This window comes from Mustelus asterias, chromosome 14 (genome assembly GCF_964213995.1).
Source record: "Mustelus asterias chromosome 14, sMusAst1.hap1.1, whole genome shotgun sequence".
Taxonomy (NCBI): Eukaryota; Metazoa; Chordata; class Chondrichthyes; order Carcharhiniformes; family Triakidae; genus Mustelus; species Mustelus asterias.
This window is the reverse complement of record NC_135814.1, coordinates 21,924,054-22,212,411: the sequence shown is the minus strand read 5'-3', so window position 1 is coordinate 22,212,411 and position 288,358 is coordinate 21,924,054. Positions and strand designations below refer to the sequence as shown.

At 42.1% G+C, this 288,358-nt stretch overlaps 1 protein-coding gene across 1 annotated transcript; it reads left to right on the top strand.

Moving 5' to 3' along the window:
• The first annotated feature begins 149,245 nt into the window (after positions 1 to 149,245).
• On the top strand, positions 149,246 to 287,969 carry LOC144503538 (activin receptor type-2A). The gene is made up of 11 exons (XM_078227998.1): positions 149,246 to 149,825; positions 239,385 to 239,592; positions 239,769 to 239,878; positions 245,268 to 245,422; positions 257,813 to 257,956; positions 258,089 to 258,232; positions 261,545 to 261,690; positions 263,934 to 264,048; positions 266,892 to 267,030; positions 283,057 to 283,187; positions 284,669 to 287,969. Exons 1-11 carry the CDS (start codon positions 149,771 to 149,773, stop codon positions 284,861 to 284,863), a joined length of 1,542 nt encoding a protein of 513 aa, XP_078084124.1. The 5' UTR covers positions 149,246 to 149,770; the 3' UTR covers positions 284,864 to 287,969.
• Positions 287,970 to 288,358: the final 389 nt, after the last annotated feature.

Here is a 288,358-nt window from a genome sequence, read left to right as displayed (position 1 = left end):
ACCAGGATCTTGGGTTGATGTCACACTACGTGTAACCCTCACCAGTAGGCCTGGGCTTGCAAAATGCTACTCACTGCCCTGGCTTGAGACAGTTCACACCTCTTTAACCTGTGATTACCCCTCATTCTACTCACACCTGTAAAGACTTGATTACCTGTAAAGACTCGCATTCCAACCATTATCTTGCAATTATGTTTCTGTCTATATATGCCATGTTTGTGAACCCAACTCTCCCATTCACCTGATGAAGGAGCAGCGCTCCGGAAGCTCGTGATTCCAAATAAATCTGTGGACTTTAACCTGGTGTTGTGAGACTTCTTACTGTATCCTATCGCCTTCAATGCTTTATCTACATATGCACCAAGATCCCTCCATTCCTGCATCTCCTTTAGATTTTTGCCTTTCTTTTACACTGTCTCTCCATATTCTTCCTGCCAAAATGAATCACCTCAAACTTATCTACATTGAATTTGATCTGCCATTTATCTGACCACTCCACCAACATGTCCAAGTCCTTTTGAAGTTCAAGACTATCCTCGTCAGTTTGATAACATCTCCAATCTTATCATCTGAAAAATTTAAAATCATGCCCTGAACACCACAGTCTAGGCCATTAATATATATCAAGAATAGCAATGGTCCCTACACCGATCCCTAGGGAACTCCACTCAACCCTTCTTCCAATCAGAAATACAACCATTTATCGCTACTTTCTGTTGCCTGTTATTCAGCCAAATTCTTATCCAAGTTACTACATTGCCTTTTATTCCATGAGCCAGAATTTTGCCCATGATCATTACCATCCAGAAGGACAAGGGCAGAAGATACATGAGAACTTCACCACCTAGAAGCTCCCCTCCAAACCACTTCCCATCCTGACTTGAGACTATGGGCACAATCTAGTGCCCCATTAGCCATGGGCACTAATCTCGTAATAGTTGATAAATCTCACAAGTACCCAAAAACAAGATCTGCACTGGCGAGATCTCAGTTTGAGATCTTCCATGTCCCCCACCGGTGAAGTAATCAAGGTCACAGCCAGAAAGAGTGTAAACCTGATTTCCATACATTTTAATAAATAAACATTTAATTACTAGACTTGACGCCATAACATCCACCCACAAAGTGTCTGCCCCTAACCTGGCAGTGTGACATCATACTGGCACAAATCAGAAGTGGTTTTCAAAAAACGAAAATCAGTCGTGGTGACAGGGGTGTGGAGGTGTGTGTAGCCCCAGGGAGTTGAGGAACATGCCACTGGAGGTACTGCCGGGTGCAATGCCCGGGGCCATGGGACACTGGCAGATGGCAAAGCAAGGGGGAAATGCCAAGGGGGGTGGTTACCCTCCTCCATTGGGGGGGTGGTTTCCCCCTCTATGTGTGGGGGAGTGAGTTCCCCTTCCCCTTACCCATGCGGAGGGGACGGGGAGGACATGAGGGCGGAGGGAGTCCCTTTCTGCATGTGGGAGTTGGGGAGTGTCCCCTTATCCACGGGGGAGGGTCTCAATGTACATGAGGGGGTGTTCCTGACATCCATTCGGAGGGGGGATCCTGATGTCCGTGGTGGGAGGGGGGAGGTACCCAATGTCCGTTGGGGTTTGGGCAGGGGGGGGGACCTTAAATTTAACTTTAAGATTGGGACCTCCTTTAATAAGGACGCCCCGATCTCAGGTTACCAGCGGCGTTACCAGCATGTTTAGGCCCTACCCCTCCAGCTGGCTGTGTGATCTTCACAAGCATTTTGAAATTGCGCAATCAGGTTAAATCAGGTGAGAAAAGACATCTGTGAAGTCAGCGAGTTTCACACAGCATTTCTCACCTGATCCAACACTCTGTGCAATTTTGAGAAGATTGCACCCTGTATTGTTGTTCCTTCTCTGTCACTGGGTCAAAATCCTGTAACTTCCTCCCAAACAGCATTGCGGGTGCACCGACACCACATGGACAGCAGCGGTTCAAGAAGGCAATTTACCACCCACCTTCTCAAGGGCAATTAGGGATGGCCAATAAATGCTGGCCTAGCCAACAACACCTGTATCCCATGAATGAATTGTTAAAATTGAGGAATTTTGCTCTACTTGTAACTGTTCAAGATTTATGCCAATAGCATTGACCATTCTGCTTGCTCTGTACGTTGCAAGTCCATTGAGAATTTTTTGAGGGGTAACCTGTATGGATTTATAGTCTCCTCAATCTGCCAGCAGATTAAGGTGAGAGGTATTGATCTTTACTTATTCAAATGTTTAAGCTCCTCTGACAGATCTTTGAGTGTCAGAATGCCAAGGCAGAAAGGATATGGAGATATATGCTCTAAAGGACAGAAGCAAATGTTATTATCTTCACTGTTTTGTGTACATTAGGGCTCTCAAGACACAGAACCATACGATCTGCGGAATCAGCTGTGTCATCTAAGCCCGAGCATCTGCTGAGTGCAAGATTACCGGGGCTGAACATTTGGGAAGTCATATAATGAATATAATTGATACAGTCAAACCCAAACATAACAAAGCAATTAAAATCACTGGTAAACTACAGACTCAAGCTTCATTCCTGAAGACAGCTTGGAAATTAATAATAAGTTGTTGAAAGAGTATGGTTACCTGAGGCAGAGGTGAAGAGTTGAACTTTTCTCCGCTAGCCCCCGCAAAGCTAGGTGGGAAAGCAGTTAGAAATTGCGGCTAAAATTAGGCAGTGAAACCTTTCATTATATTCCTGTCCCCTGGCTTACTTTTCTCTTCACACCCCATAGCATGACATTAACTAGCTGCTGCTTTTACCACCCACCAGATGTGAATGCCAATAGGGAAAACATGGCTGGTAAAGCCAACCCATTTTCCAGCTTCCAACTACTGTCTGTTAGCCCGAGGGACCACGAGAAGACAGATGGCAGCAGATTCCGAGGTGATGGGATCCTAACTGTATGGACAAAGAAGGCTCGCTAATGGCCTCCTTTCACTCAAGATGATTCCACAAAAAGCCTGTCCCTCAATGGGACAGAGTAACCCCAACCAGGGAAATGGGCTAATATTGAGTTAATCTAATTACATTGTTGCAAGTGTAATTCCCGTTCCATCAGTATTCTCTCATAAAGAGCATGAGGTGTGAGAAGCAGACTGCACAAAGAAAGCACTAAAATATTTTGAAGGCTTAGAACAGTCAATTTCTCAATAAACCTTTACTACAGGAACCAGATTTTGATGGCCCACTTTCACTTATCAAGAATTGAGAAGCTAAGTACCTTTTAAAAGAAAGAAGTTACTTTTAGGTCGAAAATACATTCTTGATCAAGTTTAAAAGACTCACTTGCCAAGCGAAACAAACCATGCAATTGGGTAAAAGGCAATTATCTATGTTTCTAGAGGAAGACTTTTAGCAGTATGATGAAAAGTTATGAGTGAAATGAACAAACAAGCACAGCTGTGTTGGTTCAAATTACCTTTCTCTGCCCCCAAAACTTCCTCTTTTTTAGACATATGGATGAAAGGAAATCTATCCAGAATTTTTCAATCAATTCTTTGACTAAAATTACCCTCATACCCACATCTGATGTCCTTGTTGGTCATGGCTGAGTGATAGTACTCTTGCCTTGGAGTTAGAAAGTTGTGCATTCAAGTCTCAATCCAGGACATGAGCACAGAATCTGCTGTTTTTCCTTCTGTAGTACTTCCGCCAGCACCTCTCTGTGCTGCTCCTAAACTTATCCTGGAACTCTTTCCAGGTACTTATGTAAGACCAGGGATGTCAACATTGCAACACACATAGGGAACATGGGGGAAGAAGAATAGGCCATTTGGTCCTTTGAGTCTGCTCCATCATTCAATAAGACCATGGCTGATGTGGTTGTGGTTTCAACTCCACTTTCCTACCTGCCTCCTTGACTGCCTTCCCTAACAAACATCTGTGCAACTCAACCTTGAATAAATTTAAAGACCCAGACCCCACTACTTTCTGGGGAGGAGAACTGGGTCCTGAATTTGAATGCTCACTTCTCAGAGGCAGGGCAACTCTGCTGGTAGCATTTAAGTCCTGCAGACCCTTAAAGGTGATAGCTCAAAGTTCTCAGCAGCTGGTTTCCATGACTACCTCCATAAAGTCCCACAAGATGTGAAGGTCAATGAACAAAGCATGCAGATTGGATGTAATGACTGGGTTGAAGGCCTCTTCAAGAGAGAGGTTGTAAGGCACAGAGGTTCAGGGAAGAAATTCCTGAACTTTGCAGTTAGAGAGCTAACATGGGTTGAAAAAATCAGATCCAAGAAGCCAGAATTGGAATGACACAGAGTTCTTTGAGGATTGTAAGGCTAAAGGTAGTGAGAGGGATCAGGAGAGGTGAGACCATGAAGGGATTTACATTTAAGGCATTGCTGGACTGACAGTCAATGTCGGTCAGTAATAAAGGGATGATGGGTGAACAAGACTAGTGGAGAATTAGTATAGGGGCAGCAGAGATTTCGATGAGTTCCAGTTTCTGGAGAGTGGAAGATGGAAGGTCAACTAAGAAAACTTTAGTGCAGTCAAGTCTGGAGGTAACAAAAGAGTGAATGAGGGTTTCATCAGCAAATTGACTGAGACAGGAGTGGATTATCAATGTGGAAGTAGGTGATTTTGGTGCTGGAGAAGATTAGGGTTGAAAGATGAGCTCAGAGTTAAGTGGGATACCAAGTTTGCAAACAATCAAAGCTGAATTCCCTAATCATGTTCCGGCTGCCCTTTGTTTTGTTTTCTGGTGGGTTCTAAGAATAAAACAGGATGTGATTACTATTGTCTCTATCCTTATCATTGACTTAGCCTGTGTGTCTCCACTTTCATATTATTCAGTTCTTAACATCAGTGCCAAGTGTAGACACGTCTTTATTTCACCAGTTTCACAGGACTGAACTAATTAAAGCTATTATACTACTTCACATGCACTTGGCACTGGTCTGAATATGTGCCTTTGATATCATCAGCCAGCATAAATAATGTGAGGAATCACAATCAGTTGCCACAACAGTAGCAGTACCGTTACATAATGGCGTGGTAAATGTTTAATTGCCAAAAAACACTGCATAAATAACAATGCAAGTACTGAAAAGAAAATCACGTGTGATGGAACTTTTCCTGTAACAGAAAGTCAATATTATTGTTTACATTAAGGTCTCATGAGAGCATGTAACAGTTTATAATTAACTCAGAATCCATATTCCATATGATAGCTGACTGAAGCCTGTATGGAGGCTATGGTGCAATCGCTGATTATTATAGGAACAGGGAAAGAGGGGAAGAACATTTAGCGCCTTGATCCTGTTCTGCTATTTAATGAGCTCCTGGCTGCCATATGTCCTCACTCCATAAATCTGGATTGTTAACCACGGCATTGAACTATAACTAAAAGAGAAAATGCTGGAAAATCTCAGCAAGTCTGGCAGCATCTGTAAGGAGAGAAAAGAGTTGTTTCGAGTCCAGATGACCCTTTGTCAAAGCTTTGACGAAGGGTCATCTGAGCTAGAAACGCCAGCTCTTTTCTCTCCTTACAGATGCTGACAGACCTGCTGAGATTTTCCAGCATTTTCTCTTTTGGTTTCAGATTCCAGCATCCGCAGTAATTTGCTTTTATATATTTATTGAACCTTAACTGTTTCCCCAGCCATACAAGTAAAAAGGTTATCTGAATTTGCCCCATATCCTGAAATAACTGTGGCTAATAAATAACTACCAATCTCAGTTTTTAAATTAACAGTTGATCTAGCATCAACCACCCCGTTATGGATGAGAGTTGCAAATTTCTACCGTCCTTCGCATAAAGAAGTATTTGCTAATTTCACTCCTGAAAGGTCTGGCATTAATTTTGGACGAGATTCTCCAGCCCCCTTAGCCATGTGTTTCCCGCCGGCGGGAGGTGGTATGCTGTTTGCTAGCGGCGGGATCCTCTGGTCCTGCCACTTCCAATGGGAATTCCCATTATTGTCAACCCACGCTGGCGGTAGACCCACGGGCGGGGGTGCACTGCCAGCAGGACAGGGGAATCTCTCCGGCGCGAACGGCTGAAGAATTCCGGCCTTTGTGTCTATGCTCTCCTGGATCTAGACTTGCCCTACTAAAATAAATATCTTCTCTCAATCTACCCTATCCCTTAATGTTTTGAAATTCTTTGATTAAATCAACCCATAACTTCCCAAGAAATTATTGTTTTCGAGTTCATTCTTGGGCTGTGAACATCACGGGCAAGGACAGCCTATTCCAAATTGTCTGTGAGGGGGTGGTGGTGAGCTGCCTTCTTGAACTGTCTCAGTTCATGTAGTGTAGATAAGAACATAAGAACATAAGAACTAGGAGCAGGAGTAGGCCATCTGGCCCCTCAAGCCTGCTCTGCCATTCAATAAGATCATGGCTGATCTTTTCGTGCACTCAGCTCCACTTATCTGCCCGTTCATCATAACCCTTAATTCCTTTACTGTTCAAAAATGTATCTATCCTTGCCTTAAAAACATTCAATGAGGTAGCCTCAACTGCTTCACTGAGCAGGGAATTCCACAGATACACAACCCTTTGTGTGAAGAAGCTCCTCCTCAACTCAGTCCTAAATCGGCTTCCTCTTATTTTGAGGCTACGCCCCCTAGTTCTAGTTTCACCCGCCAGTGGAAACAACTTCCCTGCTTCTATCTTATATAGTCCCTTCATAATCTTATATGTTTCAATAAGATCTTCCCCCATTCTTCTGAATTCCAATGAGTATAGCCCCAGTCTACTCAATCTCTCCTCATAAGCCAACGCACTCAACTCCAGAATCAACACCCACAGGTACACCCACAGTACAGTTCAAGGGGGAAACTTCCAGGATTTTGACCCAGCGACAATAAATATTTCCACAGAATAGTGTGTGATCAAAACAGGAACACACAGGTCATGGTGTTCCCATGCACCTGCTGCCCTGGTCCTCCTTGGTTGCAGAGGGCACAAGAAAGAAAATGCAATGGATCAGCCTTGGTAAATAACTGCAATGCATCTTGTAGATGATACACACGGCTACCACAGTTCGTCGGTGTTGGAGGGATTGAATGTTTCTGGAAGGGGTAGCAATCAAGTGGGCTGCTTTGGTCTGGTGTCAAGCTTCTTAAGTGTTGTTGGAGTTGCACTCATCCAGGCAAGTGGAGAGTACTCCATTGCATTCCTGACTTATGCCTTGTACCTTTGGGGAGTTACGAGGTGAATTACTCACCACAGAATCCATAGCCTTTGACCTGGTCTGGTAGTCACAGTATTTATATGGCTAGTCCATTTCAGTTTCTGGTCAATGGTAACCCTGAGGAAGTGGATCATGGGGGATTCAGCAATGGTAATGCAATCGAATGTCAAGGGGCGATGATTGGGTCCTTTCTTGTTGGAGATGGTCATTGCCTGGCACTTGTGTGGTATGAATGTCACTTGCCACTTGTCAACCCAAGCCTGGATATCCTCCAGGTCTTGCTGCATTTGGACATGGACTGCTTCAGTATCTGAGGAGTCACGAATGGTGCTAAACATTGTGCAATCATTGGCAAACATCTTCACTTCTGACCTTATGGTGGAAGGAAGGTCATTGAAGAAGCAGCTGAAGATGGTTGGACCTAGGACACTACCCTGAGGGACTCCTGCAGTGATGCCCCGGAGCTGAGACGATTGACCTCCAATCACCACTACCATCTGCTTTTGTGTCAGGTATGGAATCATAGAATCATAGAATCACAACAGTGCAGAAGAGGCCATTCGGCCCATCGAGTCTGCACCGACTCTCTGACAGAATATCTTACTCAGGCCCTCATCCCCACCCTATACCCGTAACCCACATATTTCCTATGGCTAATCCATCTAAGCTAGACTTCTTGAGACACCAATGGGCAATTTCCCCAGGCCGATCTATCTATCCTGCACATCTTTGGATTGTGGGAGAAAACCGGGGTACCCCACGCAGACATGGGGAGAATGTGCAAACCCCACACAGTCACCCAAGACCGGAATCGAACCTGGGTCCCTGGTGCTGTGAGGCAGCAGTGCTAACTACCATGCTAGCCTATACTGGAACAGGTTAGGGGTGTGGCTAGTTCTAGAGCAGAAGTTTGTACTACTCCCGGGAAGTTGTCAAGGCCCAGGGCCTTTGATGTTTCCAGCACCTTCAGCCATTCGTTGATGTCATATGGAGTAAATCAAATTGGCTGACTACTGGGCAACTGTGATGCTGGAGACCTCAGAAGGAGGTTATGATAAATCATTTATCACCACTTCTGGTTAAAATGGCTACTAGTGCTTTGGCCTTGTTTTTTGCACTGAAGTGTTGCGCTCTGCCAAGATTGAGAAAGGAGATTTTGTGAAGCCTCCTCCTCCAGTTAGTGGTTTAATCATTCCAACCATTCAAGAATGAATGAAGCAAGACTGTAGGGTTCATTCCAATCCATTAGTTATCGCATCACTTCGTTCTGTTTATCACTTGCTGCTTCTGCTGAGTATCATACATGTAGTCCTGTGTTGGAACTTCAGAAGGTATTTTTCAAAGTGCCTGGTGCTGCTTCTAGCATGCACTCCTGCATTCTTCATTGAACTAGGGTTGATCTCCTGACTTGATGATAATGGTGGAGTGAAGGACATTCCAGGCCATGACATTATAGATTGTGGTTGAATACAATTCTGCTGCTACTGATGACGTACAGCACCTCATGGAATTCCAGTCTATCTCAGTTATCATGGTGATGATGGTACAGAGCACAATGAAGAGTATCCTCAGTGTGAAAACCAGACTTTGTCTCCACAATGTACATGCGGTGGTCACTTGCTCCTATCAACAGTGTCATGGACATCAGTGTCATCAGTAACAGGTAGATTGGTGACGGTGAAGTTTTTTCTCTCTCGTTGGATCCCACACCACCTGCAGTAGGCCCAATGTAGCAGCTACGTGCTTCATGACCCGACCCACATGATCAGTATTTGTCTTGCCTCCAATGTTCACATTTCATGGAATTATGTTATAATGGATATCAGGACCGAAATTCACCGGCCCTTCACACCGGCGGGATTCTCCAGTCCCGCTGACAACACATTCGCATTGCAGGTTTCCCGCCGGTCTGGGACCAGAGAATCCCGCCGGTGGCAAACAACTCACCACCTCCTGCTGATGGGAAACACACAGCTGGGAGGCTGGAGAATCTCGCCCCAGATGGCATCCTGAGGAGAAAGGTCTGATTCATGGTAATTTATTTGGAACTGTTTCATGATCCTCTCAAAATGTATCTGGAATGAATATTTACATCCCATTTTAATAGATAGTACTATCAAGGCTACATGATGAATATCTATAGAATTAGAATTATATTCTACACATTGCACTAACCATAATTCACTCTCATTGCTCAAGAGTTATCAGACCAGTCCACTCATGGGACATAAATCATATCTGTGTCTCTTACATCCATCTTCTTCTCATTTTTGTTACAACCATTTTAAAAATGATATTGCATTCTAATAACATTCTATGTGATAGTTAGATCCCCATGGTTAAGGACCAAGCTTTACAATGTTCAGAAATGGGTTAAGGATATCTTGGGAAATGGTTGCAAAAATAATTGACCAAATTCCATCTGCCGATAATAGGGAATCAGTACCTCTGAATAATCTTCCTATCAGCTACACTGGAGTTATATACTTTGAAATGACACTTCATTGGTTGGTTCAACTGAGAAGTGAGCAGATGAAGAACATGCAAACTGAAAGCACACCGCAGGATTTTCCAGCCCTTCCCAATGGTGAGATCTTGCAGTCCCACTGGAGAACCCCTGTGGCGGGTTCCCCAGCGGCAGAATGGGCAAGTCATGCAAAACACCATTGACATCGGCGGGACCACAAGATCCCCACCAACGGTTAATGTCAAGCCACCTCTGCCGCTGGAAAATCCCACCCTTTGGGAGGTGGTTAGAGGTCTACTGTCCATTGAAATTTACATTGGTAAGTAACCTAATGGGGACTGTTGAAATCTGAGGTGCAGGTCACAGGGCATCTTGTGAAATATTGCTTTGCAACAAATTATTTTCCCCAACTATAGTACATTCCATGTTTCGTGGTATAAAACTCTGGTCGCTATAAGCAGCAAATTCCTAAAATTAACGTGGGGTCTCTGCCAGAACCTTCTTCCTAACAGCACTGAAGATGTACCTACACCACATTGGAACATAGGAACATAAGATTTAGGAGAATTTGGTCCTTTGAGACTCCTCCACTATTCAATAAGATCATGCCTGATCTGGTTGTGGTTTCAACCCCACTTCCCTGTCTGCGCCTTATAAGCCTTGACTTCCATGTCTATCAAAAATCTATCTAACTCAGCCTTGAATAAATTCAATGACCCAGATTCCACTGCTTTCTGGGGAAGATAATTCAGTAAGAAGTTTAACAACACCAGGTTAAAGTCCAACAGGTTTATTTGGTAGCAAAAGCCACACAAGCTTTCGAGGCTCTAAGCCCCTTCTTCAGGTGAGTGGGAATTCTGTTCACAAACAGAATTTATAAAGACACAGACTCAATTTACATGAATAATATTTACAAGATAATTCCACAGACTAACTACCCTCAGAGAGAAAATATTTCTTCTCACCTTAGTCTTAGCTAACCTCCTCCATGTGTGGACATGTCCTCTCGGTATCTAATCTGGGAAGTCCTCTCAGAATCTTTCAATGAGATCACTCCTCATTCTTCTAAACTCCAATAGGTAAAGGCCCGGCCTGTTCAACCTTTCTTCACAGAATAAGCCTTTCAGTGAGTCGAGTGAACCATACGGATTGCAGCAGTCCAAGTTGGCTGTTCACCACCACTTTCTTAAGAGCAGGAGTGGGCAACATATACTGGCCTTGCCAGCAACATTCACATCCCATGAATGAATACCAAAAATCAGAAAATGCCTAACGATTAGTTTACAGATTAAGCCTCGGTAACATACTGTGGGCAAACGGCAGATGTCAGAAAGCATTTTCATTGGAAGAACATCAAATCTTTGTGTTGCTGGAGGGTCATAGAAACATCATCACGGAAGCAATATGAAGAGAGGAAATGTCAACTGCAGGTTATGGGAGTAGCAACAACCACCTATTTTTCTTATCGGGCCTTCGCAATGTTGTGGAAGCAAAATGCATCAAAAGAAGGTGATACTGTTCACTGGGTCCCAAACACCTCTCCCAAACAGTGCAGACTCCATAGCAAGAAGCAGCCTTTAACATAAATACAGGTGGCAGCACTCAACAGCAGTGTTTGTGTGCTGCAGCATGTTTGATCACGCTGGCAGCTATACCAAAAGTCGAAGACCACACTCTGACTGCATGCGTTAAGTATCCCTCTCATGTAATGACATGTTCAGCATCTTTAATATTCCTCCTAGTTCTCTACCAGATCAACAGATAAGTTTTTTTAGTTTAGTTTAGTTTATTTATTAGTGTCAAGAGTAGGCTTACATTAACACTGCAATGAAGTTACTGTGAAAATCCCCTTTGGTCCACACTCTGGTGTCTGTTCGGGTACATTGAGGGAGAATTGATCATGGCCAATTCACCTAACCAGCACGTCTTTTGGACTGTGGGAGGAAACTAGAGCACTCGTGGAAACCCACGCTGATACGGGGAAAACGTGCAGATGCCGCACAGACAGTGAACCAAGCCAGGAATCAAACCTGGGTCCCTGGCATTGTGAGGCAGCAGCGCTAACCACTGTGCCACCGTAAAGCAGCATTTCAATGGAATATTCATTGTCCAATGTGAGCTTGGTTGCCAAAAATAGCGGAATGAAAAGTCACGATAAAACTCCTGTCACACCCCCACCTTACAACCTGCACCCTCTCCCCCATCTCCCACCCCCCCACCTCCTGTCTCGGCCTCACTGCTAATATAAAATACTACACCAACATTGGCTTGGTTAATATTTATTCCTTCGCTGTTTGCAGAAACTTTGGCGTCCGTGTTTCCCACATTACGATAATAACTGCATTTCAAAACTGCTCAACTGGCATATCGGAACATTATATGGTCATGATAGACTCTACGTCAATACAATCCTTTCTACACTACTCATTGCACGGTGGCACAGTGGTTAGCACTGCTGTTGCACAGCGCAAGAGACCCGGGTTTGATTCACGGGTTGGGTCACTGTGCGGAGTCTGCACGTTCTCCCTGTGTCTGCGTGGGTTTCCTCCGGGTGCTCCGGTTTCCTCCCACAGGCTGGTTAGGTGCATTGGCCATGGTAAATTCTCCCTCAGTTGTACCCGAACAGGTGCCGGAGAGTGGCAACTAGGGGATTTTCACAGTAACTTCATAGCAGCGTTAATGTAAGCCTACTCGTGACAATAATAAATAAACTTCAAACTTTATTTGGTGCTATTTGGAAGCAGGGCAGAGGAAAATTGAAAAGTTAATAATTAAATCATCTGACTTACCATGACTAATGTCATCGAGACACTAGTATGATGCAAACATCTATTTTTGGTTTTCCACTTTATGCTTAGCATTGTATATTCACAATTTTGCAGTGAAGAGATCAGACCTTGAGGATTTAATACAATCGAATACTTCTGCTTCTCCTGTCCACAGAATTAACTGCAAAATGTCAGAACTCTTGTAAGCGAGTCTAGCGAAAAAATTGACAGAATTATTTCTAAATGATTGCTCTGTTCATCCTTCTGTTTGAAGCAAAGACATTAGCAATTTCAATGGCTTACAATAACTTGAAACAATATTCAGCATTCTTCGCACATTGACTTAACAACAGTCTTCTCAAGCCAGGGCTTAGAAGATATTCATATAAATAGTTCTTACGATGAATTGAAATAACTTTTAAATTCTCCTGAATAGAGATAACCAGTCTAAGACAAATGGAACCAAAATTTAATATCCTTCCTACTGCAAAAAAGAGCAAATGGAATTATCCCTAATACATATGAGGATTAAGGAACTGTGGCACAAGGTTTATCTCGTTCATCCATCCATGGTTGCACTGCAAAATGTGAAGTCAAGTATAATATATCTAATTATTGATACAGTCTGTTTTGAATTTTCAAGGTAATTTAATCTGGCGCATTTCAATTGTAAATAATTTTGGTGTACGGACCATATTTTCTCCATAAAGGAGATTTTGAAAATCCCAAAATCCACTCCCGAACATGGCACTTCCTATTTTCCAGGGAGCCGGACTGGATTTAGCTGAGCTTCTCACATGCGCAATTTACGGAGGCAGCTGGCCATTTACATCATCAGCTGTCTCCACGGAAGTGGGATTTTGGTGGGGCCAGGATTGTAAAACCGAGCAGCTACAGGTTAGACCAAGCAAGGGCTGGTCTGAACTTGGTGGATTCATTTGAAATAGTCAGGATACGCATTGGGAGAGATAAGATATCCCTTTGGGTAGAGTCCCAGGCCACCTTTGGGAGAAGTAAGGCACCATTTGAGATAAGTTTGGTCCCAGTTGGGAGAGATAAGGCACCCTTTCAGAGAGGTAAGGCATCCTTTGGGATTGTTAAAAATAAACATGATTGTGTATTAAAAAGTACATAAACTTATTGGGACTGTCAAAGTTGTCAAAGCACTTTGAGCTGTCAAAGAACTGTCAGCGGTGTCAAAGAATTGTCAAAACCCATTGAAAATGATAACGCTGTCAATGGATTTAACTCTGTTGCTCTTTAAATTTAAAAACAGTCTGGAGTTTTTTAAAAAACAGTGCTTGATCTTTCATTCTGTCTGTTGTCCGAAGCCTGAAGTTTATCGTTGAAAGATTTGTGCTGCAATTACTGATTTTACAAATTAAAATTATCACAGTGGGGTACCTGTTATGTTAGCAGTTTGATTGACAGCTCCACGTAGTGATAGAACAAATATGATTGTATAAGATTAGTTGAAGGCATTTTAATGTATTAAATGTTTATTTAAAGTTGTTTAAATTAGTGATGTCATCAACAGCTACATAAACTTATTTTATGTCAGCATTTCTCCTGAGGCTGATACAAGATGAGTTAACATGGTGGGGGTAAGGGCAATTTGTGGTGAATGGGGGCATGGATTGGCATGAGGTAGGCACTATGTTGACATGGGGCTATGAACAGTCATGGGGATATGAGTGGAATAGGAGATGAGGGGTCATGGGGGTAGATAGAGGTGCATGGATTGGCATAGAAGGTATGACAGGGCATGGAGTTGGTAGAGGAGCATGTATTGGCATAGGGGGTGTGAGTGAAAGGAGTGGGTAGAGGGCACTAACAGGCAGAGCATGGATGGGTTATGAGCAGTGTGTAAGGTGAAGGGGTGCAGGTTAGAGGGCTGTTTTAATCAATTTTTAAATTATATTCAAAAAATGCTAAAGAACAGAGGCAGACCTTCCGCCCAACCCACCACTGCCTCAATACTCATTGTGGGAATGGTGGGCCTAACTCCTAATCCACCCATCCGGAACCATAATCCCCCTGATTCCCCCAATTGCAAACCACCATTTTTAAAGGTTGGGTTCGCAGATCCAAGAATTCTCCTGCTTTTCCACACCCGACTTATGAGCGAAAATCTGGCCCAAAAGCTTTACCAAAATGGTGGTTGGTCTTTAGAACTGAGGTGAGGAGAAATTTCTTCACCCAGAGGGTGATGAATGTGTGGAATTCACTACCACAGAATGTCGTTGAGGCCAAAACGTTGTCTGATTGCAAGAATAAATTAGATATAGCTCTTGGGGCTAAAGGGATCAAAGGATATAGGGAGATGGGGAACCAGGATATTAATGATCAGCCATGATCAAAATGAATGGTTGAGCAGGCTTGAAGGGTCGAATGGCCTACTCCTGCTTCTAGTTTCTATGTTTCTATGGTCATCCAGTGTGGTGTCGGGGGTTCAACAGTAACCGTCTTTTGGGGTAAAAGAGGTGGGTGGGAGTTTATCTTGTGTACAAGCTGTTCTTCCTCCTAAACAATGCAGGTAGCCATTGTTACATCTAGAGTGGTTATCTGTTCCACAATATAGACATTTCAGCATGGAACCTTTTAAAGACATTTCACTCTAATTCACAATGGGGTCTATTTTACATTGTGCAATGCTGGGCACAATGCAGATCATATGGGTGAGTGGGAAGTAAAAATGGAAGAATGCCTACTTTAGTCCATAATTATTTTGTTTCTTGCTCATTGCTGATTAATTTAGCTGGCATTTCAAAACATAGTTTGACTAATTAATAATTTATGATAGAACTTGACAATCTCACTTCCCGCTTCACTTCCACATCCTTATTTCAGGTTACTCGTCATATTTGGATGGATCTGCCAAGTCTTTTTCTTATCTTAATTATCACAAGCACCCAGGTGCATGAAATTTCTATGGCTCAGTAAATAAACTTTATTCTCTCTCCCAGGTGTCTACCTTTATGTTAGTTTGCTGTTTGACATCCTGCATTGGGAAAATTCTACACTTTGCTCATGCCTTCATTATTTTTAGTCTTCAATAAGTAATTTATTTCCATACAAAATACATGACCTTTCCAGTCTTATTTCCTGTCTGATTAGTCCCTGTCACAGCATCTTTGCCACCTTCCTTCAACATGATATTTTCCCACATTCAAAGGCAAATAGTAAGGTATGTATTACACATACTGATGGGTCAATCTTTTCCCTCTATGCTTTTACAGCATTTTAATTATGGCTCAGATCGTCTGATCTCTGGATCCCAGAGGCATTCGTGAAGATGCCATGGGAAACCCCACTCAGAGGTCCCAAAGCAAAAACTCCATCGGAATTACCCAGGAAGTTTCAACTTCTGTTTGGCAATTTTCCTGCATCTGCAACTCTCTGAAACTCTGAGAGAGATTTTCCAGCCTCAGGCGCCCCAAAACCGGAAAAACCCGCCCGAGGTCAACGGACCTTTCAATGGTCCGCCACCCACCCCCGCCACCCGCTACCCGCTACGATTCCCATTGCAGCTGGAACGGGAATACTCCTCCCCACTGAGTTAAAGTCAGAGACTTCAGATGGTTACTTATATTTGGTAGAATAGTTTCCCAGGAAAAGTGAGAAGAATTAAAACAAGTTCCAATTCCTGAGTTAATACTGAACCCCCAACACCCGACTGGATGACCGACCGCACCCCTGCCCCTCCCCCACCCCACCCCAACCCCCCAACAACACCATTTGATTACCTGTCCACTTCCCAACCCAAATTTCCCCGCAACACCCAACTAACCCTCTGATTTCCCCCTGATCCCCCATCTACCCCCAATCCCCCGACAACCCCCTCAACTATCAGTCATCCCATGGCAAAGCCCACACACTACCCTCCGCCACCCTGACTACACTCCCAACCCCCCTAACAATCCCCCATCTCAACCACCCCTACCCCCGCTCCCAACTACCCACCACACCCTGACTACTCTCCACACCCCAAATTACAACCCCACCCCACAATCATTTCCCCGCCCCTTCAATAATCCACCGACTACCTCCTGTCTACAAAACCCTCGACCCATCCTATCCCCTCACCCCCCCCCCCCCCCCCTTACCTGCGAACCTATCCCTCATACACTTCCTTATGCCTTCACTTTCTCTCCTAACTTGTCAAAGTGACTTTGGGACATTTAAACTTACCAGAATGCCACAGCTAGTGGTGTAAAAAAGTGGGTGCAGCTTAGTTTCCCTTGACACTCCTGCACCATGAGGGTAGGACACTCCTAGAGTAGATATGCTCTACATTCCTCAGGTATCCTGGTTGGGAAGAGCAGGTGAGAAATTTGGACCTCGGGTGCAAGGTAAGCAAACAGGAGCAGAATGGCAATGCAACAGCAATTGTGATTCTTTGGAAGATTGGGCGCATTATGTAACCGTTAGGCTTAGATGAAGTCGACTAGGAGTAGGCTGTCTCTATCAAAAATTAGCATAGATCAGTTGGTCTAAATGACCTGTTTCTGTGCTGTAAAATCTATGTAATTCCATGCAATATATTCCAATTATATAGTGTGCTCATTCATGTATGAGTGCACAGGTGTGTGCATGAGAATTCAATCTAACTGAATTTTAAGGACATTATAGCAACACATTCAAATTGAATTCTGCTAATCTGAACATCAAACTTTCTGTGGAAATGTTCCATATGAGCAGAACCACAGAGCCTTCTTGACATTTAATGAAAGGTGACTGAAACATAACTACTTCTTGCTGTGTGACAGAGTCGCAGATAATTGATATTTCTTTTGAATGATACATAGCTACACATGTCTGGATTCCAGAAGCAAGATTGTCTCTTTGAGCTGCAATGCGTGCCCAGTGTTATTTCAACAGAATTGAAAAGAAAATTAAAAGGAACCATCTCTGCTGGTAACAGCACGGGAAGATAATATATCCTACTGTGCCACAATTAGACCTAAGAGTTAGGAATGCGTGCCATGAAGTATTTTCGCTCAGTTGCACTTTTGCATTCAGCACCGCTAAGGGTGGTGGAGGGCAATTTAAGAATTAAAGGGCCAGGAATTCAACTCAATCCATTGCACAGTCTCATGACGACTAACTACACTGAACCGCCACAGCCATTCCCCAGCCAGTTCAAAATGAGTGCTCAGAGAGAGGTGGTCAAATTAAGCAAAATAGACTGATCCGGAAGAAAGGCTGGGGTTGTGGACATTCTGTTGCTGCAAACTAAACTCCAATCATTATCGAGATGCACAAGTTTTTACAAAAAATGAGAAATCCCAACCCAGATGTCAGTCAAGTTAACGACAATAAGGTACTCCAACCTGTATTTGCAATAAACTGAAAACAACATTTTACAGTTTCATTACTCATTTACAGGCAGAATCTCACACCACCCGGAAATACCCCCCCCCCCGCACCCTCACCCCACTACCCCACCCCCCCCCCCCCACCACCCAGACCAATCACACCCCCCCCACCACTCTGTCCTGCTGAGTGGCAGCGAGCCCCCCTCTCTCCCCCATTGATCACCTGCAGAGTGGCAGTGGGGTTCCCCTCCATCCCCCCCTCCCTCCGATCACCTGTAGAATGGCAAGGTGCCCTGTGGACAGTGCCAAGGTGCCAGGCTGGCACTGCCAGGCTGGCACTACCGAAGGGGCAACACCCCCCTTGCCCTCGACCTCCCTGAAGGTGCCTTAATGGCCTCTGATTCTACCAGCGAGGCCGTCATGACCGTTTCCCGTACGTGAGGACCAGGTGTTTTCCTCATCAGTAAGAATTTCTCCCGGCAAGGCCACAAAGGCAAGTGAGCCGGGACGATTGCATCCCGGGCTCATTACATCCACGGAAATGATGTTTTACATATACTTAAATAAATTATTCAGCCTCTTGCTGGAAATGGGCGAGAGGCTGATCACCCCTGATATCCGGTGCCAGTAAGATCGCTTTGCTCAAATGGAACGATTGTTCTGCTCATATGGAATGTTTCCATAGAAAGTTTGATGTTCAGATTAGCAGAAGTCGATTTGATTCTGCTGCTATAATGTCTCCGGATGGGGCGAGCCGGCAAAATCGCGGCCAGTGGGTTTTTCTCTTCCCTGAAGGTCTCATTTCTGTCCTCCTTAATAGAGGACCTCACCCTTTGATGAGTTCTCTTCTAGCCTTGTCCTTGCCACAATTATCTGCTGTTCCTCTCGACTGCTGGTTCTCTCACAAAATGCAGATGTTACGAACTCATTACTCAGCCCATGCTGGTGAGTTGGAGGAATAGAGGTGTCTTGTGCAAGGGAACAGCTGGACTTGGAAGAGAGTGAAAAGGGATATAACTCAGCATGTCCATAAGACCATAAGGTGTCGGAGCAGAATTAGCCCATTCGACCCATTGAGTCTGCTCCGCCATTCAATCATGGCTGATAAGTTTCTCAACCTCATCCTCCTGCCTTTTCCCCATAACCTTTGATCCTCTTACCAATCAAGAACTGAATGTCACTGAGAAGCTGGACAATAGCAGAGGAAAATCCTGAGAACACAATCTGAAGTTGTGAAGAATAATATGGATACAAGTAATATGCAGATATCCTACTCAGCTTTGCACCAGCCTCACCTTACCCAATTTTCATGGTTCTGCTATGCCACTACTCTCTCATTTTTTTTTTCTTTAAGTCTATTTATCAGGGTCACAAGTAGGCTTACATTAACTCTGCAATGAAGTTACTGTGAAAATCCCCGAGTCGCCACACTCCGGCGCCTGTTCGGGTACACTGAGGGAGAATTTAGCATGGTCAATGCACCTAACCAGCATGTCTTTTGGACTGTGGGAGGAAACCAGAGCACCCGGAGGAAACCCCCACAGACATGGGGAGAACTTGCAGACTCCGCACAGACAGTGACCCAAGCCAGGAATCGAACCCGGGTCCCTGGTGCTGTGAGGCAGCAGTGCTAACCACTGTGCCACCGTGCCGCTGATTGCATTTAATGCCCTGATTGCATTTACACCTTGTTTTTTAATTTCCCGGGAAGTCTCTGACAATAGTTTATTTTCAATGGTAGTTCATTCACACATGTCAATGAATGGAGTATTGGGATAATTTTATGCTGTGTGATGACAGTGCACACTGCAAATTCTGGTGCAGATATCTGACAGAATTTAATGGATGGAAGATAATGTTATCGGACTTGCATGCTTCAATTCTTGATATTTGCTGGTGTCACACTGTGGTATCACTGGTTAGTCAGCAATGTTCGATTAGAAAACTTCCCCTTGTAAAAAGTCTTCCTCTGCTCGTTATCTGTAGTGAATTTCCAAAGTGTGTCTCGCTCGTCCGTTTACTGTTTCACAACAAGTAGCAGATCCCTCCCCACCCCACCCCCACCCTTCGAGTAAGTAGCAAAAACAAAGAGTTGGGCAAGTTATTTCTTACAGCGTAAGGAAACCTTTCTTTTTAACTTCCCCTGATCCACGTTGCAATCAATGTGAGAAATTCAGACATGCACCTGACACCAACGAGCAAATCATCCTGATTTCAAAACAGCTGAGGGGGAAGAAATATTATTATGTGTGGAGCAGTGGTTAAGTCTGAAACATCATTAACCTTATCAGAAACAAATCAGTCACAGATCATATGCACTTGCTCAGCATGTTGAAGTGGATGTGAAGTTGCACGAACTAAGGAATAGCATGATGGGAAAATTGGTCAGCTATTTGGTACAATATAAGCAAGGCTGACTCCGCATAACTTTAAGACTGTATGAGTAAATAAAACAGGATAAGGTCAGGGATGACGGAGTCACCGACCTTCTTCTGTTATCAAAGGGCAAGATAAGGGTATGAATGATGAGACAAAAAGTTCTAGGAGGTCAGCAGGTTATGACATGATTAATGGTATTGCTTATAATTCTATTACTGATCGAATTCCTGAATAAGCTCTGGTCACGCTAACTGATAATGATTATGTATAAATGCTGAACTTTTTCTTTCTGTAAGTGCAGACTTGAGGAGGAATTAGTAAGTTGTACCAACTGCTCTCTGAACTCAAGTTGTCAGCCAATGCTGCATGCAGTCTTTTGTAAATAAAGGCTAGTTATTTTGTCTGAACGAACTTTGTTGAGTTTTTCTATCACAGTCAAGAAGCAGGAAAATTTCCACTTCAACATTTGGTGCTGCGAAGCAGAAACCAATACCCTGAGTGAATTCCGTGGGGGACTGAAGAAGTGATCGAGCCACGACCCGGAGGGAAGAGATGGACGCCGGCACAAGGTAAGATTAACCTTGGTCTCTCTCTCTCTCTCTCGGATCGGTGCTATGACCCCTCGTCCCTGATAGAGGACACTAACAGGTGACGGTATTCGAATCTAAATTGGACTGAGAGTAGAGTATTTAGGGTCAGGGACCCGATAGAATATTTAGGGTCAGGGACCCGATTGTGGCTGGCCTAAGGTCAGGGATCCCTTCATCTCATTTTACATCCTGATCAGGGTTACACAGGCTTAGTTTGGGTCAGGGACCCTGTGATTTGACTTTGATACCAGGAATTCTTTTTATTAACGTTTTTGCCAGGGGCACCGTATACTGACGTTATGGGACAGAGTTTAGACAAAACGGGGGGAAATTCTCCTTTGCCTTTTATGTGTTCTGAATCCCCTGCTCAGGAACGTAATTTACGTCGATTGAGTGCCGCATTAAACAGTAAATTGGGTAATGATATTTGGCCACTAGGCAGCTCATGGAACTTGGAAAATTGCACGGCAGCAGAAAAACCTATTTGGACAAAAAATGCAGGTTCCAAGTGGAAAACTTTAATTTCAAAATGGAAAAAAGAGTCGACTAGGCGTCACGAACAATCGTTATTAATGAGTTGGAGGGATAACGCCCGTAAAAGAGGGATTGATGAATGTGTGGACGGGAAATCAAAAGATTGGGAAACATTAAAATTGGAATGTGAACTTTGGGGTAGGAAGCATCATGGGATGAAACAACAGGGTAGGGAAAAGAAATCATCAGGTGATAGGCAGGCTGGGCTAACCCACCAAATTAAACAACAAGAGGATCCTCCCAGTTGTTCTGGCATGCCGCTGTTTCCCTATTCAGGTGATATAGAGGAACTCCCATTCAAAATGCTCTTTGGGTTAAAAATCTCCTCGATGCTGTTCAACTTCCTCGTCAATTGGCTGTTATTAAATGTGCTGTGCACACGAAGGGAGACACTCCTGTGCAATTAGGGAATGCCCATGCTGATTCAGCTGCCAAGGCGGCAGCTGTATCGGCCTCTGTGATTGTTCCCACTGGGGGTAATCAGGTTCTAAATTGGGTACCTGCATTAGGGATGAAGGGTATGCCAGAGATAACTGGGGTTTAACGTTTACAGAGGGACACCTCTGATTCTGAGCACACACTATGGAAGTCAATGGGGTGCTCGCACTCCTTGGCACGGGACCTCTGGCTTACTCCAGTTGTAAGAAGTTTAACAACACCAGGTTAAAGTCCAACAGGTTTATTTGGTAGCAAAAGCCACACAAGCTTTCGGAGCTCTAACCCCTTCTTCAGGTGAGTGGGAATTCTGTTCACAAACAGAGCTTATAAAGACACAAACTCAATTTACATGAATAATGGTTGGAATGCGAATACTTACAGCTAATCAAGCCATGACACCACACAACCCTGCCACAGCAACCTCTGCAAGACGTGCCGGATCATCGACACAGATGCCATCATCTCACGTGAGAACACCATCCACCAGGTACACGGTACATACTCTTGCAATTCGGCCAACGTTGTCTACCTGATACGCTGCAAGAAAGGATGTCCCGAGGCATGGTACATTGGGGAAACCATGCAGACGCTGCGACAACGGATGAATGAACACCGCTCGACAATCACCAGGCAAGACTGTTCTCTTCCTGTTGGGGAGCACTTCAGCGGTCACGGGCATTCGGCCTCTGATATTCGGGTAAGCGTTCTCCAAGGCGGCCTTCGCGACACACGACAGCGCAGAGTCACTGAGCAGAAACTGATAGCCAAGTTCCGCACACACGAGGACGGCCTCAACCGGGTTATTGGGTTCATGTCACACTATTTGTAACTCCCACAGTTGCGTGGACCTGCAGAGTTTCACTGGCTGTCTTGTCTGGAGACAATGCACATCTTTTTAGCCTGTCTTGATGCTCTCTCCACTCACATTGTTTTGTTTCTTAAAGACTTGATTAGCTGTAAGTATTCGTATTCCAACCATTATTCATGTAAATTGAGTCTGTGTCTTTATAAGCTCTGTTTGTGAACAGAATTCCCACTCACCTGAAGAAGGGGCTAAGAGCTCCGAAAGCTTGTGTGGCTTTTGCTACCAAATAAACCTGTTGGACTTTAACCTGGTGTTGTTAAACTTCTTACTGTGTTTACCCCAGTCCAACGCCGGCATCTCCACATCATTACTCCAGTTGGTCAGGTTTGTATTCCGGATTCTTTATTGCCGGTACTTATTGACTATTTGCATTCTTGTACCCATCTCAGCAAGGAGGGAATGGTACAGCTACTTCTAAAGACTTGGTGGCACCCAGATTTGAATACAGCAGCACAAAAGCGGCTGGGTCGACGCCTCATTTGCATGAGAAATAACAAGGGTAAAGGCATTAAATGCCCTCCCGGAACCACTCCCTTGCCAGATGGTCCTTTTGCCTGTATACAGCTTGATTTTATTGAATTACCAAAAGTAAATTGTTATAAATATTGTTTAGTAATAATCAATGTGTTTAGTAAATGGATTGAAGTCTTCCCCACCACGAATTGTACTGCACATACGGTGGTGAAGTTATTGTTGACAGAAGTTATTCCCTGTTTCGGGGTACCCAAACTGGTGAGCTCAGATAATGGACCACATTTTGTGGCTCGGATCAATACTGAATTGTGCGAAGCACTCGTAATTAAGCAACAACTGCACTGCGCGTATCACCCGCAGGCAGCAGGAATTGTGGAAAGAGCCAACGGGACTTTAAAAGAAAAATTATCTAAATTGACTGAAGTAACTGGATTAAATTGGCTAAAGGTATTGCCCTTGGCACTGTTTCACACGCGGGTGACTCCACATTCGCGGACCGGACTGTCAGCTGCAGAGATAGTCTACAGTCGGCCAATGAGGACTCCCTGGGATGCCCATGAAAACCCCTGGAGGGAGTAGACCTCCATGTGATGGGGGAACAGATGCAGAATTATTCGAAGCAATTAACACTTTCTCTGAAGTTTCTCCACTCATAGGTGAAACAGGCCCATCTCCCAGTGACAGCAGGGACAGCCACCCCTCGATATCCAGTGGTCGAACCTGGAGACTACGTATTGGTGAAGAACTGGGATAGAAAGAAGCTAGGACAACGCTGGAGCGGACCTTTTCAAGTACTACTGACCACACCGACTTCCGTCAAGCTTGAAGGACGTCCAAGTTGGATACACCTATCCAACTGCAAGAAGATTGTCTCCAACCCAGATACGAACACAGAATGAAGATCTTCATTATATTTTTTGGACTTTCTGGACTATTTGGCCTTAATGGCCACCCGGTAGTGAAAAAGCGAACTACCCGGGTACTGCATGCCAATACCTATTTATATATGTCATATACTTATGCTGAAAAATTGAATGTAAACAAGTGTTGGGTTTGTACCCACATCCCCATCCATTCGAGGGAAGGAATACCTCTCCAATCCTTCCCATTCCAGATAGGAGAGACAGTTGAATGGACTCTACGTCAAAACCGAACAGGGTTCGGGGGAGACATGATAGAACTGGAAGTGGCTGGCGATGAAATGACTAGGTTTCGGCTTGGTACCAGCCTGCTTATAATCATGCCTTGCTTCCACCCTCCCTTACCGTCCCCTCGAATGATGTGCGAGGTTCCCTATGTTTTAGTAAATCAGGGAAAGGAAAGCTGATGGGGCAAAGTAGATGTAACCTTACAGCTGAGTGGCAAGGACCAGTAGCAAACCTATCCACCAAGGTATGTTTATTCTTGATTGGTCCAGGATATGGAATATAACCTCTAATAGCTCATGGGCACATACTTCCCCAATACCCTGGATGACATTGGCTGATGATTTTACAGCCTATAATGGAACATATTTCATATGTGGCACCAAAGCATACTCGTGGCTTCCTACCAATTGGATAGGATCCTGTTATCTGGGATATGTCATACCCTACATGTGCCATTGTAGGTCAGGAATGCTGTACTTATATCCCAGATGCCTCTGAAAATATCACCAACCTGGCCGACCATATTAAGAGACAGGCTGATCAAATTCAAAAGATTGGCCGTGAATTTCATGATTATAACCCACCGGGTTGGTTAGGATGGCTGGGTCATGGATTATTCGATTGGATCTTTAAGGCCTTCATGTTACTGCTACTACTGCTACTGGGGATAGGATTGCTTGGTTGCTTGTGTAAATGCATTTTTAATCGGGTCATTGATATACCTATTTAATTAGTTGTCATGATATGACAAAAGGAGTGAATGTGAAGTTTTACGAACTAAGGAATAGCATGATGGGAAAATTGGTCAGCTATTTGGTACAATATAAGAACGGCTGACCAAAGCTATTTCAAAATGCCAGACCCCTGTAAGACTTGATAAGGCTGACTCTGCATAACTTAAGGCTATATGAATAAGACAAGATAAGGTCAGGGATGAAGGAGTCACCGACCTTTTTCTGTTCCATCAAAGGACAAGATAACGGTATGAATGTTGAGACAAAGAGTTCTAGGAGGTCAGCAAGTTATGACATGATTAATGACATTGCTTATGATTCTATTACTAATCGAATTCCTGAATATGCTCTGGTCACGCAAACTGATAATGATTATGTATAAATACTGAACTGATTCTTTGTGTAATTGTGCACTTGAGGAGGAATTAGCAAGTTGTACCAACTGCTCTCTGAACTCAAGTTTTCAGCCAAAACTGCATGCAGTCTTTCGTAAATAAAGACTAAGTTATTTAATCGGAACAAATTTTGTTGAGTCTTTCTATCACAGTCAAGAAGCAGGAAAGTTTCCACTTCAACAGGCATTAAGTAGTTTTATTTTAAATTTCTAGTATTAATCATGTTTATTCTTACCTGCATTATTGAGCACAGCTCTTTTGTTTTGTACTCGCCAGACATTCCATTTCTTATTCAAAATGCTTTTACATCTTCCCTCAGTTTTATAATATTATTGCCTTTATTTGGTGTATTGTATTTGGTGTATTACCAAAGGATATTTATTTGATACAAAGGTGCATTTTCATTATAATTTTACGATTGGTGTGAGTAAATGTCACTTCATACCAGCGCTACAATTATCAGACAAATCAGATTATCAGCAAAAATTCTAGATCATGACCCAACCTAATCCAGAAATGAAGAAGTGTGGGACTCCAAACTGGAGCAGGAAGCCTCAGTTCACGTCGTTTCAGTTTAGGCCTTCACATCCAATTTACAGGATAACAACGTGCAGTTATACAGCTTCTCAAAGAGCTTCTTTGGGGCAGCACAGTGACACAGCGGTTAGCACTACTGCTTCACAGCACCAGGACCTGGGTTTGATTCCCGGCTTGGGTCGCTGTCTGTGTGGAGTTTGCACGTTCTCCCTGTGTCTGCGTGGGTTTCCTCCAGGTGCTCTGGTTTCCTCCCACAGTCCAAAGATATGTGGATTAGGTGGACTGGCAATGCTAAATGGCTGCTTAGTGTTAGGTGGGCTAGCTAGGGTAAATGCATGGGGTTATGGGGATAGGGCCTGGGTGGGATTGTGGTCGGTGCACTCGATGGACGAATGCCCTCCTTTGGCACTGTAGGAATCTATGACTCTATGAAATGTAGATATTGTCCCAAAGCACTGAGGGGTTACGAAAAAGTGGACAGTGAGCCAAAGAAGGAACTATTAGGGCAGAGAGACCAAAGACTTTTTTATAGAGGGTCGTGAAGACAGAGAGCAAAGTAGAGAGGTGAAATGGTTTAGGAAGGGAATTCCAGACATTAAACCAAGGCCACTGAAGGGATGGACACCAATGGTGAGGCAAAGGTAGGAGGGAGTGCAAAAATCCAGAGTGTGAGGAACAGAGAGTTTGGGGAAAAGGGATGTGTTTGTTCAGGATGCTGGAATGATTTAAATACAAAAATAACAATTTTAAATTTGAGGCAATGGAGAATGAAGAACCAATGTAGGTCAGCAATGACAAGGTTAATGGATCAGAAGCAACATAGAAACATGGAAAATAGGAGCAGGAGGAGGTCATTCGGTCCTCTGAGCTGCTCTGCCATTCATTATGATTGTAACTGATCATCCGACTCAGTAACCTGTTCCTGCTTTGATCCCTTTGCCCCCAGGAGCCATATCTAACTCCTTCCTGAAAGAATACAATGCTTTGGCCTCAACTGCTTCCTGTGGTAGCGATTTCCACAAGCTGACAACTCTCTGGACGAAGAAATTTCTCCTAATTTCAGTCCTGAAAGGTTTACCCCATATCCTTAGTCGGTGACTCCTTGCCATCAGGAACATTCTTCCTGCATCTACCCTGTCTAGTCTTGTTAGAATTTTATAGGTTTCTATGAGATCCCCCCCTCATTCTTCTGAACTCCAGTGAATATAATCCTAACTGACTCAATTTCTTCTCATATGTTAATCCTGCCATCTCAGGAATCAGTCTGGTAAACCTTCTCTGCACTCTCTCTATGGCAAGAACAGCCTTCCACAGATAAGGAGACCAACCTCACCAGGGCCCTGTATGATTGCCCTTATGAGAGAGAGAGTTTGGAGTGAGGCGAAGGCTCACTTAAGCAGGCAGAGTGGATCAGATCATTCACCTTTTTCCTGCACTGTAGTATGGTTCCTTTTTGTGACCGATAGGTTCGGGCCTCTCTGTCGGCCTCTTTCCAGGCCGGTTTGGTCAGGTTGGTGGATCTTCTGCTCCCATCCTGAGGAAAGAGGGCCTTCCACCTTTCCTAAACGGCCTGAAAGTGTTTCTCTAGGAAGGGTTTACTGAACCATGGAGCAAAGGGTCTGTTGCATTTGGTTGCCATGCTTTTTTTTATTAGTGTCACAAGTAAGCTTACATTAACACTGCAATTAAGTTACTGTGAAAATCTCCTAGTCGCCACGCTCCAGCGCCTGTTCGGGTCCCTGAGGGAGAATTTAGCATGACCAATGCGCCTAACCAGCACGTCTTTTGGACTGTGGGAGGAAACCCACGCAGACACAGGGAGAACGTGCAGACTCCGCACAGACAGTGACCCGTGCCAGGAGCCGAACCCAGTCCTTGGCACTGTGAGGCAGCAATGCTAACCACTGTGCCACCGTGCCGCCATTATGATGAATATGTTGCCCGATGATGCAGATATTCATTCCACACCTGGACTACAGTGTGCAGCTGCCATTTAGCTATGGCGCCAGGGCATTCAACCACATGAGGTAACAGCGGAGCAGATGGATCAATGCCCGCTCCACCATGAAAGTTGATGGGCTCCTCACTGATGCATGATTAATGAGCTGGAATACAGAAGATCCGGTGCAAAATCCACCCCGCCATCCAGCAGGAATCACGCCAATTTTCCTGCCCACCACCGCACTTAGAATCATAGGATCGTAGAAAGTTCATGGCACAGAAAAAGGTCACCAAGCCAATCGTGCCTGCGCTAGCCGAAAAATGATCCACCCAGCCTAATCGCACTTTCCAGTATTTGGTCCATAGGCCTGCAGGTTACTGCATTTCCGGTACATATCCAGAAGCCTTTCAAATAAGTTGAGAGTTTCTGTCTCTACTTCCCTCTCAGTTAGTGAGTTCCAGACCCTCACAATTCTCTGGGTGAAAAATAATTTCCTCCTTCTAATCCTTCTACCAATCACTTAAAATCTATGCTCCCTAGACACTGACATCTCTGCTAAGATAAATAGGCCTTTCTCATCCACTGTATCTAGGCCCCTCACAATTTGTACATCTCAATTATATCTCACTTCATCCTCCTCTGTTCCAAGGGGAACAACCCCAGCCTAGCCAATCTTTCCTGCAATTGAAAACTAAATCAATACAAGTGATGTGTCGGAGGATTGGAGGACTGTTAATATTGCCCCATTGTTTAGCTGCAATATTTTAGTCCTGGCAACATTCTCATAAATCTCCTCTATTACAATTACATCCTTTCTGTAAGAGGGGACCAGAACTGTACCATAGTACTCAAGTTGCGGCCTAGCTAATAGAACAGTACAGCACAGTACAGGCCCTTCAGCCCTCGATGTTGTGCCGAGATTTGTCCGAAACCAAGATCAAGCTAACCCACTCCCTATCATTCTGGTGTGCTCCATGTGCCTATCCAATAACCGCTTGAAAGTTCCTAAAGTGTCTGACTCCACTATCACTGCAGGCAGTCCATTCCACACCCCAACCACTCTCTGAGTAAAGAACCTACCTCGGACATCCCTCCTATATCTCCCACCATGAACCTTATAGTTATGCCCCCTAGTAACAGCTACATCCACCCGAGGAAATAGTCTCTGAACGTCCACTCTATCTATCCCCATCATCATCTTATAAACCTCTATTAAGTCGCCTCTCATCCTCCTCCGCTCTAAAGAGAAAAGCCCTAGCTCCCTTAACCTTTCCTCATAAGACCTACCCACCAAACCAGGCAGCATCCTGGTAAATCTCCTCTGCACTCTCTCCAATGCTTCCACATCCTTCTTATAGTGGGGCGACCAGAACTGCACACAATATTCCAAATGTGGTCTCACCAAGGTCCTGTACAGTTGCAGCATAACCCCACGACTCTTAAACTAAAACCCCCGGTTAATAAACGCTAACACACTATAGGCCTTCTTCACGGCTCTATCCACTTGAGTGGCAACCTTCAGAGATCTGTGGATATGAACCCCAAGATTTCTCTGTTCCTCCACATTCCTCAGAACCCTACCGAATGTAATCCGCATTCAAATTTGTCCTACCAAAATGAATCACCTCGCACTTATCAGGCTTGAATTCCATCTGCCATTTTTCGGCCCAGCTCTGGCTTCAGCGTTCCCACTTTGAGTGAAGGTCAATATTCTTAGAGATACAAGATGAGGAAAAACAGGCACTGGACTGGTAGAGGTCTCCAAACAAGACCACGGGTGTTGCACTGATTAACAACAAGACTCGGCCAAGTTTCAAACACAACATGATGCCAGATCATGAAGCACTGGATAATATTGAGCAGGCCCTTTAAGCAAACCCTCTAGTTTAGCTTCTAGTTTATTTAACATCACACAGAAAAACACAGCTGCCATAAATTACTGCAATAGGCAACAGTACCATTATTTTCCATCCTCTCTGCACTTTATTGCCTTTACAGTGCTTAGAACGTTCTGGATCACAAGCCCTTCCCTCTCCCCAAGCCATTTAAAAATATCAGCCAACAGGAGGGAGTTTCTGCAGAGTGGATAATCTGCCTGAGATGAAATGTTTCATGGAGCCAAGTCACCAAGCAAAGAAGCACTTTGCTTATTCTCTCAATTCAAATTCGAGTTTCGAGAAAGATCAGGCTGGACAATACTGTCAGGAAGAAAATCCACCACAAACTTCAATAATACTTAATTCCTAGTGTAGATTAGGTGCTGCCAGTTTTGTTTTATATTGTTCCAGCAGGACCTCCCTGTTCTTATATTATATGTTTTAGCTATTCTTTCTAAGTGAAAGTTTATATTGTCCCACAGAATTGATTCCAATAATTTCCCCACTAACAGAATCAGAGTGACTGGCCTGTAATTGTTCAGTCTATCCTTCGCTCCATTTTTAAACAACGGGGCAACATAAATGGTTCTCCAATCCCCCGACACATCACTTGTATTGACTTAGCCTCCAAAACTGAAAATTCCAACCAGGGAATGGAATGAATTCCTTAAAGGAAGTTTGATGTGAGGAAGTCAAGTCAAGATAGCTGTGGGAGTCAGGGAGATCCTAAGAAGTACTTGTTGATATCTTATTTCTAGAAATAGAGACAGAAAAGTTGAGGAAGGAATAGGGAGTGTTGGAGATGGACCAATTGAAGGTGAGAGCAGGGTGAAAATTGGAAGCAAAGTTGATTAAACTCTCCAGTTCAGGGTAGGAGCAGAAAATGACATCATCAATTTACCTTAAAAAAGAGGTGAGGAAGGAGGCCTCAGCAGGACAGGATCAAACAATGTTTCATATATCCCACAGAAAAACAAGCATAGCTAGGACCCGGCTAGAGGGTGGCACGGTGACACACAGTGGTTAGCACTGTTGCCTCACAGCACCAGCGACCTGCGTTCGATTCCCGGCTTGGATCACTGTCTGTGTGTAGTTTGCACATTCTCCACGTGCCTGCGTGGGTTTCCTCCGGGTGCCCCGGTTTCCTCGCACACTCCAAAGATGTGCGGGTTAGTTGGATTGGCCATGGGAAATTGTCCCTTCGAGCCCGATTTTACTACCGTGTTGCACCCGTTTTCGGGCGCAAAAAGTTGGTAAAGTGAGGCAAGTAGCACGCCTCCGTGCCAGTTCCCTCTTTACCAAGGCCTGAAAATGGCCGCAATCGGGACCATGTCCGAAACGGGCTCAACAGCCATTTAAATGCATTTGCGTGAATTTAAATTGACTTAATTGACTGCACTCCCAACCTTACCGGCACTTCCCCCTTTACCACCATATTCGCTCATCAGAATCAGCGCGAAACAAACATGCTCCACAAAAGTCCGATTTGGGCGCTACAGTTAGTGAGGAGATAGGTGCCTAGCATCCAACAGCTCTCAGCTTGAGATCAGTGGGGGGGGCGGGGGAGGAAGGGAGGGGTCCGTGGCCACTCTGCCTGAGATCAGTGGTGGAGAAAGAGGGTCTGCTGCCACTCTGCCTGTGATCAGTGAGGGGGAAGGGGGTATCTGCTGTCACTCTGCCTGTGATCGGTGGGGAGGAAGAGAGTGTCCGCTGCGACTCTGCCTGAGATCAGTGGAGGGGAAGGGGGTCCACTGCCACTCTGCCTGTGCTCGGTGGGGGGGAAGAGGGGGTGGGCCTGCAATTGGTCTGGGTGGAGGAGGGAGTGGGGGGATAAGGGGGTCAGTAATGTTGTAGGGATAGGGCAATGTCTGTGGGGGCCAGGGGGAGGCATTATCCAGCCCGGGAGCAATGTGGCAGGGGAGCGGCATTCTATCATTTCTTTGCTGTGCATGCGCAGCTGGAGGCGCCGATCGGAGCTGCGGGATTTTAGGCGCGTTAAGCCCCGCCCACAGGTTTCTGCAGTGCGATTCAGAATTGCTGATATTTTTTCAGGCAGAGTGTGTATGGGGGCGCCTGAGAACAGGTCTAAAAGTCGGATCTGAAACACTCCAAGTTTCAAGTCCGCCCAGCACTTAGAATTAAAATGGTAAAATAGGGCCAGAAAATTAGTGTCAGAAGGACTAGTTAGGGTAAAATGTAAGGGGTTACGGAGATAGGGCTTGGGTGTGATTGTGGTCGCTGCAGACTCGATGGGCCAAATGGCCTCCTTCTGCACTGTAGGGTTCTATGATTCTATGACCCATAGCAACACCATTTATTTGCAGGAAGTGAGTCTTGTTAAAGAAGAAGTTATTCAATGTGAGAAAAATTTCTGCAAGTTCCATTCTGGGACAGGAGGGGGATTAATTCAAATATCCCTGATTGCACCTCTCATCTGTAAACAGAAAGGTGTTTTTCATTTCTGATGTCCCCCTCTATAAGTGGTGGCATACTTTCCTCAACACTTTAGTTTGGCATGTTCGAATCCCCTATTAATAGTCCCACAGTAAACTTGAGGCAAGGTAAAATAAGAGAATCGGTTTAGTTTATACACTCAAAATGTGGGAAGGGGTTTTCACAACGTCCACCCCTTTTTGCACTCGTACAACAAAAGAGGGATAGGGAAAGAAGGGGGTACAGGGAAGGACCACAATAGAAATAGGAATTATGGTTTCACATGAGTCCAGAGCCCAGAATCAAAAGTCCAGTGGCATATTCCTTCAGAGGTTAGCAGGCTGAAATTGTTGCAGGGTGATCCGTCTTCCCAGAAGTGAGGACTTCCATGATGGGAAAAGGCACAGAGAGATGAATTAGTCTTGAAGGCACAGATACTGATGTTCCAATGTTTCAATAGTTCACAATGTAGATGAGGATACTGGCAATTTATCTGGAAAGAGTTCCTTCCACTGCTAGCTATTAGGTGGTAAAATAATCAACTTGTAGAGAGATGGAGGTCAAAGGCAGGCTGCTAACCTGGAGTCCAGTTCTCTTTGGAGCTTGAGGATTGTCTCAGGATACAGCAGGATATGGATAGATTGCAGACTTGGGCAGAGAAATGTCAGATGGAGTTTAATCAGGACAAATGCGAGATGATGTATTTTGGAAAATCAGATTCAGGTGCTAATTATACAGTAAATGGCAGAACCCTTAGGTGCATTGACATACAGAGGGTGGGGGACGCCTGGAACGCACTGACAGTGGAGGTGGTGGAAGCAGGCACAGTAGCAATATTCAAGGCGTATCTTGATAGACGCGTGAATGGGAGGCAAACAAAGGGATAGCACCACATATGGGCAATAAGTAGTGGATGTAAATGAAGATTAGGAATTGGTGCAGGTTTGGTGGGCTGAAGGGCCTGTTCCTGTGCTGTATTGTTCTGTGTTCTTTGTTCTTTAAAGTCAGACTGTCTTAGTATGGGATGAAAGTGTGGAGAGATTGAACATCCAAGAGGACATGGTCAGTGTCCAGAAACTGAGCATTAAAAGAGAAACAGATGAACGTGGGAAAGGAATGTACAAAGGGAGAAAAGAATATTGTCGTTCCAGGAATAAACCAGTTCGGTGGGGCAGGAAGAGGCTGAAATAATAAGTCTACCAGGCCATCCTGTTTGAGGACTATGAGTTTGGAGCCCTTGTAGGAAAGACCTCCAGAGGAAATGAGGTCAATCAATGATTGGAATGATGGCTTGATATTCATTCATGGGGTCATAGTCAAGGGGGTGGTATGAGGAAGTTTCAAAGATTTGGCCTTCAGTCTCTGCACCACTCTTGTCAGCAAGTTTAATAACAATGTTGGGGTTGGACCTAAGAGAGTAGAGTTCAGCAATTTGAGAGAGAGAGAGACACACACTTTAGAGAAAGGCCAATGCACAGAGATATTGAGATGCCCAATGTCACACAACAGTTCTTAATGAAAGTATCTACAGAGGGTAAGAGGCCAGAGAGAGAGTATCAGGTGGAAGAAGAATACTGCAGACAGTGAAAGGGTATGTGGGGGGGGTGGAGGGGAGTCTCCTGGCCAAATAAATAGGGTAAGAGTTTTAACAACACCAGGTTAAAGTCCAACAGGTTTATTTGGTAGCAAATACCATTAGCTTTCGGTGCGCTGCTCCTTCGTCAGATGGAGTGGAAATCTGCTCTCAAACAGGGCACAGAGACACAAAATCAAGTTACAGAATACTGATTAGAATACGAATCTCTACAACCAACCAGGTCTTAAAGATACAGACAATGTGAGTGGAGGGAGCATTAAGCACAGGTTAAAGAGATGTGCATTGTCTCCAGACAGGACAGCCAGTGAGCTTCTGCAAGTCCAGAAGGCAAGCTGTGGGGGTTACTGATAGTGTGACATAAACCCAACATCCCGGTTTAGGCCGTCCTCATGTGTGCGGAACTTGGCTATCAGTTTCTACTCAGCGACTCTGCGCTGTCATGTATCGTGAACGTCGCCTTGGAGAACGCTTACCCAAAGATCAGAGGCTGAATGCCCATGACCGCTGAAGTGCTCCCCCACAGGAAGAGAACAGTCTCGCCTGGTGATTGTCGAGCGGTGTTCATTATAAATAGGCACAGAGGCAAAGGAAACAGAGGAAGAGATGAACAGTTCAGGTTTGCTGTGGGCTTAAACACAAAACTTTCTGATTTAGAGATAAGAGTGTTATTACCTGAGACAAGTTGGTATTTACCCTTTGAGTATTAACCCAGTGCAACTTCAACTGTGTCCAGTAATATACATGCAACATCCTTGGAAGAGGTGTCCCCTCCCTATTTGTCACTGACGCAAGTTGGCTGTCTGGTTCCTACAAGCCCTCAAATGTTTAAATGCCTCTATGATCTGCACTTCATTTCCAGCCTATTATGTATCCTCAGCTTCCAATTTTCCAGATTGGCTGCCAAATCTTCAGTGCAGTCCAGTACCTACATATTCCTTCATATACCTATATATATCGTCAGTGATTTCAGTATCTACATACACCTCTCAGCCTATTCTATCTCTCTCCACCTTTAAGATATTCCTTGAACCTTGCTTCTTTGACCAAGCTTTTATTCATCTGTTCTTTTATTTCTTTATATGTCTCAGCATCAAAGTTTGATTAATAATGCCCAGGTGAAGTGCCTTGGAACATTTTACTCTATGCTCATTTATTTTGTACATTTTTCAAATTATACATAAATGTAACAATGAATACTGGACCACCAAGAATCTTGCATTAGTTACATCATATAGAAATCAAATAACCAACCTCTACTTGCCAATGCAAAGATATTAATCACACTTGGATGGCAATTAGTTCATGAAACTAAAAGCTAATAGGAGAGGTTTTTGCCGTTTATCATGAATGTTGGGGGAGAAATTTCAAACAATGTTCAAATGACTTACTGCAGCCAAAGACAGCATAACCTCAATTGGATTGAACAGTGGCATATAATGATTGATACATCTGGAAAAGAATTGTTCATGATGAGCAATAAAATACCCTTTGATTTTGTCACATTCTGGCAAACTGTTTTGTTCACTCTACACAAATGGGGCGGCACGGTAGCACAGTGGTTAGCACTGCTGCTTCACAGCTCCACAGGGACCTGGGTTCGATTCCTGGCTTGGGTCACTGTCTGTGTGGAGTTTGCACATTCTCCTCGTGTCTGCGTGGGTTTCCTCCAGGTGCTCCGGTTTCCTCCCACAGTCCAAAGATGTGCAGGTTAGGTTGATTGGCCATGCTAAAATTGCCCCTTAGTGTCCTGGGATGCGTAGATTAGAGGGATTAGAGGGTAAAATATGTAGGGATGTGGGGGTAGGGCCTGGGTGGGATTGTGGTCGGTGCAGACTCGATGGGCCGAATGGCCTCTTTCTGTACTGTAGGGTTTCTATGATGATTTCTATGAAATGTTGAATTATAGAACTGCATTCAAAATGTGACTCCATGGCCTGGGGCGCAGCACCTCCCTCTGCGACTGGATTCTAAACTTCCGAAGCCACAGACCACATTCAATAAGGATAGGCAACGACACCTCCTCCACGATCATCCTCAACACTGATGTCCCGCAAGGCTGTGCCCTCAGCTTCTTATTATACTCCTTATACACCTATGACGGTGTGGCCAAATTCCCCTCCAACTCGATTTTCAAGTTTGCTGATGACATCACCATAGTGGATCTCAAGCAGTACAAGAAAGAGATAGAGAAACTGGTGAATTGGTGCAACAACAATAATCTCTCCCTCAGTGTCAGTAAAACGAAGGAGATAGTCATCAACTTCAGGAAGCATAGTGGAGGACATGGCCCTGTCTACATCAACAGGGATGAAGTAGAAATGGTCGAGAGCTTCAAGTTTCTAGGTGTCCAGATCACCAACAACCTGTCCTTGTTCCTCCACACCGACGCTAAGTACTTTCTCAGGAGGCTACAAAAAGTTGGCATGTCCACGACGACTCTCACCAACTTTTACAGATACACCATAGAAAGCATCCTTTCTGGATATATCACAGCTTGGTATGGCTCCTGCTCTGACCAAGACCGCAAGAAACTACAAAGAATCGTGAACGTAGCCCAGTCCATGATGCAAACCAGCCTCCCATCCATAAACTCTGTCTACACTTCCCGCTACCTCGGAAAAACAGCCAGCATAATCAAGAACCACATGCACCCCAAACAAACTCTCTTCCACTTTCTTCCATCAGGAAAAAGATACAAATGTCTGAGGTCACATACCAACCGATCCAAGAACAGCTTCTTCCCTGCTGTCATCAGACTTTTGAATGGACCTGACTTATATTAAGTTGATCTTTCTCTACATCCTAGCTATGACTGTAATACTACATTCTGCACACTCTCCTTTCCTTCTCTCCTTTGAATGGTATGCTTTGTCTGGATAGTTTAAAGTTTATTTATTATTGTCACAAGTGTTATACCAACACTGCAATGAAGTTACTGTCAAAATCCCCTAGTCGCCTGTTCGGGTACGCTGAGGGAGAACTTAGCATGGCCACTGCACCTAATCAGCAAGTCTTTCAGACTGTGGGAGGGAACCGGAGCACCCAGAGGAAACCCAAGCAGACACGGGGAGAACGTGCAGACTCCACACAGACAGTGACCCAAGCCGGGAATCGAAACTGGATCCTTGGCGCTGTGAGGCAGCAGTGCTAACTACTGTGCCACCGTGCTGGTGGAAGAAACAATACTTTTCACTGTATCCCAATACACGTGACATGAATAAATCAAATCAAATCAAACAATGTGAAAGCTTGTCAAGTGAAAAGCTGTTTGAGATGCATGTTTGTTTTATATGAATTCTGAGTAAAAAGATAAATGATCATTGTAATAACATATTTTTCATTCTGTTACTTATTAACATTACTTCCTATAAACTTGATGTTATAGTTCATAACACCACAGCCAATAATAACATAATACTTCTTTCAGTGGAACAATAAGAATAAGGTTAATATTATCAATATTTTATGAGACCCAGGAGGAAATCTAAAAGAAACAATCTGATTGCGGTTGTTAATAGAAATGTCTAATTCAGAGGAATGAAATTATCCATGAAGTAGTCAGTCCATGAAACAGAAAAGTAAATACCCCCATCTGGTTTTATTTAACCACTTTGAATGTAAGATGCCCTTTCCTACTCTCAAAATATCTACAATTTAAACTGTGTGACACCAATAAAATAACTTCATGTTTATTTCTAATTCTATAAAGTAGAATTAATTTAATCACAAACCATTAGCCAGTCAATTTTCTGTGGGTGTAATTAGATTAGAGAAGTATTGTCATTTTCAAGCAATCTTTTTTCGCAGAGGCAGCGAATCTATATCCTAGCCAGATAGCCTATGTTCAGGCACATTTCAGTTCACCAAACCCCCATTAACTCATAAATTGTAAAAGCAAACTACTGCAGATTCTGGAATCTGAAACAAAGACAGAAAACGCTGCAAAATCGCAGCAGGTCTGATGGCATCTGTGGAGAGAGAATAGAGCCAAAATTTCGAGTCTGGATGACCCTTCGTCAGAACGCTCCGACAAAGGGTGAGGTGATGATGTGAGGTGACAGTGACAGCCCTTGACATCAAGGCCATATTCAACCGAGTGTGGTATCAAGGAGCCCTAGCAAAACTGGAATCAATGGGTATCAGGGGGCAAACTCTCTGGTGGTTGGAGTCATACCTGGTACATAGGAAGATGGCAGCATCTGTAAGGAGAGAAAAGAGCTGATGCTTCGAGTCCAGATGACCCTTTGTCAAAGCTAAAAGACATAGAAAGTGGGAGATATTTATACTGCTGGGTGAGGAAATGAAAGATGAGTCATAGCCATAGAAACCAGGGGAAAAGACTGCTAATGGCTGTTCTCAGCGAGAATAAAGGGTGTGAATGGCCAAACAGCAGAGAAGCTGTAAGCTGTGACAGATGAAGATGTGGGGAGAGGGCTCACAGCTTACAGCTTCTCTGCTGTTCGGCCATTCACACCTGTTCAGGTACACTGAGGGAGAATTTAGCATGGCCACTGCACCCAATCAGCGCATCTTTCAGACTGTGGCAGGAAATCGGAGCACCCGGAGGAAACCCAAGCAGACATGGGGAGGACATTCAGACCTCCGCACAGACAGTGACTCGCGTCAGGAATCAAACCCAAGTCCCTGGCGCTGTGAGGCAGCAGTGTTAACCACTGTGCCACCGTGCCACCCCAAGTTCCTTCAGCAACAAGAGAATCCCTCCACAAAAAATCTGATGCAAGAAAGGAAGGCGACTGAAGGAGTTTTTGGGGAGGGGAAAAGGAAATAGTTCAAATCCTCATTTCATTTTGTTGTACGTCCAGTCATTACACAATGTTGAAAGAGCAGTCCAGGTTACTGTGTTGGAAATGGGCATTTTTGGTTGATGAAGTGACTTACTGATGTCCTCAGTCTATCATTCATCTGTCTGATTTCCAACACATTTGTAACCATGACCTGCTGAAGATGTGACTCTTCTTCCAGCACCCATCAACTGTTAGAAGAATGCCTTTTGTATAAAAATAAGATGGTAAGCGTATTCAGCCTGTATGAATAATTTTGCAGCAGTCTCCTTTGAAATTTCAATTGCACCAGGATTCGTCTGAAATATTTCCAGAACATTTCAATAGTTTTCCTAAACAAAACCACAGTGTTTTGCATTACTTGCCTAATCCCAGCCTATTTACGAACTCAAAATGGTTTATTATGCTGGCCGAGCTGAAAGGGTATGCAAACCTTGGATTCTTTTCAATCAAATTTGCCTGCCGAAGGTCATTCGTTATTGCTGAGAGCTAACATTGAATTCTCCACTAAACCTCCTACTGTGAAGTTTGCCATTAGCATCAGTCGGTTTTCTTTCTCCCAGAACAATGTGCAAAGTTTTCTACCGCATGTGTGACATTTTGGAGCGGATAAATTGCTTCCTAGATTGCTGAAGGTGAACACATTAAATTCCAAGACTGGTACATTAAGAACATTTATAGGAATCATTGTTTTGAATTTTTAATTATGGTCCTTGAGAGGAAATATTCTTGACACCTGCAGGTGGGTGAACGCATGCATAGGATGCCAAGAAGCCACAGCTGGAGCATTTAAGCCCTTTTATACTTGGGCTCAGGATCCAGGAACGCGGTGCTCAAGCAGTGTCCATACTCCCCTCTACTTTTTGTACCATAGCTATCCACCCAGGAGACCAATAAAAAGGAGCCCTTTCTTCCGAAACCTCCATGGTTGCACTCTGCATGATGGAATGCTATGTCCTGGAAGCTGTTAGAAACAGAAGGTTTTCATCTTCTATATTATACTGTGCCATCTGCCTTTGGGAGTACAATATGCCTGCCATCATCTGCTTAAGTGGAGGAAAGGTTAAGTGTTTTCGTGATTATATGCGATCATATGACAGTGGCACATGATTGACTTACAAGGTTTTGTTTCTTGAAAATGTTTTTTTAGTTGCCACAAATTATTTTTCAAAGAAGTTTAAAGGATCTTACAGTGTAGAAGGAGGCCTTTCAGCCCATTGAGTCTGCACTGACCATAATCCCACCCAGGCCTTATCCCCACAACCCCATGTACTTACTCTAGCTAGTCCCCCTGACACTAAGGGGCAATTTAGCATGGCCAATCCACCTAACCAGCACATCTTTGGACTGTGGGAGGAAACTGGAGCACCTGGAGAAAACCCACGCAGACATGGGGAGAATGTGCAAACTCCACCCGGGTAATCGAACCCGGGTCCCTGATGCTCTAAGGCAGCAGTGCTAACCACTGTGCCACCGTGCCGCCCCTTCAAGTTTCTTCAAGTAATTTGCCTGTATCTTGTTTGTGCATTAGTACCTTGTACACCCACTCTCTAATTTATTTTGCTTTAGCTTAGAATCACAAACAATCTCCAGTCTTCAGAAGATGGGAAGGTTCTCCTAGATTGTGGCTGGGATTTTCCAGTCGTTCACGCCAACAGGATTCTCTGATCCTGCTGCAGTGAATGGAAATTTGGCTGTGTGCCAAATCCTCCGTCCTAATTCGCAGCGATGGCGGGGCGTGAATGGTCAGAAAATGCCAGCCTATATTAGAATTTAATGTATCTCAGCCTTTTTCAGCCAGTAGCAGGGTTACAAATAATAAGGCAGGGATTGAATTATTGTTTTTCCCTACCTAGATGTTCTAACTTCCGGCTTTGGGCCTTCCCTGTTCTTTATTTGTTTTTAAATCCATCAGTTCTATGAAGTGCATCGAATTTAGACTTCCACGTTGAAGCTATTGTGTTGCTCTCCTGTTGTTCACAGCATGCGAACATGCAAATTAGGATTAGGATTAGGCCACTTGGCCTCTCACGCCTGCTCCACTGTAATGACTTCAATCGGGCCATTGAGGTTGGCCTATTGGAATGTGAACTCCCCGATTAAGGAGTCAATTGATAGGCCGACCAGGGAGTCTTTTCCTTGTATTTAACCGGGAGTGTCAGTTCCTCTGACACTCCTGAAGGTAGACTGCTGACTGATAGCACTCTGTGTACTGCTGTTGAAATTGTAAATAAAGGGATTTTGGTGAAGGAACTTCAGCCTCCGAAGACTTATTACATCCACCATTCAGTAAGATCATGGCTGATCTGATTGTATATTCCCATCTGCACCCAATAACCTTTCATCTCCTTATTTATCAAGAATCTATCTAGCTCTGCCTTAAAAATAATCAAAGACCCTGCTTCCACTACTTTGAGAAAGAGAGATCCAAACACTCATGGCATTCTGAAAAAAAAATTATCTTTATCTCGGAATTAAAGAATGGGTAAATGAGCCAGTTTCTGAGGAAAGGAAACAATTCTTTACCCACAAGAATGAATGGAGTTGTCAGGATGGCAGCATATTCTGGGGGGCAAATGTAGTCAACAGGCAGAGAGCTGCTCTTAACTGAATTGCACAGCACTCATCCTGGCACCCCTAAGATGAAACTGCTTGTCAGGGGTTATGTGTGGCGGCTTGGCATTGATGCTGATATCGAGAAGCTGGTCAAGCACTGCCAACAGTGCCAACTGCAACAAAGGTTGCCTTCTACAGCCCCACTGCACCCTTGGGAATAACTTGGCTGCCCATAAGTACGAATCCGTATCGATTATGTTGTTCCATTCCTGGGCACAATGTATTTGCTTGTGATTGATGCACACTCTAAATGGATGGACATTTTTGAGGTGAAGTCACCCATATCGCATGCTACCATCGAAAGATTACGTCAATGCTTTTCAACTCATGGATTACCTGAAGTCATGGTACCGTATTAACAAATGCTGAGTTTCAAAACTTCACCACTCTCAACGGTATTAAACAAAATAGAACTGCCCCTTACCACCCAACATTAAACGGACTAGCTGCGAGAGCTACAAAGGGTCATCCTGACTCAAAATGTTAGCTCTATTCTCTCTCCACAGATGCTGTCAGACCTGCTCAGATTTTCCAGCATTTTCTGTTTTTGTTTTAGATTCCAGCATCCGCAGTAATTTGCCATGATCTTAGTGTTTAACTCACTGTCACTTCTCTTCCAGGAATGCCTACCCTGAAGAAGTACTGCTCTTCTCTCTGAGAGAATTTCCATTTGTCCCTTTCACCCTGTACACCTTCAATGTTTTCCACTTCCCTCCTGGTGTTGGACAAGGTGTTTACCAAAACACGCTTTCACAGCCATATTTCCTTCCTCAGTGACTGTCTCTGTCTCCGACTCACCCCACGTAGATTCCAGCTGAAATTCCATGCTTGAGCTCTGATGACGGGTCTCCCTGACTTGAAACATTGGCTCTCTTCTCTCTACAGATGCTGAGATTGTCCAAACTTTCAAAACTGTCCGAAACAAAATGTCAGGAGGAACATTGGAAACTAAAATCTCACAATTCCTCCTTAGCCATCGTACCATTCCATATGGAACAACGGGAGTTACACCAGCAGAACTGCTAATGAAACATCGTCTCAGAACGGGACCAAGCCACATATTTCCAAATTTGCCAGGGAAGCTGGAAGCCAGCCAAAGTAATCAGAAAGCAAGCCATAGTACAACACAATCATTTGTGGTATTTGAAGCCGTAAACATGAGAAACTTCAGTAGTGAACCCACCCCCACCACCGATCTCCCCCAGAGGCCCCATACCTCATTAGGCCCCCCTTTGGCCCCGCCCCCTTGGCACTGCCTGGTGCCCAGTGGGAAGTGCCAAGGTGTCCCCTGGGCATTGTCACTTTGCTCCTTGGGCAGTGTCAGGGGGCCAGGCTGACAATGCCCAGGGGGAACCCCCCCCCACCCCTGGCCTTCAGGGGGGACTTCCATGGCCTCCCTTCATTCCAGCGGGGTCGGGCCGCCAGCTCCCCATTAGTGGGAAGCTGTTGTAAACCCCACTGGAGTGAAACACTCTTGACGGAGAGGGAGAGGCTTGTGGCCCCAGAGACTTCAGTCCTGAGCCTGCTAATGAGATTGAAATAACGATTTAAATGTATAAATCTGGCGTTTAGTTGACAACGCCAGAAATCCAGCGGCTGGAGACAGGCAGAGGCCCTGGCACCTAACAGCACACCCACTACACAGCCTCCGCTAATGTCTCCCAGCTGGGAGAATCGTCCCATAATGGTCAGTAAATATTTATGCTTTGTATTTAAGTAGTGCATGATTACCTGAAGGACAGGTTACATGATTTGCTGGTGCTGTCACTGGGGATTTCACGGGCTCCTGCTTTTAGTTTTAGTCTATACAGGCAACAGTTCCTTCAATAAATCTGCTGTTGTTAGTTAGTGTGTCCAAACCATATCCCTAACACAGTTAGGACATTATAATTCAGGACTGAGTGAACTAGTTATTGAAGTCTGTTTGAAGGACTTAAGGGGGAAGGGATGTGGTAATTGTCCCTTTAAGGGCAACACAGCAGAGTAAGGGTCAAATGGCCTGTGTTACCAATCCAGATGTGGAGATGCCGGCGTTGGACTGGGGTAAACACAGTAAGAAGTCTAACAGCACCAGGTTAAAGTCCGACAGGTTTATTTGGTAGCAAAAGCCACTAGCTTTTGGAACAGGCTGTTCCTTCGTCAAGTGGGTGGGAGTTCTGATCACAAACAGGGCACAAAGACTCAAACTCAATTTACATGAATAATGATTGGAATGTGAGTCTTTACAGCTAATCAAGTCTTTGATTAGCTGTAAAGACTCACATTCTAATAATTACTCATGTAAATTGAGTTTGTGTTTTTGTGCCCTGTTTGTGATCAGAACTCCCACCCACCTGACGAAGGAACAGCCTGTTCCGAAAGCTAGTGGCTTTTGCTACCAAATAAACCTGTTGGACTTTAACCTGATGTTGTTAGACTTCTTACTGTGTTTACCAATCCAGACTCAGAGTGTGGAATCACCCCATGGTAAGAGAGGCTCCTAGGCAGAGAGATTTTGGGAGCTAACTATAGCCATGAGGTGGCTGCACAATTCTTATTAATAAATACCTTTTATGTTCATTATTAAAGTCTGTGAAAGTGCATGTTTAAGTGGTAAAAGTCGTGGGTTTGAAAAGTGCTGTCAAAGGAGGCTTGGCAAGTTGCTTTAGTGTATCTTGCAGATGTTACGCATTGCTGTCACTGTGCATCTGTGATGGACAAAATGGATGTTTAAGGTGTTGGATATCTCTGATCAAGCTTTGTCCTGGATGGTGTTGAGCCTCTTGAGTGTTGTTGAAGATACACTCATCAAAAGCAATTATTCCATTATACTCTTGTCATCTGCCTTGTTTTTGGTGGACTGGGTTTTGGGGAGTCAGGTGAATTACTCACAGCAGGAGTCCCAGCCTCTGACCTGCTTTGTATTTCTATGGTTCATCAAGTTAAGTTTCTGGTCACTGATAACCTCCAAGGTGTTTATGGTAATTGATGGATTCAACTTTGATAATGCCACTGAATGTCAAGGGAGATGGTTAGATTATCTCTTATTTCAGGTGGTCATTGCCTGACATTTGTACGGTGCGAATGTTAGTTGCCACTTATGAGTCCAAACCTGAATGTTGTCCAGGTCTTGTTGCATATGCATGTTGACTGCTTCAGCATCTGAGGAGTTGAAAATATGTGTAATTATCAGCAAGCTTCTCCTCTACTGACCTTATCTTGGAGGAAAAGTCATTGACAAAGCAACTGAAAATGATTGGGCCAAGAACATTACCCTAAGGAACTCCTGCAGCAATATCCCTGAGCTGAGATTGTCCTCTAAGAAGTTTAACAACACCAGGTTAAAGTCCAACAGGTTTATTTGGTAGCAAAAGCCACACAAGCTTTCGAGGCTCTGAGCCCCTTCTTGGACCTCACCTGAAGAAGGGGCTCAGAGCCTCGAAAGCTTGTGTGGCTTTTGCTACCAAATAAACCTGTTGGACTTTAACCTGGTGTTGTTAAACTTCTTACTGTGTTTACCCCAGTCCAACGCCGGCATCTCCACATCATTGTCCTCTAACACAGAAAGAGACGGTGGAATGATTTTAACTTCACTGAACTCGTCATCCTAGGCTAATGCTTTGGGTTCAAAGTCCACCTCGGGAACTGATGGAATTTAAATTCAATTAACAGATCTGGATTTAAAATTGTGAAGGTCCTGAACAGAGTAGATCAGGGAAAAATATTCCCACTCTTGAAAGGATCGAGAATGAGAAGGCACAGATTGAAAGTAAATATAAAGGAAGCAAAAATGATATGAGGAGAAACTTTCTTACACAGCAAGTGGTTAGGGTTTAGAATGCACTCCCTGGGAGTGTGATGGGACCAGATTAAATTGAAGCATTCAAAGAGAAAGTAGACTTATCTGGATAAGGAAGAATGTGCAGTGTTACCAGAAAAAGTTGGGGGATGGTACTAAGTGAGTCGCTCATTCAGGGAGTAAATGCTGACACGATGGGCCAAATGGCCTCCTTCTGCATCATAACATTTGTGTGATTCGGTGATGTTCATTTGCAGCAGGACTTGGACAACACTGAGGCTTGGGCTGATAAGTGGCAAGCAACGTTTGCACCACACAAAAGCCAGCAATGACAATCTCCAGAGAATCTAACCATCTCCTTTGTGTTAAGTGTGACTCCAACCAGTGGAGATATTTCCCCTAATTCCCATTGACTCCAGTTTTATTTGGGCCAGAAGTGCTTAGCGGCTGATGCCACACTCAGTCAAATGCTGCTTTGATGTCAAGGGCAGTCACTCTAACCTCACCTCTTTTGTCCATGTTTGGACCAAGGCTGTAATGAGCACAAGAGCTGAGTGGCCCTGGTGGAACCCAAACTGAAAATCAGCAAGTAGGTTATCGCTGAGTAAGGGTTGCTTCATAGCATTGCTAATAACCTTCCATCACTTTCCTGATGATTGAGTGTAGACTGATGGGGCGGTAATTGGTTGGGTTCGATTTGTCCTGCCTTTTGTGTACAGGGCACCTGGGCAATTTTCCACATTGCTGAATATATGCCTGTGTTGTAGCTTTGATGCCTATGTTGAACAGCTTGGCTAGGGACACGACTAGTTAGAACATAGAACATAGAAAAAATACAGCACAAACAGGCCCTTCGGCCCACAAGTTGCGCCAGTCATGTCCCTACCTACCTAGGCTTATATATAGGCTTACCTATAACCCTCAATCCTATTAAGTTCCATGTACTCATCCAGAAGTCTCTTAAAAGACCCTATTGAGTTTGCCTCCACCACCACTGACGGCAGCCGATTCCACTCACCCACCACCCTCTGAGTGAAAAACATACCCCTGACATCTCCTCTGTACCTACTCCCCAGAACCTTAAACCTGTGTCCTCTCGTAGCAGCCATTTCAGCCCTGGGAAAAGGCCTCCGAGAATCCACCCGATCTATACCTCTCAACATCTTGTACACCTCTACCAGGTCACCTCTCATCCTTCGTCTCTCCAAGGAGAAAAGACTGAGCTCCCTCAACCTATCCTCATAAGGCATGCCAACCAATCCAGGCAATATTCTTGTAAATCTTCTCTGCACCCTTTCAATAATTTCCACATCCCTGGAGTATTGCTGGAATGTTCTGGAGTATTGCTGGAATGTTGGCATGGCCCATTGCCTTTGCAGTATCCAGTGCCTTCGGCCGTTTCTGGATATCACACGGAGTGAATCAAATTGGCTAAAGTCTGGCATATGTAAGGCTGGGACCTCAGAAAGAGGCCAACATGGATAATCCACCACGGCTGAAGATTGTTGCAGATGCTTCAGCCTTGCCTTTTACACTGATGTGCTCCCCCCACCCCCACCCCAAACAACTCCCCCCGCCGCCCCCCCCCCCCCCCCCCACCACCACCTCCCCAACCCCCTCCCCATCATTATTTAGGATTTGTGGCGCTGCCTGTTCCAGTGAGTTGTTTAATTGTCCACTGCCATTCACAAGTGGGTGTGGAAGACCTGCAGAGCTTAGAATTGATCCGTTGGTTGTGAAATTGCTTAGCTCTGTCTATTACTTGCTGCTTCTGCTGTTTGGCAGTGTTGTAGTTTCACCAGGTTGACACCTCATTGTTAGGTATGCCCGTCGCTGTTCCTGGCATGCCTTTCTGCACTCTTTATCAATCAGGATTAATGTCCCAACTTGATGGTAATGGTAGGGTGAGGATTTGCCAGGCTATGAGGTTACAGATTGTGGTTGAGTACAATTCTGCTGCTGCTGGTTGCCCACTATGCCTCAAGGACGGCCAGTTTTGAGTTGCTAGATCTGTTTGAAATCTATCCATTTGAACTTGAAGCACTGCCATACAACACAATGGAAGATATTCTTGATGTTAAGACAAGATTTCACTTCCACAAAGACTGTGTGGTGGTCATTCCTGTCGATACTATCATGGACAGATATATCTACGACAGATAGATTGTTGAGGATGTAGATTCAAGTAGGTTTTTCCCTCGCCACCAGCCACAGACCCAATCTAGCAACTATGTAATTTAGGACTCAGCCAGCTCAGTCAATAATGATGCTACCAAGCTACTCTTGGTGACAGAAATTGAAATCCCCCACCCACAGTACATTCTGTGCCCTTGCCACCCTCAGTACTTCCTCCAAATGGTGTTCAGCATGAAGGAGTGCTGATTCATCACTGAAGTGGGGATGGTAGATGGTAATCAGCATAAGAACAGAGTGGTACAACACAGATTTCCCTGTCTTGTTCACACTCTAAGCTTGTAGAGTGGGAACTTGTAGAGGGGTAGGCTTTGGAGGAAGATTGTTATTTATATTGCACATTATATTGCTGAGGGATTGGAGCAGGGGGCAGGGATTCAGGTTTCTGGATCATTGGGACCTCTTTTGGGGCAGGTGTGACCTGTACAATAAGGACGGGTTGCACTTGAATCCCGGGGGACCAATATCCTGGCGGGGAGGTTTGCTAAGGCTACTGGGGAGAGTTTAAACTAGAATGGTTGGGGGGGTGGGAATCAAATTGAAGTGACTGGGAGAGAGGAGGTGAGCTCACAAATAGAGAAAGTTTGTCGACAGTGTGAGAGGAAGGATAGGCAGGTGATAGAGAAGGGGAGCGCTCAGACGGAAGGTTTGAGATGTGTCTATTTTAACACAAGGAGTGTTGTGAACAAAGTGGATGAGCTTAGAGCGTGGATCACTACTTGGAAATATGATGTGGTGGCCATTACAGAGACTTGGATGACTCAGGGACAGGACTGGTTACTTCAAGTGCCGGGTTTCAGATGTTTCAGAAGGGACAGGGAGGGAGGCAAAAGAGGTGGGGGAGTGGCACTGTTGATCAGAGATAGTGTCACGGCTGCAGAAAAGATGGACTCCATGGAGGGATTGTCTACGGAGTCTCTGTGGGTGGAGGTTAGGAACAGGAAGGGGTCAATAACTTTACTGGGTGTTTTCTATAGGCCGCCCAATAGTAACAGGGATGTTGAGGAGCAGATAAGAAACAGATCCTGGAAAGGTGTAATAATAACAGAGTTGTCGTGATGGGAGATTTTAATTTCCCAAATATTGATTGGAATCTCCCTAGAGTAAGGGGTGTAGATGGGGAGGAGTTTGTTAGGTGTGTTCAGGAGGGTTTCTTGACACAGTATGTAGATAAGCCTACAAGAGGAGAGGCTGTACTTGATTTGGTATTGGGAAATGAACCTGGGCAGGTGTCAGATCTCTCAGTGGGAGAGCATTTTGGAGATAGTGATCATAATTCTATCTCCTTTACAATAGCATTGGAGAGAGATAGGATCAGACAAGTTAGAAAAGTGTTTAATCGGAGTAAGGGGAATTATGAGGCTATCAGACAGGAAATTGGAGGCTTAAATTGGAAAGAGGTTTTCTCAGGGAAATGTATGGAAGAAATGTGGCAAATTTTCAGGGAATATTTGTCTGGAGTTCTGCATAGCAACGTTCCAATGAGACAGGGACGTTATGGTAGGTTACAGGAACCGTGGTATACAAAGGCTGTAATGAATCTAGTCAAGGAGAAAAGAAAAGCTTACAAAGGTTCAGGGAGCTAGGTAATGTTAGAGATCTAGAAGAGTATATGGCTAATATGAAGGATCTTAAGAAGGAAATTAGGAGAGCCAGAAGGGGTCATGAGAAGGCCTTGGCAGGCAGGATTAAGGAAAACCCCAAGGCATTCTACAAGTATGTGAAGGGCAAGAGGATAAGACGTGAAAGAATAGGACCTATCAAGTGTGACGGTGGGAAAGTTTGTATGGAACCGGAAGAAATAGCAGAGGTACTTAATGAATACTTTACTTCAGTATTCACTATGGAAAAGGATCTTGGTGGTTGTAGTGCAGACTTGCAGCGGACTGAAAAGCTTGAGCATGTAGATATTAAGAAAGAGGATGTGTTGGAGCTTTTGAAAAGCATCAAGTTAGATAAGTCGCTGGGACCGGATGAGATGTACCCCAGGCTACTGTGGGAGGTGAGGGAGGAGATTGCTGAGCCTCTGGCGATCATCTTTGCATCATCAATGGAGACGGGAGAAGTTCCGGAGGATTGGAGGATTGCGGATGTTGTTCCTTCATTCAAGAAAGGGAGTAGAGATAGCCCTGGAAATTATAGACCAGTGAGTCTAACCTCAGTGGTTGGTAAGTTGATGCAGAAGATCCTGAGAGGCAGGATTTATGAACATTTGGAGAGGTATAATATGATTAAGATTGTCAGCATGGCTTTGTCAAAGGCAGATCATGCCTTACGAGCCTGATTGAATTTTTTGAGGATGTGACTAAACACATTGATGAAGGAAGAGCAGTAGATGTAGTATATATGGACTTCAGCAAGGCATTTGATAAGGTGCCCCATGCAAGGCTTACTGAGAAAGTGAAGGGGCATGGGATACAAGGGGACATTGCTTTGTGGACCCAGAGCTGGCTTGCCCACAGAAGGCAAAGAATGGTTATAGATGGGTCATATTCTGCATGGAGGTCGGTCACCAGTGGAGTGCCCCAGGGATCTGTTCTGGGACCCTTACTCTTTGTGATTTTTATAAATGACCTGGATGAGGAAGTGGAGGGATGGGTTGGTAAGTTTGCTGATGACACAAAGGTTGGAGGTGTTGTGGATAGTGTGGAGGGATGTCAGAAGTTGCAGCGAGACATTGATAGGATGCAAGACTGGGTGGAGAAGTGGCAGATGGAGTTCAACCCAGATAAGTGTGAGGTGGTTCATTTTGGCAGATCAAATAGGATGGCGGAATATAATATTAATGGTAGGACTCTTGGCAGAGTGGAAGATCAGAAGGATCTTGGGGTCCGAGTTCATAGCACGCTCAAAGCAGCTGTGCAGGTTGAGGCTGTGGTTAAGAAGGCGTATGGTATACTGGCTTTCATCAATCGAGGAATTGAGTTTAGGAGTCGTGAGATAATGTTGCAGCTATATAAGACCCTGGTCAGACCACACTTGGAGTACTGTGCTCAGTTCTGGTCGCCTCATTACAGGAAGGATGTGGAAGCCATAGAAAGGGTGCAGAGGAGATTTACAAGGATGTTGCCTGGATTGGGGAGCATGCCTTCTGAGGATAGGTTGAGTGAGCTCGGCCTTTTCTCCTTGGAGAGATGGAGGATGAGGGGTGACCTGATAGAGGTGTATAAGATGTTGAGAGGTATTGATCGAGTGGATAGTCAGAGGCTTTTTCCCAGGACTGAAATGATTGCCACAAGAGGACACAGGTTTAAGGTGCTGGGGAGTAGGTACAGAGGAGATGTCAGGGGTAAGTTTTTCACTCAGAGGGTGTGGGTGCGTGGAATGGGCTGCCAGCAACAGTGGTGGAGGCAGATTCGATAGGGTCTTTTAAGAGACTTTTAGATAAGTACATGGAACTTAGTAAGATAGAGGGTTATAGGTAAGCCTAGTAATCGCTAAGGTAGGGACATGTTCGGCACAACTTTGTGGGCTGAAGGGCCTGTATTGTGCTGTAGTTTTTCTCTGTTTCTATGTTTCTATTATCATGATAAGATCATTTCCGCTTTGTTGAAAAATAGTAACTATTTTACCGATCCAGAATCCTTTGGTCCTTCCAGGGGGTTGTAATAACCAGAAATGAGGAAATGGCTGAGGCATTGAACAGGTATTTTGTGTCGGTCTTCACAGTGGAAGACACAAATAACATGCCAAAAATTGATGACAGTAAGGCTATGGCAGGTGAGGACCGAGAAACTATCATTATCACGAAAGAGGTAGTGTTGGGCAAGTTAATGGGACTAAAGGTAGACAAGTCTCCTGGTCCTGATGGAATGCATCCCAGGGTACTCAAAGGGATAGCGGGAGAAATAGCCAATGCACTAGTGGTAATTTACCAAAATTCGCTGGACTCTGGGGTGGTTCCCGCAGATTGGAAAACAGCAAATGTGACACCACTGTTTAAAAAAGGAAGTGGACAAAAGGCGGGTAACTATAGGCTGGTTAGCTTAACTTCTGTAGTGGGGAAAATGCTTGAATCTATCATCAAGGAAGAAATAGCGAGACATCTGGATATAAATTGTCCCATTGGTAAGACGCAGCATGGGTTCATGAAGGGAAGGTCATGTTTGACTAATCTGGTGGAATTCTTTGAGAACATTACATGTGCAGTGGACAATGGGGAACCTGTGGATGTGGTGTACCTGGATTTCCAGAAGACATTTGACAAGGTGCCACACCAAAGACTGCTACATAAGATAAAGGTGCACAGTGTTATGGATAATCATTAGCATGGATAGAGAATTGGTTAACTAACAGAAAGCAAAGAGTGGGGGTAAATAGGTGTTTTTCTGGTTGGCGATCAGTGACTAGTGGTGTGCCTCAGGGATCAGTGTTGGGATCGCAATTGTTTACGATTTACATAGATGATTTGGAGTTGGGGGCCAAGTGTAGTGTGTCAAAATTCGCAGATGATACTAAGATGAGTGACAGAGCAAAGTGTGCAGAGGACGCTGAAAGTCTGCAAAGGGATATAGATAGTCTAAGTGAGTGGGCGATGGTCTGGCAGATGGAGTACAATGTTAATAAATGTGAGGTCATCCATTTTGGTAGGAATAGCAGCAAAATGGACTATTATTTAAATGGTAAAACATTGCAGCATGCTGCTGTGCAGAGGGACCTGGGTGTCCTTGTGCAGGAATCTCAAGGAGTTGGTTTGCAGGTGCAACAGGTAATTAAGGAAGCAGATGGAATTTTGTCCTTCATTGCTAGAGGGATGGAGTTTAAAAACAGCGAGATTATGAGCTGTTTTAGGTGCTGGTGAGGCCACACCTGGAGTACTGTGTACAGTTTTGGTCTCCTTACTTGAAAAAGGATATACTGGCATTGGAGGGAGTGCAGAGGAGATTCACTAGGTTGATTCCGGAGTTGAGAGGGTTGGCTTATGAGGAGAGACTGCGTAGACTGGGGCTATACTCATTGGAATTCAGAAGAATGAGGGGAGATCTTATAGAAACATATAAGATAATGAAGGGAATAGATACGATAGAAGCAGGAAAGTTGTTCCCACTGGCGGGTGAAACTAGAACGAGGGGGCATAGCTTCAAAATAAGGGGAAGCAGATTTAGGGCTGAGTTGAGGAGGAACTTCTTCACACAAAGGGTTGTGAATCTGTGGAATTCCCTGCCCTGTGAAGCAGTTGAGGCTACCTCATTGAATGTTTTTAAGGCAAGGATAGATAAATTTTTGAACAGTAAAGGAATTAAGGGTTACAGTGAGCAGGCGGGTAAGTGGAGATGAGTCCACAAAAAGATCAGCCATGATCTTATTGAATGGCGGAGCAGGCTCGAGGGGCCAGATGGCCTATTCCTGCTCCTAGTTCTTATGTTCTTACGTTCTTTCGCAGCAAAAGGCTTCAAGGCATTTTTTATAAAAGCAAAATACTGCGGATGCTGGAATCTGAAACAAAAACATGGATGCATATCCATCCCATGCAAGGTATTGTGCCTGCTTTTGGTTGGTTTTCTCTACAATTTGGATACCAAAACTGAAACCTGCAGCAACTCGGAGACCGTGCCTTACTCCTGACATTTTCATAACGGTCTAGAATTATTTCATTAGAACTGCAGTGTAATTAAATATATGTTTCCATTCCAGACATTGGTTTTAGTAACACATTCATATTAAAATCCCTTGAAAATTTGAAAAGAGGGTGGCACGGTGGTTCGCACTGCTGCCACAATGTGCCAGGGACCCGGGTTCGATTCCCGGCTTGGGTCACTGACTGTGCGGAGTTTGCACATTCTCCCCATGCCTGCGTGGGTTTCGTCCGGGTGTTCCGGTTTCCTTCCACAGTCCAAAGATGTGCGGGTTAGGTTGATTGGCCATGCTAAATTGCCCCTTTGCATCATGGAGACTATTTAGGGTAAATACATGGGGTTATAAGGAGAGGGCCTGGGTGGGATTGTGGTCGGTACAGACTCAATGGGCCAAAAGGCTTCCTTCTGCACAATAGGGTTCTATCTATCTATAAAATGACTGAGTTTAATTCATGTAAAATCAAAATAATTTAAGGTTAAAGCCATTCATTATCTACTATCCATTGACTGGCATCTGATAGAGTTTGATGGTACTTTATTTGCTATATGAAGTAATATTTTGCACATTATATACTTTATCAAAGAATCCTTACAGTGAGGAAAGAAGCCATTCGGCCCATCAAATCTGCATCAACTCTCTGACAGAGCATCCCATCCAGGCCTATCCCTGTAACCCCACGTATTTACCCCAGTAATTCCCCTAATATGCACATCTTGGGACACTAAGGGGCAATTTAGCATGGTCAATCCACCAAACCCGCACATCTTTGGACTATGGGAGGAAACCGGAGCACCAAGAGGAAACCCATGCAGGCACGGGGAGAACGTGCAAACTCCACACAGACAGTTACCCAGGGCTGGAATTGAACCCGAGTTCCTGGTGCAGCGAGACAGCAGTGCTAACTGTGCCACCATGCCGCCCATTTTATTTTGGTTTTTCACATTAGGGTTTCTCTTTGCGAGCAATGCCTGTAACTGATGGAAAAATCAAGAATACGACTTTGCATTTAAAGAATCCACAGCAACACCTAAATTTTTGCTGGAACGAGAAAACTGACAATGCTCTGGCACAATCAGCTTACCTTTGAAACCTATCCGGATAGACATCTGTTTACAAATTGGATTAATAATATAGAGATAATGATGGACGTAGATAGTCAAACATTTTATGGAACACAAAGGTTCTCGCACTGCTGGAATCAGGTTTGAATGACCTATGCAAGGAAACGAGTTGATGTTATGACAGGAGATTGAGATATTCAGTGGAGTGGAGCAAAGAAAATTTGTGAAGAGAAAACTTTGGATAGGCTGAATGAGCTTTGCTTGTTCCCGGCCCTTTCACGCTCTCAATATCACTCTGAGGAAGTCCAAACTTTTTATTATCTTTGCATTCAGTGCAGCATTGCATCATTATGTGGTATTATAGTTGACCGGACAGAGTATCAGTGATGGGTGGTGGAAGCTGCTGGCCAAGGAGGTAGGATGGAACAAGACTGTGCACTCAGCAGCTAAAATCGTAATGCCAATGGCTAGATTCAGTTTTCTTAAGGGCGCCTCTGTCACATGCTTGTAATTAAAACATTGAATAAAAGGTCAATGGCCACATATGTGTATATTTCAATTTTGTTTGACTACTGAGAAGATAAATATTAATCTTGGGGGATGTTGCCATGTAACAAATAATACTGTAGAACTGTAGAAAACTGTAGAAAATAGTGATATTATTTTGAAGATTATAGGGATAGGGCAAAAAAAGAACAGAAGGAAGAAGAAGGAGTTATACAGATATGGGTAAATTGCTCCTGCAGATAGTCAGCACAGACATGATGGGCTGAATGGCCTCCTTCTGTGCTATAACAGTGCTGTGATTCTGTGATATTGTATGTAGACTTCCTTATTTACAGAGGAATAAGAAAAAGGTTATTTTGTACTATATACTTCCAAAGGTGTGCAGGTTAGGTGGATTGGCCATGCTAAAATTGCCCCTTCGTGTCCCAAAATATGTAGATTGGGGGATTAGCAGGGTAAATACATGGGGTTATGGGGATTGGGTCTTGGTGAAATGCTCTGTTGGTGCAAATTTGATGGGCCGAATGGTCTGCTTCTGCACTGTAGGGATTCTATGATTCTATCATTCTATGATTCTATCATTCTATGATTCTATTCTATAATATCACCATGTCCTAATAGATAGCTACAATGAGGTTCAATAGGGAATGCCCTCTTCATTCTGCCAACAAAGATGTATTTTTAGGACTGCCGTATGGGATTTTAATTTCTTAGCTCACAATGTATACTGGGAGTCTGAGACTGATTGTCTCTCCTCTATTATGATGTTGCCACAGGGTGTTGGACAGGTCACAGAGGCTACTGCAAGCAAGCGGATAGCGAGCTTTGCAGCAGAGCTTCAAGGCCTCATAGGTTATCAACACGGTTTTAACAATTGAATTGATCGGTATCCATGTTTCTCACAGCTTTCAACTCAGCTATAATACAGCGGTTCAATTGCAGATAAAAGGTTGATCCACTGCCTGTGTCACAAAATAGGGACCAAAGACAAAAACTGTTCCAGCCAGTACTCAGCGAGTCTTATGGATTTGAGTGACGGGTGGATAAAGCTGAACCGGATTACTTACTGTCATTAGGGATTATGACAGTGGCAGAGCTCAAGACAACATTATAGGAATCCAATGGTAGTAAATAGTAAATTGCCCCCAGCACTGCTGCTGTAGATAGAACTGTCAGAAATAGTAATTCATTGAAGTAAAAGTAGCAGTGTCTTGGCAAATCATTTTTTTTTGTTTGTGAAGGCAGATAAACAAGCAGAGCTGCACATCAAGCTTGTCACAATGGCATCAAATGTGTGCTTGATGTGTTAATATGTTTTGATACAAGTTACAGAACCATGACGTGCAAATTTGTTTAAAACCATGAAGATGACTATGCCTAACTCAGTTAAACAAAAAGATTTTCCCACCTTTTGATGGCATTTCGGTTGAAGAGAAAAGGTTTGTTGATTTGCCTCCAGGCCTTTGCCAATCATTTAATCTGTTGGCTCAATACACAATGCTTGGGCAACAGTAGTCAATTTGCTCCCAGGCCTCTCCCAATGGTATCCTATTGCCTTTTGCGAGAGGTCATATGAGAATGGGTTCAGGACATTGTGTCTGATTCTCTTTCTGCCTGATCAACTCTGGCAATATGGCTCTTTTGTACCACTCTTGCCACTCAATTGTCAATTTAAACCTCATTCTAAGATGTGAGCACATAATCTAATGTGACAGTCTACTGCAGTGCTGAAGGCGTGCTGCATTTTTGGAGGTACCTGCCTTGGATGAACCTTTGCCCTTTGTTTTTGGTAATTCAGATAGATGTTAAAGATACTGTGGGCACCATTTTGAAGGAGAAGGGAGAGATTTCCCAGTGGTTTTGTTAATATTCCCCAACAGTTAATTCCATGAAAACAACGAAAGAATGTCTTAAACAAAAACAGAAAATGCTGGAAAAGCTTGATATTCAACACAGATCGGAATCTATCATGGGTTTCTGTACAAGCTATTGAGACATCCCCTGTTATCGGGTATGATTGTAGGCAGATGATGGGTATTAACACGGGCCTCACTTGTGCCACTATAGACACAGGCTGAAACTGTACTTGTTGGGTCAAGAGGTGCATATTCTCATGTGTAACTGTGTAAGTAAAAACTGTGTAATGTTTGGTTTGCCTTCATTTTTATCCTTCACTAACTGGATTTCTGGAGTATATTATGGTAACAGAAGATGGTTGCTTGAAAGTAAAGGCTGAAAAGAAAGAAAAGCAAATTCCAAACATAAAAATTTGGAATCCGAGTTGTCAACATTGAAAATGGTGAAAAGCTAGTGCAAACTATTGTGGTATAATTACCCCCCAATGTTTCCAGAATCTGAACCATGTGACCAGTGGGAGAATGAAGTGGATGTCTGGACAAAATTAACCTTGGGGATCCTGGAGCAGTTGAAACATTTAAATTCCTGGATTGTGCTTAGGTGTCTCATAGAGACAAGAGGGCGAATTTTCCCATTCTACCCACCACGGGAATCGTAGCAGGCAAGAGGTGGACCATGGAAAGGTCCGTTGACCTCAGGGGGGATTTTCCAGTTTCGGGGCGGGGGGGGTGGAGGGGGGCTGCGGCCAGAAAATCCCATCCAAGGAATTGATTCTAACTACCACATGGTTGTTTTGATGTGTTGGAGTTAAGTACCATGATGAAACACCTTAAAATCAATAATGTTTTAAGCACGAATAAATATCGAAAAAATTAAATCTGGGGAAATGTGTACTCAAGTACTTATCCTTAGCTTACTCAAAGAATGTGAAATTAGTCATTGTTTTGTGAAGCTTCACATATTAATCTTCCTGATGGGTATTATAGCACAGGTGGCTTCATATTATTTTGCTGCATAAAAATAGGAATATCGTTTAGATTGGGAAGCCAAGAAAATAAAAAAGGGTTGCTAAAGGTAGCTGTTGGTGAGACAGTGGATGTGGGATTCTATTTGTTAAAAATTGTAAGTGAGATTCAATACAATGGGCATACGAAAGATAGTTTATCCACTGAATGATACGGAGATTGTGGGATAATGTACTCGATGAAAAATGAGTAAGGAAAGGTTACGGATTAACCTTGCTACCCTGAAACAAATGCTTGAGAGAAAGGAAATTAAATTGGCAAATGCAAACCGCAAACTGTTTGTTTTACAAAAAAAAGTGGATGCACTAAGAAATGGCAGGGGTTTTCGGTGAGAGGCACCACACAGTGTAATGCATTGTGCAGAATATGAAGGTTTTTATTTAATTCATTTTGTAATTTTGGTTGTACATGTAGGTCGGAATTTTCCTGTCCCGCCCGCCTGCCTCAGGAATCGTAGTGGGGGGGGGAACTATACAAAGGTCCGTTGACCTCGGGCAGATTTTCCGACCAAGGGATGAGCGCGGCCGGAAGATCCTGCCCGTAAAGTCTAAGCAGGATTTAGGGTCCTTCCCACTGGCAGGATCTTCTGGTCCCACTGTAGATGATACCTCGCAGCAGGTTCCCCAGCAGTGTGACAGGCGAGCCACACAAAACGGCATAGGCATTGGTGGGACTGGAGGATCCCGCCGGTGGCCAACGACGAGCCACCTCTGCCTTCAGAAAACACACTGCGGAGCGGGGGGGTGGGGGAGAGAGAAGGGAATCTGTTCATTGTACATTAATAATGTTTAGTCACAGGCAGGTGTTGGGCATTAACTGGGGTTTTATTTCTGCCTCTTTCAGTACGTCCCAACAAAACTATTTTGTGATTTTGCATCTATATTCGCTGCAAACATAAATGGCGACACTGGCGCAAAATCACGCAAGAGTCGGGAAACGAGAATCTCGCCAGTGAGATATTGTTTTCTGATTTTTCCATCCCTCACTGATGATACAACAAGATTCCCCCCCGGGTTTTAATAAATTTTAATATTATTAACAGGCCTCCCCAACACATGATCCCCATCACTGAATATTCACACCTTGCCGATGTGACATCATGTCAGCCAGGTTTAACAACAGCGTCAGATTCTTGATTCCTTCTTCTGAATTCTTACATAGGTTACCATCCCCCTGCTATACTAGTCTAAACCAGTCAGCTAGGCTCACACTACCTATTAGTTTGCAGAGATAGCTGTGGCCAAGTTGAAAGAATTATAGCCCATGATGTTTCGTCTTCAATTTGAGATGATAGAATCCCTACAGTTCAGAAAGAGGCCATTCAGTCCATCACACCTGCACCGACAACAATCCCTCCCAGGCCCTATTCCCATAATCTCATGTATTTACCCTGACACTAAGGGGCAATTTAGCATGGCCAATCAATCTAACCTGTACATCTTTGGACTGGGGGAAGAAACCGGAGCACCCGAAGGAAACCCATGCAGACAGTGGGAGAATATGCAAGCTCCACACAGACAGTGACCAGAGGCTGGAATTGAACCCGGGTCCCTGGTGCTGTGAGGCAGCAGTGCTAACCATTGTGCCACCGTGCTTCCCTGGTACCACTGGGAAAATCCAATATGTACTTATTTTTGCTCTGCTACAGAATACAAATACACAACGCATGACTGGCAACTTAGCTTGTCAAAAACCACCAAACTAGAATGAATACGATATCAACTTGCTGTTCAGCATAATTCAAATAGATGCTTTGCAAAGCTAATTCAAACCAGCTAAGTAGATGAGGCACCTTAAATCTCAAATGTGTTTTGTGATGGAGTTCCTGGTGTTGAACAGTGTTAATATAATCAATCATGACACACAAGTCAGAGCTATTACAGACAGAGGTTGATTTCCCACAGTGGGCACTTGGGTGACAGAGATTGAGTGAATGGAGTGGTGCAATAATCTGGGATGTCTAAGAAAAACAAATGGCAAGATTAAATATTGTTTGAACCTTGATGTCTTGGTTTGAACCTTGATTGCCTTGGGGAGGCAATGGTCTAGTGGTATTATCGCCGGACTATTAATCCAGGAACTCAGCTAATGTTCTGGGGACCTGGGTTCGAATCCTGCCATGACAGGTGGTGGAATTTGAATTTGGTTAAAAATATCTGGAATTAAGAATCTATTGAGGAAGTGATAAAAACGGTTGATGAAGGAAGGGCCGTGGATGTCGTCTATATGGATTTCAGTAAGGCATTTGACAAAGTCCCACATGGCAGGTTGGTTAAGAAGGTTAAGGCTCATGGGATACAAGGAGAAGTGGCTAGATGGGTGGAGAACTGGCTTGGCCATAGTAGACAGAGGGTAGTGGTCGAAGGGTCTTTTTCCGGCTGGAGGTCTGTGACCAGTGGTGTTCCGCAGGGCTCTGTACTGGGACCTCTGCTATTTGTGATATATATAAATGATTTGGAAGAAGGTGTAACTGGTGTAATCAGCAAGTTTGCGGATGACACGAAGATGGCTGGAATTGCGGATAGCGAAGAGCATTGTCGGGCAATACAGCAGGATATAGATAGGCTGGAAAATTGGGCGGAGAGGTGGCAGATGGAGTTTAATCCGGATAAATGCGAAGTGATGCATTTTGGAAGAAATAATGTAGGGAGGAGTTATACAATAAATGGCAGAGTCATCAGGAGTATAGAAACACAGAGGGACCTAGGTGTGCAAGTCCACAAATCCTTGAAGGTGGCAACACAGGTGGAGAAGGTGGTGAAGAAGGCATATGGTATGCTTGCCTTTATAGGACGAGGTATAGAGTATAAAAGCTGGAGTCTGATGATGCAGCTGCATTGAACGCTGGTTAGGCCACATTTGGAGTACTGCGTCCAGTTCTGGTCGCCGCACTACCAGAAGGACGTGGAGGCGTTAGAGAGAGTGCAGAGAAGGTTTACCAGGATGTTGCCTGGTATGGAGGGTCTTAGCTATGAGGAGAGATTGGGTAAACTGGGGTTGTTCTCCTTGGAAAGACGGAGAATGAGGGGAGATCTGATAGAGGTGTACAAGATTATGAAGGGTATAGATAGGGTGAACAGTGGGAAGCTTTTTCCCAGGTCGGAGATGACGATCACGAGGGGTCACGGGCTCAAGCTGAGAGGGGCGAAGTATAACTCAGACATCAGAGGGACGTTTTTTACACAGAGGGTGGTGGGGGCCTGGAATGCGCTGCCAAGTAGGGTGGTGGAGGCAGGCACGCTGACATCGTTTAAGACTTACCTGGATAGTCACATGAGCAGCCTGGGAATGGAGGGATACAAACGATTGGTCTAGTTGGACCAAGGAGCGGCACAGGCTTGGAGGGTCGAAGGGCCTGTTTCCTGTGCTGTACTGTTCTTTGTTCTTTGTTCTTTGATGACCATGAAACGATTGTTGATTGTTGGAAAAACTCATCTGGTTCACAAATGTCCTTTAGGGAAGGAAATCTGCCATCCTTACTAGACAGGCCTACATGTGACTCCAGATCCATAACAATGTGGTTGACTCTCAACTGCTCTTGGGCAACTAGAGATGGGTGATAAATGTTGCCCAGTCAGCAACACCCCACCAATGAATAATAAAAAAATGGCTCAATTTCTGCTTTTACTTTGATTGCATCAGATACATTGAATGTATTGAAGAGCCGGCTAGATATAGCACTTGGAGTGAATGGGGTCAAAGGTTATGGGGAGAAAGTAGGATTAGGCTATTGAGTTAGACGATCAGCCATGATCGTGATGAATGGCGGAGCAGGCTCGAAGGGCCAAATGGCCTCCTCCTGCTCCTATCTTCTATGTTTCTATGTATGTTTCGATGTTTCTATGTTTTCTGTAAGAGAAAGACACAACGTGAGATTACAATTTCTAATGCAATTTTATACAGAGAAATGAACAGGCACACTCGAATGATTCCCTTACAGGCCTCACAAGTAATTGAATTATCATACAAGTGCAGAAAGGATGTTTTGAATTTAAGGTTGAAGTTCAAAAAAATGATGAGGGAGCTGCAAAGGAGCATACTGATATAAAGTTCTACATTCTACTGGCCCCAGTGATGCATTCTGTCCATTGCCTCTGAGGGAAAGATGTTCCATTCCTTTCCATTATCATTCGCCTAAAATTAGAAACAAATATAATTATTACAAACATTTTTGTGGCTGAAAGGCATAAAAAAAATAGATTTTCTTACCATATACATCTGGCATCTGCACAAATGAGGAAAAGTAAAACCGAAAAAGGTTTTTATTTGAATGTAGAACTTGATGCACTATACCGCAGTGATAGGATTTGTTTTGGGTGAACAGTCATAAGTCCTCAAGCATTGCCCTGCTGATCTCCTGTCACTGCATTGGGACAATATTCTAACCACTTTACACGAGGAAAAGTGTGGAAAAATAGACAAATGCCATACATTTCTTAATGGTGCTTTAAGGACAGAAGTAGCAGAGGCCGTGAAGGTGGAAAAATGTGAAACCAGCCAGTGAGAAAAGTAATTGCAAAATTGAGAGATAGAAGGCGTGAATTCACGAGCAGAGTATATCAGTAAATGTGTGTTGTCAATAGTTCTTTCTATAGAATTCTGATACCACAATCTGAAAACCCAAGTCTCCTTGTCTTTTACCGATAAAAATTATAAAACACTGTGGATGTTGGAAGATACTGCAGACTGGTTCAATTAGGATTTACTGTGCTTTGCTAGATTCTTATAAAGAAGGTATATATTATTAACAGAGGATTTGTGCTTCACTTTAACTGTTTTACAATCCTTGCTTTGGTAATAAAACAGCTGCAATACAAAGCCCCTTAGGTTTTATAATAAACCAATATATGCCTACAATGGCTTGATCATATTAAAGGAGTTTATCATATTGTGAAAAGAACGTGGCATCTTCAAGGGTTATTGACTGGAGCAGTTGGGATTATGATCACTGAAGTGTGACTTTTCTTTCTATTGATTGGGCCTTATGGTGTATCCAAATGTTTCGGCTTTATTCATAAATAATCAATGTTTCATTAACTTGGCATGATTCCTGATATAAAGGATGAGATTCAAGTTTTATCACTGGAAGTTAAGAGCTTCAATTAATCTTATGTGATTTTTCGTTAGGATATTGACTTGCTCCACTCCATCATGGCAAACTAAAATTGAAATGTTGTACATTGCGTAATTTGCATTGAAAGTGTAATTTTGATAAGTGATTTTATTAGACATTGACATGCATAAAAATCATTAATAATCAAAAGCAGATTATTTTAGCTATTGCAGTGAGTTCTGGTTTGCTCGTAATTTTGTTTGAGATTCTGTCCACACATCAGCCTAGTATTGATCATCAGCTGTGATGCGTCAGATAGCTCCACAGAATTGCCTGTCAGTGGTACTGAGCTCCCTAACAATGTGTGATCCTGCAGATGCTAAACAGATTAAAACATCAATGAAAGTACTGAATCAGAGCTTTTGCTAAATCATTAGTACATTGTAAAGATACAAGCAAGAGGTCAGTTAAACCCTTATTAATAGATGGAGTAGTGGAAACAAGTGGTGCAGTTGATAGATTTTCAGTGGGAATGAATGGTAAGAATCTGCACATTCCCACTCAAGCAGAGCGTGTGCAAATTCATAATGCAAATACATGTTTCAAAGAACGTCAAAAAGCGCCATTCTGTAATAGTTGCATTGAATATTTTACTTTTTTTTGTATACTGGAATGGAGACTTAAGCTAATTAAAATGCTTGGCCATGCATCATATTTTAACTCACTTAACTCACATTTCAACTTTTAAAATAAACTCATTCTAATCAAAGTAAAAATTTTCACCTTCTGCATCAAAAACATAAAATTCTGGAAATGCACAGGTGCCTAAGTGTCGGTGGAAAGAAAGCAAAAAATTAACATTTTGGGTGTACAGCCTTGCTGTTCTGAGCTTTACTGAAGGATTTTCTCCACTGGCCTTAAAGCCTCTACAGAAGGATCAAACGGGATTTCCTGAAGCCGTACATGCCCAGAACCATTCTCAGAGAGATATTTTCCCAGAGGCTGCCTCCAATTTGGCTGCCTACAAGCTCAACAGCCTGACCATCACCCCCACCCCACCATATCATGGGCCCACATTATCCCAGTGCACTGGTGCTGTCCACCTGACACATTGGCGGTGGCCAATGGCACTGCCAGCGTGTCCAGTTGCCACCGCTGGGCTATCTGGTAGCCACTGCCAGTATGCCAGGTGGACACTGCCTGATGGGCATCGCCCTCCCATGCTCCCAACCACCCGAGGGCTTCAATGGCCTCCGAGCCCTCCAACGTGACCGTCGCGCCTGGTCTCCGCTAGTGGAGACCAGTAGCAATTTTCGCCGTTATCGCGCCGCGCCCAAAGCACAGAGACTTCCGTGTGCTGGGATTTGAACGGGCTATGCATATTTAAATGCTACTTTCAAATTGCTTATCAGCCTCACGCCCTTTCTGGGTGCTATCCGGTTCATGCCATTAGGAAGAGGCCCGGGAGACTCGCAAACCGTTTGGTGCCGGGTGCGAAACAGATTTTTAGGCTCGCACGCTATTCTCCAGGATCAGCGCAATCTACTAATGGTGCATCGAGGTCAGAGAATCACCCCCTTCAAGTCTTGCACAATCTTCAAATTTTGTAGTTGTGTCCAATACACCCGGGTCTAGGCTATAAATATAAATCGAGAAAAGCAGTGACTCCTCCATGTACCATCCCCCAGTCAGAAGTGTTGTGTGTTTGTCTACTGGAGGTATCCCAAGAACTGACTCCACAGAAAAACATCAGGGAGCACAGGTATTTATCTGCAAGTCTCACTTGCTAGGAATGCCTACTGCTCTTCCAGGGCGGTCCCCAGCAGATCTCCAGGCACCCAGGGTCACATGCTATACCCCCAACATACATAACAAGAAGTAAAGTTTTCTGTAATTCATGTGTAAATAGGATTGAATTAAATAATTAAATTATTGCATAGTGAAATTCTAGCATGCTGAAGTCTAATGTTTCAAAATACCAAATGGGTTGAAATGAAATGCCTGTTGCTACTAATATTTTTCACTTAAATAACATAGTTTTACTAAGTTTGGGGACTAAAATGATTAATACATAGGAATGCAATGTAATAATAGATTTAGAAATGATATGGCTAATACATTTTCTTAGAGATCCTACAGCTCAAAATTTCCCACTGTGCCGATGGATGGGGTGGTGATGCACCTGAACCCTGGCACCTTTCCATCGACACCAAAATTAAGTCATGGGTGGGATGGCCCATGGTCAGTCTTCCCTGCCCCATCAATTGAGGCCCTTAACTGACTTATTAAAAATTAATGACCACCTAAGGGCCTCATCATGTCACTTCTGGTGTTAACCCAGCTGCAGCGGGGCCTGTTGCCATGTGGTATGCGTGACAGATGAACCTGTGCAGGCCACTTGTCATGTCCCAGGCAATATACTCGCTTGACTGAAGGCAATCAATGCCTTAGATCGAGGGACTGGACATCAGGAAGGGCGGGCCTGCTGAGAGTCACCTCTATGCCCTTGCTTCTGACCCTCACCACAGCCCCCCACCCCACAAAAACCCACCCCACATTACTTATCTATAGCCTTTTGTTTTTATTTCTTCATTGGATGTGGGTGCTGTCGGTTAGGCCAGCGCATACTGCCCATCCCTAATTGCCCTTGTTCAGAGGGCATTTAAGTGTCAACCACATTGCTGAGGATTTGGAGGCACATGTAGGCCAGACCAGGTAAGGTCGGCAGATTTCCTTCCCTAAAGGACATTCCACGATATTCTGCTTGGGGGGGGGGGGGGGGGGGGGGGGCGGGGGGGTGGTGGAGGGGGGGGGGCGGGGGGGTGGGGGGGTTGGGGGGGGGTTCCGGCAGCAGGCACAACCTTCTCCTCAGTGGTGCTGCTGAGCCCAAGAGCTGCCAGCCTCATATTGGCTGGCAGCTCTCGCTAGGTGGGACTTCCATCCCGGGATCTTGATTGCAGGCCCGCTGCAAGCCTCCCCGCTGCCTGATTGACTCGTGGTTGGGCGCACCTTTCCAAAAAGTGGCACTGCCAAGTCTCTCACCTCCTCTCTAGCTGGCAGGCAGGACCTCGGACACCTCAACTAGATTCCGCCTGTTTTCCCAGCCCACCCTACCCCCTTTGCCACCACAGGCCACAAAAGATCTGTCGTTGGTTTCACAAATCTGGAATTTGCCGGGATCATTTTTCCTTGTTATTTATTGCTGTTTAAGTTTTTGCTGCTTGCCATGCATATGGGTAAATGACAGGTCCAAGTAATTCTCCAGATAATTCTTACAGTTTCAGAGGTATTTTTCTAATTAGCAGCAGTGATTAAATGTTATAAGCAGTATTATAATTAAATGAGTAACACTGAGCTACAACAAACAGCAGACAAACAAACAGTAATTAAAATTCAACAGTCTTTTTTAACCACCTTTTTTGAGTCCGAGATTGGAAAACTTTCAGCTCACAGGTAAGAGCACGACTAAGTGCTCAGGTCATATGTGTGGTTCATAGACACAGAAAGGGAGAAATTCTTTTTTCAGCTCTCAAGATAAGTCCCAACTCTAATCTCAGAGAAGTAACGCCAAATGTACCGGTATGAATTTTTCCACACTGGCTATCCATAGAACCACAGAACCATAGAATCCCTACAGTGCAGAAGCCGGCCATTCAGCCCCTTGAACATGCACCCGTTCTCCAAAGGAGCACCGTACCCAGGCCCGCCCACTATCTCCGTAACCCCGGACATTTACCATGGCTATTCCACATAACCTACACTTCTTTGGAGGGTGGGAGGAAACCAGAGCACGCGGGCACAGGGAGAACGTGCAAACTCTGCACAGTCACCCAAGGCCGGAATCGAACCCAGGCACTGTGAAGCAGCAGTGCTAATCATTGTGCCACCGTACCGTATAAGCTTCCTCGGTTTATTAATTTAGAACAGCTTTTGACTTTGAAAGCCACACCCACTGGAGCCAGGATTAAATCTGGCTCAAATTCAGTTTGCTTTGAGCCTTTTCAGCAGCAGTTCTCAAACTCTGGATTGCAAATCCAATTGCAGATGCAGAAACAGCAGATTCGATTGCAGGGGGGCGGCACGATGGCACAGTGGTTAGCACAGCTGCCTCACAGCAACAGGGGTTCGATTCCCGGTTTGGGTCACTGTCTGTGCGAAATCTGCACGTTCTCCCCATGTCTGCGTAGGTTTCCTCCGGGTGCTCCGGTTTCCTCCCACAGTCCGAAAGACGTGCTGGTTAGGTGCATTGGCCACCATGCTAAATTTTCCCTCAGTGTATCCCAACAGGCGCCGGAGTGTGGCGACTAGGGAATTTTCACAGTAACTTCATTGCAGTGTTAATGTAAGTCTCCTTGTGACACTAATAAATAAACTTTAATTTCCCTCTCCTCCAAGACTATACCCCCACGCCAGCAGCGAAGCCCAGGCTGTGCTCAGCCCTGCCCTTTCCCTGCGCATCTCACATTCTTTCTCTAGACCATGAACCCCTTTACTGAGTCTTGAAGCCTAGCCCTAACCATAAACACAGCAGCAATCCCTCTGCTGCTAAGTGCAGCCTGTCTAAGCCCAGGCTCAGTCTTCATATTACGAAACGATCTGCATTTCAACATTAACTACCTGAAGACCCTTACCCTGGGCTTCTGTTGCTTCCTGACCAAGGTCCATGAGCTGGAGCAGCTCATATGAAATAATGGACTGGTGAGTGCATAAAATAATAATTGTTTGAAAGTATTTTAAAGCACAGATTTTCATATTTATAGGATGCATTGTTATATGTCGATCTACAGTACGCAAACTTTAATAGCTTGTCACACTCATGCAATATGAACTTATGAGTCATAAATATGAACTGATGAACTATAAACCCAAAATGGATACCCTCCTGCAAAACAAAATGGAGTTGAGAGGTCAGAAGAACCTATTCCATTCTACTAAAAAACATGGAACTACAAGATCCCTGAGCTAATCTTCATATCTGGGCCCTTCTTGACAAAGTAATTAAAGTGCAAATGACCTTTCTGGACATATCTTTGAGAAGTAATTAAAATGCAAATAACCCTTCCGGTGGTTAAAGGCTGCACTTCTCCAGCTAATTAAAAATACTGGTTTTGCAATAGAGCTGCACACTCCAAACTGGAAATTCAGAGAATGTGTGTGATTTTATCAAGATGGCATGTGAATGGATGATGCTCAGATTCCCTTGCTTCACAAAGGCCAAGCCCACAGAAACTCTATAGGAGGGAAAGAGATGCTCTGGTCATATGACCGAAACTAGGTTTCTGATCAGGAGATTTAATAAAGAAAATTTCTGGAGTAGGCAGGGGCGATACACCTAGACCAGTGAAGGAAGACAGCGCTGCTTATGAAATACCAATAGGCAGGGGTTCAGGTTGGCCTTGACCTCACTACCTGAGCAACTGCAACAAGGCTTTGCTGCAAATCTTTGCTATTGCACCTTGACTGGAGTGGACCAAGAGACATCTGCTGCTGTGAACAGAAAACAACAGCGAATGTATATTCCTAACCCTCCAAACCCATTCCTTCAGTTGACAAAAGGATTATAGGCCTGCAAACTTTCAAGTCAGAATGGTTGCACAGTGGTTAGCACTGCTGCCTCACAGTACCAGGTTTGATTCCAGCCTTGGGTGACTGTGTGGAGTTTGCACGTTCTCCCCATGTTTGCATGGCTTTCCTCCGGGTGCTCCAGTTTCCTCCCACAGTCTAAAGATATGCAGGTTAGGTGGATTGGCCATACTAAATTGTCCCTTAGTGTCCAAAGGTGTGTGGGTCAGGTGAATTAGCCGTGGTAAATGCAACGGTTACAGGGATAGGGTGGGGGGGTGGGCTTGCTAAGATGCTATTTAGGAGAGTCGGTGCGACTCATTGGGCTGAATGCCCTTCTTCTGCGCTGTAGGAATTCTACAATTCTATGGTTAAGTCTTTACCCCAGGAAAAAGCAAGTGTGATAAAGTACTCTTCAAATTCCAAGACCAAAGTACGTACTACTTCTGTGTCTACAATCTTTTGTTGCATGCATGTGTATCTGTATGAGTAATGGGTGTATCTGAATGATTATTGGGTGTAGTCACATAAAAATTCGGGTGTTTAATAATAAACGTCCATCTTTATTTTTAAAGTTACAAGAAAACCTATCGTGTATGTATTCCTGACCCTCAGGAGTTAAAACATTTTCTTTTGAAGACACTGTCCTCAGTCAGTCGAGAGGTAGAGGAAAGCAAAGCCACCCCCGTCATCTTTCCCCTGTCCCTAACAAATTACATTCTGAATATTACTGTTCTGCTTTATTGCTGTTTTGTTTTTGTTGCTGTCTGGGGGTCATGTTAAATTTTAAGTGTTAATATGGGGTCATATTGGAAATTAGATTGCGTGCCGCCTAACAGCTATCAGGGAGAGAGCATGGTGATTCAATCGGCCTGGCTGGATTTAAAGCTGGCTCTCCGATTTGAAAGAAGTGTTTTAATTTCTTGCACCACTTAATCAGCTGAGTTGTAAACATCTGTGAAGAGTTCGGGGAAGGAATATGAGCAATTCCAGGATTTGGAGCAAAGAAAAAATTTTGGCAACCCCCCTTGTTGCTTCCAGTGTTTGTTTGCACTGTGTTTAACAAGTCCTAAAGTTTGGCAAAGGAAGTTGTAGAGAATTGTGTAATATGATAATGCATGAATTCATGTTTGGTTAAGGCCCATTGCGTAATAGGTGGAGTGAGCCGGCTGGTGAGTCATTGCCATGTTCTATATATTCCAAATCTTAAACTGAAACACCCAGCACTTCTAATGAAATTGTTTTTTAATACTTTTTAAAACTTCTCTTACGCATTTGCAGTCATTTATGGTACCTATTGATCTGTCTGATTGACCTTGCTCTTCAAGGGTTTTGTTCTTGCGTTTCTCTTTTGTACAATATTCATTTTGTACAATTGACAGATGACAATAAATACTCCCCACCATGCTAGCGTTGAATATGTTTTGCATGCTGTATAATATTAAGATAATATTATGGTAATTTTTCACCTTAAGAAAGAGTCCAATAACTTTAAGATAATAATCTTTTACATAGAATGATTTAAGATTTACAGCAACTAACCAATCCTTCCAATTGGCCTCTGACAGTGCGAATGCTCCATTCAAGTATCCTCTCACCCTCATTCTTCTAACCCCAGGAGCATATCATTCTATTCTTTTCACCCTCATGTACTTATCTGGATTTTCTTTAAATGCATCCATTGTATTCTATTTGCCTCAAAGAGTCCAGGTGGTAGCAAGTTCCACATTCCAACCAGTCTCTTGGTGTAGATGTTAAAGACCACCACAATTTCAGGATTTAAAAGCTACAAGGCTAAGTACGATTAATTAAGGGTTTATTTTGCACTCTACAGCAGAAGGGTCAGAGTGGTGCAAGTTGGCATAGAATCAGACATAGATTCCCTGCAATGCAGGAGGAGGCCATTCAGCCCATCGAGCCTGCACCGACAATAATCCCACCCAGGCCCTATCCCCATAACCCTACGCATTTACCCTGCTAGTCCCTCTTACACTAAGGGACAATTTAGCATGGCCAATCCACCTATCCTACACATCTTTGGACTATGGGAGGAAACCAGAGCACCTGGAGGAAACCCACACAGACACAGGAAGAATGTGCAAACTCACCCTAGGCCAGAATTGAACCCGGGTCCCTGGCCCTGTGAGGCAGCAGTGCCACCATGTCGCCCTGAATGGATGGGGTATGAATGGGGTGCTGAGATTTTGCCAAAATGTTGAGCAGATGTGGATGCAAATTGTGTTTCCAATTAGTTTCCCTTCCATTCAGCATACTGATCCAGTTACTGATCCTGTTGCTCAAGATGTGTGCATTCTAGGGTGGGGCAGGTGGTGCAAGGGAAAACAATTTAGAGGAAGGGTGTGTATTTAGTAATGAGATATTTACATTGAATGAGTGCCCAGTGCAATTCAGGTCTAACTGATCAGATATCCCTCAATGTAACATCCATATTGCCCAAGGGTTGCTAATCATGGTTCAAGCCATAGACCAGGGTGAGTAAGCAGGCCCAAGTATTATCTCAGCCAGTGACAGGGTTGAACCCATGCTGTTACCCTGATTTTGCACCACACTTCAGCCATCTATTCAACTGAGATAACTGACCCCATTGATAACAGGTATACAGCTCCAAATTGTATAGAATTGCTCTGTTCTTTTTCATCAAATAAGATGTTGAAACATACCAATGCTTGACTAATCTACCCTTCTCTCCCATGAAAAAATGAAGTCAAGCTTCAGCCAAAAGTCAAAGTAACAAAACAAAGCCCCTAGACGCCACGAAAAGATTTGCCTTTCACAATAATTGGATGTTCCAAAGAGCTTTACAGCTAATGAAGTGTTTTGATATGTTGTTGGAATGCAGCAAACACAACAAGTTCCCACAAATAGCAATGTGATCAGATGATCTGTACATTATGATGTCGATTGGGGGATAGAATTTGGCCACAACATTGGAGATAGTTCCCCAACTCTTCTTCAAAGCAGTCCATGGGATTTTTTTAAATCTCCAAGAGAGGGCAACTGGGGCCTTGGTCTAATTTTTCATCCAAAACACGTTGCAGCACTCCCTCAGTACTGTACCGGAACCTGAATCCAAAGCTCCAGACTAAATGATTATTCACATAAGCTCCCCAAGGTTCTGCTTCCAAAATGTACAGACCTCCAGGTAAAATCTTCCATCAATGAACACCTTCACAGTGGCCTGAGCCACACAAATACATTAAATATAATATAATATGGCCTGAGCCACACAAATAGATGAAAATGTAAAGACCCCAGTGTGGTGAACCATAGATGGTTACCACTCTGGGTACTTGTACATATGTTACTCTTGTTACTGTTGGGTTAGGGTTTGGGTGTTCCACCTGTTATTATTGTTTATGTGGTACACTCCGTTCGGCTCTGCCTTCTTACAGGAGTATAAAGGTCACTGCTACTTCCTAGTAGCCCTTAGTCTGGGATAATATTGTTAAGTAGTGTGCTCCAATCTTGTTGTGAATAAAAGCCTTTATTCCCGGGTACGTCCTAGCCTCCCGTGTGAATCAATCGCGCATCACCCAGCTTTTGGAAACGTGAACGTCAGCTCAATAACTACTACAAAATACTGGCTAGTAGACTGGCTATTGTCAAGCCTGATTTGATCTGCATTGGCTAGAGCATTTTGCAGAGATCTGCTAAATAGGCCAAAAAAACAGGTACCTATTTTACATGCCTCAGCACTGCAACAGCAACAAGTAGCCTGTGCTGGTACTCTCATTCAACAAAGTGAAGTGAGAATTCCATCTGACTACATGCAAAAAATACTATCACAACCCATAAGTAGATTTAAATCCTATATTCCGGTCTCCAAGCTGGCTGTACCAAGCACTACAGAATGCTGCATTCCTTATTCTGTCACTAAAGGGGTCAGTTAGCTCAGTTGTTGGACGGTTGGTTTGTGATGCAGCGTGACGTTAACAGCGCAGGTTCAATTACCATACTGGCTGAGGTTATTCCTGAGCCTTCTCAACCTTGCCTCTCACCTGTGGTTAAATTGCCACCAGTTAGCTCTCCCCCGCAAAGGGAAGAGCAACCTATAGTCATCTGGGACTATGGCGGCTTTACCTTTTACTAAAGTGCCAGACAAGTATTTCTTTTATGTTCCTCTTTGTCATAATCACAAAGCCTCTGGCAGAAAGCACAGAATGGGTTCAGAGAGATGGTGGAGTATCAGACACAAGACAACACCGTCAAAGATGTGCAGGTTAGGTGGATTGGTCATGCTAAATTGCTCCTTAGTATCCCAAGATGTGTAGGTTAGATGGATTAGTCATGGGAAATTTTTGGAGTTATGGGAATAGGGTGGGGGAGAGGGCCTGGGAGAGATACAGTGCAGACCTGATGGGCCAAATGGCCTCTTCTGCACTGTAGGGATTCTATGATTCTATGATTCAAATGATGACCTTCTACTTTACATAACTTGTCTCTGCACCTCACTTTGACACTTTTCCAAAAAGATCAGGGAATTTAATCTCCTCTCGAGATGCAGACTTAACTATTTTAAAATAGAGAGCAGGTCCCTTACATAGGACTTCTCCACAGAAATCCACAATTACAACTAATCTGTTCCATTGGTCATGGATTTACTACATTCCTAGAGTTTCTACAAACTGCAAAGCTTAATAACTTGACAAAAAGTACACACTTCTCTTTCTGTCACCTCCCAGCTTGTACTGGCCGGAAATATGTTTCAGATGCTGTGTTCTAGTCCAATTGTTCTGAGATACATCGCCAGGTTCCAATAGGTGCACAAGACACTAACTATACATCTCACAAGCCTGAAGCTCTCCAAGCTTGAAGAAGAGTTCCACTTTCCCAGCCTTGTATACCACCATTGGATGGCCAACTCTGAGGAATCATAGTCCGGTGTGTGATCTGCCCTACAACACATGGATGAGCACAAAAACTAAGACATCAGGCCAAATGAGACTCAAGGTTTCAGAAGCTTTTGGGCGGCACGGTAGCACAGTGGTTAGCACTGCTGCTTCACAGCTCCAGCGACCTGGGTTCGAATCCCAGCTCGGGTCACTGTCTGTGTGGAGTTTGCACATTCTCCCGATGTCTGCATGGGTTTCCTCCAGGTGCTCCGGTTTCCTCCCACAGTCCGAAGATGTGCGAGCTAAGTTGATTGGCCATTCTAAATTGCCCCTTAGTGTCCTGGGATGCATAGGTTAGAGGGATTAGTGGGTAAATATGTAGGGATAGGGTCTGGGTGGGATTGTGGTTGGTGCAGACTCGATGGGCCGAATGGCCTCTTTCTGCACTGCAGGATTCTATGATTCTATGAAAGCAAGGAGGAATGGAGAGAGAGAGAAAGAGGAATTAATGCAGTACCACATTCAAAAGAGTACACAGGCCAACTCAAGATATATTAAGAACAGCAGACGCTGCAAATGCTCTTCAAGTTACATCCTTCCTGGGCTTCACTGGCCCGAGTTTTTCACTCCTCAGGTGCACCCAGATAGCGGGCCTGGAAGCTGATGCAAAACATGATTCCGGCTGTGGTTGGCATGAAGTATGATTTCACGCTGGCTGGCCAAGGGCACAATTGAAATGTGGAGCTTGTTCAAGGAACCAGCTACTGCGTGACCTTGATAAGTATGTACCTGTCAGGCAGGGAGGAAGTGGTCGAGCGAGGGAACCGTGGTTTACTAAAGAAGTTGAATCTCTTGTGAAGAGGAAGAAGGAGACTTATGTAAAGATGAGACGTGAAGGCTCAGTTAGGGCGCTTGAGAGTTACAAGTTAGCCAGGAAGGACCTAAAGAGAGAGCTAAGAAGAGCCAGGAGGGGCCATGAGAAGTCTTTGGCAGGTAGGATCAAGGAAAACCCTAAAGCTTTCTATAGGTATGTTAGGAATAAAAGAATAACTGGGGTAAGATTAGGGCCAGTCAAGGACAGTAGTGGGAAGTTGTGCATGGAGTGCAAAGAGATAGGAGAAGCGCTAAATGAATATTTTTCGTCAGTATTCACTCAGGAAAAAGACAATGTTGCTGAGGAGGATACTGAGGTACAGGCTATTAGACTAGACAGGATTGAGGTTCATAAGGAGGAGGTGTTAGCAATTCTGGAAAGTGTGAAAATAGATAAGTCCCCTGGGTCGGATGGGATTTATCCTAGGATTCTCTGGGAGGCTAGGGAGGAGATTGCAGAGCCTTTGGCTTTGATCTTTATGTCGTCATTGTCTACAGGAATAGTGCCAGAAGACTGGAGGACAGCAAATGTTGTCCCCTTGTTCAAGAAGGGGAGTAGAGACAACCCTGGTAATTATAGACCAGTGAGCCTTACTTCTGTTGTGGATAAAGTTTTGGAAAGGATTATAAGAGATAGGATTTATAATCATCTAGAAAGGAATAATTTGATTAGGGATAGTCAACACGGTTTTGTGAAGGGTAGGTCGTGCCTCACAAACCTTATTGAGTTCTTTGAGAAGGTGACCAAAGAGGTGGATAAGGGTAAAGCAGTTGATGTGGTGTATATGGATTTCAGTAAAGCGTTTGATAAGGTTCCCCACGGTAAGCTATTGCAGAAGATACGGAGGCATGGGATTGAGGGTGATTTAGCGGTTTGGATCAGAAATTGGCTAGCTGTAAGAAGACCGAGGGTGGTGGTTGATGGGAAATGTTCATCCTGGCGTTCAGTTACTAGTGGTGTACCGCAAGGATCTGTTTTGGGGCCACTGCTGTTTGTCATTTTTATAAATGGCCTGGATGAGGGCGTAGAAGGATGGGTTAGTAAACTTGCGGATGACGCTAAAGTCGGTGGCGTTGTGGTCAGTGCGGAAGGATGTTGCAGGTTACAGAGGGACATAGGTAAGCTGCAGAGCTGGACTGAGAGGTGGCAATTGGAGTTTAATGCGGAAAAGTGTGAGGTGATTCACTTTGGAAGGAGTAACAGGAATACAGAGTACTGGGCTAATGGTAAGATACTTGGTAGTATGGATGAGCAGAGAGATCTCGGTGTCCATTTGCATAGATCCCTGAAAGTTGGCACCCAGGTTGATAGGGTTGTTAAGAAGGCGTATGGTGTGTTAGCTTTTATTGGTAGAGGGATTGAGTTTAGGAGCCATGAGGTCATGTTGCAGCTGTACAAAACTCTGGTGCGGCCGCATTTGGAGTATTGCGTACAGTTCTGGTCGCCGCATTATAGGAAGGATGTGGAAGCATTGGAAAGGGTGTCGAGGAGATTTACTAGGATGGTGCCTGGTATGGTGGGAAGGTCTTATGAGGAAAGGCTGAGGGACTTGAGGCTGTTTTCGTTAGAGAGAAGAAGGTTAAGAGGTGACTTAATAGAGGCATATAAGATGATCAGAGGATTAGATAGGGTGGACAGTGAGAGCCTTTTTCCTCGGATGGTGATGGCTAGCATGAGGGGATATAGCTTTAAATTGAGGAGTGATAGATATAGGACAGATGTCAGAAGTCGGTTCTTTACTCAGAGAGTCGTAAGGGCATGGAATGCCCTGCCTGCGACAGTAGTGGACTCGTCAACATTAAGAGCATTTAAATGGTCATTGGATAGACATATGGATGATATTGGAATTGTGTCGGTTAGATGGGCTTTAGATTTGTTTCACAGGTCGGCGCAACATCGAGGGCCGAAGGGCCTGTACTGCACTGTAATGTTCTATGTTCTATGTTCTATGTTCATTCAGGAAGGACAGGAAGCTGGAAAAAGATGGTGGGGTAGTTCTGTTAATTAGAAAAGGCATTAATACTGTGGTGAGAGAAGACCTTCGTCCTAAAGATCAAGATGTAGAATCAGTTTGGATGGAACTAAGGAACAGCAAGGGCAGAGAGCACTGCTTGGAGTTGTTCATAGGCCACAGTGGCAATATGAATCACGGTATAAATCAGGAAATAATAAGTACGTGCAACAAGGGTAATGATGGGACATGATACAGACTGGGTAAAGCTAATTAGTACTAATGTTGTGGAAATGCACACTGTGAAAGGCTGAGCACTGCTCGGTAGGTCAGGAAGAGAGTGGGCACCAAGAATAGGGAGGGTGTGGGCTGGCGCTTCCAATGTGCTCACTCTGGGGGACAGCCACTGCAGAGCTGTCTCAGGGAGCTGCTGACACATGAAAAATAAAAATCACAGGAAAGACAATGACAGGAATGTCCAGGCAGCACAATCTTACATAGGCCTCAGTCCCCAGACGTATTTGTTAATTGTATTTGAGCCCTGACCTTTCATCCCACCCTGGGTCAAGGTTGCAGCTTAAACTTAAAGGCTGCCTTGCCAATCGGTCCGCTCAGCAACCAAGAAGGCAGACGAACCATGTAAATTCCCAGCAATTGGTGTCTAATTAATTTAAATTGACTATTTCACTGTCATACACATCGGGGCCAACTGCAGCCTGGAGTGAATTTGCATCCGTTTCTGGGCCTGACTGGTGCACATGCCCATCAAGCAAAAAATTCAGGCCAATGAATCCCAGGAAGGATGCAAAATGCTCCCAATTCTCAAACTTATCTTTCTTTATTGGTAACTTTATATGCCTCTTGCTTTGATCTAATGCAATCCTTGATTTCTTTTGTGAGCTACGGTTGGAATTATTTTCTTGCTTTGCTTTTGTGCATTAAACGAATGTATTTTTGTTCTAAATTATGTATTAGTTCTTTAAACTTTAGACATTTCCTGTCTACCACAATACTGTTTAACATACTTTTCCAATCTACCTTTGCCAATTTCACCTTCATAGTTTCCTTTGTTTAGATATTAGACCATAAGAGCATAAGATATAGGAGCAGAATTAGGCTATTTGGCCCATTGAGTCTGCTCCACCATTCAATCGTGGCTGATAAGTTTCTCAACCCCATTCTCCTACTTTTTCCCTGTAACCCTTGATCCCTTTACCAATCAAGAACCTATCTATCTCTGTCTCAAATGCACTCAATGACTTGGCCTCCACAGTATTCTGTGGCAATGACTTCCATAGATTCACCACTCTCTGGCTGAAGAAATTCCTCCTCATCTCAGTTATAAAGGATTGTCTCTTTACCCCGAGGCTATGCCCTCGGATCCTAGTCTCAAAGGCCCTAGTTTCTGATTGAACTTCATCACTTTCAAACATTTTGTAAAATTTTATCATCTTACACTCATTCTTTCCTAAAGGCTCCTTTAGAACGAGATTATGAATTAGCCTTTATTCGTTGCATAACACTAGACCTAAAATGACTCATTCCATGGTTTGTTCCTCAGTGTACTGGTCTAGAAAACCATCTTGCGTATATTCAGGTCCTAACTTTGGTTTCCTAGTAGCTATGCCATTGTAATGGTTATCAGGTCATACTTATGACTTGAGTGTTACTGAAAAAAGACATTTTATCGAAGCTTTTTGTCTTGTACTCAACAGGACAATTGCAAGAAAATCAATGAGAGGGAAAACAACAACTTTTAAAGTTGAAGTTTATTTATTAGTGTCACAAGTAGGCTTACATTAACACCGCAATGAAGCTACTGTGAAAATCCCCCTGTCGCCACTCTGCGGTGTCTCTTCAGGGAAACTGAGGGAGAATTGAGCACGGCCAATGCACCTACCCAGCATGTCTTTCAGACTGTGGGGGGAAACCAGAGCACCCAGAGGAAACCCACACAGACACAGGGAGAGCGTGTAACCCAAGCCGGGAATCAAACCCGGGTCCCTGCAGCTGTGAGGTAGCAGTGCTAAAAACTGTGCCACTGCCAAAATTGACAATTTAGGTTGTTTTCATTGAAGGGGAGAAGGCTGGGGGGGGGGGGGGGGGTTGGGGGAGAACTGATTCAGGTGTACAAGATTATGAGGGGCATGGATAGAGTGGGTAGAGAGCAGCTGTTCCCTTTAGCTGAAGGATCAGTCACAAGAGGACACAAATTCAAGGTGAGGGGCAGGAGGTTTAGGGGGGATGTGAGGAAAAACGTTTTTACCCAGAGGATGGTTACGGTCTGGAATGCACTGCCTGGGAGGGTGGGTGGAAGTGGGTTGCCTCACGTCCTTTAAAAAAAACCTGGATGAGCACTTGGCATCATAATATTCAAGGCTAAGGGCCAAGTGTTGGTATATGGGGTTAGGTAGGTAGGTCAGAACATATGTTTCTCACATGTCGGTGCAGACTCAATGGGCTGAAGGGCCTCTCCTGCACTGTGTGGTTCTGTGATTCAGTTTGTCACTAGTCAGAATCGGAGGTCATATGCCCCTCACTGCTATTCCATTTTACATTGAATGAAAGGAGACAATTGTATTTTATAAAACCTTGCATTTGTAACATTACACAAAGGTTTACAAGATAATTTCATAATCCAGAAGAGTAATGGTTAACTCAGATTAACTCAGTTTTCAATCTTTAGCGATATATTTGTATTTCAGATATGTCACTAGAACTTACGATTGTGCCTCCCTCTTAATGCCTTGATGCAAGAAGCTTCATTAATCGGTGACTCAACTTTTTAAAGTTTCTTTTGAAGATTACTTGCTCCAGGGAAATACACCCAACACTCAGGATGTGTTGCAATAATGTTCTGCAGATAAATGTAAATTACAACTGCAAAACAGCAGCTGAAGATTCATTTGAGGTTTATTTTTAAAACTTACCCCTTGCCAGAGACAGCAATGTTGAACAGAACTGCAAGGCCATTAAATATGTTTAGGAAACACAGATTAAATCTGGTATATATGCTCAGAAATTATTGTGATTAAATATTTTGCAGAGTAGTTTCAAGGTGCATGTACAATCATCAGTCTTTTTGAGGCTTGCATTCTTCCAATAGGTATCATTGAGCTTTTGCTATGATTAAGTTTGTTTTAATAAGAGATCTTATCAAGATCTCTTATTAAAACAAACTTAATCATAGCAAAAACAAGCTGGTTAGGTGCATTGGCCATGCTAAATTCTCCCTCAGTGTACCCAAACAGGCGCCAGAGTGTGCTGACTAGGGGATTTTCACAGTAACTTCATTGCAGTGTTAATATAAGCCTACTTGTGACACTAATAAATAAACTTTAACTATAAAAGTTTAGATCAAGTTAGTACCGATAATAATGTCACAGCATTTTATCCTTTCCATCTTTCAGACATGGCATGCAGTCTATCATATGCAACAGTACCAACAACAGCAACTTGCATTTATATAGCATCTCTAATGTAGTAAAAAGACCAACGTACTTCACAGAAGCATTAGGAGCCAAAATTCAACACTGACCCTCACAAAGAAATATCAGGGCAGGTGGCCAAAAGCTCAGTTAAAGAGTATACAACAACTTTTTAAGGAGAGGCTCAAAGGAGGAGAGAGAGATAGCAAGGACGAGAGGTTTAGGGAGGGAATTCCAGGGCTGAGGACCTAGGCAAATGAAGGCACAGGTACTTGTAGTGGAGTGATTAAAATCTTGCATCTACAAAAGGCCAGAATTGGAGGAACACAGCGACCTTGGATGGGTTTTAGTTTGTGTAAAATAGACTTTCAGCAGATTGAATGCAAGATGCTATATCTGAATTACAGAAAATCATTGGAAACATATTAGATATCTTAATTTTACAGAATTCTTTTTATTCAAGTATTTCAGCTTCGATCTTAATCCCACGTCTCAAATCTTATTTTGCTGTCCGAAAAATGATTAAAAATCGAAGAGCAATCAGTGGTTTTTACTACCTTGATTGCTGTCCATGAAAATTATTTTGTGATTAATAGTCCAATTTGACAATGTTTGTAAATTATAACCTTCAGAATGGGTCAACTTGTTTGCTCCATTCCATGGAGAAATACAAATGATGTACTTACATATTTATATAGACCTAGTACTGTGTGAACTTGGGCTCTACAGATTTATTGAAAAGGTGATGACACATTGGAGATGTTTCCAATATGAAAGAGAAACCTAGCAAGGGAAGACAAATAAAAATGCTTTTAAACAAGGGGCAGTGATATAACATTTGTCAGGCTAGTGTGTAACCTGGAACACCAATAGTTTCAAAAGCCGAATCATTCTGGTAAAAACAGATACACCCAGTGTGGAATCCTTCCACATCAACAGATTCCTAATGATTTGCAGCAGTACAACGAGATCTGGTGGTGCCATACAACTGATCCTCTGATTACTGCCAGCAAACTGCGTGAATTGTAATTAGTAATTGCAAAACAGTGAATTTGGCTATTTTGTGCTATGGACGCAAATGGCCACTACTTGTAAAGTTAAATGCTGCTTCCTTCTTTATGTCAGATGATGTACAGCTTTCCTTAACAGTTTTCAAAATATAAAACCAGCAGTGACAGGAATCAATGAGATATTACAGGAAATGCTTCAGAATATCGCTGCTCAAGGAATGCGAAATTGATGGTTGACTGAGATCTTTCAATGCAATCTTTTCTCAAGACAGCAAGGCAAAGAAGTGTTGAGCAACACAAAATCCCACCCGAGGCCAACGGGCATTTCCATTGTCCACCCCTCGCCCGCTCCGATTCCATGGCAGGCGGGGCAATAAAATTCCATCCGTTGCTAATAATAACCTGAACCAAAAGCATGAACAGCCGTTTTTTTATTTTAAAAGTTATACAAAATTTAGACTTGGAAACTAAATTAAATCTTGGTTTGTGCTCATCTGACGGGTTTAGAACGTTTGTATCGATCGCTCACGGTCAGCTTCTCTACATTTTCCTTTAAGTCTAAAATATAGACGCTCTGTTGGTTATTTGTCACAAAAAATGCACAAAAATGATTTTAGTACATCAGCAAAATTATGTGTTAATGGGGCCAAAGGGGTTACATCTGTCATCTATCGAGATCCAAAAGGTGTTTCCTGTAGCTTTCGAGAATCCACGTTATTCAAGATTTGATTGACATGTTGTTAGGTTGAATTCATTTCCTGCAAGGACTGCCTAAGGCCGGCTGCCTGAACTTGTTTTGACTTTCAAACTTACACTTGTTCCCATAGAGCTACACTAAGTGAGCCTCGTCATATCAACCCAACCAAAGCTAATAGCTCATAAGAACAGTTTTTTTTTGCTTTCAGGATACATCAAAACAGAAAAATATGTGTCCAATCTTTAACACGCAGCTTGCATTATCTTACATTGAAGTTTCTTCAGTTCTGTACCAAAGTGTAAGGATTTAGGCCTTTAATATGGAAATAGCTTTTGCTTGCAACCACAAGGTTTTCTACAGGCTCATGTAAAAACAAGTTTTCACACGTGGGGAAGGATTGCTTTGGCTGCTGTGTGTATTGTAAAAATGTTCTTTTTGATCATATGTACATTATGGCTATATGCAGTAACCAGCACAATTCTACCCCACCCTCCCTGTGACCTTTGAGAATAATGAAAGATTGTGGTGACGTACGCAAGAAGGGCAGATTATTCTATGCATTTAAACCATCGCTCTGATCGCTAACCCCACTGATTACACACACTGCTTGCATATGAGTGTTCTAAAATAAATGTTTTGGAGCACGGTAAAAATGAATGCAAACATTTCTGTGAGGGGCAAAGAATATCTTTATTAACAATTCAGAAGAACAAAGTTTGTCCAACGGAGATGTACATTGTACAAGTACAGAGAAGACTTACAGGTTATACAAAGAAGACATAGAACATAGAACAGTACAGCACAGAACAGGCCCTTCGGCCCACGATGTTGTGCCGAGCTTTATCTGAAACCAAGATCAAACTAACCCACTCCCTATCATCCTGGTGTGCTCCATGTGCCTATCCAATAACCGCTTAAATGTTCCTAAAGTGTCTGACTCCACTATCACTGCAGGCAGTCCATTCCACACCCCAACCACACTCTGCGTAAAGAACCTACCTCTGATATCCGTCCTGTATCTCCCACCACGAACCCTATAGTTATGCCCCCTTGTAATAGCTCCATCCACCCGAGGAAATAGTCTTTGACCGTTCACTCTATCTATCCCCTTCATCATTTTATAAACCTCTATTAAGTCTCCCCTCAGCCTCCTCCGCTCCAGAGAGAACAGCCCTAGCTCCCTCAACCTTTCCTCATATGACCTACCCTCCAAACCAGGCAGCATCCTGGTAAATCTCCTCTGCACTCTTTCCAGCGCTTCCACATCCTTCTTATAGTGAGGTGACCAGAACTGCACAGACTTACAGGCTTTGCAGACAAAAGGGGTGGAAGTGTTACATTGGAGCACAGAGACCCACACTATCTGTTCTTTGCAGTTCCCTCTCGATGATGATAGATCACATTAATGTAGGTGGTCAAAAGAATGGTAAATAATTCCAATTAAAGATGTATGAACATATATATATATATGTAGTATTATATATTATATATCTGCAGACATACATAGCTCCCTAGGAGCTCATTCAGAAATAGCCTTAAGTGCTTCAATATTTGTGAACAGTGCTGACTGTTGAGTAGTTAGGTCCAGCATTCATTTTGCACACAGAAAGATCCCACAACCAGAAAAGAGAATAATCCTGAGCATATCTGCTTCTGGTGCTGTTGTGGAGAGCAGAATGTTGTCGAGAACAACAGAATTTCTGATTCTTCTCTGATTCATGCCATTGGATCTTTAACATGCACTGAACCAAACAGCAAAGAGCAGGCCATCATCTAAAGGATATCATCATAGAACATAGAACATTACAGCGCAGTACAGGCCCTTCATCCCTCGATGTTGCGTCGTCCAGTGGAACCAATCTAAAGCCCCTCTAATCTACACTATTCCAATATCATCCATATGTTTATCCAATAACCATTTGAATGCTCTTAATGTTGACGAGTCCACTACCTCTGCAGGCAGGGCATTCCACGCCCTTACTACTCTCTGAGTAAAGAACCTACCTCTAACATCTGTCCTATATCTCTCACCCCTCAATTTAAAGCTATGTCCCCTCATGCTAGCCAACACCATCCGAGGAAAAAGGCTCTCACTATCCACCCTATCTAATCCTCTGATCATCTTGTATGCCTCTATTAAGTCACCTCTTAACCTTCTTCTCTCTAACGAAAACAACCTCAAGCCCCTCAGCCTTTCCTCATACGATTTTCCCACCATACCAGGCAACATCCTGGTAAATCTCCTCTGCACCCTTTCCAACACTTCCACATCTTTCCTATAATACGGCGACCAGAACTGTACGCAATACTCCAAATGCGGCCGCACCAGAGTTTTGTACAGTTGCAGCATGACCTCATGGCTCCGAAACGCAATCCCTCTATCAATAAAAGCTAACACACCGTACGCCTTCTTAACAACCCTATCAACCTGGGTGCCAACTTTCAGGGATCTATGCACATGGACACCGAGATCTCTCTGTTCATCCACACTACCAAGTATCTTACCATTAGCCCAGTACTCTGTATTCCTGTTACTCCTTCCAAAGTGAATCACCTCACACTTTTCCGCATTAAACTCAATTTGTCATCTCCCTCAGTACTGCCCTGAACTATCAGTCTAGAGATTAAATGCTGAAGTCCTGGGGTGCAGCTTGAAATCCCAACCTTCTGCCCCAAGCACAAAATGCTCCCAGTTGAACCAAGAACAAATTTTTATATTATTCCAGAGAAAATCAGACATAATACAGCAATAACTTACACTTATGTAATGTCTTTAAAATAGGGAAATATTCCAAAGTGTATCATAGGAATGTAATCAGACACAAATTAACACAAGTCAAAGAAGCAGATATTAATGCTGTGGTAAAAATAACCACTTGAGTCTGTAAGCGTCCAGTAAGCAAAGATTTTATTCGCGTATGCTGAGAAATGAGATCCATCCTAGTTGTTTTTCCAAGCATCTCTCAATAGTACAAAGTCTGTGTCACAATTTTATAGTCCTTGGTTCTCACACAGCAAAACATGTTTTGGCACAGACCTGAACAACTGATGTTGCTTTAGCACATACATAAATTAACCTAGTCAATGAATGTGGCACTTCATGCTGCAGATGTTCCCTGTTATCTCAGTATTTGGCCTGAGGAGGAGGTTTGTTCGCATTTGGGGCCTAATGATTCCATATCTGTTACCTTATCTCCTTAACACCTTGTCTACCCAAGCTGTGAAGACCAGGGCCCAGATTCTCCCAAAAAAAATTCTAAGTCCCCAATTTGCATAAAAACGGGAATAACTCCTGCTGGTTTTTTCAGCGTGATTTCCACAATGAATCTCCGACACTCTGTGCATCACAGAGTGCCCAAGCGGCATTCACCCTGGAAATCTGGGGGCAGAGCCTATTCCTGCCTGAGAGGCTGGCAGAATGGTGCTGAGCAGGCCACTGCGCATGTGTCGATCTGTCAGCACTCAGATCAGTGCATGCGCACTGGCCCCACAATCTCCTGATCACTGGCCAGCCCTGTAACCCTCCATCACTGCCCTTAACGACCCGCCATCTCCCCGATTGCTGGCTTCCCAGACCTCTCCGGGCCAGCCCCTATGTTCCCTGCCCCCCACCCGGCCAGTCCCGATCTCCCCAGCCCCCACCCGGCCAGCCCCGATCTCCCCCTCCCTGGCAGCCTGACCCCCCTCCTCAGTAGTCCCAACACCCGACAGTTCTGACCCTGGCATTGCCAGTTTGCCCCTTGGACAGTGCCAGGGTGCCAGGCTGACACTGCCACACTGGCGCTGCCCAAGGAGCACCTTCCCCCCCTTACCCCTGACCTCCCTGGAGGGGCCTCAATGGCCTCTGTTCCCTCCAGTGAGGTTGGCTGCCTGTTCCCCGTCAGTGGGAAGTAATTGTAAAACCCGCTGGAGTGGACCACTCCCGGGGGGAAGAGAGATGCTAGCAGGGCCGGAGACTTCAGTCCCAGGCTTGCTAATGATATGGAAATGCTGATTTCCATATTGTAATCAGATTCACGCCGATTTCCGACGTAGAGCTGATTACGTCAGAATTTTTCGGTTGGGAGACACACGGAGGCCGTGGCACCCAATGGGAAACCCATGAAATTGCCTCCGCTGATATCTCCCGGCCCATTGCGCTAACTCGGAGAATTGCCCATTAATTTTATGGCTTGTGACCTTCTTGGTTGGTTCCTGCAGTACTGGCTACATATGCCTACAGTATTGGCTATATTTCCCATCATTCCTGGAAAGAGTTCTCATGAGTAATTTTTTTCTATTCTAAAGTTATTAATGTACATGTTAATATCAATCTTAGTATGAAACCTTTTCAGTTACCCCAATTCATTAGGATGAGTGACTAAAAGCTCAAAGATCATAGTGCTGGATTTTAAAATCGTCTTAAAAGAGGTGGAAGAACCTACAGGTTGAGGGAGGAAATTCCAGAGCCTCGGGCGCGACAGCTGAGAGCACAGCTGCCAAGACTGGGTCAAAGAGAATGGAGGAGCCCAGAATTAGAGGAACACAGAGTGCTTGGAGGATTCTGGGCTGGAGGAGGTTCCAGAGATGGGGGTGGGGAAAACCATGGAGTGATTTGAACATTAGGATAAGAATTTTAATATCAAGGTTCTGGTGGATAATATAGGTCAACACGCACAGGGCTGATGGGTAATCAGTAGATTAGGATAACACTAACAACGTTTTGGATGAGTGCAAGCTTATGGGGGGGTAGAAGATGGGAACCAGATATGAAGGCATTGAGATGTTTTAAATAAAAATAGAAAATGTTGGAAATACCCAGCTGCTCTGGCAGCATCAGTGGGCCAAGAAACAGAGTTAACATTTCAACACGATTTCCATTATCCCACAAAAATTTACTTTTGGATTGGGATAATTTACTTTGGAAGTAACAAAACCATGGGTTTAAATAGCAGATGAGCTGATGGAGTGAGAATAAGGCAGTTCTTGTGATGGCGAGATTGTATAGTTTGAAACTCAGCGCAGGGTCAAATAAGATGTAGAGATTGCGAATAATCTGGTTCACTTTACGATCAAGGAATGGGATGGGATCTATGGCAAGAAAACTGAGTTTGTGGCAGGGACCAAAGCAATGGGGGGGGGGGGGGATATTATCCAGAAGAAAGCTATGGAGTTAGGTTGACGAGGGTATGGTTAATGCCTTATAGATCAGATTTCCAACTCTAGCCCGCCTCCAACTGCCCACTTGTGATTTTGACTGAGACGGAAAGGAGGTGGGAAGCCAGCCTGCTCCAAGCAGGCCGATGAGCATCATAAATATGGTAAGCCTCATTGCTATTGTACTTTTTGATGGTCTGGTTTCTCCAGCATTAGAAACCTGGCAGTGTCATCCAGGAAAAGGCTGTTATATGCAGGAGGAGAGTGTCTTTACACTTACCTGTTGGATCCAGCAAGCCGACCTGAGCAATCCCTATGATCAGACACACGCAAAAAAAAGCATTGGAGAATGCCACAACGTACTACTGCAAGCTTTCCATTGGCATGTGACTTTAATTAAGCAGTTGCCACGGTGCTAAATGTATCAGACAAATACAGAAATATTTTCATTTTACACTTTATAGACATGACAACGAGTAATACGTGGCAACAACAAAAGGGTGATTTGAGATAAAGTCATGGAAAAATAGGTAGGGTCCAGACTTGGGGCACTGGCTAAGTTTCTAACTGACAATGGAGGGAAGTTCCTGGTGACGAGTTTAGAGTTTTGTGTAAAAACATGAACACTGTGATCATGAATAACGGAAAATCCTTTCAGTAATGAACTCTGTGAAAGGAGTCACATGGTGATGGATGAAATGCTGCAGAAAATTTTAGCTGATCAACCGATGCTGCAGGTTGACAACTGCACTGGCATGGGTGGTTCATGCAAAAGATTTACGTCAGGCGATTGAAGGGGACAGTCCCTATCAATTGATCCATGTGAGGAATCCCAAATTACCCTTTGTACTGGGCAGATCGTCCTACTCTCCAGAGAGGACTATTGTTTCTGCGCGTTTGAATGTTTTAAACGCAGGGAGAAGGGCTTTCATCAAGTTTGAGGTCTTGAAGAAAATTCTTGGAGAAAATTCAGGGAGCTCCAGTGCATCTGTCCAACCTGCCTGCTGCAGATGCATCAGTCCATTACAGTATCGGGAGGGGTGACCACCGCACAGTCCTTGTGAACTTGCTGCATCCCTAGCCAAGCTGTTTCAGTACAGCTACAAAACTGGCAGCTATCCGGCAATTTGGAAAATTGCCCAGCTTTGTCCTGTATACAAGAAACAGGTCAAATATAATCCAGCCGATTATCGCCCTATCAGTCTACTCTTGATCATTAGCAGAGTGATGGAACGGGTCATCAAAAGTGCTATCTAGCAACAACAGATTAGAGGGGCTTTAGATTGGTTTCACTGGTCGGCGCAACATCGAGGACCGAAGGGCCTGTACTGCGTTGTAAGGTTCTATGTTCGAATACTTACTCAGCAATAGCCTATTCACTGACACTCAGTTGGGTTCCAGCATAGCCACTTAGCTCCTGACCTCATTACAGCTTTGGTTCAAATATGGATAAAAGAGCTGAACTCCAGAGTACTGACTGCGTATGGCATCAAAAAGCACTAACAAAACTGAAGTCAATGGGAATCAAGGGTTAAACCCTCTGCTGATCAGTGTCATACCTAGCACAAAGTAAGACAATTGTGATGGTTGGAGGTCAATCATCTCAGCTCCAGGACATCACTGCAGGAGTTCCTCAGGGTAATGTCTGAGGTCAAACCATCTTCAGTTATTTCATTAATGACCTTCCTTTCATCATAATGCCAGAAGTGTGGATGTTCGCTGATGACTGCACAGTGTTCAGCACCGTTTGCAACTCCTCAGATACTGCAACAGCCCATGTCCAAAAGCAGCAAGACCTGGACAATATTCAGGCTTGGGCTGACAAGTGGCAAATAACATTTGCTTCATACAAGTGCCAGGCAATGACCATCTCCAACAGGAGAGGATTTAACTGTCAACCTTTGACATTCAATGGCATTACCATTGCTAAATCCCCCACTATCAACATCCTGGACGTTACATCAACTAGAAATTGAAATGGACCAGCCATATAGACACTGTGGCTACAAGAGCAATGATGTGGAGATGCCGGCGTTGGACTGGGGTAAGCACAGTAAGAAGTCTCACAACACCAGGTTAAAGTCCAACAGGTTTATTTGGTAGCAAATACCATAAGCTTTCGAAGCGCTGCCCCTTCGTCAGATGGAGTGAAAATCTGACTCCATCACTCCATTTTCACTCCATCTGACGAAGGGGCAGCGCTCCGAAAGCTTATGGTATTTGCTACCAAATAAACCTGTTGGACTTTAACCTGGTGTTGTGAGACTTCTTACTGTGCTACAAGAGCAAGTCAGAGGCTATGAATCATGCGACAAGTAACTCACCTCCTGACTCCCCAAAGCCTGACCACCATCTACAAGGCACAAATTAGGAGTGTCATTAAATACTCTCCACTTGCCTAGATGAGTGCAACTTAGCAACACTCAAGAAGCTGGGCACCGTCCAGGACAAAGCAGCCTGCTTGATTGCTACCATTTTCACAAACATTCAATCCTTCCACTACCAGCACGCAATGGCAGTAGTGTGTACCCTCTAAAAGATGCACTGCAGGAACTCGCCAAGGTTCCTTAGGCCACATCTTCCAAAACACGACCATTACCATTGAGAAGAACAAGGGAGCAGATACTTGGGAAAATGACCATCTGGAGGTTCCCCTCCAAATCACTCACCATCCTGGCTTGGAAGTATATCATTGTTCCTTCACTGTCACTGGGTCAAAATCCTGGAATTCCCTCCCTAACAGCACTTAGGTGTACCTACAATTCAGAGACTGTAGGGTTCAAGAACACTGCTTACCACCACCTTCTCAAGGGCAGCTAGGGATGAGCAATAAATGCTGGCCTAGCCAGCAATGCCCACATCCTGTAAATGAATTTTTAAAAAAGGCACCTTCACATATTCATGTTTTGTAATTACAATCCTGAGGAGCAGAATACAATAGATCAAGGACTTAGAGATTATGACACACAGGACAGGGCTATCACAACCAAAGGCCATTTGCCTGAATTGTGTACTCAGGTGACATATGTTCCAGAAGGGTTCAGTGAAGGGAGGGATGCAACAATTGTGGGACATGCAGGAAAAGCTACTGACAGGTTTAAATATTGGTTAAATGTTCAAAATGATGGCCAAGGAATGAGGGTTATAGACTGGTAGTGTGGGGTACAAGAATGGAAAGTAAGAAAGTGCAGCGCAAGTTCTAATAGTGGGTCTGAGAGGGAGTCCTGTTCAGAAAATGATCTTGTACCAGAGAAAGAATCTCTGACCATGTGAGAGAGAGATCTTACAGTAGTCATCCTGATAGACATTGAAGTACATGTAGAGGCCACAGCTTGCATAGATAACACATTACAATAAATGGAACAATCTCAAGATAGGATTAGAAGAAGTCCTCGTTACCATGAAGTTTTGGTGGTTACAAACAGACTAAAGGACGAATTAATCAGAGCCAAAATAAAATAAATCATAGAGTTAGAAAGAACTTGGAGTTTATTCTAAAGTATTTCATAGAGAACAGCGAGCCTTCTCGCACAGATCGACTTGTATAGAAAAGATCTTTGCGGATGGAACTTATAAGGCTAAAGGGAGGCTAGTTGTTCAAAGTTTTGCACAGTGATTGGACAATACAGCTAGAGTGGACTCTCCTGTAGTGGGAAAAGTAATCTTCAAAGTCATTTTAGCTCTGGTGGCCTCAATCATGAGAATGTAGACCAATTGACATAAAAGCCTAATTTCAACAGAGTGAAAATTTTCAGAGAGCAATCTTTGTGAAATACCTAAAGAGGCAAACGGTGTGGAAAATAAACTATGGAAACTAAACAAATGCTTAAATGACCTAAATGATGCCACAAAGGTGTGTATTTTTTGATGAGATCTATTTTGCTGAATGTAGCTTACATTCAACCAAAAGCTGAACCACCAATGTTTTATTGGTATTAAAATGGAAAACTTTCAGTCAACTTCTTGATGCATGTTGATGATTTCTTTTGGGGAAGTACCATGGAATTGGAGAAATGCGATATTAATAAGATCACATTGGAATTTAAGATTAAAGTCAGGCTTCAGGGGTATTTAAATATATTGGTTATTATATATTGGTTAAGTAGAATAGGGCTGGAGCAATTTTGAATCATCAATTCTATGTAAAGAGTGTTATGCCTATCCTGGGTAATTGTGCTAGGTCATCTCAGAAATGTCATTTCTAAAGAAGAAACAGAGCAGTTGCAAAGCTTAAATGGTCAGTTGAATTGGTTACACGTCAGACATGACCAGATGTTCGCTTTGATATATTTAGTGATACTTCTTTATCCAGTCTTCCTAATGGATATTCAAGTGCATAATATTTTTGGTGGATGAAAATGGGAAATATTGCCGTTTAGCCTGGGAAGAAAACAAAAAGGCTTCTTAGAAGTACTACAGCTGTGTAGACACAGTCTCTTGTGGAAGCAATGCTTATGGGATTCCATTTGGCAAATAGTTTAAGGGAAATTCTATACGAAAAGAGTACTGAAAACAATTTGCCTGCTGAATGTTATAAAGTTAATTATTCCTTGTGGGATAACATGCACACTACAAGAAGCGTAGTTGAAAAAAGATTAAGAATTGAACTTGCTAGCATGAAATGTTGGAAAAAAAGGAAATCTCCAAGATCAAATGGGTTGATGCAAGTCATCAATTGCCTGATAGTTCTACAACAAAGGAGTCCTTGTACCAAAAGATTATTGGGATCCTAGAAGAGGAATGTCTTTTAATATAATGTTATATAGAAGAGAAGGAAAATCATTTTTTTCTTCTTTGATTTGTTTTGAAATATTGCTTGTGATTATTATTTAATTTTTATTTAAAAATAAAAAGGAATCTGGTAATTAAGTGTTTACAGATGGAGGCCAGTCATTGGATAATCACTTAAGCACACTGAAGCAACTGAAGGCCATTAGTGGTTGGTTGTAGGGTTAGGAGCAATATATTTGTAATGTTTCATTTTGTGAATGCATCTAAAACTCAAATAAAGATTGACTTCTGGTTTCCTCCTTCACCAGCTGGCTGTCAGATGTTTAACATGGATATACAATATTAAAAATGATTGAAATTATATGGAAATCTAATGCTTAAAATATCTGGATCATCTTGACATTTTTAATCAGTTTTTAATTTACCAGCATTAGCAAATTAGGAAATGTGGTATATGGAAGACATTTCTTTTCTCATTTCCTTCTGCCTTCCCCTTCTTTTAACAATCAGAATTGTCTGTGTGAAGTTTGCACATTCTCCCCATGTCTGCATGGGTTTCCTCCAGGGGCTCTGGTTTCCTCCCACCGTCCAAAGATGTGTGGGTTAGGTGGATTGGCCATGCTAAATTGCCCCTTAGTGTTAGGGGGATCAACAGGGTAAATACGTGAGGTCACGGGAACAGGGCCTGGGTCGGATTGTTGTCGGTGCAGGCTTGATGGGCAAAATGGCCTCCTTCTGCACTGTAGGGCTTCTATGATTCTATGAATGTGTTTTGCAATTTTCTCGACTCTCTTCCTCATTGAATCATTTAGTTGCCTTCAGCTGAGCAACCTCCCCTGCCTTTCTCCAACCTAAAATATTTATCTGTAACTCATCACAAAGACACAGGCATCAAGAAAATTCAATTTGCTTCGTATTTAGCACTTTTTCAATAAATTGAGATTATTTTCTTCCCATAACAAAAGAATGTTTTCATGGTCTATCAGAAAACCTTGATCTACCTAGAGGATATTCTGCTCAAAATCCTCCAGTAATACCAATAATACCCAAATGTGGAAGGCTTTAGTTCCTATAAATTGTGGGTTAAATTTGAAGCTGAATCGCAGGTCTGTACATTTTGCAGTTCTAAGATTCCGAGTATTAGCTGGGCAGAAAATGTTACCAGTGTAGAAAATGGAGTGGCTATGAGGTCTGAGGTTATCATGCCCTACTTTAACAATAATAGATGGTTGATTTTGTAGCTGGCAATATATTGGTTTCTGAGGTATAAGTGCTTGGCAATCTGCAGCTTTACAACATAAAAAAATATTACCGCCCTTTCAAACGAACTCAGTCAATCAGGAATTAATCTGGCCCACCTCCCTCATTAAATATGAACTTTAATGCACCATTTTGTATGAGGTGTAGCATAATAAATTGGTTGGGAAGTTGACAGTGATGACAAAATAAATAGTGCTTGCTAACTTTTTCTTAAACCAAAAGGGTTATTTTTTTCCCTCGCTACAGCACAGTTAATTAGTTTATTGCCAATGAGTGGTTACAATATTGGTTCACCTGCACGATTGTCTATTGTATGCTGAGTTTGTGTGGGGAGGTGCCTAGTGTGGAAAAAGTGCGAGTGACTTTGACAAAACTAGAAGATTATTACCACATGCTGCATTTTCAAATTTTCTTGTGGTTTGTTGTTGACCTAAATAAATTGAAAACAGGAAGCTGGCTGCCTGCTTCTCTCCTTAGGAAATCAGAAGTTACAAATTATCTTTATTGTTAAGAAGTAATATTTATAGATTAAATACTGGTGACCAAACTATAAGCTTTTGCTTTCGATCATTTATTTTTCATGCATATAATGTGGTTCTTAAGACAAAATTATATCTATGTATATTTGCAGCTGGAGGGGTATCTAGAGGAGGAGGGATTTTTACTTTACTAGAAGGTAACATTTGTGTTTAATTTTGTAGAGCTTTGCAGAATACAAAATGTGTTGCTTCGTATTTTTATGGTTGTATTATTTTTAACAAATAAATGCCTTTAAAAATAAATTACCTGTGCAGCAAATCTTCAGGCACTTAAGTACATTCATAGGAACAAAGAACTGGAGTAGGTCATTCAGCCCCTCAAGCTTGTTCTGCCATTCAATCAGATCAAGGTTGATTTGTACCTCAATGTCATTGTACCCACCTTCTCTCCACATCCCTTAATATCCTTGCCTAATAAAAATACATCAATCCTAGCATTAAAAGTTTAAATTGACCAAGCATCCAGGCCCATCTGAAAAAAGGAGTTTCAGATTTCCATGACTTTCGAGTGAAAAAATGCTTTATTATTTCACCTTATATGCAACCTTCCTCCCCCCCCCCCCCCCCCACCTCCACCCCTGCCTTGATATGAAGTCCAAAGTCCAACATTCCATTCTAATTCTTGTTTACTCTTTGTATCTGTGCACTGTATCTCAGTTACCTGAGCACTTCTGTTAATGGTATGTTAATTATTTTATCAAGGTTAAGTATACACAAGTGAACGACATACATCGGATGAGCAGCTTGGGTACATATGTAAAAACACACACACCCAGTGTAGAGGGGATCGAGGAAGGAGGAGGAGCTCCTCATGAGCCTGCTCCTCGGCCCAAGCAAGTTGGTATTAACAGGTCCAGGCAGTGGGTGGTTCAGGGGGTGAACCTGATCCGACTGTTTGCCCCTCTATCGCATCTACGCTCACGGCTGAGTGGCCTTGGAGAGGGAGCATGCGGTATCCCCTGGCACTTTTCAAGCCTTCTGTGGCCAATGGATGCCTCAGGGGCTGGGTGCATCATCATCCCCGGGAGTTACACTTTTGGTTAATTTTGTAAGTTCCTTTTTGATGTTTTGTTTTAGTTTTAGTGCCCCACCAGAGGCTGTCACCCGCTCTCATTTATACTTAATTTATTGATTTGCATTTTATTCAAACGTTTAAAAAAGGCTTCCGGCACTCTGGGTGTTAGCAGGTACAAGACAGGGATATGTAATGCTGCATTCTGCAAATAAACCTACTATCAAACCTAAAAAAAATGTCTAGCCTCATACTTCACCATCTAGCTTGGAATCCATTTAGCACAAAGATAGTCTTTTGCCCCTTCTTTCACCTCCATTGAGAAAATATTTTGATTTGTCTTTCAGTGATCAGCGTGGATGGTCATACATTGAAGTCTATCTGCCATAATATTTCCATTCACTTTAAGTCTGTTTATGCCCCTTTGTGTCTATCACCTATAAAACTTACTGTGCCTCCAGTCTTACAGTCATCTGCAAACATGGATGGATATACATCTCAATTTCTTCAACCCAGTCATGAATATATGTAGTAAAAAGCTGATGCTCAATGCATAACCCTGTGGAATGACATTTGTCACGTTCCACATATCAGAAAATCTTATCAAATGTCTTCTGGAGGTTCATGAGGTTGCCATCAATAAAATGTTCCCATATTAGCATTTGTTATTTATGTTTCAGTGTTATTGTAAGAGAATTGAATTGTGTTTCTTGACAGTATTCACCCATGATGAGATCACTTTGCTGTTCTTCCATAATGATTGAAGATTGAAGCATTTGACAAGGTCCCTCATGGTAGGTTGGTACAAAAGGATAAATCACATGGGATCAAGGGTGAACTAGCCCGATGGATTCAGAACTGGCTTGGCCATAGTAGCGGTGTGGAAGGGTACTTTTCTGAATGGAGGTCTGTAACTAGTGGTGTTCCGCAAGGATCAGTGCTGGGACCTCTGTTGTTTGCAATATATATAAATGACTTGGAAGAAAAGGTAACTGCTCCGATTAGCAAGTTTGTGGATGATACTATGATTGCTGGAGTTGCGGACAGTGATAAAATTTGTCAGAGAATACAGCAGGATATACAGCTGGAAAATTGGGCGGAGAAATGGCAGATGGAATTTAATCCGGACAAATGTGAGGTGATGCATTTTGGTAGATCCAATTCAGGATCTGAAGCTATAAACTAAATGGCAGAACCATCAGGAGCATAGATGCACAGAGAGATCGGGACATACAGGTCCACAGATCCTTAAAGGTGGTAACACAGGTAGAAAAGGTGGTGAAGAAAGTTATGAAGGAAGAAAAAAGTTGGCAAATTATGTTACAGTTGTATAAAACATTGGTTAAGCCACATTTGGAGCACTGTGTCCAATTCTGGTTGCCACACTACCAGAAGGGTGTGGTGGCTTCGGAGGGAGTACAGAAGAGGTTTACCAGGATGTTGCCCGGTATAGATAGTATTAGCTATGAGGAGAGATTGAATAAAGTGGAATTGTTCTCCCTGGAAATACTAAGGCTGAGGGGGCGACCTGACAGAAGTTTATAAAATTATGAGGAGCACAAATAAGGTGAACAGTTGGAAGCTTTCTCCCAAGGCAGAAATGACTATCACAAGGGGGCACAAGTTCAAGGTAAGGGGGGAAAATTTCAGTGGAGATGTGCAGGGCAAGTTTCTTACAAAGAGGGTGGTGGGGGCCTAGAGTGCACTGCCAAGTGAAGTGGTTGAGGCAGCGACGTTAGCGACATTTAAGACTTAGGGGCGGCACGGTAGCACAGTGGTTAGCACTGCTGCTTCACAGCTCCAGGGACCTGGGTTCAAATCCTGGCTCGGGTCGCTGTCTGTGCGGAGTTTGCACATTCTCCTCGTGTCTGTGTGGGTTTCCTCCGGGTGCTCCGGTTTCCTCCCACAGCCCAAAGATGTGCGGGCTAGGTTGATTGGCCATTCTAAATTGCCCCTTACTGTCCCGGGATGCATAGGTTAGAGGGGTTAGTGGGTAAATATGTAGGGATATGTGGATAGGGCCTGGCTGGGATTGTGGTTGGTGCATACTCAATGGGCCGAATGGCCTCTTTCTGCACTGTAGGATTCTATGATCTATTATCTGGATAGGCACATGAACAGGTGGGGTATTGAGGGATACAGATGTTGGTCTAGGTAGGACAACATGATCGGTGCAGGCCAAAGGGCCTGTTCCTGTGCTGTACATTTTCTTTGTTCTTTGACTGAAACCATTTTTCCAGTTTTCTTCACTGTATTTGTACTATACCATGAAATTCTCTCTTAGTAATTGAATACTTTTTAAATGACCCATCTCGACCTATCTTCAAGGGTCTTAGCGCGTGAAGACCCAAGACCTACTTACAATATTACAGCCTGAACTTTGCACTCGGTGGGCCTGGAAGTGAACATGAAATGCGCTTCTGGCCACGAATGGCCCTAGAATGCGATCTCACGATCAATTACAGGGCAAAGCACAGGGAGGAAAGCTCAGACCTCTACAAGTTAAATGTAATGAAAAAGATCCAGCAAATAGTGTCCAGGCAGCACAATCAAATGCCTGACAGCAAAACTCAGGAAATCTCAGACCCAGACACTATTCTTTAATTGTATTTCAACCCTGACATTTTATCCCACCCTGAATCGAGGTTGTAGCTAAAAGGTGAAGGCCGTCTGGCCAATAGGCCCGTTCACCAACTGTAAAAGTAGTCGGACTACATGAAATCGCTTTTAATTGGGCCTTATTGGGCCTAATTGGCTGCTTACTTGTTGGCGGGCGCGCTTACGAATTCTGCATGTGCCCACCAACTGAAATACTATGTGAACACATTAAGACGTTAGGACCCGATGTCTTCTCACGTGATTTCACATGCTTCCGGGTCAGGCTCACACCAGTCCGCACAACATAAAATTCTAACCCTGGTCATCTTGGATAATTGAATTAACATTACTGAGTTCCACAACACCTCATTGATAGACAAGGAATAAAATAACAAATCCTTGTTACCCATATGCATGATATCTGCAAATGGTTTTACTGAATGTCATAATGGTATTTTTCTGACAGATACTTTCATTCAATATTGCTTCAATTCTAATTCAAGAAAATTAGAAACATGAAAATATTTATGGCACAAAAGGTTACCACTTGACCCATGTCCGTGCTGACTGAGAAAGAGCGATCCACCCAAATCCGACCGTACACCTCCTGTCAAGTAGCCCTGTAGGTTAAGGGAACTAAATACTGTGTGTATGGTATGATCTAACCATTAATATTCATCGGTGTGAAGAAGAATGTTAATACTTTTTATATTTTTGGGACCTACCTTGGTGGCACAGTGGTTAGCAATGTTGCCTCACAGCATCAGGGACCCGGTTTGATTCCCAGCTGAGGGTCACTGTCTGTACAGAGTCTGCACATTCTCCTCATGCTCTACATGGGTTTCCTCTTGTTTCCTCCCACAGTCCAAAAGACATGCTGGTTAAGTGCATTGGCCATGCTAAATTCTCCCTCAGTGTACCTGAACAGGCACCGGTGTGTGGCGACTAGGGGATTTTCACAGTAACTTCATTGCAGTGCGAAGGTAAGCCTACATGTGACGAATAAATAAACTTAAAAACTTATCCTGGTATCCTGTGATGCAGGCGCGCATGTGTGTATGTGTATGTGTGTGTGTGTCTGTAACTAAGTTAATTGAACTGACAATTGTCTACAAGGTTGAGGACATCATCTAGTCATCTCACATCAGTGTAGATGTGAAAGGCATGCACTTGAAGTAAATATGGCCAAGTTGAAATGTCTACAAGTACATACACCATGGGTAGAAATTTGCATTAGGAGATAAAGAAGGTTTGTAGCTTTTGGTTGTTAAATCTCAAAGAGGCATAAAAGGGGTTCACAACTTGGAAAAGGTTATGAATAAATAAGGCAATGTTATAAAATTTTATTTGGCCTGAAGGAGGGCAGGCAGTAGGGAGAACATGGAAGATCATTATCTTCTGGGAAAGGTATGTTTCAAAGAAAGATAGATTCAAAATAAAAGAACAAAAATGCTACTAAAGAGAGGTTAGGAGATGTGTTTGAAACTGGCCATGTGAGACCTCTTGAGAAGCTGCTCTGAGCTGATAAAAGAACTGTGAATAGGCAAAAACAAAATCAGCCATTCAGTTAAGCCAGAAAAGTCATGAGGCTGCAAAAAATAAGTCTGGTGTTTTGGGGTTTCTTGAATTTTCACAGCAGAGTTGAAGAAAGAGAGAGAAGTCCTATAATATACCTTTCCTACTGTGGAAGCAGGTAATATCACTGGATTTTTATACAGTTAATCATAAGGAATTGTTGACTAAAGGGGTGTTTACTTGTGAGTTTAACCAAGTAGGAAGTACTTTTGGGGGAATGTTCGCTAAGACTAATTTTAACAATGTAAATGTAATTTTATGTGTTTAGGTTTTCTTTTCTTTTGTTAATAAATGTTTTAATTTAATGTTTGAAATCCCAAAAATGTTACTGGAATTTGTGGTTCCTAAATTCAGTAAAATTATCATCTTGTGGCCAAAGTACAAAAAAAAGTAATGATAAATAGGCAAAGTTTCCCTTTGGGACTTGGTTTGCACAGGAATTAACATCTGCCAGATCATAACACTGTGCAAGCCAGTAATAGAATTATAGCCAAGCATTCCATTGAAAATACATCTAACAATATCAATAAAGAACACCAATAATTAGGAAAATTTCATCAAACTCAGATTATGAGAAATGCAAATGATGCAATTCTCAGAAAACAGCACACTACAAGTTTCCTTGGTTTCTGGTGCCTTTTAATGTTTGGATTCAATTGTTTATACTTGCGTTAGTGGAACTATCAAGTATGATTTAGTGTAACTATCCTGAAACAATACTTACATGGATGCAACATGAAAAAAATCAGTATAATTGTCATTCACCGCTCCTTAGTTTCATAGATCAGAAATTGGCCACAACTTCTTACGCAAAATAACAGAAAATTTTAAAATGGCACCCAATTGCTTTGCAGCCGGGCTTTGTGACATTTCTGAGAGACACAATAAAGGCAAGATATCACAGCAAATTTCTTTCCTATTTTTCATTTTTTTTTCTTCTGGGATTGCAGCCTCAGCAACTTCCCCTCTCTAGATGCACATCCCTACCACAATCACACCTCTTTAAATCTTCATCGTTTCTTGAAATAAATGACCATTGTTTGTAGTGCAGATGAATCATGTATGCAGATACGATTGCAAGATTAAAGAATATTTGACTTTGGGCCCTACATCATCTGAACAAATATTTTTTTGAACTTTGCTGCACAGGATATTGAAAGATGCATTTACTTCAATAAACTATCATATTCAGATGGAATGCATAATGGATATTATACTTTTGTTTGCATGTGCTCTTTGGTATGCCATTGGTATCTAAATCACATTTCCAAGGTGTTAGCCTTGGCACAATGGTAGCACTCTCACCCTAGAGTCAAAAGGTTGAAGATTATAGCTCCATTCCAGAGACAGGAGCACCTAACATAAGTGGAACTTCAGTGTAGTACTGAGGGAGTGCTACACTGTCAGAGATCTTTTGATGCTGAACTGAAGCCCCATCCGCAACCTGAGACAAAGGTAAAAAAATCCATGCCACCAATTAAAGAAAATGAAGTCTGCTAATGTCCTGGATAATGTTTATTCTTCAATCAACTTCACTTAATAAGACTCTTTGTGGGAACTTCCTTCGTGCAAATTGGCCTCCATGTTTCCCTACAACAACAATGGCAACACTTCATTGTGAAGTGCCTGGGATAGCCTAAAACTGTGAAATGCTAGTGCTTTCTTTCTTCCACGTAAGCCTTTTTAAAATTCATTTATGGGATATGGGCGTCGCTGGCTGGACCAGCATTTATTGCCCATCCCTAATTGCTCTCCATTTCAGAGGGCATTTGAGAGTCAACCGCACTGTTGTGGGTCTGGAGTCACATATGGGCCAGACCAGGTAAGGGCAGCAGATTTCTTTCCTTAAAGGAACGAGGTGGGTTTCTACGACAATTGAAAATGGTCATCGGTAGACTTTTAATTCCAGATATTTTATTGAATTCAAATATCACCATCTGCCATGGTGGGATTTGAACCTGGGTCCCCAGGGTCTCTGGATTACTAATCCAATTACAATACTACTAACGCCACCACCTCCCCCCCTATATTCCAAGTGTTAAGTGTACTAATTCAATTACCCTCTAACCTCTGTTGCAAATGGTTGCGGATTTGAGACCTAAACGAGGCTGATACTCCAATACAATGGCTGAGGGAATGCTGTATTGTCAGAAGTGCTGTATTTCATATTGGGCATTAAATATAGGTTTTGCTGTCTGGTTCAGATAATGTTACATATTCCATGGCACTATTCGCTGACTCCTGTTAAGGTCTTGCCTTCAAACAATACTATTAAAAGACAGATTACCTGGTTATTCAACTCATTGCTGTTTGTGGGATTTGCTGACTCAGAATGGCTGCCATTACTCAGCAATATTTGCTGCGTTTCATTGTTTGGAAAAATATAGATGTTTTGATGGGTTACTGATATGCAAGTACTATTGCATGGTTTGTTGTGTCATTTTGCATTTAATGCATCAGCCCAGTAATTTCTGCTGACATAAAATTATTATTTGATATGTGAGGAATGTACCATTATCTACAATTTCCTTTGGGGTCTAAAATTGTTGTTGCATTGTTAAGCATTCTGTGCACTGTAGCATTAGTCATGTTCTCATTATTTACAAAATTAGTGTTTGTTAAGTGGGAGCCCACAAAATTATCATTGTCACAGACCAGATGCATTTGTTCTGCCCATATGAAAGGATGTTGCCGCTGAGGCAGGTAGTGACATGTCTGGGCTCAGAAGGGAGCTTTATAGTCTTAATTACTTTAATCTATGCAGCAAGTTCATTGCCATGGGGATTTTTTACCACATGTCCTTTGTCACAGCTTAGGAAAAAAGGGATGAACAGAGGTCAAGAAGGGCTACAAAAGATGTCCGGCCCACCATAATGCCATCAGTGAAACAAAAGGTCCAACCTCGGCTACCTGATATTGAGTGCAGAGCACTAACTCTAGAAGCTTGCGTTCATCAGGGAGGCAATTACATAGCATCTGCTTCAGGATGATAAAGGGGACATCTTCAAGTTAATCACGGCCATCAATTTTTCTGTCTCCTGCTCCATCCAGAGTTGTGCAGGGATATAGATGTAAACAGTTAGTTATCTATACATATATGCATTAAACAGATTCCAGATCTTTTATTTAGGAGGTCCGAGTGCTTTATCTCTTTTCCTTCTGAACAGCAACAGTAACAATTACACTAGACTGTGACTTTCATACACCAAAAGGGATGATTGATGGCACCCATTGGACAATAATGCGCTTTATGAACAGAAAATGGTCCTACTCCATAAGTGTCCAGTTGATCAAGGACTACCAACATCAAATCATGGAGGTCAATGCCTACCTACATCCACAGTGCTTTAAATTTGCATCACTTATCTGTTCAAGGTTTATTTGAAGATAACGGGAGCCTGGAAGGATGACCCCCCCCCCATGGAGACACAGACTACTCTCTTCATCCTGACTGATGGCAAACAGAGCATGAATGGGCAAATACAGTGTAATCAAAGTGTCACTTCGATTTGTGCCAAGTGTAAATGTTATTGTCCTTTCTCATGGTGTCTCTGGTTAGTGCTGCTGGATTAAGTGCACCTCTAACTTCTAAACCATGAACTGTGAGGGTGAATCTTATACAAGGAGTGAATGCATTGACAGTTAAGTGGTTGGAATTCGGTTCATCCTGTGCCTTTTTGTGGTTCATGAAGCAGCCCTATAGCTGATTCAGACAGGCCTGGCACAACGGCATTTGGCTAATTCCCCCTGCCCCCCGCCCCCACAGTTTCTAATGTCACCTACTGTCACTTATACAGAGATGTGGCATTAACTTGAGAGGCAACAACCAGTGTTTGCTTTGAGCATGTCACTGCTTTAGGTGCTTCTACAAATCTGTAGATATTTACACAGAACATAGAACATAGAACAGTACAGCACAGAACAGGCCCTTCGGCCCACGATGTTGTGCCGAGCTTTATCTGAAACCAAGATCAAGCTATCCCACTCCCTATCATCCTGGTGTGCTCCATGTACCTATCCAATAACCGCTTAAATGTTCCTAAAGTGTCTGACTCCACTATCACTGCAGGCAGTCCATTCCACACCCCAACCACTCTCTGCGTAAAGAACCTACCTCTGATATCCTTCCTATATCTCCCACCACGAACCCAATAGTTATGCCCCCTTGTAATAGCTCCATCCACCCGAGGAAATAGTCTTTGAACGTTCACTCTATCTATCCCCTTCATCATTTTATAAACCTCTATTAAGTCTCCCCTCAGCCTCCTCCGCTCCAGAGAGAACAGCCCTAGCTCCCTCAACCTTTCCTCATAAGACCTACCCTCCAAACCAGGCAGCATCCTGGTAAATCTCCTCTGCACTCTTTCCAGCGCTTCCACATCCTTCTTATAGTGAGGTGACCAGAACTGCACACAATATTCCAAATGTGGTCTCACCAAGGTCCTGTACAGTTGCAGCATAACCCCACGGCTCTTAAACTCCAACCCCCTGTTAATAAAAGCTAACACACTATAGGCCTTCTTCACAGCTCTATCCACTTGAGTGGCAACCTTTAGAGATCTGTGGATATGAACCCCAAGATCTCTCTGTTCCTCCAAAGTCTTCAGAACCCTACCTTTGACCCTGTAATCCACATTTAAATTAGTCCTACCAAAATGAATCACCTCACATTTATCAGGGTTAAACTCCATTTGCCATTTTTCAGCCCAGCTTTGCATCCTATCTATGTCTCTTTGCAGCCTACAACACCCCTCCACCTCATCCACTACTCCACCAATCTTGGTGTCATCAGCAAATTTACTGATCCACCCTTCAGCCCCCTCCTCTAAGTCATTAATAAAAATCACAAAGAGCAGAGGACCAAGCACTGATCCCTGCGGCACTCCGCTAGCAACCTGCCTCCAATCCGAAAATTTTCCATCGACCACCACCCTCTGTCTTCGATCAGACAGCCAGTTACCTATCCAATCGGCCAACTTTCCCTCTATCCCACACCTCCTCACTTTCATCATAAGCCGACCATGGGGGACCTTATCAAACGCCTTACTAAAATCCATGTAGACAGCCATGAAGTCTGGATCCCTCAGTGCAAAGACCTAACTTCTTGTTGACCACATTAGAATCATAGAATCATAGCATCTCTACAGTGCAGAAGGAGGCCATTTGGCCCATCAAGTCTGCACCGACCACAATCCCACCCAGGCCCAATCCCCATAACCCCATGCATTTACTCAAGCTAGTCCCCCGATACTAAGGGGCAATTTAGCATGGCCAATCCACCTAACCCGCACATCTTTGTACTGTGGAAGGAAACCGGAGCACCCGGAGGAAATCCAGGCAGACACGAGGAGAATGTGCAAACTCCACACAGACAGTGACCCAAGCCAGGAATTGAACCCGGGTCCCTGGCACTGTGGGGTAGCAGTGCTAACTACTGTGCTACCGTGCCGCCCCATGGTGGCACATTGTTTAGCACTTAACAGACACATGGACCACACTGCACAATCCCACAAGGATTCTACCCCAGATCCATTCTTCCCAGCTCCCAGAATTTGGGCTATTGCCTTTCATGGTACAGAATGTGGCCACTGGGTTCAGTACAGCCGTTGTGGCTCACAGAAAGAGCTGGCTACTTGGGTCATCAATTTCTGACATTCCTTTGTACTCTTATCCATACTTATTTTACAAGTATTTATCTCTTTTAAAATATATTATAGATACTTCTTCCGCAGGATAATAGAATTTTATTTTAGTGCAGAGGGTTATTAGGCATTCTATATCCTCAATGTCCTATGCGCAAAAACATTTCCACTAACTTTTTTTAAGATTTGAGCCATTGCAGCAAAAATTCAGCTATTTTGCATGGACTCAAGTGAATTCTGCAGACGATCCAGTTCAGATAGTAATCTCCTTTTTATAAGCAAGGCCTATGAGGTCAGAATCCTTAAACACGAATGCAGAGGCATAAAATGCTGTCCAGTAGCACATGCATGCTTACCTGTCACTGTGAATTGTCCTTCCTTACTTCTGACTCATGATTCATCAAATATTTTCTCCTCAAACTGACTATTTATATCCTTTCATGACAGGAAGCATGTCGCTATGCATCTTATTTTTACCTCTGGTTCAGAAACTTTTATTATGTGTCGTCAATCCTTGCATTACCCTTGAAGTCATTAACCTGCTTTCTGCATTCCTTTGCAAACCTTCTTTAAGATTTAATCATTTTTGGCTTAAAGTACCTTGATATCCACAAATGTATTTTTGAAGTCCATAATTTTGTTTTCATTTTGATGAATTCTTCCATCAGTAGGAAACTGGTGCTCTAAAAGCTAGCCCACACTTCAACAGGTTTGAGGGAAATCCGTTGAGTCAGTTTTCTCTCATTACTCCCAGTCTAAAAATTAACATCCATATGCAAAATGATCCCTCAAGTGCTTAATGAATAGTTTTGAAGGTTGCACAGTAGCAAAGCCTGTTAAAGCACTTACTTGCTCTTGTTCCATGAAGCCTATCGGTTGTCAGTTATTGGCAATTCCCTTTCACTCCACAGCCAGGGTGAGTTTCTGATTCAACCATTTCACATTAGGAGTCGTGCTTCTCAACAGAAAAAGAAAGTTAAAATTGAAGGGTAAGTCAAACCAGACACACTCTCTTTTACACGTCAGTTAACAAAAGCAACTTCAGTAGGGTCCTGAGAGCAGATCACCTGTCTGCCTTCCTTGTGTGGGATGGTGCAAGTACAAGTACTGATGTCTTCCTCTGACTGTGCTTATTCATTTTATTCTTGCCTCCAAGATCGTTATCGTTTGTAGTTCTTTAATCTCAAATTTATCTCCACTATTTGATATGGATTAAGAAGGTCATGCATAAGCCATTGTTTGGTCATGCAAAGGGCAGCATAGGTGCAGCCCAATTCATCACTCCCCAATCCTCACATGAAAGCCAACAACTGAGAAGGTAAGTTACTTGGAGTTACCTTGAAGTGATTCTGAATTGACTGAATTCACATGTTTCACTGTATCCTACAGCCCATACTGTTGGGAAGTGCATTAACTATGGGCCCTATTTTACCATTTTGATTCTAAGTGCTGGACGGACTTGAAACTGGGAGTGTTTCAGATCTGGCTTTTAGACCCGTTCTCAGGCACCCCCATACGCACTCTGACTGAAAAAATATCAGCAATGCCAAATCGCACTGCAGAAGCCTGTGGGCGGAGCTTAATGCGCCCGGAACACTGCAGCTCCGATCGGCGCCTCCAACTACGCAGACGCAGAAAAAAAATAATAGAATGCGGCTCCCCTGCCACATCCCTTCCGGGCCGGATAATGCCTCCCCCTGGCCCCACAGACATTGCCCCACCCCCAACATTATTGACCCCCTTATTCCCCCCCATCCCTGCCACCCCAGACTGATCGTGGGCCCCTCCCCCCCCTTCCCCCCACTGATCTCAGGCTGAGTGGCAGCGGACCCCCCTTCCCCCCCACTGATCACAGGCAGTGGCAACGGACCCCCGCTTCCCCTCCATCGATCTCAGGCAGAATGGCTGCTGACCCCCCCTTCCCCTCCACCGATCTTAGGCAGAGTAGCAGCGGACCCCCTCCCCACCCCCCCCCCCCTCTTCCTCCCCACCGATCTCAGGCAGAGAGCCGTTGGATGCTCAGCACCTACCTCCTCACTAACTGGAGCGCCCGAATCGGACTTTTATGGAGCATGTCTGTTTCGCGCCGATTCTGGATGGACGAACGCGGTGGTAAAAAGGGAAGTGCCGGTAATGTTGGGCGTGCAGCCCACTAAGTCAATTTAAATGCATGCAAATGCATTTAAATAGCTGTCGCGCCCATTTAGGGCACGGTCCCGATTGCGGCCATTTTGCGGCGCGGAGGTGGGCGCGGATCGTGCTACTTGCCTCACGCCTGACTTTACCAAGTTTTCACGCCCGAAAACGGGCGCAACTTGATGGTAAAATTGGGCCCATATTACTGATCTGAAGCTGGACTTATGCTGCTCTCTCTGTCTCTCTATCTCTCAATCTTCAACCAATCTTGAACAGTTCACTTTAGGAAATCATTGCCCTTTATGCTCTAGTGCGCTCAACAGTTTTTTGAATCATTGCTGTTGAAGCTTTTTGTCTTGCACTTATCAGGACAGACACAATAATGCCAAATTTCAAAGGGAGCAACAATTTATGCTGTTTAATTTAAAATTGTGGAATTCTCAACTGCAGAAAGCTGTGGAGGCTAAGTCACTGAATATATTTAAGCAGGAAATAGATAGATTTCTAGACCCTAAAGGTGCCAAGGAGTATGGGGAGAGCATGGGAGTATAGCACTGAGATAAAGGATCAGTCATGATCATAATGAATGGCGGAACAAAGAGCTGAATGGTCTATCCCTGTTCCTATTTTCTATGGTAAGAAGTTTAACAACACCAGGTTAAAGTCCAACAGGTTTATTTGGTAGCAAAAGCCACACAAGCTTTCGAGGCTCTAAGCCCCTTCTTCAGGTGAGTGGGAATTCTGTTCACAAACAGAACTTATAAAGACACAGACTCAATTTACATGAATAATGGTTGGAATGCGAATACTTACAACTAATCCAGTCTTTAAGAAACAAAACAATGGGAGTGGAGAGAGCATCAAGACAGGCTAAAAAGATGTGTATTGTCTCCAGACAAGACAGCCAGTGAAACTCTGCAGGTCCACGCAACTGTGGGGGTTACAGATAGTGTGACATGAACCCAATATCCCGGTTGAGGCCGTCCTTGTGTGTGCGGAACTTGGCTATCAGTTTCTGCTCAGCGACTCTGCGCTGTCGTGTGTCGTGAAGGCCGCCTTGGAGAACGCTTACCCGAATATCAGAGGCCGAATGCCCGTGACCGCTGAAGTGCTCCCCAACAGGAAGAGAACAGTCTTGCCTGGTGATTGTCGAGCGGTGTTCATTCATCCGTTGTCGCAGCGTCTGCATAGTTTCCCCAATGTACCATGCCTCGGGACATCCTTTCTTGCAGCGTATCAGGTAGACAACGTTGGCCGAGTTGCAAGAGTATGTACCGTGTACCTGGTGGATGGTGTTCTCACGTGAGATGATGGCATCTGTGTCGATGATCCGGCACGTCTTGCAGAGGTTGCTGTGGCAGGGTTGTGTGGTGTCTTGGTCACTGTTCTCCTGAAGGCTGGGTAGTTTGCTGCGGACAATGGTCTGTTTGAGGTTGTGCGGTTGTTTGAAGGCAAGAAGTGGGGGTGTGGGGATGGCCTTGGCGAGATGTTCGTCTTCATCAATGACATGTTGAAGGCTCCGGAGGAGATGCCGTAGCTTCTCCTCCGGAACACTACAGACAGTTACCTGCAGATCCGACCAAAGAACACACCCGTCAACTCAATACTCTGATCAAGACCTTTGATCCGGACCTTCAGAACACCCTCCGTGCTCTCATCCCACGTACTCCCCGCGTTGGAGATCTCTACTGCCTCCCGAAGATACACAAGGCAAACACGCCCGGCCGTCCCATCGTATCGGGCAATGGGACCCTGTGCGAGAACCTCTCCGGCTATTTCGAGGGCATCCTGAAACCCATTGTACAAAGAACCCCCAGCTTTTGTCGCGACACGACGGACTTCCTACAGAAACTCGGCACACATGGAGCAGTTGAACCAGGAGCGCTCCTCGTCACAATGGATGTCTCGGCACTCTACACCAGCATCCCCCACGATGATGGCATTGCTGCAACGGCCTCAGTGCTCAGCGCCAACAACTGCCAGTTTCCAGATGCAATTTTACAACTCATCCGCTTCATCCTGGACCACAATATCTTCACCTTCAACAACCAGTTCTTCATTCAGACACACGGAACAGCCATGGGGACCAAAGTCGCACCTCAATATGCCAACATCTTCATGCACAGGTTCGAAGAAGACTTCTTCACCGCACGGGACCTTCAACCGATGCTATACACTAGATACATCGATGACATTTTCTTCCTTTGGACTCATGGTGAACAATCACTGAAACAACTCTATGATGACATCAACAAGTTCCATCCCATCATCAGGCTCACCATAGACTACTCTCCGGAATCGGTTGCATTCTTGGACACGCGCATCTCCATTAAGGACGGTCACCTCAGCACCTCACTGTACCGCAAGCCCACGGATAACCTCACGATGCTCCACTTCTCCAGCTTCCACCCTAAACACGTTAAAGAAGCCATTCCCTACGGACAAGCCCTCCGTATACACAGGATCTGCTCGGATGAGGAGGATCACAACAGACACCTCCAGACGCTGAAAGATGCCCTCATAAGAACAGGATATGGCGCTAGACTCATTGATCAACAGTTCCAACGCGCCACAGCGAAAAACCGCACCGACCTCCTCAGAAGACAAACACGGGACACAGTGGACAGAGTACCCTTCGTTGTCCAGTACTTCCCCGGAGCGGAGAAGCTACGGCATCTCCTCCGGAGCCTTCAACATGTCATTGATGAAGACGAACATCTCGCCAAGGCCATCCCCACACCCCCACTTCTTGCCTTCAAACAACCGCACAACCTCAAACAGACCATTGTCCGCAGCAAACTACCCAGCCTTCAGGAGAACAGTGACCAAGACACCACACAACCCTGCCACAGCAACCTCTGCAAGACGTGCCGGATCATCGACACAGATGCCATCATCTCACGTGAGAACACCATCCACCAGGTACACGGTGCATACTCTTGCAACTCGGCCAACGTTGTCTACCTGATACGCTGCAAGAAAGGATGTCCCGAGGCATGGTACATTGGGGAAACTATGCAGACGCTGCGACAACGGATGAATGAACACCGCTCGACAATCACCAGGCAAGACTGTTCTCTTCCTGTTGGGGAGCACTTCAGCGGTCACGGGCATTCGGCCTCTGATATTCGGGTAAGCGTTCTCCAAGGCGGCCTTTGCGACACACGACAGCGCAGAGTCGCTGAGCAGAAACTGATAGCCAAGTTCCGCACACACAAGGACGGCCTCAACCGGGATATTGGGTTCATGTCACACTATCTGTAACCCCCACAGTTGCGTGGACCTGCAGAGTTTCACTGGCTGTCTTGTCTGGAGACAATACACATCTTTTTAGCCTGTCTTGATGCTCTCTCCACTCCCATTGTTTTGTTTCTTAAAGACTGGATTAGTTGTAAGTATTCGCATTCCAACCATTATTCATGTAAATTGAGTCTGTGTCTTTATAAGTTCTGTTTGTGAACAGAATTCCCACTCACCTGAAGAAGGGGCTTAGAGCCTCGAAAGCTTGTGTGGCTTTTGCTACCAAATAAACCTGTTGGACTTTAACCTGGTGTTGTTAAACTTCTTACTGTGTTTACCCCAGTCCAACGCCGGCATCTCCACATCATGCCTATTTTCTATGTCAGAGGAAATTCTCACCATCACTATCAGTTGCAGAATTTTCTTCTACGATTAACCATGCTTGCTCGCAGTGTGAAATGGGTGGGAAAAGATTGAGAAAAAAATTGAATAAAAGCTTTCTAAGAGCTTCGCAATGAAAGTTAAGAGTTCATTGATTAGCTGCATTGTGAAGCAAATGATGGATTTCCAGAGTAGTGCCCTTAATTGTGTGCTCTAAACCCAATAAAATTCTCAACCATTACTTATGCTGTTAACTAGGTGGTTTTTGTGGTTTTTGTGCCATTATGTTGGAGGAGTGGGAGAACCCCACCCTAAAATTTATTCCACGTAATTCTACTGAGGGGTGAAATACTAGAAGAGAAAATTATAGGGGGTGGGATTCTCTGCCCCCTCCCTGCCATGGCGTGCTTATCGGCGGCGGGAAGTGGTCGGTCATTGGTCGATGGTGGGATCTCTTGTTCCACCGCTGTCAATGGGATTTCCCACTGAACCCACCTCACGCCACCGGGAAACCTGCGGTGGAGGGCGAGGGGAGGCACCTTCAGTGGACTCAGAAGATCCCGCTGGCAGGCAAAGTGGGAAAATCCTGCTCACATAGAACATAGAACAGTACAGCACAGAACAGGCCCTTCGGCCCACGATGTTGTGCCGAGCTTTATCTGAAACCAAGATCAAGCTATCCCACTCCCTATCATCCTGGTGTGCTCCATGTGCCTATCCAATAACCGCTTAAATGTTCCTAAAGTGTCTGACTCCACTATCACTGCAGGCAGTCCATTCCACACCCCAACCACTCTCTGCGTAAAGAACCTACCTCTGATATCCTTCCTATATCTCCCACCATGAACCCTATAGTTATGCCCCCTTGTAATAGCTCCATCCACTCGAGGAAACAGTCTTTGAACGTTCACTCTATCTATGCCCTTCATCATTTTATAAACCTCTATTAAGTCTCCCCTCAGCCTCCTCCGCTCCAGAGAGAACAGCCCTAGCTCCCTCAACCTTTCCTCATTAGACCTACCCTCCAAACCAGGCAGCATCCTGGTAAATCTCCTCTGCACTCTTTCCAGCGCTTCCACATCCTTCTTATAGTGAGGTGACCAGAACTGCACACAATATTCCAAATGTGGTCTCACCAAGGTCCTGAACAGTTGCAGCATAACCCCACGGCTCTTAAACTCCAACCCCCTGTTAATAAAAGCCAACACACTATAGGCCTTCTTCACAGCTCTATCCACTTGAGTGGCAACCTTTAGAGATCTGTGGATATGGACCCCAAGATCTCTCTGTTCCTCCACAGTCTTCAGAACCCTACCTTTGACCCTGTAATCCACATTTAAATTAGTCCTACCAAAATGAATCACCTCACATTTATCAGGGTTAAACTCCATTTGCCATTTTTCAGCCCAGCTTTGCATCCTATCTATGTCTCTTTGCAGCCTACAACAGCCCTCCACCTCATCCACTACTCCACCAATCTTGGTGTCATCAGCAAATTTACTGATCCACCCTTCAGCCCCCTCCTCTAAGTCATTAATAAAAATCACAAAGAGCAGAGGACCAAGCACTGATCCCTGTGGTACTCCACTAGCAACCTGCCTCCAATCCGAAAATTTTCCATCCACCACCACCCTCTGTCTTCGATCAGACAGCCAGTTCCCTATCCAATCGGCCAACTTTCTCTCTATCCCACACCTCCTCACTTTCATCATAAGCCGACCATGGGGAACCTTATCAAACGCCTTACTAAAATCCATGTATATGACATCAACTGCCCTACCTTCATCAACACACTTCGTTACCTCCTCAAAAGATTCAATCAAATTTGTGAGGCACGACTTGCCCTTCACGAATCCGTGCTGACTATCCCGGATTAATCTGCATCTTTCTAAATGGTCGTAAATCCCATCCCTAAGGACCTTTTCCATCAATTTACCAACCACCGAAGTAAGACTAACCGGTCTATAATTACCAGGGTCATTTCTATTCCCTTTCTTAAACAGAGGAACAATATTCGCCATTCTCTAGTCCTCTGGCACCATTCCCGTGGACAGCGAGGACCCAAAGATCAAAGCCAAAGGCTCTGCAATCTCATCCCTTGCCTCCCAAAGAATCCTGGGATATATTTCATCAGGCCCAGGGGACTTATCGACCTTCAGTTTATTCAAAACTGCCAGTACATCCTCCCTCCGAACATCTATTTCCTCCAGCCTATTAGCCTGTAACACCTTCTCTTCCTCAAAAACATGGCCCCTCTCCTTGGTGAACACTGAAGAAAAGTATTCATTCATCACCTCGCCTATCTCTACTGACTCCATACACAAGTTCCCACTACTGTCCTTGACCGGCCCTAACCTCACCCTGGTCATTCTTTTATTCCTCATATAAGAGTAAAAAGCCTTGGGGTTTTCCTTGATCCGACCCGCCAAGGACTTCTCATGTCCCCTCCTAGCTCTCCTAAGCCCCTTTTTCAGCTCGTTCCTTGCTAACTTGTAACCCTCAATCGAACCATCTGAACCTTGTTTCCTCATCCCTACATAAGCTTCCCTCTTCCTTTTCACAAGACATTCCACCTCTTTGGTGAACCATGGTTCCCTCACTCAGCCATTTCCTCCCTGCCTGACAGGGACATACCTATCAAGGACACCCAGTATTTGTTCCTTGAAAAAGTTCCACTTTTCATTAGTGCTCACATAAGAGTTCAGCCCTAACATGATTAGGGAACCTAAGAGCACAGCCAGCATCAATGGGAGATGATATATTGAATCATCTGCTCCAGTGAGATGGTCTAATTCAATGAACTCAGTCATATGTGTAAGGCATTTGCCATGGGTGATGAGGTTCTGACTTGGGGAGAGTCGGTGACTGAGGTATCCTTCCACGGATCTTAAGAGCTGCAGCCACAATGATCAAACTTCACAATTGTTCCGATCTCTTACGTCAGATTTTGCGTGGCATTGCGTGGGACAACAAAGGCTAACGCAAGAATCAGCAGCTCTGACAAAGAGTCATCCAGACTTGAAACATTAGTTCTGTTCTCTCTCCACAGATGTTGTCAGACCTGCAGAGATTTTCCAGCATTTTCTGTTTTTCTGGCAAGGATCAGTCACTATGTCATCCACTGTTGGATTTAGTAGGCAATTAAATTCACTTTTACTGAAGTGTATTGGGATAAATTCACCAAAGTTATACAGCTAGAGCACAGCTTAGGATAAAGCTTTGAGAAGGTGTACATCAGTGTGGGTACACATGGCTGATGATAACGCTTCACATTCCTTACAAAAGCAGATAAGAGACACATGCTTAAACCAAGACCTCCATCAAAAAGATGTTTAGAATTCTTCAAAAGAAAACATATTGGGCTGCCCAGAACCAGTATCACTACAATCAGCAGAGAAGATTTTCAGACTATGATACATATCATGGTCGTGGAGAGAAGCAGTGGCCTATGGGACAGAAGGAGGGCAAAAGTGTGCAGCAGACACCTAGATTAGATCAGGCACAGAAGCCAGGGAGACAGATGCATGAGGATGTTGTTGCTTGGTGCTTTGCCCATGTTCAGCGAGCTGTGCAGTTGGGCAGTAGAGCACCTGAACTGATTGTTTATTTTTCTGCTTGGTCTCAAAAATGAACTGTGCACATTTAGTTTCCCCTTTGGACAAAACTATTTTCTTACAACATAAAAAAAGGAAGACCAAAACATGTGGGCGTCATGGACAAGTTGGGGGCGGCATGGGCAAGTTGGGCTGAAGGGCCTGTTTCCATGCTGCAAACCTCTATGACTCTATATCCAGAAAGCAACTTTTTAATCTATGCCAGCAAATGTAAGAACATTTCCATGATACCATGTTCCAGTAAGGAGAATAGCTGTAGGGATCACAGGGCAATGAATGGGGCTGGAAGGCTATAGCTCAATCTCTGACTGGCATTCGGCTGTGAGCAGGGCTTCCCAAATTGGGATTGAGCAAAGAATAATCTCTGTGGTAGATGTTTTGAGTATGGTGTTCGTGTGCATGTCGTCTAAGTATCCAATATATATTTCTGCTGCATTTACCATTTTATAGACAGTGTGCTTCTTGATGTCACCTGACTCGGTGTCCACTGCTCTCTGCTCACATAGCTGAGTAGAAGCGGCTGGTGACTGTTTAAGTAACTTATTTATTCATTTAGCGAATGCAAAGTCCCTAAGCCAAGCAGTTTCTTCCAGACCTGTTGTGTTGAGTGCAGATAATCCTCTGCTCAGTCTGTGAATTGGATACTCTTCTTTGATTTGGTTCAGTTTGCTCTCTCCCACAAGTACACAGAAGGCTGGCCTAATGCTCCATCTGTGGATGTTGGCCAAGCAGGGGCTGTGGCCAGTCTTGAACCTGTTGAGGGTGGACCACTCTTCCCTTGGAAGTTTGAAACCAGGCAGTTGTTGGGTTGGGTTTGAGACCAGGTACTTGTTTGTCATGTCCAATGATTCCCATTCATTTGTCTAGGTGGAACTTGCATTGAAATCCTGTGTAGATTGGCTTTCTTGATGGGAGTCGTACCTTGGTGGCTGAATAGCTCAGCATGAAGTGGCAGGTGGGAGGCATTGCGTACATTTGTGGGTTGTTGCAAGTTGGCGGACATGTGGAGGAGTGATATTTGCCAGGACAGGGAGCCGAGGGAGTGGTCTTGAGCGTAGTGTTCCAGTAATGATACACATGCTAGAATTCAGCTGCGTGTGAACTGTGTGTGTGTGTATGATGATCTTGACCAAACAGGGGCGCAGTATTCTACGACTGAGTACAAGCGTGCGTGTGCTACAACTGAGTACGAGCGTGCGTGTGCTGAGGTTCAGAGGGTGGTGGTAGCAGCACCCCACGTTGAGCCGGCTAGTTTCACAATCAAGTTATTTCTGTACGTGACCTTGGCTGCACTCATTTTTAGGTGTCCCTGGAAGGTCAGCATCCTATCCAGGATTACTCTGAGGTATGTTGGAGTTGGGTGGTGCTTTAACTTGTAGCCTTTCATGTGGATGTTGATTTTTTATTGACTTTTACATCATGAAGATGGAGTAAGCTGAATACTGTTTTTGCAGGACTTGGCTTGAGTCATCATGTGTTGCAGTATTGTTCAAGTTTTGACAAATCCTCATTTAGGGTCCAGCCCAAAGTGTCGAAGTCGGGATCTTGAGTTGTGACAGATGTCGTCGGCACGTATGAATTTTTGGGAAGTAGTTTTTGGAAGAACATTTGTGGGGAGGTAGTGGAAGCAGATACTATAGTGAGTTTTAAGGGGCGTCTGGACAAATACATGAATAGGATGGGAATAGAGGGATATGGTCCCTGGAAGGGTAGGGGGTTTTAGTTCAGTCAGGCAGCATGGTCGGTGCAGGCTTGGAGGGCCGAAGGGCCTATTCCTGTGCGGTAATTTTCTTTGTTCATACAAATTGAATGGGGTTGGAAACAGTAATGAACCTTGAGAGGAGTCCATTGGTTTGCCTTTTCCTTGTACTTTTTGCCAGTCCAAGGTGAACTCGGAACTTCCATTTGTTCAACAGTGTCCTGATGCTATTAGTCACCCAGGGCTGGGCATGGGGGACGCGTGACAGCTTCAGAAGGAAGCTAGTGTGTCAAATGGTGTTGTAGGCAGCTGTGAATTTGAGGAACAAAGCACCTGTTTTCAAGTTGTTCTGAAAGCTATTTTCAATATAAGTGGTAAGGGCCAGTACCTGTTCCCCTGTGCTGCAGACCTTGCGGAAACCAGCTTGGTCAACACTACGGATTTCTTCTGCAATAAAGGATATGCGCTGAAGGATGGGGCATTCAACGATTTTGCATGGAGCCGACAAGAGAGAGAATGGATGGCAGCTAGCTGTAAGTCTGGGGTCTTTTCTGTGGGTTTTTTTGGAATTTAATTTGCCGTCCACCATTTCTTGGAATGTTGTTGGAATTTATGACCATCTTGTAAAATTGTGTCAGCCAGGCAAGAGATTGAGGCCCCGGGTGTTTCATAAATTCTGGCGCGATATTGTCATATCTTGCTGGCTTGCCACACTTCAAGTCCTGTGGGACTTTCTTTAGTTCTGCAATCTCAAAGAGGTGGGATTGATATCTTCCCTGTATTGTTGATGGTGTTTCTTAATTCACCCCAGATGTTTCTTTTGGTGTTTAAGTAATTGGCTAGCTATTTTCATGTATAGCTTTGTCCAATGTACCTGCATAGATGGGAGGGTGCTTTTCTATTTGGTTAATTAAGGACTTGAGACCTTTACATAAAATAGTTCCAGGTCTTGTATAGGGTTAGATGAAGGTCCTGACATAGAAGCTTAGAAATTAGAAGCAGTAGACCATTTGGTCCTTCGAGCCTGCTCCGCCATTCATTTTGATCATGGCTGATCATCGAATTCAATATCCTGATCCCCCTTCCCCCCCATATCCCTTGATCCATTTAGCCCCATGTTTTATCTAATTTCTTCTTGAAATCAGACAACGTTTTGACCTCAACTACATTCTGTGGTAGAGAATTCCATACATTCACCACCCTCTGGGTGAAGAAATTTATCTTCACCTCAATTCTAAAAGGTTTACCCCTTGTCCTCAAACTATGACCCCTAGTTCTGGACTTCCCCACATTGGGAACATTGGACCCTATTTTACCACTTTGATTCTGAGTGCTGGGCGGACTTGAAACTGGGAGTGTTTCAGATCCGACTTTTAGACCTGTTCTTAGGTGCCCCCATACGCACTCTGCCTGAAAATATATCAGCAAGTCCGAATTGTGCTGCACAAGCCTGTGGGCGGGGCTTGACGCATCCGAAACTCTGCAGCTCCTTGCGGATCCCACAACTGCACATGCACAGAAGAAAAGATAGAATGCTGCTCCCCTGCCACATCCTTCCTGGGCCAGATAATGCCTCCCCTGGCCCCCACAGACATTACCCCACCCCCACGTTACTCACCCCCTTATCCCCCCACAGCCCCACCACCCAGACCGATTGCAGGTCCCTCCCCCCCACCAATCTCAGGCAGAGTGGCAGCAGACCCCCCCTTCCCCCCCCACTGATCTCAGGCAGAGTGGCAGCAGACCCCCCTTCCCCCCCCACTGATCTCAGGCAGAGTGACAGTGGACCCCTTTCACCCCCACTGATCACAGGCAGAGTGGCAGCAGACCCCCCCCTTCCCCCGCTGATCTCAGGCAGAGTGGCAGGGGAACTCCTTTCACCTCCACTGATCTCAGGCAGAGTGGCAGCGGAACCCCTTTCACCCCCACTGATCACAGGCAGAGTGGCAGTGGGCCTACCTTTCCTCCCCTCCATCCAGATTTCAAGCTGAGAGCCATTGGACGCTCGGCACTTACCTCCTCACTAACCCTCACTGATGGAGCGCCCGAATCGGACTTATATGGAGCATGTCTGTTTCGCACCGATTCCAGAGGGCGAGCGCAGTGGTAAAGGGGGAAGTGTCGGTAAAGTTGGGAGTGCAGCCCATTAAGTCAATTTAAATGCATGCCAATTCATGCCTGTTTCGGTCGCGGTCCCGATCGTGGTCATTTTCGGGCCTTGGTAAAGGGGAAACCAGCGCAGAGGCAGGCACGGATCACGCTACTCGCCACACGCCCGATTTTACCAAGTTTTTGAGTCCGAAAATGGGCACAACGCGATGGTAAAATCGGGCCCATTGTTTCTGAATCCACCCTGTTTAACCCTGTTAGAATTTTATAAGTTTTTATGAGATCCCTTCTCACTCTTCTAAACTTCAATGAATATAATCCTAACCGACTTAGTCTCTGCTCATATGACAGACATGCCACCCCAGGAATCAGCCTGGTAAACCTTCGCTGTACTCTCTCTATAGCAAGGATATCCTTCCTCAGATAAGGACACTAAAACTTCACACAATACTCCAGGTGTGGCCTCACCAACGCCCTATGCAATTACGACAAATCATCCCTATCCCTATACTCAAATTCTCTCACTATGAAGGCCAACTTACCATTTGCCTTCTTTACTGCCTGCTGTACCTATGCACTTACTTTCAGCGACTGATGCATGAGGACTCTAAGGTCACGTTGGGTATTCATAGAAGTATAACAAAAAAGCCAACTAGCTATTCCTATGCAGGATAAATTCCTGAACCATATTTTACTTGAAACAATGAAATAATATACTAATGGGAGAAAGAATATAGCCAGAATTCTCTGGCTTTACATACCTGGCTACTGCTGCCAGCGAGAACGGAGAATGTGGCACTCAACCAAATGTCCATTCACTGTAGTGGGACCAGAGAATCACAGCCACAGGTGAGGTCAAAAAATTCCTGCCTATATTTGGCTCTCATGCCCTATTAAATGAAAAAAATCTTGATATACTTTTTTCACAAACACTGAAAAGATATGGTATGTTGAACATTGTCCTTTTTGCAGGGTTATTGGAACAGTTTTCCTGTTAATATTTAAACTTATTCAAAACATTCAGTGGCATTTGTCAATAAAAGTAATTGACCTCTGAAATACCCAATAAAGATAAATAATGTTTTACCAATATGATCATTTCAACTCTACTGACATACCTTCAATATAAAAGGCAATGCAGCAAAGTCCTGTGCAGCAAGTAACATTTGGCAGAGTGCTCTGGATCTTAACTTTAAATGCAAGTCATCTACACTGCATACAAAATACAAATTTTGAGCTTTCTATGCCTAGACTGATAAGCAACCATACATTATGATAACAAGGGCATGTTGTAGAAAGTGAATGGGTCATTTGGGCTGGTGAATGTATAATCTTGGCAATGGTCCTAATAGAAATTGATCGTCAACAGAACTGATAGCAACAATTGATGCAACAAGCGTGAGGCACAAAACCAGTTTACAGCTTTTAGTATTTATTCACGGAACAGAAAAATATTTTATATTCATGTTAATGCATCCTGTTTTACTTAAAAGGTACATTTCAGCACATTTACAAGGAAACAAATTATTTTATTCCCAGCAGATCTGATGGGCTAGAATGACTGCAACCAACTATTCTAGAAAATAAGTAAGCACATTACAGGGGTTTTTGCTCCATTCCACTTGCTAGTGTATTTCACTTGAAGGGGCATTCTTCATGCATGAGCCCAGACAGGAATATTAACAGCCAGATTTGATCCTGTACTCAGCTCACACACACAAACAATCAACTATGTGGCTCAATATCACATCAGGCAGTCATTTCCTCACCATGCTTTATTTATTTCATTTATAATAAATGCCACCTATATATGCTGTGCCTAAGTGAAGAATGAGTGATTGTTTCAACTACTATGTTCAAGGTAGAAGAGTATTTAGCCAGAATTTATGAAAATGCAAGCTGTACAAATGTTGGTAATTTCCTCTTTCACCTGTTTTACCCACCGTCTCTATGAAAATAAAATTGGTTACTCAGTTTAAAAAAAAATAGGGTGCATGCCTGAGTACAAAAAAATCTCTCAAATCCATTCAAGGGATTTGAGCTTTGCCAGCAATCGTTTATTACCTATCCCGAGCTAAGTGACTTGTTGGGCCATTTTTTTCTATGGAGCTGGAATCACATATAGGCCAGGCTAGGTAAGGGCAGCAGATTTGCTTCTCTGAAGGGGGATAGTGAGCCAGATGGGTTTTAACGACAATCTAGTAACTTCCTGGTCACCATTATTGATACTGGCTTTTTATTTCAGATTTATTTAATTAACTGAATTTAAATTCCCTAGATTTCAAGTGGGATTTGATCTCATGTTTCCAAGAGATTAATCTGGATTCCTAACCCTGCAATTTAACCACTAAAATAAGAGCGAAATACTCTGGATGCTGGAATCTGAAATAAAAACTAAAAATGCTGGAAAAACTCAACAGGTCTGGCAGCATCTGACTACTCTCCTCCAAATATCCTAACAAATAAATGTCATGACTACGCACAAAAGGTTAGGGTATGCAATTTCTTTACAACAAAATAACCATTTGTAAAGGATGGGTATGCACCAGAGCAGTTGATGTCAATCTGAACACAAAGACTGTCTGATTATATTTTCCTCTTCCACTAATTTACTAACACAATATCAGCATGATTTTGCATGGCAGTTTTGTTTGATAGAGTTGTAGAGCATCATTACAGAATAAACAGCTTGAGTCAGATTTTCACGGAGTTTGTCTGACTCCGAAGGCCTTTAAAAAAGGTGGATGGGACCCGGATGTGGAAATCCTGCCCCATTTCCAGCATCACACAGATGGGAAAGCCGAACTACGCAGGATCATTTAAGACTGGTGTTGAGTTCAAACAGACCTCATCATCACTGTTCCAAGGGCCTCAAGCTACAGGGTGGGAATCACAAATTTATGGAGGAGACAGAAACATTCTTGAAGGGTGGATAAAGTCTATTTAAATATCATGATCTGAAGTGGCTTAAATACCCTGCCCTTGAAATGCAAAAACAAAAGGCTGTGTTTGTCATTTAGAGTAAAAACACCTATCACCTGCTACTGTAGTGCATTGTTTGATAGGCCATCTATTGTGGCTTCGGAAGAAATTACAATTTGTTCCTGCAGTTTGTGCAAATTTTATTATTGACATTTCTCACGGGCTGTTATTACAGATGAGTCCATTGTGAATGCTTGCCTGAGTCAGAAGCTCCAAAGCCACTTATTTTAGTGGGCTAAAGGGGGCTTACTTCATATTTTGATTGGCAGTTTTAAAAGACTATTGAATAATTTGCTATCTTTGATGTGGTTAGCAAATAGAAGTTTGTTTGTTTTTACAATCGATTGAGTACTTTAGGGGATTTAAAATCTTTGGGTATCATGAATGAGTTTTTCCAGTATTAAGTGTGTATAAATGAGAGATCCTTTAGATTATTAAAGTACTTTTTTCTTCCACATGGCTCCTAACATCTTCTCATAGTGGATACTGAGTACCTATGGAAGTGGCATGGTGACATGAGGCAGCATTGAGGTGATATGGAAGATAAGGGAGCATGGTGGTGGGTGGAGATGTGAGGAGTGAGAGCGAGAGGGCCTAACAGTCTTTTATAAAACTGGGCCTAAGTCTTAGAAAACTGAGGTGGGCCTTCTAATCTGCCCACCTCGGTACTCACCTGTAGAAGGCCCAACTGGAACATATCCCTGCTCTGCGGAGTGAAAAATACGTATGCAGGGGTCATTGGAGACTTCCCCACTTGAACGTCCTGCCTCCATTGTGAAAACCCAGTCCAGTTTATATTGTTTAGTAGAATGCAACAGTGTGATAATTTGGAAGTTTTCAAAAAGAATCAATGTGTATGAAATGTATAATTAACCAGAAATGTCTGAGGGAATCAATAGATCAGTGCTTGCTGTGCAGAGGAGGTAGGGCACACATAATTAGCATCCAGAGCAAACTTATGCAGAACATAATTAAAAAAACACATATCACTCAATACTACATTGTCCGTTCTTTGTTTCTTTTTAAGCCACAGGAGAGTTTGTTTATTTATTTATGCATTTATCTTGGTCCAGTTGAAGATTTCTCATACATAATGTACACTGAAGTACATGTGGGAATGAATACATAAAAACAATGATTAAAATAATACAAAAGAAATAATTCAAAATACAGCACAAACTTTGGAAGATTTTCACCACATGCTGCTTGTTAATAAATCAGATCTGGGAAAATGTCAGTAATAATCTGGGCATGATGTTTGACCAGTTTATAGAAATGCATTAATGAGCCTTTTTCCCTCTACAAATATTACTTTATAAAGGCTACAGCATACAAAATAAAGTTAATAGGTTATTACTTAAGGACAATAAAAAAAACAACTCTAAAGAGAAATAAAACAACCCAAATAATGGTCGTTACTGGTGTGTGGTTTGCACCAGAGGGCTGATTTTCTAGGGAGAGTGCAGCTAAGTGCAACAGTAGTATTGCATGTAAGATGCCCATTTAATTGTAAGTACTGTAGAATCAAACCAACTGGCCATATCATAGAATCATAGAACCCCTACAGTGCAGGAGGAGGCCATTTGGCCCGTCAAGTCTGCACTGACTCTCTGACAGAGTGTCTTACCAAGCCCTCTCCCCACCATGTCCCCACAACCCTGCACATTCACCACGACTAATCCATCTAACCTATACACCTTTGGACACTAAGAGGCAATTTAGCATGGCTAATCCACCTAACCTGCACATCTTCGGACTGTAGGAGGAAACGGAACACCCAGAGGAAACCCACGCAAACGGGGAGAATGTGCAAACTCCACACCAGCACGGAGAGAATGTGCAAACTCCACACCATCAGTCACCCAAGGCTGGAATCGAACCCAGATCCCTGGCGCTGTGTGACAGCAGTGCTAACCATTGTGCCACCATGCTGCCCACTGTGCCATCCACAAGATTTACATTGGTCACTGATCATGTGCACACAACATAGTGTTGAATGCAGGCATTAGAACTCTTGACAATGGCAGATATGGTATAGGCTATAATACCTTATGGCCAGAAAATGCTGGAAAGTTTCAGCAGGTCAGGTACCACCAGTGGAAATCAAAAGATAGGGTTAAAGTTTCAGGCCTAAGAACTTTCATCAGAATAGGTTCTGATAAAGGGTCGTATAGCTGAAACTTTATCTTGGTCTGCCAGTGTATTCATGCAGCCCGACCTGCTGAGTGCTTCCAGCATCTTTTGTTTTCAATTCAAATTTCCAGTAACTGCAATATTTTGTGGTTGTCTCTGACCTGTGTCATCCTGTTCTTGATCCTCAATGGCAGTACTTTTTAAAATTCATTTATGGGAATGTGGGCACCACTGGCTAGGCCAGCATTTATTGCCCATCACTAATTGCCATTGAGGAGGTGGTGGTAAGCTACCTTCTTGAACTACTGTAGTCCATGTGGTATAGGTAAACTCACAGTGCTGTTAGGAAGGGAATTCCAGGACTTTGACCCAGCAACAGTGAAGAAGCAGTGATATATTTCCAAGTCAGGATGGTGAGTGACGTGGAGAGGAAGATCCAGCTGGTGATATTCCCATGTGTCTGCTGCCTTGGTCCTTCTAGGTGATTTTCGTTGTTAATTTGGAAGGTGCTGCCTAAGAGGTTTTGGTGAAATCCTGCAGTGCATTTTGTAGATAGTACACACTCTTGCCACGATATGCTGTTGTTGGAGAAAGTAAATATTGGTGGAAGAGTTGCTAATCATCAGGCTGCTTTGTCCTGGATGGTGTCCAGCTTCTTGAGTGTAGTTGCTGCTGCATTCCACCCAGGCAAGTGAAGGATACAGCCACCAATTATAGCTCTGAAGAATTTGCATGCTGTTACTGCCCTCTGACCTATCCAAGCGTTGGAGACACTGGGCAGGATTTTACAACCTCGCTCGGGTGAGATCGTAAAATCCCGTCCGAGGCCAACGGAGATTCCCGTTCTGTGAGCGTTGCCCGCCCTGATTCCGGGGCGGGCGAGGCGGTAAAATTCCAGCCACTGTTTTAGAATGTAATTATGTTCCATATGATTCTTTAGAGGCCGGAGGTTTCCAGCCGTTTACACCCTGCCGCTGCTGTCAGTGCAGCGGGGCCGGAAAATCCGAGCCACAGGCAACGCCAGAGAATGCACCCCTATCTTCTCTCGGGGGCACTCATTTCTCACCCGTATCTTTAACCCTGGCCTGCAGAGAAACGTGCAGCAAAGCTGCTCCTGAGGTTTCTCCTGTGCAGTGCAGCAGCATCGGAGGAAGGGGGGGTGGGGGGGGGGGGGGGGGGTGGTTGTGGGGGGGGGGTGAAGCATGCCCCCTTTTTACAGCACTGGCTGCTGTAAGCTGGCAAGTTTAACGGTCCCAGCTATTATGAAAGGAAACAATTAACTGTATAAGCTAAGTTGGTAGGATAGGTCGGGGTGACGTAGGGAGTTGGGGTGGAGGGTGGCGGGAGGTGATTGTGAGGTCAGGTAGTTGGAAGTGGGTATAGTTTGGGGAGGAGGTTAGTTGGTGATCCAGTGGAGAGGGGGGTGGAGTGGCAGAGAGGCACATAACCAACTGGCCAACATAGAATCATAGAATCCCCACAGGTCAGTAGTATAATTATCCAGGAGTTAGTCTGGGTAACCTCTGTGAAGAGAGTCGGAATGATCAGAAGTCGCCAATTTAAATCCAAGTTTCGTAGGGTTCCCAAGTGAAGGGTAATTGCTTAACTTAAGTTAAACCATGCCAGGAAATTCTCATGTGTGCGTACTTCCAGGGGTCCTCCAATGCATCTTCCAGGGTACCTCTGGGATAGGTTCATCTGAAGACAGGAAGATTTGTGTCAAGAGCTGTCTTCTATCACAGTTGGATATAATATTTAAATTAGTTTTGTAAAGCATCAGGGGATGTTGACTCGTATTCGGCACCCAAAGGATTACAATCAATCAAAAAGATCTATCCAGGGTGATATTTCTTACATAACACATTAGTTTAAGACAATGGGATGTGTTAACAGAGGGGAGATTAGGTAATATGCTGATAAGGCTTTATTTATATGATCCCAAAAAGGGAGTCTTTGAGGAAAAGCTCACATCAAGAAAGTTTGATTCCCAGCTCAACTGGCTAATTCTGTGCAAAAACATGAATTCATATGCTATTGACAAAACAATGTAAGAACATAAAAAATAGGAGCATAAGTAAGCTCGTCAGCCCCTCAAGCCCGTTCCGCCAATCAATAAGATCATGGCTGATCTGATGTGGCCTTAACTCCTGTCTTTTGTACCTGTCGCCCACAATCCTTGACTTCCTTGTCATTCAAAAATCTGTATTACTCAGCCATATGAACATAAGAGAACATAAATCAGCCTTTGGTTTAGAAATAGCCTTGGCTGTCTAAAGCATTCATTGGTCTGCCTTTCAGAAAGAAGTTGCTGAATGTGGTGGTGTCGTGAGTGATATTAATGTATCCAAACTCACACAACTGCTTTTCATTATTACTACTGCTTAAGTGTTGCTATTGTGTGTCCAGAATCATGAGAGCAAACTCTTGATTATAAGAGACATCAGCTCTTGCAAGAGTGACAAGTGCCACTGATTCAATGAAAATACTCAGTGCAGTAGCAAAATTGTGTGGAACTCCTGAAGTGGTTTAGGAGTTAGAATCCATAGAACCCCTACAGTGCAGAAGGAGGCCATTTGGACCACCGAGTCTGCACTGGTCCTCCAAAGGTTAAGGTAGCAATTCCCATGGTTGATGGAAAAGAAAATAGACTATGTTGGTTTATGTGGACATGGATGATCTCACAGCAAGGGTTCATCTAGTATCCTGACCTATATTCATATTTCAACCCATAACATCAAAGAAATGTCAGCCGCAATTCTCCCGTCCTGCTGCGCTAATGTTTTTGCGCAGCAGGCCGGGAGAATATTGCGGCAGCAAATTTGTGGGGTTTTGCGAGCGTTCGTGCCCCACTTGCGTCTACCAGCACCGGATTTCCAGCGGTGTTTACTCCACGCTGGAAATCGGCGGGGAGACACACAGACTATTTAAATGGCCATTTTAATATTATTTGAATATCATTAGTGGACCCGGGACTGAAGTCTCCCACCCCACCAGAGTGTTTCACACCAGCGGGGATTACACTAGCTCCTCACTTTTGGGGAGCTAGTGGCCCAACCCCACTGGAGTGAAGGAGGGCAAAATCGGCCCCCCAGGGGATAGGGTGGTGGGGGAGGGGGGGTGGGGGGTTGTGCCCCCTGGGCATTGGCACCCTGGCAGTGGGGCCTGGGCCCCTGGCACTGCCCAAGGGAAAAAGTGCCAATGCCCAGGGGGCACCTTGGCACTGCCCACTGGGCAGGGGGCAGTGCCAAGGTTTCTGACTTTCACCCTATCACACATTTGCCTAGGGGGCAATCGGTGTGGGGGGGGGTCCCACTGCCACTCTGCAATCGGGGTCAGTGGGGGAAGGTAAGAGGCCAGCAATCGGGGCAGGCTGGGGGGTCAGCTAAGGGGGACAGTCAGTCTGCTGGGGAGGGGGGGGGGGGGGGCGGTGGGGGGGGGGGGGCAGGATTACAGGGGAGGAGTTACTGTCGGGAGGGTCAGGGGTGGGCTCGGGAATAGTCTGGGGGGCCAGAGATCAGGCCGTGGGTGGAGTGGGGAGAACCAGCGTTTCGGGACTCGAGCTGCTCCTCCATTTATGGTTTCTTACGTATCCCTGATTTTAATCGTTCCACAATTGGCAGCTGTGTTTTTATCTACCTAGGCTCTGCCATTCCTTTCTTAAACATCTCTACCTCTCTCTCTCCTCCTTTACAATGCTTCTTAAAAACCTATCTCTTTGACCAGGTTTTTGGCTATCTGTCCTAATTTCACTTTTCTTGCTCAACGTCAAAATGCTTTTTATATCGTTTCTGTCGAGCACTGTAGGATGCTTTGCTGTTAAAGGTGCTACTTAAAATGCAAGTTGCTATTATTATTTGTGGTTGTGCCTCTCTGGAATCCTTCTTGTTTCCAAAACAACTGAAAACACCAGGGTTGAAGGAGATTTCAGAAATAGGGAGAGGTTAGGCCATGAAGAGATTCAAGAATAAGAATGAGGATTGTAAAATTGAAGTGCTGTTGGATCAGGAGTCAGTGTTTGAGCACTCCTTACAGATAAAGTTGTGATGTATCTGTACATCTTTCAATCTGGTGTGCTATATTTGCTGCTCAAGATGTGATCTCCTCTACATTGGGGGGCCAAATGCAGATTGGGTGAGCGCTTGGAGGAACACCTCCGCTCAGTCTGCAAGCATGACCCCAGGCTTCCAGAGGCTGTCATTTTAATTCTCCACCTTGCTCTCACGTTTCTTCCTCTGCCAATTGCACTGTTCCACTGAAGCTCGTTTAGGCTGGAGGAACAACATCTCACCTTTTGATTAAGCACTTTGCAGCCTTCCGGACTCAACATTGATACCAACAATTTCAGACTATAATCTCTGATCCATTTTTTTCCTTCTCTTTGCTTTCGGTATTTCTCTTGTTTTTTTAAATTACAGTCAGTAGTACACTTGCGCTCTGCACATCTTTTGTTTATTTTCTTACCCCAAGACCATTCCTTTCGGCCCTGTAAGATGACCTCTGCTATCATTCAATCTTGTCTGACTTTCACCCTATCACACACTTTCCTTTTCTCCTTGTCCCACACACCCTTTGCTCAAAACCTGTTACATTTCTAACTTTTCTCCGTTTTGTTGAAAGGTCATAGATCTAAAATGTTAACTCTGTTTCTGTCTACAGATGCGGCCATAAGCTGCTAAGTATTTCCGGTATTTTCTGTTTTTATTAGGCGTACACAGATATGCAACTACCTCTTCAGGAGCAACCATATCTGTATGCTTTTCAAGCACAGTATGCAATGCCTGTGTTTAACAAACAAAGCCATCATCTCATTTTCTGCACACAACTCCCAGAAGCAATCCACAGTAAGAACCACTTTGCCTGTGGTTATTCAAGTAATCACTGACCTTTTTATGCGTTTGATTCTTTACAAGTTACCAAAGTGAATTTGACAAGAGATAATTACAGCAATACACTCACGTCACCAATAATCTACTGAAGCAGGTGACTTGGTATGTACACTTTAGCATTCACTACAAACTACAAAGGGTTGTGAATGAAGCCCAGTCCATCACGCAAACCAGCCTCCCATCCATTGACTCTGTCTACACTTCCCGCTACCTCGGAAAGGCAACGAGCATAATCAAGGACCCCACTCACCCCGGACATTCTCTCTTCCACCTTCAGGAAAAAGATACAAAAATCTGAGATCACACACCAACAGACTTAAGAACAGCTTCTTCACTGCTGCCATCAGACTTTTGAATGGACCTACCTCATATTAAGTTGCTCTTTCTCAGCACCCTACCTATGATTAACACTACATTCTGCACCCTCTCCTTTCCTTCTCTATGTAAGGTATGTTTTGTCTGTATTGCGCGCAAGAAACAATATTTTTCACTGTATACTAATACATGTGACAATAATAAATCAAATCAAATCAAATTCTGCAATAGGAGATGTGGATACCTTCAGGATTTGCCTTTGCCTCTTCCTTAGCGCATAAACACCTACATTTCTCAGTCACCATGTGTAATATCCTGAATTTTAGTTTCAGAGAGACTGAGCTTGACACATTTTAACTGCTGCATTCAGTGAGATGGTTGGCATCCTCCAAGCAAACAGGAGACCATGAAATCAGTGCAACCCCACAGCGAATAATGCCTTTGAATATTTGAAAACAGCCAGCAGTCATCAGCCGAAGTGAAGGATCATCCCTTTAGTGTAAGCTCCAGGACAGTATCAACACTGCAAAGAAGTAGAATTGACATTTTAACATTGCCTCCCAGACATTTCAATAATGTGCGACAGGCATCAGCTGAAAAATGTGGCAATTACATCCTGATGCTCCTAGGTGACTGATGGTAAAGCCTCGTTCACAGCAGCCTCATCTCTAGGTTTCTCTCCACATGGTCATTCTCTGGAGGCTGTATCTGATCACAGTCATGCTTGCTGATACCTCTCTCAATTGCTATTTTATCAGACATACGGAAACTCCTCTGGTGAATGAGGTACCTGTTAAGTGAATGAGGCAATGGATCTTGTCTTCAAGACTCCAAATCACTGTGAAATTAAAGTCAATGGGGACTAGCAAAAAACTCTCCACTAGTCACAAATATCTTCAGCTGCTTCATCAATGGCGTTCCCTCCAAAGCAAGGTCAGAAAATGGATGTTCACTGATGAGTGCAGCATTCAGTACTACTCGTGACTCATCAGATGCAGTTTGTGCCACACGAAGCAAGGCTTGGACAATATTCAGACTTGAGCTAATAAGTGGCAAGTCACATTCACAGCAAACAAGTGCCTGCAATAACTGTCTCCGTCAAGGCAGAATCTAACAAACTCCCCTTTGCATTCACGAAATTACCATCACTGAATTCCCCAATCATCAACATCCTAGGGATCACCAGTTACTTGACCAGCCATATAAATACTGTGGCAAAAAGAACAGATCAGAAGCTGGAAATTCTGCAATGATTAATTCGTCCTCTTACTTCCCAAAACCTTTTCTCTATCCTTGTAATAGTCTCTCTATAGTGCTCTGAAAAATGATGTAGGCTGATAAGACACCAAATGGCAATCGGGTGTACTGATATAACCCCCTGTGGGTATTTATTGTGACTAACTTACTGGACTCTTCTTCCAGTTCCAGCTGTTGATGAGCATGACTTAGGTCTGGGTTAGTATATTTGAGGCCCTCTGCTAACTTAGCACAGAGGTCCTCTATCCTCAGATAATGGGTAACGATCCAGCTGAGCTCCCCTGTTTACCTTTAGTTTGTAGTTCCCACATATCCTCACGGAACGGTTCAGTTTCATGGAGGGGACATTAGGCACAACCCATTTGGAAAACTGCACAGGTTTGATGATGCCCAGGTTTTCCAACCTTTTTAGTTCTACTTCCATTTTCTGGTATAACTCATATGGCACTGGGCGAACTTGGAAAAGCCAATGTGTATCATTAGGCTTTTAGTAAGTCTTTGCTTTAACATATTTTTTCCAACCCAGTTCTCTCTGGAATATCTCCTGATATTTACATAGAAGCTCTTTGAATCCCCCACATTAAATATTTCCAGCCAGTTCAGTTTTATTGCTTTAACCAGTCCTATCCCATGAGACTGAGCCTTTGTCCTTCAATCTCCACCATGGGTAGCTGAGCTGACTGGTTCCTATAGGGTACTGGCACGGAGCATGGTCCCACTACTTTTAGTGCCTCAGAATGGCTAAGATTGAAAGGCTGCAGTCCCTTCTGGAGATGTTTGAATGTTTTATGATAGTGGTTGCAGCATCAGGGTCAACCCTCATTTTCAGGGGGCAGTCATTAACTAGTAAAACAATCTCAATGGGAGGTATCATGCTAAGTTGGACCTGATTGAGTATGTAAGCCTTGAATCCCTCCTTTGGTCCTTCCGCCAGCTTATTCACAGGGGCTGTATTCATCATTCTCTTCTTTTTTTGGAGCGTTCCATGCACCCTGCTTTGCTCTACACCTAACTTGTAGATAACCCTTCTTTCTGCATTTGAAGCAGATAAAATACTTGCACCAGCATGTCTCTTGGGGGTAGTCTCCCCCACACCAAAGACATGCGTCAGATCCTGGTGTTGAATGACACAGTCTCCACTATGCACTCACTCAGGCTGTTCCTAGCAACAGCCAGTTCCTGCCACAACTGGTTCACCTCATTCTGTACACCTTGCAGCTCACACAAGCCTTACTCAGTGCATTAATTTGCTTAGGCCATCTGTACGACTTTTTTTGGTGAAATCTTGATATCAGCAAGCAGTTTCTTTTGAATGTTGAGGTTTTTGATCCCAGACATCAAACGATCCCTCAACATCTCTCCCAACAAAGGCTCGAACTCGCAGTGCTCAGCCAGTTGTCAAAGTCAGGCCACGAAGCGACAGACCGTCTCTCCTGGCTCCCTAACAGCAGAGTGGAATTTGCACCTTTGCATGATAACAGAAGGGCAGGGGTTATAGAGATCCTTAACAAAATTGACTGACTGGTCAAAGTTTTTTGTGTCTGGAGTTTTGGGTGACATCAAACTCCTCACTAGATTGTAAGTCTGTGGGCCGCAGATGGTGAGCAGTATCACCTTTTGCTTCTATTTTGCTTGCCATGAAAATATAATGCAGTCTCTCAATGTACTGTCTCCAACTCTTAACTTTGCGGTTGAATGGCTCTATTTTCCCAAATAGCGGCATCTTTAAAAGAAAATCTGCAGCTTTTCTCCTTTGAATTTTGAGTGATTGCTCTCCTCCCCCTCTAACTTTACAATACAAGCTTTCAACGATTGATCCGGTTTGTCCTCGTCGCCAGTGTAGTAACTCAAGGTGACTTGATGTGGGAAGTAACAAACTAAAAGGTTTATTGACTGAGAAGAACTACATACAATTAAGAGTTTAACAAAATGATACAGGTCTATTCCCAACAACACCCCGATTCCAACTGAAGCCTTTCAGCCCCAGGAATGCATGCCCTCACTCCCAATTGGCCCAGGTTCACGCGCTCGCACTCCATTGGTTGCTGGGTCAAATAAAAGGGGTTAAAGTAAAGATTTACCAAAATCCTAAGGCTACATCTAGGTTCACATGATCCTCGAAGGATTGCCCATTAAAACGGCCACGCTACCACAGGGATAAACCAGGAAACTACAGGCCAGTCTAATGTTGGTGGTGGGGAAATTCTGAAACAAATTAATCTCATTAGGAGAGGCAGGGTTTAATCAAGAACAGTCAGCATGGTTTTGCTAAGGGAGGTTATGTCTGACCAACTTGGTTGAATTTTTTGAAGAGGTGTCCTGGTGTGTACATGAGAGCAATCTGACATAGTTTACTTGGACTTCAGCAAGGTTTTTGACAAGGTCCCACATGGGAGATTGATAGCCAAGCAAGAGCCCATGGAATCCAAGGAAATTTGGTAAATTGGATCCAGAATTTTCTGAGTGGCAGGCAGCAGAAGGTGATGGTCGAGGGGTGTTTTTCTGACTGGAAGCCTGTGTCCAGTGGGGTCCTGCAGAGATCAGTGTTGGGGCCCTTGCTGTTTGTGCTTTATATAAATGATTCAGGCTTGAACATAAGAGGGTTGATCAGTAGGTTCACAAATGCTACGAAAATTGGTGGGGTGGTAAGTAGTGAGGGGGATAGCCTTAGGTTACAGGAGGACATAGATGGGCTGGTCAGATGGGCTGATCAATGGTGAATGGATTTCAATCCAGGTAAGTCTGAGGTGATGCACTTGGGCGGGACAAACAAGGCAAGGGAATATATGCCAGGACCCTGGGAAGCACAGGGGATCAGAGGGACCTTGGTGTGCATGTACACCGGTCTCTTAAGGTATCAGGACAAGTGGATAAAGTAGTTAAGAAGGCTTATGGTATACTTGCCTTTATTAGCCGAGGCAGAGTTTAAGAGCAGGGAAGTTATGCTGGAACTGTACAAAAAGGTTGGTTATAAAGTGTAAAGTTTATTTTTATTATTGTCACAAGTAGGTTTACATTAACACCGCAATGAAATTACTGTGAAAATCCCCTAGTCGCCACACTCCAGCGCCTGTTCGGGTACACTGAGGGAGAAATTAGCATGGCCAATGCACCTAACCAGCACATCTTTGGATTGTGGGAGTAGAGCAGAGCACCTGGAGGAAACCCATGTAGACACCGGGAGAACATGCGGACTCCGCACAGACAGTGACCCAAGCTGGGAATCGAACCCTGGTCCCTAGCGCTGTGAGGCAGCAGTGCTAACCATTGTGCCACCCGTGGTTAGGCCGCAGCTAGAGTATTGTGTGCAGTTCTGGAATCCACATTATCGGAGGGATGTGTTAGCACTGGAAAAGTTGCAGAGGAGATTTACCAGGATGTTGCCTGGACTGGAGAGTTTTAGTTATGAAGAAAGATTGGATAGGCGGAGATTTTTTTCCTTGGAGCAGAGGAGACTGAGGAGGAGATGATTGAGAAATTATGAGGGGCATAGTGTAGACAGGAAGAAACTTTGCCCCTTGGTAGAGAGATCAATGACAAGGGAGCATAGATTTAAGGTAAGGGGCAGGACGTTTAGAGGGGACATGAGGAAAAACCTTTTCGCCCAGAGGCTGGTGAGAGTCTGGAACTGACTGCCTGAAAAGGTGGTGGAGGCAGAGACCTCATGACATTAAAGAAGTATTTAGGTGTGAACTTGTGAAGCCAAGACATACAGGGCCATGGGCCAAGTGCAGTTAGCTGGGTTTTTTTGACTGGCGCAGATGCGATGGGCCAAAGGGCCTTTTCTGTGCTGTTGATCTCTACAACTCTTGTGATTTAAGAGTTCTCGGAACTTCAGCTGCCTGGCATTAACTTGGTAAACACACATGGACTGAACAAAAGATTACAAAATAGAACTTGTAAAAGATACAACATCAAGGAAAAGCATCAGGAAAGAAACTAAGCACCTATGTGCTGAACACTTATAATAAACTGTTTTTAAATTATCTTCCTGTTGTTGAGATTTTCTCTCTACTTGTACAGCCAATGCATTCTTCCATCTTGTCAGATTCAGCATGAAATAGTGGCTGGGCCATTTTCAGAGTCTTCTGTATTAAAGTCACAATAACTTGTCAAATGTAACTGGACTCTATGCTGCCAAATAAATATTGCAGTGCATCCACATGGAATGAAATATTGGTTTTACAGCAGAAACCTTTCAGATTCCATCCAAGCATCTTGCTATTTGGTTGACTACCTGTAAGGAATTTTATGTAGTTTCTCTGTAAAACTGATAAAACAGAAATCTGGCTGCTTATCTCATTATAAACATTTACAGAATTAAAAAAAGACACTGTAAACAAAATTGTCAAGAAAATTGATTGTGAAATCTATTAAATGGTCTCCTGAGTGTTCAAAATGAGGGGCAATAGAGGCCACACATTTCCATCCCGACACATTGGACCAAGCTTTTGGTATGGTATCAAGAGAGCATTACCAGTAGAATTTAAAAGAACAAATAAATTATTTAAATGAAGATCTTCAATTCTTGTAGGACCTTGTTCAAACTTTGCTATGTCTTCTACCAAACTTGCCATGTGTTGGACTTGCCTTGCACAACATGTCTCGCTAAAAGTAGGGCCAACCGCATCCTGCCCCACTTACCGATTATTTGCTGGTTTGTCATTTCAGACTGCTGGTTAAACTCTGGGCATTACTTGCTGTGTTTTATCAGTCTGAAAAGTTCACTTTGTCTGCAAAAGGCATGATTTTGGTGGTTGATGCGCGATTAATTCACACGGGAGGCTAGAATGTACCCGGGAAATAAAGGCTTTTATTACTGACAAGAATGGAGCACACTATATACAATACAATCCCAGACTAAAGGGTCTCCAGGCAGTGCAGTGACCTTTATACTTCCCCTAGTAGGCGGAGCCAACTGGAGTGTACCACAGAACAATATCAACAGGTAGAACAGCCCAACCCTAACACCAACAGTAATTACAGTAACATATCTACAAACCCCATAGTGCTGACCATCCATGGCTCAGCACTCATAGTGGTAACCAACAGTGGTGTGGCTAACTCATAGGCAGATATCTGTAGTGTTAGGCTTGGCCTGAACCACACGGTATATTGTGAAGTCAGAATAGACCCATTTTTTGGCATAAATTTGAGGGTAGGATGCTTTATTCGATGTGTAATTCTATTGACACATCAGGGTTCTTTTATCAAAATAAGCTTTATTCATAACACAGTTTACATATAGCTCAAACAAACTGAAGGAACTTAACTTTTAACAGTTGAACAATAATTTAAATGGAAGAAAAAAAGCTACTTAAGTCATCACTATTTTAGTTCCAATGAAGCAATATTTCCCTTATAGACTTAAAACTCACTTTAAATATAGTTAACAATCACAGATATACTTGCTCTGACTTGGGTAACAACTGTGAAGGTTCCAGAGAGACTTTGCAGAGTCTTTGCAAAGAGAGACTTTACAGAGAGAAAGAGAGCAGTTTGTAGGCTTCTATCTTTTGACAGCCCCCTCCGGCAACTGAACACAGAAAGTTTTTTTCTGCTCCAAACCTAGCTCCTTCCATTAACTACATCACATGGCCTTGTATATCTAACTCACCTTCCATTGCTTTAATTAAAAAAAGACAGGGGTCCTCTCTCATTATAAACAAGAAGCCATCAGCTTCATTCGAAGTAAATATTACAGGGATAAAATGGATAACTAACCTATTTTCCAGCATCTGCTGCACTCCCTCCAGACATAGTGACTTTTGAAAAAAGAACACTGAACTTTAAATACTCTACAGAAACATAACTTATATCACAGTATCATCACAGTAGTCATGAGTGATCTCGTTGGGATGGTTTAGTTTTTGATTTCATTTATTATTGTCACATGTATTAACATACAGAGAAAAGTATTGTTTCTTGAGCGCTATACAGACAAAACATTCCGTTCGTAGAGAAAGAAACGAAAGAGTGCAGAATGTAGTGTTACAGTCATAGCTAGGGTGTAGAGGAAGATCAAATTATTGCAAGGTAAGTTCATTCAAAAGACCGACAGCAGCAGGGAAGAAGTGGTTCTTGGGTTGGTTGGTACATGACCTCAGACTTTTGTATCTTTTTCCCGAAGAAGGTGGAAGAGAGAATGTCCGGGGTCCATAATTATGCTGGTTGCTTTGCTGAGGCAGTGGGAAATGTAGACAGAGCCAATGGATGGGAGACTGGTTTGCGTGAAGGATTGGGCTACATTCATGACCTTCTGTAGTTCCTTGCGGTCTTGGACAGAGCAGGAGCCATATCAAACTGTGATACAGCCAGAAAGATGCTTTCTATGGTGCACATGTAAATGTTGGTAAGAGTCGTAGCTGAGATGCCAAATTTCCTTAGTCTTCTGAGAAAGTAGAGGCGCTGATGAGCTTTCTTAACTATAGTGTCAGCATGGGGGGACCAGGACAGGTTTGTTGGTGATCTGAACACCTAAAAGCTTGAAGCTCTCGACCCTTTCTAGTCTCCGTTGATATAGACAGGGGCATGTTCTCCTTTACGCTTCCTGAAGTTGATGACAATCTCCTTTGTTTTGTTGACATTGAGGGAGAGATTATTGTTGCCGCACCAGTTCACCAGATTCTCTGTCTCATTCCTGTACTCTGTCTCGTCATTGTTTGAGATCTGACCCACTACGGTGGTGTCGTCAGTAAACTTGAAAATTGAATTGGAGGGGAATTTGACCGCACAGTCATAGGTGTATAAGGAGTATAGTAGGGGGCTGAGAACATAGCCTTGTGGGGCACCGGTATTGAGGATGATCGTAGAGGAGGTGTTGTTGTCTATCCTTACTGATTGTGGTCTGTGAGTTAGGAAGTTCAGAATCCAGTCACAGAGGGAGATGCCGAGGCCCAGGCCACGGAGTTTGGAGATGAGTTTTGTGGGAATAATAGTGTTGAAGGCTAAGCTGTAGTCAATAAATAAGAGTCTGACATAGGTATCTTCATTATCTAGGTGTTCCAGGGTTGAGTGCAGGGCCAGGGAAATGGCGTCTGCTGTGGACCTGTTGTGGCGGTAGGCAAACTGTAGTGGATCCAGGTAGTCCAGGAGGCTGGAATTGATTCGTGCCATGGCTAACCTTTCAAAGCACTTCATAATGATGGATGTCAGAGCCATCGGCCAATAGTCATTAAGGCACGCTGCTTGGTTTTTCTTAGGTATTGGGATGATGTCGTCTTCTTGAAGCAGATAGAGACCTCAGATTGTTGTAAAGAGGGGTTGAAGATGTCTGTGAATACCCCCGCCAGCTGATCTGCGCAGGATCTGAGTGCATGTCCGGGTACCCCATCCGGGCCAGTTACTTTCCGTGGGTTGACCTTCAAGAAAGCGGTTCTGACATCTGCAATGGTGACCCCAGATACAGGTTCATCCAGGGTGGAAGGCATGCTCTTGCTGACCTCTTATTCAAAACGGACGTAGATGCATTGAGCTCATCAGGGAGGCGTGCGTTGGAGCTGGTGATTTTACATGCCTTCATCTTGTAGCTGTTATGTCTTGCAGATCTTGCCATAGTCGGCAGGGGTCAGTGTGGCTAGCCTGGGACTCTAGCTTGGTCTGGTACTGTCTTTTGGCATCTTTGATGGATCTCCTTAGATCGTACCTGACTTAAACGCCTCAGACCTGGACTTCAGCAAGCAGTGGATATCCCTGTTCATCCATGGTTTCTGGTTGGGTAACACACGGATTTGCTTCTTTGGCACAGTCTTCTACACGCTTACTAATGAAATCAGTTACTGTAGTGGCGTACTCGTTCAGGCTGGTCGCAGAGTTTTTAAATACTGACCAGTCCACTGACTCCAAGCAGTAGGAGATCATCCGATTCCTCAGACCAACATTGCACGACTTTCTTTGATGGATTCTCCCGCTTTTAGTTGTTGCTTGGAAGCCGGGAGCAGGAGCACAGCCTTGTGGTTGGAGGATAAGGGGAAGCTGTAAGGAAATCAGCATAGAGCAGGGGCAGCCACTATAAGTGGAATGAGGAGGGAAGCAGTGCACACAAGGCCACATCCACAGTGGGTATTGAGGCAGCATTTATCAACTTTATTTTGGAGCAAAGTCTGAGGTGCCTTTGCATCACAAATGTGGCTGTACCAAACCACATCATTTGTAGTAGTCACCAACAGGTAAGTACGGCACTGTCTGTGCAGGGCTCAGATTTTGACATACTGAGGCCCTAAGCTTTGTCAAGATTTCAGACATTACCAAAAAAAAGTGTGTTATTCAAACAGAAAGGGGAAATAAAAATAGAAATATTAAAAGCTTTATATTTATATATATACATATGGGAAATGCTTTGAAAAAACTAATTAAAGCATATATCTGGCAATAAGACAATTTGCATTATGAAATACTGACAGATTTCTTAATTTGCATGTTTCAAACCTTTTAATCCATAGGAACACAAGAGCAATTACACAGATCAGTGCTTACTAAATGGAAGTAGGAATAAGCCTGCACAAAACTTAGAACATTTTTATCTTGATTTTTTTTGGGCAGCAAATTCGCAGATGATGTCCTCAAAGGATGAACTGCAAAGTTTACCATTTTCTATAAACATAATGCTTAGTGCAGACAGCTTTTCTTACAGCATTATTGTCTGCAATTCATTCTTTTTTGTTGTTCAGTCATGAAAGTGACCTGAGCAGTTTGTTACTATTAAACTCGGAAAGAGCCGCAATATTGCTTCGACATTAGAGAAAGCCAACTTGAGTTTTCCCTTGGATGATGACTTGATACAGGTCCTGGTGGCATGAAGTTCTTTTATCTGAATCATCTTCCTTGATACAAGCTTGGAGGTGCTTTCTCCAATGAGGTTGTCAACATCACCAGGATAATTTTCATCAGAAGCTTTAGACCTTCACATAGCTGTTTTTCCGAGGAATCTAAATCAACCAAAACCAAAAAAAATATTTGTAGCATTTTCGTACATGAATGCTCTTTTTTTCAAGTGTGTTTCAAGTGCCCATCATAGGAATAAAGGATTTCACTCAAAACTGGTCTATTGCAGTAAGTTTAATCAGCATTTGGTGCATCACGGGCATTGAATTCCTTATTTCTCATACATGTCATCTATATCTAAGGTCGGCTTCCTTTGGTTTGAGTACAATTTCTTCAAAACTTTCTTGGGTTTCTTTCAAGAAGTGAGAGAGTGACAAGTAAAACTTTGCGTATATACCTTGGACTATCTGAGAATCCTGTCGAGCTTGGCTGGTTTTGTGGAACAATCTAACAAACGATTCCAAAGTTCTAACATGAACACAAAATCTAATTCTTCCATTTTCTCCTGCAGAGTGCCAGCATTTCACCTGGTATCACCTTTTCCATTGTCATCAATGTGAAGATGAGCAACAGCATCAATAATTGAACCATAACTCTCAGCATGTGCTTCCCACCAAGTGTCAATGAGATGTTTTGGTATAGTGGAATCAAAAAGGATTTGAGTACTCTAGCGTTTTGTAGGGGCAGAGAGAAATGTGTATTTTTGTTGCACCGCAGCAAAAAAAACCATCTAGACAGCAATCAACTGCAGCACGGCCAATAAGATTCAGTGATTGTCCAGCACATGGAATATATATAGCATACTTATTTTTCTTTAAAAATAGCGAGTTTTTGCTGCATGCCATAAAAACTTCTGTCATGTTAGCTGCATCGTCCTCTGCACTTACTGAAGTAACTTTGCAGTCCTTGTCTAGATAATCCAGCATCATATTGAACATACTTTTGCTATTATGGTTTTCAAATTCACGGAAGGTTAGAAAGCATTCAATGGGAAAACCATCATCGGATGACACGTATCTTACAATAACAGGTAGTAGATTGACATGTGAAAGAGCTGGTGTAGAGTCAACAGACAAACTGAAATATCTTGCTTTTCTCAAATCATCCAAAATAAACCCTCTTACTTTTATCAGCCACAAGCTGGATGAGTTCTTTGTATATTTTTTTAGACAAGTATGAAGGCTTCTCTGATCCAATGCTTTCATGTTTTATATTGCTGACAAGAAATGCATCAAACTTAGGAATGAGTTACAAAGAAACATATAAAATTATTATGCCATTATTACGACTAAACTCATCTCTAAACTCCGTGGCCTAGGGTTCGGCTCCTCCCTCTGTGACTGGATCCAGACTTCCCAACCCACAGACCGTGCAATCAGTAAGAATAGGTAACGACACCTCTTCCACAATTATCTTCAACACCTGTGCCTCGCAAGGCTGTGTCCTTATTATAGCACCTTATTATACTCCTTATACACTTATGACTGTGTGGCCAAATTCTGCTCCAGCTCCCTTTTCAAGTAGTAAGAAGTGAGACCCTTGTGTGACTTGAACCAAGCACAACTGATGCTGCTGCACAAAATTTCTTAAGATTTTCTGACGTGTTGTTACTAGGTATTATTACAATTATGTGCATCTTTTCTGAAAAAAAAGATTGATTATGACTGCATCACGTGTTTTTCACACTTCATTTGTTTCCAGATTTTAAAAAAAAGACATTTTAAAGTTAAAAAAACTTCCATATTTATTATTGTCCTGAAAAAGCCATATAAGTCACTTTTATTTAGTGATCGAAGTGTCTAAATGGATCATGTGACAGTCAGAGTTCAGGGAAAGGGCGGAACTGTGGATATGAATTATACTTCCTTCTTATAAACTCAACATGACAAATATCTGTGGAGCCATATATATATATTTTGGTCATATCAGAACCAAAATGTCTGTTTTAGAGAGTGCTTTTTCCTCCATCTCCTTTATTTTTCAACCGACTATGTAAAGCTTGAAATTTAGACTTTTTTTCATTATAAAGGCCACTCATAATGTGAGGCCCTAAGCTGTAGCTTACTTAGCTTATGTATAATTCCAGCACAAAGTCCGTGGCTATCAAATTACTTCCATGGGTTCCTTTCAAGCTGCAGTAGGTGACATCAATGAAATTTCCTAGTTTGCAGTCCATCGGAGTGCCTGAGAGGTCACAGAAGCTCTCTACATCGTGCTATGTTCATTGATTAATCCAGCAAGGGACTTGTGGTGCCTCCAACATGCATAAATCAGTTTTAACAAAGGTGTCTGAAGTAAATGCTAACTCACAACCAGCTGCTCAGATAATCATCAGCATTGGCTTGTCAACTGCTAGTAAGCTCATGTGAAACATATCCATACCAATGAAGAAAGGAAATTAGAACGAGAGAGTATTAGGCTTTGCCTGCGTGACAGGCTTCTCAGGGTGCAAAAAAACTATAAATGACATCTATGTGCCTTACTCACTCCCAATCACAAGCCTGGCATCTTCTATCTATTTCCTTAATGTACAATTGATTTATGACAACGGAAGCACATCATACAGGTCTATGCCTACTATCCCTTTGCCCTAGCTCCTGCACACTTGTCCCTGACGTTTGACCAAGATTTGTCCTCTAGCCTTGCCTCTAAGCACACCTGTTGCCAGTATCTGAGCTAGTGCCTGTGAGGGCTAGAATAAGTGGTACTGCATCATTAGCAGGACTGATCCATTTTTTTCTCCATTTGATGAGGATTTCCACATCTGCAGCATCCGAAAGAGAGCAAATAAGGTTAGTATTTAGTGTGATGAGACAGCAAAGTCAGAGAGAAATGGCTGGTGGATGCATCTGCAGTTTGGCAAGCAGAGTGTATAGAGGAAGATGAAAAAAGGAGAATGAATAAAGTGTGACAAAACACTGAGTGAACCTCCTCCATCATTGCCAGTTGCCAAAGCCATGACCCAACCCTTGCCAGGATGGCAGAAAGGAGAAATAGAGGGTTACAGTGAATGCTTATTTAAATAAAAAGTGGCTGAGATCACCATCACTGAAACTCATGACATGTTTGTGTCCTTTAAAAACACTAAGGTTTGTATGTTGAAAAAATGAGAAATGCCTGTTTTAAAACTATACATTTCAACCTCTAATTCAGTCAGGGGAACATGATTTGCTTTGCAAAATGCAATTCTTGAAAAAGCAATTTCAGTAACAGGAATAAAAAAAGGAGACATTCGTGACCCACCTGCAATAATTATCCTTTAACACTTTCAAGCAGTTAATCAGCCAATTAACCAACATAAACGTCGAAATATTCATTAATCCAGCTGTGAAGTGCTCCGAATTTGGGGCATAATGCCAATTCTGAAAAGCTCATTTTGCCAATCAGACCCTGAAGCACTAATAGCCACTATAATGGAAGGAAATGAGCAGATTTTTTTGCTAGGGAAGGATAGCCCCATATCATTTAAAGGCAACCAGCTTGGCAATTATCACAAAAAGAAGCAAAGTAATGTGAATGATACAGAGGAACTAGCAGGAGACATTGTATGACTTCAGAGAGGCAAAGCACGTATATTACTGTAAAGTTGCCCGCACAAAACACATACGGAATAAAGTGTGATGTGTTAAGAGAATGTTGTACTGAGAAATTTCAGCAAATGAGGTAGTGGATGTGAAAATGGAGAAATTATGCAAATTGAATTATATATGCATGCTAGGATAGGGAGAATGAGGGAAGAACATCAGGGATCAAATCACCATGTCTCAATCCAGTAACTCATAGATTTAAAGGTAAAGCTCACACAGAAACAGGGGTGAACCCTTGAACAATGCACTCTGTATTGAAGAAAGAGCATCAAATTATTCAGGAGGGTGAGTCTGGAAACATAGACAGTGAAATGATGCAGAGAATATTGATTCATATTATATTAATCATTTAATTTATGATTTGGACAATATATTACATCAATGGGCTGGGTTTGACAACCTGCTCTCATAATTTGAGGCAATAACAAGATAGAGAATGTACTCGGACTGCTGTTCTGTCATTTCCCTGGAGTCCAATGGCACTTGTAAAATTTTCCCCATTATTTGGGTGGCACATCAAATTAGAGGCTGATGACAATAAAATGTTATCCAATTAAGGCTGCATCAATAATGCCTTAGCCATGCTGGATGTCAGGAATGTTGGTTAATTTTTGGTATCCATCATGACTTTAACACAGGGTATAAGGGTTTGAACTTGAAGTGTCACCAGAAAAGAGATGAGAGTTGAAAGACATTTTTCAATATTTTATCCTATTTCTTCACCCAGTAATGAAGTGAGAGCTTTGGCCTGTTCCCTCCCCTCTGAACTGAGACAGCAGAGCAATGACACAAGTGCCAACTGGAGCCCCCTCTCAACTATAACAAGTCTGTGGTGTGGCAGGGTCTTTTCTTACTGAGCTGAATGGATGCAAAGATGGAGCTCAATATGTCAATAAACATCAATTAGATACAATTACATGTTGTAACGGAGCATTGGGCAAAGTTGTGGAGGGGCGGTACTTCCCTGCACATGCTTAATTTTCTCTTGGCCAGAACTATGCAGCAAATCACATTTATATTTCCCAGAAGGCATCACACTGAAACATGAACATGCGCAGGTGAGCAAGGCAGGTAGAAAAAGTGGGAGGGCTTGAACTGGGGCATCTGGCTGAGTGCCTGCAGAGGGAAATGGACATGGAGGTTTGCTGTTGAGCAACCTGAGAGAAACTTTGTTTGACTACTTGCTTCGCACGCGAATTGGAATTCAAACTGCGACTGGCTGAGAACCCGACCCTGGTAGGATGTCAACTTTCTGAACACTGACGAAGAGATTCTCTTTCTGTTTTGGTTCGATTTCACTGGTAAATTAGTTATTTGGTTAAATATGTAGGGAAAATAATCAACATAAGGTTAGTGCTCAACATAGAGCTAAGTTTTTAAGTTTTTTTTGTTTTGTTTTTCTCGTAGTTTTGAGGCACCTTGCTTATTTGAAACAGAATCAGAAAATGCTGGAAAATCTCAGCAGGTCTGGCACCATCTGTGGAGAGAGAACACAACTAACTTTGAGTCTGGATGACCCTTCATCAGCGCTGAAGGCAATTGGAAATATGAGGGCTATCAAATAAAACTTGACACCGAAACACATTAGGAGATATTAGAGCAGGTAGCCAAAGGCTTCGTCAAAGAGGTGGATTTAAGAAACATCTTAGAAGAGGCAAGGGCACAGAGTATGTGAATGAGGGGTTATGGGTGGGAACTCCAGAGTTTACCTCAGCAGCTGAAGGGACTACCACTAATGGTGGAGCAACTAAAATAAGGGATGCACAACCAGTCAGAATTGGAAGAACAGAGGGTTGTAGGACAGGAAGAGGCAACAAAAATAGACCATAAGACATAGGAGCATAATTAGGCCACTCGGCCCATCGAGTCTTCTCCACCATTCAATCATGGCTGATACCTTTATGAAGATAGGGAAGGGCAAACCACAGAGAGATTTGAAAACCTGGTTGAGAATTTTAAATTCAAAGAATTGCTTAACTAGGAGCCAATTATAAGGTCAGTGAGCACAAGGTGATTGATGAACAAGGCTTGTTGTGAGTAGGTCATGGGCAGCTGAGTTTGGGATAATGAGTTAGGGAGTGAGGAATGTGGGAGCCCAGCCAGCATTGCAAAGGAATAGTCAAGTCTAGGTGTTGCAAAGACATAAGCTGAAGCATGGATGGAGTAGAAAGGAAATAAACAGTCTTAGTGATGACATGGTAATGTGGTCGCAAACTCATCTCAGGGTTGAATACAACATCAAGGTTTCTCGAGGTCTTGTTCAGAGAGTTGCCAGGGAGACTGATGGAGTCAGTCCCTCAGAAGTCTTGAATTTCACCCAATTTTAAACAAAATGTTATTGGTCATAATTGGACCTCCCCATGTCCCAGGGTCTGGCTCAGAATTGGAGCAAGAGTAAATTTATCATATCCCACTTTTTACACTCTTATTCTATTGAAGCCTTTGGAATACTTCAATTACAATAGTCTTTACTTAATTAACTTATAAGATTTGAATATTTTAGGTTCTACATAAACATTACCTATTACTAGGAAAAGTAAGTATTTTCTCTAACATGTTAGAACAAATGCATATTTGAAGAACTATATTTTAAACTGTCCACACATACTAGTAAAAGAGAAGGAACTGTTAAAAGTTAACCTATAACGGGATTCTTAAGGAAATGAAATATGGCCATGAGCCTTAAGCCCTTTAAATTGAAATTTCTCAGCCTTGCAGTTGCCAGGCGGGGCTGTTTGGCAATGGCTCCCCAATGCATTTGCGCCATGGTGAATTTTCCACAGAGCAGAGTGATAATAGACTTTGCTGTCCACTCCATGAAGGCCGACAGCTACAAATGTTGAGAGCCACAATTAAGGCTGACTTTGTGGTCTTGTCAGCCTCCTTCCACATGCAGAGGCCAGAATTCTATGGCCGTTCGCATCCTGCCATCCCTGCCAACAAGAACAGAAAATTCGGTGCACAGCCAAATTTCCATTCACTGCAGCAGGACTGGAGAATCCCAGCTGCCAACGAGGTCAGAGAATCCGGCCCAGAGGCTCCCAGCTCAATGGAGCCAGTCTCCCTTTGGCAGCCTGAGAGCCATCGGAGCTGGAGGCTCCATGCCACAATGCCAGGCACAAGGGCAAGAAGAATTGCACCTGCATTGAAATGATTCCTCTGGAAGGATTTCCCATCCGCTCTGACTCTGGCCTTCAATCTGAATTGGATTCATGCCTCCGCGAGCACTTCCATGTTGTCCTTGCAGTCCCTGGCCCGCCTCGGCGGTGCCCACCTCTCTCTCAATGGGGCTGCCAAGGCTCTAGAATTGCCGGACTTCCATCATTCAAGGAGCTTGCTTTCAGATAACTCTAAATGGTGAAGGGATACAGCCAGCCCAATCTAACTTGGGGAATTCAAGCTGGGTGTCATTCAAGTCTCTTACAATATTTGAATAAAGCAATGCCTCTTTTTCTGTAAGACCACAGTGAAGCAGTCTAAAAGGATAACTGAAAAATAATGCCTGGTACTAAAATGGTGCATCTGATTGACATCTTCCAGACCCTAGAAAGCATGTCACCAGCTTTAATGATTGAATAATTTCCTGTACGGTTTCCTGTTAATATTGAAGTGCCAGTGTTGTTAAGAACCCGTTTCTTAAAATGAAGATTAAAAATAAATATAAATTGACTAGGTGCAGTGTGTAAAATTAAAAGTGAAGGTTTCCGTTAATATGACCTTTTTAATGATGATACGTGTTCTGTATTTGTAGCTTAGATAGGCTGTATATAATATTTAGAAAGGTAATATCAATTCTTCTGTACCAAATCAGTCAGACTAATTTTTATTTGGCACAGGGCATTGACAGCACTTATATTCTTACCTTCTTGACTGTCTAAATACATATTTAATTCTGTCCCAGGTTGCTTTATGGAACTAAAGAAGGCTGAGTCTGTGGAAGAAAATTTGATCCACTACATTAGCCTTAATTACTTAAAGGTGATCTGGAGAATATGGCAAACAAGAAAAAGTCAATATAATTTAAAATTTGACCATTATTATTATATATCTTCTTATTTACATGGGCTTTTTCAAATTAAGTAGAGGTCAATCCAACTGGTACCTTTTCTTCCTATTACAGAGATATCTTTATTTCATTTTGATTCATTCTCAGTTCTGATGAAAGATCACAGACCTGAAATGTTAACTGTGTCTCTCTCCCTCCACAGATGCTGCCAGAGCTGTAAAGTATTTCCAGCATTTCTAATGTCTATATTTTGTGCTCCCTTTCACAAAAGAAGATTTAATCATTACAGAAACAAAGAATTGGCAGACAATCCTTTAAAATACATGGACATTACTGGAACATTTCATAGGCTTTGACAATGAGTTATTCAAAGATACTGCGGATTTAGAAATTTCGTTAGACATGGATAAGATTTTGTCTTGATTATTATTCTCTTTGATTATTTTCTGTGGCAAAACGACTTACTGTATCAACTTTCCAGGACTTTATGGAGAGTGACTATGGAAAGTAAAACCCTCATTGACTAACCCTACTCATAAAGCTAGATCTTCAATTTTTTAAAAACATCTTGTGATTTATTCCTCAAAAGTGGTAATAGTTTCATACAAATCACTAACAAGTTCCAAAATAAATATCACAACTTTTATTACATCTCCAGTTCCAACACTGAGACAATATCTTTCTTTATCTTTATCAATTGATACACAGCAGCTCCCCTCCATGACTACAATCCAAATCGCAGCCTTCAAAAAGTTTAAATATGTATTAGCTTGTTAACAATGCTGTGGACTATTTTCTATTCATGTATCCTAGACAGTTTGTGAATATTTTATTGTATAGTCTGTTCAATGCAAACTAGGGATAAGTTAATTTAGAAAATAAAGATTGATAAAATGGGTTGGCATTATCAATTTCCAGCATTTTCAAACAATTAAGTTTGGAAATATCTTTTTATTTTAATATTTTTATATATAATGTTTCAATATTTGTCTACAGGTAATGATTTTTCAGATTCTATGTTTTGAACAAAAATTTTGCACCTGTCAGATAATTAAGAAAAAACGTTTCTCACCTAGAATTTGATTTGAAAGACTAGCTGCTTTTGGTTCGATTTCGGTGACGTGCTTGTGCAACCAGTTCCCACAACCAAACTGCTAGCAACCCCACTGTAAGTTTGCCAGATGTGCTAAATTTACCTGCTAGGATGACTCACTTTTTAAACAAGGTTTAGTGAATCCAGCAAGTTTACATCAGGGTTACTGTTGGCTAAGAGAGAACCGCACTTCAGGGACTGGCAATGGAAACATTTAATTGATACTAGTACAAAAAGTTCTGATGCATATTATTTTTCAGTCAGAGCAATTGTTAAAACATTCAATCTAGCCTTGTGCCCTTGTCTAAAGAGGAAGGAAGGTGGCAGGGGAAATCGTCAATGCCTTCTGCTTGATCACTGTCCAGTGACCCCTGCTGGAAGGTGCCTTTAAATGAATGTTAGATAAAAGCAGGAATGATCACATGTTACTTTATTAAAGGAACTAAATTGATGCAACTTGTTATTTTTGTTGAGTTAAGCAGTGACAATCTCCATGTTTGACTAGCTTTCTAACTGAGTCGGCTTAGATCTAAAGAATGGTCACTGAACTGAAGTGCAAGAGTGCAGCCAGCACCATAAAGGCCTTATCCACAGGATGAGTCTCTATCTTTAAGAATGGAGGGAAGAAAACCAGATGAGAAAAAACTGGTACATTCGGGAGCATTTCTTAAATAAAATGGTAATTAAAATCAGAAGCCACATGTTTTAATTATTAAATTGTGGCAGCCACCACTTCACATTCCTTGTTGTTACATACCATATAACCAGAATCAGAGAATCCCTACAGTGCAGATGGGGCCATTCAGCCCATCGAGTTTGCACTGACTCTCTTAGAGTATCTTACCCAGTGCCTCTACCCTGCAACTCCACACATTTACCATGGCTAATCCATCAAATCTTTGGACAGTAAGGGGCAATTTAGCATGGCTAATCCATCTAACCTGCAATCTTTGGACTGTAGGAGGAAACTGGAGTACCCAGAAGAAACCCACACAGACACAAGGAGAATGTGCAAACTCCATACAGTCACCTAAGGGCAGAATTGAACCCAGGTGCCTGAAGCTGAGGCAGCAGTGCTAACCACAGTGCCATCGTGCCACCCACCATGCAGAAACCAGCTCTGCAAAAGAGAGATTGGGATGATTTTTGAATGAGTGTTCAGATCCTTCATCGTTACTGAACTTTTAAAAAAGTTAAATAGGATATTTAGTGAATAACACACAAAACTTTAAAACACATGTAGTTCTTTACATTGCAATTTTGATATTAATGAAAGCATATAATTCCTACCAATTTTCATTAACAAAAATACTGCAATAGGGAAGCAGAATTAATATATCTAGGAAGAAAAGCCTTGCTTTATATTTATAGCAATAGAAATCAAAATTGTTTTTTCTTCCAGAGAGCTGTTTTCCCCACCTTTCTCATTTCCTGAAGCTTGTTAACTCCATGTCACAGGTGCCAGCTGTTCTTTGGTACCTTGCTCAAGCAGCCAATATCTATGTATGAGCTTTTATACTATCAGTCGGCTAATTGATCACTAGTCACGGCTGAATCTGATTTTTTCCCCTCCATCAACCGATACACCCTTTCAGCAAGAGTCACTAGATAATAGTCGGGAGTCGAATATTTGGGTTAGAGAGGAGAAAATCAGCCAAAGACATTGAACCCAAAGGTAGCAATCTTACCAGTGCCTGAAGAACTCAGCACGGACAAAGGATTAAATCTGGTACCTAAATCTTTATGTTAAATTTCACAATTTCTAACATTATGGAGAATTTTAAAAGTGTTGATTATCAGTTCTTCTGGTTGTGAATCAGTGAGAAGGGATCATGTATTTACAATTGCCATTATGGAAGTGAGAAAGAACTTGCTGGACGCAAAAACTTGTTGAGAGTACAAAATGCCCTGCATGTGGGGTGGTTGAGGCAAACACCGTTACATTTTTGAGAGGAAGACTGGGAATGTGATCTGGGAAAATACCACCTGAAAAATCCAATTGAAATGATGGCAACGTATATGGGCCGATCAGAATAGAAGTTACTGTAGGTTCTGAGGATTGGCAGAAGGGAAAACAAAATGACAAGTCTTGGAATGTTTCTCCCCAGCCAAGTTATATCAGATGATGCCATAACTTCATTCTATGGTTATTTATTTTATAACCAGATTTTTAAAAAGCATTTAAACTAGGCCACAAATATGTGAAACCAAATTAATGAGATCTATAAACTATAATAACTCACATATGGAAAATATTTTAGCCAAACCATATTCTCCCTTGCCACTTCCAACTCTTAGAAGTGAATTGCAATTTTCCAAGGTGGGATCAACGAGATGAAAAAGGAGGGCACCGTATAAGAAAGCTCAAAGATGTAACTTCCAAACTTTGATCAGTGTAAGTAAGGGTTGTCTAATTGGAACTCAGAACTATCAGCGACACCACTGACCACAATGTTTGATGTTGAGACTGGGTACAGCTAAAAGCAATAAGTTCCCAATTTCTCAACATTTACATCCACTCCGTCCATATGCATAGTGCCAAACCCGCAATGTTTTTTTTCGTAATTGTGCGAGTAGCTGCCTTTCCGGGATTCCAGTTTATCCTACTGTTTCTTTCTCAACAAGAGAGATGAAATCCTATACATTTGATGTGTACTTGCATTCTTCAGGGAGAAAAGAGAGCATGTTTTTGTGTTAACGTGTACGCCACTTCTGAACAGCAACTGTGAGTCACCATTGATGTGTTTTGTTTAATTACTCACCGGGAGAACATAATGGAAGGATTTCAATTACCTTCGGTAAATTCCTGCGTCGAGAATGCGGAACTGGAGCCGAGAGAGAAGAATTCAGAAGTGGAGTTTGCCACCTGACATGAAAGTACGTGTGGGTGCAAACATGCTCACCCTGACTGCACGGTCCACCAATCCAGAATTGCTGCCAGTGTGCGCTCCCTAATGAGTTACAGCACCAAATCGTCGGGTCTTAAAATAGCGGGTTATTTGAAAAAGGTCTAATTAGCAATTGATATACAGCCCTCGCACCCCTCACCTTCCCTCTTCAGATAGAGAGAAATAATATAACATGTAGCAGCATTGGGCTTGAAAGCCACTGGGCTGGCATGGAAAGAATATATTTCGACAAGCTAGTCGAAGAATCTTATTACCCTGAATATTGATTTGGCTCAGCCTCTGACTTGAGCTGGAGGACAAAGATGATGGAGGAAGGGGGGAAAATAAGAGAGAGCTTTCTTATTGTGGTGTCTCGGGCTGGCGTGTAACCATAAAAAAGACACAGTAACCTTTCAAGATCAGGTAAATTGGTGGAAAGTGCCAACTTTTTGGCACCGTGCATCTGGGCTGCAGCCACATTCCCATGTTGTGCACCTTACCCCGTGCATGTGTGTCACTGCATCGCTTGCAACCAGCTGTCAAACTCCTTTGCTTGTGGGCGCCTTTGCTCGTGAATCTGGGCTTTCCCCGCCCCTTCGCCACACACACGCCTCAGCCAATCGCGCGGCAGGCCTGGCGACTCCTGGCTGCTGAATGGTGAGGACGCACGTCAATCGTCTCCGGGGGGGGGAGAGAGATAGGTTGAACGCTTTGGCCTCAACCACTCCTGATAGCAGCGAGGCCAAAACACACGCAACGCACACAACACAATGACCACGCCCACCTGCTGCAAGAGGATTGGTCGGCATCCAATAATAAACACGCCTTTCCCCCCCCTCGGAGGAGGAGGAGACATCGGGGGGGCTCACTATTGGTCGGAAGAGATGTCAATCACTCTGACGCCAGCGAAGGCCGATGTGGTGAAGGGGATGTCAATCAAAGTCACCTCCCCCCTCTCCCCCCCCTCATCTTCCCTCCTCACTCCTGCAGCGTTCAGGAGGCGGGCCCCTCGCGCGAGCCAGTCTTGCCTTTTTTTTAAATCCTCCTCGAGGCGGGAGGGAGGAAGCGCGCGATGGGGGAGGGGCGGGGGGTGTGTGTGAGGGGAGGGGAGAGGAGAGGGGAGGAAACAAAAACAACTCAACGCCATTTTGGACTTAGGCCTACTTCGCTAATTATGAATTCCGGGAGACTTCGAGTACACCATTCCCGTCAAAGGAGCTGAGGATTTGCATCGTCGTTTTTTTTCTCTCTCTCTCTCCACACCAACAACCTCACTTTATGTGAATGGCGGTTGTTTTTTTTCAAAAAATTATCTCACAAAACCATCTTTTGACGACGTTATCGATCGATCCCGATTTTTTTTTGTCCAGAAATAAAATTGACAACCGGAGTCTGATGTTGTTTAAAATTCCCCATGAATGAAGTTGCCCAGTGAAGAGCGTGTGTATGTGTGTGGGGGGGAAATTTTTGCTACGAGGTGGATCGCTGCCAGCAGCAAGTCAGGAGACGTGGAGTCGTGAAGAGATTTTTTTCCCCCTTTTCTTCGCCGTAGCGAAACAACGATCGTTTTGTTCTAATTAACCTATTTTCTTGAACATATATATATAAATAAAACACACGATCATGGGAGCTGGTACCAAGCTTGCGTTTGCCGTTTTTCTGATTTCGTGCTCCTCAGGTAGGTGATAGTTTTTTTGTTGTTGTTGGTGTTTGACTGGGTTCTTTCTCCCAGAAATGTCTATTTTTGTAAAAAAAATCCTTCGTGCATGTAGATCTTGGATGTGATTTGTTTTTTTTTGTTCTGGTTGTTCGTGGCTATTGGAAATCAAATATTGCAACAAAAAAAAGACCCGCTCGTCATTCGGCACAAGTTAATTGCTGTCGGATGAGTAAATTGAGCCAGTTTGTGGCGTACATGTGCGAGTTTTTGTAGTGTGATGTTAGTGTGCGTGTGCTTTTAACGTTGTATCCACTAGCTCAAGGTGACTGACTGATCAGTACAAAGGCAAACTTACTAAATGCGCAGATAAACGGCCGAGGGTTGACTTGGTTTCATTTTTTTTGAGCATTGCTATGTAATCTTAGACCACAAAGACGAGCTTGATTACAAGTTAATGTGGATGCAATATTTATTTCGTATGAGAATTGTGCCACCTACTAAAAATCCAATGCTTCCCCTCTTCAAAGTGCACACTTGTATTCTCAGTTGCGCTTTTAAAAAAAAGTGTTCCAAGTAGAAAATCTGGTTTTATGTTGCCTTGATTTTTAATATTGATTGCTTTGTACCCACCCGTGACATTTATTGTGAAGTTTTCATTTTTTTCCTCTTTCTCTCCCCCCCCCCCCCCCAATTCCATTAATGAATTGTTGTAAAAGATGACAGATGAAGAGATAGTAAAACATCTGGGTCTCCGCCCATTAAAGTTTGAAACAAGTGTTTTTAATTTTTGAGTTAGTTAGTTGGTCATGCAGTCAAATATTGTACACCCATTACTGAAAAGATCAAGAAGTGCTTGTGTGCTCTTTTTAAAGCAAGCTTTTCACGATCGGCATTGTAACCCAGTCATCAGTATTTCGGCTCTTTTTTTATCATTGTTCACCTGTTTTGAAAATATTGATATGCTCTTTACTTGACTCGTGCAACATTCGCTGTGATAGAAGAACGAACTGTTGCGATGCAAATACATTCTAAAAATGCTATTATTCATGTTAAAACTGTTGTACAGGTTGACACTGTGCATAGCCCGATTTGTATCAATATATTTCATGTGAGCATTAAATATATGTAAGAAACATTGAATCCATGAGATGTTGAAAGTCCATAACACGTTGCTATTTTTTGTTACGCATGTTCTCTGTGATCAGAGTGCTTCTTCACTCGTGGCCATTAGACGATTTAATCACTATTTAGTTTTAAATGCGTAATGGTAGAACACTGGCAGTTTCTTCACACATCCTTTATGAATTCATTTTGCTCTCAATCTGCAAAAGTCTCTCCACTGTTTAGAGCTAGATCGACGTTCTGTGAAAAGTGTTTTTTTCCCAAACGTTTGAAGAGTGTGGGCAAAAATGATTGTAGATCAAGACAATACAGAATGCCCGGTGGGTGTAATTTGCTGTCAAATGGATATCCTACTCTTATGAAACATTTCGATGCATTTAATCTTGGTGTCTGAAGTTGTTATAGTTTGGGGAAAATTATTTTCCATATTTGCGCGATGACTGGTGTGCTTGTATGCAATAATGCATGTAAAATCAATACAAAATAACGCAGTGAAAGAATTGATAAATTGGATTTGTCAGCAATTTTATTAACGAGTTTATTTATTAATGAAAGTAACCACGTTAATTTATCATGCCTAAAACCTACACTTTCGGCGCGAAGACTTAACCTGTAATTATTGAGTATGATTAAGATTATTTTCAGATGGATTGTTTTCTATAGCATAGATTACATTTTGAATATCTACTTTTTAAAATATCGAACAGCAGTTGTAACTTGTTTCTACAAGGCGACATGCGGCAGCGTTGTTTTGGGTGATTTATGTTTTGAGTACCCTTTTGTGGAATGAGGTGGGAAACGTGGCCAGCCAAGAGACCTTCTAAATGTACATAGCTTTAGTCGGAAAAAAAGTGCAGCAGGCCGCAGTTTTGTTCCCTGTCTTTCTGAGTTCACCCTAAAAACGTGAAATATGATACTATGCATAAATGAAAATGAAGTTTAGTTTATCAAAAGATCATTTGAAAGTAAGTGATTTGGAGAATGTTTAATTGTTTCTGAGCAATCAGCTTATTTCAATGCTAATTTACAATATTTAAAGTGGGTAATATTGATAACTTAATATTGAAAACCTGATTCTAACCAGCAGCCCAAGTTTAGCATATATGATTTTAAATTTGAAGCTTGCTTATTAGTCACAAGTAGGCTTACATTCACATCACAATAAAGTTACTGTGAAAATCCCCTAATTGCCACACTCCGGTGCTTGTTTGGATACACTGAGAAAGAATTTAGCATGGCCAATACACGTAATCTGCACATCATTGGATTGTGGGAGGAAACCCGAGCACCCAGAGGGAACCCACACAGACACAGGGAGAACATGCAAACTCCACACATACAGTGACCCAAGCCAGGAATCGAACCCGAGTTCCTGGCGCTGTGGGGTAACCACTGTGCCATTTCATTTCATTTTTTCTGTAGGAGTTTGCCTAATATTTTAATGCTAGAAAATGCAGTGTATATTAATGACTATCTTTAAACTTTAAAGTAGTCAGTTGGTTATTGAGAAGATTAGTATTTTACTCCATTTGCTTGAGTTGTGCATTATTATGCATTGCTGACAGACAATTTTTCAAGTCACCAATTGTAATATATTCTCTAAATTTTGACTCTGGTTTTTAATGAATGTGGATATTGCAACTTGGCTTATTTGGTCATGAAGAAAGTGTGATCTGATTTTAAGGTATTGTGATGTGTTCATGCAAACTTCCAGAAGTGTAACTTAATTACTTAATTTGCAGGAATCAGACTTTACAAATACATTGTGCATTACTTTGTGATATCATTATCTATATTAAAATTATTGAACTACTTCAGGTCACAGGATTTAGCATTGCAGTGTTGAAATGGTGTCATAGTCTAGCCCTTCCACATAGTAAAATACATGGTGCTTGCTGCATACTTCTGTGTGGTTGGCATGTGTTTCTATTACAGTTCAAGCTGAAGTACTGTATCACTATTGCATTGTTTAGTGACTGCTGTTAGTTTCATATAGTTTGAAAATAAATTTCTAGTTATACTTTGCAGGTAAATTTATACCTAAAGTTTGTCTGTGCATGGGGTCAAGGGAGAGAAAATAAATCAAAGGGATGCAACTACAAAATCCTTTGGCATTTACATCCAAAGAGATATGTAGATATCCATAATATAGGATAAATCTTGTTTATCAGGTTTAAAGTTGTATTTTATGGCAGATTCCATACCATGTATTTGATTAGCTGTTCACCTTTAAGGGAGAACTATAATTTATATTAAGGACATCAAGACTACAGTTTTGAACTTTAAAGGAAAATGCAGTAAATTGTAGTTTAGATTATTGGCCCTTTAACCAATGATTTTTGAATTCAAAGCCTTCTTAGGATAAGAAATGTATCTTTTCAATTAAATATTTCAACTGAGTTTTCAAAATGATCACAGTACAAAGTGCAAAGAATCCCATGTTCTTAACACTTAATCGAGAACTTTAGTCACTGGAGTCAGAACTGCTGATGTAGGAAGTGGATATTGTAAAAGCCATAATGGAATTTGAAGTTAAAGCCCCAAGTCCTTTTAAAATTCCACGTGTAAAATCAAATGTTTTAAAAATACTACTGTGAAATAGCCAATCACTGGAGTCTTACAAATGTCATACAGTATGACATCTTGAACTGTAACAGAAACCAATCCCACTGAACAAATCTGCCAGTTTATCATAGGAGGGACAGTTAATACTGTGCTAAATGGTTAAGCAACATTGGTGCAGTGAAATGGAAGCTTTAATCTTTGACATGAGAATAATTGATGACACAAGGGCGTGCATGCATGTTACGAATAACTTCCTGTTCAACACAATGTTTTTTCTAAATATAGAGCGATCACTGCTAAACTTTAGAAATTTATCTGAACACGTAGTTTCTAAATTTCATTTGCCTGAATTTAACGTTCCTTCAATTTGCATATTACCTCATTGTTGTCTTAATTAAACTTTAAATTTACAAAAAAACATTCCAAATATTGTTATTAAAATGACAAATTCTTGCTCTCGATTCTGTTTTACTCTCCCACCTCCATTACCACTTCCTCAAGTAAACCACGGAATAGAATTAAAATTACCCAGTGGCAGACTGGTGTATGATATGGATATAACCTTTGAACTCGGTGACAAAACTGCATCCAGAACATTCATAAAACGTCAGATTAATTTGGAACTTTAGAAGTGAATACTTGATTGTGTCCAATAAGCAGATTGGTGCTGATAAAACAGGATGATGTTTAGAGTATGTTACACAAAGCAGTGACTGTTTTGGGATGGCCTGAGGTTGTGAAAGACATTGTATAAATGCAAGTGTTTCCAACTTCACTTTGCTCTATTGTCATAGAATCCAGTACTGTCATAGAGGATTCTGGAGTAAATTTCACAAGAAAATTCCCATGAGATATTCCTTTAAAATAAGATGTCACAGTATTGCAGATATCGTTTGAGTAATATTTTTGTGAAACTTCCACTGATAGCAAACTTTAAGCATTGGCGTTTTAAACCTGAGCAAGATTAAAGTATGTCATCTAAGTGAATGCATAGTTTCCCCCCATGTTGTTTGAACCCTGTGGTGGTCATTTCCTCAAGTATGGGGAGTGAGCAGTAATGCATGGTAAAAGCGACATGAAAAATGTCAATTCATGCTGTTTGTTTCATCACAGTGTATGTTCCACTGGATTGGTATAAAACAATGATCCTAATAAATCAATTCATCCAATTGGGCACATAGCTCATAATTTCTTACGACAGAAAGTTTCAGTCAATGTTATGCTGAACTCTGGTTTTGGATTCTTTATTTGTAATCAAAGTACACTTCAAAATATGTTTGACATTGTACATAGAGTTAAATCTAATAAACAACTGATCTGAACCAGCAAATTCTTTTAGTGAAGACTGAGGAGAATTTAGTGCTGAATAAATGGAACAATTTTAAACAGATGAATGTGAAATGTTCTTAAAGTTTGCTTTACTGTCATTTATAGTGATAACGCTGCATTTGTAAATTTTGACTTTAATCATTGATACAAGAGCAGCAGAATTTTCGATCTTAATTTTTGTTTTCAATCCTTATTAACTGAAAAGCAAGTGCCACTATTGATGACATCAGTAGTGATCAGAAGGCATTTTCAAATACCAAGTGTGCCATCTTTGTTTTTCTTCCCTAGCATGCCAAAATTTGTGTACTCTATTTCTAGAATAAAGCCACACAGGATGTGTTGGCAAGTACAACCAATGTTGCTGCCAGGAAGGTTTACTTTAGAGCAAATAATTGCATACAGTGGTGGAAGGATAACAGTTGTGTTGCACACAAGTGAAATATTGTAGTAAAAGCTTTGACCCAATTCACAATTTTTGAATAAAATTGAAAGAACACAAAGCATTACATTTGGGAAATAAATCTGCCAGTCTCATTTGTCTTTCTCTTTTGTCTGCTGTATCATTTACAGTACCTTCGGTCAGAATACAATTTTTTCCACTTTTACATTTACCGTACAGCCGGCAGATATCACCGACAATCTCATTTCACTCTTACTGAATTATAAGGATGCACAATCCCACTTTTTTATTTTGCAAAACCAAGTATCATTTTCTGATTAGTGGCAATCATGTTGTAATTATAACTTTGTGTCCTTTAGACACTTTACTGAGCTTCTAAAAACTGGAGTAGGATTCCAACTTCTGTGATGGCTGTGTCACTGTGGGTGGCAGCTAGATAAAGGCCAGTCACACCTTCATGTGGGATGGGGAGGGAGAAAGTTTTGGGCAGATCAGAATGAATGCATTGTTGGAGGAGATCAGGAGCATGAGAAAGAGTCTATGAATTCACAATTCTCAAAAATCAGTGAAACCAATGCCTTTTTTCTCCCCGCGCTCATTTAGTTATTGGAAGCACAGAATGACTGCATATCTATGTTGTAGTGCATAACCAGTAATTTGAAAGCTTTCAAAGTTCCTATGTAGGCTAAATTAAGCACATTTTATTACTACATGAGGCTTGTTTTGTAGACAAGTGGAAAATTTTCTACTTTTGGCATCAATTATCATAGCATTGAGCTGTCCCAGTTCAAAGTAAACCAAGGGAATTTTAATTTTTTTAAGTGAGGTTATCAATTAGTGTTAAATAACACAGGGTTGTTTTTCCAATTTTTACGCTGATTAGAGTTTGAGTCTGTCAATTTGAATACACAATAAATGGTGGGAACTGAGATCCAGAAGATTTACAATGCAGGAGGAGACCATTTAGCCCATCATGTCTGTGCCAGCTGAATTTCGTTTCCAGTTCTTGGGTCATAATTCTGTATTTATAGCAAGGGGTTTGGATAGTGCAGTTGGCTGGATGGCTGGTACATGATACAATGCCAACAGTGTGGGTTCAATTCCTATACTGGCTGAGATTATTCCTGAAGACCCGCCTACTCAACTGTGACCCGTGCCAGAAGTGTGGTGACCCTTAGATTAAATCACCACTATTCAGCACTCTCTCTCAAAAAGAGAGCAACCTGTCGTCTGCTGGGACTTTGGAGATTTACATTTCAGTTACAGTAGCCCAAGTATAGGGGAAGTGCAGATGAACAGAGGGACCTCCGAATGCATGTCCACAGATCCCTGAAGGTAGCAGGACATGTAGAAAAAGTGGTTAAGAAGGTATACTCAACAGCTTCTTCCCTGCTGCTGTCAGACTTTTGAATGGACTTATCTTGCATTAAGTTGACCTTTCTCTACACCCTAGCTATGACTGTAACACTACATTCTGCACTCTCTCGTTTCCTTCTCTACGAACGGTATGCTTTGTCTGTATAGCGCACAAGAAACAATACTTTTCACTATGTTAATACATGTGACAATAATAAATCAAATCAAAACCCATTATTTTCTTTTGCAAGCTGAGACACAGAATGCAAGAGCATGGAGGTTATGCCAGAACTGTATAAAACACTAGCTCAGTTCTAGCTATTACTCATAGGAAGGATATGATTGCACTAGAGAGAGTACAGAGAAGATCTCCCTGGATGTCACTAGAAATGGAACATTTTAGTTGTAAGCAAAGAATAGGTGGGCTGGAATTGTTTTATTTGGAACAGAGGAGGTTGATGGGAGATTTAATTGAGGTATATACAATTTAAGAGGGCTAGATAGTGTAGATAAGAAAGACCTATGTACCCTGGGGAGGTCAATAAACAAAAGAATTGGCTTCAGGTAATTAACACAAGGATTAAATAGGAGTTAAATTATTTTTTCGCTTGGAGAGTGATGGGAAACCTATAACAATGGCCTAAAATTTAATCTTTAAAAGCAAATATTTGGATATGAAGTGCAAATATCTGCAGGATTATAGACCAAGACTGAAAAAAATGAGCTTCGGCTGAATGGCTCTCTCCTGCTAGCTTAGGCAAGATGGGCTAAATAACCCCTCTCTGTACTATGAATTTACCGTGTTTCCATATCGGAATGGTTCAAGATACTCACAATCAAGACAAAGAACAATACAGCACAGGAACAGGCCCTTCGGCCCTCCAAGCCCGTGCCGCTCCCTGGTCCAAACTAGACCATTCTTTTGTATCTCTCCATTCCCACTCCGTTCATATGGCTATCTAGATAGGTCTTAAACGTTCCCAGTGTGTCAGCCTCCACCACCTTGCCTGGCAGCGCATTCCAGGCCCCCACCACCCTCTGTGTAAAATATGTCCTTCTGATATCTGTGTTAAACCCCCCCCCCCCCTCACCTTGAACCTATGACCCCTCGTGAACGTCACCACCGACCTGGGGAAAAGCTTCCCACCGTTCACCCTATCTATGCCTTTCATAATTTTATACACCTCTATTAAGTCTCCCCTCATCCTCCGTCTTTCCTGGGAGAACAACCCCAGTTTACCCAATCTCTCCTCATAACTAAGCCCCTCCATACCAGGCAACATCCTGGTAAACCTCCTCTGTACTCTCTCCAAAGCCTCCACGTCCTTCTGGTAGTGTGGCGACCAGAACTGGAAGCAGTATTCCAAATGCGGCCGAACCAACGTTCTATACATCTGCAACATCAGACCCCAACTTTTATACTCTATGCCCCGTCCTATAAAGGCAAGCATGCCATATGCCTTCTTCACCACCTTCTCCACCTGTGATGTCACCTTCAAGGATCTGTGGACTTGCACACCCAGGTCCCTCTGCGTATCTACACCCTTTATGGTTCTGCCATTTATCATATAGCTCCTCCCTACATTATTTCTACCAAAATGCATCACTTCGCATTTATCAGGATTGAACTCCATCTGCCATTTCTTTGCCCGAATTTCCAGCCTATCTATATCCTTCTGTAGCTTCTGACAATGCTCCTCACTATCTGCAAGTCCTGCCAATTTTGTGTCGTCCGCAAACTTACTGATCACCCCAGTTACACCTTCTTCCAGATAGTTTATATAAATCACAAACAGCAGAGGTCCCAATACAGAGCCCTGCGGAACACCACTAGTCACAGGCCTCCAGCCGGAAAAAGACCCTTCCACTACCACCCTCTGTCTTCTGTGACCAAGCCAGTTCTCCACCCATCTAGCCACCTCCCCCTTTATCCCATGAGATCCAACCTTTTTCACCAGCCTACCATGAGGGACTTTGTCAAACGCTTTACTAAAATCCATATAGACGACATCCACGGCCCTTCCCTCGTCAACCATTCTGGTCACTTCTTCAAAAAACTCCACCAGGTTAGTGAGGCATGACCTCCCTCTCACAAAACTCGTTAATGAGTTTATTCCTTTCTAAATGCGCATACATCCAATCTCTATGAATCTTCTCCAACAACTTCCCGACCACGGACGTCAAGCTCACCGGCCTATAATTATCCGGGTTATCCTTCCTACCCTTCTTAAATAACGGGACCACATTAGCTATCCTCCAATCCTCTGGGACCTCACCTGTGTCCAATGACGAGACAAAGATTTCCGTCAGAGGCCCAGCGATTTCATCTCTCGTCTCCCTGAGCAGCCTTGGATAGATTCCATCAGGCCCTGGGGATTTGTCAGTCTTTATATTCTCTAACAAACCTAACACTTCCTCCCTTGTAATGGAGATTTTCTCCAACGGTTCAACACTCCCCTCCGAGACACTCCCAGTCAACACATCCCTCTCCTTTGTGAATACCGACGCAAAGTATTCATTTAGAATCTCCCCTACTTCTTTGGGCTCCAAGCATAATTCCCCACTTTTGTCCCTGAGAGGTCCGATTTTTTTTCCCTGACAACCCTTTTGTTCCTAACGTATGAATAAAATGCCTTGGGATTCTCCTTAATCCTGTCTGCCAAGGACATTTCGTGACCCCTTTTTGCCCTTCCAATTCCCCGTTTGAGTTCTTTCCTACTTTCTTTGTACTCCTCCAGAGCTCCCTCCGGTTTTAGTATAACAAAGTACTGTTATACTATCAGTGTCTTCCAAATTTAAGAACTCTTGTTCTTTACTTCGAACACTTGAAACTGAACTAAGTTTAAAATTTAGGTAAATGTATTTTTTTCTGATTCCGGACGTATGGGGTTTAACAATAAACTATGATACAATCTGTCTCTCTCTGGAATGTGAGTTGGTAAAAGAAAGTAGTATTAATTTGCAATAGTCACTAATTCATGCTTCAAGAATTTTCTGATTTGTGATCAGATAATAAATACAAGTGTTTGAATTGGTAACACTAATTTTTTGATTAAATCCAATTTAGAAGGTGATAAAGAAAATAATTAAAAAGACTTCGCTAACCAACTTGCGTAGTTCATATTTTACAACTATGTATGCATAATGTGTTCAGAACGATGCTCAAAATGCCTTGACATTTTTGTTTGTGCCTGAGATTGACAAAATCTGTGGAGACCAAATATTTGATCGAGGACATTCCAAACTCCATATAACTCAGTGCAGTTTCCTGTGACTAAGCCATTAAAGTAGTTGTATTGTTCCTAATTGAGTGGTTTATTTTGAAGATTGATGCAAAAGCTGGTGAATGACTGAAAATGTCAAAACATTGGCAGTAGTGCCAATTAGCAACTCTAACTTCGAACAACACTACAGTTTTAGCAAGCATTCTGAAGACTCTTTTGGAAATTGCACTGTCATTTATTTGTTCATCAGCTTTCAGATTTAGCCAGAAAAGTTTGAATTCTTTTTCCTCATTATTTGTCCTTTTAAAAAATTGTGTCTTTGTATTATTTCATTGTATTCTAGACTCCACAATAAGCATTTGCTTTTATATAAAATGTATTTTGCTTGCTTTCAAGTAGTCAGCTGTTCACTTCACACTTTTTTTTATATTTGAAAAAAAGCTACTGTTTGTATAAAATTGCATTCCATGCAGCTTCCAGTACGATATAGTATGCTGGCTTTCACAATGTATGATGCGGAGATGCTGGCGTTGGACTGGGGTAAACACAGTAAGAGTTTTAACAACACCAGGTTAAAGTCCAACGGGTTTATTAGGTAGCAAATGCCATTAGCTTTCGGAGCGCTGCTCCTTCGTCAGATGGAGTGGAAATCTGCTCTCAAACAGGGCACAGAGACACAAAATCAAGTTACAGAATACTGATTAGAATGCAAATCTCTACAGCCAACCAGGTCTTAAAAGATACAGACAATGTGAGTGGAGGGAGCATTAAGCACAGGTTAAAGAGATGTGTATTGTCTCCAGACAGGACAGCCAGTGAGATTTGCAAGTCCAGGAGGCAAGCTGTGGGGGTTATTGATAGTGTGACACAAACCCAACATCCCGGTTTAGGCCGTCCTCATGTGTGCGGAACTTGGCTATCAGTTTCTGCTCAGCGGCTCTGCGCTGTCGTGTGTTGTGAAGGCCGCCTTGGAGAACGCTTAGCCGAAGATCAGAGGCTGAATGCCCGTGACCGCTGAAGTGCTCCCCCACAGGAAGAGAACAGTTTTGCCTGGTGATTGTCGAGCGGTGTTCATTCATCCGTTGTCATAGCGTCTGCATGTTTTCCCCAATGTACCACGCCTCGGGACATCCTTTCCTGCAGCATATCAGTAGACAACGTTGGCCGAGTTGCAAGAGTAGGTACCGTGTACCTGGTAGATGGTGGTCTCACGTGAGATGATGGCATCCGTGTCGATGATCCGGCACGTCTTGCAGAGGTTGCTGTGGCAGGGTTGTGTGGTGTCGTGGTCACTGTTCTCCGGAAGGCTGGGTAGTTTGCTGCGGACAATGGTCTGTTTGAGGTTGTGCGGTTGTTTGAAGGCAAGAAGTGGGGGTGTGGGGATGGCCTTGGCGAGATGTTCGTCTTCATCAATGACATGTTGAAGGCTCCAGAGGAGATGCCATAGCTTCTCCGCTCCGGGGAAGTACTGGGCGACGAAGGGCACTCTGTCCACTGTGTCCCGTGTTTGTCTTCTGAGGAGGTGGGTGCAGTTTTTCGCTGTGGCGCGTCGGAACTGTCGATCGATGAGTCGAGCGCCATATCCTGTTCTTATGAGGGCATCTTTCAACGGCTGGAGGTGTCTGTTGCGATCCTCCTCATCCGAGCAGATCCTGTGTATGCGGAGGACTTGTCCGTAGGGGATGGCTTCTTTAATGTGTTTAGGGTAGAAGCTGGAGAAGTGGAGCATCATGAGGTTATCCGTGGGCTTGCGGTACAGTGAGGTGCTGAGGTGACCGTCCTTAATGGAGATGCCTCCTGAAGATACACAAGGCAAACACACCCGGCCGTCCCACCGTATCGGGCAATGGGACCCTGCGTGAGAACCTCTCCGGCTATGTCGAGGGCATCCTGAAACCCATTATACAAAGAACCCCCAGCTTTTGTCGCGACACTACGGACTTCCTACAGAAACTCAATGCACATGGAACAGTTGAACCAGGAGCACTCCTCGTCACAATGGATGTCTTGGCACTCTACACCAGCATCCCCCACGAAGATTGCATTGCTGCAACGGCCTCAGTACTCAACGCCGACAACTGCCAGTTTCCAGGTGCAATTTTACAACTCATCCATTTCATCCTGGACCACAATGTCTTCACCTTCAACAACCGGTTCTTCATCCAGACACACTAACAGCCATGGGGACCAAATTCGCACCTCAATATGCCAACATCTTCATGCACAGGTTCGAACAAGACTTCTTCACCGCACAGGACCTTCAACCGATGCTAGACACTAGATACATCGATGACATTTTCTTCCTTTGGAGTCATGGTGAACAATCAGTGAATCAACTATATGATGAAATCAACAAGTTCCATCCCACCGTCAGACTGACCATGGACTACTCTCCGGAATCGGTTGCATTCTTGGACACACGCATCTCCATTAAGGACGGTCACCTCAGCACCTCACTGTACCGCAAGCCCACGGATAACCTCACGATGCTCCACTTCTCCAGCTTCCACCCTAAACACGTTAAAGAAGCCATCCCCTACGGACAAGCCCTCCGTATACACAGGATCTGCTAGGATGAGGAGGATCGCAACAGACACCTCCAGACGTTGAAAGATGCCCTCATAAGAACAGGATATGGCGCTCGACTCATGGATCAACAGTTTCGACGCGCCACAGCGAAAAACCGCACTGACCTCCTCAGAAGTCAAACACGGGACACAGTGGACAGAGTACCCTTCGTCATCCAGTACTTCCCTGGAGCGGAGAAGCTACGGCATCTCCTCTGGAGCCTTCAACATGTCATTGATGAAGACGAACAGCTCGCCAAGGCCATCCCCACACCCCCACTTCTTGCCTTCAAACAACCACACAACTTCAAACAGACCATTGTCCGCAGCAAACTACCCAGCCTTCAGGAGAACAGTGACCACGACACCACACAACCCTGCCACAGCAACCTCTGCAAGACGTGCCGGATCATCGACACGGATGCCATCATCTCACGTGAGACCACCATCTACCAGGTACACAGTACCTACCCTTGCAACTCGGCCAACGTTGTCTACCTGATACGCTGCAGGAAAGGATGTCCCGAGGCATGGTACATTGGGGAGACCATGCAGACGCTATGACAACGGATGAATGAACACCGCTCGACAATCACCAGGCAAGACTGTTCTCTTCCTGTGGGGGAGCACTTCAGCGGTCACGGGCATTCAGCCTCTGATCTTTGGCTAAGCATTCTCCAAGGCGGCCTTCACGACACACGACAGCGCGGATTCACTGAGCAGAGACTGATAGCCAAGTTCCGCACACATGAGGACGGCCTAAACCGGGATGTTGGGTTTGTGTCACACTATCAGTAACCCCCACAGCTTGCCTCCTGGACTTGCAGAATCTCACTGGCTGTCCTGTCTGGAGACAATACACATCTCTTTAACCTGTGCTTAATGCTCCCTCCACTCACATTGTCAGTATCTTTAAGACCTGGTTGGCTGTAGAGATTTGCATTCTAATCAGTATTCTGTAACTTGATTTTGTGTCTCTGTATGTCCTGTTTGTGAGCAGATATCCACTCCAGCTGACGAATGAGCAGCACTCTGAAAGCTAATGGCATTTGCTACCAAATAAACCTGTTGGACTTTAACCTGGTGTTGTTAAAACTCACACTGTGAAACACAGTTAATCACAGGAGAGAGAGACAACCTGATTGTATTATATTTTTATACTTGGAGGCAAGTCTTTGCTATTTGATACCTTGGTAGGGCAGTCATTTCTGCAGATAGTCCTTTTTGCAGATTAGTAAGAACAATTGGAGACTGATGGAAATTCAAAATGATCAGGTTCTGGAACTTGAATCAGCTGAACTTCATACTAATAGAATATAGTTTTAAACAGTGCTTTACAATTGTAGTGTGTGGATATGCAAGTTTGTGTTTCCTAAATTTTAAATGTTTGTCGTGCACAAGTGTTTTTGTAACATAACAGTAATTCTGGTGTGAACAGTTACACTTTTACTTTTGAAAATAAATTGGAGGCATATTCTAAATTTCCAGTTGAGAATATTATCCTTTGTTTATTTCTGACTAAATTATAAAATATTTTACTTGGCATAGTTGATGTGCTGATAGACTGTATCATGTGTTGGTGTGGGTCAAATTTGGCAACATTTTAACATGCCACTAGCTTCTCACTGGTTGGTGGGTGATGCTTTATCCCCTAAATGAAAAGCCTTCTCTTCAGCATCTCCGATGAAAGCGTCTTGCATACCCAAGAAACTCTGTTCAGTTACCTCTGAGCCGCTGAATCACAATACACTTGATTCTGACAGTTAAGTAAAGTTTATTTATTAGTCACAAGTAGGCTTACATTAACACTGCAATGAAGTTAGCGTGAAAATCCCCTAGTCACCACACTCCTGTTTAGGTACACTGAGGGAGAATTTAGCCTGGCCAATACACCTAACCATCATGCCTTTCAGACTACGGGAGGAAACCGGAGGAAACCCACGCAGACACGGGGAGGACGTGCAAACTCCGCACAGACAGCGACCCGAGCCAGGAATCTAATCCGGGTCCCTGGCGCTGTGAGGCAGCAGTGCTAACGACTGTGCCACAGTGCCGCCCCGTTAGTTTCATTATGTTGCGCAGATCTCTAAACTGTCACTAAGACCACCGTACTCCATCTCTTTAACTGGTTATGGATGGTCATATTCCCGTGACCTCTGTAAATTCCAGCCCCTTGACTTCTGTAAATTTTGGACCCTTGAAATTTCTGCTGTCCAAATCCTAATTTGCTGCATTTCTGCACACTGTAGAATTCACTTTCCAAATGCTTTTCCTCTCCAGTTCCTTATTCTCTTGTTCCTCCTTTCCCTTTAACCCAGCACTTAAATCAGGCTTTGGATTATGCCTTATTGGATTTTTCAACTTTAAAGGGGTTCTAGTATTCCAAGTTGTAGGTAGCTGTTGTGTATTTCTTCAAGTTGAATCAGCACTTTTGAAGCTTAAGTGCCTCCAGTTGAATATAATGTGATTTTTTAAAAACAGAATTGTAAAAAATGAGAAAACATTTCAGAAATTAATTGTAGACACTTTCTTTAGTGGTTCGTGTACAAAATCTTAAACTTAGTGATGTTTCAGGATGTTAGTAAGCCATGGTTTATGTATTTTTGTCAGGTACAGGGCAAACTGATTGATTAGCTCAAATTTCGCAATGACCAAAAAAACTAATCAGCGTGATTTTATTTTGGGTGTAACTCGAGCCAGTTACTTTGCTATTGAATCCTGCCAAGTTCTAATTTCGCAATCTGTGAAAACAAAATTACTTAATCTCATTTTTAAAAAAAATCATTGAAACAAACCAGTAAGAAACTAGCAACTGTCAGAAAAGCAGCTGATAAAATCTTTACACTTAAAATATCTCTACCCTTTGGGCGGCATGGTGGCACAGTGGTTAGCACTGCTGCCTCACAGCGCCAGGGACCCGGGTTCAATTCCGGTCTCGGGTGACTGTATAGAGTTTGTACTTTCTCCCCATATCTGCATGGGTTTCCTCTGGGTGCACCGGTTTCCTCCCACAGTCCAAAGATGTTGATTGGCCATGCTAAATTGACCCTAGTGTTAGCGGAATTAGCAGGTAAATGTGTGGGGTATAGGGCCTTGGTGGGATTGTGGTTGGTACAGACTCAATGGGCCGAATGGCCGCCTTCTGTACTGTCGAGGTTCTATGGTTCTATGGTCCATGGCTCTGGCTGTGCTGAAGGTTTAGGCTGAGCAAATTTCTCAGTTCTCCTCTTCTACACTTTCCAGCTGAGCCTTCTGGCATTAATTTGCAGATATATTAATTTGATCGTAACTATTCTGTATTCACAAACATCTCTAACTTTACTACCTTTGTTCAATCATCAAATTAAAGCTGCTTCTCCGTTAAAAGCGGGACCCCAGAAGTTCTAAGCTACCAGACCATATCTCTGCCTCTCCTTAATCCTCTGCATCACTTGTTTTCTTTCAACTCATTTTCAAGATGTATTTTTCCAATTATTCTACTGTGGCTCAGTTGGTAGAACCCCTGTCTTTCGGTTGGAAGATTTTGAGTTCATGTCCCACTCCAGGACTTGAACACAAAATCCAAGGTGCAATGTGAAGGGAGCACTCAACCTTTAAAGGTACCATCTTTCAAATGAGAAGTTAAATTAAGACCATCAGTCCTCTCGGGTAGGTGCCAAAAATCTCCTAGCACTATTTCAGAGAAGAGTGTGGAAGTTTATTTCTGGCTGATTATTTATCCCTCGATCTACTTTTGTGATATTTATTATGTGGTCATTAACACATTGCTGTTGTTTAGGAGCTTGCTGTACAGAAATTGGCTGCTGCATCTTCATTTAGAACAGTGGCTATACTGTGTAACACACCATGGGACGTCTCATGGTGATTAAAGAGGCTGTATAAATGCAAACCTTTCCTGTATAAAGTTTTGCAATGCTCTCTTGAGTTGTCAGCCACCAAAACGTTTCAACGTCGTATTGGTAAGATGGGTGTTGAAGGTCAACAGTGTGAAGGGGCACCCTCACAAAACATCGTAGATGGTTCCTCATTATCATATTGAATATAAAAGCATAAGAAGTAGGAGTACACCATACATGCACATGAGCCTCTAATATCATACCCTGATCCTGGCCTCAAATGCAATTTTCTGCCTGTCCACCATAGCTCTTCAGTCCTTGTAGATCAAAGCCTATCTCACCCGTGAATATATTTAATGACTCCGCCTTCACAGCTCCCTGAGCGAGAGAAATTCAGCAATCCACAATTCTTGAGAGAAGAAATTCCTCCTAATTTTCGTGTTAAATAAGCATTGCCACACAAGATCAGGGTGCAATGGGTCAATATGTAGTATACGTTTTTAAAAGCAAAGTCTGAATGCAACTTAGAATTTCTATTTGTACATCTTCAACTACTAGCAAACCACTAGAGATTATTATGTTTTATTTGTAAGCAGTAATCTATACAGTTACTGTAGCACCCATTCATATCAAATTTATATGGCATCCCTATTTAAAATATATTGATATTTTGCAAACCTTTTTCCAATAATCAAACTTCCATTTTGTGCAAGGTGGAAAATGGCAAACTTAATCCATTGATTTACCCTTTACAAATTTAGGCTTTAGATGGTTTGCTTTATTGGAAATTAATTGCAACAAAAACAATGGAAATGTTTAACCTGAGTTGCCTATTTATCTTTTTGAAATAAAATTAGATTAGTGATTATAAAGACTGCAATGCTTCTGCAAAAAGGCCTCACACCTTCTCAGCAAGTGGGGTTGGATAATAAATGCGGCTTTGCCAATGTTGTCCATATCCTTGGAACAAACAGAAATGTAACTTAAGGTAAACTTTAACTTGATTGTTGATATTCATTCCTGTGCTACAAATTTACTTTTAAACTTAAAACAATTCTGTTCACTGCCTCTGCATTTCCCACCCCATTCTTCTTTGATGTAAACTCTGTTCAAATACTACTCCCTCACTCCCCAACCCAGAAAGGGGTGGGGCTAAAGGCTTACCAAATTTCTTTTTCACTGGTTGTATGAAGATGGGAGTGTTCCCCCAAAAGATTGCTACTGTTTCTAACAAAAAAAAGGTAACCTTGACATTTCATATTCTAACAGTAATTTGCAGTAAAATCTTGAATTTGGGGTTCCTGTCGTGGCATTCAACCTCCTTTTATGCTATTCAAGAATTTTTGATTAAGCAGGTAATTGTAAAATAACAGTTTGGAAACATACTAAATGTGTAAATATCTTGTCTATAACATGGAATTAAATACAATTTGCAAGAGAGCAATTCTTCTTGAATACTGTAACTTAATGAAACTGTTGAAATTTTAATAATCTTGTTCACAAGAAATATAAGCAGGAGTAGCCTATCTGTCCCCCGAGCTAGCTGAGCCATTTGATCATGGCTGATTTGATTGTGGCCTTAACTCCACTTTCCTGCCTGACCCCCAAAATCCTCGATTACTTTGCCATAATTCATTAAAAAAAATATTTAAAGCACAGAAATAGTCCATTTAGCTATCAAATAGTCCATTTAGCTATCAATGTTCCCACCCCAAATCTTTCACAAATTTATCGATGACCATCAAGATATCCCTCTATTTATTTTCCCTTGTACTTATCTAGCTTGCACTTCATTTTAGGTCAAGCCAACATTTCCCAGTAAGGAAATGCTTGATGTAATATGGGAAGGAAAATTTAAACTTAGTATTACTTAATGAGGAATGATGTAGTAAGTGTTAGTTGATTGCTATACCAGGGATGAAATAATTGATGGTAGCATTTTGTAATGTTTCACAAAAAATTAACATGGAATTACCTGGCAGCATGTATATGTCAGATGTTTAGTTCTCAATCAAATTGCCTTTACACTAATTGTACTGAAAATGATGTAGGCAGCATTTGTTTTTAAGTATTGGCTATACTTGACTAACTTGAATTTAATTTGTCAAATTTTTACATGAATACATTTTTCAAGATTTTTAAACTGGTTGCATTTATTTTTTTAAAAAGTACCATTGTTCTAAGTGTCGATTTTCTGCAATCAACATAGATGAAAAAATGGTAAAGGCATAGTAGCTTTGCCTTTTGTTACATAATTATTTTGTCTTTCATGGTATCACACATTTCACAAATTTTCTCATAGGAAACAAAAATAATTTCCTCAAGAATTAGACTTTTGAGCAGTTAAATTTACAAACACATAAACCAACCTTTCAGTTTTCGACGAGGTTGAGAACCTATATTTTCTTGTTAGCTTGATATGTTAGACTTGCTTCACATAAAGTCCTTGTGTAGTTTCAGAAAATTGGAGCATTTTGAATCATAGTACCAGAGACTGAAAACTTCAGACAAACACCATGAGCCATCTGTCGTTCATTCTGGCATCGTTATTTTTAACTAATTTTCCTGTCGTAAGTTTACTTTGAGTTGGTAATTACCACAAAGTGTAACTTCAGAATTCTCCAAGTGTGCACTGCATATGGTATAATCAGTGGCCCTTATATAAAAATTGCTTTTTGCTTTAGTGTTCTTCCACATGATTCTTTGCACCATCATTCAGCATTCTTCAAAAGTAATGTATTTAGTCTATATTTTATGTAAATTTTATAACTAGACCATTGACCTTTGTTTGTTACGGCCTTTCAAACCGATGGGATAGAATAGCATCAGAACTGCTTGGTTAAATCCTGAAAGCCTCAACATTGAATTAGCATTTTTTTTCCGAAAAAGTAACACATGGCTAATATTATCGATTGAATACTATCGACATTTAAAATAATTCTACATAAAATTAAAATTCCATTTGCTGGAATCCTGCAAAATGTTTTCGAGATTATCCAAGCTGCCCTGAAAGAAAACAAGTGTTCCATTTTTGGGATTAGTGGTCCCATATACAGATCAGTGCACGACTTGGATGCCTGGCTACTCAATTTGGGCTAATTTTAGCTGGTCTCAGAGGTTTCTCCTCCTGGGGTTAAATACACTGTTTTGAGCTGTTGAATTTGGCCAGCCAGTTAATAATGCCATGTTACTGAAAGGTGCATTTAAATTCATCTTGAGGTCTTGGGCCTGAAATTGATTATCTCTTAAATGAACATACTGCCTGCATGATGTGACGCAAGTTGGGAAAAGCATATTTGTCTTTGGTGTGGACCTGCTGTACTAATCAGTTTGATGTAGAAAATTAACCTGCAAGTAACTTTTATTTAAAACTGGTTACTTTAGAAGCCAAGTATGTTTGTTTGTCACAGGCATTTTCAGACCATACTCTTGATCTAATGCAAATATATTCTGTCATTCAAAGCAACTGCAATTATATTCTCACTCTCTCCATAGTCTGTTTAAACAAAATCTAATCTTAATATAGAATTCTTTATGCTGAGGAATAACACACTCGGATACAATTCAAAACTCTGGCCTGTAGTTTCCTCCTGCATTTACACCCAGAATACACACACAATCTTGGAGCAAGCAAATTACATGATTTATTTCTAATATATGGAATTTTGCATGTACCTACAATATGCCCATATCTCTTGATCTATCCATCAATCCTTTTGTCTAAACTAACTTCTACCTGCAGAATTGGCCATGCTCCTGAGTATTGTTATGACCATGTGAGGAGGGGTCGAATGGCTCCCCTCTTTGTTTTCCCCCCTCCCTCATTTGCTAGCAACAGGTTCATTGTTTGACAAGTATATACTTGTGAATTAGGTGAGTACTTAACTATTTACATGCTGTGGTCACAAAAAACCCAGTAGGTAAAGTTTTCTTGAGTTTTAAGCTGATCTAAGTAAAATCTGCACTGACTTGCGTGTGCACATACTCACAAACACCCTCTAAATCTCACACACATACGGATTACAGAGTGGGAAGTTAGGTTGGGCAAATCAGGGTCCATTTTAAAAAAAATATAGTAAAAGTATACGATCTGCAGTTTGGTTATTCAGCTGGCTTCAGACAGAATTCAATGGTCTCGATGCTTCCAACTTAAAGATATAGATGACTGAGTTGGTTGTTCCTCATGAGACAGCAGTTCTGAGTTGTATTCTTTCGAGATCTCTGTCTGCACGTGACATCCCTGGATGATTACAAGTCAGCAAACAGACTCAACTTGCAAGTGGGTCGGAGAGAAAAAGAGACAGAAGGATCCCATTTCTTCTTCCCAAGTGGCTTGTCCTCTGTTCTGCTGAGAAAACATAGGGTTTGCTTGCCATGGGATGTTCTTTCTCCAACTGCTGGGACACTTGAGATAAAACATTATCCGAGTTTTCCACAGGTGACTTGATTAGTTCATGTCTGGAAACTAACTTGGTCAAGGTCCCATTGTCCAAGTGATCAGTCTTAATAGTCTGACTCCATCAGTTAAACACCTTTAGGTAACATAAAAAGTAAAAAAAAATACTATCACATTACTACAGAAAATGGTGTGCTGGCTCTAGGAGAATTGCCTTGTTAATAAGACAGGTTACGAGTCCTTCACACTCCTCTAAATAATTGTCTTTGGATTTTGCAGACAGATTGATTCCATTCCAATTAATTGAAATGTGGAATGTATAGTAATGCACATTTGGGTTAACCATCTTGGTCTGTGAGTTTTATGTGTTTTTTTTAAAAAAATCTGTTCTTAAAAGTTCAATTTGAGTTTCCAGCCAGTGGATTAAAAGTAATTATTTGACATAAAGCATATTTTGGGCTGTCTCTCAACATTATATCCAGATTTTCAGATTAACCAGGAAACCATCATTTTTTTGGTCTATTAATAGCAATTTATTTGAGTTGTGCAAATTTGTGCTGAGACCTTAATATCATCTATCTGTTTGTTTCATTCAAAACTTTTTTTTGGGAAAGTAACAATTGAAGTGTTATCCCATTTGCAGATTTTTAAATTGCTACGCCTGTTGTGTATGACTATTACAAGTTGAAACTTCACACTTCAAAAAATCATTGAAGAAATATACTGGTATGTGTTGTCTGTGGCTGGTGGGGAGAGTGGGGGAGGGGGAGGGCAGCGGTGCAAAGATTTGTTCAATTCGGAAGGCCCACACAAGTTTTAATGGAAACAGTGGGCAGGTTTTATTTTTAGGTATGCACTGTACAGACTTCAGTCCCCAAATGCCAGAAGGCTGTGGAGGACCAGTGATGTCATGGAGTCATCACGTCACCATCCTCTTAAAGGGACCAAATACACAATAGTATGAGTTCAGCTCTGACGAAGAGTCATCCTGACATGAAACGTTGGTTATATTTTCTCTCCACAAATGTTGTCAGACCTGCTGAGATTTTCCAGCATTTTCTGTTTTTGTTTCAGATTGCAGCATCCACAGTATTTTGCTTTTATCTTGGGTTCACTGTTTCCTTGTGTACCATTTGTTTCTTCTGATTTATACTAATTACCATTTAGATTTTTAGCATATCCTAATGAGTTTGGGACAATAGCTGGGTGTTTCAAAGATAGCCAAGTTCCGCACACATGAGAACGGCCTAAACCGGGATGTTGGATTTATGTCACATTATCAGTAACCCCCACAGCTTGCCTCCTGGGCTTGCAGAATCTCACTAGCTGTTCTGTCTGGAGACAATACACATCTCTTTAACCTGTGTTTAATGCTCCCTCCACCCACATTGTCTGTACCTTTAAGACCTGGCTGGCTTTAGGGATTCGCATTCTAATCAGTATTCTGTAACTTGATTTTGTGTCTCTGTGCACTGTTTGAGAGCACATTTCCACTCCATCTGACGAAGGAGCAGCGCTCCGAAAGCTTATGGTATTTACTACCAAATAAACCTGCTGGACTTTAACCTGGTGTTGTGAGACTTCTTACTGTGTTTCAAAGATTGTCAGAATAGACTAAAGTTTTGGCGCAGCTTCTGGGCTGCACCCATGGATGAAACCTCAGATCACCAAATGGCCAGCTTTAACACTCTCTAGTAAGCTGATAATGCAGAACAAGGACATGCACAGAAGTGTCTGGTACTGTTGGTTGTGGTACAGGAATAGCAGCCCAAAGACCTATAAATTCAAATTGTGATAGTAAGTTGTGAAAACTTGTGAAGGTTTTGAAAATAAAATTAGGAAAAACCCACCTAGTTCAGCAATGTCCTACTAGGCCTGGGATGCAGAAGAAATAACAACAGGTCTTGGCTCTTCCACCCCTCAAAGCTGCTCTGCTGTTCAATAAGATCATAGCTGATCTTTGATTTTAACATTGCTTTCCCACCTGATTCCCATAAAGTCTAAGCATTTTATCCATCATTTCTGAATATAGAAGTTCCAAAGATTCTCAACCCTCCGCATGAAGTGATTTCTCCTCATCGAGTATACTGAGATTTTGTTACCTACTTCTGGACTTCTGCCAGAGAAATAGAATTTACCCAGTTAAATCAGTTAATGTGAGTTGTATAGTTCCACATGGTACGGTTGATTCTTTAAAAAAATACACACACTATATGGTGGTCTAACAAGTCACTTGATTGTAAACAGTTGGTACTAGGACTAAAAATATGAAAAATGTTTCTAGAACCTTTCAGCTTAGAAACAAAGCACCATATTAGAGGAGAGTTGACCATGCTGCATTCCTCTCAATAGCATCTTCGACATGGTGCTATTCATACGATCTCGGCCAGCACTGCAGTTTCCTCAACAATCTTAGTTAGGTATGACCTTACCAACTAGTTAGATGTGCTGCACTCCCACCTCTGGTGGGCCTATATGGTGGTGAAAAATCCTTGTTTCTGAATCTCACCAAGTTTCTTCACAGGTGGCCTTGGAATTGGAATCCGACTGGGAGACTTATTAGATGCAGCAGTCTTGAGGGCTGCTAATATTCTTTTGTCGACCGTCTAGATTTCTCTCTTTTTTTTGAAACAATAAATTTGTTATTTACAGACAGTTTTGATATTTGATTTATTATTGTCACATGCATTGATATAGAGTGAAAAGTATTGTTTTTTGTGCACTATACAGACAAAGCATACCGTTCATAGAGAAAGAAACAAGAGATTGCAGAATATAGTGTTACAGTCATAGCTAGGGTATAGAGAAAGATCAACTTGGTGCGAGGTAGGTCCATTCAAAAGTCTGATGGCAGCAGGGAAGAAGCTGTTCTTGAGTCACATGATCAACTGCCATTGTCCACATCACTGCGTTGGACTAGGGTGATTAATGAATTCTGGGGAATGATTGACAGCCCATCAATTTATCAACTATGATTAGCTCATTGGAAGTCCTATTTTCTATCCCATCCTTGTGTCTCTGACACATCTGACAGGCATTGTTTTTAAATCTCTGCCATTGAACTAGTAAGGATGGTCACCTTGCATCTGAGAAACCAATTTGCATTTGACAAGTTTCCAGAGGCATTTTCAGATACAAGTTAGTCCTTTGTGTAGAAATTGCAAAAGTCACTTGATCCTTGGCAGCTATCTTAACAGTTTTGTTTGTGTCCCTTTTTTAAAAAAAATGACAGTTCCAGAAATTAAACATGGACTGCACTCAGTGTAAAGTTATGAATGATAGGGCCCATAGCATTGGCTGTGTCCAGTTAGCCATTTCTTGATATGACATGGAGTAAATTGGCTGAAGACTGGCATCCTTAACATTGGGGACTGCAGGATCAGCCCAAGATGGATTTTTCACTCACCACTTCTGGCTGAACATTGTTACAAATGCTTTAGCCATGTCTTTTGCACAGCTGTTCTGGACATCCCCATCATTGAGGATGGGGATATTTGTAGCACTGGCGCCTCCTGTTAGTTGTCTAACTGTCCACCGTTTGTGACTGAATGTGGCTGGACTGCAGAGCTTGAGTCTGATCTGTTGGTTGTGGAATTGCTTAGATTACATGTTTCCACTGCCAAAAGAGAAAATGCTGAAAAGTCTCAGCAGGCCTGGCAGCATCAAAGCTTTGACAAAGGGTCGTCTGGACTCAAAACGTCAGCCCTTTTCTCTTCTTACAGATGCTGCCAGACCTGCTGAGATTTTTCAGCATTTTCTCTTTTGGTTTCAGATTCCAGCATCTGCAATAATTTGCTTTTATCCACATGTTTCCACTGTTTGGCATGCAAGTAGTCCTGTGTTTATAGCTTCACCAGGTTGACACCTTATTTTCTGATATGCCTGGTGCTGCTCCCTTTGCACTCTCCATTGAAGAAGGGTTGATCCCTTGACTTGATGGTAACGTTAGAGTGGAAGGTGGGGGGTGGGGTGGATGTGCTGCTGGGCTTTGAGATTACAGATTGTGGTTGAGTGCAATTCTACTGCAGCTGATGGCCCAATTTGATTTGATTTATTGTCACATGGTTTGGGATACAGTGAAAAGTATTGTTTTTTGCGTGCTATACAGTCAAAACATACCATTCATAGAGTACATAGGGGAGAAGGAAAGGGTGCAGGATATAGTGTTGCAGTTACAGGTGAAGAGAAAGATCAGCTTAATATATTATAGGACCATTCAGAAGTCTGATGACAGCAGGGAAGAGGCTGTTCTTGAGTCTGTTGGTACATGATTTCGGACTCTTGCATCTTTTTCCTGACGGAAGAAGGTGGAAGAGAATATGTCCAGGGTACGGGCAGTCCTTGTTTATGCTGACTGCTTTCCTGAGGCAGCAGGAAGTGTAGATGGAGTCAATGGATGGGAGGCTGGTTTGCGTGATGGACTGGGCTACGTTCGTAACCCTTTGTAGTTTCTTGCAGTCTTAGTCAGAGTAGGAGCCATAACAAGTTGTGATACATCTGGATGCTTTCTATGGTGCATCTGTAAAAGTTGGTGAGAGTTGTAGTGGACATGCCAAATTTCCTTAGCCTTCTGAGAAAGTAGAGGTGTTTGTGAGCTTTCTTAACTATAGCGTTATGGTGGAGGCATCAGGACAGATTGTTGGTGATCTGAACACCTAGAATCTTGAAGCTCTTCACTTCATCACATTGATGAAGGGGCATGGGATACAAGGGGATGTTGCTTTGTGGATTCAGAACTGGCTTGCCCACAGAAGACAAAGAGTGGTTGTAGATGGGTCTTTTTCAGAGTGGAGGTCGGTCACCAGTGGGGTGCCCCAGGGATCTGTTCTGGGACCTTTGCTCTTTGTGATTTTTATAAATGACCTGGATGAGGAAGTGGAAGGATGGGTTGGCAAGTTTGCTGATGACACAAAGGTTGGTGGTGTTGTGGATAGTGTAGAGGGATGTGAGCAGTTGCAACGAGACATAGATAAGATGCAAGACCGGGGCGGAGAAGTGGCAGATGGACTTCAACCCAGATAAGTGTGTGGTGCTTCATTTTGGCAGGTCGAATAGGATGGAAGAATATAATATTAAGGGTAAGACGCTTGGCAGTGTGGAAGAACAGCGGGATCTCGGGGTCCGGGTTCATAGGACGCTCAAAGCGGCGTCGCACGTAGAGGCTGTGGTCAAGAAGGCGTATGGAATACTGGCCGCCTTCAATAGAGGAATTGAGTTTGGAAATCAGGAGATAATGCTGCAACTGTATAAGACCCTGGTCAGACCCCACCTGGAGTACTGTGCCCATTTCTGGTCGTCTCATTATAGAAAGGATGTGGAAGCCATAGAACGGGTGCAGAGGAGATTTACGAGGATGTTGCCGGGATTAAGTGGTATGCCTTACGAGGATAGGTTGAGAGAGCTAGGTCTATTCTCCTTGGAGAGGCGAAGGATGAGAGGTGACCTGATAGAGGTGTATAAGATGTTGAGAGGTATTGATAGAGTGGATTCTCGGAGGCTTTTACCCAGGGCTGAAATGGTTGTCACGAGAGGCCACAGGTTTAGGGTGCTGGGGAGTAGGTATAGAGGAGATGTTAGGGGTAAATTTTTCACTCAGAGGCTGGTGGGTGCGTGGAATCGGCTGCCGGTGGTGGTGGAAGCGGATTCGATTGAGTCTTTTAAGAGACTTTTAGATAGGTTCACGGAGGTTAGTAAGATAGAGGGTTATAGATGAGCCTAGAAGGTAAGGAAATTGTTCGGCGCAACTTGTGGGCCGAAGGGCCTGTTTGTGCTGTAGCTTTTCTATGTTCTATGAAGGACATGTCTTCCACTACATTCCCCGAAGTCAATGATTAGCTCCTTCATTTTACGGACATTGAGGGAGAGATTATTGTCATTGCACCATTTCACTCGGTATCTTTCAGTTCTGAGTTGCTAGATCTCTTTGAAATATATTATTTCATTTAGTACAGTGGTAGTACCACACAATGTGAAAACAGGACTTTGCTTCCACAAGGACTGTGCTGTGGTCATTCCAACCAGTACTGTCATGGACAACTGAACCTGTGACAAGTAGATCGGTAAGCTCTAACTTTTTCCATCTTGTTGGTTCCTTTGCCACTTGCTGCAGACCCAGTCTAGTAGCGATGTTCTTTAGCACTCGGCCAACTGGGTTTTAGTGGCGCTACTGAGCCAGACTTGATATGGACATTGAAGCCCACCCAGAGTGCAATCTGTGCCTTTTCTGTTTGCCACCATCGGTGCTTCTTCCAATTGATATTTGGCATGGAGAAATACTGATTCATTAGCTGTAGTCGGAGAGGCGGGGAGGTGGAGTTAAATGGAATCAGCAGGATGTTTCCTTACTCTTGTTTCACTTGGGCAACCCCTACCTGACTTTCTACCATTTTGCCACTTCTGGCGAATCTCTCCTGCTAGTGATAGTAGGTGTATATATAAGGGTGATGTCTTGGACATTTTGTGGTATGATTTGGTAAGTATGATCATGTCAGGGTATTCCTTGACTTGTTTGTGGAGCAGCTCCCCCAATTTTGGCATCAATCCCCAGATGACTTTTGATTTGATTTATTATTGTCGCATGTATTAACATACAGTGAAAAGTATTGTTTCTTGCATGCTATACAGACAAAGCATACCGTTCATAGAGAAGGAAACAAGAGAGTGCAGAATGTAACGTTACAGTCATAGCTAGGGTGTAGAGAAAGATCAACTTAATGCAAGGTAAATCCATTCAAAAGTCTGACAGCAGCAGGGAAGAAGCTGTTCTTGAGTCGGTTGGTACGTGACCTCAGACTTTTATATCTTTTTCCCGAAGGAAGGTGGTGGAAGAAAGAATGCCCTGGGTGCGTGGGGTCCTTAATTATGCTGGCAGCTTTGCCGAGGCAGCGGGAAGTGTAGACAGAGTCAATGGATGGAAGGCTGGTTTGCGTGATGGATTGGGCTACATTCACGACCTTTTGTAGTTTCTTGTGGTTTTGGACAGAGCAGGAGCCATACCAAGCTGTGATACAACCAGAAAGAATGCTTTCTATGGTGCATCTGTAAAAGTTGGTGAGAGTCGTAGCTGACATGCCAAATTTCCTTAATCTTCTGAGAAAGATGTTAAACTTTGCAGGTTCTTTTGTCAATGGTGGGTGATCAGTCTGGTTTCATTCCTTTTTGTAGACTTTTTAGTAGCTTGCTAGGCCGTTTCAGTGGGCATTTAAGAGGGCATTACTGTTTATCTGAAGTCATAGGTAGGCAAGATAAGAATGGCAGATTTCCTTCCCTAAAGGACATTCGTGAACCAGATGGGATTTATGGCAATGGTTTCATGGTCATCATCACTTGGACGAGCATTCAATTTCAGATTTATAAAAATTCCACCAGCTGCCATGGTGGGATTTGAACCAGTGTCCCTAGAGCATTATCCTGGGCCTCTGGATTACTCGTCCAATGACATTACCACTATGTTATTTCCTCTTTTGATCATGTCAAGAGGTACCATATTGGTAAGCAGTGGGAGGGAACAAAAAATAGATTGTTGATGGGGTAAGAGGATTCCAGAAATTGATTCTTCAGATAGGAATGGACCAAGATGAAGCAGTCCCACCCAGCTGAGTGACTGAAGATAATGGTTTGGACAACACTGTCAAATGCTGCAAAGATAGTTTACCATAGTCAAATAGGATGTTGTGAAATTATGCTTTATATTTTAAAAAAATGATCTTTGAATTTTAGTTTGTTTTTTAAACAACAACCAAAGCCACATTCCAGGGACTTGGAATCACATTCAAATATGGTGAACATTTGCATCTCTGTACCTTCATATTCCAAAATTATTGAAATGGGAGACAACCTATCTACAAATGCACACCAAGAACACTGTATTGAATGGGTTGTCATCCCATTAGCAAAGCATCCAGACAATTATCTGGGAACTGAACTGGGTGGAGACAAACCACTTGACATATCACTTTGGACAATATAGCTCTGGCTGAGAGAGGAATTCGCAGCCATTATCTAGTTAAAGAAACTGGAATATATTAACAATGTCCATAGCTGAAATGCTGAAGGAACAAGACGTTGAATAGGGGCAGTTGCCCATCTCTCCATCCAATTTACAGGGTTTGAACCCTGTTTGATGATTTTTGACTATCCAGTTGCTGTAGACAGATTTTAAAAATAACTTAATACTATTGTCTTCAGGAGAATAGATAAATCTTCCGTCCACAGTTTTAAAATGTCTCAATGCTGAAAACAGCAGGATTGCAGAATGAAAGAAGCATGACCACCACGTACAGCCTGTAGCCAGCCGAGTCACCAACCTGGAAGAACTGTAACCCCTTTAATGTTACTGGACTCCAGTAATCTATCCTACCCACTCTGTAATCTATTTGTATGCACGTGAACTTTGAGTGACTGTGTGTGTGTCAAAGTCAGAACTTTATTTAATAAAAACAAATTACTGCGGATGCTGAAATCTGAAACCAAAGGAGAAAATGCTGGAAAATCGCAGCAGGTCTGGCAGCATCTGTAAGGAGAGAAAAGGGCTGATTTTTCGAGTCCAGGTGACCAGCTTTGACAAAGAGTCATCTGGACTCGAAACGTCAGTCCTTTTCTCCCCTTGCAGATGCTGCCAGACCTGCTGAAATTTCCAGCATTTTCTCTTTCGGAACTTTATTTACTCATATTTTATTTAGACTAGATTTTGTACAGTGAAAACTATCATCTTCCCTTTTCAAATACTCAAGGAAACCTGACAGATCATCGCTGTTATGGTCATAGCATGTAAAAGTTTAAACATTCTCAGAATTGTCAAGTATATTTGTTCTGGAGAAAAATTCTTGCAGTCAAACACAAGTAGGAGGGAAAGAAGGGGAGCCATTTGACCCCATGTCATCTGATTGTAACAGCATAATTTTAATAAAGACTGCTTCAGTGCTTGGCAGGGTGGAAATCTGAAAGGTTTCAAATACTGTATTGAACTTGCTGTTTAGGTTTGATAGCCCCCTAAATACATACAAGTTATATTGATGTTACCTACCCTTTGCTAAAAATGATATGCACCATGCAGTCTCCAACATGTAATTTAGCAGGAATTGCCCTCTAAGCTAAAAGCCCACAGGAGAGGCAGACACTTGAAAGAAACCTAATCGCATGACAACTTACTGGAATATGATAAATGTAAAGCCAGTTTTAATCAGAGATCAAAGTCAAAAGGGAAGGCAGACAGTCTAGACCATAGTTTTCTCCAGCAAGTTCTGAAACAGTCCAAAACATTTATAAAGGGTATATATAGACATAAAAATCATTGATGTAGGCTCTCTGGTACACCAAAACCTTTAGTAGCTGTTGAAGGAACATTCAAATTTTCATCCTTGTAAATCTGTAAACTCCTGCTGTTTTAGATTTCTTGAAAAGTTTTTCCCACAGGCATTGGCTTCAAAAATATAAAACATTTCTGTTACCAGTCCCAACAAGTTCTAGTCTTCTGGATTTCATATTTGTATTTTAAACAAGAGTACCTCATGTTTTGCTTTTTTTTTTACCTGCATGAGATAAATATACAAGAATCTTTTACTGCACAGTTTATGTTGGGTACACAAAATAATATTGGCTGATACACCCAAAATTAACTATGACAATTAACTATGACAGTCTAAAAAATGTACTAGATCAGACAGTGATAGCACCAGCTCTGCATAAAATATAAAATTCAATGGACCTAGTTTCAAAACCAGTATCCTACAGATAAATGCAAATCTTGTGAATGGTTTCTGTAGCTGCTACTACTGTTAGAAAACACCAAATAACAGCATTTAGAAAGCAGGTTAGCAAACTTGCTCAGTCCTGGACTTTCTGGTCCCTACAGGGCAATGTCATGCCATGTATCAGGAAGCCAGCATAAATCTAGAGTAGATAAAAATTCACCCAATATTAACTTGGTCAATGTTCAGATGTGGCCAAAATAGATTGTGTATTTGTGATGAGAGATGACGTAAAGTCGTTTTTGCCTTATTCTAATATCTAGCCACACAGGTAAACGTTTTAAAAAACTCTTGCTAAATGACACTTGGTGCATTATTGTTTCCCACCGAACGAATTAACAAAATTAGTACCTCTAATAAAATCAAAAGCCCTATGACTTTCACTCGAGGACCTTCTGCCATGTGTTTTTAGGTCTCCAGTTAAGAGATATTGCCAAAGCTGGAAATTGATATTTTTCCTTCAGTGCAGGAGCTAGTTTTAAATGAAACAAAGTCCTGTTATTTTCTTCACCTTCATCTTGGCTTCCTAACCAATTGACATCTGCCCAATATCCCAATTAATATTGGACAATCAACAGAAAATTCACAAGCCTTGGATGAATTTGGAGATCAAAACAATCTTGAAGGATAGTGAACATGTGATATAAATTTCCAGTATAGATAATTGAGTCAACTGCAATGTTTTAAAAAGGAATGCCTTTTTGAGCAGATTCATGCCCACAAAGTAAGTCGGAGCTACCTAACTTCCAAACCATGAGGGCTAAGTGGAGAAAGAAAAGGATGCGCAGATTGAAGCGCAAGTGGAGGAAGATGAGAGCAAGATCCAGGTGAAACCATGGTAACTGGTGGTTGTGTTTAAATTTTAGCTTCATCAGTAATCTTTCAGTGAAAGATTTTCAAGCTTTTATGTTTCAGTTATTGAACTCTGTTTTGGATTGTGTTTTATATGGTTTTTGTTCTAAAATTAACAAATTGCTTTGAAAGAAAAATTAGAATGATGCATAGCATTGGGAAGAATGAGCATTTCTTACTCTAGATTGACCAAAACAAAAACTTTGTATTGCACAGCATTTATTATATTGCTATGCTACTTTAACCCTTAGCATTAACACTGTTCTGAGCACTTGGAATGTACTTAATTTTATTAACTGACGTCAGAATTCTTATTTATATACTATTTTCTTGCTCTGTAACACAATTAGCTTAATTATGGCAAGTACATGGGTATTAAAGTCCTAGAAATACTTAGATTATGTGGCAGAAAAGATAGTATTATTTTCAGTAACTCTTCAAATTGAAGTAATTACAACTGTGTGCTTGTTTAACCAACAGTTATACTTACAAAAATTATGTAATAAAATAGCAGCCATAGAATGTCAGATTTCACAGATAGGAAGATGAAACCAATTAGTAACTCAGCTCTTTTTGTTGAATTAAGCAACCCTTGATGTCACATGTAAGAATGTATGAAGTGGAATTACTCAGTATTTCCCCAAAAGTCTCAATTTCTGGAGACTTAAATTTTATATGTACTATGGTGGTGAGTTGATAGTGTTATGGGATTATTCAGCTGTGGGGACAATATTCCAATTTTTGTAACTGCAATTGAATTGTATATATAAATACAGAAATGCACAAGGAAAAAACACCTAAAGGTATTATCCATGATTTCATCACCTCCTCCTCATGGCGCATCTTTGGAATTCTCTATATCAAAGGGCTACAGATGTCTCAGTTGATGAGTATAGTCAAGACTGAGATTGATAGATTTATGATCTGTAAGGGAAAGGCTCTGATCTGTAAGGAAATAGGTTCAGTTGATTGGCAGATGAACAGTTAGGCTCTTTATACCACTATCCTCGTGCCAGATTTGCATTGGCATTGGAATAAATCCAGTACTAAATTAGTGGTGCACCGCAATACTGTATTGCTTCATCTGGAATTAGTGTCTCAGAAATGCTTCAATTATGTTCCCAATCAGAAGTTTCTGACTGCACGTTCACACTAGGTTGGTACCAGCATAACCCACTGATTGGGTTCAACTACCCAGTTCTTCAGACTCAAGTTAGTAAATATACGTTCATAGTTGAAGTGAGCCCACAGATACTGGATACTCCAGTTCATCTAAAACGCAGTGCAACACTCCACAAATAAATTACAAATCCGAGTACTAAATTAGTACACTTAAGTGAAATGGCATTGTTTAACACAGTTTGGCTCACTCACCCAAATCTGTTTCTGTTGTGACAGCAGCTTAAATGAACTAGTTAAGTGATCCTAAACTATAAGGTGCAAGGAGAATACCATTCATTGCAAAAGCATTTTCCAGAAATGTATTGTAACTTTTTGAAGTTAGTTCCTCAATTAAAGCCCCCACCCAAGCAAGTAAGACCTTCTTCAAAAGGATGAGGTTTATATCTTCTGTTTCTTTTCAAATTCCAAGGCCTTGCTAATTCTCACGCATCTGGCAATCCCCCAATATTGTTATAGTGAAAATGGTAGACTTGCTAGTATAGTGGCTGTAACAAAATTACCTTTAAGTATTTAATATTAATATCTACAGCCTAACTTGATCAATTTTTATTTGATTTGACAGAAGCATTTTGCAGAGCTTTTATTTTACAATACACTCCAACATCAAATAACAGTATTAAAAACAATTGAATACAAACTGATCCCTTGCATTTTTCTACATACATAGATATGATTGGAAGCATGCATCTTTTGGAATGTCAAGTAATTGCACAGGGGATTGAATACTGTTTTATACAATAATGAGAAACTATTTGGAAGTACTCAATGTTAATGCAAACTACTAATTAAAATAATAAACCCAGTTCTCAATGGTTTGGAATCATTTGGATGTAATATTAGAGCTATGATTTTTAAAACCATTTTCTCCTTTACACACCAAGGCACATAAATTAATTGGAAGTACCAAGGAATACAATTAAAGTACAAGTTTTTTAAAAAGCGGTGTTTTCATCTGATAAGCTAAGTCCCTTGTCAAAGGAAACAAAGTATAACATAGTGTACTACAGCATGGCGTGCAATAGGAGTGAAATATTCTACAAAATCATTATATATTTTGTGACCAGCACTGTCCATTCCTGATTCCAAAGTGATGTATGGCTCAAAGAAGTTCTCAATAACAAAACCACACAAATTTTCTGTTAGCAAAATGGGTCAGTGTTTTAAAAAAATCTACAACAGATACAATGGTGTACCATTGTTGCAATGATTTACACCAGGATAAAACAATTGCAGTTATTCAATACCAAGTTACACAATATTAGGTGGATCTTTAACAATGGTGCAAATTGGCTGTGGTGATTAGACGGGCCATTTGAAACCCTGTTGAATGTGATCATAGAACGGAAAACTGAGCTCCGCACATGCTTGAAGTTCTGCTTAGTTGACTCCAAGAGCTGAAAACACTTACATACATGAACAAAGTAGTTAGCTATATTATTAATAGTCAAATGGTCATACTGGCTGTGATTATCTTGTAGTCAATATGCAGATTTAAAGCTGTGATATATGAAAAGAGACCACATTATGCTGTACGCTTGCAGTTATGCAGTGCAAAAGATGACTGTGCAATTGCAGCATGGATCTTATTCTGCTAGGTATTGTAAACAACGGCTGAACGTTCAGTTTCTTCAATGAAAAGTATGGGGGGGAGAAAGAAAAGTAATTTCTTTTCAGTTCCTTTCAATAACAGGATCTGTGTTGCATGATACATTAACAAATAGCATTGAGAAATCTACATCACAAGGATTTTGTAGGATCATCTTACACGAGCATTGCAAAACTGCCACTGAAAACAACAGTGCTATAATGCATGTAAAAACGGGCCCTGCTTCAGGAGCATTAGCGAAGTACCTGAAAGGTGGCATTTGTCTGGCAAAAATGCAGCACTTCCATGATTTTACTTTTTGGGTGCTCCTAAAATCTAGTGATAGCTCAAATGTACTTTAAACTACAATGTTAGCACCAAGTAATTTCAATGTAATGTTCCAAGTTCTGTTCGTTACAGGCATATGAAAAATTAAACTTAAACGGTAATGTGTGTTTGGTTCACTTTGTGATTATTTATTCATACCCAAGAATTCCTGCTGCCCAGTTATAAACAGCTCTTCTGCTTGAGAATTTTAGATTACTTTGAAATTCCAAAAAGAGTTTCAAAACTTCAAAGTGCTAAGTTAAGCAACACCAGCATAAATGTTTAGAATGGTTTTGCTTGAAGTTGTTATCCTTTTTGTTTTTCTCTAAAATTAGAGGCTGTGAACAAGGCTAGTATTTAATTGTCCTCAAGAAGATGGTGGTGAAAAGCGTTCTTAAACCACTGCAGTCCTTCTGGTGTAGATAGCTCCTCAGTGTTATTAAGAAGGCATTTCCGGTTTATGACTCCGTGGCACTTAAGGAACAGTGATATAATCCCAAGTCAAGATGATCCGTAGCTTGGAGGGGAACATGCGGGAGCTGGTCTTCCTATGTGTCTATTGCCCTTGTCCTTCTCGATATTAGGGGTCATAGGTTTGAAAGGTGCTTTTAAAGGAGCTTTGGCAAGTTGCTGTAGGGAATCTTAGATGGGACACTGCTACCACCATGCACGAGTGGCAGAGTGAATATTTAAGATGGTGAATAGGATGCCAATTGAGCAGGCTGCTTTGTCTTGAATGATGCTGAGCTTCATTAGTAACTTCACAGCTTCACAATAACTTCATTGCAGTGTTAATGTAAGCTTTACTTGTGACTAATAAATAAACTTTAACTTTAAAAATAAACTTTTCTCAATTTTTATTAGAGCTGCACTCAAACAGGCAAGTGGAGAGTATTAACATGACATTCCTGAATTGTATCTTATAGATGATGCTTACTTACTTGCATGTACTTCTTTCCATTTAAAGCCATATAATTTAACAAAGGTCAAAGGTGTGACAATCTACGTGCTCATCAAATACAACAGGATGTATAAAAGCAGAGTATAGTACAGCACTGTGAAGGAGGCCATTTCACCCAAAGTCTGTGCTGACTCTTTCAAACAGTAATTCAGCCAATCACACTCCTTTGTTCTTTTACAATAACTCCGCAAGTATTAATCCAGTTACTTTTGAAAGGCTACTGTTGAATCCATATCTGTTATCCTGTACTCTCAGGCAGTGCATTGCAAATCCTAACCAGAGTGCGTAAAAGAGTTTTCCCTCCAACCCCCGATTCCTTTGCATTCACCATAAATCTGTATTCTGATTTTTGATTCTCCAGCAATTAAAAAAAATCACTATTTACTCTGTCTAAACTACTCGTAATTTTAAACACCTCTATTAAATCTCCCCTGATCTGAACAGGGCAACCCTAGCTTCTCTGGTCCATCTACATAAGAAATTCCTCATTACTGGAATAATTCTAGTAAATATTTTCTGTACCCTCTCCAAGGCCATCAAAGCAAAATACTGCGGATGCTGGAATCCGAAACAAAAACAGAAATGCTGGAAAATCTAAGCAGGTCTGACAGCATCTATGGAGAGAGAATAGAGCCAACACTTTGAGTCTGGATGACTCTTCCTTAGAGCAAACCTTGGCTCTGGAAATAGCATGGAAACAGGCCCTTCGGCCCAACTTAACCACTAAGCTAGTCTCAAATGCCCATGTTTTGGCCCATATATCTCAATACCCATCTTACCCATGTAACTGTCTAAAATGCTTTTTAAAAGACAAAATTGTACCCACCTCCACTAATGCCTCTGGCAGCTCGTTCACCACCCTCTCCGTGAACAAATTACCTCTCTGGACCCTTTTGTATCTCTCCCCTCATCTTAAACCTATGCCCTCTAGTTTTAGACTCCCCTACCTTTGGGAAAAGATATTGACTATCTATCTTCTCTATGCCCCTCATTATTTGCTAGACCTTTATAAGATCACCCTAAGCCTCCTATGCTCCAGGGGAAAAAGTCCCAGCTATCCGGCCTCTCCTTATAACTTCCTGGTAGCATCCTAGTAAATCTTTTCTGCACACTTTCTAGTTTAATATCCTTTCTATAATAGGGTGACCAGAACTGTACACAGTATTCCAAGCGTGCCCTTACTAATGTCTTGTACAACTTCAACACGACGTCCCAACTCCTGTATTCAATGTTCTGACCAAAAAGGGTCACTCTGACTCAATGTTGGCTCTATTCTCACTCCACAGATGCTGTCAGACCTGCTGAGATTTCCCAGTAATTTCTGTTTTTGTTTCATCCTCCTTAAAATTTGGTGCTTATTGGGCTTAATACTCTACTTGGGCCTGAACTCGTGTTTTATATAGATTTAACATAACTTACTAGTTTTTGTGCTTTATGCTTCTATTTGTAAAAATTATAGAATCCTGTGTATTTTATTAACTGCCTTGGTAACTTGGCCTGATAACTTCAAATATGCATGAATCCTCCCAAGTCTTTCTTTTCTTGCTAAATTGTACATTTTATGAGGCAGTGGACTAGTAATCCAGAGACCCAGCGAAATGCTCTGGGGACGTAGGTTTGAATCCCGCAATGGCAGATGGTGAAATTTCAGTAAAAATCTAGAGGGCGATTCTATCATCCGGCCATGCTAATCTTTTAGCGCGGCGGGCGGGGGAATCGTGTGTCAGCCAATTCGCGCATGCATTCCCGCCACGCATGTGTCGGATATCCGGCGCTGTCTGAGCCCTGCTGGAAACCTGTGGGAACACAAGATAAGTACTTTGCATCTGTTTTTGATCTTATTTTAATGTGATAACGGGCCCGGGACTGAATTCACCAGGCCGCTAGCAATTCCCACCCCGTCAGGAGTATGAGAGTCAGGTGGGGGTGGGGGTCCTGCTGCCACTCTGCATTGTGATCGATGGGGGCCGGTGGGAGGCCAGCGATCGGGGCGGCCTGAGGGGTCGGATGGTCAGCCGGGGGGTGTGATTAGGGCGGATCTGTGGGGGAGGGGGGGGGGTGGAATCGTAACTACTGGGATATGGGAGGGGCTGGAGATAGGGGCGCTCCGGGACTATCCGGGAAGGGGCGGTCGGGCTGGCCTGGGAATGCTCATGGGGGGGCCGCAATCGGGCCAGGGGGGTGTTGGGAGGGGCAGCACTGCGAGGGTCCTGAGCTGGCCAGCAACCTGCAGTCTGACACGGGCCAATCCGCACGTGCAGAGGCCCGGAACTGTCAGCCTCTGGCGTGAAGAGGCCCCGCCCCGCCGAGCTTTAAATTATATTCACGATTGTGACCTCTGCATTGTACAGAGTGTGGGAGATTCGAGTGTGAAGTTGCACTGAAAAAAATGGCATGATTTGCACCAGTTGTCCCGCGAATTCGACATGTAGAACTTTTTTGGGAGAATTGCGGCCCTAGAATTTAAAAAGTCTAATGACGATCATAAAGCCAGTGTTGATTGCCGTAAAAAAGAAGGGGCAGCATGGTGGCACAGTGGTTAGCACTGCTGCCCCTCAGTGCCAGGGACCCAGGTTCAGTTGTGGCCTTGGGTCACTGGCGTTTGCACATTCTCCCCATGTCTGCGTGGGTTTCTTTGGGTGCTCTGGTTTCCTCCCACAGTCAAAAAATGTGCGGGTTAGGTAGATTGGCCATGATAAATTGCCCCTTAGTGTTAGGGGGTTTAGGAGGGTAAATATGTGGGGTTACGGAGACGGGACCTGGATCGGATTGTTGTGGGTGCAGGCTCGATGGGCCAAATAGCCTCCTTCTGCACTGTAAATTCTATGAAAAACCCATCTGGTTCACTAATATCCTTTAGGGAAGGAAATCTGTCACCTGTAGCTAGTCTAGTCTACATGTGACTCCAGACCTACCGCAGTATGGTTGACTCTTAAATGCCCTCTGAAATTGCCTAGCAAACTACTTAGTTCAAGAGCAATTAGGATGGGCCATAAATGCTGACCCAGCCAGTGACGCTCTGCAAATAAAAAACAGGGAATACATGTATTGCCTCTCCATTCTTTCTACCGAAATGCATCACCTCGTGCTTTTTTTTTGGGTTGAATTTCATCTGCTATTTGTCTACCCTTTCCACTAGCCTATCTGTGTTTTCTTGAAATTTATTAGAAGCTTGCCCACTGTTCGGTACACTTCCAGGTTTCAAGACATCTGCAGATTTCAAAATTGTGCCCTGCAGCCAGAAGTCCAAGTATTAAGATGCATCAAAAACAGTAGTGGCCCTTTTACTAGACTGTAAACATCTTCCCTTACCAATATTCATAGAAATTTACAGCAGAGAAGGAAGCCCTTCAGCCTATCTTACACATGCTAGCTCTTTGAAAGAGTAGTTAAACTTTGTCTCAAATGCACATTCTTTGTCTAACCCTGCAAGTTCCTCATTCTTGTTCAATTCCCTTTCAAAATTATTAGAATTAGTTTCCATCAGGACTTGGATCCCTCGCTGTTTGTGGTGAATAGCAATGGTTTAGATTTGAATGTAGAGGACATGATTAAGTTTGCAGATGATGTGAAAATTGGCCACATGGATTGTGAGGAAGGAAGCTGTCAACTGCAAGAAAATATCAATGGACTCATCAGGTTGTCAGAAAAATGGCAATTGGACTTCAACCTGGGTGCAAGTAGTTAAGTTTAATGCACTATCTGCGTGTGCTGGAAGCATGTTCAATCTAGGCATTCAAGGGGTAATGCCTATGGGAATGGCAAACGGGAAAAATATTGCAGAATGCAAGAGCATGGAGGTTATGTTCAACTTGTATCAAACATTGCAGTATTGTCTTCCGTTCTTGAGTGCCACACTAAGAAAAATGTGATGATATTAGGGTACAGAAAAGATTCACAAGAATGGTTCAGGGATAAAGAACTTCAGTTGATAGATGGGCCTATTCTCCATCATAGAATCATAGAAACCCTACAGTGCAGAAAGAGGCCATTTGGCCCATCGAGTCTGTACCGACCACAATCCCACCCAGGTCCTACCCCCATATTCACCCGCTAATCCCTCTAACCTGTGCATCTCAGGACATTAAGGGGCAATTTTAGAACAGCCAATCAACCTAACCCACACATCTTTGGACTGTGGGAGGAAACCGGAGCACCCGGAGGAAACCCACGCAGACACGAGGAGAATGTGCAAACTCTACACAGACAGTGACCCAAGCCGGGAATCGAACCCAGGTCCCTGGAGCTGTGAAACAGCAGTGCTAACCACTGTGCTACCGTGCCACTTCCTTGGAGAAGGTTGAGTGGAGAGAAGAGGCAAACTTTTTCATCCAGCAAGTGGTTAAGATTTGTAATGCATTCATTATCTGAGAGTGCGGTGGAAGCATATTCAGTCAAGGCATTCAAGAGGGAATTGGATTGTTACTTGAAAGGAAGAATGGGTTATGGGGAGAAGGTAAGGGAATGGTATTAGGTGAATTGCTCATTCAGAGAACCTGCACTGTGAAATCTAATAACTCAAAACAGTAAAGGCAGAGGATTACAAATTGGCCTCAATTTTTTTCCAGGTTACTTGACCTCCTTTTTGTGCCCCTTATGTTTAGCAGTGCACTTGTGCAGCTTAATATTTTGCTGTATGATGGTGTATCTTGGGATATATCTTCTCAAAGATGAACTGTTTAAAACTTGGTAAGATCAGGGCAGATGCTAAACCAATTTATTTTAGGGAATGAAGTACAAAAACAGAGCAACAGTTCTTCCAAATCTCTCATTACTTAAATTCAGTAAATATTTTAATTTTGCCAACCTTATCCTTGAATCAGCCCAAAGTTTGCCCTGAGCCTATTGGGATCATTCACTGCCTTGTCTCTCTCTCTCTCTCTGAATTTTGAATTAACTTGTATTCACTCTGGGGTTTTATTCATCCCTGGCACAGCAAAGTGAAGACTTGATGTCTGACCCCTTCCCAGGCCAAGGATTAGCAAGTAGGAACTATTAATTGAATTAACTATGACCCCCATTCCCATGAAACTCATCTCCAAACTCCGTGGCCTGGGCCTCGGCACCTCCCTCTGAGAGTGGATCCTGAACTTCCTAATTCATAGACCACAATCAGTAAGGATAGGCAACAACACCACCTCCACGATAATCCTCAACACCGGTGCCCCACAAGGCTGTGATCTCAGCCCCCTACTATACTTCTTGTACACCTATGACTGTGCGGTCAAATTCCCCTCCAATTCGATTTTCAAGTTTGTGGATTGGATCTCAAACAATGACGAGACGCAGTACAGGAATGAGATAGAGAATCTGGTGAACTGGTGTGGCAACAGTAACCTTTCCCTCAATGTCAACAAAATGGAGGAGATTGTCATCGACTTCAGAAAACGTAAAGGAGAACATGCCCCTGTCTACATCACTGGGGACAAAGTAGAAAGGATCGAGAGCTTCAAGTTTTTAGGTGTCCAGATCACCATCAACCTGTCCTAGTCCCCCCCATGCTGACACTATAGTTAAGAAAGCCCACCAACGCCTCTACTTTCTCAGAAGATTAAGGAAATTTGGCATGTCAGCTATGACTCTCACCAACCTTTACATTTGCACCGTAGAAAGCATTCTTTCTGGTTGTATCACAGCTTGGTATGGCTCCTGCTCTGTCCAAAACCGCAAGAAACTACAAAAGGTCGTGAATGTAGCCCAATCCATCACGCAAACCAGCCTTCCATCCATTGACTCTGTCTACACTTCCCGCTGCCTCGGCAAAGCAGCCAGCATAATTAAGGACCCCACGCACCCAGGGCATTCTTTCTTCCACCACCTTCCTTCGGGAAAAAGATATAAAAGTCTGAGGTCACGTACCAACCGACTCAAGAACAGCTTCTTCCCTGCTGCTGTCAGACTTTTGAATGGATTTACCTTGCATTAAGTTGATCTTTCTCTACACCCTAGCTATGATTGTAACACTACATTCTGCACTCTCTCGTTTCCTTCTCTATGAACGATATGTTTTTGTTTGTGTAGCGCGCAAGAAACAATACTTTTCACTATGTTAATACATGTGACAATAATTAACCAAATCAGTGGGTGATTATTGAGAAACACATGACAGGGTAGTTGTCGAGAGGCTGTTCCTCCTGGCAAGACGTGTGAGAATTTAGGGATCATATCTCGAGGCTAATCCATATCCTGAGACTGAGGAAAATTTCTCATGAAATTTGGAATTCTCTGCCCAAGAGGGCTGTCAATCAATCAAGGTGAGCAAGAGATATTTGAACACCAAGGGGTATGCAGATAGGACAGAAAAGTGAAGTCAGTGTTGAAGTTTAACCATTATTGTACTGAATGTCAGAGCAGGCTTGAGAGGTGGTATGGCCTCTTGCTTATGAACATAATTGTTATGATTTGCAGAATGTATAGGACTAATTCAATATAATGAAGCCTTGGATAATTTGCAGGCAAGAAAGATTGAGGGAACTTCACTTTCTGGCTTGACAGTATGCATGAAACTACATTCTATTGTTATGAAGCGGAGGTTGGTCCCCACCTTGAGAGCGAACACCTAACCACTCGAAGAGGAGTACCTCGCCTCATAATCTTACAAGTGTGTGAGAAGTAGTACGATCTGCTCTTCAGCAACTTTTTGTGGTTAAATCAAAAATAACTACTTGAGACTCTCCTGTAAAATCAACAAATAACACTTTATTTATCTAACAGTGAACAAGTTAACTAAACTATTAACAAACCAAATAACACACAATTCTACTGGAATGCTGTTTAAATCAGTACACTTCCCACTTATTAACAAAAAAATAGAATCTTTTAGTCACTCTCTAAATTACAACCAGGTTTGTCGTCTTCCAGAATATTCTGTCTTTCCTCTTTGCTATCTTCATTATTGAGATAAGGCTTTCTTTTAAGACATAAATACAGCTATGAGAGCGAGCAAGTCTCTCTCTATCTCTCAGAGCTGTGAGCGGTGACAGGTGGTAGGTGCTCTCCCGTTTGTCTCACTGCCCCCCTGTGTCTCATACCCCTGATGGCATCTCAATATTTCCTACAATGTGATTGGTTCTCAGGTTACCAAAACATCAATTTCAAAACTAATAGGTTGTTGGTTGCTAAGCGCCCAATTTAAACTGGTTAAAATTCAAAAACAGCCTGTTGTCTTGGCAACACTACTGTTTGGCCTTTGATGCAATGTTTCAGTCTGTGTACTGGCACCATATGCACCTGCATCTTTTTTTATATAAGTACAGAAAAACGCTTAAAGGGACCATGGAATACTTTCACCTCTTAGCATTTTGCAATTTTTAAAAATAATTTTACAAACATCAACTCTGCAACACTATACACTAGTGTTTTTCACACTGACATGTACAAACTTCCACAAACAAAAGAGTACCTAGAAACGGGAAATAAGTAATGCACCTATCAACTGGGATTGCTCCGAACATCCCAAATGTAATAATGCAATACATCAAGTAAGAGTCTTGTTAAATCATTAATTTTCTTAACTCACAACTGAGCACGTCCAAGAAAAGTGACAACCTCCACATTTTGAGCTCATACACAGCACAGTTTAAACAAATAACAGCCTGCTTACATTAACATGTTATCAATGTGAGTTAGTGTTTTTATAGTCAGTAAAGTAAATGAAGCAGCACTTGTGTCCCAGATCTGTCAAGAGCAATAGAAGTACGAGGGAAGCCCATCTCTTGGGCATCACTGTCCTCCATGATAATGCAAGCACCATTGGAGGCACAGGTTGTCATTTATTTCTGGCTGTTTGTAGATTAAGTAATTCAGCATGCTTGTACCACAGTGCATCTTTTTAGCTAATGCTGGAGGCTTGGTACTTGAAGAATTGCAACTCTTTCTCAAAAGCTGTGCAATGCAAGCACACACATGCATAATTCTTTCTTCAATTGTGCCAATGCTGTGGAATGCAACCACCACCCTGCCTTCAAAAAGATTCCACTGCACTGGGTCTCCCAGACAACGTTGTTGACATTTCAAGCAGTTCTATTATTTGTAATAGTATTTGTAAAGTTACCTAAATTGGTAACATTAGGTAACCAATATTTATAAAGTTATCTAACTTTGTAAAGTTACCTAAATTGACAGAGAATAATTTGCTCAAATTGTTTTTTAAAAAAAAATCACATTTTGCTCACGATAAAAGCAGAAGATTTTGAAAACACTTGGTCAGGCAGCATCTGTGCAGCGAGAAATAGAGTTAATAGGTGTGATTTTAACTCTGTTAGTGAATGGATTTTGTGTGACCTTTTTAAAATGCATCATAGAACCATAGATTTCCTACAGTGCAGGAGGAGGCCATTCAGCCCATCGTCTCTGCACCGAACACAATCCCACCCAGGCCCTATTCCCGTAACCTATATATTTACCCCGCTAATCCCCCTGACATCAGCTTAATGATCTTTCATCAGAACTCTCAGCAACAAGTGGAAGATGAACTTGCTCTTAAATTGAACAGATTTTCAGTAACTATGAAGCTAGAGAAAAAGTAGGCAGGGAAAGAACAAGAAAGAAGAGTCCTGTGGTAGGGTGTAGGACTGGCATGAGTAAATGGCAAAAGAGGATGATGGTGCAAGGCAAAAGGATGTAATAATGGATCATGAAATAGAAACAAAAGATGGACCCAGAACAGGTGTAACCTCCTACAGCAGAAGGGCAGGAAATCATGGTAAATCTGGTAAATTGGCAAGGGTTACCATGGCCCAGGGATATGGTGGAATAAAGGCAAGCAGACGCCAGGGGGTGGACCATCCCACTGGCACTGTACCTGTGGGAGATTGCCATCCAAGGGACCAATTTGCATTTTATCTATTCCCAGTGGTCTAATAACTCCATTACCAGGGATTTTCAAAGTAACTTTATTGCAGTGTTAATGTAAGCCTACTTGAGACTCTAATAAAAATAAACTTTATATATAAATAGAAACCTCTTAAGATATAGTCTGTGTGGAGTTTGCACATTCTCCTCGTGTCTGCGTGGGTTTCCTCCGGGTGTTCCGGTTTCCTCCCACAGTCCAAAGATGTGCGGGTTAGGTTGATTGGCTGTGCTAAAATTGCCCCTTAGTGTCTTGAGATGGGTAGGTTAGAGGGATTAGCGGGTAAATATGTAGGGATATGGGGGTAGGGCCTGGGTGGGATTGTGGTCGGTGTAGACTTGATGGGCCAAATGGCCTCTTTCTATACTGTAGGGTTTCTATGATTTCTATATAGGGCGAAATGAGTTCTACATTTACAGTGGAAACTTAGCTGTTTCATTCAAATGCTTTAGGGAAGTTTAATTCATACGGTGACAAATACTGTAAGTTGATGCTCTAATAGATATTGCAGAATCTAGTGCAGATTGAAAACCTGGAGTCATGTTCCACCACCACTCGTACATCACGCTTTTAGCTTGGCTTTTTAAAATCACTGAAGTTCTTTTGAGGCTTCGATGTAGGTACAAATATCATGAGAGCAGAGTCAGACCACATGTAAAATGTGCAATTAATATGTCCAAACCCTTCCCTCCTACAGAATCATAGAATCCTACAGTGTAGAAAGAGGCCATTTGGCCCGTCTAGTCTGCACCAACCACAATCCCACCCAGGCCCTATCCCCATATCCCTACATATTTACCCACTAATCCCTCTAACCTATGCATCCCGGGACACTAAGGGGCAGTTTAGAATGGCCAATTAACCTAGCCCGCACATCTTTGGACTGAGAGGAAACCAGAGCACCCGGAGGAAACCCACGCAGACACAGGGAGAATGTGCAAACTCCACACAGACAGTGACCCGAGCCGGGACTCGAACCCAGGGCCCTGGAGCTGTGAAGCAGGAGTGCTAACCACTGTGCTACCATGCCGTCCTGGTCCCCTCCCCTTGTTATTTACAGAAAGACAGCAGAATGGTTGTGTTAAAGTAAAAAAGTATTTTATTGATCATTGTGTTAAAGTGAAAAAATATATTTTATTTATAAAAAATTTGGAAAATGTGAGGTAATTAAACAAAATGTTATACTGCAGCTGCTAAAGTTTTGTATGTATAACATTTTTGTTAATAAATGTTTTCCATTAAACTTTACAAAATTCTACAACAGCTTTATTGATGTAAGAAGATACAACGTTTAAATATGAGATAATTATAAATGAATAATATAATTGAATTAAACGAGGCAGAATAATACTAATAATAAATGCAAGGTGGTTTAGATTTCCCACGGCCCAAAATGTGAACTCTCCGTTGTTCAACCTCATGCAGCAAGGTATCCAACTCCTGGTCCGAGAAGTTCTGTCCTCTGTTCTTCCCAATTACATTTTCAGTTTCCATATGCTAAATTAAAACATATGAACACTTTTAAGCACGTCACATGTAAGTTTATATAACAATATAATGCAGATTTAAATAGTTTCACAGATGTAAAAAAAATAAAACCTACGTTCACATATTAAATATTCATCAATTATAAAATTAAAGATTATGCTTTAAATGAGCAAATAACAATAGGATTAACTGCTTAAAAGAGATGGCAAAAAAGACTTCAACGTATCTTAGGTGAGAATTTTTTGACCTCTGCCTTCACTTTAAAACTGCATGATCTCAATGGGCATTCCAATCTGGCCCTGTCAGAAGGGGGTGTGGTTAGCATCCTTCGGTGCCGAACTAGGTTCTGGTAACTTCGCAAGGAGTTCTCCTACTTCTGGCAGTCCATGGCTTTCTGCCGCCAGGTGGAAGTTATGGGCCAATATTTTGTGTATTCTGCCTATTCCAAACAGCCAAAGGAACATGCTGAAGAAGAGTCATACGGACTCAACGTTAACTCTGTTTCTCTCCGCAGATGCTGTCAAACCTGCTGAGTATTTCCATTATTTTCTGGTTTTCTTTGATATATTTCCAGCATCCACAGTATTTTGCATTTATTATTAAATGAACATGCTGTTTGATCAGGCAACCTCAGGCATACAGTCTACATACCTGGTATTGCACTGGCACTGAAATAAACACATGACGTTGCTCAGTCGTGTGGGAGATAAAACATCTTTTTGGATCAATGGCATTAGATGTTAGATGTGATTCCATGATTGGGCAGCACTTGCTGAAGACTCCCAAAGGTGCTAGTAGTTACACTGACAAATTTAAGACAAAAGGCAAGTTAGCAACAAGGCTCATGTGCGTGTGTTAAAAGCGACATACATAGAAACCCTACAGTGCAGAAGGAGGCCATTCGGCCCATCGAGTCTGCACCGACCACAATCCCACCCAGGCCCTACCCCCACATATTTACCCGCTAATCCCTCTGACCTACGCATCTCAGGACTCTAAGGGGCAATTTTTAACCTGACCAATCAACCTAACCTGCACGTCTTTGGACTGTGGGAGGAAACCGGAGCACCCGGAGGAAACCCACGCAGACACGAGGAGAATGTGCAAACTCCACACAGACAGTGACCCGAGCCGGGAATCGAACCCGGGACCCTGGAGCTGTGAAGCAGCAGTGCTAACCACTGTGCTACCGTGCCATTCATACACAAGGACCTGTTTTCTACCAACCAAATTTGTATATTCAAGCCTTGCGCCTTTTTTGAATTACTGGGAAGGTTGGAGTACCTAGAGTTCCCCATTACTTTCTCCCTGGCAATGCCCTGACCAGAGTTGACTGGTTAGCAAGTCTGTGCTCGTTTCTTCTTTAGTATAAATTGATGGAATCATTTGAAATTTGGCATTCTTATTCATGCTGATGATTTAATTTATTATTGTCACATGTATTGGTATGCAGTAAAAAGTATTATTTATTGCGCACTATACAGACAAAGCATATCTTCATAGAGAAGGAAAGGAGAGAGTGCAGAATACAGTGTTACCGTCATAGCTTGGATAAAGAGAAAGATCAACCTAATGCAAGATAGGCCCATTCAAAAGTCTGATGGCAGCAGGGAAGAAGCTGTACTTGAGTTGGTTGGTACGTGTCCTCAGACTTTTCTATCTTTCCCAACGGAGGTGATTATGTCCAGGGTGCGCGGGGTCTTTAATTATGCTGGCTGCTTTTCTGAGGCAGAGGGAAGTGCAGACAGTATCAGTGGGTGGGAGGCTGGTTAAGTGATGGACTCGGCTTTGTTCATGACCTTTTGTAGTTTCTTGCAGTCTTGGATAGAGTAGGAGCCATACCAAGCTGTGATACAACCAGAAAGAATACTTTCTGTGGTGCATCTGTAAACGTTGGTGAGAGTTGTAGCAGAGATGCCAAATTTCCTTAGTCTCCTGAGAAAGTGTAGGCGTTGGTGGGCATTCTTAACTATCTGGATAGAGCAGGAGCCATACCAAGCTCTGATACAACCAGAAAGAATGCTTTCTATGTTTTGGCAACATGTCTCTCTATCCATATCCCTTTGTAGATTATTTGTATCCTCCCCAGCCCTTACTTTACTACCTATTTGTGTATCATCAGCAAATTCAGCTACGCTACGCCTGGTTCCATCATCCAAGTCATTAATATGGATCATAGATAATTGAGAACCTAGCACTGACCCCTGTGACACTCCATTTGTTACACTTGCCAGCCTGAAAAAGACCCATTTACCCCAATCCTTGAATTTCCTTTTAGTTAACTAGTCCTCTATCCATTCTAATATATCACCCTCAACACTATGAGTTCTTAACCAGTGTAGTAACCTTTTTGAGTATCACCTTTTATCAAATGCATTTTGAAAATCCAAATGCACTGTCTCCTTCATCCACCCTGCTTGTCACATTCTCAAAAGAACTCTAATAACTTTGTCAAACACTACTTCCCTTTCACAAAATAATAATGATAATGTCTGATAGTATAATGATTTTGTAAATGCCCTGCTAGCATTTTCCCCACTATTCTTAGGGTGATTTTGGTGTCTTTTACTATGGAGGTGAATATGAAATACTTGTTCAAAGCCTATATGATTTTTCTCGTTTCCCATTGTCAATTCCCAAGTCTCACCCTCTTAAGGGACCAATGCTCACCTTGCTACTCTTCTACTGTGTACTTTTCGAACCTTTTACTGAATATTCTTGTATTTCTTTTTGGTGTTCTCTGGTATTTTAATTATTTGTTTTTGTTGGCTTTTGGTTTCTAAACTTTTCCTAATCTTTTGTTCTATCATCAATCTTTGTAGCATCGTACACCTTTCAATTACATACCAACCTTTATTAACTATGGATGATTCATCCTTCCAGTAGAGTCTTTCTTCCTCAGTAGAATATATCTTTGAGGGTTATGAAATATCTCCTTAAATGTCTGCCACTGCTTCTCTACCGTCTTGCCTTTTAATCTGTTCAAGCTGTCCACTTTAGCCAACTCTTCATGCCCTTGTAATTGCTTTGATTTAAATTTGGGTTGCTGGATCTGAAATCTATCGAAAGCTATCCCACTTAGCACATTGATAATGTCACACACCATAATAGAAGGTAACTTCAGTAACTTTATTTTAGTTACAGACCCACTACTACTATCAGTGACTACTTTCCTTTGCTATTTCCTATCGTCATTCAAACGGATTCAGGCATCTTGATCTTCAGAACCAAGGTAATTTCTCAGTATTGTACTAATCTTATCCTTTTGTTAAGGGTTACCCACATCATTTTCTTTTCCTCCTGCTCTCAGAATATCAATCATTTTTTAAAAATTTAGATCCCAGCCTTTGTCACCTCGCAGCCATTTCCCATGAATGAATAAATAATAAAAAACAAACATTTCCAAGTTTACTTAATCTTTTAGTAACTTTTGATTACCTTGCTTAGAAAGGTGTATTGGAAAGGCTTGGAGAAAGGTTAATTTTGGGACTCTACAATGTCTTATGAAGAGATTTAGCAGAAAAAGATTGAGATAAATCATTGTCCTTTTTTTAATGCTGTAAAGAATGGATAATATGTATATATGCAAATTATATATTTTAATATGCGAGCAGTGAAATAGAGGAATTAAGTATAAAATTAATGCGTCTCAAGCAGGTCTTGAAATGAGCAGCATTTTACAAGAAATACTTTTGAGCTGTGTATGTTTTGGATAGACACCAGCAAAAGTTGAAATGTCATGAAAGGAATGCAATCTGTCAAGGATGAGTAGTGTGGATGTAATACTAGATATTCTGGAATTTTGCTTGATTTACATTTTGGAACCAGAGATAGATCAGTTCTTAGTTTTTGCTTTTCATGTATCTATTTGCTGATGTCTTACTGTAACTTTTAAAAACCGTTTTTAGAAGAACATTCTTTAATTTAATAAGGTTTTCCCAAAAAATGGCAAAAGTGGGTTTTGAGACTAAAAACTGCCATGTTTCTCCCCAGAGAGCAGGCAGGTTTTCTGTCCAGATCCTCCCACACTTTGCCATTTAAAATCAGGGATGTGTGTTTTTGCAGCGTCATTGTGAGAGGCGCGGCCTAAAGACACCAGCAAGCCCAGCTCCACAGAGAGCAGAGCAGCTTTTTAAAGATCTCCAGGAAACCATATTAAAGACCCATCCGCCCCTATTGCTGGTCTTTGGGGCATCTTTTCCCCACCCTCCCACCCCCATATGAAGTGAATCCCTGCACTGTAGGGATTCTATTCTATTATTCTAACATCAGCAGGAATCACTACTGGACTCCAAAAATGGAGACCAGAGGTGATGATCATGCTGGGAGTTCGGAGCTTAAGGTCCCTCCCCCAGGCACCCCATAGGCCTCACAACCTGGCAGTGCCAACCTTGTACCCTGCCAAATCCGTGATCAGCTGGGAGCTACACTGGTCTCCGAGCTTCCAGCATGGTCATCACCTCTGTTCACCATTTTTGGCGTCCAGTAGTGATTCCTGCTGATGTTAGAATAATAGAATAGAATCCCTACAGTACAGAAGGAGGCCATTCAGCCCATCAAGCCTACACCAATAACAATCCCACCCAACTCCTACCCCCAACCCCACGTATTTACCCTGTTAATTCCCCTGACCCTAAGGATCAAATTTTGCATAGCCAATCAACCTAACCCAGACATCTTTGGGCTGTAGGAGGAAACTGTGGAGCACCCGGAGAAATAAAAAGACACGGGAAGAACATGCAATCTCCACTAACTATGTTGTGTCACGCCGGCAGGTGGGAACATAATAAGTTCTTGGAAGATACAGCGTTAAGCAGGTTTTAAATATTTAAATGAATGGTATTTGGGTCTCCTTGGCACAAATCCTGTTATGACCTCCTTGCAAGAGCATGGCCTTAATGGGATTTGCGCTTGTTGAATGGGGCTGGAAAATCACCCCCGCTGCCTGTGCTCAGCTGCTCGTTCACATACTCTATCGGTAAGAGTTGTAAGAAGATTATATCGTCGCACCTTAACGATTCTACTATAAACAATCTGTTCCTAGCCAGTTTCTGATTTCTTTCAATAATTTGGTAACATAGTGAAGTTGTATTCTTATTTGCCCATTTGACTGAATAGGCTGTGACTAAGTAACTGAGCTGTTCTGTGATTCATTCACATTTAATGTGGCATATTAAACATGGCAGAAAGTAATTGATTTGGATAATGGCCGGGGGAAAGATGAATTCATTTTGGCTGAAAATATTGTAAACGCTGTCTCCAAAATCAACTCTTTCTCAAATTAATGCAGTTTCCAAGCCATTAAAGCTACCTGTATTTTGAATGGTATTCCTGTTGCTTCTTGCTATGAATTAGAAGTGGCAGCATAGGGACAAACATCTATATGGAACAGCTTTTTACGTGACATTGTGAAGTTTTGTTTAATTGATACCTTGAATTGTTTTTTTCTTCCCACTGTCCCTACTTGTCCCACATCAGAGCATCATGAATGTTATTTGAGTTTTCACTCCCATCTGTTTCCATGCAGCACCTCTAAAAGTCGAGTCGCATTGGGAACCTTGGCATGAAGAAGCAACCAGTGGGTTATTTTGCTCCCTTTAGTGTTAATTATTAACTTTGCATGAGCTGAGTCAGGATAATTACAGGCAGCACCAAAAAATGCAAAAGATGTTCCAGCATATTTTTTAAAATTAGGTTGAAGTCTCTGGTGTTCATTATATAAACGAATCCTTACTGCCAACCTTTAATTATGAATCCATAAAAGAGCTTGTTTTGAGTGTTAGAATGGAATACAGAAAACTCAATGCTATCTTAGTAAAACTTGTTGAGTGTTTGATGGAAGTTCTTGTATTATATTTAGAATCGCAGAGTCACAAAATGTAATCAATATCTTCAACCTTGCAGTGCTTTCCACAAAACTTTCTTTAGAAATATTGTCCTAGAATTTCCTGGAGCTGGGTATCTAAACAGAGTGCCCTGTTTATTCAATATTTTTCCTCATCTCAAAAGTTTTTGTCCCATATATTACTGGAATCATGGTGATCGACAGGACGAACTGTCTATATCCATAACTAATGTGATTCAGGATAAAGACCAACCATGGAGAAGGAAAAAGGGTCATTTGCAGTACATTAAATAAGAGGGCAAAACTAAATAAAAAGGAGAACCAAGAAAAATGTTTAATTTGGAAGCTTAAAAAACACCAAGAACAATTTAATACTTGGAGGAATGAGATGTTGAGTTTCAATAGCTCTGTTCCAGTTTGGAGAAATTGATTGGCATTGCAATAACATAAATCTCATCGTTAAATATTATCGTTTACCACCAGTACTGCCTTTCTGCTGCAAAATTAATTTATTTTCCTAATTCAAACCACAAGATATGTTTAGAATCATAGAATTTGATTAAGATGTTGCATTTAATTAATATCTTCAATTTTGTGGTGTTTTACACAATACTATGTGAGGAAATATTATAGATTATATTATATGTAACATTATACATTATAGGTGGGAAAAGTTAGCACTGTTCTACTTGGAGAAGAGAAGGCTAAGAGGAGATTTGATGTAGATATTCAAAACCATGAGGGGGCTGAAAGGAGTAGATTGGGAGGAACAAGAAGACACAGATTTAAAGTAATTAGTAAAAGAAGCAAGTGTGTATGAGAATAACCTTTCTCATGTAGTGAGTAGCTAGGGTCTGGAATGCACTGCCTGAGACTGGTGGAGGTCGGCCAATTGAAGCATTGAAAACGGAATCAGATTGTTATCTGGAAAGGGCAAATGTGCAGGAGTTATGGGGAAGAGGTGGGAGGTAGGCACTAGGTGAGCCGCTCATTGGGAGAGCCGATACCGTCACATTGGCTAGTTGACCCCCTCCTTCGTTAAATTGATAGTGATTCTGTGAGTATCTTCAAACATTCAGGGAGATTGATGACAAGCTCCCATTTTTATAATGCTAAGGGAGCAGCACAAACCAGACGTTTGTGGTGATTTGTAACTGCAAGGGCTAAGTCTTCCTTGCTGCAAATTGCTAGGTTATTTACACACTCATTACACAGTATTACTTAATTACAAGGGGTTTGGAGTGGAAAAAATAAACAAGACATGTTACAATTGCATAGGACTTTGCTGAGACTACATTGAGTACTGTTTAGTTTTGGTCTTCATATTCAAGAATATACTTACCTTGGAGGCATTACAGCGAAGGTTCACTTAGTCTCTCTCCATAAACCAACCACCTTATTCCAAGAATAAATTTGAGTAGGTTGGGCCATTAGAGGAATGGGAAGCTATCTCATGGAAACTTACAAGATTCTGGAGGGGCTTGATGAGATAGACAGAGGTTGTTTCCTCCAGTGGATTCTAGGGGATTTTCACAGTAACTTCATTACAGTGTTAATGTAAGCCTACTTGTGACACTCATAAATAAACTCAAACTTTAGTTGGGGATCCTGGAACATGGTGGAGGCATAGTATCAAGATAAGAGGTCAATCATTTAAGACTGAAATGAGGAGCAATTTCTTAATTGAGGATTGTGAATTTTTGTAATTATTCACCCCAAACGGCTGTAGATAATCCATCTATGAGTGTTTCCAAGACTGAGATAACCTGTAATCGTAGTGAATGGCAGAGCAAACTGTAGGGGCTAGGTGCTGCTATTTCTTAAATTCTTAAAAGATTCTAAAGTGCTTCAGAAGAGGATTATCAAATAAAATTTGAAACAAAACCACAAGATATAATACATTGGATAGCACAGGGAAGATGGCCAAACCAGTACTTGTGCTGCATATGAACAGTCTCCTATATCTCATTCTCTGACTCCGCCGACATCCCCTTTTTAATTTTTTCTCTCTCCTTTGCTATCCAGCTTTCACCTCTATGCATCTATACTGTTGGCTTTGTCTCCTACCTATGGTAACACATGTCACATTCTTTAGGTAAAGAAGTTACTCCTCAGTTGCATGTAAGATGCTGTCTTAATGCTTATTAGATTTTCTGTTTTGTAGCAAGCTTATTCTCCATTTGGTTACCTGTCCTCTGATTCTGCTCTTGAAACTGAACCAAAAACTTGATCACAGAGGTAATTTTTAAGGAGCATCTTCGCGAGAGTTGGGAGATATTTAGGCACAGTAAGTAGTCTCACAACACCAGGTTAAAGTCCAACAGATTTATTTGGTAGCACGAGCTTTTGGAGCACCGCTCCTTCATCAGGTGAGTGCCTGATGCACTCATCTGATGATGGAGCGATGCTCCAAAAGCTCCTGCTACCAAATAAGCCTGTTGGACTTTAACCTGGTGTTATGAGACTACTTACTGTGCCTACCCAGTCCAACGCCGGCAACTCCACATCAGAGATATTTAGGGAGGGAGTTCTAGAGCTTGAGGCCTAAGCAGCTGAAGGAAGGGACAAACAGCAAGAACTTATTTATATAGCGTTTTTAAGAGAATAAAATGTCCAAGGCCCTTCATGGGATCATTAAAAAATGAAGTATGACACCAACTTGCATTAAGGAGAAATTAAGTCAAATAACCAAAAGCTTGGTCAAAGAGTTAGGTTTAAAAGAGTGTCTTGAAGAAGGTAAGTGAAGCAGAGTGGTATAGGAAAGGTATTTCAGAGCTTGGGGTCTAAATAACTCAAGGCGCGGTCACCAATGATGGAGTAATTAAATGGCACAAGGGGCCAGAAGAAGAGCACAGATATCTGAGGATTGTAGGGCTGGGAGAAGTTGCAGAGAGTTATGGGAATGGACACAGAAGAATTTGAAACCAGAATTAGAATTTTAAAATCAAGTTGCTGCTTGATTGGGAGCCAGTATAAGTCAGGGAGCATGGGTGATGGGGGCACTTGTTGTGTAATTGGCAGCAGAGTTTTGGATGACCTCAAGTTTATGGAGGGTAGAATGTGGGAGACTAGCCAGGATTGTATTGAAGTGGTCAAGTCTAGACGTGATGAAGGCCTAAATGAGGATTTCAGCAGCAGACAAGCTGAGACAGCGGTGAAGTCGGGCTTTGTTACTGAAATGGAAAATAGGCAGCCCTGATGTCAGCATGAATACAAGGTTGGGAGCTCGTCCTAGGGTCAAATGTGACATCAAGGTTGTGAGCAAACTGGCTTAATCTCAGATTGATGCCAGGGAAGGGGATGGATTTGCTATCCAGGAAATGGTTTGGAGACACAAAAACAGTGGTTTCAGCCAGTCTCAATGTATAATTGGAGGAAATTCTGTTCATCCTGTACTGGATGTCAGATAAGCACTCTGATAACTTAACAACAATAGAGAAGGTGATGGTGAAGTAGAGCTGGGTGTCACCAATGTATACGTTCATATTAATGCTATGCATTCAGATTATGTCACCGAGAGGCAGCATATGGATTAGAAATAGGAGGGGGCCAATGATAGATCTTTGTCGGGGGAGGGGAGTGGTTGGTGACCTCAGAAGTATTGAAGGAGGAACAATTAAAATCCAAATTGCACATGAGGCCAGAATTGGAGTATAGAGATCTTGGAGAGTAGGATGGCTGGAGGAGGTTACAGAGTAGAGGAAGTGGTGAGGACATGAAAGGATTTGAAAACCAGGATGAAAATTTAAAAGCAAGGTGCCTTTGAGTTGGAAACAAAAGGGTGATGGTTGAATGGGGTGGCCCAAATTAGGATACAGCAGAGTTGTGGATAAGCTCAAAAGTTTACAAAAGGTGCAAGATGGGAACAAGTCAGGAAAGCATTGGAATAGATTCCCATGGATGTGAGTTTCAGTAGCAGATGAGCTGTACCAGAGATGAAGAGGGACGATGTTATGGGGGAATAAGTATGTAGTCTCAGTGATGGGCCAGATATGGGATATGGAACTCTTCTCTGTTAAATAGGACACCAAGGTTGCAAAGTACCCAGTTCAACATCACATACTTGTCAGGCAGAGGAGTGAAATGGGTAACCAGGGAGTGGATTTTGTGGTGGGGCTTTTTAAAGTAAAGTTTATTTATTAGTCACAAGTAAGGCTTACATTAACACTGCAATGAAGTTACTATGAAATTCCCCTAGCCGCCACAGTCTGGTGCCTGTTCGGGTCAGTGCACCTAACCAGGATGTCTTTCAGAATGTGGGAGGAAACTGGAGCACCTGGAGGAAACCCACGCAGACATAGGAAGAACGTGCAAACTCCACACAGATCGTGACCCAAGCCAGGAATCAAACCCAGGTCCCTGGTGCTGTAAGGCAGCAATGCTCACCAGTATGCTACCATGCTGTCCACAGACAATGGTTGTGATTTTCTGGCTGCATCACGCTTGGCGCAGATTTTGTCTGGGTGGAGTGGGGGAGGAGAATTGCGGGTGAAAGGTCTAGCATGTTCAGCCCTGTTACAATCCTCCCAACCATTGTGCCCAGACATGGTGCGGGATGTTTTAGCCATGCTTGCCCCAAGATTGAAAAATCCTACCTGAGGTCAACAGACCTTTGTATGGTCCGTGTCCCGCCCTCTACGATTCCCATGGCCGGTGAGACGGGAAAATTCCTCCCATATACGGTTCCTGCCATACTCGAATAAGTATATAAATATGCTTAGTCTGTGCTTTGTGCATCTTCTGTAAATAGGAGTCTCACAACACCAGGTTAAACAACAACACTTTAATCTGGTGTTGTGAGACTTCTTACTATGCCTACCCCAGTCCAATGCCGGCATCTCCACATCTGTAAATAGTGTTATCACTTGAAATAAAGAACAAATGTCAGATTATTCTACTTTTAATAACCACAATTTTTCCACTAGCTGCCTCCAACAAATTTCAGTTAAATGCCTGAAACATTCCCTCTAACACATGGCAAGCAGATTGTAAATAAAATTATCATGTTTTCTCAAGTGTCCCACCGGCAGCACAGACCCAGCAGAGGTGGCGGCACAGTAGCATACAGTCGGGAGGGAGTTGCCTTGGGAGTCCGTAACATTGAATCTGGACCCCATGAAGTCTCATGGCTTCAGGTTAAACATGGGCAAGGAAACCTCTTACTGGTTACCACGTACCATCCTCCTTCGGCTGATGAATCAATACTCCTCCATGTTGAGCAACACTTGAGGAAGCACAGAGTGGCAAGGACGCAGAATGTACTCTGGATGGGGGATTTCAATGTCCACCAAGAGTGGCTCGGCAGCAGCCGTACTGATCGAGCTGGTCGGGTCCGAAAGGATATAATTGCTAGACTGGGTCTGCAGCAGGTGGTGAAGGAACCAACAAGAGAAAATAACATACTTGACCTCATCCTTACCAACTTGCCGGATGCAGGTGCATCAGTCCATGACAGTATTGATAAGAGTGACCACTGCACAGTCCTTGTGGAGACGAAGTCCTGCCTTCACATTGTGAATAACCTCCATTGTGTTGTGTGGCATGATCACTGTGCTAAATGGGACAGACTTCAAACCGATCGAGACTGGGCATTCATGAGGTGCTGTGGGCCAGCAACAGCAGCGGAATTGTACTCCAGCACAATCTGCAACCTCATGGCCCAGCATATCCCCCACTCAACCATTACCATCAAACAAGGGGATCAACCATGGTTCAATGGAGAGTGCAGGCAGGCATGCCAGGAACAGCACCAGGCACACCTAAAAATGAGGTGTCAACTGGTGAAGCTACCAAACAGGACTACTTGCATGCCAAATGGCAAAATAGTGATGGACAGTGATACACAGAGCTAAGCGATCCCACAACCAACAGATCAGATCTAAGCTCTGCAGTCCTTCCACATCCAGTCAAGAATGGTGGTGGACAATTAAACAACTCGCTGGAGGAGGAGGCTCCACAAACATCCCCATCCTCAATGATGGAGGAGTCCAGCACATCAATGCAAAAGATAAGGCTGAAGTATTCGCAACAATCTTCAGCCAGAAGTGCCGAGTGGGTGATCCATCTCGGCCTCTCCAGTGGTCCCCAGCATCTCAGATGCCAGTCTCCAGCCAATTCGATTCACTCCATGTGATATCAAAAAACAGTTGGAGGCACTGGATACTGCAAAGGCAATGGGCCCTGATAACATTCCAGCAATAGTACTGAAGACTTGTGTTCCAGAACTTGCTGCTCCCCTAGCCAAGTTCTTCTAGTACAGTTACAACTCTGGCATCTACCCAACAATGTGGAAAATTGCCCAGGTATGTCCTGTACACACAAAGCAGGACAAATCAAATCCGGCCAATTACCGCCCAATCAGTCTACCCTCTATCATTAGTAAAGTGATGGAAGGGGCCATCAACAGTGCTATAAGCAGCACCTGCTCAGCAATAACCTGCTCAGTGACACCCAGTTTGGGTTTCGCCAGGGTCACTCAGCTCCTGACCTCATTACAGCCTTGGTTCAAACATGGACAAAAGAGCTGAATTCCAGAGGTGAGAGTGACAGCCCTTGACATCAAGGCCACATTCAACCGAGTGTGGCATCAAGGAGCCCTAGTGAAACTGGAATCAATGGGTATCGGAGGCAAACTCTCCGCTGGTTGGTGTCATACCTGGTATATAGGAAGATGGTTGTGGTTGTGGAGTGTCAGTCATCTCGGCTCCCTGACATCTCTGCAGGAGTCCCTCAGGGTAGTGTCCTAGGCCCAACATTCTTCAGCTGCTTCATCAATGACCTTCCCTTCATCATAAAGTCAGAAGTAGGGATGTTCGCTGATTGTGCAATGTTCAGCACCATTTGCGACGACTCAGATACTGAAGCAGTCCATGTTCAAATGCAACAAGATCTGGACAATATCCAGGCTTGGGCTGACAAGTGGCAAATAACATTTGCGCCACACAAATGCCAGGCAATGACCATCACCAATAAGAGACACTTTAACCACCACCCCTTAACATTCAATGACGCAGCCATCACTGAATCCCTCACTGTCAACATTCTTGGGGTTACCATTGACCAGAAACTCAACTGGACTCTCAACATAAACACAGTGGCTACAAGAGCAGGTCAGAAGCTAGGAATACTGCAGCGAGTAACTCACCTCCTGATTCCCCAAAGCCATCTATAAGGCACAAGTCGGGAGTGTGATGGAATATTCCCCACTTGCCTGGATGGGTGCAGCTTCAACAACACTCAAGAAGCTTGACACCATCCAGGACAAAGCAGTCCGCTTGATTGGCACCACATCTACAAACATTCAATCCCTCTAGCAGCAGTGTGTACTACCTACAAGATGCACTGCAGCAATTCACCAAAGATCCTTAGACAGCACCTTCCAAACCCACGACCACTTCCATCTAGACGGACAAGGGCAGCAGATAAATAGGAACATCACCACCTGCAAGTTCCCCTCCAAGCCACTTACCATCCTGACTTGGAAATATATCGCTGTTCCTTCGCAGACGCTGGGTCAAAATCCTGGAATTCCCTCCCTAACGGCATTGTGGGTCAACCCAAAGAACATGGACTGCAGCGATTCAAGAAGGCAGCTCACCACTACCTTCTGAAGGGCAACTAGGGATGGGCAATAAATGCTGGCCAGCCAGCAATGCCCATGTCCCATGAATGAATAAAAAAAAGTAACCATATAAGCCAGCCAAATGATTTTACCATCTATGACACACAGGAGCAACCCTGTGGTATAGATAGGAAATTAATTGGGAAGAAAAAGCCAGTTAAAAGATATAATCTCAGTAGTGAATAGGGAAGTAACATTTTTCCTCCACCACCTCCCTCCCTCATTAAACTCCAACCATTACTGTGGGATCCACCTTTTCAATCTGTGTATTAATGTTCTGGATTTCAGAAGGGTGGGAAATATGTGTATCATAGATATCAAGTTAGGAGGAATAGTGAATTGGAAGCTGCAAGGAATTGTTAAAGGTCTTAAATATCCTGAAATTTGGTGAATCTCGCATTACAACTTCAAACAGCACAAGGCTAACAGATTGAAATACAATATGGTCTTAATGAGGAAGTGCTTTAGAGGACCAAGTAAATGAAGTGATTAAACGACAGTTTTCATGTACAAAAAACTAGTAGAATGTTGTTTCATTGCAAACTGTATAGAGTATAAAAGCAAGGAAATAATACTGTAGTTATGGAGTGTGCTGTTCAGACTTCAGTTGGAATATTCGGTTCTGTTTTGAATACTCCACTTTGGAAGGAAATGCTGGCCTTGGAGAAATTGCAACAAGATTCAACAGGATGATAATTGTTATGAAGAGGGTTAACTGTGATAATTGACTGAGTAAATTTGGGATTTATACTAATAATCTGAGCTGAGGGAGAAAGGTAATTTGCTTGTCATCTTTAAAAAGAAATTAATTCACATGAATAATGAAGAATCACTTTTTTCTTACTCTGATAGCACAATCTAGAACATGTGGGTTATAACATCTGGACCATTGAAAACTAAACACAAAAAAAAGACAAAAAATTATTAGATTGTGGATACACTGCCACAGAAGGCAATACATAGAAAAAAAAACTAAATGCTTACAGTTCCTGGGAAGTAAAATTTAAAATGTTGTTAAGCAAAGAGTAGAGAGAGAGAGAGATTGTGAAGTGGATTTTAAGAAATCTCCCATGGCTAACAAAATTGTTGAATGTTTTCAAAGGGCTGAATGACCCTAATCTTGCTCCCGTAGAAAGAGATCAGTAGTTTGATCTGCATTTTAGAACTGCTTGATCTTTTTTTTTCTGAAGTCTCATTTGCCATAGGGATTTCAATCCTGTTGGATGTTTGGGAGCCATATTGTCAGTATGAATATGTGGGTTCGATCCTCCTACCAGCTGAGGTTATTCATGAAGGCTCCTCTTCTCAGCCTTGCCCCTTGCCTGAGGTGTGGTGATCCTCAAGTTAAATCTCCACTAGTCAGCTCTCCTCCTCAAAGGGGAGAGGAGCCAATTGTCATCTGGGACTATGGCAACTTTACCATATTGAAGATAAGAATATTACATTTGGGATTGCTCAGCATGATAATTGAATTGTAAAACGTTTGAGCACTGTTGCTGTCGCACAAGTAAACTTCAAGTACCCCCCTCCCCTCTCTTTTGCTCTTCTCCCTCTCACTTTTTTGCCCCCTTCTCTCTCACACTACTCTCTTGCTCTCTCTCCCTGGCCTGCTCTTGCTATCGTTTAAAGAAGAAAGGCAAATGGAATTGTAGCAATATTTTAGATTGAAAACTATTTGTTCATGTTTATCAGGTATCAATATTACTCTGCATAAAGTTACTAAAAGTGTTTTATGGCAAAATTGGTTTATTGACTGTTAACTTAGTAGAAACCTGTATTACCGTTTTAATGATTTACTAGCAAGATCTACTTTTCTAGATTTTAGTATTTGTACATTATTGTCCATTTGTGTATTATGAATTTGCAAAAATACTTTCCAATAGTATTGGAAACCCCCTGCTTCTGTGACTAACGCTATAATTTTTCAAGCAGCAAGCTGTTGTGCATGTTCTACTAGTTATTATGTTCCACTAGTTATTATGTTCCAAAAGATGCTTCTGTTAACTAGGTTTCTGTTAAGTCTTTACAGTCTACTGCTGTATACACACTAATATGTTTCAGGAAGATTAAAGCACAGGAATGTTGTATCATCAAACTTTAGATAGCCTCTTAATGTGTTCTTGCACAAATATTTCCCCATTTCCTGTGGACCTTTAGTAGTGTGGCACAGCCAAAGGAGAGAAAAAGGTGAGCCGAATGGCAGTTTATCATTTAACACCCAGTTTGTGAAAGCTCTCGCTCAGGAAATGGGATATTGTCCTCAACACAGCTTGTATAGGTACTACTGGCTGTCTGAAAGCTACTAAAGTGGATCATTTGTACTTGCTTGCTAGTATTATTCCACCTGCCATAAGGAAGCAAACTACATCAAGAGTAGACTGATGTAGCAAACTACTGCAGATGCTGGAATCTGAAACAAATAGGGTGGCACATTGTTAGTGCTGCTGCCTCACAGCATCAGGGACTTGGGTTTGATTCCAGCCTTGGGTGATTGTGTGGAATTTGCATATTCTTCCCATGTCTGGATGGATTTCCTCTGGGTGCTCCAGATGTGCAGGTTTGGTGGATTACCCTTGCTAAATTGCCCCTTAGTATCCAAAGATGTGTAGGTTAGTGGGATAGGTTTGTGAGATTACAGAGATAGGGCAAGGGGTCAGTCTGGGTAAGATGCTCTGTGGGAGAGTCAGTGCAGACTTGATGGGCCGAATGGCCTCCTTTTGCACTGTAGGGATTTTACGAAAACAGAAAATGCTGGAAAATCTCAGCAGGTCTGATAGCATCTGTGGAGAGAGAACAGAGCCAACATTTCAAGTCTGGATGAGACTTGGTCAGAGTTTTGGTTTGCATCCAAGAGTCGAATCGATATAGCAAATCAGTGACCTTCATCCTCTCTTCCAGAAAAAGCCAGCAGTTATAAAGTTCAAGTTGAGGGGCAATTATTGTCCAGTCTCCAGACTGTAACTCCTACAACTGCTTTGCTGATTGGTCAATATATGTACAGGTGAAGGTACATGAGTTGCCCATCAGCCAGCCAATGTAACATGGTCTTTTGATTTTGTCTCAATCTCTCAAGACTGGTGTTGACTGCTGCAAAGCCTTATGCAGAAGTATGTGTACAGTAAAACACATTCTGTTGACTGTGACTGTGGAGAAGCATTCCAAACAATGAAACATCTAGAATGTCCTCTACTAACACAGCCATGCAGATCTGAACGTTTTCAACTCTTGAGCCAGATCCTACTTGGAACAGTGGTGGGGGAAGGTGTAACAACATGACGACGAGATGGTGATTTGGCGTGTGCTAAAATAAATGGCAGTTCATTTTGGTATAATTAATCCTTGTGTTAGGGCCAGTTTTAGTTTTGCATTCCATGGTATAGTTTCCACTTTATTGTCACAAGTCTAGTTTTGGACTTGATAATCCTATTTTTGGCAAAATTTCCAAGAGGTTTATATGATGTGAAGCTCTTCATTGAAGTGAAGAATTAGCAACTAATTTACACATCCAAGAAAGCATGTTCCAACTCTAACCATGATTCCATTTCTTGTCCTGTTTATCCTTAGAATCATAGAAACCCTACATTGCAAAAGGAGGCCATTCAGCCCATTTGAGTCTGCACCAACAACAATCCCACCCAGGCCCTATCCCTGTAACCTCACATGTTTATCCTGCTAATCCTCCTGACACTATGGCCATGTTAAATTGCCCCAATCAACTTAACTTGCACATCTTTGTACTGTGGGAGGAAACGAAGCACCCAGAGGAAACCCCACGCAGACACAGGGAGAATGTGCAAACTCCACACAGAGTCACCTAAGGCCAGAATTGAAACCTGGTCCCTGGCACTGAGAGGCAGCAGCGCTAACCACTGTGCCACCATACTGCTCTCTTACCCAACTTTTACCCAATTCAGATTTCTTCAAAACACCTTTTTGGCTTTAGAGATGTAAATCTTTTGTCCATTTATAGTAAAGTTATAAATTGGATGAGGAGAAATCTAATGGCTACTAGGAATTGATGCCACAAATTAGCTTAAGACCCTCACTGATTGGAAAATGGAAGTGCATTTTGGGATTGATCAAGCTCCGAACTTAGGATGCATACATTTTTCCTTCTATTAAATTCTTACAAGTGACTGGACAAAAATTCAGTGTTGCTATTGAACTACAGCAGCAACTGAATTTGTGGCGAACATGATGCAAGATCACATGGTTAACAAATGATCTGCATAAGCTGCTTACGTTTTGACTAAATGAAGGTCATGTAAATGTTGCAAAGTTCTACAAGCAGGTGGAAATTTAGGTTAAAAGACCTAGCCTTTTGTGCTGATATATTTTGAAATCATATATAATCAAGTAATGTGCTGATTTTCTGTCATGTATGAAAGTTAAACCAATCTTTTCAATTGCACATAACATGGATTATTTTGTCTAGTAGGGTGAACTGCAGTTATTAAATTAGTTATTTTACTTTAATACCATTAGCCACCTTGAAATTCTTTTGCAGGCTCTGAGCAGGACAGGTGAGAGACTGGTGCAAATACGTGGAGTGCAAGTACTCAACTGAAACTGGTTTATTCTTGTTTGCTTATATACATGCATACAGAAATGACACAAGAGGGTGCTATTAACATCTCATTCATTAATAAGAAGTTTTACAAAGTTCAAATTGCACACAATTTATACATATTTTCACGACTCTCTGGTAACCACTTAAACCACATACAATGATATTCTTTTATTCCAACCTTCTGGCTGAACTTTAGACTTATTTAACTTGCCTTATCATGACTCTCTGCCGGGATTGTTTGTCTTCTGCTGACTGTGCTAAATGTGATTTCAGCAATGAAAGGCTCGTTCTCTGCTGTCTTCTAAGAAACAATTCAGCTGGAGTTCCGATAGTGGTGCGAGGTGCATTGCGATAAATAAACAAACATTTTTGCCAGTTTTTGATTCAGTGAACAATTCTTCCAATTTTTTTCTAGCTTTTTATCAGCAAGTGCCGCTTAACAATTTGTACTGTGCACTCTGCTCCATTTGAAGAGGGATAATATGGTTGAACTTGTGTGTTTTACCCTGTGGATTTTCATAACTTTTATACTGTTCAGAACAAAACTGAGGTCTGTTGTTTGGCACTATTTCCTCTGGGAAATTACAGCAAACATGTAATGCAAAATATCAGATTCAGTTGGGTACTTAAACTCTATGTGCATGCACCAGTCTCTCTTGCAAGATATCAGACCCTGCGAGAATTTCAAGGTGAATAATGTAATAAAAATAAAAATAACTAATTTAATAACTGTGGTTCACCCCACCAGACCACCAAATAATCTGTGTTATATGCACTTGGAAAAATTGATTTGGCTTTCACGTGTTGGAAATCAGCACAGATGTGTTGCATTGGAATCCATTCACTAGAGAGTTGGTGTACCCTTTCCAGAATAAATCTCTTCAGTGAAGAATAGAATCTTAATGAGAGTCAGCTTTGATCCTTGGTAGATTTTACAGATGACCAAGCCTTATGTGAATGATTGGAAAATCCAGGATTTGGATTCCCAGCTGAAGCTGAGCAGTTATACCTGTGATCCATATTGCAATCATTTGCTTGATGTAAGCAAACAGGTTGAGAGTGTATGATCAGCATCAGACGGTGAGCTGTTAATGCTTGCTGCTAATCTCTTTTGATTTACTTTAATGGCTCAGCAGCCTGATTTTGTTGACCATTGAATTGTGTCGATCAAAATAAGTTACTACTCAAATGGGCTGTTTTAGCTCCCAATCAGATTTGACTTGGAGTGGCACTGGGTAAATTGCTCATTTAGAGAGCCAGCACAGATGAGTCAGGCCAAATGACCACCACCTGTGCTCCAACAATCCTGCATTTTGTGACTTTGGTTCATTAACTTAGTTCAGAAGCCAAGTCAGTTTAGAACTGGCATTTTTCAGTGAGTATGCCACTAAGGCGTGATTTGTGCAGTTTCATGTATGGGTCACCGTGAAGAACTGGCCATTCTGGAGTTGTATCTGGCTGGAACCAAATTTTGAATCTGAATGACCCTATTTAACATTGTGTGAAGTAAAATATAAAAATGTCATCACTATCCTGTGCACAAAATAAAGCATAATTTTAGGGACAGGGGAGGGAGGCAAAGCTGAACTCCTTTCTTGGCTCACCTGCTGTCCATAAAAGTTTTTTAAAATCACATTCACCTTTTTTCAAGGTTTTGTCCACTTGCTTAGCCTGCCTATATGCCATTGCAGATCCTCTAATTTTCCTACCAGTCTTAGTGTAATCTGCAAATTTAGGTACCTTGCCTTCAGCCCCTTCATCCAAGTCATTAGTATGGATTGTAAATAGTTGAGGCTCCAGTACTGACCCATATGACACTTCTAGTTACAGCTTGCCAACCTAAAAAAGACCCATTTATTCCCACTCTTTTTCCTGTTGGCTAACCAATAATTTATCCATGCTAATATATTACTTCCTGCACTGTGTAGTCACATCCTGTGGCACCTTATCAAAGGCTTTTTGGAAATCCAAGTACATTGCATCTCCAGGTTCCTCTTTATCTATGTTGCTTGTTACTTCCTCAAAGAGCTTCAATAAATTAGTTGAACAAGATTTCCCTTTCACAAAGCCATGACTCTTTTTGGTGATAGTGATTTTTTAAGTATCCTGCTCTCACTTCCTTCATAATTTTCTAGTAGTTTCCTGCTTTCTGTCTCTCGCCTTGGAGTAAAGATGTTCCATTTCCAATCTGTTGCCTTCCAGAATCTAAGGAGTTTTGGAAAATTATAACCAATGCCTCTACTATGCTGTCACTTTTTTTAAGACCCTAGGATGCAGGCCATTTGGTACTGGGGACTTGTCAGCCTTTACATCTAATAATTTTCCCAGCACCTTTCCCCAGATGATGCTGATTATTTTAAGTTTCTCCCTCCTTTCCACTTTTTGTTTGTAGTATTTTGGGATTTTTTTCAAGTCTTCTACGGTGAAGACAACTGTTCAATGCTTCTACCATTTCCTTGCTTTCCTTTGTCAATTCCATAGACTCTACAGGACTAACATTAAGTTTAATTATTCTTTTCCCATTTAAGTATCATAGAACCCCTAACTATTTTATTACTAGCTAGCTTTCTTTCATACTCTTTCTTCCTCTTTTTAAAAAAAAATCATTCTTTGTTGATTCTTAAAATCTGACCAATCTACTGACCACCCATTAATGTTTGCAGATTTGTTCAGTGTTTCATTCAGCTTGATACAGCCAAGATGATGCATCTTTCTCTGAGATAAATTTTTGCTGAGCATTATTAAGTATCTTTTTGAAGCTGTTCTACATTTTAACATAGTTTCCAAGTTCACTTTAGCCAACTCTGCCTTTGTACCCTTATAATTTCCTTTAATTAGCTTTAAAATACTGGTCTTAGATCCACACCATCGAATCCATAGAATCCCTATATGCAGAAAGAGGCTATGTGGCTCATCAAGTGCACCGACCTTCCATAAGAACATCCCACCCAGGCCTTCCCCTTGGCTCTATCCCCATAACCCTGCATATTTACTATAGCTAATCCACCTAACCTACACATCTTTTCACACTTATCCCTTTCAAATTGAACATTGGAATTCTATTATGTAATGATTATTCCTTTACCATTAAGTTATTGATTAATCCTGTCACATTGCATATTGCCAAGTCGAGAATAGCCCGCTCTCTGGATGGTTCCAGAAAGTACTGCTCTAAGAAATTATCCCAGATTCACTCTATGAACTCTCTTTCCAGGCTATCTTTGCTGATTTGATCCACCCAATATACATGATTAAAGTCACCCATGACTGCTGCAGTACCTTTTTGTATGCCCCATTTGTTTCTTCCTGTACATTCTGTCCTACCTTGTGACTACTGTTGGGGAGTTTATAAACTACTTGGCTTTCCTATTTTTTTTGCCTTTCTTGTTTCTTATCTCTACCCAGTCTGATTCTGCATCTTAATCTTTTTGAGCTAAGGTAATTTCTCACTGCTGTACAAATGAGACTCTTAATTAACAGGGTCTCACTGCCTTTTCCTAGCTTCTTGGCTTTTTGAAATGTGAAATACCCTTCAATATTCAGGCCCCAGTCCTGTTCCTCTTGCAACCATATCTCTGTAATGGCTATCAAATCATGCATATTTATTGGAAAAATTCAGTAGGTCTGGCAGCATCTATGGAGAGAGAAACAGAGTTAATGTTTTGAGTCCAGTTTAACATTTCCAGGGACTTGAAAAGTGACTTGAAAAAGACTTACCTGGATAGTCACATGAGCAGCCTGGGAATGGAGGGATACAAACGATTGGTCTAGTTGGACCAAGGAGCGGCACAGGCTTGGAGGGCCGAAGGGCCTGTTTCCTGTGCTGTACTGTTCTTTGTTCTTTGAACTCTGTTTCTCTCTCCAGAGATGGTGCCAGACCTGCTAAATTTTCCAGCATTTTTCTGTTATTTCAGATTTCTTTTTGCCATTTTTCCAATTTCTGACCTTATCTGCAGGTGTACACTTGTGTCCTCATTCTGACTATCATTACCCAAGTTGCTCTGTTGCCTTATTGATTCCCTTTGTTTTACCAAGCTGTCTCTTCTCATACGACAGCTTGAGAAGCTGTCCTCTATTTTATTTAAAGTCCTCTCTATCGCCCAAGTTATACAACTCCTTAGAACACAGGTCTCAACATAGTTTAGGTGAAGGTTATCCTATTGGTACACCTTCCACTTTCCCCAGTCCTGCTGCCAGTGCCCCAAGAATCAAAACCCATTTGAATATTTGCAAAATGTATTAATTTGAGAAATCTGAAGTATTTGTTTAGATATTTGCCGTTGCTTATCTACCTTTGTACCTTTGGATCTTGTTTCCCAATCTACTATAGCCAACATGCCCTTCATACTATATAATTAGATTTATTTAATTTCAGTTTCATTTCAATTTTGCTTTCACTTTATTGTCTATACAGAGATTTATTTTAGGTACACTGCTGATTCATTCAAAAAATATATATAGATGAATAATAAATACCTTTGCAATTTTGGCACATATTTACAAAAAATCCATTCTTCTGTTAATCCAACCTAGCTTTTTATTTTAACATTTGCTCTCTGGGGAAGAGAATTTCATAAATTTGTGACTCTCTGAGAACACATTTCTCCTCATCGCTGCCATAAGTGGGAGACTTCTAATTTTTAAACTGTGTGCCCCAGGTCTAGATTTGCCCCCCTGTTCAGGCCCCTGGCATCTTGAGTTTCAACAAGATCACCTCTTATTCTCCAATGCAAGTATATTTTAGTTTTTCTCAGGATGTGGATGCTATTGGCTAGGCCAGAATTTAATGCCCAGCTTTAATTGTAATCAAGAAGGTGGTGAGGTACTGCCTTGAACTGCTGTAGGCAATGTGGTGTAGGTACATCCACACTGCTGTTAGGAAGGGCATTCTAGGATTTTGACCCAGTGCCAAACAGTGAATATAGTTCCAAGTTGTGGTAGTATGTGGCTTGGAAGAGAATTTGAAGATGGCAGTGTTCCCATGCACCTGTGGCCCTTGTCCTTCGAGTTGATAGAGGTTATGGGTTTGGAGAATGGGGTGCTTTTGATTCTCTCCTGTTGGAGATGGTCATTGCCTGGCACTTGTATGGTGCAGATGTTCGCCACTTATTAGCCCAAGCCTGAACGTTGCCCAGACCTTTTTTATTCATTTGAGGAAAGTGGACTTCACTGAATGGGCCAGCATTTATTGCCCTTGAGAAGGTGGTGGTGAACTGCCTTGTTCAATCACTGCAGTCCATGTGGTATGGTAAACCCATCATGCTGTTAGGGAGTTAGTTCTAGGATTTTGACCCATCCTTGCTGCATATAAATGTGAACTGCTTCTTTATCTATATATTTATAAGTAGTTCTGAATACTCTGCAATCATCAGTGAACATCCACACTGCTGACCTTAAAATGGAGGGAAGGTCAATGGTATGGCAGCTGGTTGGGTTTAGGATGCTACCCTGAGGGAATTGTGCAACAAATGTCCTGGAACTGAAATTGTCCTTCCACAACTTCAATCATTATCTTCCTTTTGACTCCCAGTGAGTGGAGAATTTTCCCCCTCCTTCCTATTTTCTTCAATTTTGCTCCTTGATTCCATTCTCAATCAAATGCTGCCTTAATGTCAAGGGTGGTCACTCTCATCTTATCTCTTGAGCTCAGCTCTTTTGTCCATGTTTGAATCAAGGCTAGATTGAAGTAAGGAATCAAATGGTCTTGGCGGAACCCAAACTGAGCATAGTATACAGATTATTACTGTGTAAATACTGCGTGATGGCACTGTTGACAGTACCTTTGTTCATTTTGTTGATGACCAAGAATAGACTGATGGGATGGTATTGTCAGGGTTTGATTTGTCCTGCTTTTTGTGGATTGGATGTACATGGGCAATTTTCCATATTGTCCGATAGATGCCAATGTTGTCGTTGTACTGGAACAGCTTGGCCAATGGCCTGGCTAGTCTGGAGCCTTCAAAGCTACTGCTGGATGTTGATAGGACCCATGACATTTGCAGTATCCGATGCCTTGAGCCGTTTCTTGATCTTACATGGAGTGAACCGAATTGGCTAAAGACCACCATCTGTGACACTGGAGACCTCGGAAAGAGAGTGAGATAGATCATCAACTCGGCACTTCTGGCTGAGTATGGTTGCAAATGCTTCAGCCTTGTCTTTTGTACTGATGTGCTGCACTCTCCTTTCACTTGAGGGTGCAGATAGCCGTGGAGCTGCCCACTGCCTTCTCTTGGTTGTTTAATTGTCCATCATTATTCATCACTAATGTGGCAGAGCTCCAGAGTTTCAATCTGATTTGTTCGTTGTGGGATCGCTTAGCTAAGTCAATTGCATGCTTCTTCTGCTATTTGCGTGCAAATAGCCCTACCTAGTGCTGCTCCTAACACGGTCGCCTGCACTCCTCATTGATTCTCATTGGATCTATACTCCCTGGAGTTTGAGAGAGGAGATCTTATTGAAACAGGCAAGGCCCTGAAAGGGCTTGATAGGGTAGACATTGGGAGGTTTCTTTCCTTAGCAGGGTAATCTAGAACATAGAGGTAGGTGCAGTCTCAGGATAAATCGTTTAGGACTGAGGGCAGGTGAAATGCCTTCACTCAGTGTTGTGAGTCTTCAAATGTTTTGCTGCAGAAGATTGTGGATGCCCCATTTTCAAGATAGACAGAATTTTGCTATCTCAGTGAATTGATTGACATGGGAAAGTGGAGTTAAGGCTGTTGATCAGCCTTCATAGTATTGAATGGTCAATTGCTCCTATTTCTCAATTTCTTTTGTTCTTGTAATCATTGATCTAATGTATGGTTCTGATTCTTCACCAGGACAACGTCTACACTTTCTCCATGGCACTGTATCAATTTCACAAAAATTACTATCTTGACTTTAAAACTAGATGCAAATTGACAGTTTGCATCATTCATGGTGATTTTGGATGTAATCTGATATCATCTTCAGACTCAAACCCAGGAAGTAGGTCAAAACTAATTATACTCCACAAGTTCATGATGTTCTGGTTCGCTTTTTAAAATGACTTAACATTCAAAACTGACTTAAAGCATCTGTACTGTACATCATTATCAATATGATGATCCTTGGGCAGACCCCAGTTCATGGAGGGAGATCTGGTTAGGGACCAATAATGTTTTGCTTCAAGTAGATAAACTTTGAGATTCAAGATAGCTACTAAGTGAATAAAGCCACAAGAATCCTCTGGTTTGGAACAAAGAAAAATAAACTTTACAAGTTCAGAAAGATAAAACAATGCATAATATCTGTCCTGTACGCTAATGTTCTGGGTAAGTACGAGGTACAGGCAAATTGTGGTCGAAAACCCGACACTACAAAATAAATGATAGATACAAACAAAACTAATTTCATGGATTTCTCAACAATCTACCCAGCTGTTTGTGATATTGTGTCAGCTCATCTCACTGAAACATAATCTTTGACACGAGGGTTTCCAATCTCCACCTTTTGAAGATCTTGCCTTGGAATTCTTTCCAAAAGTTGCTCCCACTCGAACAGCTTCAACAATGACCTACCTCTCAGGTTTCGATCTTGTCTTTAGAGATTCTTTTTCCCTGCAATTCCAAATACACTCAAGTTTCACCTTCCATGCACAATCTCAGATCTTCAGCTGTGACAAGCAGAACACCACTGATCCAAAGGATACCTTTGCTCCCATGGTCTGCAGCACACAGTCACCAATTTTTTGGCTGCCTTCTTGGATCTTAAGTGCATCGTTCCTGCCCACTTCACTTAAAGTCTGCTTCCTGGAGCTCATTCTTTTAATTTCAAGCCTATTTCATAGAATTGTAGAATCTACAGTGCAGAAAGAGGCCATTTGGCCCATCGAGTCTGCACCTACAACAATCCCACCCAGGTCCTGTCTCTGTAACCCCACATATTTACCCTCCTAGTCTCCCTGACACTAAGGGGCAATTTATCATGGCCAATCAACCTAACCCGCACATCTTTCAAGTGTGGGAGGAAACCAGAGCACCTGGAGGAAACCCACACAGACACGGGGAGAACATGCAAACTCCACACAGACAGTGACCCGAGGCCAGAATTGAACCTGGGTCCCTGGCACTGTGAGGCAGCAGTGCTAACCACTGTGCCACCATGCTGCCGTGGGACATCCTTTGGGACCTCTCCCTGTCCCTCTTCTGTAATCCTCTTGCTGGGAAGCCTACTTAATGGCACTCTATATCAGGTCATCTGACCGGCATTTTTTGCACTGTTGTTCTTTCTCCTGTGTAAGCGTGCACGGTCCATCCTTGGCCTGAAGAATGTTGAAAGGTAATACTGCATGTGTGCAACCAGTTCTGGTTAGTGCATGTGCAGAAAGTCCGAAGATTATCAGGAATCAGAGTTCCCGATCTCCGAACTGAGGAAGGTGAGTTGAGGTTTCATCACTATAATATTCATGTTGGCAAAATTCCTCTATCCTTTTGCGCACTAGTTAATATGAAGTTGTTGATCTTGAGCAGCCTTCTGTAACCTTCGTGGTAATTTGAGCAGAAGCAGATTTAAGCTTGTCTAGATGTGGTGTGACTGAGACTAACTACCACCATAACTGCGAAGCTTTCGGACATTGTCTAGCCTTATTGATGAAGAATCATTCCCTGCATTCATGGAACTTTGCCTAAGCGTATGACGATGTCTTGAGAACATGAAGATGTTAAAAGGGTTGGAAGGTAGTACATGTTTGTTTTCCTTCTGAGCCAAATGACACCTTTGAGACATTTAAAGTGCTTAATCACGCAAGTTCTTCTAGTGCTCCACTAAGATCCACAAGATGCCAAATTCTGGTTCACTCCATATGAAACATGCAGCTGCTATTTACATGTCTTTTTGATCATTTTATTCCCCGATCAATTTCCTCTCCTCCCATTCTTCAGCAGGTATTGGACGGAAGAGAAATAATTTAGTGGGAGCCAGTTAGCCACCGGTACCTCTACTGAATGATGATTCTTTGCCCTTGAACCGAGAAGCTGAGTTTTGCCAGGCCTGGTCTTTAGTCTCTCTGGATAGCCATACATGTAGTTTCAGCAGAAATTTCCATTGAGAAATTGGAAATAGAAATCAAGGGCATATATTATAATGTTCCTACCTCTGCTCTAAACCGAAAGCCAGCTAACAGTAAAAACTAGCAATTTAATGTTTGATAAAATCATTTGGCAATGCTAACTTTTGTCCACTAAATGGTGCTATTGCATTTAGCAACAAAAGTTGGAATTAACAAGTTTTAATGCAGAAAAAAAAATACTCTAGGGCTTCATGATCACGTCATTGACAAAAATTTCCTTTCTTTCATTACCATTTTTATTACCAGCAAATTTAGTACGTTTTCATTTGATTTGTTTATGAAAATATGATGGCACAAATTAAGCAAGTATAGTTATAAAGTGATGAAATTGTCAGTAATATTGGTTAATTTAAGTACTTCAGGTACATTTCTCTTCACATCTTCTCAAATTTCCTGGATGCCTAAATGTAATTTGAGAAACATCGTGGATATTAAATTTCATTTTTTACTAAATCTCTATCTTTGATTTTGACTCCAGAAGGTGTGTATTTTTAAAATCTCGTTTATAAACTGTTTTTTATCCATCTATCTTTTTTCTTTCTCTGTGCCTCTTTCTATACAAATCTATTTGATTCAGGAAATGGGGCATTCCTTAAAAAAAACCTTCACTCTGTACTTGACAAAGTTATTTTTTGCTTCTTACATAGTTAATCTGCTCACATTTTTCTCTTGTTTAGAACTTCAGTCAGGTGTTTTTGAGATCTACTTGAGCTGGAACATTGACTATCATAAAACTATTGTTTCCTGGAACTTGTATGAGCAGGCACTCTAATCCAGTTGAAAAAATGTTCCTGTGATCACTACAGTGCAATATACTGACTGGTTTGTGGTCCACTGTTTGTCACTAGCATTGCATCATAATGCCAGACCCAGAAATGTAAACTTAGAGTTACCATGTTTTTTAATAGAAATGTTACACTTACTTTTATCACATGATGGTAGATTATTTGGATGAAACAAAATAAATTGAATAGGAACAGTCTTCACAGTGTGTTTCCTCTGCTTTGTGATTGATTCAGCAAGAAATAAAGCACTGTGTTAATGTGAATTACAAATGGGAAGTGTATTGTGCTTAAATACATTTCAAATAAATTATGTTGAACTTTAAAAACCTCCAATTATTGCACAAAAAATAACATGATGGGCTTATCAGTGTTAAGTTCCAGAAATGTCCTTGTAAAACTATAATATAGATCTGGTAATTTTAATGATCATCTGTTGCGTACATTATTAATCTCAGAGCTATTAAATGATTTCATGGGTCAATTGAAACATATAGAAATTATTTTCAATTACTGATAGATATATTAAACTCACATTGAGATATCTGATGTATTTTTAAATGCAATTTTTGAGCATAAAATTATGTTCTGGCTGCAAGAACATGTCAATCAGGGACTGCAAATTGTTGCCCTACTGACTCTCCATTGTGTGATTTGTGCCTTGGGAGAATCACATAATTGTTAAAGTCAGAAGGAGGCCATTTGGCCTGTTGTGTCTGCAGAAGCTCCCCGAATGAGCAATTCACCTAGTGCCATGACTCCATCTTTTCCCCGGAACCATGGTCATTCTTCCTTTTCAAAGAACAGTCAAATTCCCTTTTGAATGCCTCGATTGAACCCACATCCAGCACACTCTCAGGCAGTGCATTCCAGACCCCAGTCACCTGCTGCATGAAAAAGTTTTTCCTCCTGCAGCTTTTGTTTCCTTTGTCAATTACTTTAAATCGGCGCCCTCTCATTCTCAGTCTTTTCACGAGTGAGAACAGTTTCCCCCCTATCTACACTCTCCCCTCATAATTTTGTATATCTCTATCAAATCTTCTCTCTGCCTTTTCTTCTCCAAGAAAAACAGTCTTTAATCTATCATTACAGAAGTTCCTCATATCTGGAACCATTCTTGTGAATCTTTTCTGCACTTTCTCCAATGCCTTCACATTTTTCCTAACGTGTGGTGCCCAGAGCTGGATGCAGTACTCCAACTGAAGCTGAATTAGTGTCTTATACAATTCAATATAACCTGCTTGCTCTTGTACTCTATGCCCACTTTAATAAAGCTTAGGACATTGTCTGCTTTATTAAGTGCCCTCTCAATTGATTTTGCCACCTTCAATGAGTTATGCACATATATATCCAGATCCCTTTGCTCCTGCACTCCGTTTAGAATTGTACCCTTTATTTTTTATTGTCTCCATGTTCTTTCCATCAAAATGAATTACGTAGCTTTTCTTTGCATTCAACTGCATCTTATTTATCTGCCTATTCCACCAACTCATCTATGTGCTCTACACTATCCTTCTAGCACAGTTCACAATGCTTTCAAGTTTCATATCATCCTCAAAATATGAAATTATGCTCTGTACACCAAGGTCTTGGTCATTAATATATAACAGGAAGAGCAAGTGTCCCAATATTGACTCCTTGGGAACTTGACTCCAAACTTTCCTGCAGCCTGAAAAGCATCCATTAACCATTATTGTTTCCTGCCATTCAGCAAATTTCATAGCCACCTTGCTACTTTCTAATTTATTCCATAAGTTATGACTTTGCTCACAAGTCTGTTGTGTGGCACTGTATCAAATGCCATTTGGAATCTTATGTACACAGCAACAGCATTTTCCTCATCAGCAATATCTATTACGTTTTCAAAAAAACTTGAGCAAGTTAGCTAAATATGACTTTTCCTTATAACCTACACTTATCCATGTGACTAATTATATTTTTCGAAGTTTCCTCACCACCCAAGTGAAACTGATTGACCTATAATCACTTACCTATACACTCTTTTTTGAACAAGGGTGCAATATTTGTTTTTCAGTCTTCTGCAATCAGCCCTGTAGGGAGATTGGAAAGTTATGGCCAGTGTCACTGCAATTTTTACTCTCAGAACATAAAAAATAGGTGTATGAGTAGACAATTCAGCCTTTCGAGCCTGCTCTGCCACTCGATAAGATCTCGTCTCGGCCGCAATTCCATTTTCCTACTGTTCTCCGTAACACTTCAACCTATTACTAATTAAAAATATGTCCATCTCCTCAAATTTACTCGTTGTCTCGGCATTCCCGCACACTGGGATATTGAATTCCACAGATTCACAACCTTTTGAGAGAAGTAATTTCTCTTCATTTGTGTTTTATGCTACCCCTGTCATAGAGTCATACAGTGCAAAAAAGGCCCTTTGGCTTATTGAGTCTGCACCAACAATATCTACCACTTTTCTGCACATGTCCCATATCATTGATATTTCTCTTATCATAAAACAATGAAACTTTGTTCTAGATTGTTCCACAAGAGAAAACATCCTCTCTTACACCTACTTTGTCAACCCCCTTCATTAACTTGTATCTCAATTAAATCTTCTCTCGTTTTTCACCCGAAGGAATATGGGCCTTAATTGCTCAATCTCTCTTCATAAGACAAACCTCTTTCACTTCCCTCAGTATCCATGAATGTATCTCACCTGGTCCTGGTGCGTTGGGTATAGACAGCCTATCTAATAATTTCTCCCTGTCGAATTTAAATCCTTCTAGTGTATTATCTCCAGCTTCACCTGGGTAGCATTTTTTCCCTTGGTGAAGACAGTTAAAGTATTCATTTACTATCTCAGCCGTTCTCCCCTGCCTCCATGCATAATTCCCTTTTTGGTCCCTAATTGTCTCTACTACTTTTACAACTCTTATTATTTATGTTCCTATTGCAGACTTTGAGATTTCCTTTTCTGTTAACTTCTAGTCTCTTTTTCATGCTCCTCTTTTCTTCTCTTATTTGCTTTTACACTTCCCCTCTAAACATTCTATATTCAGCCCAGTTCTCAATTGTATTATCCACCTGACATTTGTCAAAAGCACATTTTTAATTCTTCATCTTAATCTCTATCTCTTTTGTCATCTAAGGAGCTCTGGCTTAATTTGCTGTAACTTTTCCTTTCGAGGGAACATACCTTGATTGTGTTCAAACTATCTCCCTTTTTGAAGATGGCCCATTGTTCAGCTATCATTGGTCTTGCCAACCCCTTAAATCCAATTTATTTAACCCAGATCTGTTATTACCCCAATGAATTTGGCTTTTCCCTCAATTAATTACTCTTACTCTAGATTGTTGTTTGTCCTTTTTCACAGGCAGCCTAAACCTTATGATACAGTGACCGTTGTCCTCTAAATGTTCACCCACTGATGCTTGACTCACTTTGTCCACCTCATTTCCAAGAGCAATTCCAGCAGTGCCTTTTGTTAGATTGGAAATATACAGCTATAGAATATTTCTCCTTCTTTCCCCTTTATACTGCCACCTTTCCCGTCTATATTGGGTTAATATTTTTTACTACTCTATAATTCTTCCTCTACATCTTTTCAACTTGTTGATGGACTGTAGACTATGCAGAGCAAGGTAAATACACCTTTATTGTTCCTTGGCTCTAGCCGAATATGTTCTCTCCTTGACACCTCTGGACTATCCTCTCTCTACAGCATAGGACTGCCTCTTTAATCATTCTATACACTCTGCCAGTATTCCTCCTTGATAATTCCTTCTGGTACCCACACCCCTGTCAACTTAGTTTAAACCCTCCACAATAGAATAAGTCAGGAGAGTGATGGAACGTTCTCCACTTGCCTGGATGAATGCAGCTCCAACAGCACTTGAAGCTTGACACTATCCAGTACAAAGTAGCCTGTTTGGTCCCGATTCACCTCCTTAAAAAAACATGTACTCCCTCCACCTCTGGCACACAATGGTAGCAGTGCATCTACGAGATGCATTGCGGCAACCCACCAAGGCTTCTTTGACATCACCTTGATACCACCTTGAAGAACAAGGGCAGCAGATACATGGTAACACCACTGCAACTTGCCTTCCCAGCCACACACCATCCTAACTTAGAACCATGTCACTGTACCTTCATGGTTGCTGGGTCAAAATCCTGGAACTCCCTTACAAACAGCACTCTGGATGTACCCACCCCACATGGACTGCAGTGGTTCAAGAAGATAGCTCCTTCTTGAGGGTAGTTGGGGGTAGACAATGTGAATGCTGGCCTTGTCAATGATGCCCACATCTTGTGAGAGAATAATTTAAACAAAATCTGTGGGCTTTCATTGAGATGTTGTAAATACGCCATTTTTCAATTAAAAAAATGTATAAATCAATTTGTGTTTAAAATGAATCAAGATTCCTATTTAGTGCATGACTTTGGGATCGTTTATTCACAGCATTAATTTTATTTGCTTTGTTTTAACTAATTCCATATCTTCAAGCTGAATTTGTTCTGATGTGGGATTAATTGGTTACGTAAAATAACTTAACCAGAGGTTCCCGGTGTGCTACTTGTCAATCTGCCTTACATCACCTTTCCCCCTCCCAATAACAAAACTCCCATCTCTCATATATCACTCTGCTCTGAGGATAAAATGATACTACACACAATTGTTTTAAACTGCTAGACTTGACTTGGTATTCTCATCTTTCTCCCTCCCCTACTTCTTGGGTGTTTCAAGGACTTGGATTTTCTTTTGAAGGTATATAAAATCATCTTATAAATACTTGATTGTTTTTCTAATGAGCAATTTGAAAGCTGCCTTATGGCCAAAAATATGCTTTCATGTTTCAATAATCTTGCAGTAATGTGTGCTATGTAAATAGCCATTACTATTTTGAATTGTTTAAATTTAGCTGTTTAGCTCAGTTAGTTAAGAGGCTGAAATAATGCATGGATATTTATGCAGTTCAGACCAGATGTCTTTGCAAGTAATAAAAACAGAAAATACTGAAAAAACTCTAAGGGTCTAGCAGCATCTGTGGAGAGAGAAACAGAATTAATGGGTGGGATTTTACGGCCTCACTCATCCCAAAACTGTAAAATCCCGCCTGAGGTCAACGGACCTTCCAATGCTCCGCCCCTTTCCCACTCTAATTCCTGAGTGGACGGGGTGGTAAAATTCCGAATGTTTCAAATCTTTACAAATCTTCAGTCATATGGACTCGAAGTGTTAGCTCTGTTTCTTTCCACAGATGCTGCCAGACCTGAGTACTTCTAGGCATTTTCGTTTTTATTTCCGATCTCTACCATTCGCAGTATTTTGCTTTCAATTTAGTCTTTATAAGTAAACTAGACGCACAATTTACAGAGTATAATGGACCTTGTGACAGCATAATTTTTCCAAGACAAGATCTGCACTATTATGAGATTCTTCTGTCACTTTGCTGAGGAAAGGACAGGCTCCATTAAAATGGTCTCTAAGTTTGAATTGTTAGGATTTGGATTTAAGTCTTTCAGAACTGGAATTAGTAGATTGTATTTAAACTGCATTTAAGTTTGAGTTTTAAAAACTGTAACTTTCAATCTTGAAACTTGTTTGCAACATCATGTATGAGTTTGTGTTGGTGCCATGTCAGGTATACAAGCCATACTTCCGGACAACAGTTCCTCTGGCTGTTTGTAATAGGCAGAGTGTAGACTGCACTCAACCAGCACGTGCTTGCAAAATCCAAAACAAAATGCGTACTGTTAGATTGGGCAGCACTTGTTGAACAATCTTGATGCACTAATAACTACATTAACAACCAATTTAAATGCATCAGTCGAGTTCATAACATGATTCATTTACACTTGCTAAATGTGACATACATTCATACACAGTTCTCTCTGCAAACAAAAGGAATATATCCAACCTGGAAACACGGGGAGACAAGAACATCCTGTTGCTTTGCCTATTGCAGCACCTCAGCCAATCGGAGTCAACTTGCCAACCAATCAGCACCCCTTTTCTCCTGTAGTATAAATTGTTGTGAATGTTTGAAATTTGGCCTGATGAGTTCAAGACAGCTTTCAGCAATAAACATTTGCCTTAAACATTAATGTTGCTGCCATGAATAAAGATATTAGGTAAAGTGCAGGTGTTAATGCATAGAAGTTTCCAGGCCAGCGGTGGGCAACCTAGTCTAATCAGTGGGCTGCATGAGTGGTCCTCATCCTTCATCTTGGTGGGCTGCAAGATTGAAATCAGGGTTGCTCACAAACCCCAATGAATCAGATTGACTACATTTAATATACATTGAATATTTCATAATGAGTTGCAGAAAATGCTTTATCAATTATATCTTAATAGAACTATCAACTTCAAATGGTAAAAACAAAATAAATATTTCCGCATTGACTGAGAGTCATGTGCTCCCTCTGCATCCAAAATTGTGTGCAATCAGCAAGTATCTTCATTTGCCCATGTATTGCGTGCATATCACTTCAGTGATACCGGCAAGACAAAAAAACCACATGGATGGGAAATTAGCAGAATGTGGCAATGCTATGCATGGGCAACGGCCAACAAAATGTCTCGTGGACTGCAGGTTGCTCACCACTGTTCTAGGTTGTACTGTCATCTGTTGGGGAGTCGGTTACCTCAGTTGACTGGACGGCTAGTTTGTGATGCAGAGCGATGCCAACAGCGCAAATTCAATTCCAGTACCAGCTGAATTAAGTCGTGAAGGCCTGCCTTCTCAACCTTGTCCCTCACCTGAGGTATGATGATCCTCAGGTTAAATCACCACGAGTCCCAAATGACCTGGGACTATGGCGACATTGCTTTTACCTTTATTGTCATCTGAGCATATATCCATGTGTTGAAATTGATTCTTTGTGACCAGTTTTATTTTAGGCCAAAAGTCATGGGTTAGCTTTTGTACAAGTATTTATGGTATAAAGTGAAAACTTTAATTAATGGTTGCAGTTGCACATGCTGTGCTTTGGAACGTTATGCATTTTAACTGTAGGGAAATTTTCTGGGATTGTTGCCAATCTGTATGTTTGGCTCCGTCCCAGTGGGGATTTCTGGAAGGAAGTTGAAGCAGTTTTGATTCAGGGACAGTAAACCACAAGTCAGACATTAGACAACAGCAGCCATACAAGTTGAATCTATATGAATTCACCTTACATTCAGCTCTTTAATCCTATCTAATAGACTTATAAAGCTCATACCTGATTAATACTGTCCTTGGAATTCTACTGAAATATTCTTAAAACCAAATTTTGTGGTGAGGACTTTGGATTTTAAGTTTTGATCAAATTAATTAATAAATAACCCATAATTTCTCCGGTTTGGAGCATGATTGAAATTTGAATGCATGTAGATGCAAATAATTTGATCTATAAAGTTTGCCCATTTCACCTGAAAATGTGCTGTAAATTTGGTCAGAGCTAAAGTGTTCCCAACATTGACGTGATGAAGCTGTGGAACTATCCAGTATTTTATGACCTGTACTGACTCTCAGAATATATCATAGAATCATAGAAACCTTACAGTGCAGAAAGAGGCCATTGGGCCCATTGAGTCTGCACCGTCCACAATCCCACCCAGGCCCTACCCCCACATCCCCACATATTTACCCACTAATCCCTCTAACCTACGCATCTCAGGACACTAAGGGGTAATTTGAGCATGGCCAATTGACCTAACCCGCACATCTTTGGACTGTGGGAGGAAACTGGAGCACCCGGAGGAAACCCACGCAGACACGAGGAGAATGTGCAAACTCCACACAGACAGTGACCCGAGCCGGGAATCGAACCCAGGTCCCTGGAGCTGTGAAGCAGCAGTGCTAACCACTGTGCTACCGTGCCGCCCATTGGCCTCTTTCTGCACTGTAGGGTTTCTATGATTCTATGATATATTCTGAGAGTCAGTACAGGTCATAATATCTGCTGATTGCTACTATTGGCAGTTGATATGTTGCCTACAGGGCATTTAAACAAGATTTTTCTTGTCTGATAAAATGGCATAGCTACATAAACTTGAACAACATTTACGAAACATACTACCTATGAGTCTGAGTTTTAGATTGGTTTTAAAATTTGATTTAAATACGAAAGTTTTATATCAGCAATATTCAATTTATGAATAGAGACATTTTAAAATAGCAAAAGAAAATGACCTTCATTGAGCAAGCACCCTAGTTTGTGTATAAAAAGAGCGTACACATTTGACAACACAACACTTTGCTGCAGGAGAAAATATTATTTATTGATCATATTGGGTTCTAATTGTCAATGTTTATCATAAAACTATAATTTTAAAAAAAAGTACTCTAGGTTCTTTCAGTCTGGTTCAGTTAGTATGGGAGCAATCTTACCGGCTTGCTGCGGTGATCAACTGTTGCAGCGAGCTGGTAAGACTGTATGCAAGTCCAAGGTCCCACGAACTGGTTTGGCAACGCACGCAATCTTCTCAGCCGTGTTTTGCTGCCAAAATCGGTTTTGCTGCCAAAATCGGCCTTGCACCCAAAAAGGGCACAGTTTCTGCAGTCATGGTGCCAGTACCCCAGGAAGTGGAACCCACTTCTCCCACAGCTGTCTTTGAGTCACATGTTCATCTCTATGATTTACTGTACCCTATGTCAAATTGCTTATGGCACAGATAATCCAGAGATTATTACCTTTGAGGTTCTACTTTAAAAAAATTTAATACCTAGCTCCTTATACTCCAAATTCTACCCATGTTGCTGGTACCTACATGGACCATCCAGCCCTGAACAATGTGTCCCAATTCTGACCCCCTGGCACTGGGCAGACCACACAGCTGCCTGGACTCTTGCTGTTTGCTGCAGAGAATATGTCAATTTCCCTCACTAAACTGCCCTTACTCTCACTACATTTTTTTTTGTTCCTCTGCTTGAATGGCTTCCTGTACCAGGGTGCCATGGTCAGTTTGCTCATCAACCCTGCAGCCTCCAGTCACGTCCAAACAAGCTAAGAAAACTTCAAACCTATTGGGCAATTGTAAAGGCTGAGGCTCCTGCACACAATCTCTCTGGGTCACCTTAACCTGCCTCACTTGCAATAACAACCTTCTGTCCCTCATCACTGACTAAATCAGAAGCCCTACCCTAAGTGATGGGACTGCCTCCTGGTACAAAGCATCCAGGTAACTTTCCCCCTCCCTGATGTGTCAGTGTCTGCAGCTCAGCCTCCAAATCATTGACTGACCTGGAGCTCCTTGAGCTGCAAACACTTACTGTAGACATGTTTGTCCTGGATCACTCTGGGACCCAGGAGTTCCCACATGCTGCAGCCTTGACACTTTACATGTCCTGCCATCCTTAATGTGTTTTAATTAATTACTTGTATTATTCACTTTTTAAGTTCCTTTTTTATGTATTTTAACTTTACTGTCAGATAGTATACTATTTCAAACCTTTGGACTGGAACAGATCTTAACCAGTTATCAGACACTCACCAAATAACTAGCGTCTTTCCCTGTAGTAGAGTGAGAACCATGAGAACACATGGTGAAAAAGGTAGAAAAAGCAAAAAAAAAGAACACCACCACCTCACCAAACTCCCAGGTAAGCACTCGGTTCCAAAGCTGATGGCCTTAATTGCACTAAGAACTCAATTTATAGTAAATGAAACTGAAACTGGAGAAACCAGATTCATCCAGTTAGCTAATTAGCCACTCGGCTCTCAGTAGAGTATTTTTACCCTGCTCGAGGAAGGAAAAAAACTTTGTCTACTTACATAGTACTTTCCAGTTACTGCTAATTACAGACCAAGTAGATTTTTCAAGGATAATAACATTTAAAACTTTCCCCACTCACCAAACTTCAAGATATGCACTCAGTTCCAAATCTGCACTGGATCATGGTCCAGTGGGCAGTAGGAGGTTATGACAAAAAGTTGGGGTTTTACCCATTGCAAGATAGAGTTTGGTTTGCTGAACAACAGCTAGTTGAACAGCAATATTAGGGCTGGACCTGGGAGAATGGAGTGCTTGTTGCAAGTTCCATGGGGTTAGTTTGGGAGGGTAGGTTAGAGTGAATGAATGGAGCAGAGAAATTGAGATGGCTGTTATCACTCCAGCAGTTCCCAATGAAAAGATCTAGAGAGGGGAAGAGGTCAGAGGAAGTGTCCAGAAGGAATGGGAACCCTGACGATTTCTGGACAAATGAGTGGGCACGGAGACAACGTGTAAAAAAAAAAAATCAAATACACTGAGGTGTCGACATTTAAAAAAGTTAGGCCGTTAGGGGTCAGAGGGAATAGTGCAAACACAGCAAGGGTGAGATTGGAAGGAAGGTTGGGGACAGAGGAACAAAAAGGGAAAATGGATCTGGAAGGGTGTTGGTGTCCAAGAGTTATTGAAGCTTGCAATCCTTGACACCTAAAAGGACGAGAGAAGTTTTGTTAAAGCGCGAGATGAGGCAAAGGATGAAATGGAATAGTGTGCTAGGGCAGCTTTGTGATAGTGATTTGATGTTACTGAAGAGGAAGATTGGCCGCAACATGTAATAGTGTATGACGCTCTGAGTGTGTTTAGAGAAGTAGTTCCAGGAATGCTGAATATTTTGGATATGTATCACGCACCCCGGACATTCTCTCTTCCTCCACCTTCTGTCGGGAAAAAGATACAAAAGTCTGAGGTCACATACCAATCGACGCAAGACCAGCTTCTTCCCGGCTGCTGTCAGACTTCTGAATGGACTTGCCTTGCATCAAGTTGATCTTTCTCTATACCCTAGCTATGACTGTAACACATTCTGCACACTCTCGTTTCCTTCTCTATGAACGGTATGCTTTGTCTGTATAGTGCGCAATAAACAGTACTTTTCACTGTATGTTAATACATGTGACAATAAATCAATCAAATATATCTATGATCATGAGTGGATGCAAAACAACATGGAAGGGTGGAATTTCACTTGGAACCTACATGGAGACAGTTGCTGAAGAAAGAGATGTGGCTATTTAAGTGAGTTTTGTTAGCCACCTGATCAAACATATAAAGGGAATTGGAAAGCATTGAAGATGAACAAGGTAAAAGAGACAAACACCAATCCCATCAGAGAGCTGAACAGAAGTTTTTTTCCCCCCCCAAGATGAGCATTCCTGGAAGAAAAGTAGTAGTGAATTAAATACTAATACAGAAGACACTGCAGAAACTGAAAATTTGAAATAAAAACAGAATATGTTGGAATTACTTAGATCAGGCAGCACCTGTGGAGAAAGGACCTTTCATCAGAACTGGAAAAAAGGTGGAGATGTACTGGATTTTAAGCAAGAGGCAGAGAAAGTTGTTTCGTTTTTAATTTACTATATCTGAATTGCCTTGTGGCCAATGGCTAACATGAAGTACAGAGCAGCTCTGACTTGCCAACAAATTAACTTTCTAAGCATACTTCCATGTCCACAATACTACCTATTATTGTATACCTTCTGATGTGAAAAGTAGAATTCTTCATTGTACAAATATTCTGAATTATTGTGCAATGTTTATGGGTCCTTTTGTAGTGGTGGTCACCATAAGATAGAGGATAGATTGTTCAACGAACACAGGAATTACTGCATGCTATGCCCAATGGATTATTATGCTCAACTGCCCTTTTTAAGGCCTCAAGGTCCTGAGGTAAGCTTGAGGTCAATTCTCCTATAGGTACTTGCTGGTTAATCAACATGTGCAATACATGCTTTTTGCAATTAATTGTAGAAACTGGATAATTGTCTTCCATGTTTGTTTTGTAGGGCACCAAATAACTTTTTAATATAGCACATAATCATTTATACATTTTTAGACCCTTTTACTCTGGTTTTAATTTTAGAGCATAATTTGTCAGGAGATACTGGATAGGTGCAGGAAATATAGGGTTGTTGTAGTGGGAGACTTCAATTTCCCTGGTATAGACTGGAAATCGCTGAGGGCAGGGACTCTGGATGGGGAGGAATTTGTAAAATGTGTACGGGAGGGTTCGTTGGAACAATATGTGGACAGCCCAACTAGAGAGGGGGCTATACTGGACCTGGTACTGGGGAATGAGCCCGGTCAGGTCTTCAAAGTTTTGGTTGGGGAACATGTGGCAAATAGTGACCACAATTCTGTTAGCTTTAGGATAGTGATGGAAAAGGATGAGTGGTGTCCCAAGGGTAAGGTGTTGGATTGGGGGAAGGCTAACTTTATTGGGATCAGGCAGAAATTGGCAGCTCTTGATTGGGAGAGGCTGTTTGAGGGTAAATCCACATCTGGTATGTGGCAGTCTTTTAAGGAACGGTTGTTAGGGCTACAGGACAAGCATGTGCCTGTAAAAAAGAAGGATAGGAAGGGTAGGATTCGAGAACCGTGGATAACCAGGGAAATTGAGGGACTGGTCAAAAGGAAAAGAGAGGCGTATGTTAGGTCCAAGCAGCTAAAAACGGAGGGAGCTCTGGAGGAGTACAATGAAAGTAGGAAAATACTCAAACGGGGAATTAGAAGAGCAAAAAGGGGTCACGAAATGTTCTTGGCAGACAGGATTAAGGAGAATCCCAAGGCATTTTATTCATACGTTAGGAACAAAAGGGTTGTTAGGGAAAAAATCGGACCTCTCAGGGACAAAAGTGGGGACTTATTCTTGGAGCCCAAAGAAGTAGGGGAGATCCTAAATGAATACTTTGCATCGGTATTCACAAAGGAGAGGGATGTGTTAACTGGGAGTGTCTCTGAGGGGAGTGTTGAACCGTTGGAGAAAATCTCCATTACGAAGGAGGAAGTGTTAGGTTTGTTAGAGAATATAAAGACTGACAAATCCCCAGGGCCTGATGGAATCTATCCAAGGCTGCTCAGGGAGACGAGAGGTGAAATCGTTGGGCCTCTGACGCAAATCTTTGTCTCGTCACTGGACACAGGTGAGGTCCCTGAGGATTGGAGGATAGTCAATGTGGTCCCGTTATTTAAGAAGGGTAGGAAGGATAACCCGGGTAATTATAGGCCGGTGAGCTTGACGTCCGTGGTGGGGAAGTTGTTGGAGAAGATTCTTAGAGATAGGATGTATGCGCATTTAGAAAGGAATAAACTCATTAACGATAGTCAACACGGTTTTGTGAGAGGGAGGTCATGCCTCACTAACCTGGTGGTGTTTTTTGAAGAAGTGACCAAAATGGTTGACGAAGGAAGGGCCGTGGATGTTGTCTATATGGACTTTAGTAAAGCGTTTGACAAAGTCCCTCATGGTAGGCTAGTGAAAAAGGTTGGATCCCATGGGATAAAGGGGGAGGTGGCTAGATGGGTGGAGAACTGGCTTGGTCATAGAAGACAGAGGGTGGTAGTGGAAGGGTCTTTTTCCGGCTGGAGGCCTGTGACTAGTGGTGTACCGCAGGGCTCTGTATTGGGGCCTCTGCTGTTTGTGATTTATATAAATGATCTGGAAGAAGGAGTAACTGGGGTGATCAGTAAGTTTGCGGACGACACAAAACTGGCAGGACTTGCAGATAGTGAGGAACATTGTCAGAGGCTACAGAAGGATATAGATAGGCTGGAAATTTGGGCAAGGAAATGGCAGATGGAGTTCAATCCTGATAAATGCGAAGTGATGCATTTTGGTGGGAATAATGTAGGGAGGAGCTACATGATAAATGGAAGAACCATAAAGGGTGTAGAGACGCAGAGGGACCTGGGTGTGCAAGTCCACAGATCTTTGAAGGTGACGTCGCAGGTGGAGAAGGTGGTGAAGAAGGCATATGGCATGCTTGCCTTTATAGGACGGGGCATAGAGTATAAGAGTTGGGGTCTGATGTTGCAGATGTATAGAATGTTGGTTCGGCCGCATTTGGAATACTGCGTCCAGTTCTGGTCGCCACACTACCAGAAGGACGTGGAGGCTTTGGAGAGAGTACAGAGGAGGTTTACCAGGATGTTGCCTGGTATGGAGGGGCTTGGTTATGAGGAGAGATTGGGGAAACTGGGGTTGTTCTCCTTGGAAAGACGGAGGATGAGGGGAGACTTAATAGAGGTGTATAAAATTATGAAAGGCATAGATAGGGTGAACGGTGGAAAGCTTTTCCCCGGGTCGGTGGTGACGTTCACGAGGGGTCATAGGTTCAAGGTGAAGGGGGGGAGGTTTAACACAGATATCAGAAGGACATATTTCACACAGAGGGTCGTGGGGGCCTGGAATGTGTTGCCGGGCAAGGTGATGGAGGCGGACACACTGGGAACGTTTAAGACTTATCTAGACAGCTATATGAACGGAGTGGGAATGGAGGGATACAAAAGAGTGGTCTAGTTTGGACCAGGGAGCGGCGCGGGCTAATTGTTCCTTGTTTCTCGTTTCAAGGCTTCATTCTATGATCATCTTGCTGGTGCCAGTACAGAGCAAGACTGCGGATAGTTGGGAACCTGTCTCGGGGGCAGGGAATTCATATGGTGTTCGTGGAAGTGGAAATGACTAGGGTTGGGAAGCATTTTCCGATCAGGGCCATTGTGATCTCCTGGACTCGTTTCGATCGCCTCAGGGGTCGGAGAGGAATTTCCCAGATTTTTTTCCCCATATTGGCCCTGGGGTTTTTCACTCTGGGTTTTCGCCTCTCCCTGGAGATCACATGGTCTGGAATGGGGGGGTGGGGGTGAGTTAATAGGTTGTAATGAACAAAGCATCGTAGCTGTGAGGGACAGCTCGGTGGATAGGATATTGGTATGTAGATAGGCTGGAAAATTGGGCGGGGATCCTGGATTCAGGATTCAATCCTGGACCGGGGAGCGGCGCGGGCTTGGAGGGCCGAAGGGCCTGTTCCTGTGCTGTATTGTTCTTTGTTCTTTGTTCTTGATTATAGTATATTTGTATGGATTAATATCATGAAAAATTATCATATGCAAAAGTAGAATTTGTGTGGAAAAAGTATTGACTTGTTAATTGTTTTGTCTTGGTCTGTAACAGAAAAAAACTTGTAGCCAAAAATCATTCATGATACAAAGTATTTAAGTATTAATATTTTCACTGAAATTTGAAATCTCCTTCAAGAGCCCAGGATCTTTATTGGAAAGTGAAAAATATGCTTTATTATTTTTTGAATTGATGTTCCAGTGATATGATTCGCAATTTTGGTTTCCTCCATTTGTACCCTTTTGTTATTTTATTTAATTTATCCTATCAGCTGATTTCTCTACATGATTCTTGACCAAAGTAATAGATTAAGGCCTGGATTTCGTGATTGGTATCAAGGGTGTTCATCTCTGACCTTGAAGAAAGCCCCACAGAGATCTAGTGGTCTCAAGTGAGAATTTTAGCGCTCTCAACAAGCAATTAATAGGAATTTTTAATATAGAGCTACAGTGATGTCATCAAGCAGCCAATCATGTTAAATAATTCACACAGACAACCAAATAAAAATGAAAAGCACTCAAACCAAATCACTTCTTAAATTTTCATGGAGCAAAATGATCGTGACATAGCTGGTGAGGTGACAATAGAAGCCGAAATTTTACGAAAACACTCATTAAAAGAATTATTGAAAATGTATTTTTTTTTACAAATCCAGGAATTAATCATGGAGATATTTAACCACTTACAAAGATGGGTAATTCATAGTGGAATTGATCTCCTCTGACTGAAAGACTGTTGCATTTTAGATGCTCTGTAAATATGGATCCTTTTCATACAAGATTGCAGAGTTGACGTCCTGTGGTCACGACAGTCAACTTTTATATACATGAACTGGAGTACTTTGTTTTGTATTTACTTGACTTCCTTGTAATTTCATATTTGTGATGATGAATCAGCATAATTTTCATATTTGCATAGTGACTTACCACGCAAAGAAAATTACCAACTCTATTGTGGGATGCAATTGATTATGTTTTTATATTATTATGTTTTTCCTCCTTTTTCATCAAATTTATCACACCAAATTTAACTTGAATTTTTTTTAGGTGCTATCCTTGGTCGATCTGAAAAGCAAGTATGCATTTTCTATAATGCAGACTGGGAGAAAGACCGAACAAATCAAAGTGGGATTGAGCACTGTGATGGAGAAAAAGATAAACGACGACACTGTTTTGCCACATGGAAGAACAACTCTGGTTCAATAGAAATTGTGAAACGAGGCTGTTGGCTGGATGATTGGAATTGCTATGACAAGTACGTAATAACATTTTGGCGTTTTCATCTCTTTGTACCTACCTATGTAGAAAAATGAGTTATCTGTTCTCTTGAATTGTAAAACTGCTTAATTCTTAATTAAGCATTGTCCAACAAAATTGTAACCATATGGTTGTGAACAAATGTAAAGCGATCTGTGTAATTCTGTTTTGTAGAGGTGAATGTGTTGAAACAAAAGAAAGCCCCGAAGTGTTCTTCTGCTGCTGTGAAGGCATCAAATGCAATGAAAAGTTCTTTTATGTCCCAATCATTCAGGATCTACCATGTAAGTTTTATTTCTCTTTTTAACTGTCAAATGTTTAAATAAATGATCTATAAGAAAGAAAAGAGGGATGACCTTGAAATTTGAATACCAAAATGTAAAATTTTTGTTTTGATTTAATTTTGCAACAGCTTGTTGTGTTGTGCATGTTCATTAACAGATGTAATGGAACCTGCATACAATGGTTTTGGTGTGTTGGATTTTCAATAAAATTCTAAGCTCTTATCATTCAATACTTTGAAACTCAATGCACCTTCCCCTTACTGTTCAGTGAACTGAAGCTATTTTGCTCCCTTGTGGTAGTCTCTTCCCAGCATGCAATGCTTTTAATGGCTTAATGTGAACTTGGATTTTCTTATGATGCGGAACTGTCAAAAAGAAAACTTGCATTTCTGTAACACCTTTCATGACCTCTGGGAGGGAAAAGATGGGGAATTTTGAAGTTTCACTATTGTAATGTAGGAAAATGTGGCAGTCGATTTTTGCACTAACAACAAGTTTGTAACCAAATCATTTGTTTCTGGTGTTGGTTGAGGGTCAGATTTGGCAGTGGTCGAGAACTCCCCTGCTCTTCTTCAAATAATGCTATGAAACCTTTTGCAGCCACCTAAGATTGTAGACCGGACCTCGGTTAAAGTCTCATTTGGAGACCGCACTACTGGTGGTGCAGCGATCCCTCAGAGGCAGAATGCTACTGAGCCAAAAAAAGAGTCCTGGCCTTCATGCTTTACATTTATGAGTCCCTTATAAAATTTGTTTTTGCAAGTCTTTGCAGTTTTTAAAAATTCTTCCTGTTTCAACACTTGCTCTGCTCCAATGTTTTTATTTAATTTTCCCACCCACCAACAAATACGTTCTTCGGCTACATAAGATACTTGCATTGAAAATGAATCTGTTTTTATTTTATGGTAATTTGCATCTCGACATTTTGGCTACGATGCAAATGAGATCAAGCCTTGGAGGAGGTGCAATGCCTACTCCAATCAGCTTGGATCATGTAGATCAAGTCCAAGACAGGAGGTGAGAGCCCTGTCTTGTCAGCTTGGATCGGGAATGTCTCACTTGTTGAGACTTTGAATTGGACTTGATTTGATTGAATTGGGTTAAAAAAAAAAATTGTTGATAGCTGCAGAACATCCAGCTGTGTTTAAATGACTGGCTATTTTTCAATTCCTAAAAAAAAGTGCACAGAAATTTGTATGGGCACATAAGAAAAGGTAGTTTGCATAAGGAGGGGATAGAAGTGTAGGGTGCCAATTGGTGCATAAATATTTCAGTGAAAAAAAAGCCACCCACTCCCTGATGATTTCTTTAAGTTGGGAAGCACTATCCTAGAATTTATTAGTTTTCAACTATTTCCTTGTTCAAAAGGGGAAGCATTCTCATGGCATCCACCTTGTCAAAGCTCCTCAGGATCTTTATATGTTTCCATAAGATCATCTTATTCTTGTAAACTCCAATGCCTATAGGCCCAACCTGTCCAACCTTTCTTCATAAGATAAGTCCCTTCACCCTGGAATGAGTCGGTGAACCTTACTTGAACTGGTTCTAGTGCGGTTAGATCTTTTGTTAAGCAAGGAGACCAAAGCTGTACTCAGTGTTCCAAATGTGGTCTCATCAATGCTCTACAACTGTAAGAGAACTTTGCTTGTTTTATGCTCAATTCCCCTAGTAATGAATGCCAACATTCCATTCACCTTCTAAGTCATCTGTGGTACTTGCATACCAACTTTTTATGAGTCATAAGTGAGAACGCGGAGACCCTACTACACCACTGAGTTCTGCAAACTCTCTCCATTTAAATAATATACTGATTTTATTTTATTCTTCCTGACAAAATGGACATGTTCACATTTTTCCACATACTCCATCTGCCAGATTTTTGGCTACTCACTTAACCTATCTATATCCATTTGCAGACCCCTTACATCCTCTTCACAACCCACTCTTACCTATTGTTGTGTCCACTGGCTCTCCGGCTGCCTCCCTTCCTCTCCAGCTGCCTCCCTCCCTCTCCAGCTGCCTGTCCCCCGCCACTTCCTCCCCCTCTCTCTGAGGGTGAGAGTTTGTGTGTCTGAAAGCTGTGAGTCTATTTTAAATTATTTTTCTTAAGACTGGGTTAAGTACAATAAAAGTTAACCTCAACCTCAGTTGATCAACTGTTTATGGTCACAATGCATGAACCGTTAAACACTTATTGTATTGAGTATATCCATTTCAACACAAAGCTGTGGCAGCCAAACTAGGAGAAGGGATAGAAGGGAGCTATTCTACCCCAGCCACCTGATTATAACAATGGTCTAATCTCTCTAGAATTGTTGTGAAAATCTGTGCTTTGATATTTGAAACAAAGGGTTGTTGCTTTGATCTTGATTAATTGACCCTTCTACTTGCAAAGAAATTAATGGCGAAAGAGAAGTGATTTTTTTGTATTCTCTTTGTTAGATTTCTAAAAGACTGAAGAGCTCTAGTCATTAGCTGGCATTTAGTTATACCATAAAGGAAGACATGAAAAGTTATTCTGGAATAATTACTTGCTGGACAATTTGTAACTGGAAATGAAATGAAGCTTGAAGAAACAATAAAAAAAAGAGAATGCTGGAAATACACAGCAGGTCAGGTAGCACCTGTGGAGAGAGAAAGAGTTGACGTTTCAAGTCAATGGCCTTTCATCAGAACTGGGAAAGTTAGAAATATAATAGGTTTTGAGCAGGTGGTGGGTGGGACAAGGACAGAAGAAGGTTTGTAATAGGATGGAAAACAGGAGAGGTTAAATCTCAAGAGTTAGTTACAGGGCCCAAGGGAATGGTGATCGGGCAAGAAAAGCTTTGGTCTACCTCCTTCCCAAGATCCATAAATAGCATTGCTCTGGTAGACTTTTCATTTCAACTGTTCCAGTCCCACTGAACTGATGTCTTCTTACCTTGACTCCATATTTTTCTCCCCTTGTCCAGTCTTTCCTCACCTAGATCTCCTGCCATCCATATTCTTTAAAAGTTTCCAATCTCTTGCCCCAACCATCCCCCCTTCACCAAGGATGTCTAATCCTTCTACACTTCCATCCCCCACCAGGAGAGTCTGAGGGCTCCCTAGTTTTTTCTTCAACAGAGGCTCAACCAGTTTCCATTGGCCGTCACCCTCACTGGCTGGCTGCACTTGTTCTCATTGAAAGATTTATCCTTCAATTCATCTCACTTCCTCCAAATATAAACTTGAGTATTCGTGTGGGCCCTTGCTATGCTTGTCCTTTTAAGGACTACTTGGGTCTCCTCCCTCAACTCTTACATTGGTGCTGTGTCCTTCTCTCACCCTGAATTGGGTAACATAATTTTGCTTCCACCCTTCTCTTAGTTTCACATGGTCCATCTCCAACTCTCTTCTCCCCCCCCCCCCCCATGTTTCTTTTTTTCTCTTCATGTTTCGGTTTTTTGCATATTTTTGCTCTCATAGAGCAGCATGTCTGCTCTTGGCCTGTCTTTTGTTTCTTGCTCCAGTACAATTACTTTTGGCTCTGTAAGATTCTTCTGTTATTCAATCTCTCCTGTCTTCCACCCTGTCTTTCCTTTGTCCTTATCGCACCTATGCCTTATTCAAAATCTAATGCGACTCTTGACTGCCTGATCCTGCTGAGTTGTTCTAGCATTTTCTGTTTTTTTTCCCAGATTTCCAGCATCTGCAGTTTCCTGTTTCTTAAAAATGTTCCAAGGTCTGAGGTGGTACAGTGGCACAGTGGTTAGCACTGCTGCCAGGGACCCAAGTTTGATTCTAGCGTCAGGTCACTGTCTGTGTGGAGTTTGCACGTTCTCCTCGTGTTTGCATGGGTTTCCTCTGAGTGCTCCGGTTTCCTCCCACGGTCCAAAGATGTGCGGATTAGGTTGATTGGCCATGCTAACTTGCCTCATTGCGTCAGGAGGATAAGCAGGGTAAATGTAGTGTCACAGGGGTAGGGCCTGGGTGGGATTGTTGTTGGTGCAGGCTCGATGGGCCGAATGGCCTGCTTCTGCAGGCCATTATTCTTCTGTGTATATTTATTAGGCAGTTGGATTATATAATATTTGTTTGTTCCACATTTCAGTGTAAATAAATGCAAGTGTTGGTCTTTACGAATCTTATTTTGTACATAGTATTTTCTGTTGAACAGCAGACTAGGTTCTGCAAGACCACGTGCAAAATATAGATTTTTTGAATTGTAAGGAATTTAGCCTGCTTGTGGAAAGCATAGCCATTTGAGCAAAAATCTGTAGCATGGATGAATATTAGCAAGCTTGAATATCTTAAAACAATTTAGTAGCATTTGATTCTGCATCATTTGGAATGATCTAATTCAATTTTTTAATTGACAAACTTGGTGTTTATCCAGAGTCTTGTTTATGAGAGAATTTGAATTTTAGAAGTCACCAGATGTGGCTTGGTTGAGAGTTATACTGCCAATGAATGTTTTTTCGCAGATGTTCAGACTAAAGTTCACTCCCGCATTTTAGCCAGCAGGTGGTGATTTACTTTGGTGCTATATCACTTGAAATATTTGCAATAGGATGGTTTGTTTGCTGAATTTCATTCTTGATTTTCAGAAAGTAAAGCCTAGTTTTCTCCTACAAAAGTACAGAATATTTATCGTTTTGCCTTTTCTAATTCCCATTAAATAGTAAAATTGTGGAAAGAGTTTGGGAATTGAAATTGTGGATATTTGTATTTGCTTTTCCCTCATTTTTCTACATCCCTCCCTCAAAAGCAAGCACAAAGTAGGCTATGTTTATGCAAGTGAAATCTATATTGGGATCTTAAGAACAGTGGTTACCATGAATAGAGAAGAAACTCTCCCCGACTGGAATTGGTATTAATAGGATTAAGGGTATGTTTAATTCTAGGCAAGACATTGGAATAAAACATTAAACAATAAATGTGCTCTCTCACACAATGTGAGATGATTGTATACGATTGTGATTTTCCAGCAATTGCTTAGTAATGTAAAATCCCACTTCACATGAGTTGTGGCTTTTTTTTGTAGACCAACATCAGTAATTGCCTTAAAATCATTTTGTATCCGATTTTCAATCAACCTTTCAATAGCTAAATTTTGTAATTTTGGTTAAAATTTTAACATGGCTACACTGTATTCTATGTATTAATGCTAACTGAATTGTCGTACTATCATCAAAAGTTCTGCAGTTGTTAACTCCAACACGGTTTTTAGTATCTTGTGGTTCCCCAATGGTTAATAATTTTATCGTTGTGTATAGTAACTGAAATGGGACACTTCAATGCTTTTATTTTTATTTAACATTTCAAAACTGGTTCAATCCAATGCTGAGAAGAAGTGATTAAATCTTTAAAATTTGTGTGGATATTTCTGTGACCGAACTCACTTCTTTTACTCTCTCTCCCTCTGCAGCAACATCAAATCCAGTTACACCGAGGCCACCACTGTTCAATATTTTGCTTTATTCACTGGTACCCATCATGGGATTTGCTGTAGTTGTGTTGTTTTCTTTCTGGATGTATAGGCATCACAAACTGGCATATCCACCAATACTTGTACCAACTCAGGTATGGCTCTCAGACTTCTTATTTGTCACTTCATCTTTGCTTGCTCTAATGCATAAAATAAATATTAAAAAGTGCTGTAAGTGAATTTCAAGAGGAGTTTTACAGACTAATGCATCTGACCTTGATTTTTGCCTCTTTGGAGTGCTTCTTGGGAATTCTGATATAGAGCTCCATCCATTAACAAATAAAATTATTGGCATGCTAAACTTAAGAGTCCAGGTTAATGATAGGTCTTACCATTAAGTAGAGCTCTGCACCATGAGCAACAGTTCTTGAAATCACTTGGCTTTATTAATTTACTGCCTTATAGAACTTTCCCCTCCTCCTCATTGTTTTTAACCTGGCTATAACCAGGTTTGAAAGTTATAAAAGGATATGGAGTCAAGGCAGGCAGATGGAGTTAAAGTACAGATCAGCCATGGCTGATTCTCGCTGAATGGCAGAACAAGCTTGCAAGACTGATTGGCGTATTCCTATTGTTGCTATGTTACCCTAAAGTGCAATTGGGTTCTATGCAATTTAAGGTTTAATGTGAATTTCAATTGGCTCATTATCATTCGACATAATTTTGCCACTAGCCTCAAAAGAACAACTGTATGAATGACTAATAGCCAAGTCTCCTTTATTTTCTTACTACCTTGAGTAGAATCAACATAACTTGGCAAGCACAAATTAGGTGCCACAAGTGCTGTGTGTGTGTACTGCCTACACAATCTGATCTTCCCTGTTTTTGCTCAGCGTTGTTGTTTTTGGGAGCTATAAAAATAGTAATTATAGCAGTACTTCTCCAATGAAATGAGTCACCTGCTGCAGGCAGTCGGTCAAAGGTTGAGCTGCATTTGAAGGCGATTAAGAATTTTGGCATCCATGTCTGCCTTGGTCGTTTGGAAGCGCCCAAGAAATGGAAAATAGGCCACGTTCTCCAGAATCCTGTCATTGATCTTAATTGATGGAGGAGATGTTGTGTTTTAGGAACTGGTTGGCAGAGTCTTCCAGTAATAGGCCCACTTTCTCATCTGCTTTGGAGGAGTTATTGACAATGACAAGGGAGTCGTTTGAGTGACTGGGCACGCTTCTGCATAATGGAATTCAGTGACTGAAATTGAAGTACCGCCAGTGGTGGCTTTGCGAGATCCACCAATAACAATTGGCAAGAAAAACAAACCAATATGCCCTGCATCAAAGCACTAATTCAAAACTGCTGGGTGGGACATGTCATTCATATGCCTGACATCAGACTCCCAAAGCAGCACCTCTACTTGGAAGTAGCAGGAGGACAACGGAAATGCTTTTATGGTGTTCTCCAAGCACCCCTGAAGAGGTCCTACATTTCTGTTGACTTTACGAAGTTCCTGGCTTGTGACCAACTTAAATGAAGAAGCCTCATTCGAGAAGGTAGAGAATACATTGAATGATTCAGTTGGGCACACGGAGATGAAGTTGCGGTATCAGAGAGAGCAACAAACCTCCCAACATATCATCTACCTGACCCTTCAACCATACTACCAAATAAACCTGTTGGACTTTAACCTGACGTTGTGAGACACCTTTGTGTCCCTCCAACCATTACCACCCCTGCCTGTGGCAGAGTCTGCAAATCACACATTGGACTTATTGACCATCTCAAAAAACATTGAACTGGAGTGAAAGTAAGTCATCCTCTTCGGAGGTCCTATTGTTGCAATAGTATTACCACTTAACACATGCATGTCAAGGTACAACTACTTTAAAGCAAAGCCAACAGAACTAAAACGTAAACGAAAATAAAAAGAAGAAAATGCTAACTAATGCTAGAGGGGAAAATCTGAAACTAAAAACATTTAAGTGATAGGACAGCAGGGTTGTCGTCCTTTCTAAATGTAACTCAGTTAATGTTTCAAGTGTGGATGCCTTGTCAGAACTGGCTGACAAGATGTAATCTTTAAATCATAGACTGGTGCATGTGTATTTGTTGCATATCAAATTACCAGAGCTTAGTCATTTTTGAGTTTGTCAGGATCAGTTTCCTAAGTTGTTAGTGCCCTCTGCTGTTTGTGAAAATATATATCCTGGAGCTGGAGTTCTGCAATTCATAGAATCATAGAATCCCTACAGTACAGAAGGAGGCCATCCGGCTCATCAAGTCTGCACCGACCACAATCCCACCCAGAACCTGTTCCCATAACCCCACATATTTGCCCTGCGAATCCCCCTGACACTAGGGTCAATTTAGCATGGCCAATCAATCTAACCCGCACATCTTTGGACTGTGGGAGAAAACCAGTGCACCTGGAGGAAACCCACTGACACTGGGAGAATGTGCAAACTCCACGCAATCTGACCCGAGGCCGGATTTGAACCTGCGTCCCTGACGCTGTGAGGCAGCAATGTTAACCACTGTACTACTGTGCCAAAATGTAATAATTGTAGAAATGTAATAATTTTCTTCAGTTAAGTTTATCATGAAGTTTAGATTTTCTTTTTACTTGACAATACCTACATGTTCTGTGTCAAATACCAATATATATTACTATATAACTACAACAATAGAATAGTGTAGTCTGTCTTATGTCAGTGCACTTTCTTCCAAGGAAATGTCTGAATGCAGGATTTTCTTTTGACCATTTTCTATGCAGAGTTTGGACTTGAGTTTCAACATAAAGTTGGATCATTGTTTTAGTGGCTGTAAAGAGAATTTTTAAACCCAAGAAATGATTGATGTGTTAATCAACCATCTCTCCCTACTGTTTTCCACAATGATCAAGCAATGAGCTGGTAAGCAGACAGATCCCTTGTAGTGAAATTGCAGTGCATGACCTTGCAGTCCTGTGAGTGGGATAGAGTGTCGAGAGGACCAGTACCAGGTTAGCTCAGTTGCGAAGGGTGAATGACCACGGTGTGGGTGAGAGCCACACCGAGCAAGGAAGAGCTGAATGAAGATTCGAACAATCAGCCCAGATAAGATTGTGATTATAACTGGCATTTCTGGGAGTTGCTGAATGACAAATTGAATAAAAAGCAAAGAAACTGTGGAATACCATAATTGGAGGATGGCCTGATTCAGTTCAGCATGCTCACAAATACTTGAGACTGTTCTGGCCTTAAGCAGGAAAGGTAGGCATCTCCCGGAGAGTAACTTTTTCAAGGTAGGGAGGTGGTCATACCAAAATCCTTTTGACCTAATATTCTTCAACAACTTTGTTACTCTCATGGGCATAGATTGGATGAGAAGACTCGCAAGAGAGTGTATTGGCCATGTATGAAAAAGTACATTGAAGTCACAGCTAAGAAGCGCAAAGCATGTAAAGAATATATGCCAAGTCAGCATATGAAGTTCCTTCCAATCCTTGGTCCAAAATCACATCCGACCTTTTTCATGTCCATGATATTAACTTCATTATTATCGTTGATTACTTTACTAAGTACCCCATTATTTGACAGTTGCACAATACATCAAGCACAACTGTTATGCACACACTAAGTACTTTATTCAGTTTATTTGGTGTGCCTGAAGAGAACATTACTGATGACAGATCACTATATAGGAAAGCTATTTTGGGATATTTGTGAGAAATGGAATATCAATCACACCACTACTTATATCATTACCCTAGATCTAATGGCCAAGCTGAACAAATGATTCTCATGGTAGAATCTCTCATTCTCAAATGTAAGTTAAGCAAGATCTTCACATTGTAATTTTCCATCTGAGAGTGATACCTTTTAATTGCAACTATTCCATCACCAGCATAGCTCGTGTTTGGCAGACCAGAGCATACCAATTTTCCTGCTCTTATAAACTGAAAAGCACATTTTAAAACCATAAGAGAAGATGAGCAATGTGCCTGATTAAAAATGCAGGCACAAAATTGCCAAATTTACAATTGGGACAGGCTTGCATCCAGGACCTACAGAAGATATGTGGCATTCAGGTGAGATGACAAGGATTTGCTCAGAACCAAAGTCCTATGAAGTCATTACCAAAGGCAAGTTTTGAGATGTACCCAAACACAAATTGGATCCATTCCAACTCTTAAACCACTGTACGATCCTACTGCATCTAGGAAAGATCCCAGGTGCAACCAGGAACAACATCGAAGAATGACAATCCGCAAGATCACTGTAAGCAATTAAAGAAACCTCCAGACTAAGTTACCATTACAAGATCTGGATGTACCAGCAGATTACATTTACGCTTTAGAGACTCCGATTCATCAGTGCATTCTATACACTTCTGTAATGGTAATTAAATATGAAGATTTATTGTAAATAGCTATATTTCTTTAGAAAGGGTTATGTTGTAATATGCCTTTAGGAAATATCAGAATGACATCACAATGAAGAAACATCATGTGATCCAGTTTTTGTATCATTTTTGCTTTGAGTGGAGCATACACGCTGCCCTGATGTCTTGTGCTTTTTACCTATGTATAACTGTTCTCATATGCTGGTTTTAATGAATGAACCCACAACATGCTTACCAAATCTCTTATGAGCAATTGTTGCCTTGTACATTATATAAGCTCAAGGACTTGCATCATTATATGAACATGATAATGATCAGATCCAGCTGATGCCGGTGCCCAGTTTTGGATGTCTTCATCACACCTTGTTGCATGGTTTGTTCTGAAAGAAGGTGTTAGTTATACATGGTCTGTGCACAAAAGCTCAAGTCATCTCTGTGCATTCTTGTGCATCTTTCCCAAGCCATGACGTATGAGGCAGATTGACATGTCTCATTGCTCATGCTTGCGCTTACTTTGAAATCTCCCAGTAGATGAAGATGTTCTAACTTTGGGATACTGCTGCTAGCAGTGTCAAACTCCTCAAGGGTCTTTGGCCTCTGTAGTGGAGCACAATATTGGGGCATAGATACTCCTGAGGTTAACTGGCTCTCTTTCGAGTTAAGAGGGAAATGGAGAGAACGCATTTTGAATCCTTTGTTGGGTGTCGTATCATTGAGGGTAGCAAGTTCCTTACGGACAAGCCTGTACCATGCTCACATTTCCTTTGTGTTTTTCCCTGTCAGATGAACATGCAATGTTTGTCTTTCAGTGACCCGCTCACAGTGAGCCTTGCCTCTTGCAGGGAATCTCTTTCAATATTCAGCCCATCAATTTACATGCCAGTCACAGCTGTCTTGCGCACATTATCAAGTTACAAATTGACTTTCAACTTTGTGCACATGATGCTGACAAGCAAGCTTGCCTAAAGGTAAAATGCTGGAAGCAGTACTGAAAACATGCTCCAGGACTAGTTGTGTCCCTCGCAGGAAGACTAAAAAGTAGGACAGTTGATGAACAGTGGTATTTATTTAAGGAGATATTCAAGTCCTCCCAACTAAAATATATTTCAGAAGGAAGGAAATGTGGTAAGAGGGGGTAAAGACTTCCATGGCTAAGCAAGGAAGTTATGGATAACATAAAGATAAAAAGTAAGGGATACCGTATTGCAAATACCAGTGGCACATTGTAAGATTGAGAGGCTTTTAAAGATCAATGAAGGCTCACTAAAAGAGAAATAAAAAGAGCAAAGGTAAACTATGAAAGAAAACTAGCGCAACATATAAAAACGGACAGCAAAAGCTTCCATAAGTATATAAAGAGGATGAGAGCAGCTAAAGTGAATATTGCTCCTTTGGAAGATGAGGCTGGGGAATTGATGGTGGGGAATGCAGAAATGGCTTGAGACGCTAAATCAATATTTTGCCTCAGTTTTCACAGTGGAGGACACAAGAATCATCTCAATAGTGTAACATAAAATGCAGGAAAGGGAGGTACTTAGATCTATAATCATCACTAGGAAAAGCGTACTGAGCAAACTATTGGGATTGGAGTCAGGCAAGCCCCTGGGGCCTAATGGCCTACATCCTAGGGTCTGAAATGAAGCAGCTTTGGAGATGGTGGATCCATTGGTTACAATATTCCAAAATTCCCTGGATATGGGAAAGGTTCCGGTCGATTGGAAAAATGCTAATATAACATTCAAAAAGGGAGGCAAAATATAGGAAACCAAAGGTCAATTAGTTTAATATTTGTCATTGGGAAATTGTTAAGAATCCATTATCAAGGAAATAACAGGACATTTAGAAAGTTAAAAGGCAATCCATCTGAGTCAGCATGGTTTTATAAAGGGTAAATAATGTTTGACTAATTTTCTCGAGTTCTTTGAAGGTGTAACAAAGTGGATAATGGGGATCCTGGAGATGTGGTATATCTAGCAGGCATTTGGTAAGGTGCCATACAAAATACACAAGGTTAGTCCATGTGGGATATGGGGTAATTTATTAACTTGGATTGAGGATCAGCTAACCAACAGAAATTAGAGAATCTGGCTACATTAGTCTTTTTCTGGTTGGCAAGATATAACTAGCAAGATGCCACAGGGTTCGATCCTCAGGCCCCAACTATTTACTATCTATATTAATGACAAGGATGCAGGGATAGTTAGTACCACAACCATAAAAAAGACACTAAAATAGGTGGGATAATAAGGTGCGATAATGAAATGAGAAATTTACAAATGGATATGGATAGGTTAAATGAATGGGCAAAATTTGGCAGATGGAGTTTAATGTGAATAAGTGAGAGGTTATCTATTTTGGTAGAAAAAATGCCAAGTAAAATGATCTAAATGGAGAGTAACTTCAGAGTGCTTGGGTGCAAAGGGATCTTGGTGTCCTTGTGCATGAATCGCAGAAAATTGCTATGCAGGTGCAGCAGATAATAAGGAAGGCAAATGGAGTCTTGGCATTTATTGCTAAAGGAATAGAATATAAAAGTAGTGAAGTGTTGCTACCGCTGTACAAAGCATTAGTGAGACTGCACTTCGAATATTGTGTACAGTTTTGGTCTCCTTACCTGAGGAAGGATGTAGTTGCATTGTAGGCGGTTCAGAGGACGCTCACTAGATTGATTACAGAGATGAGGGGTTTGTCTTGTGAAGAGAGATTGGGCAGTTTAGGCCTATTCTCCCTGTAGATTAGAAGAAAGAGATGATCTAATTGGGATGTACAATATGATACCGGGGATTGACAAAGTAGATGTGGAGAGGATGTTTCCTCTTATAGGGCAATCAAGAACAAGAAGTCATAGTTTTAGGATAAGGGATGGCACATTCAAAACAGATGAGGAGCAATTACTTCTCTCAAAGGATCGTGAGTCTGTGGAATTCACTATCCTAGAGCATGGTGGATGCCAGAACATTGAGTAAATTTAAGGAAGAGGTGGACACATCTTTAATTAGTAAGGGTTTAAAGAGCTATGTGGAGTTGGGGCCAAGATGAGATCAGTTATGATCGTATTAAATGGTGGAGCAGGCTCGAGGGGCTAAATTGCCTGCACCTAGTTCTTATGTTCTGATGTCATCAGGAGTGTGATGGAAGATGCCATCATCAGTGCTATCAGGTGGAACTTAAACAACAATAAACTCCTTTCGGTTTCCCAGTTTGGGTTCCGCCAGGGCCACTCAACACCTGACCTCAATATAGTCTTGGTCCGAACATAGGCAAAGGAACTGAACATAGAATGACTACCCATGATATCAAAGCAGCATTTGACTGGGTGTGGAACACTCCACTGGCTGGAGTCATGCTCAATAGAAAGTAAGCTGTAGTTGTTGGATGCCAGATACAGGGTTTCACTGCAAGAGTTCCTTAAGGTAGTGTCCTCAGCCCAACCACAGAATACAGTGCAGAAAGAGGCCATCTGGCCCATCAAGCCTGCACCAACTCTCCGAAAGAGTATCCCCCCCAGATCCTCCCCTCTGCCTGTCCCCATACCTCCGTGCATTTACCACAGCTGATCCACCTAACCTACACATCTTTGGACTGTGGGAGGTTACCGGAGCAAACCCACACAGACATGGGGAGAATGTGAAAGCTCCACACAGTCACCCAAGGCTGGAATCGAACCTGGGTCCCTGGCACTGTGAGGTAGCAGTGCTATCCACTGTGCCAGCTGCTTCACCAATGACCTCCTCTCCACCATTAGACCAGACCTGGGGATATTTGCTAACAATTGTGCACTGTTAAATACCATTCACAACTTCTCGGACTAAAGGAGTCTACTACATGCAGCAAGACCGGGACAATTTTCAGGCCTGGACTAATGTGTGGCAGAAATGTTACATGCTACTTAAGTGCCAGGGAATGACCATCTCCAATAAGTGAGAATCTAACCATCAACCTTGACATTCAGTGGCATTACCATCACTGAATCTGTCCCCATCAACATCCTGGGATTATCAGGACCAGAAACTTAACTGAACTACCAATATAAATACTTCTGTCCCAAGAGCAGTTCAAAGGCTGGAAATTCTGTGGCAGGGTAGTGACTCCTCCTGACTCCCCAAAGCCTCGCATCTACAAAGCAAAAGTAAGGAGTGTGGTGGAAAATTTTCAATTTGGTGATAAATACCTATTTCATGGTTCACAGTAATATTTTTAGAGGTGATTTTTAGTTCTGACAAGATTAAAGTTAACTATAAAAAGTGAAATAAATGCAACCAAAGCAGCTTAAAGACAAGTATCCTTCAAAGGTTGGGGCCATATTGACTTAAGGGGTTAACAGCTAGAAAGGTAAAATCATAAAAGAGCTGATGGGCTAACTTAGCTGGAGGAATTAGAGAAGAGTGATCTATGTTGCTGGCAAAGGAATGCAGCTCAGAGTTGTTTTGTTTTGGGAGTTAAAGCTACAATTATTTTAAAAGCATTCAGTGAGCCCTGGAAAACTATGTCGTCATGGAGATGAGTGGAGCTTAAAGTTCTAGGGTTTCAGTTTAACTGTTTGCTGGGGGAAGTGAGTGTTCTGTAGCAGGGCAAAAGGCACTGCTGATAACAGGTTCCAGGAAGTAAAATATTGTTGTTAGCTGATTCAGGAGAAGTCCCAGGAGCTGTTTGATAGCACTGTACAGTTAAGGTTCTGGGAAGTTGGAAGGAGATCACAGGCTCCTTGCTGGAAAAGTTAGGACTCAAAAGAGACCCTGGTAGCCATTTATAGCTTAGTGTAGCTGGAGAAGTTAGAATTTGGTGAAATCCAGGTGCCGTGCCAACCCAGTGAAGCTAACTGGCTATTAAAGAGCTGAAATTGTGCCTGTAAGTTTGGAGTCCACATGAGTGAGATGAGATTGATTGACTATTTAGTGACATCTAGGTGGGTTGTTGAGAAATTGGTGAACTCTTTTGGTCTGCCATTTATTGTGCAGTGTGATGCGTTTGACCAGTATGCCTGTTAATACAAGTGTTCCTCATATTAACCCTGAATGTTAGAATATAATTGTAAATTGTTTTATCTTTCTGACTTCGAATAGTAACGGTTATTTTTATTTGTTCAAAACCCGTGCAATCTTCTGGCTTTATTCTCTTAGCAAGTATCTTGAATCTCAAATGTCTACTTCAAACAAATTAGTTTTTGACCAGATAGTACGACATATTTGGTGGTCTGGCCAAGGAACATTACAACTTGCCTGAATGAGTGCAGCTCCAACACCTGAGAAGCTCAACACAATCCAGGACAAAGGCACCCCATCCAGCACCTTAAACACTCACTTCTTCCACCACCGGCACACAGTGGTAGCAGTGTATACCATTTACTAGATGCACTGCAGCAACTAGCCAAGGCTCCTTCAACAACATCTTCCTCAACCACATGGAATGACATGGATAGCAGACACATGGGAATACTAGTGCCTGCAAGTTCTCCTTCCAAATCTCCCACCATTCCGACTTGGAACTATATCACTGCATGTGCACTATTAATGGATCAGAATCCTGGAACTCCCTCTGCAGCAACATTGTGGGTTTACCTACGCAACATGGACTGCAGCAGCTCAAGAAAGTGGATGATCACCATCCTGAAGGCAGTTAAGGATGAGCAACGAATGTTGCCCTTCCCAGCGATATTTCATTGGATATGAGCAATGTTTTTTTTCTTAAATTGAGATACAGATGCTATTGAAACAGGATGAGTATCGAAGATAGATCCAAAATCTGTAAGGTTGTATTTCCAACATTTGCAGAAGTTCTTTGCCCTCTCCACCTGTTATGTGTCTCCACCCCTATCATTAACTGGGTGAGGTGGTCCTTTTTATTATTTACTCCATGGACACTATTGATGTCACTATAACAGTTGACTTAGCAAGGAAACTTCCAGGCATCCCAGTCCAAATTGCCAAGTATATCCTTTAATGGACGTTTTGCATGAATCTGGTTTTTAAAAAAAATAAGTTTTAGGTTATAAAGGGCATGATTGCTTTCTAAATAATTCTGTATCTGATTATTTGTTACCTAAATTTCTATTCAATAACATTGAATGACAATATAATTACATAGCACCTTTAATATTAAGGATATGCCTAATGTCTCAGCAGCTTCATCCAAAGCCACAGTGACAGCTGAATGGTTTTGTTTCTGTGTTATAATATTTCATAGTAGTTGACATTTATCTTTTAAAGCAATTTTTAATTCAAATTTTTAAACAATTAAAATCAGCATAAATAAGCTTTTGGTACTGTCATAATTTGGCATCTTTGTTTTGTTTTTGTTTGGATGTCAGCTGGGAAAGTCCTTTATTTCAATCAATATTAGTGATGGTATCTTTTTAGAAGCTAGTTTTTAGTTCTGCATCTACCATCCAGACACACTCTACTTGAAACAATGGACTTTGGATGTTATTTAGGTGTTCAAAATAATTTTGCCTAAGCACTCAGTTTTCACCAACTCTATGTAGCTTTTGGTCATTTTCAGTCTTGTGTGCTCTGGGTTGGTGTTGTAGAGAGCATCAACCGTACACCATTCGCCAATATTATTGGTCGTGCAATCTTGCAGCTATTGAAATGGGTCTGCAAGTTAGCTTGTGCCAGCTATTGAAACAAGATGGCAGTTAGATAAAATTACATCATGTCCCCTCCCAGAACATTCTTCATTTGCTTAAACTATTTTTATCTGTTTTGGCTTCATGCTTTCTCCAGACAGTAATTTCTTTTGCTTTTCTTTTCTCAAGCATGCCTTTCATATAGAGATAGAGGTAAGATAAGTTTAACTTGGAACTCTGAAGGTTTTTTTTCCCAATAGATTATCTGAAGCACTCACTTTTTTCATCTCCAATGTACCAAAGGAGATTTTTTTTTCCAACTGTGATACTGCTGCATGAGGCCAATCATTCTAGTTTTATCATGGAACATTTAATATGGGCTTAAAAAAAACCTTTAAACATAATTGATTAAAATGATGGCATAGTTCTTCTCTGAAAAAGCCTACATCGTTACTATTTAACCACAGAACTGGAATACAATGTTACTAATTCTCAATTTACAGCCCAAATTTTTGAATTTCAATTAAATCACCCTCTCGTGCATAAGTTTGAAAACCTTTTACATTACTGATTGTGTCCTACTAGAAAGAAAATTATTTTATACAATTAAACAGTACATTTTCAGAAGCAGTATCCTATGTCTTTGTAGATTCTGAAACATGAGATGGAATCCTCTGTGTCCCTTCAATTGTAAATATATTTTTGTCACGCATGAGTTCTTTTAATTTTTTTAACCCCCGCCCCCTCCAACATTTCTGCATTGAATACAATTTGATTAATTGTGCAAAACCTGAAGGTGACAATCATTTTGAAATGCTTCTTTTTAATGGATCTTACTTTCGGGCTTTGTTGAAAACTTTGCCATGAATTCACTTATTAATGGATTATTTTTGTTCATAGTATCTGAATTGTCAAACTATCCCTCCCTTTCTGGTTTGGCTCATTGTGTGGTAACCAAAAGCACAGTGACTTCTGTAAACAACTAAGTTGTGCATGAGAGTTTCCCAGTGTATCCTTCTCCCCTTTCTGCTGCAAAGCTTTCTTCACTCATTCTCTACAACACATCCAACGTAGGGGACATATGCGGAAATCCTTGGTATGAATTTGTTGCATCACTTTATGATACCAACTCAATGTGCTAAATTGAAAATTAATTGATATTAAAATGTAACAACTATAATGGAATGAATACGTTGTTAGCATTTCAGGTTTGACAAATACTGAACAAGCAGTATCTAATGAAAGAATATAATAAATAAGCTACTTTGGGTAGCAATCTTCTGAAAAATTCTAAATGTGAAGTAAATTGGCTACGTGCAATAGATTTGAAGTGATAACAGATTTTGAAGAAAAACTTTAAATCATACACCGTTTTATCTTGGATCTTCAAATTATTTTTTTTTAATTCTAAGGACAACATTTAGCAGACCACGCAAACATACAATTTATTTTATATTGTTACTGCAGAACAAAATTGAGCAGAGATTTTATAGAATCATTTTTGGAAACACTTCTGATTGTTGTTCTTTCATTTACTTTAATACTCTTGTGTGCAGTTATCAACTTGTTCTTAAAACTTTATTCAAACCTTACTTCCTAGGATCCAGGGCCAATACCACCTTCTCCATTGCTTGGTCTAAAACCATTGCAGTTACTAGAACTTAAAGCCAGAGGGCGCTTTGGTTGTGTGTGGAAAGCTCAACTGCTGGATGAGTATGTGGCAGTTAAAATATTCCCAATTCAGGTAAAGTGCTTGATTATTTTCTCCTCGTTTGCCACCCCCATGAAACGTGTTTACAAAAACACTTATCCTTCTGTATAGAGGCTAGTTTGTTTAGTAATATTTTACAGTGCTGTAATGTTTCTGTTTTTGTAGGACAAACAGTCCTGGCAAAATGAATATGAAATATACAATCAACCTGGAATGAATCATGAAAATCTTCTGCACTTCATTGGTGCCGAGAAAAGAGGCACAAACATCGATGTGGAGTTGTGGTTGATATCTTCCTTTCATGAAAAGGTAGAGGGATTGTAGATTTTGGGAAAGTTCTTTTTAGCTGCTTTGGTAACGATACTTGGGACAGAACTGGATTTCTGTCGATAGTCAAAAGAAATCAGCTTAGTTTCAATGAAATCATTATAACCCAGCACTGCAAATTATTTTCTCTAGACTCTTTTTTGATTTGATTTATTATTGTCACATGTATTAGTATGCAGTGAAAAATATTGTTTCTTGAGTGCTAAACGGACAAAACATACCGTTCATAGAGAAGGAAACGAGCGAGTACAGAATATAGTGTTACAGTCATAGATAGGGTATAGAGAAAGATCAGCTTAAGTCTGATGGCAACAGGGAAGAGGCTGTTTTTGAGTCGGTTGATACATGTCTTCAGACTTCTGTATCTTTTTCCGGATGGAAGAAGGTGGAAGAGAGTATGTCTGGGATGAGTGGGGTCTTTGATAATGCTGGCTGCTTTTCCGAAGCAGCGGGAAGTGTAGACAGTGTCAATGGATGAGAGGCTGGTTTGAGTGATGGACTGGGCTTTATCCACGACCCTTTGTGGTTTCTTGCAGTCTTGGACTACGCTTCCTGAAGTCGATGATTCTCTCCTTTGTTTTGTTGACATTGAGGGAGAAATTATTATTGTCGCACCAGTTCACCAGATTCTCTATCTCTTTCTTGTACGGTGTCTCGTCATTGTTTGAGATCCGACCCACAACGGTGGTGTCATCAGCAAACTTGAAAATTGAGTTGGAGAGGAATTTGGTCATATAGTCATAGGTGTATAAAGAATATAGTAAGGGGCTAAGGACACAGCCTTGCGGAGCACTGGTGTTGAGGATGATTGTGGAAGAAGTGTTGTCGCCTATCCTTATGACTGTGGTCTGTGGGTTAGGAAGTCTAGGATCCTGTTGCAGAGGGAGGAGCTGAGCCCCAGGCCACGAAGTTTGGCAATGGGTCTCGTAGAAATAATGGTGTTAAAGGCTGAGCTGTAGTCTATGAATAGGAGTCTGACATAGGGGTCTTTGTTATACAAGTGTTCCAGGGTTGAGTGTAGGGCCAGGGCGATGGCGTCTGCTGTAGACCTGTTGTGGCGATAGGCGAACTGTAGTGGATCCAGGCAGTCTGGGAGACAGGAATTGATTTGTGCCATCACTAACCTTTTGAAGCACTTCATAATGATGGATGTCAGAGCCACCGGATGATAGTCATTAAGGCACGCTGCCTGGCTTTTCTTTAGTACCCGGATGATGGTTGTCTTCTTGAAGAGGTAGGGACCTCAGATTGGTGTAAAGAGAGGTTGAAGATGTCTGTGATTACCCCCGCCAGCTGTTCCATGCAGGACCAGAGTGCTCATCCGGGTACCCCATCTGGGCTAATTGCTTTCCATGGGTTGACTTTTGAGAAGACTGCTCTGATTTCGGCAATGGTGACCTCGGATACGGGTTCGTCTGAGGCTTCCGGGTGGAGGGTATGCTCTCGCTGACCACTTGCTTAAAACGGGCATAGATTGTGTTGAGCTCATCGGGGAGAGGTGCGTTGGAGCTGGGGATTTTACCTGTCTTCATCTAGTGGCCTGTTCTGTCTTATAGACCTTGTTATAGTCGGTGGGAGTCCGTGTGGCTAGCCTGGGATTCTAGCTTGGTCCGGTACTGTCTTTTGGCATCTTTGATGGATCTCTGTAGATCATATCTGGCTTTTTTATGTAGGTCAGGGTTGCCTGACTTGAACACCTCAGACCTGGACTTCAGCAGACAGTGGATATCCCTGTTCATCATGGTTTTCGGTTGGGAAACACATGGATTTGCTTTTTTTGGCACAGTCTTCTACACACTTACTAATGAAGTCAGTTATTGTAGTGGTGTACTCGTTCAGGCTGGTCAGAGTTTTTAAATACTGACCAGTCGACTGACTCTAAGCAGTCCTGTAGGAGATCATCCGATTCCTCAGACCAACATTGCATAACTTTCTTTGACAGATTCTCCTGTTTCAGTATTTACTTGTAAGCCAGGAGCACAGCCTTATGGTCTGATTTACCAAAGTGTGGGCAGGCGATAGAGTGGTAGACATTTTTGATATTTGTGTAGCAGTGGTCTAGGATGTTTGGGCCTCTGGTGGAACAGGAGATGTATTGGTGATACTTGTAGGTTCCAAAACTGATCATATGCTCATTTAATCTTATGAACTTGGTGCCTGGCCAAGCAAGCTCCACGTTTTGAAGCTTTTAAAATTTATAGATTGATTTGGCTACATTAATGATGTCTTCTGAGGTGGTTTTCAGCCATCGAAAAAAAACCCTGTCTACCTTTTAACTTGTCAGTAGTGATGAAATATTATGGAATTTTTATTTTCTCAATTTTTCATCACATTTTCTAAATGTTTAATGTTGGACCGAATATACCATAATTACATGTTCCTAGAGGAGATGAAGACTTGGAGCTAGACCATAACTTTATAACTGGCATTATTGACTCAGAGTCAATCTCATTTATTCAGATTAATGGTCACCAACCTGAAAGCTTAACTCTTTCTCTCTACAGATGCTGACTGACCTGCTACATATTTCCAACATTTTCTGTCTTTATTTAATTCATGATTGAAATTCTTGCATACAAACAAGTAACACAGAAGAATCTTAATCATTAAAATTATTTGATCCTGCATTCCAGTCATAATTTCCATTGCTCCATTCTGGAGGTGCCAAAAGGACAATACATTTCTTTTCTTTTTGCACAAAGTTAGGGAGGATGGGTCAAGCATTTTTTAAAGATTATAAAGTTTAAAGTTTATTTTATTAGTGTCACAATGCCTACATGAACACTGCAATGCAGTTACTGTGACAATCCCCTAGTCGCCACACTCCGGCACCTATTACACTGAGGGGGAGTTTATCATGGCCAATGCACCTAATCAGCACGACTTTTGGACTGTGGGCGGAAACCGGAGCAGCCGGAGGAAACCCATGCAGACACGGGGAGAACGTGCAAACTTCGCACAGACAAGCTGGGAATTGAACCCGAGTCCCTGGCGCTGTGAAGTAGCTGTGCTAACCACTGTGTCACCATGCTGCCTCAAGCAGACTGGCAAAACCTGTAAATTTGCATTTTGTTGACCCATCCTCTCGCCTGAAGAATTATTTTATGTTATGGGAAACCAAAAAAAGCACTTAACTAAAACGAAATGTGAAAATAAAGAATATATTTTTGTAGTAAATCTGCAATTAATTAACATCACTTTATGTATTAGAAGTCTGAAGAAAATTATGAAGCTAAGATCTTTCCTGGTTGAAGTCTGCATTTACCCAAAGTATTTACTTTGTTTTGCCTTCAGGGTTCCTTGACAGATTATCTGAAAGCTAATGTGGTTACTTGGAATGAATTATGCCATATTGCTGAGAGCTTGGCCAGAGGCCTAGCTTATCTTCATGAAGATAAACCTGGTTTAAAAGATGGACACAAACCTGCCATCGCTCACAGGTATGCCTGGCTTACTGATGTCCTTAAATCCTATTTCTGAGCTTAATTAGATAAGCAGTTAAATTTGGAATCTGGTCAAAAATCTAGAACTGGAACACCCAGATAGTTTGGTCTTTTCTTTTTTCTACAGTTATTGTTCTTGGTTTGCTTGGCTCTGAGTCAGATGATTATGACATCAAGCCATGCTCTGGAACTTGATTATATGGGCTGGATTTTCCAGAGTTGGGCCGGCTCAATTTTAAAATAGCGGAATTCCACGATTCCCATGTTGGCAGCTTGTGCTGGTGGGGGCAGGAAGCCTGCACCTTGCACTCCCAACCTGGCCTATTTCATTGCAGGAGCAGTTATCTCAGAACTTCCCGCAATTTTCATGGAATTGGGCCAGCTTCTCAAGCAAGGTGGCACGGCAGTTAGCACTGCTGCCTCACAGCGCCAGGGACCCACATTCGATTCCCGGTTTGGGTCACTGTTTGTGTGGAGTTTGCACATTCTCCCCATGTCTGCCTGGGTTTCCTCTGGGTGCTCCGGTTTCCTCCCACAGTCCAAAGATGTGCGGCTAGGTAGATTGACAATGCTTAATTGTCTCTTAGTGTCAGGGGGACTAGGGTAAATGCATGGGGTTATGGGAATAGGAGCTGGGTGCGATTGTGGTTGGGTGGGATTGTTGTCGGTGCAGACTCGATGGGCTGAATGGCCTCCTTCTGCACTGTAAGATTCTGTGATTCTATGAATCATGGTTTACAGAGCCTCAGCGCAGTTGTGATCCATAGTCTGGATTTGGGAATCTTTTGAATGGTGCATTACCCTTGCACCATTCCCCTGTACCCAGTCTGGACTGTGTATCGAACCAATAAAACATATAATGGCAAGTCTTGAAATGCTTATTTAAAACAAAAACATCCATTCAGAAATCTGTTGCTGCTCTTACAACCTTATAAATGGTTAATGAGATGCCGCCGCCATTCATTGTTTCAATAAGAGAAGCTTTACCTCACTTCACAACTCTTAATCATATTCATATAAACATGCAGACATTGCAAGAAGGAGTTTCAAAAAAGATTAACTTCTTTATAACCGCCAAAAGATGTCATCAAATGAAAACAAACACTCCACTTCCACCTGTGAGCTAATCCATTAATGTTTGGGAGCTTATCTAAGCATTTATAATGAGGCCATCTGGCATCTATATCAACAGAAGAAGCAGATGACTAGACATCTATTGCTGCATTATGAATGCTTGGTTGAGCTCCAAAACTCATCCATTGATTAGCTCAGCAGATGGATGCACTGGAGTGTTAACTTTGATTTTTGATCTGTATGTTTATTTGGACAAGATTAAGAGGTGTGAAGTGGGGTAAAGTTTCTGTTATTGAAACTGAACGGCAGTGTTTAATTCAGCATTTTATAAATTGTAAGAGCAGCAGTTCTTTTTCAAATGGGTGTTTTCTTCAATGAGTTTTTCATGACTTGCCATTGTTATTGTATGTTTTGGTTCTGTACATAGTCCATTCTAGGTGTGGGGGAAAGGGAGATGTAAGGGGAAATGGAGAGTGGGTGGGAATGTAAGGAGTGAGGACTAGAAGAGTGAGCCAAAGTCCCAGAGAATCGAGATGGGCCCTTTAGCCTGGGCACTTGCATGCCTCTGTAGTTGCCTCTGAACTGCTTCTGGGGTCAGTGGACCTGATTCAATCTTGCCCCTGCCTCCTGGGGGTGAAAATAGTGTGTCTGGAAACATTGATATGGAGACAAGTCTGCCAAGTCAAAAAGTCTCCTTATTCAAATGTCCCACCTTGTTAGCGAGAATCCAGCCTTATGTCTTGGTTGGCAGTTATCTACAACACTTAGTACTACAGATGTGAGCGAGGTTTTGCACCAATGCCTTAACTGTCTTTTCGAGTACATTTAGATGACTGTTAAAAATACTACGACATTACTCATATAGAGCACGCTGATGTTGTGGCCAACATCTATTTTTAAACTCATACTACCAAAACAAACGTCAACATGTTAATCATTTTGTTGTATTTTGTGTGATCTTGTAGTTTGTAAAAGGGCCGCTACGTTTGTATATGGAAGTTACTGCATTTCAAAATTATCCATTGTGTATGAAGTTTCTGCAAAATAAGATTACTTCACAAAATAACATTTATTTTGTGTGTTATGTGAATGCATGATCTATGTAGACTGATGAGATGACTTAGTTTCTTTGGTAAGGACTAAATATTTCTGTCCTATTTGTACAGGGACTTCAAAAGTAAAAATGTGTTGCTGAAGAATAATCTCACTGCTTGTATAGGAGACTTTGGTTTAGCTTTGAGATTTGAAGCTGGGAAGTCAGCGGGTGATACTCACGGCCAGGTATGAACTATAAGATGTGGTTTAATCAAGATTACTGTATGAAGCATGTTCAAAGCAAATACCTGTTAATCTGTACAAGTGCGTTAATGCTGTTTCAAAGTAATCACAAACGTCAAGTTGAGTTGTCTTTGATTTGGCAACTTCTTGTATGCTTCGAGTGTGAAATGAATGAAAGTGACAGTACATTAGATCTGCTCTTCTCAGGGGATTGAGGAAAATTATTGGTGCAGAGTGGAAGGAGCTTTATTCTTCCTCTCCCTGTATCCTATTACTTGGCAACATTTCTTTCCGAAGCATCAGCATCCTTCAGAAGTACAAATTTATTTTCTGAGGACCAAAGTGCTCCCCCCATCCCCTCCACATCTCAGAATTTTAAAATACATAATGTTTATGTCATGGAGATGTTTTGGCACTCCTTTCCTTCCAAGTTTCTTTTAATGAAGTCAGAAGGATGGAGTGATTCTTAATTTCAGTGGGGGCTGCAACCTTAGAGCAGATTGAGAGTCAATCTTGTAAAGCACAATCCTTGGAGGAACACTGCAAACATTGTAGGTCTGCATGCATAACATTCAGAGATTCTTGAGTTCAATCAAACAATTGTCATTGGTAATATATTTCCACCACGTTTTTGGGGTATTGAGTCAGCATATCTGAACAGAGCTAGACTAGTTCTCCTTTCCCTAGGAACACATGATCTAGTTGCATTTTCTCATAATGGGCATGTACAGTGTGGATATAGGCTTGGATTTTGCAGTCAGCGGCAAAACAATAATGTTTGCAACTGACCTCGAAAGCTGCCCACAAAAATCAAGTGAACTCAGTGGCAATAGACTTTTCTTGATTGCAGTTTAAATCAGGTGCCAAGTCAAGAAGATTTCCAGACTCGCAACTGTATTGATGTTAGCAAGTAGGGTAACAACCAATCACCACAATTTAGAACCTCATGGCATGGCATATCCCCACTCGACCATTACCATCAAGCCAGGGAATCAACCCTGGTTCATTGAAGGAGGTATATAAAATTGAGCTATCAACTTGGTGAAGCTGTAACATCGGGCTACCTGCGTATCAAACAGCGGAAGCAGTATGCGACAGGCAGAGCTAAGTGGTCTCACAGCCAATGGTTCAATCAGATCTAAGCTCTGCATCCTAACATATCCAGTCATGAATGGTGGTGGACAATGAAACAACTCACTGAAGGAGGAGGTTCCACAAATATCTGTGTCCTCAATGAGGGGGAAGCCCAGCACATCAGTGCAGAAGAGAAGGTTGAAGTATTTGCAATTATCCTTAGCCAGAAATATCAAGTGGATGATCCATCTTGGCCTCCTCTCCAGGTCCCCAGCATCGCAGATGTCAGTCTTCAACCAATTCAGTTAATTCCACATGTTATCAAGAAATGGCTGAAGGCACTGAATACTACAAGGGCTGTTGGCCATGACAATATTCCGGCAATAGTACTGAAGATGTACTCTAGAATGATCCGTGCTCCTAGCCAAGCTGTCCCATTACAGTTACAACACTGGAATAATCAGGGTAGTCTGGGAAATTGCTCAGGTCTGTCCTGTCCACAAAAAGCAGGACAAATCCAAACCGGCAAATTACTGCCCCATCAATCTACTTTCAATAAAGTGTTGGGAAGGAGTTGTTGAAAGTGCTATTCAGCAGCACTTACTCAGCAATAATCTGCTCACTGATGCTCAGTTTGGGTTCCGACAGGGCCATTTAGCTCCTGCCCTCATTATAGCCTTGGTCAAAACATGGACAAATACAAAAGCAGATACGATAGTGACTTTTAAGCGGCATCTTGACAAATCCATGAATAGGATGGGAATAGAGGGATATAGTCCCGGAAGGGTATGGGGTTTTAGTTCAGTCGGGCAGCATGGTCGGTGCAGGCTTGGAGGGCCGAAGGGCGTGTTCCTGTGCTGTAATTTTCTTTGTTCTATTAAAAGAGCTGAACTCAACAGGTGAGGTAAGAGTGACTGCCCTTGACATCAAGGTAGCATTTGACTCTAGGAACCCAAGTAAAACTGGAGTCAATCAGAATGAGGGAGAAAGCTATCCACACTTAGCACAGAGGAAGATGGCTGTGACCATTGGAGGTCAATCATCTCCCTCCCAAGACATCCTTGCAAGCTTTGCTCGGGGTCCTAACTAACTTCAGTTGCTTCATCAATGGCTGCCTTTCTATCATAAGGTCTGAATGGGGATGTTCATGTTCACAATGCTCAGTATTATTTGTGACTCCCCAAACATTGAACAGTTTGCGTCCATATGCAGCAAGACCTGGACAACATTCAGGCTTGGGCTGATAAGTGGCAAGTAACATACTCGCCACACAAGTGCCAGGCCAATCCCCAATGGCTACCTCTAACAAGAGACAATGTAACCTCATGACATTCAATGGCATTACCTTCGTTAAAACCCTTTCTGTTAACATTGAAAGCAGTTATAGATTTCTGCACTTACTTTCTGTAGGTTCAAACACCCGAAGTTGCTGTCAGTTTTCGTGTTGTAATTACTGCGATTGCTGACAGTTTCACCATTACTATAGCAAAAATCAGGCCATGAAGTTTTCAGTTTTTCATGTTGCCAAACAAAATTATCCAAAACGTTAAATATAGTTTGAGTGACTTAACATTACACATTGAGAATCCTGGCTGTTCTGTTGCCAGTTTAATTTTATGCATGGAATGGTTCTAGGACGTGGGGGAAAATGTATGAACATTTTTTTACCTGACTGAATGATCTGAATGCCCTGAAGACTCAAAAGAGACTTTTTTAATAAAAATGTTTATATTAGATGTTTTTAAAAAGTCTATTTTTTCTATTCATCCAAGGTTGGCACCAGAAGGTACATGGCTCCAGAGGTCTTGGAAGGTGCTATAAATTTCCAGCGTGATGCATTCCTCAGAATAGACATGTACTCAGTGGGTCTCGTGCTGTGGGAATTGGCATCAAGGTGTACAGCTGCAGATGGTTGGTCTGATTTTTTACTATAACCATAAAAAATGTAAAAGTTTACCTAGTTGTTTCTCAGTCGAGTTACAATTGTATTGGAAGTGCATACTGAAGCTTTGCATTCTGCTTCTTCCTGTGGAACTCTCCCTGGCACTCCACACCTGCTCAGAAACATTTAATTACATGGAATTCACAGTACAAAAGTGGGCATTCAACACTACTGACCCATGCCAACGTTTATGCTGTTCCTCCCACCCCTTTAATCCCAGCAGTTTTTCTTTCTATTCCTTTCTCTTCATTGCTATTTTCTTCATTGGTAATTATCTTGTATTTACCACTACATGTATTTTTTTTTGCCCAAACTCCCCCCACCCTCTGACGTGGAAACCTCACCTTTACTGTATCTAATACCTTTAGAAGATCTTGATTAGATCTCCTTTAATCTTCTCTACTAAAGGGAATACAAGCCAAATTTATGCATCATAACTTTACCATTCAACAGTAAATGCAATTTTAAGATCCTTCAGTAGAATACTATTTGACACATTTCTGGGCTGCATTAGGCTGTCTGCAGATCCATAACAGTTTCAGCCATCATGGTAGGACAATCACTGCTTGAGAAGTAGTCATTTGCACAAACAGGTTAGGGGTGATTCTCCTGGTGTGTTGTGCCTGGCACAAATCCCACTGCCCACCTGTCGGCATGACATGGCACCAGTGGGAATCACTACCGGGCTGCACAAATGGAGACCAGACATGATAACCATGCTTGAGGGCTCAGAGGCGTTGGCGGGGATATGGCAGAGCAATGCCCTCATACTGCCCCCTGGCATTGCCAACCTGGCAGAGACTGGAGGAGCGGGCCTGAGGGGGTCCAGCAATGTTCACTGGTGTGGGGGGAGGGGACATGCCATCAATGAGGGTGGTGGGAGTGGGGTCTTCAATTTGGGGTGCCCTGAACTCTGTGAATGCAGGCTTGCTAACGTACTAAACCTCATCCCTTACAAAACACATCAAACCTGCCTGTTTCTCTGGGGAGAAACATGGGGGTTTTCTGACTGAATCTGCCATTTTTTTGGATAATTCTGCCTTATGTTTTGTTCCACTGTAGTATTAATTTAGTTCAATTTTTTTCTGAAAAATATAAAAAGCTAATAAGAATGCAACACAATTCCCATTAAACATTCATACTAGCTAACCAGAGCTATTGTAGAGTCATACAGCACAGAAAAAAAGCCTTTTCGCCCACCAGGCTTTAAAAGAACTTAAAGCTCCATAGCCCTGCAAATATTTCTCATTCACATATATATCGAATACTCTTTTGAGAGTTGCTATGAATCTGTTTCCACCATTCTTTCAGCCAATGCATTTTAGATAATCACGACTGAGTGTATTTTCTTCAAAGAATGGTTATTTTGCCAATTACCTTACCTCAGTGTCTTTTGATTACTGAACCTCCTGCAAGTGGAAACTGATTCTCCTTATTTACTCTATCATAACCCCTCATAATTTTAAGTATCTCAATTTAATGTCCAGTTTCTTCGTTCTAAGGAGTAAAACCCAGCTTCTCTGATCCCTCCACATGGTGTTAAAATTTTCAACGGACAGTTGAGTAATAGATTTTTGATAGTTAAGTGTATTGAGGGTTACAGAATCAAAGCGCTATGAAGTTAAGATAGAGATCAGCCACTATCTAATTGATTGGCAGAAAAGGGTTGAGAGGTCGAATGGCTATTCAAAATGTCCTCAAGCCAACATACTTGGTTTTGATAACTGAACCGATTTTGTCATCAATTAAATTCTTGAGTTCCAGTCCCAAAGAAGTTACAATCATCCAAACTTTCAGGCACAACTTACTTCTACATAATTCCTTTGACATCAAACTTTCTGGCCAAAGCCTGAGACTGCAAGAGTATGTCCGAACACAGAACTATTGGGGCAGCAATGCAGACATTTAACTCTAGCTAGACATTCATGAAAAAATAGAAAAATAAACCATTCATTCCCCAGGTCAGTCTTCCCTCATCTTGCCCAGCATGCATGCATGCACTCGTGCTCGTCTTTAAATCAAAGGAGACCTTTCCACCCATCATACCAGTGTCAGCCCCCCCAGCTGAGCTTTCCAACTATCTGCACCCTCTGTTCCATTCCACAATACTAATTTCTTAATTAAAAATTATTGTTGAAATTTATGAATCAGATAAACGTTCATCAATTTGCCCTGTACAATTATTTTCCATGCTCTTGACCAGCACTATGCACTTGTTTATAACCAGTGTTTCTTTTAAACAGCAGGTCACAAGTTGCCATGCGCAAGTCAATCCCTTTGAGAGAGCACACATTCACGACCACACAAAATGCTTATAAGAGTACTGCATGTTTGAGTGAATAGACTGTGCACAGCAACAAAATTAGAAGGAGCGTTGGTTAAATTTTAAGGGCATCACTCCTTAGTTATATGAGTTTGCACTGTGTCAGGCTACAAAAGACTGAATGGTAAAATTAATGTTGCATGACTAAAGTAAGTGCTTGACGTTTACTTCAAAGTTAAAGTGGCTACATGCAAGATGTGTTTTCAGTCAGGACCCCTGTCATTGTGGTCAAGTGTGATCTTGACCCCACACTGTGTTGGGAGTAGTAACTCAGCAGTAATTTCCCTTGATTGGCCAATTAGTGGCCAGAGGATATGTTTGCTGTCCAATTCAAGATGGCAAGAGGGCTCTTGAAGCTGGAAGTATATACAATCTGCTGTTGAAGATGGAGAGAATGTCTCTCAGAAATTTTTTTTAAAAAGCTGAAATAAAACCTGGCAACACTGCTCCACCATTATGGAAGAGAAACCTTGCTACAGGCAGCCTACAGTCAATAGCTGCAGCTGTGACAAGGTGAGGGGATTTTTCAGACGCCTCCTGGATGCTGCTGTGCCCCTGATGGCAACTAGAAAATTCCAATTGGTCTCCAATAATTGGTCTTAGTTGGGCTTTAACTTACATCAGTTGGCTTCCTTCTGCTTGCAGGTGTCTTGCCATTCTGCCTCCAATCACATTACTGGTAAAATGGCTCAAGGGTGCGATGGTGCCAACAAACCATCACACCAGCTCACAGCATAACATTATGTATCCACCTGACAGGGCCCAAGAAAGGGTTTGCAGATGGTATTCGGGGGTTGGTGGGGGGCCTGGGCGAAATGAGGTAAATGAAGTTTATCGTCTTTCAGCCTGAGCAGGCAGAGCTGCAGATTTGAAAGACTGTTTAAAAAGAAAAATCGGAACTCTCCGGCTGGGAGTTACAGTTTTTTTTTTAAAGCCAGGTTTTCAGGTCAGTTTCACTGACAGGAGCTGCGAATAGGAACTGCTGCTGCTTCTGATCTTCGGACAGCTTCATGATTCTGATTGTTTTTATTTTTGGAAAGCCCGCCAAAAACCAAAAAACTGCCCGAAGCTTAGCAGTGTCTACTCATAGTCATTCTCATGAATGTTCGTGGTTGAATCCTGCTTTTAAAATCGGTAGTTAGATTCCTGAAATCATTTCGGAGATAATTGGATGTTGAAAGAGGAAAGTGTGGGGCGGTGGATTGTTTGTGGGGCATGGAGGATGGGGGGGAAGGGGGGGGTGTGTCACTTTTAAGGGCTAGTATCACAAAATTAAATACTGTACCCTTCTCAACATTAAAACCAGCATATAAATAGCAGTCTGAATTTCCATTATGCCCCAAAAAGTAAAGTAAAATAAAGTTTATTTATTCGTCACAAGTAAGGCTTACATTAGCACTGCACTGTACCACACTGTGGTACTGTTCAGGTCAATGCACCTAACCAGCACGTCTTTCAGATTGTGGGAGGAAACCGGAGCACCTGGAGGAAACCCACGCAGACACTGGGAGAACGTGCAAATTCCACACAGTGACCCAAGCCGAGAATTGAAGCCGGGTCCCTGGCGCTGTGAGGCAGCAGTGCTAACCACTATGCCACCGTGCTGCCCCAAAAATAAGTAGGCACAATTCTGATGATACGTAGTGTTGATGTACCAAAAACTTGAGAATCTTAGGCCTCACCAAAATGAATTTAAGAAACTAAAAACCGGGAATGATGCAAAACAGGGTGTTGACTCGTTTTACTCTTGCAAAGTCTGAGAATGAAATCCCCATCTGCCACTAGGAGATTGCTTAAAGAAAGCTTTTATAAATCTCTACTCCATCCTAGGTTCACCCCAGATGGGCTGTAAATTCATGATGAGAATCACGATTTGTATGACTTCCTGGGGGAAGGGGAGCATTAGGCTGTACTGAATTTTTGTACATGTATTGTTCTTTGAAAAATTTAGGCCAACAATTCAGTTTATGGGAGCAATCCTCCCAAAAAAATTCTAAGTGGTGAATTTGCGTGAAAACTGGAGTAAGTCATGCTATTTTTTCAGTAGGAGTTTAAAAATGAATCTTCCATACTCTGTGCACTGCAGAGTGCACTAGCGTGAATCCCACCAAAAATCAGTGGGCGGGGCCTAGCGCTGAGTGGGGCCACTACACATGCGCTGATCTGTCAGCACCGAGATTGGTACATACGCAATTGCCCCTGTTTGCTGGCTTCCCGATAGATGGCCAGCTCAATCGTTAGCCAACCCTGCAACACCAGCCCTTCGCCACCCCCAGGGCTTAATTGCTGGTCTTCCGGGCCAGCCATCTCCCCCCCCCCCCCCCCCCCCCCCCCTCTCTCAGCATTCCAAAACCCCCTTGCAAGACAGCAGCGGGACCCCGCATCTCCCACTGATTTTTTTCCCCCAATCATTCCCCCCCACCCCCCCGGTGGGCAGTGCCATGGTGCCCCCTGTGGGCATTGGTACTTTGCCCTTTGGGCAGTGCCAGGGGGCCTTGGCTGGCACTGCCAAGGTGCCTATGCCGAAGGGGCAACTCCCCTTCCCCACGTCCGACCCCCCCACCCCTTCACTCCAGCAGGGTCGAACCGCCAGCTCTCCACAAGTATAAACGCCACTGGAGTGAAATACTCCTGGCTGGTGGGGATGGGTGATAGTGGGCCCGGAGATATCAGTCCCGGGCCTGCTAATTATATTTAATTTGGTCCTGCATATATGATACAGCTCTGCATTGGAAATCCGGCACTGGGAGACGTGCTCAGGCCCGAGCACCCAGCACAAATCGGGCGCTGCTTGAATCTTCTGGCCCGCTGCGCTAAAAAATCAGCGCAGCGGGATGGGAGAATTGCCCTGTGTTTTTCCTGAGCTACTGGTGGATGTCTAATTGACAAATTCTGGGTTAGCGTCATTAGCATAAAAGGGAAAGATATGGTAAATTGCAGGTTGGTGCCAGATAAGTCAGAATAGTAAGGATGTATTAGCTACAGAGTTTAATTGATTTATAAATGTAGTGCTATCTTTTGTAGCCATTTTCCTAAAATCGCTTGATTGTTTTGTGATTAATTATCCTCAGAGAATTGGCATTACGAGAGCAATTCAGGGAGTTGGGAAATAGGCTAAAAAGTAGGGCCTCCAGAGTGGCAATCTCTGGGCTGCTCCCAATGCCTCGGGCCAGTGAGGCTAGGAATAGGGAGATAGTACAATTGAACGCTTGGCCAAAGGACTGGTCCAGGAGGGAGGGCTTCATATTCCTGGATCACTGGGAAGTTTTCAAGAGAGGAGGGCACCTGTACAAGGACGGGTCACAACTAAATTGGAAGGGCACGAATATCCTGGCTGGGAGTTTTGCTAGTGCAGTTCGCGTGGGTTTAAACTAATATGGCAGTGGGGGTGGGGATCAAAAAATTATGTCTAAAAGTGTAGAGGCTGGGGACGAGCTTGGGGCCAGGACAAGGCTGGCAAAGAAGAAGAGCACTCTGGGGGAGGATGACCTCACTGGGCCTGGAGGTCTGGAGTGCATCTACTTCAATGCAAGGAGTGTAGCAGGTAAGACAGACGAACCTAGGGCCTTAATGCTTACGAGGAATTTGGATGTGGTTGCGGTGACAGAGACTTGGTTGAAAGAGGGACAGGACTGGCAGCTGAATATTCCAGGGTACAAGTGTTTTAGGAGAGACAGAGGAGGGGCCAAAAGAGGTGGGGGTGTAGCAGTATTAGTTAGAGAGCATATTACAGCGGTGCAGAGGGAGGACAATTCAGAGGGGTCGTGTAACGAGTCACTGTGGGTGAAGCTCAGAAACAGGGAGGGCGCAGTCACTATGTTGGGGGTATACTACAGGCCCCCCAACAGTCCAAGGGAAGTGGAAGAACGGATATGTCAGGAGATAATGGATAGATGCAGGAAAAATAGGGTTGTTGTAGTGGGAGACTTCAATTTCCCTGGTATAGACTGGAAATCGCGTAGGGCTGGGAGTCTGAATGGGGAGGCATTTGTAAAATGCGTACAGGAAGGTTCTTTGGAACAATATGTCGATAGCCCGACTAGAGAGGAGGCTATACTGGACCTGGTACTGGGGAATGAGCCCGGTCAGGTCTTCAAAGTTTTGGTAGGGGAACATGTGGCAAATAGTGACCACAATTCTGTTAGCTTTAGGATAGTGATGGAAAAGGATGAGTGGTGTCCCAAGGGTAAGGTGTTGGATTGGGGGAAGGCTAACTTTCATGGGATTAGGCAGAATTTGGCAGCTGTTGATTGGGAGAGGCTGTTTGAGGGTAAATCCACATCTGGCATGTGGGAGTCTTTTAAGGAACAGTTGTTAGGGCTGCAGGATAGGCATGTGCCTGTAAAAAAGGATAGGAAGGGTAGGATTCGAGAACCGTGGATAACCAGGGAAATTGAGGGATTGGTCATAAAGAAAAGAGTGGCGTACGTTAGGTCCAGGCAGCTAAAAACAGAGGGAGCTCTGGAGGAGTACAAAGAAAGTAGGAAAGAACTCAAACGAGGAATTAGAAGGGCAAAAAGGTGTCACGAAATGTCCTTGGCAGACAGGATTAAGGAGAATCCCAAGGCATTTTATTCATATGTTAGGAGCAAAAGGGTTGTCAGGGAAAAAAATCGGACCCCTCAGGGACAAAAGTGAGGAATTATGCTTAGAGCCCAAAGAAGTAGGGGAGATCCTAAATGAATACTTTGCGTCGGTATTCACAAAGGAGAGGGATGTGTTGATTGGGAGTGTCTCGGAGGGGAGTGTTGACCCGTTAGAGAAAATCTCCATTACAAGGGAGGAAGTGTTAGGTTTTTTAGGGAATATAAAGACTGACAAATCCCCAGGGCCTGATGGAATCTATCCCAGGCTGCTCAGGGAGACGAGAGGTGAAATCGCTGGGCCTCTGACGCAAATCTTTGTCTCGTCACTGGACACAAGTGAGGTCCCGGAGGATTGGAGGATAGCTAATGTGGTCCCGTTATTTAAGAAGGGTAGGAAGGATAACCCGGGAAATTATAGGTCGGTGAGCTTGAGTCCGTGGTCGGGAAGTTGTTGGAGAAGATTCTTAGAGATAGGATGTATGCGCATTTAGAAAGGAATAAACTCATTAACGATAGTCAGCATGGTTTTGTGAGAGGGAGGTCATGCCTCACTAACCTGGTGGAGTTTTTTGAAGAAGTGACTAGAATGGTTGACGAGGGAAGGGCCGTGGATGTCGTCTATATGGACTTTAGTAAAGCGTTTGACAAAGTCCCTCATGGTAGGTTGGTGCAAAAGGTTGGATCTCATGGGATAAAGGGGGAGGTGGCTAGATGGGTGGAGAACTGGCTTGGTCACAGAAGACAGAGGGTGGTAGTGGAAGGGTCTTTTTCCGGCTGGATGCCTGTGACTAGTGTTGTTCCGCAGGGCTCTGTATTGGGACCTCTGCTGTTTGTGATTTGTATAAACGATCTGGAAGAAGGAGTAACTGGGGTGATTAGTAAGTTTGCGGACGACACGAAAATGGCTGGATTTACAGATAGTGAGGAACATTTGTCAGAGGCCACAGAAGGATATAGATAGGCTGGAAATTTGGGCAAAGAAATGGCAGATGGAGTTCAATCCAGATAAATGCGAAGTGATGCATTTTGGTAGAACTAATGTAGGGGGGAGCTGTACAATAAATGGCAGAACCATAAAGGGTGTAGATACGCAGAGGGACCTGGGTGTGCAAGTCCATAGATCCTTGAAGGTGACGTCTCAGGTGGAGAAGGTAGTGAAGAAGGCATATGGCATGCTTGCCTTTATAGGACGGGGCATAGAGTGTAAAAGTTGGGGTCTGATGTTGCAGTTGTATAGCACGTTGGTTTGGCCGCATTTGGAATACTGCGCCCAGTTCTGGTCGCCACACTACCAGAAGGACGTGGAGGCTTTAGAGAGAGTGCAGAGGAGGTTTACCAGGATGTTGCCTGGTATGGAAGGGCTTAGTTATGAGGAGAGATTGGGTAAACTGGGGTTGTTCTCACTGGAAAGACGGAGGATGAAGGGTGACCTAATAGAGGTGTATAGAATTATGAAAGGCATAGATAGGGTGAATGGTGGGAAGCTTTTTCCCAGGTCGGTGTTGACATTCACAAGGAGTCATAGGTTCAAGGTGAAGGGGGAGAGGTTTAACACGGATATCAGAAGGACGTATTTTACACAGAGGGTGGTGGGGGCCTGGAATGCGCTGCCGGGCAAGGTGGTGGAGGCGGACACACTGGGAACGTTTAAGAACATAAGAAGATAAGAAATAGGAGCAGGAGTAGACCATCTAGCCCCTTGAGCCTGCCCCGCCATTCAATAAGATCATGGCTGATCTGAAGTGGATCAGTTCCACTTACCCGCCTGATCCCTATAACCCCTAATTCCCTACCGATCAGGAATCCATCTATCCGTGATTTAAACATATTCAATGAGGTAGCCTCCACCCCTTCAGTGGGCAGAGAATTCCAGAGATTCACCACCCTCTGAGAGAAGAAGTTCCTCCTCAACTCTGTCCTAAACTGACCCTTTATTTTGAGGCTGTGCCCTCTAGTTCTAGTTTCCTTTCCAAGTGGAAAGAATCTCTCCCTCTCTACCCTATCCAGCCCCTTCATTATCTTATAGGTCTCTATAAGATCCCCCCTCAGCCTTCTAAATTCCAACGAATACAAACCCAATCTGCTCAGTCTCTCCTCATAATCAACACTCCTCATCTCTGGTATCAACCTGGTGAACCTTCTCTGCACTCCCTCCAAGGCCAATATATCCTTCCGCAAATAAGGGGACCAATACTGCACACAGTATTCCAGCTGCGGCCTCACCAATGCCCTGTACAGATGCAGCAAGACATCTCTGCTTTTATATTCTATCCCCCTTGCGATATAGGCCAACATCCCATTTGCCTTCTTGATCACCTGTTGCACCTGCAGACTGGGTTTTTGCGCCTCATGCACAAGGACCCCCAGGTCCCTCTGCACAGCAGCATGTTGTAATTTCTTTCAATTTAGATAATAATCCAATTTGCTATTATTTCTTCCAAAGTGAATAACCTCGCATTTGTCAACGTTATACTCCATCTGCCAGATCCTCGCCCACTCACTCAGCCTGTCCAAATCTCTCTGCAGACCTTCTATGCCCTCCACACAATTCACTTTTCCACTTATCTTTGTGTCGTCTGCAAACTTTGTTACCCTACACTCAGTCCCCTCCTCCAGATCGTCTATATAAATGGTAAATAGTTGAGGCCCCAGTACCGATCCCTGCGGCATGCCACTAGTTACCATCTGCCAACCAGAAAAGCACCCATTTATTCCGACTCTCTGCTTCCTGTCGGATAGCCAATCCCCAATCCACGCTAACACCCTCGCTAAGACTTCTCTAGATAGCCACGTGAATGGAGTGGGAATGGAGGGATACAAAAGAATGGTCCAGTTTGGACCAGGGAGCGGCGCGGGCTTGGAGGGCCAAAGGGCCTGTTCCTGTGCTGTATTGTTCTTTGTTCTCATTGAGTCTCTATTTGTACCATTGCTACAGTCACTCTGTACTGCATGCAACCGTAATGAAAGGAAGACAAATCTACATTTATACAACATCTTTCACTATGTCTAAAATTGCCTTGCAGTCAATTCACTATTTTTCAGTTGTAGTCATTGGTATAATGGAGGCAGTGTTATCAAGTGGCAGAACAGGTGCAGGAGGTCGAATAGCTTACTCCTGCTCCTAATATGTATGTTCATATACCTTTTCTGGAAGGATGAAGTAGCTGGGCTAGATGACTTTTGTCATCCATAATTATTTGATTTATTATTGTCACATGTATTGGTATACAGTGAAAAGTATTGTTTCTTGTGCGCTCTACAGACAAAGCGTACCGTATGTAGAGAAGGAAAAGAGAGCGTGCAGAATGTCATGTTACAGCCATAGCTAAGGTGTAGAGAAAGATCAACTTAATGCGAGGTAGGTCCATTCAAAAGTCTGATGGCAGTAGGGAAGAAGCTGTTCTTGAGTCGATTGATATGTGTCCTCAGACTTTTGAATCCTTTTCCCGATGAAAGAAGTTGGAAGAGCGTATGTCGGGCGGGGGTCCTTGATTATGTTGGCTGCTTTTCCGAGGCAGCAGGAAGTATAGACAGTGTCAAGCAATGAGGCAGGATGAGAATGCTTTCTATGGTGCATCTGTAAAAGTTGGTGAGAGTCGTAGCGGACATGCCAAATTTCCTTAATCTCCTGAGAGAGTAGAGGCATTGGTGGGCTTTTGTAACCATAGCATTGGCATGGAGGGACCAGGACAAGTTGTTGGTGATCTGGACATCTAGAAACTTGAAGCTCTTGACCATCTCTACTTCTACTAATTATTTTGCGAACAGAAGGTGGAATCATTACTGGGTTGTTTATTTTGTGGCAAATGTATGTTTATTGTGAGCAGGCTTTGTGGGTAAAATTGGTCAGATAGCGTGTAATGATCTCATGCTGAAGAAGTGACCTGCTTTATACTGCACGTGATTCTCAAGAGTACTTTCTGTTGCATTCAATTTTGTCCTTTTGTCTACTTATCTATTATCCAACTCAATCTTGGTGTTCTTATCAATGTTCTGAGTTATTGAAATGTTATGATATAGTTTGTGCTGCATAGTGGAAACTGAATATATATTGTAGTGAGAAGCAGCAATCATCAGGGTCCTCAGAATTGCTGATCAAAAGACACAGATACGACTGAAAGTCAGTCATTGTTCTCTGAACCTTAAAAGTTGTGTTCCACAGAGAAGCCCGAGGGCACCATTGACAGTGAAGGCCTGTGATGTTCAATCATTCCACTTCCGCTCAGGAGTCATTTGATCTTTGCACCCTGAGATTACTATCAAATAGAATCCAATTACACCCTTGTATGAAATAATCATATTGAATAATATCATACACCCAGGCCAGAGAAAGTCTTCCAAAATGGAAAAGATCTTGTGCTATTTATGTAATTGCAGGTATTGAATCATTCCCCCAAATATGGTGCAGTGTGCAGAACATAATGTTATAACATAACTAATGGGATATTTTCCTGTGAAGTTAACTACTGCATGATGCTGTTAAAGTAAAATTTGCATTTTCTGCTTTGTTTAATAATAATGATGATGTGGAGGTGCTGACATTGGACTGGGGTGGGCACAGTCAGAAGTCTCACACCAGGTTAAAGCCCAACAGGTTTATTTGGAATCACAAGCTTTCGGAGCGCTGCTCCTTCCTCGATTCACCTGAGGAAGGAGCAGCGCTCCAAAAGCTCATCATGGTAAGAGATATCAAGGGTCATGCACTAAGAATGCTCATTTAAGTGAAAAATATTGTCTCTGTAACCATAAGTTGGCACTTGCGTGGGAAAATATCTAATGTGAGAAATAGACCAATGTGAATTATTTAACTCTTGGCCACAGCATTAGAGGGTTTTGAAGGGTGAGGGGTAGATGGCAGTGGCTACAATTGCACTCATTGGCTTCATTTCAAATATGGAGATCATGGATATTAACTTGATTTCAGCAGTGTTCTTTTCCATTGCTCTTTACCTACCTGTGTCCAATACTAAGGATGTAACAATGTCACCTCTTTGTGATATTGACTAGATTTGTATTTTGAGCTCCTTGAAGTTGAACCAAATTAACAATGATGAGGTTAGACTTGGTTTGAATCATTAATCCACAGAAAGGTGAACAAGGGGGCATTAAGTTATTACTACAGGTCGCTACAGGAATGATCAATTGTAGAATAAATTTCCAGACAGAGTGGAAACACTAGAGAATTAAAAAAACAGTTGGATGCTACCATACGATAATGGCTCTTTGCAATGATGAGTCAAATGGCTCCCTTCATCTGTAATTATCCTTTACAATGTGTTTCTGCATGACAACCCTCACTTGCCTCTATTAGAGAATGGTAGCATCGTGATTATGCTACTGGACTAGTAACCCGATGGCCTGGGTTAATGATTTAAAGACATGAATTCAAATCTCGCCACTACTCAGGATTTTAAATTCAATTTGATTATATAAATCTGAAATGAAATCTAGTGTCTGCAATGAGAACTATGCAGTGCTAGATAATTCATTCCCACAAGCCTTTCCACAATCTATGAGACACATTCATGTGCATTGGAATACCCTCCACCCGTCTGGATGAGTGCAGCTATCAACAACACGCGAGAAGCTTAACACTGTCCAGGGTTTGATTGGCACCCCATCCACCATACCTTGTATTTATATAGCACCATTAACCAAGCCACAGATGGAGATATTGGAGACAGTTTGGTGAAAGATGGGTTTTAAGGAGGGATGGGGGAAAGGGGGTGGATTTGGAATTCTGGAGCCTAGGGTCTTGGAAGCTGACTGCACTGCTGCTATTTATAAAGTGGAGATGCCGATGTTGGACTGGGGTAAACACAGTAAGAAGTTTAACAACACCAGGTTAAAGTCCAACAGGTTTATTTGGTAGCAAAAGCCACAAGCTTTCGGAGCCTTAAGCCCCTTCTTCACGTGAGTGGGAATTCTGTTCACAGAATAATAGACACAACAGACAGTACACATCTCTTTAACCTGTCTTAATGCTCTCTCCACTCACATTGTTTGTATCTTAAAGACTTGATTAGCTGTAAGTATTCGCATTCCAACCATTATTCTGTAAATTGAGTTTGTGTCTTTATATGCCCTGTTTGTGAACAGAATTCCCACTCACCTGAAGAAGGGGCTTAAGGCTCCGAAAGCTTGTGACTTTTGCTACCACATAAACCTGTTGGACTTTAACCTGGTGTTGTTAAACTTCTTACCGCTATTTATAAAGCCAAAGGATCCTCTTTGGCTTTTTAACAACTTTCCCAATTTGTCTTGCTATCTTCACAGAATTATGCACATGCACCCCAGGTCTCTTCTTGCATTCCTTTAATATTCTACCATTTCTCATATTGCCTCTCCTCATACTTCCTACCAAAGTAAATAACTTTACATTTCTCTGCATTAAACTTTATTTGCCATATGACTAGTCATTGCACCAGTCTGTCCTTAAGTCTGTTATTAAACTCTTGGCTGGTTGCTACATTTGAGTATTATGTCATCTGCAAACTTTGAAATAATGCATTATATACATGGGTGTGTATTTAGTGATATATAAATATATATAGATAATATACCCATTAATATATATCAGAAAGGACAGCAATATTAACACTGACCCCTGAGGTACACCACTAGTTTGAAACTTAACCAGCTGCTCATTGCTACTCTCCACTTTTTGTTCCTTGGCCTAATTTCACATCCACATAGCCACTGCTCATTTCATCCTTCATTTCAGTTTTGCTACCAAATCTATTACACAGAACTTCATCAAATGACTTGAAAGTCCATATACTGAACATCAACAACTCTGTCTGTTACTTCATCAAAGGACTCAATCAAGCTAATCAAACACAATTTTCATTTAATAAACCCGTTGTGGTTTTCATTATGCTATATTTATCCATGTGCTGTTTAATTTTGTCCCAGATTATTGTGCCTCAAGTTTTTTTTACTTCAAAGTAGTGTGAATTAAACAATTTTAAAATAGGACAAGATTGTTTTGCTGCACTTCCCTATTCAAAATCAAAAAAATAATTTGAATATTGCTGAAAAAAGAGGCATGCTGTTGAAGCTTTTTGTCCTGAACCTATCAAGACAGATGCAATAATGCCACATTTCAAAAGGAACAGCACTTTATGTTCCATTTATAGTACAATACTTTCTGGGCCATAATCTATGGTTCAGTTTCCCATCAAGCCGATGGTTCAAGAGTGGGAAGGGAAGAATTGGGCGGGGAGAGAGAGTGAAATAGGGGCAGCATAGGGAAAGATGAGTGAAAATTTACCATCCTGAAACCAAGAATGAACAGCATTTGATGCAACTTTTTTTTTCGCCTGGAGTCCTGTTTCTGTATACTAAATACAGGTTCATCTGATATTTTTCTTAAAAATATTCAAATCTGATGTCATCAGCTTTGGGCTCCCAACTTGCAAATTTAACACAATCTTTGATACCATTGCTAAACAGGTGCATTTTTTAATATTGCAATTCTGAATAAATAATATTTGACTCACTTAAAGAAAACTTTTACAATATAGTTATGACCAGGAAGGCCATTCAGCCCTACTTAATTGATTGCTCCAAAGAGATATTAACCTCTTGTACTGTAGCATTCAGAATAAATTATATTGCCAATATCTAGTTCATAATTTATATATTTTAGAAAGTAACTTTCCATTTTAGGAATTCCAAGTTTTAACTGTAGAAAATAGGGACATACTATTGAGAAACTGATAAACAACCCCAAAGTAAATGAAATTCAAGAAAGGCTTGGAGTTTATTACACTTAACAGATTAGGTCCATATTGACTTGAGGTCTGCGAAAGAGGGTTGTAAAATTGAATTGGGGATCAAAATTATTCATATGGGTTACAGAATCCATGCTTTTGATTTGATTTATTATTGTCACATATATTAACATACAGTGAAAGGTATTGTTTCTTGTGCACTATATAGACAAAACATACCGTTCATAGAGAAGGAAATGAGAGATTGCAGAATGTAGTGTTACAGTCATAGCTAGGGTATAGAGAAAGATCAACTTAATGCAAGGTAAGTCCATTCAAAAGTCTGATAGTAGCAGGGAAGAAGCTGTTCTTGAGTCGGTTGGTAAGTGACCTCAGACTTTTGTATCTTTTTCCCGACGGAAGAAGGTGGAAAAGAGAATATCCGGGGTGCGTGGGATCCTTAATTATGCTGGCTGCTTTGCTGAGGCAGTGGGAAGTGTAGACAGAGTCAATGGATGGGAGGTTGGTTTGAATGATGGATTGGGCTACAATGAGTTATGCTGCAGGTAAAATAATTTGTTTGCATTTCTAATTGAATCATCCCAAAGCATGTCACATTGGAGCCTTGGATAGATGGTTCCTTTGCTTATATATTTGCTGACACAACCAGATAGTTTGGGAACAGGTTGAGGGAATTGTAGCTTTGTTTTGGTGAGACTACACTTCCTTGGATTGAGAGAGTCAGCAGGAGGTGATGGCCAGTTAGACCTGCATTTAAAGCACACAAAATGCCAACTTTATTGTTCACTGCATAGTATGTGGACCTTTATCTCCACTTGGATTTCCTGAGGGAAAAGCAGCTGCAAGAATTGCTCTTTTTTCAATTAGTAGAGGAAATCTATAGTGGACCTCAGAGCCTTGTGGCAGAAAGCAGTCAGCAGAGATATCTTAGGAAGCGATGTAAAGCAGTTCGCTATTTATTGGCAACCCAAACAAGGAGCTGAGGCATCCATGGTCATGAGGTCGGTAAAGAAAGGGTCTTGCAGCATAAAGCTAACAGCAGGACTCTCATGGAATCTATTTCCAAAGAATAGTTGGAATACTAAGGAGTAGTAAAGTAAATTCTGGAGGTTTGTGATATATATTTTGGATTGGTACCAGGGAAAATTAATTTCCCTCGCATGCTTTAGGATTTCATAAGATAAGGGAACATGCAGGGGAGGGGGTGAGGAGTGGGGGAAGAGGAAAGAGAGAAAGAGAAAGAATGTTAATTCTGAAACAAATGTAAATTTCAAAGACAATTTCTTCCACATCTTTGCCAGCATTTAGAAATTAACAATTGATGGGCTCTTGCATCTGTTTGACACTCAGGTCCAGTAGATGAATACATGCTACCATTTGAAGAGGAAGTTGGACAACATCCATCCCTTGAAGATATGCAAGAGGTGGTTGTGCATAAGAAGATGAGACCTATTTTTAGAGAACACTGGCAAAAGCATCCTGTAAGTGTGTTTGTTTATAAATCATTTGAACGGGTCAGTTTTGTTATTTGGTATGCTCATCCCACCCCCTTACACTTTCCCTTTTAAAAAAAACTGACTGCTTTCAGACCTAGAGCCTGAAGGTTAATCAATCTCTGACCTCATCCTGCAAAGTTCCCTTAACAAACAGTTACATTTTTCACCTACTTGAGATTTTGTTTATGACAAATCATTTTTTTGATCTTAAAGGTACAATTTGTGGTCTTGTATACCCTTGTGGTTGTAAGGATATACAAGTTCACATCACCAATAGAATAATTTGTGTTACATGGAACAATGTGCCTGTACTTTGTTATCTGTAAATATAGATAGGTGGTCTTGGAATTAAGTACACTTCTGATGTCAATTTTTGGCTCATACTTTTATGTCAGCACTTTATAACAGCAGCATTATGTATCAGCATTTATAAAATCATACTGCAGTTATGGACCTCTGGTCAATAGATGGCACTGTCAGTGAGCCATGCAGGTCTGCCTACCATTTCTTCTTCAACCAGAGTCTCTGACACAAAAGATGAGCAGTATTTTGTATATTTAAAATTTTCAAATATTAAGCTGTTTAAAAATGCTTCCATACCTTATTCCATGAGCAGCTGCTTCATTTTAAAAAACACGTCTGCATCTGCTCCACTTGCTGTCAGTTCAGATCCCTGCTCCTGGCTAAAACTATGGTGTTCCTTTTAAGTCCAATGTGACACAATATTTTAAATATTCCAACAAGGATTAATCCCTATTTCTGGCTGAAATTATTTATTTAAAAAAACTGGACCATTTTCACGCAACTCTTTCTTAACCGTGGTCCCAACTAAGCCCGACTCGCATCCTAGTCATGATCATGGTTTGACCCTGTTCATTCCAGCCATTTGAGGACCACTGCATCTCAGCCTGGTTATACTTGTATCCAGTTTTCTTTCATCGTGCTGCAAATTTTAGGTAGCGTACCCTTTAATCCTCATCACCAGCTCTCCTGAATTTAAATGTATGAAGCTACATTTGAAGTTGAAGGAGCTGAATGTGCAGAAGTAGTGAAAGTGTGAATTTTAGTGACCAATGAGCATTCCGTTTAATATAAACTAACACCATTTAATATTTTATTTCCTAAAATCTCCTTAACACAATCTCTAGACTTCTACTTTTCCTTATAATTCATCCCCCAGTCCACCTTGGATTGACTTTAATCTTTTCTGTACCCTTCACATGTTTCTATTTGTGCCCTGTAGCACTGTAACCTTACCTAGACCAACTGATTCATGTGTTATGAAGGAACAGCATAAGTCCTACAGATTGATGTATTCGAGCAACCTGTTGGCACATTTAATTGTATTAGTTTCGATTTTCTATTCAGGCTGACAAATATTTTATGTACATTTCCAACATCACTTATTTTTAATTGATGTGCATCTTTTCTTAACAGATTTTTTTTCTCTTTTTGTTCTCTTGTAGGGAATGGCGGTGTTGTGTGAGACTATAGAAGAATGTTGGGATCATGATGCAGAAGCAAGATTATCGGCTGGTTGTGTTGCAGAACGCATCACTCAAATGCAAAGACTAATGAGCACGATTACTACAGACAACATTGTGACAGTAGTCACTATGGTTACAAATGTTGACTTTCCTCCCAAAGAATCTAGTCTATGATGGCTACGATGGTCATAAACCAGACTAAGGGACTCTACAACAGAGCTGCTATTTGCTGAATTTATTTGACTGGTTACAACAAAAAATTAAGTATCTTGTCCTTACACACTTAACAGAACTGGTAGCCAATGGAAAGGCAAGTGGGCAATGGAAGCAACGGGTACCACAGTCAGTCAGTCAGAGGTGGTATAGAAGACAATGTGGTTGTAGCATGGATCACTCAACACTTAAGTAAACTTCATCCAAGATACTGGAAGATAACAGTTTCTTCCATAAAATGAAGCTAAATGGGTAACGGATGAGTCTTTAAGAATATGTCATAGAAGAGCGTGGCGCTCAAATTTGGCAACATGAGTGTGGCTAAAAGTTGGAGTGCACCAGATAACTGGCTTCTTGTGAGGATGTCTCAGTTCCTCAGATGAACTATTGTTAATTTTTAATAATAGTACCTTTCATTTCAGAAAGAAGGGCAATTCATTTTTATTGCATTTGCTATTTGCGTTCACAAAAGAACTATTGTAATGCCAATATGACATAGCTTGTGAATGTTCAGTGTGCTGCTGTTATATGTATAAACAAATCAAGGTTTTTTGGGACATAGCAAAGAAGCTTCAAGCATTACATTATAACCATAAACCTCCCTCAACAAGGTATACCTCAGTTTCCATATTTGATAAACTATATTAGTACTTTTAAGTTTGATAACACTAACAGATTTGAATTGACAGTTGACCTTAATGTAATTTTATGTATTAAATCACTGCATTTTAAAAAAAATGTAAACTATACCTTTCTATGCCAATGGGAGAAGGCCATTCAAAAGTATTTCTGCCTTGCTTTCTTGTGCAAGCTCCATGTAATAATTTTTAACCATGCAGTTGTCTGCTTTTAATAGCTCCTTTGCTACGTGAAGCTTTGAAAATATCTTTTGCCCCAAAATTGGCTTTCAAAAGCACTTCCTTATTTTAGATTTGCTGTGTCTATAGAGAATTCAGAGATGTAAGCATGCTTTTCTGTTTTTAAACTTGCAAGGTATAACTAACACTGGAGGTGTTTTTAAAATTTGAATGCGTTTATTTTGTAAAGTAATATATCGTTTCTTTTCCTTTCGTTACACATGTAAAGTAATTTTGCATACCTGTTAAAAGTGCAGTCATTAGTCTACTGTGTCACTGTACCAACATAACCTCAGGAATTTGTTACCCCCAAACCCTCTCTGTTTTGAGTTGTGGTGACAGTCCTACACTAATTTTGGTGCCATTTCAGTAAGTTTATAAAGAACTTGCAGGGCAACGAGGAACTTTTTTTAAAAAAAAATTAATATATGCAATAGATACACATACAAGTCACTGGTACTGACTTCTGTTCCTAAACGATTACTATAGTTTTATACATTATAGCAAAACAGGCGCAAAACTAACCACTGCAACTGCTGCTCAATTTACTTTTCAGGGCCAGGATTTGGTTGTCTTTAACCAAGTGTTAATCACGCATTGCATTGATACAGTATAGCTAAATGCTTCAGTACAAAACTGCACAATGTGGAGTATCACAAAGGCCGTAAACCTACATTGACTGTGCGAATAGTGATTAGGTGCCAAATGTTTTAGATGACACTAAAGTGTTTACTGCATTTCTGCAGTTTTATATTTTGCAATAGGATTACTGATCAAATTGAAGCTGATTGTGACCGATCTGACGACATTATAAAATATTTACACAGTTACGGTTGACTTTAATTTCAGCAATAATCTATTGTAAAAAAGCTGACAAAGTATTAGTTAAAGCTGCAGTATATCACTAAAGCAACTTAAAGTCTCTATAATTTCTTACAATCTCCAAGCCCCATTAAAATCTGTCATCAAGCACAAATTTGTATTTTAGGCTAAACATTCCTAAACCTTTTAATATTTGGGAGATTCTTTATCCTTATCAGTTCCTGAATTTTTAGCACCAGTGTTGTTTCCTGTAAGTTTGCTTCAATTGTTGGACCATGAGCAGTTAATACTGTATAACAATAATGAACTTCAGGTATTTCAGATTACAAGTCATATGCTAAGGCTATGCAAACTTTAGAAAATCAACATTTGTTGTTCACAGGTTTCCAGTATAACCAGTTTGTCAACAGAATAATAATTAATTTGAAAATGTTATTTTAGTCAGGTAAACTGCAATATTATTTGTGCAACACTCTCCCTCCCCTTATCATGTTATATTGATTTTTGTTTCCTAGAATATATTGCAGCTTTAAAAAAAAATGTTTGCAAACCAGGAACTCACTGTGAAATAATATTTTATGCATATATGAAGTGCTTACTTTTAAAATTGTTTGATATACTGACAAACACAAAATGTTATGCAGAGGCTCAGAATAAGAAAATTCTGACGTCAGAAAATAAAAATCTGTCCCCATACTCCAAGCAGAGAGGGAAAAAAGGGCAAATGCAACGGTGTATATATTCTACATGCCCACTTGTACAAGTTTGGATTAGATTGTCAGCTGGTGTCTGTCTCAAAAACACAACCAGGAGGAATCTTCTCTACTGGGTACTTGTCCTTTAGAATGTGATTTGTATCATTCATCTGTAGAAAGATTTTTTAATCTCTTGACAAAGCAATGATTTTATTAACATTTTAGACTTCAACTCTACCTTGCAGTCAACACTTCACAGGGAGAAATAATAGCCTTGAGGTAGGGTAAAATTTTTAATTATGCAATATACTAACTATTTCTATTAAGTTTAAAGATCCTCAGACAACTCAAATATTTTGTGGAAAAAATGATACAAATGGCATTCTATATTAAGTGTTGCTTACCTCAGAACTTGCCAACAGAGAGTTCTTAAAGCAGTTTGTGATACACATACCTCTAAACAATTATGTTTGCTTAAGTCTGTATCAATGTTCTGTGCATCTGTGGGCACAAATTACTGTAATACTGGATATGTACTTGGGATTTTTTTTGCAAATATCTTCCAAACAGAAAGTCAGGGAAAAGCCTGGATGGAGAGATGGAAGAGATTGTTAAATATTGTACAGAAACATTTGCTGTTCCCCTAAGAATAAACTGTATAGTGACTGCTGTATGACATACATTCTACATATGAATTGGAGTACATTTGCTGGTATTTTATTTGAAACTTTTCCTTTATTGTATGGTATTCATATATATTGTTGAGAAAAGGTGAGTAACCCAAGGTTATGCAGTGTTACTTTTATCCTCTCATTCATGGTGCCCTCTATCTCCTGCAGGAAACAAAAAGCACCAACTGCCCTTTTCAACACTTTCAGACTTGCATGTAATTGCTGCTAAGAATGGTTTCACTTCAATTTCAGCAGTTCTGTGTCAACTCAATTGTTATAACCTTTAGTGATTCTGCATTTAGATAGCACTTGCTGAACAGTTTTGAATGTGTTAAGAATTACACTGGCCACGATCTTCCAGTCCTCTATAGACTCTGAGGAGAGGTGCTAGTGTACTGGAGAAATGCAAAT

What these genes read in the sequence shown, in the direction of transcription:
- LOC144503538 (XM_078227998.1), top strand. Translation starts at nt 149,771, where the DNA reads ATGGGAGCTGGTACCAAGCTTGCGTTTGCCGTTTTTCTGATTTCGTGC. An exon ending in AATCATTCAGGATCTACCAT is followed by an intron (nt 239,879 to 245,267) that starts GTAAGTTTTATT and finishes CTCCCTCTGCAG; the next exon opens with CAACATCAAATCCAGTTACA. An exon ending in CAATACTTGTACCAACTCAG is followed by an intron (nt 245,423 to 257,812) that starts GTATGGCTCTCA and finishes CTTACTTCCTAG; the next exon opens with GATCCAGGGCCAATACCACC.